Source organism: Equus asinus, chromosome 9, assembly GCF_041296235.1.
Source record: "Equus asinus isolate D_3611 breed Donkey chromosome 9, EquAss-T2T_v2, whole genome shotgun sequence".
Lineage (NCBI taxonomy): Eukaryota > Metazoa > Chordata > Mammalia > Perissodactyla > Equidae > Equus > Equus asinus.
The window spans coordinates 53,217,857-53,495,530 of NC_091798.1; the positions used below are offsets into that span (position 1 = coordinate 53,217,857).

General features: G+C 36.8%; 1 protein-coding gene and 2 long non-coding RNA genes across 23 annotated transcripts in view; all 3 read right to left on the reverse strand.

The window, feature by feature from the left end:
* LOC139046191 (uncharacterized) overlaps nucleotides 1–3,735 on the reverse strand; it is a 6,496-nt gene extending 2,761 nt beyond the window's left edge. Inside the window, exons 1-2 of the long non-coding RNA XR_011505876.1 lie at nucleotides 3,406–3,735; nucleotides 146–585 (exon numbers count right to left, since the gene is read on the reverse strand). This is a non-coding gene — a long non-coding RNA (uncharacterized lncRNA). The remainder of the gene's footprint in view (nucleotides 1–145; nucleotides 586–3,405) is intronic.
* A 34,803-nt stretch (nucleotides 3,736–38,538) lies between these two features.
* Nucleotides 38,539–78,253, reverse strand: LOC139046192 (uncharacterized). Its single transcript, XR_011505877.1, has 8 exons — nucleotides 77,990–78,253; nucleotides 74,620–74,781; nucleotides 69,566–69,737; nucleotides 67,511–67,600; nucleotides 63,012–63,137; nucleotides 46,794–46,844; nucleotides 46,578–46,675; nucleotides 38,539–40,613 (listed from the first exon to the last, which is right to left on the reverse strand). It is a non-coding gene; the product is annotated as an uncharacterized lncRNA (long non-coding RNA).
* Nucleotides 78,254–87,055: 8,802 nt separating this feature from the next.
* On the reverse strand, nucleotides 87,056–195,600 carry CSNK1G3 (casein kinase 1 gamma 3). Of its 21 annotated transcripts, none has more exons than XM_070517526.1 (16): nucleotides 195,460–195,600; nucleotides 194,466–194,508; nucleotides 193,441–193,580; nucleotides 159,868–160,293; nucleotides 153,198–153,238; nucleotides 148,687–148,756; nucleotides 134,375–134,523; nucleotides 132,599–132,833; nucleotides 119,584–119,669; nucleotides 119,379–119,463; nucleotides 117,070–117,215; nucleotides 115,694–115,789; nucleotides 111,686–111,775; nucleotides 102,120–102,226; nucleotides 101,592–101,615; nucleotides 90,422–92,840 (listed from the first exon to the last, which is right to left on the reverse strand). In XM_070517526.1, exons 4-16 carry the CDS (start codon nucleotides 160,043–160,045, stop codon nucleotides 92,786–92,788), a joined length of 1,362 nt encoding a protein of 453 aa, XP_070373627.1. In that variant the 5' UTR covers nucleotides 160,046–160,293; nucleotides 193,441–193,580; nucleotides 194,466–194,508; nucleotides 195,460–195,600; the 3' UTR covers nucleotides 90,422–92,785. The 21 variants fall into 21 exon arrangements, with proteins under 21 accessions (XP_070373631.1, XP_070373632.1, XP_014715036.1 ...); XM_044780370.2 differs by having other exon boundaries at nucleotides 111,680–111,775; nucleotides 117,070–117,218; XM_070517530.1 differs by lacking the exon at nucleotides 111,686–111,775 and having other exon boundaries at nucleotides 87,056–92,840; nucleotides 117,070–117,218.
* Between the last annotated feature and the right edge of the window lie 82,074 nt (nucleotides 195,601–277,674).

The window sequence follows — 277,674 nt, forward strand, 5'->3', positions numbered from 1 at the left end:
TTTTTAAATAGATTAAATGTAATACATAGAAATATATTTATGAACCAAGCTATTTACTAGCCATGCTGTCTTTTATTGTCAGTTTCCTAAAAAAAATCATTAAACCTTGGGGTATAGAGATTATATGACTAAAATACGTACCCACCTTATTCACCTTATTCACCAACACAATGCAACAGCTACACAAACCAAATTTAGTATTACTCATCGGTAATGAGTCACTGATCAGCTTACATAACAGAGGCACTGCCCAAAGGGAGTGGCAGTGCAGGCCCAAGTTTTCACTGACCAGTGGCAGCTGCTATGTCTCTTTTTGACATCATATATGGTCAGTCACACTCTGGGTTCTTTAAAAACAAAGTCTACAAGGCAACAGTGAGATTCCAGATCTGAGTTTAACCACTTTGAACATAGCAGGTCAAGTAGTGGTAGACGGCATCAACCCTGATGGAGTAGCTATTGGATTCAGACACATGGGGAATCGGAAAGAACCAAACGTCCATTAAAGTGCAGTTATAAATGTCTTCACAGTGCAGCTGCAGAACAGTTTTGATACACCTTCAGATTAGTTATCCTGAAGAGTTCCTGAAAGAAATATTGATCAATAATCATAGTCTTGACATGGAGAGTTGGCAGTTTAGAAAACTCCTTGAAATAAGATCCAAAAGGAGAGTTGTCGTAGATGAACATTGATTCCCATCCCCATTGTGCTTATCATCTATCTCTACCAGGGTTTGATTGATATAGTATGACGTTGAGATAATTTGTTCTGAATATTGTTATAATAATCAAGTTTTTATTTCTGTAGAATATCATGGGATATAGTGAAGAGAATTTTTTTAATTCACCTAATTTCTTCATGAAAGAGAAAAATGCTAGTTAACCTGAGTGGTGTGTGTATAATCATCTAGTTCCTTGCTCCTTAAAGTGTGTCCAGGGATCGGCACTGTGCCCATCACCTGGGAACGTGCTAGAAATGCACAATCTCAGATTCCACTGGACCTGTTAAGGCAGAATCTATAGTTTAACAAGATCTCTAGGTGATTTATACGGACATTAAATTTTGAGAAGCACTGATTCAGTTATGTTTATGATGTTAGAACCAAAGAGAAGACTCAAACCCAATGTACTGCCTGTATTTCTTTCCTGTAGCCCACCGAAAATATCAACTTGCTCTTGATATATATTGTATAAAGTTGCAGGGCTAAGCAAGTAAAAACCAATGGATTTCCTTGACACCGCTCGGGAAACTTGTTTCCTCAAGTACCCAAATCGTCAAATATTTTGGAACAGAAACCATACAGCTGAGAGTCAACAAATCCAAACACTCGCTCTTTTTGCCAGAATTTGTGCGTCCTAGGGTAAATCAACTTTCCTGTGTGTGTTCAGTCTGTGCTGGCCACTGTGCTGGGTTCTTGGGATTCAACCCTGGACAAAACAAACAGTTTCTTTGCTTCAGTTTCCCTATGTATAACTGAAAGAGCATTTTAAGCAAAAAAATAGCAAAGATATATAAAATTTCATGGTAATTTTAAAGAACAGTAAGCAGTTTGTTCAGTAGTGCAAGATACATGGTGGATACGCTGGGAAGAAAACCTAGCATGAGAAGAGCCGTGTACTTTCTTTAGAACTTTGGTCTCAGGCAATGGGGAGCCAACTCAAGTGTTTGGAAATAGGAATGACATGAGAACTTAATTTTAGAACTATTTGTCTGTCTATGATTGGAAGCATAGGTTTAAGAAAGAAGAAGCTGGGGGGCCGGCCCCATGGCCAAGTGGTTAAAGTTCTGCCCACTCCCCTTCAGCAGCTTAGGTTCATGGGTTTGGATCCTGGGTACAGACCGATGCCACTCATCAGCCATGCTGTGGAGGCATCCCAGATACAAAGCACAGGAAAAGTGGCAAAGATGTTAGTTCAGGGCTAATCTTCCTCAAAGCAAAAAAAGAGAAAGATTGGCAACAGATGTTAGCTCAGAGCAAATCTTCCTCACCAAAGGAAAAAAAGAAAGAAAGAAGCAGCTGAACAAAGGGTATCCCGTTAGGAGAACACTGAAGTTGTCCAGTGAAGAGATGATAAGAACCTGAAGTGGTAGAAGTGGCACAGATAGAACTGGTAGGGATGTGGGGGCGAGGAGGGGAGCTATTTATGAGAGGGAGGGAGTGATGAGGGAAAGAAAAAAGAGTTGTGAATAACTCCAAAGTTTCTAGTGGGGCAATTGAAAACAATGATGAAGCTATTAACTGAGAGAACATGGTGGGAGGAGTGGGTTCTGTAGCAAGAAAAGGAAACAGGTAATGAATTTTACTTTGAGTATGCTGGGTTTGAGAGGCCGGAGGACATTTAAGTGGTGAAACCAACAGAGAGGAAGGAATGAGGATCTGAGCGTGAGGACATTTTGAAAGATACAGATACTAAAGGAAAGACTTCTGATGACAGTGTATGTGCATAGACACTTCAGAAAGAACATTTAGATGTGCAATTAGCATGGGTTATTTTACCTCTAAGGAGAGTATGGACCTTTAAGACAAGTGAGACAGAGGAGACAAAACCAGAAGTATAGAGACAATAGCGGCAGCAGCGAGTATCTACTCAGCAAACTGCAACAGAACAAAAATACGTTCCATAGATATAAAGAGAGGTTTATACAAAGGCTTTCTTATGTCTATATTCTGTTTGATAATGACCTGTGTTTTCATAATTTCTAAACTTTGGGAGTAAAATCCCACTGCATCTCACCTTTACATTTGTGCGGGGTCACAAGGTGTTAGATGTTTTCCTCTCTTTCTAAAGGAGGAAACATGTTCAGAATGTCCAAAAGCCCCATTTCCCAATAAAGCATCAGGTCTGTTAGTGCTCACTATATTGATGTATACACATCCCCATGAATATTAAACACACATGGACCTCACTGACTATCAATTACTAAAGGAATAATGGGAGGAAGAACTGCAAAGTGAGATAGGAATCTGTTCCACTTTCTTCTCCCTCACTGTGTGGCCAGGACAGGAGAGTGGAATATTAGACTCCTTTGCCTACTTCATGCAGACATTCACAGGTAAACCCAGTTTAGATAAGCTGATGTTCTTTCTAGCTGCTGACTGCTTTCCTATTCACAATCTTATGGTAAACAATTAAAAGTATCGCAGAGGATTAGAGCTGATAAAGCATTGAATGCAGAATTTTATTTAAAATTAGCACTATAATCAGTAATGGAGAGTGTGTCTGCCTTTGTAAATCAACTCTCTAAATACACTTGCCTCCCACTGAAGCAGCACCAACTCCCTGTTCCTCAGAGAGGGTAAGGCACTCTCCTCAGGACATCCAATTCTGACTTCAAAGACTTGGTGGAAATAAATGGCTTGAGAGGATCTAGAGAAATATACCACAGTTTCATCTCTTACTTACCAGCATTCAGGGCCTCCTTGGACTCCCAGGTAAGAAATGGGTAAGTTCTCGCCTACCACAAAAACCTCTCACAAGCATCGAGCGTATTTCTGGTGGGTAATTTACAGAAAGGAAGTGTAGTCTCCCTGTCTCCTTCTCCCACTAGACATACACTCACAGTGGGGCCACGGGAAATTCTGAAGGCACAATGTAAGCAGAGTTACCTGCTTTTGCCTTTTATTCCTAAGAAGGAAGAGAGCCAGTGAGGAGGAAGGAGTAGAGAAGAAAAGCAGGTTGTAAAGATAGACCGTACACTAAAGGCAACAAGAGGGAAAGAAGACGATTGCAGCCACACCAGCAAATTGAACCCGTGATTTACTCAGAAGTCGGAGGTCATTATGGATTAGTGCGGAGGAAGAAAGGAGCCGGAACTCGTTTAGATAAACACTGACTAAATGTGAAACAAAGTGCCAAAGTCAGCAATGAAACTGGTGGAAATCAATTCCACAGAGAGTGTTTTTCAGAGTCTGACGTCAAGCTAAGCAGAGGCTGCAAAGGCGCCTTCCTCCTCACTCCTTCGGCCTTTGTCTTCCAGCAAACCTTGAAGAGTGGGTCTAACAGAGCCCAAGAGAGATGGAGTAGGAAGAACTGATGTTGGCAGGAGGGTGGGCATACAAAGCTGGGTTTGGAGTCCCGTCCAGTTCGTAACTAACAGTGAGACCTTGGATAACTAACTTAGCCCCCAGCCTCATTTTCCTCATTTGTAAAATGGAGGTAATTATGGTCCGTTCCTCGTAGGTTTATTGTGATATTTTCACAAGATAATGTAAATAATATTTAGCCCATTCGTGGCAGTAAAATTTTAACCACTCAATAAGCAGTAGATATTGTGTTATTATTGTTAAAGCCAAGGAAGTCAGAATCAGAGTAATAATAGCTTACATGTGCAGAATTTACCCTGTGATAGGAGAGGACTTTATACATACCAACTCATTCGATCCTTACAACCACCTTTTCACAGATGAGGACTCCGAGCGGGAAGAGGTTAAGTAACAGTTTCAAGAACTTGAACCTCGAGCAATCTAGCTCCAGACTCTGTGCTCTAAAAGCTATGCTATGTTATCAAAAGTTTCCTTGGAACAAATCTGTTCAGCTTCTGCATTTTACAGATGAGAAAACTGAAGCTTACAATGGTGATGTCATTTATTTCATATCACACAGCCAGTCAGGACAATCAGCCCATTGTAGGAATTTGAAAGCCTGTTTCAATTGGAAACAATCCCCGACCCCAAATGAATAATCCAGGACTTGCCCTGGAGGTTGAAATGCTTGTCACATTTTATCCAGTCACTTTCCTCTACAGAAGATGCAACGAATCAGAGTATCTATTCATATCAGATTCCTAGTGGGGAAGGCATCTTTGTTAGGAAAACGATAAATTTGCAACTGGTGGTGTTTGTTTTTACAATGAATGTCAAAGAATAGGAAGAGAAGAAGGGAAACAACGTTTTTCAGTAATCACTGTGCTTGGGACTCCATTGTCTACGAAAACTTATAAGCAACGTCTCACCCACACAGGTATGGGATGGGTACTGTGGCCAGAGGGGTCTAATAAGAGTTAGTAAGAATAAGATTCTTATTTCAGAGGCCATAAATAAAACGTAAGCAATTGTGTTGTTTAGTAACGTTTAATTGGCTGGGGGGAGCTAAGACAAACATTTATACTGAAGTAGAAATCTGATTATCACAGCCTTTGGAATTCACTCAAAATTTGTTGGTAGTCATTGATTTGCTAGGGCTGGACAGTGAGCTTCCCTGGTGCCTGGGTGAGTTTCTCCAGCCTGAGCATGCTGCCTCAAGCTCGAGGAACTCTACCCCAAACTGGCACCCCCGCCCAGGAGGATCTCAGCTTTGGCAGGCGGATTTGCTACAGGTAGTAATGTAGGCAAAAAGACAGAAAGAGGAAACAGCTCCATCTAAAGAGTTGTGTGTCCTAAAACTACCTTTGGACAAACAATTCCAAATAAAGAATTGCTCTCTTCTTTAAGCCTCCCCTTCCCCACTTCAGTATAAAGCAAGGCCCCCATAATGACGGTATTGAACTCTCTAAGATGAAAATAAGGATTCCCTAAGACAGAGGCACCAAAATCCAACTTCAGAACCTTAAGTGATAATTTCTAAAATAAAGACTCCATATTCTCTAAGAAACTTGCATGGTGTCTTCACACTCAGTAACCCAATCTCACAGATCATCCAGGTCTTGAAAGGGTAACAATTTTGCAATCCCTGTTTCCTGGTGTTTCTCTGTCTTGTCCATTCACCTGAAGTGGACACTTTCTCCTCCTTTCCCTCAGCCATCCACCAAAGCTTCTGATTCCATCTTATGGGTAACAGCAGGGGCGTGATTGAAGCAAGACTATAGGAATATGATTCACCAATGCCCTCGATCTCCACCGGTACAGAAGCAACCAGTAGGGGCTTTGACAAGGAAGCCCTGCGGGGGTGAGAAGGACAGGACCGCCTAATGGTGCTCTGTCTTCTGCACTCTTGCACCCTGCGTCTCCTACCAAGACTGTTTGTATCGTTTCCAAGTGCTGACTCTGCTGAAGCTGAAGACCTCAGCGGGACAAATGTTATGGAGAGTGATTGATTGAAATTCAGAGCACTTTGCAGAATGATTTGTTTGACATTCCCAGTAGGAAACTCTTGTTTGTTGAACTTATTATTCATTCATGTATTCATGAAAAAAATACAATAAATGCATAATCTCTGCATAGTGCCTCAATGATCACATTGAAATGAACCCGGAGCTTTGCAGTGCTAAGCAAGGTCTTTAGTTTGCAACAGAACAGTTTTACATTGCAATATCATTAACTGTGTCTAGAGTTTACATTATGCTTATAAATCAGCAAGGGAAATTTAACCTGCATTGTAATTTAAGGTTATACAGAGAATCAGACATTAAAAATGCATATGCATAATAATAACTCCTTGTGTGACTTTTTTTTTTTTTTGGTTTTCCTCCTACTGAGTGATTTAACAATTACCATGTTGAGATGTAACTGAGTCTGTTCAGCGAGTGTTTATGTTTTGACTTTTTGACAACTAGAATACAAGCCAGGGGAAATGCAGAAATTATTTCCAACATCCATGGGTAACTTGGGAAAATGGCTCTTGAAATAAGCTATTAGAGTAGGGAAAACATGCTACATTATTTGGAAAACAACTGCTGTTAAATGCTGTGTTTTGAAACAACAGCTATTACGAGGCCTTAAAACAGTAAGGTCAAAGGGTTATAATGGCACTTTCTCAGTCTGGACCTTAATGTTTGCATTTATAGCTGCTGTAGCCATGGTCTCTGCCCTTGATAGTGAGAGCAAGTGCAGAGAATACAAGAAAGGACCTTCATTGCATGGTGACGTCCTTTCAAAATTGATCGTTAAAAGACAAAAAGGAATTCAAGAACTCCATCATGTATTCTCTTGCCCCTGAGTTTTCCCCCATAAAGATCTCTTTTATGTTCAAATACCCTATGAAAGCTTCTATAATCTCCCAGCATATTCTTAAAAAAATTTCATTTACCTGACCTTCCTCCTTCTCACATGGTAAGAGTCACCTGCAAACATCAGAACTCACTCTAATTTCAGGGTTGAAAGAAGTCAAGAAGAAAAAACTATCGCCTGAAAGTGCTTTCTGAAGCTAGGATAGCCAGACCCCTGAGGTCGTTGGTGACCCTGCTCGTGGTCTAGTATTTTACTCATGTCTCTAGAATATCTGTAGATCTCCTACACTTAAATATCTCATATTGACCACGCATCCCAAGCTGACTTCAGCTAGCCCCTCGCACCCTCCATTAGGCACTTCTTCTCAATTTCTTCATCAATATTAATTATACCACCATTTTTCAGTGCTCAAAATATTACCACTTTGCAGTGTATTCCTTTTTTAAATTTCCCTTTCCCCACCACTAAAGTCACACACCTATATTCAGAGTCAATATACACCATTTGGACCTGGCCCCATGGCCAAGTGGTTAAGTTCACACACTCTGCTTTGGCGGCCCAGGATCCTGGGCAAAGACCTATTACCACTCATCAAGCCGTGCTAAGGTGGCGTCCCACATAGCACAAGTAGAAGGACCTACAACTAGAGTGTACAACTGTGTACTGGGGGCTTTGGGGAGAAGAAGGAAAAAAAAAAAAGATCAGCAATAGATGTTAGCTCAGGGCCAATATTTAAAAAAAAAAAAAAGGAAAAAGAAATATACACCATTTGCTCCTCAATAATATATTTTGGGTCTGTTTTTCCATATCCAAAACAACTCACCTAAATCAAATTTGTGTTCTCACCTGACCGTCTGCAAGTACACTACAAGAAGACACCTCTGCCTTCAATAGCTTCTCATGTCAATACAAGCAAAGCTGCTGAAATAATTCTCTTCCAAGTCTGGTTTCACTATATGCCCCTGAAGCTTATAAACATTCCGCACAAACTACTGTCTCAACTAGTAATTTCTTGCCTACCCTTTAAGGCATTTCTCAAAATCCTTCACCCACCCCCCTTCTTTTATGTCATTATCCCACACACTTTCCCATCCTGCCTGCATGTTTTTGCATGAGCTGTCTCTCTCTTCATATAATGTTGTTTTCTCTACTTAGCCCTTTCATTTTCCTAAACTTTACTAAAAATGCTCACCTATTTAAAAATATCAAGATGTATCATTTGAAAAGACAAAGGAGGCAAAAGTTTGCAAATGCAACAAGGAAAAAAAGTTATACAAATTTTAAAGCATTAGAAATAAGAAAGGATCACATGCAGAGAAGTGGTGAATATTTTCTAAATAATAAGAGAATTACCAATATAAATACATATGAATAAATTTAAAAGCATAGAGGAAATGAAAAAATTTTAACAAAATTAAAAATAAAAAGGAAGTAGAAAACCTGACTATATCAATAATTATAAAAAATATTTAAAGGGCAGTCCAAAAAATCAAACTCCTCCCTCTACCTCCTAAAAAAAGCATCTAATGCAGATCTTTTCATAGAAAACTTAAGGCACAATGTATAAATTCTATATTTTTAAAACTATACCAGAACATATAAAACATTTTAAAATGTTCTAAATAAACTTATAAATTACTATAACTGATACCAAAGTCAAAGAAAAATGAGATTGAAAAATACTGTAAACCAACCTCACTGATGAGTGCAAATACAAAAATCCTAATTAAACTATTAGTGAAATTATCCAAAAATGTATTATTTCAGTAATATATCATGAAAAGTAGGATTACAAACATCAGTGTAATTATTAGCAATGAAATTCAATACATTCACAGAATTAAAACTAGGAAGAGAACTTTGCTTCTGTAATGAAGGTGTCCCTTCATTCACTGGCACCAAATCTGTTCCCTCCCCATAAATAAATAGAAAACTGGGTAAATTATAAGAAGCAACTGTTTTCAGACATTGGGTAATAGGCAGCACATGACTGTGATCCCTGAAGAGAGGGAAACGATTGAAGTAAGCCCTATGGTCACTCTGTCCTTCTGCCTGAAAGCACTTTTTGGACCATAGTTCAGGGAGGGGGAATCTGAGCAAATCACACTTACTGAGTCATATGAATCTCTACAAAGCCAGGTAGCAAAGAAATAGAGGGGAATCTCATATGAACAACCCCCAAGTTCACACAGAGATGAGAGCTGTTGAAGTTTTGATGAGTCATAGTGAAGAGACCTCATTGAGAGCCTGGCACATTGAATAAAGATCCCAAAAGAGTTATGCTTGAATAGCAGAGCTAAACTAGCTAAATGAAGACTACTGTAAGCCCCTTGTAACGGAACTTAGGGAAACTTCTTGTATTCCTCAATGAAATGTCTAACATCCAATAACAAATTACTGTACATGTGATATGTACAGTACAAAAATGTGACAAGAAAGCAGACAATGTGACAAATAACCTGGAGAAAATTCATTCAACAAAAATAGAACTAAAAATGACAGACATTATAGAATTATCAGACAAGGACTTGAAAACAGATAGAATAAATACGTTCAAAGATGTAAAGGAATATAAGAATTTAATGAGAAGAAAACTGGAAACTATTAAATAAAATGACTAAATGAAATGTACAGGTGAAAAACACAATATCTTAAATGAAAAATTCAGTAGATAAGACTAGCAGCAGTTTAGATAATACAAAAGAAAAATTCAGTGAACTTGAAAACATGGCATTCCTAATTATCCAAACTGAAGCACAGACAAAAAACCAGACTCAATTATATACTGTCTACTAGACATGACTTTATCATTATTATTTTTTTAATTGAGGTAACATTGGTTTATAGCATTATATAAATTTCAGGTGTACATTATATTTTGATTTCTGTGTAGACTATATTGTGTTCACCACCCAAAGACTAATTACCATCCATTACCACACACATGTTTCCTATCACGCCTTTTGCCTTCCCCGCTCCCCACTCCCCCTCTGGTAACCACCAATCTAATCTCTGTATCTGTGTGTTTGTTCCTTGTTGTTGTTGTTTTTATCTTCTACTTATGAGTGAAATCATATAGTATTCGACTTTCTCTGTCTGACTTACTTTGCTTAGCATAATACCTTCAAGATCCATCCATGTTGTCACAAATGGCAAGATTTCATCTTTTTATAGCTGAGTAGTATTCCATTGTGTATGTATACCACATCTTCTTTATCTATTCATCTATTGATGGGTACTTAGGTTGTTTCCAAGTGTTGGCTATTGTGTATAATGTCACAATGAACATAGGGGTGCATGTATCTTTACGCATTCACGTTTTCATGTTCTTTGAATAAATATCCAGAAGTGTAATCGCTGGATCATATAATAGTTCCATTCTTAAATTTTTGAGGAATTTCCATACTGGTTTCCATAGTGGCTGCACTAGTTTACATTCCCACCAGCAGTGTATGAGAGTTCCTTTTTCTCCACATCCTCTCCAACACTTGTTATTTCTTGTCTTGTTAATTACTGCCATTCTGATAGGTGTGAGGTGACATTTCAATGTAGTTTTGATTTGCATTTCCCTAATAACTAGTGATGTTGAACACCTTTACATGCACCTGTTGGCCATCTGTATATCTTCTTTGGAAAAATGTCTGTCCAGATCTTTTGCACATTTTTTAATTGGGTTGTTTGTTTCTTTGTTGTTTAGATGTATGAATTCTTTATATATTTTGCATATTAACCCCTTATCATATATATAGTTTGCAAATATTTTCTCCCAGTTGTTAGCTTGTCTTTTTATTTTGTTGATGGTTTCCTTTGCTGTGCAGAAGCTTTCAGTTTGATGTAGTCTTATTTGATTATTTTTTCTTTTGTTTCCCTTGGATGGTCAGACATTTAAAAAGGTGCTGCTAAGACTGCTGTTGAAGAGTGTACTGACTATATTTTCTGCTATAAGTTTCATGGTTTCAGGTCTTACATTCAAGTCTTTAATCCATTTTGAGTTAATTTTTGTGTCTGGTGTAAGATGATGGTCTAGTTTCATTCTTTTGCATGTGGCTGTCCAGTTTCCCAACACCATTTGTTGGAGAGACTTTCCTTTCTCCATTGTATGTTTTTAGCTCCCTTGTCAAGAACTGTCTGTCCACAGACATGTGGGTTCATTTCTGGGCTCTTGATTCTGTTCCATTGATCTGTGTGTCTATTTTTATGCCAGTACCATGCTGTTTTGATTATTATCACTTTGTAGTGTATTTTGAAATCAGGGAGTGTGATGCCTCCAGCTTTGTCCTTTTTTCTCAGGGTTGCTTTGGCTATTTGGGGTCTTTTGATGTTCCATACGAAATTTAGGATTCTTTCTTCTATTTCTGTGAAAAATGTTGTTGGGACTTTGATAGGGATTGCATTGAATCTGTAGATTGCTTTAGGAAGTATGGACATTTTGACTATGTTAATTCTTCCAATCCAAGAGCATGGAATGTCTTTCCTTTTGTTTACGTTTTCTTCAGTTTCTTTCAACAATGTTTCATAGTTTTCAGTGTACAGATCTTTGACCTCTTTGGTTAAATTTGGTTAAATTCCTAGATATTTCATTCTTTTTGTTGCACTTGTAAATGCGATTGTATTCTTAATTTCTCTTTCTGCTATTTTGCTGTTAGTATATAGAAATGCAACTGATTTTTGTATATTGATTTCATATCCTGCAACTGTACTGTATTCATTTATTATTTCTAATAAATTTTGGTGGATTTTTTAGGGTTTTCTATATATAAAATCAGGTCATCTAAGAATAGTGACAGTTTTATTTCTTCCTTTCCAATTTGGATCCCCTTTATTTCTTTTTCTTGCCTGATTGCTCTGGCTAGGACTTCCAATACTATGTTAAATAGAAGTGCAAATGTGGGCATCCTTGTATGGTTCCTGTTCTTAAAGGCATAGCTTTCAGTTTTTCACCATTAAGTATGATATTAGCTGTGGGTTTGTCATATATGGCTTTTATTATGTTGAGGTACTTTTCTTCTAAACCCATTTTATTCAATTTTTATCATAAATGGATGTTGTATCTTGTCAAATGTTTTCTCTACATCTATTGAGATGATCATGTGATTTTTATTCTTCATTTTGCTAATGTGGTGTATTACATTGATTGATTTGTGGATGTTGAACCATCCCTGCATCCCTGGAATAAATTCCACTTGAGCATGGTGTATGATCTTTTTAATGTATTTATTCAATTTGCTATGTTGTTGAGGATTTTTGCATCTATTCATTAGTGATATTGTCTTGTAATTTTCTTTGTTGTGTGTTGTCCTTCTCTGGTTTTGGGATCAGGATAATTTTAACCTCATAGAATGAGTTAAGAAGCTTCCCCTCCTGTACCATTTTTTGGAAGAATTTTAAAAGGATGGGTATTAAGTGTTCTTTGGATGTTTGCTAGAACTCACTGGGGAAGCCATCTGGTCCTAGACTGTTTTTTAGGGGGAGGTTTTTGATGACTGTTTCAATCTCCTTGCTGGTGATTGGTCTATTCAAATTCTCTATTTCTTCCTGATTCAGTTTTGGAAGGTTGTATTTTTCTAGGAATTTATCCATTTCTTCTAGATTATCCAATTTGTTGTTGTATAGCTTTTCATAGTATTCCTTTATAGTCCTTTATATTTCTGAGGTGTCTGATCTGATTTCTTCCCTTTTGTTTTGGATTTTATTTATTTGAGACATCTCTCTTTTTTTCTTGGTAAGTCTAGCTAAAGCTTTGTCAATTTTATTTATCTTTTCAAAGTTTAATAGTTTCATTGATTTTTTTTAATTGCTATTTCATCTATTTCCACTCTGATTTTTATTTCCTTCCTTCTACTGATTTTGGCCTTTGTTTCTTCTTCTTTGTCTAGTTCCTATAGGTGTACTGTTAGATTGTTTATTTGAGATTTTTCTTGTTTCTTCAGGTAGGCCTGTATTGCTGTAAACTTCCCTCTTAGTACTGCTTTTGCTGTATCCCATAGATTTTGGAATGTCATATTTAAATTTTAATTTGTCTCCAGGTGTTTTTTGATTTCTCCTTTGATTTATTCATTGACCCAATAGTTGTTCCCATAGCATTTTGTTTAGTCTCTATATATTTGTGGCTTTTTCCAGTTTTCTTTTTGTAGTTGATTTGTAGTTTTATACTGTCATGGTCAGAAAAGAGGTCTTGTATTATTTCAAGCTCCTTAAATTTATTGAGACTGTTTTGTGGCCTAATATGTGATTTACCCTTGAGAATGTTCCATGTGCATTCAAAAAGAATGAGTATTCTTCAGTTTTTGGATGCAGTGTTCTACGTATATCTACTAAATCCATCAGGTGTCATTTAAGGTCAATATTTCCTTATTGATCTTCTGTTTGCATGATCTATTCATTGATGTAAGTGGAGTGCTAAAGTCCCCTACTATTATTGCATTGTGTTACTGTCTATTTCTCCTTTTATGTCTGTTAATAATTGCTTTATATATTTAGATGCTGTTATGTTGGGTGCACAGATAACTACAAGTATTATATCCTCTTGGTGGATTGTTCCCTTTATCATTATGTAATGCCCTTCTTTGTCTCTTGTTACAGTTTTGTTTTAAAGTCTATTTTGCCTGATATAAGTATTGCTTCTTTTCATTGCTATTTGCATGGAGTATCTTTTTCCATCCCTTCACTTTCAGTTTGTGAGTGTCTTTAGGTCTGAAGTGTGTCTCTGTATGCAGCACATATATGGGTCTCATTTTTTTATCCAATTGGCCACCCTATGCCTTTTGATTGGAGCGTTTAGTCCATTGACATTTAAAATAGCTATTGATAAGTATATACTTATTGCCATTTTGTTACTTTCTTTTCTGTTTGTTTTAGTAGTTCTTCTCTATTCCTTTCTTCTTCTCTTCCTCTCTTCTCTCGTGATTTGATGGCTTTCTTTAGTGGTATGTTTGGGTTCCTTTCTCCTAATTTTTTTATGTATTATTGTAGGTTTCTGGTTTGTGATTACCATGAGGTTCATATATAATAGCCTGTGTAAATAGCAATCTATACTAAGTTGATGTTCTTTTAAGTTTGACCTCTTATTAACAAGGGAAATAAAGAAAAATAAACAAGTGGGAGTTCATCAGACTAAAGAGCTTCTGCAAGGCAAAAGAAACTAGCATCAAAAGAAAGAGACAATCCACCAATTGGGAGAAAATATTTGCAAATCACATATCTGACAAGGAGTTAATCTCTATAATATATAAGGAACTCACACAACTGAACAATAAAAAAACAAACAACCCGATCAAAAAATGGGCAGAGGATATGAACATTTTTCCAAAGAATATATACAGATGGCCAATAAACATATGAAAAAATGTTCAACATCACTAATCACCAGGGAAATGCAAGTCAAAAAACTACACTAAGATACCATCTTATGCCTGTTAAAATGGCTATAATCACTAAGACTAGAAAGAACAAATGTTGGAGAGGGTGTGGAGAAAACGAAAACCCTGAAACTGCTGGTGGGAATGCAAACTGGTGTAGCCACTATAGAAAACAGTATGGAGATTCTCAAAAAACTAAAAATAGAACCACCATATGACCCAGCTATTCCACTACTGGGTATCTACCCAAACAATTTGAAATCAATAATCCAAAGTAGCATATGCACCCCTATGTTCATTCCAGCACTATTCACAATAGCCAAGACATGGAAATAATCCAAGTGCCCATTGACTGATGATTTGATAAAGAAGATGTGGTATACATATACAATGGAATACTACTCAGCCATAAAAAAGACAAAATCATCCCATTTGCAACAACATGGATGGGCCTGGAGGGAATTATACTAACCAAAATAAGCCAGACTGAGAAAGACAAACACCAGATGATTTCACTCATATGTGGAATATAAACAAACACATGAACAAAGAAAACAGTTCAGTGGTTACCAGGGGAAGTGGGGTGACAGGTGGGCACAGGGGTGAAGAGAGCACTTATGTGGAGACAGTCAAGAAATAATGTACAACTGAAATCTCTCATTGATGTAAACTATTATGAACTCAATAAAAAAAAGCCCTATACTTTCACTCCCCTCCCCTCCCACACACATTTTATGCTTCTGATATCATATTTAATCTCTTTTGTGTGTGTGTGTGTATCCCTTAACCTCTTAATATGGAAATAGACAACTTCAGGACTTTTGTCATCTGACCTTCATATTAGCTTTATAGGTGGTTCATCTTCTACCCTTTGCTGTATATTTGCTTTTGCCAGTGATTTTTTTCTTTGATAATTTTCTTATTCCTGTATGTGGTCTTTTCCTTTCCAGTTAAATAAGTCCCTTTAACATTTCTTGTAAGGCCAGTTTATTTGTGATAAATTCCTTTACTTTTTGCTTGTCTGGAAAACTCTTTATCTCTCCTTCCATTCTGCATTACAACCTTGTTGGGTAGAGTATTCTTGGCTGCAGATTTTTTCCTTTCAGCTCTTTGAATATATCATGCCACTCCTTTCTAGCCTGTAAGGTTTCTTCTGAGACGTCAGATGATAGCCTCATGGGGTTTCCTTTGTATGTAACTTGTTGCCTTCCTCTTGCACTTTCTAGGATTCTCTATTTTTAATTCTTGACATTTTAATTATAATGTGTATTGGTTTGGGCCTCTTTGGGTTCATCTTGTTTGGTGATCTCTGTGTTTCCTATACCTGGATGTCTGTTTCTTTCCTTAGGTTAAGAAAGTTTTCAGCCATTATTTCTTCAAATAGATTCTCTGCCCCTTTGTCTCTCTCTTTCCCTGGCACACTTGATGTTAGTACACTTGATGAAGTCCCAGAGAGTCCCTTAGACTCTCCTCATTCTTCTTAATTCATTTTTTCTTTTTTCTGTTCAGCTTGGGTGATTTCCTCTGCTCTTTCATCCAGCTCACTGATCCATTCTTCTGTGTCATCTACTCTGCTGTTGATTCCCTTTAGCAAATTTGTTCATCTCCATTATTGTATTCTTCAGTTCTGATTGGTTCTTTTTTATATTTTCCAGTTCTTCGTTAAAATTATCACTGTGTTCACCTAATCTTCTCCCAAGGTCATCCTTATGACTATTAGTTTGTACTCTTTATCAGCTAGATTGTTTATCTCTGGTTCATTTAGTTCTTTTCTGAGGATTTGTCCTGTTCCCTTATTTGGAACATATCCCTTTGTATCCTCATTTTGTCTACTTCTCTGTGCTTGTATCTATGTGTTAGGTAGATCAGCTATATCTCCCAATCTTAGAGATCTGGCCTTATGTAACGTATGCCTTCTGGGGCCCAGTAATGTGCTTCCCTCTTGTCATCAGTTCCAAATGCTCCAGGACTGTCCCCTGCGTGGGTTACATGTGCCCTTCTATTGTGTCAGGGTTGCTCTCACTGCAGGTATGGGGGTAGTCTAGGCTCTCCCCCTGGCTGGCTGGTTGTAAGGCTCAGGTGTGCATGGTTGTTACAGTCCCTTTAGTCATTTTATTGGGCAAGAGGAGCCCCAACACAGTTCGCTGCAAGGTCTAATAGCACACACCTGCCGCTGTTTTGCTGTTAAGTGAGTCAGGCCCTGAGCATGTGTGGCTGGTTGCTAGGCTCAGGGGCTCACAATTGCTGTATGCCTCCAGCCTGTGAGGCTGTTGTCAGCTCTCTCAGTAGCTTACTGGATGAGGCCGGCCCCAGATGTGGCAGCACACAATCTTTTCAAACATTGGAAGGTGGGGCTGAGTCCCTCTGTGGTTGTTTGAGAAAGCCAGTGGCACAAGTCTGCTGCAGCTGACGAGCCCTATTGCCTGCAGGACCACACACCCCACCAACACAGTGCTGCCTCACATGTCCACCTTGCCGTATGGTGGCAGAGCCACTTGCACTGTTGCAGAGATTCCACACGCCCCACCTATGTGGGCCCACAAGTTCCCCTAGGGCTTGCTCATGGGTGGGGCCAGTCCCTAGGGTAGGCTGCTTGCCCTGGCTGAGCTGGATTAAATTGGCACTCTAGTGGGTGGGGCAAAGCCCTGCACTAACAGGCCAGAGGAAAAAATCCAATGGAGTCTGCCAGCATGTGTGTCAGCATGCCTATACTAGTTCACAATAGTGGCTGCTGCCAATCCTTAGTCCCTGGGGAGGTGGATGTAGCTGCCTCCTGCCTCTCTAATATGTACCCAGAGCCTATCAAGTGAGTCTCTTTTGACAAAGCTCTATGCACCTTTCCTTCGGGTGATTTTGTGTTGGTTTCCAGAATAGGTGAATCTGTGCACGGGCCTTTTAAGAGCAGGCTTTTCTTTTTCTTATGTTCAACAGCTTTTCTGGGTGTATTCTCTGTTGGTTTTAATAGACAGCAAAGTCAGGCATTACGGCGCTCATCTTGGTTGCACTGAACTCAAAGACTGCTTATTGTGGCATAGCCCTCCTGCTCAGATCCCCCACTCCTCCAGGAAAAGCTTCCTGTCTTTAAGATTGCTCCTAGCTGTGAAGTGCCACAGCTAGAATGTGGTTTTTAATCAGCACCAAGGTATTTCTGCTCCTTCCACCTCTGCCAGTGTTGTCCCTTGTTGCGGAGGTTCTTTTTACCCAGTTTCCAGTTCTCTCTCAGAGGTAGTTTTTCCACAGGTAGTTGTAAATTTGTTGTGTCCAAGGGAGGAGATGAGTTCAGAGTCCACCTATGCTGCCATCTTCCCAGCAATCCTCTAGAAATAACTTTAAATAAGTTACAGATAGAATGAAAATGAAAGACTGGAAGTAAGTATGTCAAACTTACAGTACTAAAAAACAAAGCTGGAGTAGCTATAATAATATTAAATGAAATAAGGGCAAAGGATATTACCAGGGATAAATAAGATCATTTAAAAATGATAAAGTAGGTAGAAATCAAGAGGAATAATCATCTGAAATTTTTATGTCCCTGATAACGGAGATTCAAAATACATAAAGCAAACACACATAGAACTCAAAAGAGAAATCCACAACTATAGTCAGAGATTTCAGTAACTTTCTCTCAATAATTGATAGACTAGGTATACAGAAAATCAATAAGGATACAGGAGACTTACTATCAATAAACTGATGTTTCAGTTGGTTTAGCAACTACATTTAGCAAACTACTGATTGTCCCTTTTGTCTCTTGTCTCCTTTTTCTTTTGTGAAACCAAATTCATTCTCAGCTTCATTCTACCTAATAACAGCAGAATACACATTCTATTCAATTACACACGGAATATTTATTCAGATAGACCATATTCTGGGCCACAAAACTAGTCTCAATAAATTTAAAAGGAATCAAGCCATACAAAGTATGTTTTCTGGAAACATGGAATTACATTAGAAATTGATAAGAAGAATTCCCCAAATATTTGGAAATGTAATGACACGCTGCTAAATAATCCATGGGTTACGGAAAAAAAATCACAGGGGAAATCGGAAACTATCTTTGACTGATGAAAATGAAAACACAACATATCAAAATTTGTATGCTGCAGCTAAAACAGTGCTTCAAAAGTAATTTATAGATGTAAATGCCTTTCTTAGAAATAAGGAAAGTAACCTAAGTTTCTACCTTAAGAAAATAAAAAAAGAAGAAGAAATCAAGCACAAAGTAAGCAAGAGGAAGGAACTTACAAAAATAGAACCAAAAATCAATGAAATAGAAAACAGAAAAAAATAATAGAGAAAAAACAAAAAGCTGTTTCTGTGAGAAGATCAACAAAATTAATATATCTTTGGCCAGACTGATCAGGGGAAACAAAAGAGAGAGACAGAAAGTAAAAATTACCAATATCAGCAAGACAGAGGGGACGTAACTACAGACATTAAAAACTTAATAAAGGAATGTTATAAAGAACTTTATGTCACTAAATGTGACAACCTAGATGAAATGGACAAATTCATTGAAAAACAAAAACTATGAAAGCTCACTCAAAAAGAATAGATAACTCACATAGCCCTATATCTAATTTTTTTAAATGACTTTAGAGATAAGAACCTCTCACAAAGAAAATTCCAGGCCTATTGATGCATTCCACCAAACTTTTGAAGAAGAAATCATAGCAATTTTTTGCAAATGCGTAGAAACTCTAAGAGGAGGTAACAGTTTTCAACTCATTCTATGAGTCCAGCAATACTCTATTACTAAAACTACACGATAATATTAAAAGAAAGGACAATTACGGAGCAATACCCCTCATACACATAGAAACAAACATTCTGAACAGAACTTAATAAGGAAAATCCAATTAAATATAAAAAGAATAAGAAATTATGACCAAGTGAGATTTATCATAAGAATGTAGGATTGCTTTAACAAAATAAAATTAACCAACGTAGCACACCATACCTAACAAATTAAAACCGAAAAAAGTATGTGATAATCTAAATACATGAAAAGCACTTAACAAAATTCAAAATTTATTCAATTTAGGTATTATCATGAATAAATTTTGAATTTTGTTAAGTGCTTGATATATAAGTTTGATATAACTCATTTGATTCTTACAATAGCAATAATAATATAATTTTGTGATTATTTGATACCTCCTTAACTAGACTGTAAGCTAAGTACAGATTCTGCTTTTGCTTGAAATTTTCATATTTTGTTTAGCATTGAAACTTTTAATTAATTTTGTTTTCTTAAAATATTGCATTAAAGTGTTATTTATCTTGATTACTGAATTTTTTGGTGTCTCCTTAAATTTTGTGCCCAAGGCCAGTGCCTCACTCATCTCATCCTGGTTTCAGTTCTGGAAGGAACCATGTGTTTCTGTTATTGTTTGTTTGTCTTATGTTTGTTTTTGCCACACCTAAGGCAATGTCTCACATATAGTAATCACTCAATAAATATCAAGTGACTAAACACATGAATTAACTGCAAGGATGTCTATCGCAATGAAATTTGTGATAAAAAAAGTAAATGTTAATCAATAAATGCAAGTTTAAATTATGATACATTGATGCTAAAATTTTCCAAAAGAATGACCACACACACACACACACACACATGCTAACGTGAGAAGATCTTTAATACATAATGATAAGTTAAAAGGCAAATTGTAGAATAATGTATGTAGTATGATATGATAGATTAGATAGATGATAGACAGATATCTGAATAGACATATGGTATGTTATATAGTAAATGCTAACAGCAGTTACTTTTAGGTAAGTGAGTGGAATTTTGAGTGTGAGGATGGGAAGGGAAATTTATATTCAGTACTATACGGAATTCTGAACCGTTTGAACTTTCAGAGAGCTTGTAATCATATGTTAGTTTTTAAAGCTTTTTTTTAAAAAAATTCAAAAAGTCTACCACCTCCAGGGAGCCTTCCTTAATGGAACACTGCTGACTACTGCTTTACCATGAGCCTCCTTAGCACAGCGCTCCAGGCCTCCGCTTGTTTACATGATACATTGTCAGCTTCAGGTCACTTACATCTATGCATATTCTGCCTCATCCACAGGCTGAAAGTTCTTTCGAGGCTGAGCCTGATGTTTCTGTTTCCTATACCTTTCCAATAATACAGTTCAATGCTATTCTACCCAGAATTGTATCTGTCTAACTTATAAACGTGACACTGTGTGGGCCTTACTCATTGTATTTGTTTATGGCATGCTAATCTGTTCCTATGGGATTTCTCTTTATAGACATGCAGGAAATTACAGTGAGTACTTAGGTGAACCAAAGTTACAAAAACAAATACAAGCCAAACTTAGACATTCTGCAGGTTACCTTCCCACAGTTTCTGTGCACTGATATTATGCTACAACTAATACAATATTGTAGGATATCAACTTAATGTCAAACTTTAAAAGAAATGACTATGACACAACATTCAATCAAATATGCTGTCAAACAATCTCTATTATCTGTAAAATTTTCCAAAAAGTATTGAGTCAGATTAAAGAGGCAACAATAGGCAATGACAGATTTTTAGTGAGGTGCTTGTACAAAGGTTTTATCTTTCTTCTTCTAATTCCTAACTCTGGAGATAGTTCAACATGTTCCTTGGGATCCTGGAACTCACAGGGGGAGTGGATGGGTTGACGCTGATGGGCGTGGCTGTGAAGATGTGGAGAAGACAAAGTTACCACGTGACTTCCAAAGACCCAAGCCCCTGAGGTTTACCTTCATGTTTGTCTTTGTAAATTTCCTTCAGCTTCTACCTACATCGGATTACATTACAACGTATTCTTCAAAGTTGACTTACGTTTGTGCACAGCCTGAAGGGAATAAAACAGGTCCTGACATGAGTTTAAATCTCTGAACACAGAGATATTCAAGATAAGTCTGAGCCTTACTGTAATATTAACCACACTGAATTTGGAGATCAATTGTATTTAAAATTTCACTGTTCTCATGCTTGCGTTCAGATCTAGAGTCTAATTTTCTTATCACAGATTGCAAAACTATTTGGATTCTAAAGTTTAGATTGGAGGATGGGAAGGAAGAACGGTATATTAGAAAAAGTAAGTGGGGTATTTAAAATGTCTACCATCTGAAAGTTATAAATTGTGAAAGCTCATTTTAACTTCTAACTAAAACTAATCACCTTTATTTAATGTACCTATTAAAAATGAATGTGTTGCTGGGGCTGGCCCCGTGGTAGAGTGGTTAAGTTCGCGTACTCCGCTGCAGGCGGCCCAGTGTTTCGTTGGTTCGAATCCTGGGCGCCGACATGGCACAGCTCATCAAACCACGCTGAGGCAGCGTCCCACATGCCACAACTAGAAGGACCCACAACGAAGAATATACAACTATGTACCGGAGGGGCTTTGGGGAGAAAAAGGAAAAAATAAAATCTTTAAAAAAAAAAAAAAAAAATGAATGTGTTGCAACTGCAAACATGTTAAGATTAACACAGATACCTAGGAGACAAAAAAAAAAAATAGTCACAATTTTCTGGTTTATAATAAAATAAAGATACTTCAAATTCTTTTTTCTTCTGACAAAGAAAAAATGTCGCTTAACATTTATTCATTATCCACCTGTCATCACTTCTTTTATAATTTATCAAATAACCAAAATTTCTGTGTGCATTTTACATTTCTTTCCCTGAAGGTCATTGACAGCGCAGATGATAAGTCTATACAATCATAAAAGCATAAAAAGAACGGATAGTGTCTAACGTGCCACTTAATAGCCAAGGCCCAATTCTACTTGAGACCTCTTAAACCCAATATTAGCTCAAAGAAATGCTGATTCATTTTAATAAGATTGAGTGCATAATCAGGCTGGAAAGACAGAGGAATCATACCAAAAACAAGTGCCAGATTAGTTCACAAGCTAGAGAAATTCGTACTTATATCATCAGATATAAAGGGTGACAGGCCATGTTTGAGTGAATTCTGTTTTAGAGGAGAATATTAAAATTACTTCATCAAGGCTAGGGTCCTAGTTTAAGACTGAGAGTTGTTTCAAGTGTCTTTTTCCCTAGAAAATTCAAAATAACAATTGAGATATTGAAGCTCTCCACGTATTGGGAAGATAATAAATTCGATAAATAGATCCATAAATAACACGGCCCAGAAAACATTTCTAAAAACTTCTTCCTCCTTCCTTCCCTACAGAGCCCTCAACTTAAATCCTGAGGAGTAAGGAGCAACATCTAAGAACATCACCAGAAAGGAATTCTAAATGCAAAATAATATTTTTCTTAAACAAAGTTCTACCTCTCCATTTATAGAATTTGTTCTGGAAATGATGTAGGAAGGAATGAGTAAGGGCTTTGGCGTCAGAAAAAATGATATTTTGCTTTTCATCTTCCTATTCTTGAGCCAGTTATTTTTTTTGTTAAGCCTCAGTCTCCTCATCTGTAAAATGGTAATAATACTTTGCTTACAACATTGGAGGAGCATGCATGATGTCTGCACAGTAAAGCACATAACACACTGACGCTGTGCATGTGATTGCTCAGAAGGTGTACGCCCTCCTATTGTTTCCCTTTTGCATGATTGTGTCTTTCCACAACACAGCATATTTTCTTCATAGCAAGGACACCGGCGGTGTCTGCCATACTGAGAAAGTTTCACAAATATGAAGCAGCCTCTCAGATTACTGAATTTATGAGCTACAATTCTGAATTACCAAAGAGGTGAACAAAATCATTCACTTAGTGAGGACTCAAATCTTTAAGACCAAATTAACACTTATCTGTTCAAACTAAGTAACTAGTTGGGTAAATTGTCAGAGAATGTTGAAAGAAAAGAAATTGCTATTAAATAAATATGACTTTGATCCAATGAGCTAAGCTCCTATGATATTTACTTTATGATTTATGCAGAAATATACACATCAGTGAATTAGTGCTAGGCTCCTTAATGTTCTATTCTGGAGATAGTTTTCCAAGTGTTCCTTCCTTACAAAACTGATTTGTGCTTGCTGCTTAGAACAAAACATCAAAATGACAGTTAAAATATTGAAACTCTCCATATATTGGAAAGATAATAAATACCACCAATAAATTCATAAATAATACAACCCAGAAAACATTTCTGTAAATTTCTTCCTCACTCCATTCCCACTGAACCGTCAACTTACTTCCCTGAGGCATTTCAAAGAGTGACCGGAGTATTAAAAATGAAAGTGTAGCAAGGTAAGCAAAAAAGAGACAGCTGATTCCTCTAGAAAAAAAAAAAAAGGAGTCAGCACTTACCAAAATAGGTATCCCAATGAGTGCCCACAACAGCAAACTTTTACAGGATTCTTGGCTTTATAAATAGTGAAAGAAAAGAGAGAAATCACGGATGAACCACTCACACCCCCTCATGAGAAGCAGTTCAGCATAAGAAAGACGAGTTACTGCCAAAATAGCAAGTAAGAGCTTTTCAGGCCTGACACCCAAAGTCTATCTGATGCAAGGGACCACAGCAGGCCACTTCAAATGATGTGCTTCCTGCCTAGGAAATGATATGGATGGCAGCATCTGACCGAGGGTAACAGTAGTATAATCGCAGGCTCTGAAGGCTGCTTTATTTGGTAATTGTTTGGGAATAGGTCTCTATACTAGCCACATAATTTCTCACAGGGATGCTATATCATCTGAAGGCTTCAAGTTCTATTCACCTGGAAAATGTAATCTACAATGAGGGGAAAAAAGTGTACAACAGCATGACCATGATGTCTCTACAAGGCAAAAATGCCTGCAGTAAAGAACGGCACACTGATTTAAGCGCTGCTGTCAACGTTTGCTTCCTGGAGGCCCCAAGGACCAATACACTCTTGCAGGGAAGCAAATTTGGGTCTTATAGACAGATGAAGCTCCTAGAACTGATTATTCAGTCAAGTCCCCAGGAACTCTTAACACATTTCATATTTTTCAATTTGAAAGAATGGTACTACTTATCTAGAAACCTCCTTTCTCCCAGAAATATAATCCATCAACAAAAATATCACATCAGCAAAAAAAAAAAAGAGAATTAAATGTCTTCCTATTTACTGTTTCCTTTTCAGTGTCCTCTACACTGATGTATGGCTAAGATCCAGCTGCCCGTTTAAAAAAATCATTACTCAGCAGGATTATCCTTGCCGGTCACAGTGAATGACTCAGTAAAATGTTGCTGAGTCGGGATCTAAAACTACCAATTCTGATAACCAGCTTCACGACAGAGTCCATCCCTGGACAGTTTATTTTTAAAAAACTGATCTAAGACAAATGCACTAAGAGAGATGGACATAGAAATTCAAGTTAAGATGGGTGTGAGCTCTGGATATAAGTTCTGACATATTGGTGAATTTATAATTTTCACCATGTCATTTGAAATTATCACTTAGAATTTAACACTTGTTTTAATGGTATAAATTGACCTCAAATTCTTGGCCAATGACTCAGACCAGGAGAGAGCTAGAAGGAGCCTTAAATAAATTGTCACCCTTTAGAAGTGACATCTATACCTACTCTATCAATTTCTACAAACATTCACAATTTTGAAGCAGATAAAAATAAAAAAAAACGAAAAACTACAAATACAAATTGAAGTGAAAGGAAGCTAATTAATCATAGAATGCTAGTCTGGATCACAAAAATGTTGGTGTGGCCCAGCTGACAGATTCAGTAGACTGAGGCAAGCATCCACCTCATTTCACCTCACAAACTCTGCTCCCTTCAGGCTCCAGACACTGTCCTAGGCCCACGGATACCAAGGTGAGTAACACCAACTCCTTGCTCTCAAAGACCTCTCAGTTTACTAAGAGAGAGGAAATAAAACACAAACCTTTACAAAACTCATAGTAAGGGTGTTAAGAGAGGAGCATCTGAGCAGTCAGGGACAGAGAGAGGAGGGAAACCTGAGACTCCCTCCAGGGACACGGGAGGGGTATGAAGATTTAAGCAAGTCTCGAGTACAGGGCAACTCACTCTTCTCACGTCATGTGGTAAGTGAAGATTCCTGCCTCCGAAAAATTGATAAGGGGATCAAAGGATGTCATTTGCTGCCATGGATGGTCAAATCATTCATTGTTGACTTAAAACCTGTGAACGTGGTAATATGATCGGATTGCCTGGGAAGAGGACAGAAGCCCAGGAGCCTTCACTCTCAATGTGTCCTCTTTCCATTGGGCGGCCCCTCAAACAGATGGATCATATCTGGCAGTGAGGTACCTCCTTTTATGCCACTAGGTACATGAAGGGATGTGCATCTATGTGCACTCAGCAGAAATGAAGGGATCCCATTGGCGAACCCGAAATGCCATTTAGACTATGAGGCGGCAGAGATTAGACTTCAGCTCCTCAGCAGATCCTGGTTTCTCAGACATCATGGCAGTGATCTCATTGAGTAGAAAGGTCTGATTAAAACAGATCTTTCCCACTCAGGTTATTGTTTAAGGTATTTATGCCAAAACTTTCTTTTTGAATCTTCTCGATGAATTGCATTATATGAGCCCATCATTGCTTTTTTGTTTCTCCCTATGATTTTACACCAATCCAGGAAGCCCTTATCAAGGCAAGAGAAATAGCGTAAACTCAAGAAAACCTTCAATTTTAGACCTGACTGAAGTCCTGAAGGACAGTGTCTTTGGGAATTTCCTATAGGATTGTGACTGCTGCCATGGAGCACACTCATCACCCTATACTTCCCTTCTCACCTACCAATCACCCCCTTCCAAGACAACTCTATAGTAATGCACTCAATAGGTTCTTTAAAAAAAAGAAACAGGAGGTGGGGAGAAAAGTCACCTGACGTACCAAACCAATCAAATTTCATCCTTTATCCTCTCCCATTCAGACCTGAATATTATCTTTTTTTTTTTTTTTCTGAGGAAGATTTGGCCTGAGCTAATATCCGCTGCCGAACTTAACCACTAGGCCACCAGGGCTGGCCTTGTTTTTAAATGCCTATGTAATGGATCCTGTGATATCTATTACTGAAATGGAGCAATTTCTTCTTTTCACTAGAAAGGATGGAGTTTCTGTGGTCATTGTTCTCATATGAGGTATTACAAGGTATGTGTGACTCTCAGAGACATAGGCTGCCTCTCAAAAAGAAGAGAGAACACTCTTAAATCATCTGATTAAGGTCCCTTTGTTTAGAAATCATGCTTTCTTATGTTCTTTAACAGAAACGCGATTCACATTTTCATCAATTCACCAATAATTATTATTGGTAATTATTAATTACCAATTATTAATTTACCAATTACCAATATTTGAATTACTAATTCACCAATAAATACTATGTGCCAGGCTCTGTCCTAGAGGCTTGGGATACCTCAGTGAACTAAATAGACCAAGATCTCTGCCATCATAGATCTTAAATCCTAACAAAGCGATACTGAGTTTAGGACAGAAGAGGCATTACAAAGAGAAGAAAGGATGAGCCAGTCAATAAATAGTATTGAGACCATTGTTTATCCATTTGGAATAAAATAAGGTGAGGTGTGTTCACCTTGCTCTAGACACAAAAATCAATAACATGCAGAAATTTTCAGAATAAGATCTAAAAGAACATCTATAGGAACTCAAAATAGGGAAGAATTTCTTCAACAGGACGCAAAGCAAAATTTATATTCTTATATTTGATTACGTAATCATTAAAAGGATCTGCAAACAGCAACTGCAACAAAAATCAAGTGGCAGATTGGAAGGAGGCACACAACCAGGAAAGAATTTCTCTCCAGAATGCAGAGAGCATGCCTACAAATTGATGGCAGACAAAGATTAAAAGCTTAATTTTTAAAATGGGCAAAGAATATGAGCAGCAATTCATAGAAGGGAAAATCTGGGTAACCAATAAGCTTATGAAAATGTGTTCAGCCCCTAAAGTTACAAGGAAAATGCAAATTAAAACAGCAATGAGATACAATTTTATGTCCATTAAATTGGCGAACATTTTAAAGTCAGACAATACCAAATGTTGATGAAGACATAGAGCAATAGGACTTCTCGTTCACTGCTGAGGAGACAGGAAATTAGTCCAGATACATTAGAAAGCAATTTGGGAGTATTTAGGAGAGTTAGCTTGCGTGCATGCACAAGGAGACCTGCGTGAGAATGTTCTTCACACCACTGTGTGAAAGAGCAAAAGTTGGGAAACAAATCAAATGCCCCATTAACAGGGGACTAAATAGATTGTGGCATATTCAACCATGGAAAACTGTGGCTGTTAAAATGAATAAACTAGGGCCACATGTAATTAACATGGAGAGTCCTTAGAAACAGAATGTTCAAAGAAAAAATTGAGTTGCAGAAAGAGTCATACAGAATAATAACATATAGTTTCAAATTCGGCAAAAATGTGCTAAACATTTATGGAGGTTTAAATATGTACAAAAAGTACTTCTAAAAACTATCAACATGAAAGACATTAAATTCACAATGGTGGTTATTTCTGGAGTCTGAGCAGGCGAACAGACTTAGGGAGGAGTCCACTGCCATCCTCAACTCTAACTGTAATGTTTTGTGTCTTTAAAAATATCTCAAGTGAAGACGGCAAAAATCTTAAGATTTAATAAATCTGATTAATAGGTGTGCAGGTGCTTACAATTGTAGCCTCTATACTTATCCACAAATGTGAAATATTTCATAATAACGTTATTGATTTTTAAATAAAAGGAAAAATAAAATAAAAATAGATGAAATTTGTTCCTTTGTACCAGAAATAAGGCAAAAAAAATTTGAGACTGTGGGCCTATGATGTCTTCTCTGAAGAAAGAAATTAAAAGAATCAGGCCATGCTCTTCCCACTTTCCATTTCCACCTGCCCCTACTCCCAGAGTGTCATGTTCACCTGATCGTCCCTGCAGTGGTTGGCTGCTGGCTGACATAACCCCTTTGCTGTTGCCTCCATCACTCCTAGGACTGTTGGAACCCGTGGAGAAGAAGCTAGAAGCAGGACAAAAAATGGTCGACTAATTCTTGGCCTTGCAATCAATAAGTAATAAATCGACAAAATTCATTGAGCATTCTCTGTCTTTCAGTATCTTTTTAATTACCACTTTTATTGCAATTAGAAAAAAAAAGGATCAAGTATGATCTTTTCCAGAGAGAATAGACATTACCAATTTTGGCAGACTATAGAACAGAAACACAAAGTAATAATATTAGATCACTGCTTCCCATCTTCTTCCTCCCAGAGGTGTTTTTAACACTATCTTAAAGATTTTTTAAACAATGGTTTAATCCATTCACTTTAATTTCCATAGCTAATAAGTGCACGTGTCATGTGTCTTAGGCACTTCACGCCGCTTCCTTGGTGAAATGATCCCACCCTCATAAAAGCAAGGAATTGAGCACAATCTTATTTCCCACAGTATACTGATCTTGGCCAACATAACCTAAGGGTTTAAACACAAATTATTGTTTTATACATTTTTATGTTATGTATCTTATCTTTCAATGATGAGCTTTAATTCTCAAGGATTATCTAGACAATTCTACATGTTTAACTTGTGTCAATGGATAATACAGTCTTTTCACAGTGAGACTTCCTCATTTTTTACCTCTTCTTTACTTTTGATCAGTACGAGCTGTGCTTTCCAAACTTTAATGTGCATATAAATCACCTAGGGATCTTATTAAAATGCAGATCCTAATTTCAGTAGGTCTGAGGAGGGGCTTGAGATTCTGCATTGCTAACAAGCTCCCCGATGATGCCAATGCATCACCTTTGATCAGCAAGGAGCTCAAGTAAATTCTTCAATGATGTGGAAGTAGTACATTTTCTGTCTTTGCATATTTGAGAAAGTCTTTCTATTGTCTATACATATGAATAACGTCTTCACTAGGAACAGAATATTTGAAGCACAGACTCTTCGGTAGATGCTCTGTTATCTTCCAGCACGCTACATTGCAGGAAATACTGAGGCTCACCTTACTGGAGCCCCCTTGAAATACAGCAACAAATCTTTTCCTACTTAGAATTTTGCAATAGATTTTCTGTATCACATAAACTCAAAATTTTGCCAGAAAAAAATCCAGATATGTTTCTACTTTCATTTAATTTGGCCAGGAAGACAGTAAGCACTTTTAATTTGAAATTACAAACTTTTTCCAAGTTTATGAAAAAATGTTTTTTTCATCCCCGATTATGACATCTATTGTACATTTTTATATTTATTTATCAAGAATTCTTATTTTCCTTAAATTGGATCATCTTCTTTATTCTCCATACCTATTAATTTCATCAATTATAGTTGGAGATTTTCATACTCCACTTTCTTTCAATTGATAGAACTAGACAGAAAGACAGTGAGGATTCAATGACTTGAACACTATCAACCAACTTGATGTAACTGATACTTATATAACGGAATGTTATACATTCTTACAATGGAATACATTACAACAATGAAAATGAAAGAACTACTGCTATACTTGTCAACATCAATGAATCTTAGAAACAAAGTTGGGGGGGGGTATTTCATAAAAGAATACCACATATGTATACACTCAACATCATATCTCATTTGAATTGCAAATCAAAACAACAATAACACCACACATCTATTAAAATGGCCAAAATCCAGAATACTAACACCATCAAATGCTGGTAAAAATGTGGAGCAACAGGAAATGTCATTCATTGCTGGTGAGAATGCAAAATGGTGCAGCCACTCTGGAAAACAGTTTGGGGGGTTTGCACAGAATTAAACATACTCTTACCATATGATCCAGTAATTACACTCCTTGATATTGATCCAAATGAGTTGAAAACTTATGTCCACACAAAAACTTGCACACAAATGTTTGTAATAGCTTTAGACATAATTGCCAAACTTGGAAGTAACCAAAAAGCCTTTCAATAGGTGAATGGATAAATAAATGGTGGTACATCCAGACAATGGAATATTAATCAGTAGTTAAAAGAAATGAGCTATCAAGCTACAAGAAAACATGGGGAAACCTTAAACGCATATTACTAAGTGAGAGAAGCCAATCTGAAAACGGTCATACTGTATGATTCCAACTATGTGACATTCTGGAAAGGGCAAAACTATGAAGACAGTAAAAAGATCAGTGGTTGCCAAGGATATGGGAGGAGAGAGGGATGAATAGGTGGAGCAGAGGGGTTTTCAGAGCGAGGCAACTATGTATGATACTATAATGGTAGAGACATTTCTCTATAAATTTGTCCAAATCCATAGAACATACATCAAGAGTGAACCCTAATGTAAACTGTGGACTTTGGGTGATGATGATGTTTCAATGTTGGTTCATCAGCTCTAGTAAATGTACCACTCTGGTGCAGGATGCTGATGGTGAAGGAAGTTGTGTGTACAGAGGGGGAGGAGTATATGAAAACTCTCTGTACTTCCTGCTCAATTTTGCTGTGAATCTAAAACTTCTCGAAAAATAAAGTTTATATATAAAACAAACAAACAAAAAGAATTAAAGGAGAGAATGACAACAACGTCTCACAGAATAGCAAATATCAATAAAGAGTTAAAAATGATAAAAAAGAGCCAAATACAAATTTTGGAGTTGAAAAGTACAAGAACTGAAATAAAAAATTTACTAGAGGGAGCCAACAGCAGATTTGAGATGGCAAAAGATGGAATCAATAACTTAAAATAAATCAATCGAGATTATCCAGTCTAAGGAATAGCAAGAAAAAAGAAGGAAGAAAATTGAATGGAGCTTCAGAGGTCTTTGGGAAGCCATGAGGCGTACTAACATGTGCCTAATGGGAATGTCAGAAGGAGAGGAAAGAGTGAAAGGGGCAGAAAAAATATGTGAAGAAATAATGGTTGAAACATCCCAAATTTGCTGAAAAACATTAATCTACAAACCAAGAAGTTCAATGAACTCCAAGTAGAATAAATTCCAGAATTCACACCTGCGCACATAATTAAACTTGAAAGACAAAAACAGAAAGAAAATCTTGAAAGCAGCAAAAGAAAATCAATTCATGATATAAAAGGAATCTTCAATAAAATTAACAGCTGATTTCTATCAGTAACCAAGGAGGCCTCAAGACAGTAGGTTGACATAATCAACATGCTGAAAGAAAAAGATTTTAACCAAGAATCCTATTTCCAGAAAAACTATCCTTCAAAAATGAAGGAGAAATTAAGACATTAGCAAATAAACAAACACTGAGAGAATTCATCACTATCAGACCCACCCTACAACAGATATTAAAAGGATTCATTCAAATTAAATAATAGGATGTGGGAGAGTAATTTGAATCCACATGAAGAAATAAAGAGCACTGATAAAGGTAATTACATAGATAAATATAAATTAACTTGGTCCTAATACAAACTAGATTGTTTTCAGTTAGGAAGTTAATTTTAGTCCCAGGGCAACCACTAAGAAAATAACTCAAAAAGTATAGGAAAGAAATAACAAGGTCAGAGATTGGCAGAATGGATTTAAAAAATATATATGATCCAACTATATGAAATACACTTTAGACTTAAAGACACAAAAAGGTTGAAAGTAAAAGGATGGGAAATAATACCACACAAACAGGAACCAGAAGACAACCAGAGTGGCTATACTAATATCAGAGAAAATACACTGTAAAACAAAAATTCTTAACAGATACAAAGAACAATATTTTATAATAAAATGGTCAATCCATCAGAAAAACATAACAATAATAAGTACATGTGCACCTTACAAGAGAAACCTAAAATACATGAAGCAAAACTGAAGGAATTGAAGGGACAATCAGAGAGTTGAAGAGTAATAGTTGGAGAATTCATACCCCACTTTCAATAATAGACAGAACAACTGACCAGAGATCAAAAGGCTATCAAATATTTGAAAAACACTATAAGCACATTAGACCTAACAGACATCACTAGAACACTCCACCCAACAACAGCAGAATACACATTCTTCTCAAGTGCGTGAGGAACATTCTCTAGGACACAGCACAGTCTAGGTCATGAAACAAGCTTAAACAAACTTAAAAGGAATGAAATTGTACAAAGTACATTCCCTGATCAAAATGGAATTAAATAGAAATCAATAACAGAAGAAAATTAGGGAGAATTCACAAATATATTGAAACAAACAACATACTCCTAAGTAACCCATTGGTTAAAGATGAAATCACAAGGGAAATTAGAAAATACAGTCATGCATCATTTAATGATGGGGATATGTTCTGAGAAATGTGTCATCAGGCAATTTCATCATTGTGGAAACATCACAGTGTCCTTACACAAACCCAGATGGTACAGCCTACTCCACACCTAGGCTATATAGGACCACCAATGTATATGGGGTCCATCATTGACTTGAAATGTTGTTATACGGTGCATGACTAAATTTTGAGATGAACGAAAACAAAAATACAACATACCAAAACTTATGGGATGCAACTAAAACAGTTCTTAGAGGTAAATTTATGACTTTAAATTCTTATATTGAAAAAAAATAACTACATTAATATTTATGAAATATTAATTCTTGGGTTGCTCCTAGTTTTTACTTTCTCCTTGGGGTTCCCACCACCCATTCCTCAAGGTAACCAGACCATTCTGGATTCATTACTTTATCTTTATTAAATCATTTAGTCATCCCAACAACTCTAAGCTATAAGTACTATTATTATTTCTATTTTGCCAATTAGGAAATTAAAGCACAGAGAAGTTAGGTAATTTGCCCAAGATCACAGAGCTAAGTGAGAGATAGGGAATAAAGCTTAGGAAGTCTGGTATCCAGAGATACGATGAGCTCAGAGAAAGGACTCAATTTTTGGCTTCTGAGTTTCAAAATGAATGTTTAAAATTAATAGCACATACCAGGAGTTGGCAAACCTCAGCCCATGGCCTGTTTTTGAAGTGTCTGTGAGCTGGGAATGAGTCTTAAATTTTTAAATGGTTAAAAAAATCCAAAGAAGAATATTTCATGACACATGAAAATTATATGAAACCACTGTCAGTTCTGTGCATTTTGTCAGAATAGAAGGTGACTATCCTCACTTGTCATACCATACAGCAGTTCCCTGGCTTAGCAGAGATAAAGTTTTATTACTAGTTTTTTGAGCTCAAGGCCAAGACTGAAATTTTTCTGAATGAGAAGAACCGCCTTCAACTATGATTATCCAGTACCGAACGGCTTTTGAAATTAGTTTTGCGGAAGACTTGATAATGCTTCCAAACTTAAAAGCTTTCCTTCAGATTTCTAGCTCTGACTGTGACACTGAAGATGGTATTGGACTAACCCTCCTGCTGAACGTAGTTATGAAAGCTGGACAGTATATTTCAAAATGGTTTGAAGGCATTATACAGCAGTCAACGCCGACAGCATTTAAGTGGCTTTGTGTTCTTTGAGAAAAGGGAAACGCCGGAAAAGAACTCTCCAAGCATTTTGGCTTTTTTTCCTAAGGCCATTTCTCAATTTACAGAGCTGAGGAATGAATGGATCCCAAGCAAAAACAATGGTCTTACTGGGCCAACAAGCCAGAGGTCCCGCTCTGGGCAGCCAAAGAGGATAAAATGTAAGGGCAAAGTCTAGGAGAGCAGGGAACCACAGAGAAGAGAGCTTCAAAATATGCCAACAAATTCCCCTTTTATAGTCAGATGACAGCTGGGCAGTAATTGCCTGGAATCATAAGAGTGAAAACCAGCAGAAAACAGCAGCTGGGAGCCTAGAAAGCTAAGCACAGAGGTGAGCAGCTTCCTGGTGCTGGGGAGACTGGAGTTCTCCAGTTCAAGGTCCCAGCCAGGTGAGAGGGGCCAGAATTTCTGTGTACTCAGAAAGCCACACCCGAGGTATAAGGACTACATCCTAGGATCAAGGGAAAAAACTTGAGCCCTAACAAACAGCCACTCACAGGATCAAAAAGATTTGCGGTACTCATCTCTGTACCAAAAAACTTAACCCTCCTTGGTCCGCTTTTTAGCCCACGGTCTCTTTTGGTACAGTCTATTACCACTGATGTGCAGATAAATGTATCACAACTGGCTCTTCAAGGGGAAAAAAACCCCTGATTTATAGCATTTTCTTGTGTCCATTGTGCATATACACCCACCATGACCATTTCCAGCTACCAGTGTGACGTCACTGAACACAGATCTGGGAAAAGATGTGCACAATTGACTCTCACCAGCTGGTGTGAGCCAGCTCCAGCATACCCCTGAAATGATGCAGCCTAAACCCTACAGTTCACATCTTCAAACTCAACAGAAAGGAAAGAGTGACTTTATAAATGCAAATGCATGTTATAATTTAGCATTTATTTTAATATTTTGAAATGTTGAATTTGTTTGAATAATTATCTCTTTTCAGAGATTTTCTTTTCTATATAGTTAGATTTACAAGACAATATTTTTCTTGAGCATAATTTCTTCTTTGGACTACACCATGAGTCTCTCTCATTCAAAGATACACAAAAGTGGCTTGGACACCAATGAATAATTTTTCCATTGATTTGCCTTAAACAGACGTTGATTAAACATAGCTCAATTCAACAAATATTTACGGAGTGTATATTCTATTTAAGGCACTCTGGAATGTAATGAACGGTTTCCCATGTCTTCAATTATTCTTATCAAAACAAATATTCAACAGCCTAAAAGAAAACTTGTTGTAAGGAAATATTTATTTCTCAAGATTGCAGGAAGGAGGGGGGGAATACCCAAAGCAAAGAGCAGAGCTATAACAGCATACCTGATGAGGTTGAAAGATTAGAAAATGAAAATACTATGATTCGAAGTCTCCATTTATTGTCCTTTTAGTGGTGTGTGAATTCAGTTTGAAGTCATCCCCACAATGACCCATGACAGAAAGAGGACAGGTTTCTATTCTGACTTCACAAATTTGAGATATTATTACCGTGTTTGTGGCTCTCCTCCTCTGTCAAGGAAGAGTCAGCGAAGTTTTTTTGGGCTATTCACATATGGCGAAAACACTTGTTTTCTAGCACTTAGGAAAAGCAGCCTTTTTCCTCCTGACACTCTGGCTTTATAAGTAATGAATTTACTCCACAACATAGTATCTCTTTGAGTAGGAAAAATCCTATCTGATTCTCTAGAGGTGATGACTGGACTTCCCCTTGCCTCTTGACGTGTGAAAATGTATATTCTAATATTACATTATCTAGCCTGCTGAAATGCAGCATTATGCTTGCCTTGGCTTATTTGACTCCACTTGTGCCAACTTCCACTTAGCTTTGTTGCACTGAGTTTATCTGACACAGTAATGTGGGAAGGTGTATTAGCTTCCTACTGCTGCTGTAACAAATGACCGCAAATTTAGTGGCTTAAAACAACATGTACACGTACTTATTACCTTACAGTTCTGAATGTCAGAAGTCTAAAACTGGTCTCACGTGGCTAGGATCAGGATGTCAGCGTGGCTGAATTCCTTCTGGATGCTCTAGGGAAGAATCGTTCCTTGCCTTTTCCACCTTCTAGAGGCCGCCTGCATTGTTTGGCTCTTCTATCATCAAAGCCGTCAATGACCAGTCAAGTCTTTCTTACATCATATCACTCTGTCAGAGACTCCCTCTTTCGCTTACAAGGACCCTTGTGATTACATTGGGCCCGCCAGGATAATCCAAGATAATCTCCCCATCTCAGAGTTATCTGATTAGCATTCTTAATTCCATCTGCAACTCTAATCCCCCTCTTGCCACGTAACAGAAACATATTCACTAATCCCAGGGATTAGGACACGGGCATTGGGGAGGATCATTATTCTGCCTATAGCAGAAGAGAAGGAGTTAACAGAATAATAATGCAGAATATTTTTGTAAGTCCATTTGTTCTCTAAAAAGGACTGGCACATTGTCATTCTAAAACTAAAATATGTAATTTTTAATGATCAACTCCTCTACTCTTTGGGTGTTTCTGGCTGGCGGTCCCTCTCTTTGCGGATGGAATGCCCTTAGGAGTGTCTGTATTTCTATAACAGAGATGTGCTTAATCTCTTGACTGTACTTCAAAAGTTGCTCCATTTGACTTCAAAGTTGAGGCATGAAAGCCATTCATTCCACAGATAAAGAAACTGAGGCCCAAAGAGATGATATAATTCACCTACATTTTCACACTAAGTGAGCCAGAGACAGACATAGAAACTAAGTCTCTTGACTCCCAGTTCAGGGCTCTTTTCCTACACAAGGCCATGTGCCAGCTACTGAGAGTCCTCGATAACTTTCTTACTGTCAGCATTGGGAGAAGTTGAATGGAGATCCCATCGCTCTAGAAAATGAAAATGAACCCAATCCCTCGAGTGTGATGAAAACCCATCACACTATCATCTGAATGCTAGAGTAAGTGCTGATACAATTTATTGCTGCAAGGAGACTGAGTGGACAATAACTTAGTCGCCAATGTTCCTCTGGCAGACAAGGCTGATTGGCTGACTCCACAGTTATTCCAAATCTTCTCACAAGAGCAAGATTGGAAAATATAAATACTCATTTTTTCCCTAGCATCCAAAGAGAAACAAGAACTCTGCCCAAGAGATGAAAGTTCTCCTGAGACAAATATTGCCTTCATCATAAACAGACAGCCAGACGTAGGTTGTGTTTTCCTTTTTATTCCTATTTGAAGAACAAGACTTTTTTTAAATAAATTTCATGGATTTCTTTTTACTCTTCTTTTTTTTTTTTTTTTTTTTTTCAGTATGTGGGGCTGCCAACACAGCATGGCTGCTAACAGAGCAGTCCAGGTCTGCACCTGGAAATGAACCTGGGCATGCTGAACTTAACCACTAGGCCACCAGGGCTGGCCCAATAAGAATTCTTTTGATTACTGCTTTATCTCAAGCATAAGAACACTGTCTGTATTATATAAATACTTGTTAAACAAATAAATATTGTTAAATGATGCCAGGAGTTACAGCAGCTGCTTGAAGCTTAGAGGGAAAATCAGGAGAATTCCAGAGACATCGTTGTGGCACTGAATTAATACCAACAGCTGCCTCCCTGCAAACTTCTGTTACTTGACAAAACTTAATTCTACTTGATATTCACTGGACGTCAGGTTTTCTGATACCTGTAGCCAAAAGCATGACTTACCTGTAAAGTTGGTTTGAGCACCAAGATGCTGCAAATCAGACATATAAAAACAGCCCCCTCTAGAATAAGGAAAATTTATAGGGTGATGGTAATATTCAATATCTTGTTAGGAGTGTATTGTTCAACATCTTGATAGCAGTTCAAGTGTGCATTTTTCAAAACTCAGTAAATGTACACTTAGGATTTGTGCATTTAATAATACCTAAATTAACTGAAAGAAAAAAACTGTAAACAAATATTGAACTCTGGTTAATGACATGCAAGCTGAAGGTTTTAGAAGGAAGTATACGGATATTTGCAATTTACCTTGAAATGCACCAAAAAAAATAAGATTGAGAGAAGAATCGGTAGGTATGTGATAAAGCAAGCATAATAGAATGTTTGAGGCAGGGAGAGCATATATGGGTGCTCATCCTCAAATTTTTGACCTTGTCTATAAGTATGAAAATATTCATAGCCCCATCTTATAAACATACAGGCCAGAGCTGGAGGAAATGACGGTTTGGAAATTGTTGTTTCTGTGAGACAGAGTAGCTCTCTGGCTAGGAGCAGGGGAAACGGCTGGAAGACATCTCCTGAAAATGTCTAGCAATCCGAGTACTAATCCACATAATGAAATTCTCAATGGCAATTTCTTTTTGAACTTGGAAAAATTAATACTAAATTTCCCTGGAAGAAAGAACAGACAATAATAGCTAAGAATTAAGGGAAAAAAGAGTAATAAGGAGGAATTTATTCAGCTGCATGTTAGAACAAAATAGAAGGGTAATGAGAAAGCATTTACCCTTACTGAAACGTAATATACTCCATTTCTGGAATTATGGTATGAACGATATATTTTTTAGAACCTCCTGGAAATACTGGATTAAATGGAACTAACATCCTCTTAAAGGCATAGCTGAGATGTGAAAAAAGGAAGGGAAGTCCTCAGAGACCAAAGCCCCAGACCTCCCCTAAGAACCACTTGCAGACTATCCCCCATCTGACACAGTAGAACACGTGTGACCATGACCAAGTCGAGGAACAGAAACACTGAAAGGAGAAATTATAAAGATGGATAGTTTCATTAAGTAAGTACTAAGCAAGTATTTGAAACACAAGGACAGCTTTATGGGCAAGTGTACAGATGATTGTCTAAATAAGTAATCTCCAAAATATTTGACATTATGGTTTGATCAGGAAAAAATCATTGTTGATCATGACCCCTGTATTTCTCAGGGTTCTCCAGGGAAACAGAACCACTAGGATACACATAGATATATAGAAAGAGATTTATTATGAGGGGTTGGCCCACTCAACTGTGGAGACTAAAAAGTCCTCCCATGATCTGCCTTCTGTAAGCTGGAGGCCCAGGAAAGCTGGCGGTGTAGTTCCAGTTCAAACCAAAGGCCCGAGAACTGGGGGGCCAACAGTGTAAGTCTCAGTCCAAGTGTGAAGGCCCAGGACCAGGAGCGCCAGCGTCTGAGGGCAGGAGAAGATGGATGTCCCAGCTCCAGCAGAGAGCAAATTCATCCTTTCTCCACCCCATTGCTCTATTCAGGCCCTCAGGATTGATGATGCTCACTCACACTGGTGAGAGGGAGCGTCCTTACTCAGCCTAACAATTCAAATGTTAATCCCTTCTGGAAACACTCTCACAGACACACCCAAAAATGACGTTCTACTAGCTATCCGGCCATCCCTTAGCCCAGTCAAGCTGACACATACAAGTAACCATCACAACCCCCTATATATGTTTATTTATATGTTACATACATGTACTAAGCGCCAGCATATTATATATACTATAAAACCATACCCAGAAATGTAAACTTAAAATATGAATCCGGGCATGTGTGTATGTGTATATATTCTAATGTGGATTATCTTGAGCATCTCCTGGGATTCTCTCCTGCCTCCTCCACTTTGGAAACGACTGGTCTGTATGAGTCTATATCATATACAGTGAGGATGAGGTGGTTAGAAAGTCCCACGTCCTTCCTCTACCTCTTGGCTGATGACTGAATTTCTATTCATTTCTTTCATTTCAGCCTTTAGCATAAATAACTTCCAGGCCCTTTCCTGAGAACACGTTTAATTACAGAAAGTGGAGAGAGAGCATGAAGGCAGCAACTAAGTCAGTGGGGAACAGATCAGTGTAGACAGCAGAGGGGAGGGCCAGAAGTACAGAGGCCCAGGTAGCAAATATCCTTCTCTTAGGGACATGAAGCCATTCACTCAGGAAGAATTTACAACACATACTTAATAAAACTGGGATACCCTTCAGTTCTTACAAATTTTGTTTGTAAATAAAATGTTTAACAATCAGCCCACTTTCTTATTCCAAACAGATAAGAGAATAAGCACACCGTCTTCCACCCCATCCATCCGCATGGAGGGTTCCGTGCAGCTGGCTGGCTGGAGCATCCTCCTCTCCCACTCTCCTCATTCGCATTCACCCCTCACGGCACCCCTGGTCAGAGAATAGGCCACAGAGGAAGGAAGAAGTTCATTGCTCAGGACTACTGAGTGTTATGTTTCTTTTCTCACCAGCTAAATTGAAGACCTAGATTTTATAATTTCTGGAAGTTTTTATGCTTTAATCCTCCATAATCATTAAAAGCAATGCTTTAAAAAAATTTTTGGATTATTTCAAATCTACATTCCTTCATTTGTTTTTGCTATTTTCCACCCCTTTTATACTCTTGAAGGTATGGCTATTTTAGTTTTGAGTAAATGTCTTAAATAAAACTGAAAGTAAACCCCAATAATTTTGCTTAGCTTTTACAGAAAATTAACTCCTAGCTAATCAAATGAGGAAAAGAATTGGGGAGGTGAGCGGGCAGGATTTGGTTTCTATTTAACTAATTGTTTGTGAATATATAGAAAACTCCTCTTCTTTTCAGGTGTGATCCTAAAGCAGTCTCATGATCCATTGTTTGTAGATCAAACACGCGCTCCGGGCTACAGTTTCCAATATCCTCAAGAGGAGCAGCTGCTCTGGAAGCCAAGTTTTACAGATGATGGAGGGTATAATTCTTTGTGTATCAAAAGATTTTAATTTACTTATTTAATTTATTTGGTTGACAAATTTTCCAAAATAGATTTCATGTTCTTAATCAAAAGATGTCAAACATACTTGAACATCTTCTTGGTAAATTCAAGACAGTCGCAGTCAATATCAATTTCTGTATCCATGCCAGATACACACGCTTCTTGAGTTCTTGTCCCTTTCCTCCTCTACAGCTCCAATACTTCAGGCTTCTCTTGCTGTGAAGCTCCTTGTGGCCAATGTATCTGCCTGCAGGAGTTCTTTAACCAACCGGAAATCTGCACCTTCCTAATTGACCATAGCCTAGAAAACAGAAGCCATCTCATTATAAGTGATAGTATGTAGCTCACAGGAGAATCTGAAAGATGCTCCTATGACAAGTGCAAGGTGTCATTACTTATCGGTTATCTATCAAACTCTTGGCTATTGCTAGCTTTCAGGTGTAATATCAATACATGAATGCTGGGTAGGTAAAATATCACTTAAGGACTAATCTTTAGAATAGTCATATAATAGCTCAGAGTATATCAGTATTAGAGTGGAAAAACAGAGGCTCCTGGCAAAAACTTCTCATCCAAGTGACATTCAGTCCATTAAGATATTGAAAACTGAATTCACGCATATGTTGAGTAGATCTGCTTCGACTTGGAGATTAATAGATATTCTGAATTCTAATTACATATTACTCAGTCTGCTATTCTAATCCACAATCTCTAACACTTCATTTCACTCTATACCTTGAAATTTTATTCTATTAAGAGTTCCTTAGACATGAGCATAATGCCAGAAAGCCAGAATGAGTGCAGGTCAGCTTCTAAAATAGAGATTTAAGCAAAAGGGACAAAAAGCAATGCACACAACTAGCCAAAAATTGCCACGTATCCTTGAAACCGAGTCTACTTTAAAAGGTTAAAGCAATTTTTCTGCTGCTTGAATTACCAAGATCATAGCTCCAATTCTTCACTTCTTTTTACTTTGGTCTCGAATTGCATGGTATTGATATCAAACACACTAAAGAGACCTAACATGAAATTCGAACATCAGAAAAGCAGCATTACAAGTAACAAGGAAAAAGGAGCAAAAAAAAAAAGCCTTTGTTATCCATTCCCAGGATTTCTACAATACATAATCAGTAAGCAATTATAAAGCCAGAGAATCCCCTCTATATGGTAGAACTTTGCTCTCTATGGAATTTACACACACCAAAATAACTCACATGACAAATCAAGAAGACAGAACCAGGTTGCAAAATTCTGTAACAGGCAAGAAAGCTTCAGGCGTCATCCGTTTCATTAAGATGTACAAGTTCTTAGGACTGAGAAATCTGAACTTCGACAAATGTGTCTTGTTATTTTTCCTCTCTTAAGTACTATATTACGTTCTTAATAAAATAACAAAAAAATTTTGTATTTATCAGTTTTGGAACACTAATTTTTGGAGCAGATAAAGCACCGCTTTATTGTAGGAAAGCAGACTTTCTGAAGGGCGTCCATTTACAAAGTTAGTGGGCCTCAGCCCACTGAGAAGTACATACTATATATCTAAAATGGTATGCCCATGTTTTCTTAGAACAAATAAGACTAGGAAATCTGTTCTGCATAGTCTTCAGCTCTTCTCGCAACTGAGCAATACTGTTACCCAGCTCCCATTCCCACACTGTGATGATGAACAAACTAAGTGTAGCAAAACCACAAAGGAGCCGACATGAGTGTGCTCAAATAGACCCATGAGGCACAATGTCTGCATTTCTGGAGGCTGGATAATTCAATATTAGGATATACGCCTCTGCACGCCAAGTTGCAAAGGGCAGCCAAGCCATTTCGTTCAGCAAATCAAACAGGGTCTTTCCTCCTCAAAGAAAGACTATGCTGTAGGGTAAATGCGTTACAGGGTCAGGGTTTCAGGAAGAAAAAGGATGCTTTTCCTAAGTGCTAAAACACAAAGTGATTTAGACATGTAAGCAGCCCAAAAGAACCTGGCTGACTCCTCCCTGACAGAGAAGGAGAGACACAAATAAGGTAATAAAATTCCAGTTTCGTGAAGTCGATGCCAGAGAATGGAAAGATTTTGTCTTTCTGCTGTGGGTTATTGTGGGGGTGACTTCAAGAGTCATCACCATGGAGTTCACACAACACAACAAGAACAACAATGGAGACTTGGAATTGCGTATTGCCTGCTCTCTTAGCTGCCAAATCTTTCATGTTAGCTCTTACATGCATGTTATTTGCTTAGGGTATTTTTTTTCCTCCTCCTCCTTGCAATTTTGATAAGTAAACAACTTCTTTCCCATAGGTTTCTTATCTGGCTGAAGAATCTAATGGTTTGATAAGAATAACTGAAGAAACGTAAATCCCCTCATTACTACCAAAGTGCCTTAAATACAGTACATGTCCCATAAATGCCCATGGAATCGAACTTTACTTAATCAACATCTGTTTGAGGCAAATAAACACAAGTTACTCATTGGGGTCCAGGCCACATCTACTGTTTGACTTTGAAGGAAATTTGCTCCTTGTCATAGTCCAAAAAAGAAGTTATATTCATGAATATTTACATAAGTGTCATCTTTTAGGGAGAAAAAAATCTAAAAAGAGAACAGATGACAGGTGCTCTCAACAGCATTCCTCTGTCCTACATCCATGACCTCCAATACAAATTCTATCCCACTGTACTGCTTATACACTTTTTAACTTTCCTCCCTGTGGCAAGGAGTGTGGATTTCCTCTCACAGCTCCAACCCCACCTTCTTGAAGTGGACTTCCCTGACTATTAGAGGAAGGAAAGACAAGGATTCCCCAGGCCCGGTGTACCTTGGGTTCCATCCATGCCCTGGTCCCCACCAAGTAGATGCACTGCATGTGATTTTGGAGGGTGATGGGCGGTAGTCTTGTGCTTCTTTATGTTAACGAGCACGGCCATGGAAGGTTTCTATTTTTCTGTAGCAGGAGTAATAAAGGACCCAGTGTCTGGTCCTTAGCATTGTTAATGCCAAGAAGCAGGGCCAGAGCATCCATTTACATGGTTTGGATCATGTCTGAGGTGGTATAATCCTGAAACAAATATTTGCATGGCAGATTCCCCATAGTGGTGGAGATCGGCTACCTTTACGGGCAGTGCCTGATTTTGTCCTCATTTATTCCTGGAACCTCAGTCAAGAGCTTGTTTCTGACCCTCCAACTATTTTGTAAGCACCTAATTACTTTCTGCTTAAATTAGCTACTAAAACCCTTCCCCTCTTCACATCTTTTTCCTTTTATTCTTTCTTTGATTTGCAATAGTCAAGCGAGTTAAGAGACAAAAACATTTTTCTAAGAAACTCAAAACTTTATACGTTAGGATCTAAGCCTGGACAACTGTAGCATAGAACTTTTACAATGAACCATAGGAAAGGAAGGATAGGGGTATGAAATAAAGAATTTCCTGCGCCACAGGACTCAATAAGCCTTTCCTGGGAGCAGGAGAGGAGGACTGAGCTGAGGGCAAGTCACAAAGTGTCCAGACTCAAGGTTGCTGACTCACTACTCAGAACATAAAAACAAAAACAAAAACCTGTAGAGAGAAGGAGAAATAGCCAAACAGTTTAGACATGAACTGGTATGTATCGGGGCTGATGCCATCCTCTCCTATCCTAGGAAGACAGCATGCCTCTCAGAAAAGTCCTATATTCAACAAGAGAGAGTTAGAGTAGCAATAACTGAGGGAAGGTGGGCATAAAGACAACTGTGTAGGTTCTACTCTAGAGTGATATAGAAAGAGCAATCAAGATTCTTGCCCCTCCACTCCATTAGGAAGACAGAAGTAATATGGGGGTTGAGAGGTGGCAGGTAGATGGAAGGTCAAGAGGAGACAGTTGCAGAGGTGAGAGCTTTTGCAGTCAGAGGTAAAAGCCAATTGCCAACATGCCACTGCAAGGTCAGTTGGACCAGCCACAGCTCAGTGGCTGCTAGGTCAGGAAGTTCGGAGAACAGGTACACCAAGAAACATCACTGCAGGAACCACAGTGACAGAGACTGATGCCCAAAGTCCAAGTGGGACAAGAAACCTCAAGCAGAGGCCAACAAGCCCATATATTACTTTCCCGATGCCAGAATAATACATAACCTCTCCTGCGAAAATAGATCAGCCCTGAATAATAGAGAAGGACAAAGAGGAGGCATAAAGAAAACATGAAAGACTGAGAATGTACCTAAATGTAGCAAGATGGAAGTTGGACAGTGATTATAACAATACTTAAATTTAGCTAAAAAGTCACAGATTGGACTTAAAATACCTAAATAAGAAAGAATAAGTTGTCTGGTTAAGGCAGACTGGGAGACTCAAGGACAAAGATGATTTAACTGTAGAAAACAGAATTAATTGTTTTAAACATATCAGTCATTAGGTGCAAATTTTGACCCTACCATAATAGCTAGAATTTATTGAGTGCTTGCCATGTGCCAGTCACTGCCTTAATTAAATGAAATAAACATCTTATTTAATCTTGATGTAGTCTAATTATCTTCATTTTATAGGTAAGGAAGCGGAATCTCACAAATACTAAATAATTTATCCAAGAATGAACAAAATTATGTATACGATAAAGATATGATAAAGTCATGTCCACAGGCAAGCAGTATTTCACAAATGATCCCCAATGAATAATTAGTTACTTCAAATGTTTTCTTCCTTCCTCATCCACGTGGCGGTCAGATACCACATACACACTAAGGATGCTGTTTGTACTACGGGTGGGAAGAGAAGAAGGAAATTCATCTCACCAAAGCTGAGATTTCCTCCCCATAATTAGAGTTTGCTTTCATTGCCTTTTTCTAAACATTATTTCCAACTTTGTGGAAACAGATACTGAATAGGAAACAAACAAACAACAAATCCAGGCGTTTGGACCTGGATTAGATGGTAGTTGCTGTAGACATTTCTCATGTCTCCTTCCTAGACTAATTCACTACGTGACTCATTCACCGTAAAAAAGACTGGCTCTTAGATATTCTTCGTCTCTAAGGCCTGAAGCAAGAATTATGAAATCAATGTATACATTATTTTAAAAATTCTACTGAAAGATTATTCGGGTGTGTCATAAAACAATATAAAAGAAGTTGCCTATAGTATTTCCTTTTCCTGCCATCCCTTGGGACTAGGTCTGGACGCAGTGTTTTTCAATGTTCGCAATTAGAACCCGCTCAATCATTTCTGTTTCTTCACAATTCTGAACACCTTTGCTCACAGCACCCAAATCAGACCATACAGGCTTATAAAAAGCACCCCACACTGGACCTGCCCTGCCCAGACCTACCATCCAGGTTCCTTCTCTTGTTCTTTGCCCGTCAAGCCATCCCTGCAGCTGAGCAGGCAGGCCTGGCTGCCAGCTGTCAGCTCTGAGTCGGAGAGCTGGAGTTGGCCCAGGCCTGACTGGGAGCCCGGAAACCAAGCTCCCCCACCCAAGCAGCGCCTGATTTCAGCCTGATTATTTTACTGAGAGTGTCCAGGGGACAGTCAATGCCAATGAGCAGGTTCTGCCTGATTGTCTCCATAACTTGTGCGGTCATTGTCAGACTGCCGAGCTGGGGACTTTTCGCAGAGGACCAGGAGCATATTTCACTCCAGCTTCTCTGCTTCTTTCTGAATTTATTTTTGCACTCAAAAAACCAAGAATTCTTTAGCATGTCTCGTTTGCTTTTGTATACACTCAATATAGAACCTGAAATATAATAAGCACTCACTAAATACTTATTGAATGAATGATGGAATTAATCAGAAAAGCAAGGATAACCATGTAAAAGTAGATTTAATTTAGAAACAGCTTTTCTTCAACCTGACCTCACTGTCCAGATGCCAAGGAATGATTCCCACTGCTTCTCAAACTTTAATGTACTTAAGAATCACCTGGGGATCTTGTTATAATGCAAGTTTTGATTCACTAGGTCTATGATTGGGCCTAAGTTTCCGCAGGTCTGAAAATCTCCCAGGTGATACTGTTGGCTCGGACCACATTTTGAGTAGAAATGTCCTAATCAGCATCAACTAATTGGTCTTACCATCATTAGAATCTTCGTGAACTTCTCGGGTCAAACTTATTCATAATTAATCAAATAATATACATGTCTTGGCACACAATAAGCAATGAATTACTAAACATTAAATCAGGATTTCATCCGGAAGAGAATAAACTTGGTTTATATAAGGGACGGAGAATTTTCCCTAGTAATTCAAGAGGAGAGTTTACATGAAAAATCTTCTCATTCCTATGCTTCAGAATGAATTCAAACTTACTATTGAATGAATGCAGTGTGGTCACCAAACAAATCTTCAGTTAGAAAATGTCTTCCGACCAAGGTATAATTCTTCCAAACTTCTTTCCAAACTTCATTCTCATGAGAAATGGAAAAAATAGTGAAAACATGATCATTATCCCAGAAGAGTTTTAAAATTTTAACGTTTGTTGTTGATACAAAGGAGTAAGGAAGCAGAGAGCAAAGTGGAACTTACATTGAGTAAGATTACAGATGAAGTTGACTGTGGTTTTCCAGAGACCAAAGCCTTTGAGACAGAATAGAAAAGAAACATATGCCCATTGATAGTTTAAAAGCATGACTTTGGAAGAAAATACACATTTGTTCACAGTGGCTTTTTCTAATTATTAGTATATAGTGGGATATAGTGGCTATATATATATATATATATATAGGGATATAGTGGCTTCTACAAATTAAATAATTACAAGAAAATCTCTTGGCAACAAGTATTTAAAACAGTAGCCATGCTTAACTAGGAGCTAGAATGCAAGGTAGAAGCTTCGTAGGACTTAACTAGAAACCATAAAACCTAAAAGGCAGAGAACTGAATTGGTCATACTTCTGAGTTTATGACACAGTCATCAACCATCTGTGCAAGGCCTCTATCTTGTTTTATTTTATTTTTCTTCCTTATCCTCAATCTCCACTCCCAATCCACTCCTCCATCCGTAGGAAATTACTCTGATGTGTTTAGCATTTTCCTTGGACATGTAGATATGTTTGAAATATGGTACTCTTTTGTTGCGTGTTTATATTTCAAATTTACCTAAGTGAATCATGTTATAGATCTTACTTTTTCTCTCAACACTGTTTGAAAGATATCTCCACATAACTCTATCTCTAATTCGTTACCTCTGTGAATGTCCACAACATTGCACTTATCTACTCTTCTAGAGACAGATACCTAGGTTGTTTACAGTGTCTTGCTCCACAAACAATTCTTAATCAAACATTCAACCCCTGCCTCCTTAGGGACCAGAGCCCAGGTTCCACAGGAGCGAAATGGATGGGTCATGGAGCTTTTGCATACTACATTAAACTAAATATCTCCAGATTGTTCTTAGATTAGCTCTTTGGGTCTGTAGTCTATGCCTTACCCATTTTTCTGTTGGTTTCCTATTACTTATTAGCATTTCTTAAATATTCTAGATATTAACCCCTGTCAGTTTTTGACTTCTCAGATAACTTCTCCCAGCCTATTCCCTGTTTATTGACTTTATTGATGGTAAACCAAGAAATTTATAACTTTTTATGTAGTCAAATTCATCTTTTTTTTTATCTTATGCTTTGTACTTTTGAGGTCCTATTTAATAAATCTTCCACAACTCAGAATCATGGAGATATTTTCTGAAGTATTTTTATTTGCTTTATAGTTTTACCTTTCGTTCTTAAGCCTATAATTAATCTAAAATATATTTTTGAGAATTAACTTTATTTTTCTTCACATAGTGGCCTGTTTTCCCACTATCTCCTAATAAAGAAATCATCCTTTTCCATCAGGTCCATTTCTACATATATCAGGTTCCCATGTAAACATAGACTTGTTTGGGGAACTCAATTCTGTTCCATTGATCTATTTACACATTTCTGCACCATCCTGTCTCATTTCTTGGGCTTTGTAGTAATGTCTTGTTGCAGAATTGACTTACATTTTTCTGAAATAAGCTCAACTACATCATCATTTTCTTTTTAGTTGCTAGATTTGACTTACTAACATTTGGGTGAGAATTTTTGCATCTATATTCATAAGTGAGAGCCATATAAAATTATTCTTTCTTGAACTATTTGTGGTAGATATGATTCCCCTATGTTTTTCCTGGCTAATAGGACACAGACTTTGTAGCAGATATAGATCTCTTGATTTCAAGGCAAAGAAGGTTCCTCTCTGACCCTAGGTGATGAATCATGACTGAACTAATCCAGTCATAGGAATTCCACTCTACTTTACCAGTGATTTTGTTACCTGACTAGAGTGAGTCCACTTCTTGGTGAGTTAAAAATCAAAGCCTTCACCAAAAGTAGTTGTCACACAAAATAAAATTTTATTTGCAGTACAGACCACAGAGAATAATTTCACAAAGCTGTGGCTCCCTGAGCAAGGAGAAGCAGGTGCCTTTTATTTGAGGTAGGGAATGAATACTCGCAGGGGAAGTTTGGGTGGGAAACGAACATCCAAAAGAAGAGCTCTGCCTTGGCATGTAGAGGCAGGGTAGAGCTGGTGCAGGAGTAGTTGCTGTTCACACCTACTTGTCCCTAAAATTGTGCTATAGCTCCCCCCTGGGCAGAGAGTTCACTATGTTAATGAAGCAAAGGTTACCCTTGTACATTTCTCTGCCCAACTGCACAGGGGTCACTCTTTCGTGGGGTTTCAGACTGGTTCAGGGCGGTTGGTGTTTATGCCTCCTTCCTGGAACATAGATGAAACCAACAACCTCAAGGACCTTAGAGAAAGGAGCACCTGCACTTCTCAGCAAAACAAGAGAAATACATCAGAAAAGACAAGAGAGTTAGGTCAGATAAGAGAAATGGGTCAGTCAAGAGAAATAGGTAAGAGTCAATGGCCAGTGATCATTTCTTTGGCACCTGAGTGTGACCATGTTCTGGCCAAAGAGACATCATAGGACACATGCTCAGGAGCTTCCCTTCCTCATATATAAATAGCCTCATTTGGGGAAAGCCTTACCCTGCCTTTTCCTTTCCTTAGAAAGTTTGGGATTGTGAGGAAACAAGTTACAGCACGAGGCAATAACCATGAAGACAAAAAGGCAATAATGAAGATGGTGGAGAAGAAAATTAAAAAGAAATTAGGTTCCTGAGAGCATCACTAACCAAGTGAATCAAGTCTATCAACTTTAAGCACTATAATTTTTGTTACATGAGAAAAGTAAACTACTATTTGCTTAAGCATGGGTAAGTTTTTCATGACTTGAAGCTGAATTCATCCTAAAGTGTACACTCTTTGTGTTATAGTAGGTTTTCCCAGAAGCAGACCTTAAGATAAGGATTCAAGATATAAAATATTAGCAAAGTACAAAGATATAGGAAAAGTACAATATATCAAGATCAAATTTGGTTTATTCCAGTAATATAACACTGATTTAACATTTAAAAATCAATGTAATTTACTACATCAAAAGATTAAATTAGAAAAATCACATGATTATCTCAATAGATGCAGGAAAACAATTTTATTAAATTTAGCATCTATTCATGATAAAAAGTCCTACCATACTAGAAATAGATGGGAACAGCTTATTGTGTAAAAAGGTATCTGTAAATCCTACTGCAAACATCATAGTGAATGGTAAATTACTGAGAACTTTACCTCTAAGAATGAGGACAAGAAATGGATGTCTGCTGTCACCACTTCTAGTCATCACTGTCCTAGCTATTGCAATAAGGCAAGGCAAGAAAAAGGTTGGAAAAAAGCCTTTAAACTGTCATTTTCCAGATGATGTGATAAATAAGTAAATAATTCCCAAAGACTCTACAGATAAACTATTGGAACTAATACATCAATTCAGAATGATCATAATATTCAAAATCTGTTTTATGTCTAAGTACTAGGAACAAATAAATAGAATTTCAATTTTAAAAATTTAAATGTAAAGAACATTTATAATAATTTTAAAAACACCTAACAGCTTGGAATAAATCTAATAAAAACTATGATTTCATAGAAACCTAATGAAATACAAAATCTCATGAAGAGAAATTAAAGAAGACTAAGTAAATAGTGAGATGTAGCACGTTCACATATTGTAAGCTAATATTGCAAATGTCAGTTTCCATGGTTGAACTATAGAATCAATGAAATTCCAAACAAAATCTCAGCAGATGTGTGCATGTGGAGACTGGCTAACAAACTTTATACGGAAATAAAAAAGACCAATAATAGCTAAGACCTCTAGAAAGAAAACAAATTAGAAAACTTCCCCTACTGGATGTAAAGCTACGTTAGTTAAGACAGTGATGTATTGTTACAAAAATAGACAAAGAAACCAATGCAACAATAGAAAGTCCAGAGCAAGATGGCAGAATAGGAAGCCCCATGGAGACATCATCTCAACAAGAATACGTGGGCTGATTCCCTTTGTGAGAAACCTAGAAACCAATTAAGAGACTCCTGTACCCTAGGTGAGCACAACACCAGCCACATCAAAGCCCGTAGGAAAATTCACGGCACTCACTCACCATAATTCCTCCCCCTACTCAACATGGCACAATCAGGAGAAAACTCCTAGCTCCTAGCTTCTCCTTGGGGAGGCAAAGACAAGACTGAAACATATGTCTAACATTCAGACTTGTCGGGGGGCTACCTGAGGGACTGGTTTCTGTCTTGTCTTCATCTAAGTGCTGACAGGAAAGACTGTCATATTGGTGGCCACTGAGAGCAAAAGCTACGGTTTGGAGCACTCAATCACCACAGATCCTTCGCTGCCTCCGCATGGAGGAGCAGGAGAAAACCCTAATTCCAAGCTTCTCCCTGGTGAGGGAAAAAGTTGGAACATATGTCCAACCTTCCCTCTTTTCTGGGGGCTGCCTGAAGGACCGGCGTCTGTCTCCTGTCTCAGAGCACTGATGGGACCTGATATTCTCTAGATGCCTCGGGGCTGCTGAACAGCAAGAGAGCTGGATGGCTCGCTGCTGCTCCAGAGGACCTACCGTCCAGCTGACAGAGGCTGAGACAGCTCCAAGGCCTCTCCTTGGGGCAAAGAGAAGAGCTGAGCATGTGTCCAAAAGTCTGACTCTGTACCGAAAGAAAAAACTGCTAACCACGAATACTACGTGCAGCGAAACAGTGCTTCCAAACGGAAGGAGAAATAAAGCTGAGGGAGTTCATCAGCACTAGACTTGGCGTATAAGAAATGCAATTTCATTTTCATTTATTAACGCGAGAAAATTTGTACCTATGTGCACCGAAAGTCACAGAAAATCAGAATTTTCATGGCAACATTGTTCACAATGGTTAAAATTTGGGGAAAAAAGACAAATGTCCATAAAGAGTAGAATGGATAAATTGTAGTTTACACAATAGGATACTATATAGCAATAAAAATGAACAAAGTTTTGCTACATGCACCATCATCCATGAATTTCATAAATGTAATGTTGAGTTATAACAGCCCGACACCAAAGAATGATTTCTGTATGATTCCATTTTTATAACATTTGAAAACAGGCAAAACTCATCTACAGTGCTTAAACTCAGTGGTTACCTCTGGAATGATGGCAGTGGTAGTGAAAGGAAGGGCAGGAAGGCAGTTTCTGGGGTCTGGTCACATCCTAGTTCTTAATCTGAGTGGTAGTTACATGAGTGGGTCCATTTTGTGGTAAGTCATCAAGACAGAAACTCATGATTTGTGTATTTTCCTGTAAGTATAAGAGAAAAGCATATACTAAAAAGTATTCCTGCTGCTGCTGACTGCTGTACACTTCGTACCCATATCCAGCATCTAACCCAGGGTAAGCACTTTTTTCTTTTTATTAGACCCACTCTATGTTTTGTTGTTTTGTGTTTTTTACTTAAGCTTTTGTTTTGATATAATTTTGGATTAACACGCAGTCATAAGAAATAATACAGCAGTACGCCATAAATCCTTTTCTCAGTTTCTTCCAAGAGTAAAATTTTGTAAAACTATACTATAATGTCACAACCTGGATATTGACCTTGACACAATCAAGATAAAGAACATTCCCATCATCACAAGGATCTGTCACAGTGACTTTTATAAACACACCTACTTTCCTCCTGTCCCAACCCCTGTGACTAACCCCGGCAACCGTGAACCTGTTCATTTCTATAATTTGGTCATTTCAAGGATGTTATACACATGGAATCACACAGTGTGTAACCTATCAGGATGGGCTTTTACACTCAGCATAATTCTCTGGAGATTCCTCCAGGTTGTGGTGTGTATCTACAGCTCTTTCCTTTTTACTGCAGAGTAGTATTCATGGTGTGGATAATCCACAGTTTGTGTAACCATTCACCTGTTGTTCCCAGTTTTTAGCTGCTATGAATAAACCTGCTATACACATTCATGTACAGGTTCTTATGTGGACATTAGTCTTCTTTTACCTGGGTTAAATGTACAGGAGCGGAATTGCTGTGTCATATGGCAGTTGTGTGTTTAATTTTTTAAAAAACTGCCAAACTGTTTACCAGAGTAGCTGTATCAGTTTACATTCGTCAGCAATGTAGGAGTGATCCAGTTTCTCCGTATCCTCACCAGGATTTGGTGTTGTTGCTAATTTTTTATGTTAGCCACTTCAAAATAGCTGTGTAGTACTATATAGCATTGTGGTTTGCATTTGAATTCCCCTGTTGTCTACTGATGTTGAACATCTTCTCAGGTGCTTATTTGCCATCTGTAAATCTCAGTGAAATGTCTATGTCTTTTACCCATATGTTAGATGGATTATTTGCTTTTCTACTGTTGAGTTTTGAGGGTTCTTTATGTATCCCAGGTACTAGATTTTTGTCAGATGTGTGGCTTGTTAGTCCTTTGTTGGATATGTGGATTTTCTCCCCTTCTGTAGCTTGTCTTTTCATCTTCTGAACAGCATCTTTCACAGAGCAATATTTTAAAGTTTGATAAAATCCAATTTATCAATTTTTCCTTTCATAGAGTGTACATTAGTGTCAAATCTGAGAACATCTGCCTACTCCCAAATCCTCAGATTTTTCTATCGTGTTTTCTTCTAAAAGTTTTATAGTTTTAAGTTACATTTAAGTCTATGATTCATTTGAACTTTTGTATAAGATGTGAGGCTTAAATTGAGGTTTATTTTATTACCTATGGGTGTCCAGTTGTTCCAGCACCATTTGTTGAAAATCCTATTTTAACTCTATTAAATTGCTTTTGCACATTTGTTTGGGTTTATTTCTGGGTTCCCTATTCTGTTCCAATGATCTGTACGTCTATCCCTCCACCAATACCACATAGTAATGACTATTGTGGCCATATAATAACTCTTGAAATTGGGAAGACAGATTCACGTTTATTCTCCTTTTTCAAAATTGTTCCAGCTGTTGCAGTTCCTTTTTCTTTCCATATAAATTTTAGAATAATCTTAACTACATCTACAATAAATATTGCTAGGATTTTTTATAGGATTTGTATTAAATCTGTTAATCAATTTGAGGAGAACTGACATCTTTATTCTGTTGAGTCTCTCAATGCATGAACAATTTTATATGTTTCTCTTATACCCTGCGACCTTGCTGAACTTAGTTATCAGGCCTTCTAATGTTTTACTTGTTTAGCCTCTTATTCTTTTTTCTCATTTTTTGGATATTTAAGTCCTTAAGAATCTCAAATATGCTACTTTTATGGTATAAATTTCATAAAAATTATGTCTGAACTTCTTGGGCCACTGGACACCGATTGTCACACATAGTCGATTACTTCCATGTGTGTTTATATTTTGGAGGTCATGATCTCCTCTTTAATGACACTTTATTAGCAGGAACCCAATGCAGCCTGGTTTATGCTGGTTTATGTGATTTTTACATAAACCTCCTCAAGCACAACAGGGATACTGTTATCTTAGGACTGATTTTTATGTAAATTTAAAATGTATATGTGCATTAGGACATACCCATAGTTAAAAATTATTTGAGAAGCATTTTTTCTTCTTTGAAAAAAGAATTTTTTCCTTTTATGCTAACAAAAGACTAGAAAAATCTCAGAACTCTTCTAGTCCATTTTATATTTAGGCACAGCCCTTCAAGAGTTTCAACTTTCAGCATCTCTGAGTCCAGATTTCCCACTTCATGTGGCCTGCTTTGTTTGACCATTAAGACCAAGTCCCTCGGTTGGTGAGACTAGCATCCCATCTCTAAGGCAACCACAGCATCAAGTCACACTTGTTTCCCTGGTTTTCAGCAACCCTGTCCATGACCATTCTGGATCCCGACTTACTTCCTTTACTTTCTTAGAACTTAGTTATGCATTTAAGGTGATTTATGATACTTTTCCCAAGGTTTCAAGGTATTTTGTAGTATGAAGGTTTTAATTCAGTTTAAATAGATGTAATGTCAGCTATTATTGTTTTTTATTGGACTGTTAAATTCTCTTAATTAATATTTTACCTAGAATTTATCATCTAGGCTCCTAAGTGAAATAGGCTTATAATTTTAATTCTTATACTTTTATGTGGCTTTGTATCCAAGTTTATAGTAGCTTCTAAGTGAGTTGGATGGCTTTAATATTTTTCTACTTTCCAGAAAAAACTGTTTAATACGGAGATTTTGGGTAAAATTCTCCTACAAGGCAGAGACTGTACTGGCGGGAGGCCTTCAACCTCCATTGCTGTTTTTTAATGATTATCGGTCTATTCATGTTCTCTCTTTTCCTCACAACAATTTTGGCATTTTCAGAAATCACCTATTTGATCTATGCTTTCAAATGCATGCGTATATTTCTTCATAATATTTTTATTATTTTCAATTCTGTGCTATCTGTAATTATTTGGAATTTTTCTATATTTTCTCTTCTCTCTTCTAGTTTAGTCTAGATCAGTCATAGTAGAGGTTTGTCTCTCACAAATCTTTTCAAATCAGTTCTTGATTTTGCTCTTTACTGAAGAACTTTAGGCACAGAATGATAAAGTTAATGTCCTCCAGACATTTTGTCTATAAAGATGTATTCTATAGCTATAAATTCAGAATATCATAAAGCAAATCAAAAATTTATTTACATCTAGATCACGCTCAAGATCAGTGGGGTTTCTTTCTCAATACAACCAGCATTTTCATTTGTCTGGTCCTCTTGTACCTGCTAATCACCTGAATCGCATCATCTTTATCACCCATGGTCCTGAGGAACAAACCACTAGAACACTCAGGGCCTCTGAGATGCTCGTGAACAGCTTGATGCCAGCACTCACCACATCATGACAAATAGCATTTTCCATATATAAATCATGTTCCCTAAGAAAACAAAAATGTCATCTCCATTTCCATTGATAAAAATGCATGCTGTGGGAGAACTCCCTGCACCTACTTCTTTAAAAAGGATAGAAAGCTAAGTGAACTCTTTCTGAATTTTTCATAGGAGCAATGAAACTAAACTTAGAACCAGAGGATGTTCAAATTAAAAGTGACCATTGAAATCAAATCGTTCATCACCCTCCTTTTGTAATTGAAGAAGCCTTGGCCTGGAGAATTGACATGTACAAGATGACACAGGGGAACCAGACTCACTCGGATCACTAATTACAGCCTGATAATGAACTGAATTTTTTTCTTTACTGGAACATACCAGAAAAAGAAAAAAATTTCCAGAAAATACAAACTTGGTAGTGATGAAGGAAGGAACAGAGAATGGAGAGTGCAAGAGGGGAAAGAGAACTTAGGGGACGAATCCTACAAAGCAACTTTAATGGAGATGCATGAATTTGAGAACACTACTTAAATTCCTATGTGATAATAAATGAGAACTGACTTTTTGTTAATTCATGTCATTTTTGTAAATCAAAGCCAAAGTTCCCATTTGCATTTTATTACTTACATTGGTATTTTTTGTTCTCATTGTTAAAACAATAATATATTTACCTACAAGTTAATCTTCGCAATTATAGAGAATGGGGTGCAAGAAAGAAGGCAAAGAAAAAAGAAGCATCCAGATTTCTTTCGCTAGATGATGCTAACTCATGTATGCCACATTTGCAATAGAGGAGGGAGAGGAAGAAATGCAACGCAGTTTAATTTAAAATCATCAGTGACCTTTAAACTCTGAAACCAGTGCTACTGCCCACATGGTAAATGCAATTATGGAATTTGATTTCCTATACATTGTAGGCAATGAAACTGTCTTAATTGACACTGATATATATTTGTAATAACTTCTATATAAATTAAAAATCAATGCCAATTTGAATTCTCTGGGTAATTTTTTATTGAACAGACAAAAATTTCATAGACTGAAAATTTGCAAATGGCTAAAGAACAAATAAAACAAAAAATGAATCTGATACAGTATTCAACTGTTCTAAACCCAGAAAGAGTCTTTTGGCTACAGTGCTTACCAAGCCCACTGAGCAAACTTGCCAGATCTAAGGCTGCTTCAGAATTTAGGGAGATCCCCAAAATGTTATGACAGTTGGGAGCCCCTCGATCACTTCAACCTTGTCTCCACTGCTACCCTCAGACTCAACCACTAGCACAGTCTCTGCCTTCTTCTGTGTTCTGAGACCCTTTTGTTCTGCTTTAAATGAGACACAGCTGAGCATAACGGAGCAGTGCTTACCACAGTCAGACTGGGCACCTGTATTCAGAGACTGCACACTGGTAGTGGGGTACCCTCAAACACTGGCCCAGGTTCCAGTGGCCAGGCTTTGATTGAACTAGGCTAAGCAGAAAAGTCAGCATGCATTGGAACATGTGCGTGAACATGCATTCATGTGCGCGCACACACACACACACACGACACCCCACTATGTAAATGGTGAGAGAGCTGCTGTTGAGACTGTTCTGACTTCTGGTTGGTATTTAGGGGCAGGTACACAATGCCCTTCATCACCAGTAAGGAATGATGCTGGGGGCACTCCATATTTCAAAGCACTGGGCAAACTGAAAACAAGTCTTTCCTGAAAGAACAACCAGCCCCTCTTTGGCGCATCCACTTAAGCTCTTCTTTCCTTTCTAAACTGCTGGCTAGAATTTAACAGCATTTTCCATACGGCAAATGCTACAGATCAGGAAAGCTGTCAGGGCTATTATTTCCTTTTTCTTTCCCACATTGATTTCATCTGAGACTGAACATATCAGAAATTATGCCTGTCAAATCCAGACTTAAACTTCCTATATGATTTTGAAAGAATACCCTGTTGACATCAGGCCATCTGGAGTTGGGTCCTCTTTATAATTTCCCATATGTATACAATCAGACCTGCATGTATCATTCAAAATTTCCTTTTCCGGGGGCCCAAGCCAGGTAGCATTTCTCACAAGAAATACAAGAATGAGCATTATGTGCTTATGTTAAAAAGAAAAGGAATATAAGTAAATTGTGTAGCAATAGACATTGTGCTCAGTTGGGTTGTGAAAAAAATCTATATAAAACGTATGATCCTATTTTTATAATATTTATAAAATATATATAACTAGAAGACTATAACACTCAAAAAATAGCATGGTAAGATATTACATGTTCTTATTTACTTTTAATTATCTATATTTTCTAAGGTTTATACACTAATTTTGCATTACTTTTATTATAAAATAAAACTTCTTTTAAAACTGGTGTGAGATGAGCTGCGGGAAAAATGTATACGGGACACGTCTCCTTATGTAGACCCAGAATACCCAAGTGTATATAAACAGAAGGAAATGTACAATTGTCTGTAAGTAAACATACGTAGAGCTCAGGAAAATAGAGTTGAGCTTGTGAAAATAGCAGAGCTGGAACTGCCTCCCCAGAATACTTATATACACCCACAAAGATATTTATATAAACTCCCCTTTCCAGACTTCCCATGTTTCTTTCTCACATTTATGCAGCCCTGGACACTCCACGAGAGCCTCCTAATTTACAACCCAAATTGAGACCCTTAACCTGACTCTGACATATAAATTCAAATGGCCCTGAATTATAATAGGAGGAATCTTCTCTGGTAACAGCTCAAAAAAACAAAAACTCACCCAAATGCCATGATTTTTTAAGAGAAATAAGGGACGAAGAGAAAACGGGATAGTTTGAAAAACAAACAAAAAACCTACTCTCTTCTTTCAAGCCAAAAGCACTAAATTGTAACTGCCTTGTAAATCTCTACCAATTTGTGCTCCATGTAAATCTCAAAGGGGAGTTCTCTCAGTGAGCCCTCCCCTGGAAACGGCTTGCCAGGATGTTTATAGATTCATTACTGGTTGGTTTGTCTCTGCTGGAAAAAAGTCACGGCTGCAGTTTCATTCTTCAGGGGGTGCAAAAAATGAAAATATATTTCAGAAGGCAGTAAGCCTTTTCATTAAAAAAAAAAAAAAAAAAAAGACTTTAGTTTTGACCGTAATTATATTCTCACAAAGAAATTGAGAAATGGGATTTTCCTTTTTGGGTAGATCAATGGCTTTATCCAAGCAACAGCTCATGAATAAATCTCTTTTTAAAGATCTAAAATGTGACACAAGCTCATTATTAGAAAATATTCAAATAACTAAGTATATAGCTTTAAGGGGGAAAAAATTGTGGTGCAGTATTCTGAACCAGCGCTGCATTCTCAATGATGTATCTCTTTTTTTAAAATAATTGGGAAAGTATTTTTTGGTTAGATTAAAGTGTATCTTCTGTGAGATCACTTTTACTACATATTTCAGCTGTAACAAAATAATGCAACACTAATCTGTGAGACTTTTTTCAGTAATAGATGTTTTTCCTCAGTAAATCAATGCAAAGGCTAATTGGGGTGGAAGGTGACTATCTCTCGTGGTTATAAATACATTTGCATTGCTATCAATCTTTTCCACTACCAATGTTAAACGAGGCTGAACCACCTAGAGGAAAAAAACAGAAAAGTAGTTCAATGCTAGCACGTAGTAAATGCTGCCATCAAGTGGCCAACTAGAGAGTTGCACTAACAAAAAATGAAGTCGTCTAAACTACTCACACAATGTTTAAAACCTGGAATCAGTCTTACTCAGAGTTTGTCATAAACAGGGACTTTAAAACTACGTCCTGAGGGACAAACATGGCTTTTAGCCTGTTTTTATATGGCCCTCAAACTAAAAATGTGGCCTGCATAGCCAAACAAAACAAAACAACAAAAACTACCCAAATACTCTGCAAGTGAATCTTTAGTTCTGGGTAGCTTATCACTAAATCATATGTCCTCACCCCAAAGCTTGTTATATGTTGGTTACATTGAACTTGAACTATTTAATGTTAAAAGTCATTGAATTCTGTTTTCTGCTGTTAAAAAATAGTTTTACTTAATCTTAGCACCTAATATGTGCAAACGCTGCTTTAATAATTTTCACTGTTCGTTGCTTAGAATTAACTCTGAAGTAGATGGGATGTTTCTGAGTGATGAGAAATGGCTTCCCTTGAACACAACCTGAAACTTTCACACATTAAACAGTGAGAGGTACAAGTTTTTAAATTATTAAAGATTGGCCCCAGGGCCAACAAGGTGACATAGTGGTTAAGTTCACATGCTCTCCTTTCATGGCCCTGGGTTTGCAGGTTCAGATCCCAGGCACGGACCTACACACCGTTCATCAGGCCATGTTATGGCAGCGTCCCACATACAAAAACAGAGGATTGGCAACAGATGTTAGCTCAGGGACAATCTTCCTCACCAAAAAAAAAAAAAAAAAAGTGCTATGTTATTCAAAAGAAGGTGTAAAAGTATGAGTTTTCTTTTCCTATTATTCATCACCATTAAAACTAACAATAGCTGACTTCCTATAAAGGCAACAGTGTAAAACTGTCTCCTTTCTTGAGTATGAAACCATACAAAAACAAAGTCAAGAAACGTAAATCAAAAGATGAATCTCAACATTCATCAACACAGATTGTTTGCCCAAAGAGAGGACCAATAATTCCTTCTATAACTAGATGCCAGTTACACTGTGACTTTGTCACCCCTTGAAACTGGATTGGACTTCTGACTTGCTTTAACCAACATAAGGCAGCAGAAGTGTTGCTATGAGACTTTCTAGCCTCAGCTAGGAGAGGTCTTGAAGTTTCTTACCCTCTTGGAACACTGAGACACCATGCTATGAAGAAAGCCGGGATGAAGGCCATGTGGACAGAGGCCCACATATCCCAGCTGCCTCAGCCATCGCAGTTTAGTCACCAGATGACTGCAGCCACATAAATGAACCCAGGTAAGACCAGCAGCACTGCCCAGAATTAGGAGAAGTAATAAATTGTGGTTGTTTTAAGTCACTAAGTTTTGGGGTGGTTTATTACATAACAATAGATAATTAATACACTAAGAAACAACCATAACTCTAAACCACAACACATAAAGAAACAACCACAATGCTAAACCACAACTGCTGCCAAGTGCAGTGAAAATAACACAAAGACAGGGAGACCTCCATGGGAGACACAAACCAGCACACTGAGTGAGGCATTCATCGCAGTAGGGGGTGTATACCAAGACCAGAAGAATCACTCTTCACTTGAATGGCCAACTGGGTTTCACAGAAAAGTTGTGGAATCCTCTTTAACCTTACTCTATAACACAGAGTGGCAGATATTGCCAAGCGAATAAGAAAGCATACGGATATGCCATCTTTTCAAGAGAACTGCTGTGGGGGATGCAGGGTAGTAGAGAAATAATCAGTGACAAGGAGCCCTGCAGAGAAGCAGGAAAATCACTAGGGAAAAAAGAACCAAATGAATGAATCACACAAAGACTTCTGGCTTCACTATGTGCCAGAGAGATTTCTAGCTAATTCAGAGATGATTTACATACCTAAGATGGAATATTAGTGAGAATGTGTTCAAAAGCCATGGTCTAAAATTCAAACTTCCTGCTACACTTGACCTAACCCTCCTCTATACTATCCATCACCAAATAGCTGATTCAGGTGTGAATTACAGATAAATAATAGAAAAAAATCAGCTGAAGTATATACAAAAATAGTACCGAAGTCTAAGGAAAGAATATGGCTAGCAGAAGGCAGATGAAAAAATTCATAAGACTATAACACACATCAGGCCAAACATTTTGAAAAATATAGTACTCTTTAAAAGGAAGTTATTTTAAAAAATCACAACCCCCCTGAAAAAAGAACTCAGACAAGACACAGTAGGACTCAAGGAAAAGGATCAGAAAAATAAGTGTAATGAAAAAGTCATATCTGAGAGTTAAAAAAGAAAAAACAGAAGAGAAAAATGGAACTATTACATAAATAAAGGTCACATTAAAAGCATCAATAAGAAAACACAAGCCATTTCTAAAGGCACAGAAATATTGAAGAACAAAGATTTTTAAAGTATTTGAAATAAAATTACTGTTATAGAGCCAAAGGAGATCCAACATGTGTATAATTGACTTTCCTAAATGAGAAACATAACACTAAAAATTCAAAGATACAAGAAAAGAAAATTTCCCTGAAATAAAGGAAGAATCAAATGTATAGATAAGATGAGAACATTGCGTACCAGGAGAAATTTGCTATAGAATGATCAGCACATAACCAGAGAAACGTACTGCAGTTTAATCACAGAGTATGCTATGGGGAACAAGAAAGAAGCAATTTTCCTATTAGAAAGAATAAATTTCGCTGACCTCAGACTTAAAAAAAATCACCGTAGAAGGCAACAGAGCAATATTTACCAAGTCTCAGGGAAGGAAAATATAAATCAAGGTTGTTCAATCTAGACAAGTTATCATTTTATGGATAAAAGTAATTGACAGATAATGTGAAACATGCAAGAAATCAGGAACATAGCTCCTTTGAGCTCTTCTTTAAAACAACTATTGTAGTATGATATCCCATAAACTTAGAGAGGAATGGAGAAATCATTGTAAATACATTACACAACTGTGAAAATTATCAGTCGAACAGAAGGTAAATGTTCAGCAATTTAGAAATAATATAATCTACCTCAGGTGATATAAGGGAAAGAGAAGCAGGAGGGCAAGTGGGATAAAGATGAAGTATACTCATCTTACGTCTCTTAGAAGGGGAGTCAAATAGATATTGAATCTTAAAGTGATAACTCATTAAATTATGATTTAAATATATAAACACATTTGTACAGTCATGGAAGGCAACTAGACTTTTGGTGGTGAAAACGATGTGGTCTCTATAGAAGTTGAAATATAATGATGTACACCTGAAATTTATATGTTATAATCCAATGTTACCTCAACTTAAAAAATAAATTAAAAATAAAGATATAAACACATGGAAAAATATGAACATCTCAGACCACATAGCAAATAAAAATGATTAAAACTAAAAGTGTATCATAAAAAATGACAGGCTCAAAATAAAAATGGTTGTCAAAACACACTAAATGCAAATGAGAAAGAAATATTCCTTATATTTCTATATCTAATTCCCCTCAGATTAGATCAAAAAAGAAAAATCACATGCTGTATAAAAGAGTGATTCCAATAGCTTAAAGAAAAAGTACAGGGCCAGTCCCGTGGCCAAGTGGTTAAGTTTGTGCACTCCCCTTCGGTGGCTGGGGGTTTTGCCAGTTTGGATCCCGGGTGTGGACATGGCACCACTCATCAGGACATGCTGAGGCGATGTCCCACATAGCACAACCAGAGGCACTCACAACTAGAATATACAACAGTATACTAGGGGGCTTTGAGGGGAAGAGAAAAAAAAAAGAAGATTGGCAACAGTTGTTAGGTCAGGTACTAATCTTTAAAAAAAAAAGAAAGAAAGAAAGAAAGAAAAGAAAAAGAACAGGCAAAGAGAGACAAGCAAACAGACCTGAAACTGCTGGTAAAGGAGGAGCCAGAAATCCAACAAGCTTCCCTGTAGTCATGGCAGATTTTGCTCTTCGCTCATCCACGGTGAGGGCATGGAAGCCCATTCCTGCCTAAAGAGGTACAGCATCTAAAATGGGAAACCAAACTTCAACAAATAATTATAATAAATCATAGCCCAATTTCAACACATCTCACTGCCTCGTTCAACATTTATTCAATGACATCAATAATGTCTTTAAAAATAATCTTTTACGTTTTTGTATTAATGTCATTTTAAACTAAAATTTAAATGAGCTTTTTCTGAATTTTTTATTACTTTTTTTTTTTTTTTGCTGAGGAAAATTCACCCTGAGTTAACATCCACTGCCAATCTTCCTCTTTTTGAATGTGAACCACCACCACAGCATGGCCACTGACAGACAAATGGTATAGGTCCACACCCAGGGATAGAACCCGGGCTGCCGAAGCAGAACATGCCAAACTTAACTGCTAGGCCACCAGGGCTGGCCCTGAAGATTACCTCTTTTAATAGCTGTGGTTCAGGATTGCTTTTACAAAAATAATAGTTCCCTTTTTATGTAATTGTGGTTATTTTTAACTGTCTTTCATTTTACTGACACAAGGGTCAAGAAAGAGGATAGGAAAATGGAGTTTATCAAAGATGATGACAACCCACTGAGTTTGACATTCTTCCCCTCACGTTTACATAACTTTCACAACATGCTTCCATGCTTCTTCAAAATGAGCTAAAGTGGTTTGATAGCCCCAAAAAGCTTTGTTATAGTCCTCTAGGGAAAGATACCCCAATTTTATTCCAAGCAGCCTAGAAGAACTTTAAGACTCATGGAAACCATTAGCTGTTCCTGACATTGAGAGATTCACAGGACAATCAGAGATGGCTATCTCCTTCTCCACTAACCTGGGGAGGTGAAGACTAGAGGTGACAATCGAGATCATGACTCACAGCTGAAACAGGAAGCCACCAGGGTACAAGTGGGGGAAATTTTCACAGAGGTGGCAAGTTCAAAAGAGACTGTGAACATCACAAAACTGGACATACTAGTGAAGAAAGAAAATCTCAGCAGACAAGAGAGGAGGGGGGCTGGCCCAGTGACGCAGCAGTTAAATTTGCACATTCCGCTTCTCAGCGGCCCGGGGTTCGCCGGTTCGGATCCCAGGTGCGGACATGGCACCGCTTGGCACGCCATGCTGTGGTAGGCATCCCACATATAAAGTAGAAGAAGATGGGCATGGATGTTAGCTCAGGGCCAGTCTTCCTCAGCAAAAAGAGGAGGACTGGCAGTAGTTAGCTCAGGGCTAGTCTTCCTCAAAAAAAAAAAAGAAAAGAAAAGAAAAGAGAGGAGTAAATGATCTCAGTCGATTTAACCAGATGAGTAAATAAATAAATAAATGTTAAAGGTACAGCTCTTTCCACTAAAACGAATCCCCTAGGTTTTGGGTGAGTGCTTGAGCCAATAAAACAAGGATAAATCACCAAGAAAAGCTGCTCTTAAGTTACTCTAATAAAATGATTATACGATATTCGCACTACCTTCATGAGTTGATCGATCACATCTAAATGAACTTTTAAAATGTGTATCTGGGGTGTCCTGTGTGAGATTAGCAGGAACATTATATTTCTTGTCTTTAAGACAACTGATATAAAGGGGCGGTGTCTGCAGAAAGAGTAAAGGCAGAGACGTAAAAGAACGAAGAGCCGAACACTGAATCAACACTTTACTCTTCCTGAAAGTCTAGATGTGCATGAGGCCAACAATTCACTTTTCAGCCATGAATTATTTTAGCGGAATCACCTGCTTAAGAAATTACCTATGCCTTAATTTTATGTAGCTCATCACACAAAAATGAGAGGGCTGGCCAGATATCGTGTTCGTATGTTTTAGGGTTTCTTTTATCTCAGGGCAGAGTTAAGGAGCTTTTGTTTTCAAATCCTAAGGAAAGTGGCAAACAATGATCACAATGAAAACATGGACACCTGTATGTGCCAAGCTTTCTCACACATGCTATGTCATGTAATCCAAGAGTGCAAGAGTTCAAGGGCTTGAAGAGGAAATGGGGTTCTGTTCTAAGGGGTTCGTTTGGGGATGAGCTAGGGAAAGACTGGAAATCTCTAAGTTAGAGAGGATGGTGCTGGTTCCTGAATGGAAGAGACCAAAATCTTCCTATAACCCAGCATCCTGGTAGGGTAGAGTGCGATAACAGTGAATGCTAGACACCGTGGCCTTGGGTACCACAGAAAAATTTTCACTGGTTTAGTTGCTCATAGAGGAAACAGATGCTCTGAACAGCAGATCTACCCATTTTTAAATGTTCCACCTGGACTGAAACAATGAGCAGTGTCCGATCAACTGTGTCTCACAACCAGAGCCCTTACCTCAGATTTCTGCCCTGATTAAACTTCTAAGCACTTGTTCAACTCTCTAGGGTGGAGGAGGACCTTCCCAAGCATGAGTGGTATGGATATCTTGCCAACCTTTGTGAGTAGGGGCTCAGATTTAATTTGATTTAGAAAAATAAAGTAATATGACGTTTCATTATCTTGAACTTAATATAATTTTAATAAAGCAATTTTAATGTCTTGCACTTGAGTCTTATGGAACAAATACATCTCTCTCATTTGTTTGCCTTTCTCAATCACACACAGTCAACACAAGCTTTCCCTCAGCAAAAATATATTATGCTCAAATAACATCAGTGCCTTAAATTCAACTCTGATCCTAGGTTTCAGCATACCATCATTCTGTTCATGGCCCACAGCATGGCTGTTGAACAAATTTAAATGAAGTTGAGAAATATTGTGATCTAATAGCAGTTAATAGATGAAATCTATGTGGGGATGGGACAGGATTCTAATTCAAGGCCAACTACGATGACTTGCCATCGGCTTGCTAAACTTGAATATCAATATGGCAGATGTCAGTAGTTCAATGGCTCTGATAGGCACCTTCCTTTCTGAGCCAGCCCTGTCTAGGTACAGTGGCCCAAACATGTGTTGGGGGCAGTTAAAACTTGTCAGGGACAAAACACTGTAGCATTGCAAGCAAAGATGTCCTCTTCTAACCTTTATATCTTGTGGTAGGGTGAATAATGGCCCCCAAAGATGTCCACATCCTCATCCCCAGAACCTTTAAATGGTACCTTATGTGATAAAAGGAACCCTGAGGATAGGATTAAGTTGAGGATCTTGGATAGGATTATCCTGGATTATCCAGGTGGACGCTTAAGTGTCCTTATGAAAGGGAGTTAGGAAATCAGAGGGAGGAGAAGTGCACGTGATGCCAGAAGCAGAGACTGGAGTGCTGCACCCGTGAGCCAAGGAATGTGGGGCAGCCTCCGGAAGCTGGAAAAAGTAAGGAATGGATTCTCTCCTAAAGCCTTCAAAAGAAAGCAGTCCTTCCAACACCCTGATTTTAGCCCAGTGAAACTGATCCCAGAATTCTGACCTCCAGAAGTATAAGGCAATAAATCTGTGTTGCTTTAAGCCGCTAAGTTTATAATAATTCATTACACATGCAATAGGAAACTAATACTAAAACTAATACTAAACTATCACTTCTTTTCCATGTTCATTCAGAGTGATAAATCATGAGTTTATAGTGTTTGACAATTTACGTTGTGCCTTTACATAGTTGGCCTGAGTTAACCTGGTCTAATATTTAGTTTAATTATCTCATTCAGATTTTGGAATGCATGCAGTTCAAGACTAGAGAGAGTGGAAATCCCCCCATAGTGATCCTAATGAAGACAGGGAGCACCTACACGTGCCAGGCTTTCTCACACGTGCAATCTAATGTCATCCTCGCTACAGCCCTGAGAGATTGCTGGTAGTTTCTCAATATTTTACTGTGCAGGCGTTAAGTAACTTCTGCACTCCCCTCAAACGGCACCTCCTCCAACGGGCTTTCCCTAAATTCCTCTTCTTCCTCCAATTGGATTGAGTGGGGTCAGCTGGGCTCTCATGACCTCAGCATCCCCTTAGCACTCAGAATCGTAACTGTGCATCTGCTCAGTCACCGCCCTCTCTAAATAGCCTTGAAGGCAGTAACTGCCTTTCACTTATCTCTGCATCTCTAGAAGAGTGGCTGGTACACAGTTGGGCTTCAATAAATGATTGATAAATGTAAGGATTAAATAAGTAACTACAAAATTCCCCAAAAGATGAGGACTACATTTGATGGCTCACTCACAGTCCAGATAGGACATTATTGATCTCCTGGTCCTCTTACAAGTTCTGATGACCCCAGCCAACCTTCTCATTTGGAACAAGCCTAGACAATATACTTCAAATCCAGGAGCCAGACAGGAGATAAAAGTCATAATAATAATAAGTATCTCTGATTGTTATCTCCAGTTGTTTTTAGCCAAGACCGTGGCCAAGTTCAAAATTACATAACTCTATCCTTCTAAACTCAGTGTTTATCTAAGAGAAAATATACCACTTCTAGATAAAGTACTTACACTATTTTTTTGACAACCTACCTTGTTGATACTGTTTCTAGTCATGAATTTCAGATTCAGGAAGAGGAACTTCAGCCATTTTTCACAGTCCTGCCAGAGTCATACACGTTTCTGCTGAATCAAGCACAAGATAATGCTACAAGATCCACTCGACCGAAACCCATTGCCTCAGACACCATACGCTGCTAACTATTAGAACAAAATGGGAATCGGTTTTTCAACCCAATAGTTTACCTAAAAGTCTCTCTCAGGCAAGTTTGACCTTTACATTATGAATTTCATTTTGCTGTGAGCTCTTACATTTATATTACTGCTTAACATGCACTCTTCATAGAATTCTGCCCTAACAATTTCTAACTGTATTTATTCATGCTGAGCATTCTACTTAACTACTTGCCTAAAATGCAGTACAGTTACCACAGAAATAAAATGTCCTGTTATTTCAGAACTGTGAAGGTCAGACCAGTTTCACGCAAAGAGAAATGAAATGTTTTGTGTTTTTAGGCTGTGTAGTATAATTTCAATGCTTTTCTTGCTGTTTGTGGTAAAACCTTCGACTGTTCCTTATTTTACTGCGTTCACCATTTTCTCCCTGCCCTCTCTCCTATGCCTTTTTGACTGAGCAAGATTGTTTCTAATGCTCTACCATGTATAGGAATTATGTGACATGCACAGCATTAAAAATTTAAGTTAGAATAGCAGACGTTACAAGAAAGCAAGAATTATATTCGTGAAATGGTTCTGCAAAGTTCTTTAATCAAGTAATTAATCCCTTGGATAAAATAATTTATCTCATTCTCTGTACTATTTTGAGGAGTCAGATGATCTCATGAAGACTGCCTGTTGTTGGGTTCCTATTAAATCTGCACTAGCCCATGGCTGGTGTAAGTGGCTGTTCTCCAATGGAACCATACAGCATAGTGACTAAATGTTTGGGGTCTGGCATCAAAAAAACCTGGATTTGAAACTTAGTTCTACCAGTTATTTGCCATATGAACATAGGCAGGTTACCTAACCTCCTTTGTTCTACATTCAACAAATCGAGTGCCCACTGTTTTATTATTATTACGCCTTGCTTATGGAACTGCAGCAAAATGAGCCTAGGTACAATCGCAGAATTTGCTAATATTTTTCTCACTGAAAATGCAGTGTGCACTGAAATCAGACCAGGACCCTCCCCCCGCAATATGGCTGAGAGCAGGAGGGTAAGTTCTATAGGACTAGGCAACGTGTCAAAGTTTGGGTTCACTCTGGGTCAGCAAAGTGAAATGCAAAAAGAACAGAGCAAACTTAGATGGGATTGGGACAAGTGTCAATGTCAACGGAGTCCAATCTTAAGGTGGAGGCATAGCAACAAGTAAAACCCTGGCCATATTCACAGACAGGCATTTAAGTGGCCTTACAATTGTCCATTGGTTTTCAACACCACTGCAACAATTCATTGTTATGTTAGAGATCAGCAGGCAAGAAGGAGGGGGAGTTGTAGCTAACTCCTCAAGAATTTCACGTAAATCACGGTTTACAACTTTCCTATATATCACCTTATAATTTATGGACATATATGTCTGCCATACATGAGAATGTTCTCCAATATGTGTTTTGCAAGTGTAGTGGGTTGAATGGTAGCCCCCAAAATATGAAGAACCTGTGAATGTGCCCTTATTTGAAAAAAGGGTCTTTGCAGATATAATCAAGGATCTCAAGATGAGGTCATCCTGATTAACCAAGTGGGTCCTAAATCCAGTGATAGCAACCTTGTTACAGACAGAAAATGAGAAGACAGAGACATAGAGTGGAAGGCCATGTGAAGATAGGCACAGCAACAGGGCCCCAGATGAGTAGTCAGCTTTGAAGCCTGACTCTAGTCCTAGAAATAGTAATTCATTCAACAGCTATTATATGGAGGGCCAGAATTTGATAGCTATGATCCAAGCATATAATATAAGCTGGGTAGTAGGAAGCTATTTCTGTGATTTGTCAGCCACCTGAACACCTTGGGCTCCCCCTTGATCTGTGGATAGCACTGCTAATTCCAGATCTTACCAACCAATGTATCTGAGACTGTTAACATCTTACCTTGTTCAGGATTGTCTCAGGAACCCAGGAAGTGCAGTCATTAGGAGAAGAACACCACTGGCATCACTGTGAGATTCAGAGCCTGGAGCAACAAGGCAATACTTCTTCCCTCTCCAGCTTCTTCACCCTTTAGGCAGCTGCCACTCATGCTTCCCTGGCATTTTCCCAAGGCCTTTGAAATGTGATAAAAAAAAATTCAGACTCCAGCGTTTTTGACTTAAAGTGTCATCATGTCATTAACTCCATATCTCCATTCTAGAAGGTGATTGACAGTGAGAGAGCAATGCTTAGTCCAAAGGAATGGCTTTCTCATATGATCATTGGGAAGATGTCTAGTTAATATGGCAGAGCTTAGGCTCTCTTCTTTGAAACAAACACAAAACTACAAGGTGAAGAAAAATCAGAAATGTGAAATATAAATCGAAATACATAATGTAAATGTATATGTGTATTCAGCCACAATGATGAACCATGCATTAAGAAGTTTGCCAAGGACAGTGCATATTAGACCTCATTGAGAGAGAAGGCTGAGAGCAGCCACAGGGTTATGCAGATTTCCAGCATTACAGAGAGGTCACCAGACGAGGAGTGAAATCGACAACTCTTTCCTTACAAGATCTGGGTGCAAGGCAGAGCACTTGAGAGTCCCTATAGCTAATCGACAACCAACTGAGGTGAAGGAGATGGAGCTAAGTAAGGAAACACTGGCATGGTGAAAGCAAAATTCACCTGTTAGGGTGAGAGGAGAGAAGAGAGATGGAGGACGGTAACCAGTTCTTAGTAAGGTAAGCAGTAAACACTCAATCAGTACGCAAGAAATTCTGTGACATAGGAATTTTCCATGCGAACCAAAAAGAAATTCCCCTAGATAACAGCAGAATCCAATCCACAAATGAGGTTTTCCTTTAGTTTGTAAAGTCCACAAAGACAATTAATTAATCCAGCTCACTCTTGCAGCCCTTCCACTAGACTGTCTTCAAAAAAATAGCTGGCCCACTAAAAAATGACTTTCCAAGCCTATTCTGTTTTTCATTGACTGTGTTTTCATGCTGTCTTCTCTATTCTCTGCAACACCTAAGGCTGTCTTGATTCTGTTAGGCCTTATTTTTCTCTCCCATTTCTTTTTGGCTCTACCAGTTCACTATGCATCTCTTTCTGCTATTTTATCATTTTTCCTTTGTGCTTTTTCATCTCTTCTCAGTGGTCTTATTTCAAAGCACCATATCTTCTTTTATTTTCCCAAATGACTCAGCTTTCCCTCCCTCTTTTTTCAGAAGGCTTAATTCTAAGATGAATAACAACTAGAAATGAACCAGCATGGAATATGTAAAGAGATACTCTAAGGAAAAAAAACACCAAAATATATAAAGAAATACTTCAAGAAAAAAATTTAAAAGACAGCCAAATGCTACGCTAGAAAAACTTTACCACAAAGCTTATAAAGAAAGCAGAGGAAGGTCAGGGGAGCTTTTAGATTAAATTAATGAAACAAAATAAACAGAAAAAATAAAATTGTGATTTAAATGAATAAAACATAACTACCAAAAAAGGACATTTACACTACTGAAAACAAAGTCATGAATATGGAGAATAGCATTGATAAAACTGAACAAAATAAGATGAAAAAAAGAAAACATTTCACAAATAGTAGACAGAATGAAAGAATATGACAAACAGACAAGAGTTCCAAAATGGGCATAATCAATGTTGCCGGCAAAGAAAATAAACAAATGAGATGGAAGTTTGCTAAAAGATAAAATAGAAAAAAATCTTTCATGAAATAAAAGATTGAAAAGGTATGTTTTGCCCCTCCAAAACTGATATAAAACAGTCAATCCCAAGATTTCAAAGATGGACTTAGAAGATACCAGGAACACCCAGACCAAAAAATCAATCAAGTCACTTCCGGCGGTGGGACGTACAAGGAACTGAGTGCACTTTCCGTGAGAACTTTTATCGCCAAAAGACAGAGAAGGAGGTCTAGACGGTCCAGGGAGCAAAAGCCTGATGTAGAAATTTTATTCTCAGCTGAACTATTTTTCATAAATAAAGGCAAAGAACATAAATCTTCAAACATGAGGAGACTCAAGAATAATTGGAGGGGCTGGCTCCGTGGCCGAGTGGTTAAGTTCGCGCACTCCACTGCGGCGGCCCAGGGTTCAGATCCTGGGCGCAGACATGGCACCGCTCATCAGGCCACGTTGAGGCGGCGTCCCACATCCCACAACTAGAATGAACTGCAACTAAGATATACAACTATGTACGGGGGGTTTGGGAAGATAAAGCAGAAAAAAAAAAAAGGAGAATTGGAAAAATAATACTAAAAGGACTAGTGGAGTGAATTAATTCCACTCAAATATAAAAGCTGTGGAAATTTTGGGGCTGGCCCAGTGGTCTAGTGATTAAGTTTGCGTGCTCTGCTTTGGTGGCCAGGGTTCATGGGTTCCCATAGCAGGCACGGACCTGCACACTGCTCGTCAAGCCATGCTATGGTGGCGTCTCACATACGAAACAGATGAAGATTGGCACAGATGTTAGCTTGGTAATAATCTTCCTCAAGCAAAAAAGAGGAGGATTGGCAATGGATGTTAGCTCAGGGCCAATCTTCCTCACCAAAAATAAAGGTGTAGAAATTTCAAAGGAATAGAATTTGGTGAAAGAATAAAATATAAATATTACAAATCATGAATATGTTGAAAAACAATCTAATTAATAAACATGGAAAGGAAGACTGAAGGAAAGAATATGGTAGAAGAAATATAAGCACATTGATTTTTCTAATTTTGCAAGGCAGATTATCACTGGATACTGTTTTTTAAAGCTGATAAATCAAGCAATGGGATAACCTTATTTTAGAATATAAAGGGAAACATTAAAGATATTCAAATAATAATACAACTGGGTAAATTAAAGTAATATGCATACCTTGTTATTACATAAGAAGACTCAATGATTTTAAATCTCCAAAAATTGTGTGAGCCCAGAAAAAGAAAACTGTTACAGGATTATTTTTTTAAACTCAAAAAAATGAAGTTTAAGGATTAGGTCAAAAAGTAAACATGCAAATGTACGTGACTAGCCTAACGATATTAAAATAAAAGCTATGGTCATTAAAAAGCTGAATAGATTAGATGTTTGACAGAATACAAAATAAATTCAATTTTATGTATATGGAATTTAGCGTACAATAAAAACCAATATTTTGGAACACTAGAGAGACATTTACTAGTTAAAAGAGTGTTGGGGAAAACTAGCAGCCATCTGGAAATGGATCAAGCTAGATCCCTACCTCACTCCTGTTCAAGATAAATTCCAAGTAAATCCAAAGTTTTTAAGAGTTGTAAATACACATATTCTTTGATCCAGCAATTCCAATGATAGCAATTTGTCTAATTTACATACTTGCCAATAAGTAATGCTACTGTTATATGAAGTAATTTCTAAGATCTAGAAATTTTTATTTAAAACAAGTATGTCCAGTATGTTTGTACTTAGATACATTAGATATGTTTGTGTCTACGCATATACATACATATATATATATATGAAGTTTTCACATGCATAGAACTTTTCTAGACAGCGTATGCATGAAACTAACTGGTTGCCTCTGGAGAGGAGGGACTGGTGAATTGCATATTTGGCATGAGAAGGAGACTTTCATTATATAACCATCTGAATTATTTGGATTTCAACCACTGGCATGTATTAATCTTTGGATTAATGAAAAGATATTTAAAAGCTCCAGGTAGTGGAGGTAGCCAGACAATCTGAGTGCTGAGCTGCACTTCCTAGGACCCTGGAATCCCCATAACAATGGGCTCACCGCACAAGTTACACACAATGGTGATGCAAATATTATAAAATATTTGATTAATTATAAAAGATGCATGAAGTCAGAGCAATATCACACTGCTGTAATATATCATTTATTCAAAGAGTTAATCGTAGAGTCACTGGCCTAATATCTTAATACCAGGTTGCGAAGACAGAAGGATTATATTCATTATATATATTCTAAAAAAACAAAATATGATTTAGGAAATTATGGAATTTACTTCAGTATCAAATCTAGTCTCTATTACTGGAGGAGTCCTTTACTTCAGGGCACAATTAGAATAAACTGTGAAAAATACCTAGTAATGTTTGAAACCCCCACATACAAGGGTCATAGTCAAAATAATTCTTTTGTGAGCCACTTTAATATGAAAATTTTATTTTCCTAATCAATTTACAGATGCTGCGTGGAAGTAAATCTCAGTTACAAGGCAGAGCTTTGTCAGACTCTTGGTGATAACTCCTTAAGTTTCAGGACTCCGAAAGTGGGCTTGAAGCCATAATTTCACACAAACTTTATTTGAGCCAGAAAGAAATTAAGGCCTAGAGTGTAGCTCACATGAGAATGATATACCCATTCACTCATGCCTTTTTGTTCTGAAAACATTTTGCAGTTGAAGATCACATTTTTAAGGCATATGACAATGGTGCATTCCACTGGGTGAAAGGCACATAAAGAGGAGTTCAGGGTGGCATGTAGTGTATCCATCAAGAGGTCTCCTGAAAACCTCTCATGACTGCCATTTCCTACCTGGACTGCAGGCTTCATTTACTATCCTTACAAACAGAGAGAAGAGTCACCAGCTTCAGAAACACATTTAGTGTAGAGATTCTAGGGGTTAGATGCAATAAAATCAACAATTTAAAAAGCATTTCACTAAATAATACTAGGTCACTATATAATGTTACTTACAAAATGTTTATTATCTTTTAGTTATACAATAAAGAATATAATTACATTATAATTGTAAGAGGAATGGATTAATATGATATACTAGAGTCTAATAATAATCTGATTTTTTATTAGCTCATCTCAACTTTATTATTCATGCAAAAATCATATTTCCTCTTTAGGAGACTTACGTCAATCAATACTTTTCTTTCTCCCTTTCCCTGACAAAGTCCCGTTTTATCTGCTCCCTACTAGATTATAAAACTTCTTTTTCAGTGGGGTCCATCAATAAAATCAAATAACAAACAATTATTTGAGTATTACTCACTTGTAAAGCCCTATCTTAGGCTCAGTGAGATGTCCACAACCTTCTGAATAGCCTCAAAGCCTCGAATGGAAGGATACTAGGGAAAATCCATCTCAGGCTTGTTCAGTGGGTTCTTGTCACCTGAGCACGTAGGCACCTAGCAGATTCACTCACGTGGTAGAGCTGAAACGAAAACACACACATGGACTGGTAGAGCAAGAAAGATGAAAGAATTAGATTTAGCAGAGTGATCCTCAGCCTTAACTAACCAAATAGGGAGATGTAGACAATATGATAACGATTTTATCCTGAAGAACCCTTAAGAGGATGGGGTCTTGGAGACACCAGGAAAGGAGAAGTCATGGGTGAGACATGGATTAAAAACATAGAGATTGTTCATAAGTTAATATAAGGAAGAGATGTCTGCTCTCTCACCATCAAACATAGAACACTAGGAGTCAGGCAAATCCCCATCAATGGGAGAGACGTAATCTTCTCAACAGATAATGAACAATCTCAGACAAAAGATGCTCACATGCCAATCAAGAAGAATTCTCTAGGAAAACCACGGCCTCCTGACTAACTACCCTAAGAAGAAGGGTAGGCAGCCACAAGACACAGACAGGTTTCAACAACTAGAGATGCACATGGAAAAAATCAGTTTGGACTCTTACTTCATACCACAGACAAAAATTAAATCAAAATGGATCAAAGACCTAAATGTAAGAGGTAATACTATAAAACTTTTAGAAAAAAACAGGTGAAAATCTTCTTGGCATTGGATTAGGCAATGTTTTAGCAAAAGCACAAGCATCAAAAGAAAAAATAGATAAATTGGACTTCATTAAAATTAAAAACTTTTGTACATCAAAGGACACTATAAAGGAAGTGAAAAACAACTCACAGAATGGGAGAAAATATTTACAGATATATAACTGACAAGGGTCTGGTATCCAGAACATGTAAACTACAACTGTCCTACAACTCGACAACAACAACACAAATGGCCCAATTAAAAAATGAGCAAAGGACTCAAATAGAGATTCTCAAAAATACGTACAAATGGCCAATAAACACGTGAAAAGATGCTCGGCATCATTAGTCATTAGAGAAATTCAAACCAAAACCACTTCATTGAAATACCACTTCACACACTCACTACGATGGCTATAATTTAAAAAGTTATTTTAAAAAATGGAAAACAACAAGTGTTGGCAAAGTTTTTGGAGAAATTGAAATCTTCATATGTTGCTGCTGGTGGGAATATAAAATAGTACAGTCGTTGAGAAAAAGTTTGGCAGTTTCATATGACGTTAAACATAGAGTTACCATATGGCCCCATGATTCTACTCTCAGAAAATTGAGGACCTAAGTCCACACAAAAACTTATAGATGAATGTTAACAGCATCACTATTCACAATAGCCAAAAAGTAGAAACAATCCAAATGTCCCTCAGCTGATGAATGGATAAACAAAATATGGTATATCCATACAATGAAATATTATCCAGCCATAAAAAGGAATGAAGTACTGAAACATGAAACAACATGGACAAATCTTGAAAATATTATCCTTAGTGAAAGAAGCCAGTTTCAAAAGGCCACATATTATATGATACCATTGAGATGAAATGTCCAAGATAGGCAAATCAGTAGAGACTGAAAGTAGATTAAAAGTTGCCAGAGGCTGGGGTGTTGAGGGGGAATGGGAAGTGATTGCTTAATAAGTATGAGTTTCTTTTTAGGGCAATAAAACTGTGCTGGAATTAGTGGTGTTGCTTGCACAACATGTGAATATACTTAATGCCACCAAATCATGCACTTTAGAATGGTTAAAATGGTGAATTTTTGTCATGTGAATTTGACATCAATGATAGATAGATAGATAGACAGACAGAAAGGAAAAAAAGAGAGAAAGAGGGAAAGAGGGAGGGAGAGGGGAAGGAAGGAAGGAAGGGAAGAAGGAAAGAAGGAAGAGAAAGAATTATACATCTGTGCTTACACACAGAGGAGACTTCAAGAGTTTGCCTATTTTAAGGATTTCTTTTTTAATTAGAGAATAATATCTTTCCAATGATAAAATGCTTATTAGGAAGAACACTTTAAGACTAGCAATTGAGTGTCACTGATCTGCATTCATATTCTTTTTGGCCCCTGAAGGTATTATCTCCATTTAGCATCACAGACAATTTATTCACTGTAAGTATATTGTGAAAGCCAAAGGATGGAAAGAGATAAGTAAAATCTAATTTTTCCCCCTAGAAGAGGAAATTTCCTATATAGACATATGTGCAAATGAAACTTATTTATCTGTGTCTAAATCAGCATAAAGACTCAGAACTTAGCTGGCTAAAACATAAAATTAATTTTGTTCTGAAATAAAATGAAAATTTAAATTTATATTTTTAACCAATAATAAGGATACAATAAAGTAATCTGAAGTCATTTTCCTGTTCTACTTAATTATTTTTCATTAATTTTTTTCCATTAACAAAATCAGAAACAGTAGAATTTTATGTATTTCCCTTGTTTTCATTTTTATTAACATCTGATTTGGGAAAAATTTATCCTTCGTGTATAATACTCATAATGTAAATATATGAAGACTACAATCTATGGTCTATACATATCTGAAAGCAAAATGTTGTGTAGTACTAAATTTTTAGATCTTGAACTACATTTCCATATCTATATCAAAAACAATGTAATATGATTAACATGAAACATTTATAAAATGTCAGCTAGATGCATAATACAACTTATATTACCAAAGACTCTTTAATAGATCAACTTGCTTGTGAAACACTTCTCATATAAAAAGGTCTTTTTAAAAGCCGACTATTATCATAGCAGCAGGTGAAAGATTTCTTTCATTTTTAACTAAAATTTTATAATTCAATCATTTTTATGTCATTAACTTTATATATTGCATAAAGAAAAACTGAAGGTCATGGGTATCAAATAGTATAACAAAATTGAGTTTAAAATAATTGTGCTTACTCTGACTTTTTTGAGAATCACCTCCCAGTCTCTTGATGGCTCCATCTTCTCCCAGCTAAATAGCCACCTGCAGACAGCTTCCTCTTGGGCTCACTTACATCTCAATTCAACAAGACACTATAGCCAATCGCTTGAACAACTTTCTCACCTCCCTCACACACATCATCTCTACAAAGCCCAACTAGCTCCGTCTTCTTTCCACTCTCCCCTCTTTTTGGAATCCTATCTCATCCTCTCAGGGATTTCCTTCCTGCACATCATTCTCCCTGTCCAGTAGCTTCGACCTCATCCTCATTGGTAGATTCTTCCCCCAGTAAACAAACGCATTCCAGCCCCTCCAATGATATGATCCCAGCCCAATCATAAAAACACAAGCAAAACACCCTCCTACCTTGATCCTGCTTCCCCCATCCAGCTATTCCTCTCTCCTTCTCCTTTCTTCTCAGCCAAGCTTCCTGAAAGAAGAGCCTGTGTCCGAAGTCTGTTTCTTCATGTTTTCACTCACTTGATTGGCATTAAATTTTCATTCACAAAATACTGAAAAAAATCTAATGCATAAAATTCACTCACAATCTCATCACTTTTTGAGAAAAATGATATGAGTTAACAAATGAAAGTTTCCCCTCTCCATCCACATTTGTTTTTGTCAGGCGGCTCCTAGAAAACTCTGCCAAGGTTTCTTGGCCTATGGTCAAATGGCCATCCCTCCTTCCTCTGAGACAAAGCTAAGCCAGCTCCTAGATAGCGCTGCAACATACAACACACTCTTTTGTTCCCCGGGGGTATTCACACAGCTTCTAACTAGGGGAGGGAACAACAGCATACAACAGTTTTCAATCATTTTATCTTTCTCTCTGGCATGAGAACTTTTGCATGCTTGCATTTTTCAATGTCTATTAGAAAGTAGAGGAAATCTACTTCTCAGTGTCCTAAATGTAAAAGGTAAAGTTGACCTTGAAAGTCATCATTATTGATGATCTTTGGTGTATAAAAAAGGGAGTATTGACCTGATTGCATTATGGAGCTTAATCCAGACACACCTCTTGTTTGGCTATCTTCACTCTTTAGGCTTTGTGGGGGATTAGAATTGGCCACCCCAAGGTATGTCTCTTTGGCGTGAGGATTATTTAGGGCTGGTTACCTTTAAAAACTGCAGACATGAGAGAAACTCTGAAAAGTAGAAGTTACCCTTTGTTAAGAGACATTTACATTTGTAAGGGAAATCTCCATCTGTAAAGGTGTCTCCCTCTCTGTACCAGGAAGAAGTGGGGATGACCTTATCTCTAGAAACCTTATCAATGGGGAAGGCAAGGACTTAAATCTACGTGACAACCTTACTCTTGTTTACTGTGCTTTTTCGGTAATTTCCCATAACTGTCTCCCTCCACCCCCAACATCCTCCTTTGCAGCTGAAGATGGTATTTACGATGAGAGCCTCCACCATTTTGGTGAGTTGCTCAGTTTCCCTGAGCCTCTCCCATGTATACATGTTATGAAGCTTTGTTTAATTTTCTCCTTTTATTCTGTGTCATGTGAATTTAATTCATAGCCTAGCCAGAAGGACTCAGAGTGGGTAAAGGAAATGTCTTCCTCCCCCACAGCTTTTAAAATAATTCAAGAAAAGAAGTCACATGAGCAGAGAACTGAGAAACTGGTGGGGGCAATATCTAATAATCCCTTTATATTAAGTGGAAAATGAAAGGGTCTTTGTTGAAGAGCATTTCTTAATGAATCTGTCCCTTGCTGTTCTGAATCTTTCATTCACTTCTTATAAAAAGAACCTATTAATGAACTTGGGGCCTAGTCAGGAGAAGGGTTTTAGCCAACAGTCCTCCTAAACGTCACACCATCTGACTCCTAAGTTTTTCATTTTTCGTTGCATCTATACATACTTATCCATGGGTGCTCACAAAACATAAAATTAAAAATAAAATTGTATTTCTTTATTTTTTTATTGCAGTAACATTGGCTTTTAATATTATATAAATTTCAGGTGCACATTGTAATATATTTCAAATTCTGTGTAGATTACATCATGTTCACCACCCAAAGACTAATTTCAATCCATCACCATACACATTCTTCATCACCCTTTTTGCCCTCCTCCTGACTGCCCTGCGTCACTTCTGGTAACCACCAATCCAATCTCTGTTGCTATGTGTTTGTTTGTCGTTGTTTTTATCTTCTACTTATGAGTGAGATCATACGGTATTTGACTTTCTCCCTCTGACTTACTTCACTTAGCATAATGCCCTCAAGGTCCACTCATCTTGTCACAAATGGCTGGATTTCATCATTTCTTATGGTTGAATAGTATTCCATTGTGTATATATACCACATCTTTGAAGTAAATATTGTCGCTTTCACTATCTCAGTCCTGGTCCTCAAAGCAGAGCTGGCAGAGGCTGGGCCTGGGAGGGTCAGGCAGTGGTCATGTTACACATTGATTCAGGCACTGGAATATTATGGGACAATATTAGAGCTCTTCTTTCAAGAAGCTTGGCTGAGAGGAAATGAGAGAGACAAAAGAATAACTGCATGAGGGAGCAGGATCAATGGAGGGTGTTATCCTCATGTCTTTAGGATTTGAGGGGCTTAACTATGTTTGTTTACTGAGGGGAGAATCTACCAGGAGACTGGGCAGGTGTTGGCCCAGGTCTGAGAAGGGAGGCCAGTCAGCAGCTGAAACACTGAACACAAAGACAGTTGAGCCAAGTCAGAAAAGCAATGGTCTCAGGCCATGAGTCACATGGCCTCACCCAGCCACAGCAAGCAAGAAGTACAATGCTACTATGTGACTGGAAGAGAGGCAAACCAGAAATACTTGACAAACAGCACTAAGGAAGAGGGTCTTTAAAGGGACATCTCAGTAGCCAACTCTTAGAAGTTTACCCAATTTAAGTCATTAACTTCAAGGACATTAAGGGGCATTGTTTCAGAGTAAGGTGTCTCAAACCTGGGAATACAAGTAAATTCTTAGAGGAGTTCTTTATGAATAGCTCCTCTTTTCCCCATCAGCATCCCTGGAAGTAGGGCTCAAGAAACTTCATTTTAAAAAGTAGTATCTATAAGTGGTTCTGACACCCAGCTAGGTGTAGAAATCCCTGCTTTAAAGGTCAGAAAGTCTTCCAAATCCATTATTTCATTTGATTGTCATATCCTTGTGAAGATGCCAAAGGCTAAGAGAATCATCTTCATGGAATCTTTGAGTTAGTTTTCTCAACTGGTTCCTGTATTAGCCGGCTCAGGCTGCTATAACAAAACACCATAGACTGGGTGCTTAAACAACAGACACGTATTTCTCACAGTTCTGGAAGCTAGGAAGTCTAAGATCAAGGTGCCAGCAGGTTCAGTTCCTGGTGAGAGCTCTCTTCCTGACTTGTAGACAGCTGCTTTCTCACTATGTCCTTGACGACAGGGAGAGAGAGAGCTCTTGTCTCTCTTTCTCTTCTTATAAGGACACTAATCTCATCATGGGGACCCCTCAAGCCTTCATCTAAATCTAAATACCTCCTAAAGGCCCTACTTCCAAATCTCATCACTTTGGGGGTTAAGCCTTCAACGTACAAATTTTGGGGAGACGAAAACATTCAGTCCATAACTGTTCCCTTACATAGATGAAACGGAGGCCCAGAAAGATTGAGTGACGCAGCTAGTTAATGGCTGATCCCTGAGTAGAAACATATTTCTGATTTCCTAGTCCAGTTCTCTGTCTCTGAGGCCAAGGTATTACTGCTGAAGTGGAAGAGAAGAAAAGAGAAAGGGAACATTTAACACCTACTTAACACTTAGGTAACTTAGCACTCAGTGGAATCACGCCATATCTCTCACCAGTCTTTTTTTCTATTATCTCTGAAATAAATTCCATTTCCCCATTGATTTGTTGCTTGCCACAAACACCTCGCTTGCAACTATTGGAATTACTATAAACATATGCTTCAGTTTCATGCTGACTGAGTGTGCAGTTGGGGTTTCCACCACATCATCTTTTCCTTGGCAGCTCTACTCTCCCATACGGCTTAAATAATAATAGCCAATAACAGCTACCATTCATTGAGCACCTACTGTGAACCGAATTTTGCTGCAATTAACGTGTCTTATCACATCTTCCTCACCAAAACTCCATGAAATGAATTCTAATTTTCTTCTTGAGATGAGGAAACTGAGGCTTTGAGAGGTTAAGTAGCTTGACCAAAGTCATATAGCAAGCAAGTGTCAGAACCATGACAAACACAAGTTTATCCAAGTGCAAAGTCTAAACCTTCAATCAGCACCCTGAGTCCTAATAGGGCCAGTGCCCTCCATCCCTAGTCCTCAGTTCCCCACTGCCACCTTTCCGTCAGGGTGTAATATTCCCCCCATAGCTGAGACAATAGCTGCCCAACACCACTGACAACAGTTCATCCTTCTGTGAGAGACCTAACACTCAGAGCCGTTTCTCTTTTAAAATGTGAAGGCTTAATCTACTTTGCCAAACAGGCCCTCTTGAGGAATAAGGACTCAGCACAAGTATACAGTCTTGTCCATGAAAGCTTTGCTAATCCAGGTATCAGAAATAGTTTAATACATTCAGATGGAAATCTTTCCATATACCATTTAGTATTCAGAAAATACAGTTTTCTGTGTTCTTAAGCACCACATAAGGAATAAAGGGCAGCACTTTTCAAACATTTTTTTAAAACAGAACCCTTTATTCAAACAAAATTTTTCCTAGAGCCTCAACGTATCACTCAGCTTCACAAAAGGAAAGAGATGGCACAAACAGGGTAATGGACAATAGAGTAATAAACAGACCCTTGACAATGGTGCCACAGGGTTTACAGGAATCTAACAGGGCTGATAAAATACCTGGGGTGTGGTCATTGGTGGAGGGCTGCCGGTGACCAGCTCACTTTCAGGAGCGTGGTCACTGGAGTGAGGCACTTGCTGATCAGCTGTTGTTGACGAGCGTGAGGCTGTCATTGATTTGCTCACTTTCAGAAGGCTGGAGTGAGGCTACTGTTGACTAGCTCATTTTCAGAAGCACGGCCACTGGAGTGATGCTGTCGTTGACTGATTTTCAGAGCTTGTGAATTAATCCAAAATTATCTTGAATTAACAGTAGTTAGTTGTTCATAATTTGGACTTGACTAAAGAATAGTTTTTACCCTTCTTGAATATGAAAAATAAGTACTTTCAATTCTTAGTGCCCCCTTTTGGTCTTCCCTCAGCCAAACCTATAGGAGAGACCATAAGGGATTATCCAGATGTTTATTTGAGGGGGCATGATTTTCAGCTGGTGTTGCCATTTAAGTGATCTAAGCACCAATTACTGTGGAGGAAAAAATAGCTCTAATTGCCAAATTTTTATATTATAATTCATGTATATATTATACATAATTATTACTATATATACATATATTTATGTATTATATAAATTTATAATTTGAAAAAAACTGAGTACAGAATATTTAGGGCATCTTGACAAAGCCGATACAGGATGCAGGACAAAGTAGAAAAGTACAAGAAAGAAAGTAGTGATTTTCCTACCCATATGATGTTTTAAAGTGAGATTCTAATTTCCAAGGCACAATTTAAGATGGCTAGAATGTTATCTCATGAGATCTTGGTAGGAGCATATTTGACTTGTTACAGCGATTTTTAAACTGAATGAGTACGAGGGTGAGAAGATCAGATAAAAAACACGAAAGCGGCTGTAATATACACCATCAAGTTAGAGATGGCCAAGTGATTCACTCAAGAAAAGAACTTAGCAGGAGTTTCAAAAACAACACCTAGGAGTTTTCACACTAATGCACAGACAAGAGCCACAAACAAGAAGACTCAGATAAAAACACGGCACAGTAAGTCGGACCTAGGAGTCTCTGACACTGGGTATAATGAGATTGCTGATTAGAATACACACAAATGAGAAGGGAGGTGTAGGGAAGCACCCGAATGATATACAATATCATTGTATTGAAAAAATGCAATGAAATTCAGGCCACCCACGGTAAAATGCACTGTGGAAAATATCTGGGCAAAGAAGAGAGGAAAAATTGGGATGCAATTATGAAAATACATTACAGAATGCCAGGCCAGAGAAAGAAAATCAGATTTAAGCACACAACCCACTGCCAGGCACAAGGTGTTAAAAAAACAGTTGCTGGCGCCGGCGCCGTGGCCGAGTGGTTAGGTTCACCGGCTCTGCTTCCGCGGCCCAGGGTTTCGCCGGTTCGAGTCCTGAGCACAGACATGGCACCACTCATTGGGTTGTACTGGGCTGGCCTCCCACATGCCACAGCTAGAACGACCCACAACTAAAAATACACAACTATGTACCGGGGGTCTCTGGGGAGAAAAAGGAAAAATAAAATCTTTAAAACAAAACAAAACAGTTGCTGAGTACATAAACTTTAATTAAAAGAGCACAAAAGCAGAAAACATAAAATTTAGTAATGAGAGCTCCAATTGTCCAAAAAGCATCTCTAAGTCTTATTTTACTAAAACCAGAGCATCCAGCAATTCTTTATATGCCAAAAAGCTAATTTCCTAGAAAGTAGATATAGCAAAAATCGAAGCCACTCTGGACCACAAAAGTGACCAGCAAGAAGGAATTGATTGATAAAGAGGAAGTGCCAGGCACCTTAAGAGAAGGTGAGCAACTCATCTTAAGATCTGTGACACCTGGTGAAGGGAACTCAAGACTGAGATTCCAGTTCTACAATTAAAAATGATCCTGGTAAGAAAAGAAAAAAATAAGCTTGAGAAAAAGAAAAAAGACGTCCCTTTTGACAAGCTCAGCTTTTAAAAGGACACATACAAAAGCTGAAACAGAGTGTGCAGAGAAAATGAATATGAGAAATGGTAAAAGCTTTAAACCTCTTCTCCCCTAATTATCTGAGAATTTCTTTTAGAAAAATGCTTTAAAGGCAACAAAAAGGGTTTTATAAACTACGTGTAGAGCCAGATGTAAGGAAAGGGTTGAGGGATGACAGAGAATGTATGGCTTGGCTTCTTTTTAAAATTTGTCTTCTTTTACTTTTTTTTAAATCAAGAATAGTCTTTAGCCTGGAAAGTGAAAGACGCAAAAATGGCAAGAAGGAAATGAAGCCCATCATAGATACAGATATTTAAAAAGAACAACGAAGTCTCTGGGCCAGCACAAATTTTATACTGAGAGACCTTGCATGTGGTAAATGGAGCAAAGCAAAAGAACTAGAGACAGGAAACGGAATTCCTATTTTAAAAAAAGAAAATGGTGGATTATACAGCTATAGACTAGTAAATAATGTTGATTCCAAGTCAGATTAGATTGAACTAGGTAAAAGACCATTTATACTATTAGAAATAGAAATGGTGATCTTTAGGAGTTAATATGGATTCACTAGGAAAAGTCATACAAACTAAATCCAGTTCATTTTTTTTTCCCCCACAGGATAATGAGAATGGCAGGCAAAGAAATGGAATAAATAGTTACCTGGATTTCAGCAAGGCATCTGGTAAACAGCCACTGGCAGTCAATTGGTGGAGGTGAATTACTATACGGCAGAGAGAACGCTGAGACTTCACGTTATTGATTCCACGGATTGATAGCCACTTTAAGCTAGGAATACAGTGGCTTGACACAGGGTTTTGCCCTGATTCTCTGCTGTTTGTCATTTTTATCAATAAAGGTATAGAATTAATGATTTTGAATTTATCAGTGCCATTAGTGAGACAAGATAGCCAATTGTGCAATGTGATAGAACTAGGGTGCAAATCTTTTTCAACAGAAATGATGGCTTCAATCTAAGATAAAGTTTAATAAATACCAGGCCTTATTCTTGTCTCAAAGAGCAGAGGCATACACTGCATGAAAAATCAAGGTGTTGCTCGGTTTTAAACCTTACTTTATTATGAGGATAATGGTAAAAGATACCTCACATTGAGAGAGATTATAAATATTATCCCTAATCCTCAGAGCCGTCCTGCAAAGCAGGCATTATGTCCACTTTGAGGTGAGGAAACTGATGCCAAGAAGTCAAATAATTTGTCATAGCTCTCACAAGTTAAGTTGAGAATCAAATTAAATTTGTCTGATCCCAAAATTTATGCTCTTTCCGAGACCACACACTGCTTTAACATCCAAGTTCATGTGGGAGCCAGACATCTCATTTGCTTTATTTCTAACTCCCAGATGTGCTGGCTGCATTTTCTTTAACATTATCTTAATTCTTGGTGCAATCCTCAAAATGGCCCTTCTTTTTATAAAGGAAAGAAAGGTTATTTTTTGGTAAGTAGTGTCACTCACTTAGGCAAAAAAATAATTTACTTCAAACACCCAAATCTTTCCAAGACAGTCTAGATAAGAGGTTGGCAAACTATGGTATGCAAGTCAAATCCAGCCTGCCTCCTGTTTTTATTTAGCCCATGAGCTAAGAATGGTATTTACATTTTTAAATGGTTGAAAAAAATCAAAAGAATATTTCATGACATAAAAATTACATGAAATTCAAATTTCAGCATCGATAACTAAAATTTTATTGAAACACAGCCATGCTTACTCATTCACCTATTGTCTACAGCTGCTTTCATGCTACAAAGGCGGAGTTGAATAGTTGTGACAGAGACCATATGTGGGGCTCTCATTGCTTCAAACTACTGTTCAACACACTACAAATCTCAGTGATGCAGGTATAATTCAACAGCATTTCAAGTGCCACACACATTGTCATACAGACACTGTATTACTTTTTATTACTAATGCATATTAATCATTAAAAAAGTAAAGAAAAGTGAACTTTGAGTGTTGCGCTTTTAAGGCACAGTGGAACGTGGATTATTTTTTATACAATTATATGGCAAGGCATCATGTTTACTATGCAATGACACTTTAGCTGTGCTAAGAGAGTACAATCTATTCCGACATTATCGAACTAAGCACTCATCACAATGTCCCCAACTCACAGAAGCACAACGGTCAGAACAATCAGAAAACTTCAAACAGAATATCTCGTCACAGTAGAACTTATTCACACACAAAAAAATGAGAACAAGGGCGCAAGCAAAGTTCCTTTCCAAGTGGCTCACTCGTTAGCCAAGCAAAGAAAACTATTTGTGATGGTGAGTTACAGTTAATTCGATTGTTTGACTGCAGTAGCCAGAAAGTGTGTCCTGAGAAAATAAACTCATTTAAGAACACTAGCTTTTTAGCAAGGACAGTCACTTGAAGACTTGAGAACACCAATAGTCAACTAAAAAATAAGGCAAGTAATTTCAAGTAGTTTTCCTTGGCTTCTGATGAGTCAATAGATGTTACTAACACTGCCGTGTTATTGTTTACTAGAGAAGTCAATGCTGGGTTTGAAGTGACTCAAGAATTAGCCTCTGTGAAAAGTCTCCACGGGACAACTTCAAGAAAGAGTATTTTTAAAGAACTTGGGAAGATACCAATTCCACACAAAGTGAAGTGGAATCTGCCAAGAGGGGTTGTAACTGATGGTGGTAAAAATATGTGTCTAATAAAAGGTTTACTGGACAAATTTGCAAAGCTTGTGAAAATGTAAGATGTTTAAAGTCAATAGCTATATATTGTATTATCCTTCAGCAGGTATTCTGTGGGAAATATTTGAATCTGTCCCGTTACTGAACTAGTAAAGTCAATGGGGCCAGCTCTGGTGGTCTAGTGGTTAACTCTCACCATTGCAGTCCAGGTTCATTTCCCCATCAGGGAACTACACCACCCATCTGCTGGTTGTCATATTGTGGAGGCCGCGTGCTGCCATGATGCTGAAAGCTATGACACTGGTATTTCAAATGCCAGCAGGGTCACTCGTGGTGGACAGGTTTCAGCAGAGATTCTTCCAGACTAAGACAGACTAGAAAGATGGACCTGGCCACCCACTTTTGAAAAAATTGGCCATGAAAACCCTAAGAACAGCAGCAGAGCATCATCTGACAGCACTGGAAGGTGAGAGGACAGCGTAAAAAGACAAGGTAGCTTCCGCTCTACTGTACATAGAGTCACTAGGAGTCAGAATCGACTCGATGGCACTAACAGCAACAAAGTCAATGGTGAATTTCATTCACTCATGTGGTCTTAACCACCATTGTTTCCAGGAAGTTCTGTCAGAAATAGAAACTGAATTTCCTGACTTGCTGAACCACACAGCAGTTTGATGGCAGTGGCAAAGTTTTATTGCAATTTTTTGAGCTCAGGACCAAGACGGAAATTTTTCTGATTGGAATCACCCTCACCTACTGTTAACAAACACTGAACGGCTTTATAGCTTTTGCTGCAGACTTGATGATACTGCTTAATAAATTCAACGTAAAATTACAAGGCAAAACAGCACTTATACATAAAATTTATACTGCAACAAAGTCATTATGATAACTGTTTTTAAACCACATGGCATGTCAAGCTGCTTTATATACTTCCCACGTTGTCAAGTTAAAACAAGCAGCAAGATCTCCATCCCCACACTAATTTGCAGTGGATATATTTTCCAAATTCAACTACAGTTCCAGCTGCACTTTGGGATTTCAATTCAAGTGCAAAGGAAATGTCCATATTTCAAAATCCATTTAAGTGTACAATTGAGGAGCATCTACCTAACTTTGAACAGGAAGTGATTAATCTGCAATGTAATGATATGCCAAAAGGCAAAATATCAAGAGCCGAATCTAATAGAATTCTATAAATACCTCCCAAATGATGAATATGCTGAATTAAAATCATACACTTGAAGACTGATAACAGTACTTGGTAGTATCTATTTGTGTGAAGACATTTTCAAAGATGAAATACATAAAATCACATTACAGATCAGACAACAGATGAACATTTGCAATCAATTTCAAACCCCAATTAAGTGAAATACTGTCCCCTCAAAATAATTCAACTCATCATTAGTAGACCTGTATTACAAAAATTTTGCACTCAAGCATTAATATATATTTTGAATTTCATCAATACAAAATTAGTGGAAATTTGTTTCGTTCCTCATCACACAGGTATATAGAAGCCTCAGTTTTGCCTCTTCGTCCACAAAACCTAAACTTTACAAAAAATTTTGCTAACTCCTAGTCTAGAGCAGTGCAGGAGAGTTTTTCCATTTAAGTAAAATCACGCTGTGGTAAACCGTGAACAATTGTTCTTTCTAACAAAACCATTTTCATATCCTAGCAATATTACCTGCTAATACTTCTATATGCAGTCCCTTCTTTGGTTATGATCCATGTATTCTTAGGAAGTAAACTTCCTAAGAAAATAACATGTGGTTCTATATTAGAGCTAGCAGAGAAGAAACTAGTTAACCTGAACATCAGCACAGTTTTATATTCGATTTATTTGTTTTCTACCAGAAAAATTAGCTTTTAACTCTACTAATCCAGTCCTATCACCAAAACCCTGAAAAGCTAAAAACAAAAATATGTCAAATAAGGTACTTATGAACTCCCTTTTTACCTGAGCTCAAAACATTTTTCAAATGTACTCATTCCCTGTATGTGATTTCTAATAATATATTCAGATTTATTAAAGTTTCAAAATATTAATGATAATGTGTTCTAGTTTAAAACAATTAGGTTTGCCTTTATGCTCTATTTTTTCTCATCATAATAGTGGATATCTATTGATTTTGCCTGTGCAGCATCCATTCACTCTCCTTCTGATACCAATACCCTCATTTCCTTTTGGGTAACAACCTTTCTACCTCATTTCTCAGTCCCATGTGTCTTCTGAAGATGGACCGAGGACTCAGGCTCAGCCGTTGGGAGAACAGCAATCCCTTGGGCATAGTAATTGGCTCAGGGGTGGGCACGGAAGCAATGAAAGAATAAACGTCAGTCTTAGCATTCTGTTGGAACTGGTGAGAGAAATGGCGCTCTGTTTTTGCGGAGGTTCTAAGACAGTAGGGTAGAAGTCTGAAGCTGCTGGGTGGCCACTTCACCAAAACACATGAAACATCTCCCTGACAATGAAAATAGCAGGGTAGAAAACAAAACTCAGAGATACAGGCAAAGGCAGATTCCTGACTCTGCAACATCATTAAGCATGTCTGAAGCCAGCTCTACCACTGGACTTCGTAGTTAAATGCCATAATGTACACCCCTATTGCTTAAGCGAAGTTAGGCTGCTATCACCTGCACTTCAAAGGCTGCTGACTACTGCAACTATACAATCATTCAGATTGAACCCCAATCTTAAGTCAGATTTTCCTAGATAGAGCCTTTCAATGTAAGTTTAACCCATGTTATGTTTCATCTCCAGATCCTTCTATAGTTTCTTAATGCTGGTGCTTAGTGGACACACTATTCATGGGCTTAGTGTGTGCTGCTTCGCCTTATCTTACCTGTAGCATCTTTCAGGAAGCAGAGCCATTAAAACCATTTTGTAAAATCCCTTAAAGCACCTAGCATGATGAAACTGTGACATACTGTCACAGGTAAATGCTCTCCATCTGCAATGATGTTAAAGTCATTCACTTAAAGTTGGATTAATAATGTTTCATTTCTGTGAACATAATAGTAGGACTTCATTTTTCAAAAGGAATAAAATGATTCCTTTTCCCTTGGTTTATTAGTGGCATCAGTTTTAATTAATTGCTCTACTAAGTAGTTCAGAGAAGTGTAACAAAAAAATTTTTTAAACTTTCATTATAGAAAGATTAGATCCTCCCTGGTATGTGCTCTTTACAATGGGGTTCCAACAAGACAAAAATGAAAACACAAAAGCATATTCCTCTAGCTCTGCTTCTCACACACACTAAACTAAATGAACTGAATTTTTAAAATCCCGATCTTAAATTAGTGAGTGGCATTATTTTACCCATGATTAGAGGAAAGGGGAAAGAGCAAGTTTAAAAAAACTACCTTTATTTTTTATTTCTTTTTCAGTTACATACTTTTAAACAGGGATGTGTTTCATTATTCAGACATTCAGGCAATGTTGACTTCATTAGTGTTGACAGAAAAGAAGCATAAAAATGCAAAACATTGTTGGCTTAACCTGAACATACCTGCATTACCTATTATTGACCAGTTTGTGTTGCCAAAAGACTTATTCCTTGGCATTAAAATGGAGCACTTAAAAATATTGCTAAAAAGCAAATGTCTACACACTGGTCTTTGCAGCAAATAAGGGTATTTATACTTTTAAAATATTTTAAGTCCATAATTGGATTAATATACACACCTTCTTATGTATAAGGAGTTCAGATCATATAAACACTGTACAGTCCAAAAACCCTACTGAGAATAAAACTAAATAGGCTTATGATAAGAAATACAGATATTGCATGTATTTACAAATATCATAGACACACAAATTTGGTCAAATACTGTAAAGAAAGAAGTGGTTTCACATTATAATGGCCAAAACATCCATCTACCTTGCTCAAAGCAAACAAAAATAAAAACTCAGTATGTAACTCCTGTAGTTTAAGACATCATGACAGTATACAAATAGATAGAATGGAAACTGTTGACCAAATTATACAGCAAATGTTTTCTAGGCTGAGTGTAGGTCTTTAAAATCAAGAACTTAAAAAAGATCATTCATAGGATTCAGAGCAACAATGATGAACAATGTCTTGATTTACAGTATTCATATGGGTGCCTAATTCATCAAAAACAATGCACTGCTTTTGGCTAATAAGAAAAATAAATTACAAAGCACAATTAAATCCCTGTAAATGCAATAATGAAGTCAAAAATGTAGATTTATTTACTTTAATTACACATTTTAAATGTTACCTTGAGACAATAAAAATAAATAAGCACGCCTGGAGGCAGGCACTTAAAGACAAAGAAGGGGCTGCACGGAAGGAGTAAGTAACCATTTTATAAATGAAAGTTGGATATGAGATTGGGCAACATAACTGTATTTCTAGCCAGTCTTTTTGTTTTAACTCTTCTTGAAAATTCTGGCTAGTAGGATGTGACAAAGTACACCTGTGTCTTTATGGTTTAAAACAAAGCATACTTGAAAAGTGGACTGGGTTTCCTTGTTTACAGAACCGTCGCTTTGTTCGTATGCAGGCACTTCAAAAGACTACGGAGGCAAAGCACCTGATCCCTCCTCTCCAAAATAGTTTTCAATCATCAAAATTCTGCTAAAAAGTAGGAAAATTCCCGAGAACCAGCAAAGTTGAATACAAGAGATTAATGTGCACAGAGGGCAATAGAGTGACCCAGTTTTTATTGCTGGGGGTCTTTCTTTTTTATCAAAGAGCAAATAATTCATAAACAGACACCATTACATGGCACATCGAAAGTTTTCTGCTTAAGGAGAACGTAATCATTCAGCAGTAGGTTTCAGTGGGATCTCCTTAGACTTCAACTTTACACATTGCAATGAGATTCACATTTATTTCTTCTCCTTAGTGTATTTTTTTTTAAAACTCCAACATGTCTTATTTCTTGAAGTATTCATTTCTTGCTGTCTAACATACATTATTATCTGGAAGCAAAAAGTTACATTATACAAATATTTTGCATTTTTTAAAATAAGCGCTTTTGCCACTTCGGCAACACTGTACTTCACATAGTGGTGCAACAAAAGCAGAGCTCATATTTACCACACTACTCGCAATTCATTTTACTACTACCATCCGCCGAACCCATAGAGCTTTTTCCTCAGTACCTCTGGGCAGTGGCTGTACCATGATTTCAGAGAGAGAATGTTAAGATGCCTCATGAACAGCAGTACCATCAGTAAGACTGAAATCAATGCAGATGTCACACAAAAAACGAACTTCTCAAGGAATAACTTCTTTTAGATATGTGGGCAACTCTGTTTTCTCTGTTGCGTTATCCACTGGGGAGAAAATTCCTGTTTGATTATGCTCTTACAGAAGTTATAAAAAACCAGATTCGGTAGATAACTGGTTGATACTGAAGATACTGTACTGCTTTCTACAACAGGAGGAGAGCTTCTGAAAATGTTCTATAGAACTGTATTCACCAATACCACCTCATTGGTCCATTCCATTCACTGATGGGCAAAGCACTCATGTTTTGACAAAACTTTAAAGCTTCCATAAAAGTTAAATTAGAAAAAATATGAATGTAAGACAACCACAAAATGAAGTATGAAAGTATGACATTTTTGTTTCTAAGAGTGAGTCCTTGAAAATATATGTGGTCACTACAGAGATGATTTTAGTCACAAGACAGCAGATGAACACGTAAGTAACTCCCCATGATCTGTCTGTGTCCAGAGTCATTTGTGGCGCTGTATGGTTTTCCTTTTCCTTCGTTTGAAAAAACAGCAGCACCTGCAGATGGAGGGAAAAACTCCTTTTATTATAAAAGCACTAAAACGTAACAAAGGCTGAATCTATCATATTAATTTAAATGGTCATAAAAAGCAACAGGCTAGTGCAAGATAAACAGTGAACATGCCAATGAAGCATATATATTAGTGAAACTATGGCAGAGTTATTGCTATTGTCTCATCAACATGCCTTTTAGGAATAGCAAGACATTCTATGCACATGAAAAGGAGCAACTAAACTGAAAAGGCTTTACACCAAGTCTACTTGAGAAGCTATGGAGTTCTGAATCCTAACCAACCCACTACATTTTATCTTGGATACCTATTACTTTCTGGCAGTGACATGCTTTTATAAAGTTCACCTTATGCATTCGCTCCCTGTGCTCCTGATATTTATATATGATTTTTGAAGCCACTATGAGAAAAGCAATAATGATCCTAATATAGGGGATTTTATTTTCACTAAGAATTAGTCTAGATTCCAAAAATAAAAAGAGAAATCCCAAACACACCCTTCAACATGTTCTATCATATTCATGATGAAGAGAGAAAGAAGAAAGAGAGAAAATACACTAAATATAATAAGAATGTCAAGACTGGTACTTTTTAAATCTTTAAAGATTAAAGAAGGACAAGCTTATCACAAGTTATTTTAATTGAGATAAAAATTATGTTTAACATTTAAAATAGCATAATCAAGGTGACCCAGTTTTGTAACTGAAAACTGATTCAGTTTTGCAGTCTATGAAGGAAATATCCTACTTATTTTTATTCCTAGTGAAAAAAAATCTAGAGATGATCCCTGAGAGAACTAGTTCTTCTCAAAGTAAACTCTCCCAGTCATGAGAAGACGTAACACATGCAGAACAACGCTGACGCTGGTACGCACTGAAAGTTAATTAAGAATCTGTGATCAGCAGCTAATATATAACACACACATATATATATTCTAGAAACCTGGCTTTTTTACCCTTCCACACTTAAAAGGAAATCAATCTACCAGAACATTAGGATAACAGGCTCCACACATAGAGAGGCTCTTTTTTTCCCACAGTGAAGCCCAGCGTATGTATATTAATGTGTAAGTCATATTTTGTAATAAAAGCAAGGCATATTTATACACACAGTGATTCCATCAACAAAACGCTGCCAATTCAAAGCTTGTATATAATGTGACCTTATAAAGATGTTCCTGTAATTCCTACCAGCCCATCTATATAAAAGGATATTAACTCAACATTTTTTTTTTTTAGATTGGCACTTGAGCTACCATCTGTTGCCAATCTTCTTTTTTTCCCCTCTTCTTCTTCTCCCAGAAGCCCCCAGTCCATAGTTGTATATTCTAGTTGTGCTATGTGGGACACTGATTCAGCATGGTCTGATGAGCGGTGCCATGTCTATGCCAGGATCCAAACCAGCGAAACCCTGGGCTACCGGAGCAGAGTGCATGAACTTAACCACTTGGCCACGGGGCCGGCCCCTAACTCAACATTTTCAAGCTAAGCCTAATAGAGACAGTACAGCTTTAAGTGTCCTATTCAGTAAAAGATTATGAAAAATGAAATACTTGCTAGATATCTTTTATATCTTTCTGTGAAATAAAGGTAAACAGAAATCCACACTGTCCAGTTAAACTACACAATCTCTCCATCCACACTATCTTTAGTCCAAAATAATTCCAGACCATTTATTGTGCTTTATGCCATGATTATGGAATGACTACATGGCTTTCAAAACCAAATTACACAATTGCATTTTTAACTGCACTCAAACAGCACATAATGACTAGACCATGGAATGTGAATAATTCAAAATTATATATATCACCTGATAAAGATTCAACTAGAAACATGTGCAGTTATCAATCTTTATGAATTTTCCTTTGAGGTTACTACCAAAAAGAATGGAAATAAATTGCCCAATCAAAGGCCTTGAAAAGAGCTAACACTGTAAATGAAGACTATAGGTAAAATAGATTTTCCCTGGTTTTAGAAAAATAGTCAAACTTATTTCCTGTCAGCTACCTAATACTTTCTCAAATCTCTTATATGAATTCTCTAAAATACAAAAGCAAAACAAAAAATTATTCGTCAAACTACTCTGTAAGAGATGAAAACCATTATTCCAAAAAGAAACTTTCAATTAAAGACTTAGGAAAGAGAAAACATCCATATTGCAAAAACCAAAACATTAAAAAATTAGTATTTAGAGGAAACAGACCAAATATTTAGACTATTAAATTTAAGAATATGATATTTTAATGGAAATTTATTAACCATTTAACGTAAAGTCCTATTAATAATGTTCGCTGTTCCTAAATACTGTTGTTTATCTTTTCAAATTCCAAAATACATTCTCTAACAATTTTCTACTGAGAAAGTGTTGTAAGGTATAAAGCCTTTTGGAATGGGGAATTTAATGTAATACATGTTTCGATAAACAAGTTCAAGTCTCACATTTCCTACACTTGTATTAGCAATTCACCTTGCTTATTTTTCCAGTATCATTAATCTGCTTTCAGTTCTGAGAGTTTTCTTCCCGTTTCTTAGGTAATCTTTCCTTCAACCGTGTAAAAATCATTGAACAGAGAAAACCACTCCAAGCATTTATTTGAGACTAAATAAGATGTTCAAATAAATTATAATTGTAAAGGCCTTTTAAATTCAAAAGCAATCTAAAAAAAAGATATCTATTTTTCACAAATAAATCCCACTAAATTAAGAGCACACCTTTGAAAGAGATTTGCAGAAGTAAAGCTGGCATGCTATTAAACAGACTACCACCAGAGGGCAGCCTTGCTTTATGCAATATGAATGCATCCAAATACAGAGAGACAACACAGATGCTCTCAAAATATGATATACTTACTTACAGAAGTTAAGAAGGAAATTGATATTTAACTTTGGGGCTGGTTTTTTAAAAGTCATTACCAAAACGACTGATTTATAGTCTTAGTGATCAAGAAGTTAGGTCTCGTCTCAATTGTCTCCTGTGCTGGAACACTCAATCTAAAATAGTTCTGCTGCCATATGGCCATTCTGTCACATAAATGTTTTATTTCCCTCTCAATACTTAAGTACTAATCTGAATTTATTTTATTTATTTGCTTATTATCTGCCTTCACATAGAACGTAAGCTTCATAAGATCCTGCTCACAGATACATCTTACAAATGGGCACAAGTTTCCTCACTTAATGAAAAAATGATTTGCCTCATAAATGCAACTCCTAGAGTAAGAACCTAGTCAAGATTCTAAAGTACATTCCAAAGCTAAAGTTCTTACCCATAAACCACAAACCCTAGTGAAACCTCAAAAAACGCCGATTTTAGGGGCTGTGGAAGCTTTTCTGGTGAAAAATGGCTTGCACTAGATTCTTAAGGGAGTCTCAATCCCCAGAAGCACTGCTCTCTAGATGCAGCCAGGTCGCCCCTCCCGCTTCTCTAATTCCAACGAGGCCTTGTCCCAGATGCTCTGAGCTGAGCACAGGAGATACTGAGTGGACATCATGCCATGAATTTATATGAGTGCAGGCAAATGCATAAAAAGAGGCAATGTAATTTTAATACTTGGTACATATGAAAGGGGGAAAAAGTTATTGGTAATAATAACTACAAATAATAGCAAAGATTCCAGGAATCAGCAGATACAGAGGTTCTCAGAGATGATGTGAGCAAGCTATTTTTATCAATAAACTCAATTATCTGGTCTTAAAAAATTATTCAAACCTTTAAAATTTTTAAGTATATCTTAGCCCCTTGCTGCTCAGTGGCTACATTTTCTCATACATTAGTTCATAGCTCATTTGGGGTCTCTTCAGATCTGGACTGTTGACAATTACCTTGCGGAAACTGACTAAGCTTACCAAACATCTAAATCACATTCTTCTCAATGCCTCTCTTTTCCTTGGCTCTTTTTTGATTATTGCTTATGTGGTTCCACTGAGCCACTACGCTCCCACAGGTCAGGTTCATGCTTCTGACATGATCATTCCGCAGGTAGCCTAAAAGCTCTGAAGCCACATCTCTACTCTTAAATCCTTTGGGAGTAAACACTAAGTTCTGCTTCTGATGAACTTTAAGGTTGTTGCTTTAAATAGAGTTTAGGTAGAAAACAGGAAATTATAATAGATCAAAGCCCTAACTTGGTAGAAAACATACATAGTGAGAGTCAAGACTTTGCTACTGATATTGCACCATGTCCCTTTTACTCATTGTCCTCTTCTTCATGTAGAATTTGGCTTGTCTTCCTGGATTGTTGACATATACTTCCTTCTCACAGACCTACCCAGAAACTGAAGCATGCTTCTCTGTCTGGATCTGAGGTTCTTATCTGTCCTTCTACAAAGACTCACCGGCTCATCCTGTGCTTGAGAGACTGCTGGGACCTGCCAGGCGCTATCCACTTAAGACTCTAGAATCTATCCTCTCTTCACCTGGGGTGACGAATATATGGAAAATATCTTTTATGACATCTAATCTTTAATTCTCTGACAAGGGATTTTTTCCCCTTAAAATGTATACCTAAAATGTAATTTATATCTCTGGATCTCTTGATTTAAAATGAGGAACTCTTTAGTTAAGCAAGAAGAGTTTAGATCAGAGAGCAAGACCACCCATATAACCACTCTAACTAGGAACCTGCAGACTCAACCTCATCGTAAATTTCTTCCTCTTCATTCACATCCAATTAGTCCCTCCAGTCTGAAACGACTTTCAAAATTTTCCATCCTCTCATGCTGGCTTAGTTCGGAACTTCTCACTTCCACCATTGCTAAGAGCCTTTTAAGTGACTTCCCACTCTAAGTGTCTCCTTCTCTCCAATCCGCCATCCAAACTTCCCCTGTCATAAATATGGCTATGCCCTTATCCTCCTTAATCTCAGCAGCGGTTCTCCACTGTCTAAGGCATTAAGTCCCCACAGCTCCTAAAATTTGGTTCCAACCTATTTCCACTCTTCTCTCACCCTCCATTAGGATTCCTTTCCAGGCAGCCTATCCTAGGGGAGAAAGAAAGGAAGATTTTCTGAAATTTGATGAACTACAGGAAATGATGCAAGCCTCAAAACTGCTGCCAAATTAATTTTCCTATGGTTCAATCTGATTATATCTTTTACTGGCTTGATATCCACAGCTTGCTTTCTTGTGCTGTGAAAAGACGTCTGGTTTTTTTCACTTGGCTACTAAGGCCCTTTGAGATTGAACACTTATTGGATCTCAGTTCCCATCAATGTATTCACACATTCTCTCCCCACATGGCTTACTACTCAGACCCACCCCATTCCTTCCTTGCTCCACATCATTGCTCTACCTCTTCTCTCTGACTCCCTCTATCCATCTCCTTTGCCAAATCATACTCATCTTGGAAAACTAGTGCAAATATATCCTTACCCGTGAAGACTTCTCTGATCTTCCCAGCTAGAAGTGCATACTCCAGTCTCTAAACTCCAATAACAAACATTGTATTCTATAGTGCCAATCCTATAATGCCTTGTATTAGACCAATGATTCTCAATCCTGGTTGTTCCCTAGAATCAGTTTAAAAGCGTTTTAAAAATACTGGTAATCAGACCCCAGCACAGATCAATTAAATCAGAAACTCTGATAGTGCAGCCTAAGCACTGGCATATTTTTAAAACTCCCTGGATGAGTGTGATAGGAAGCCAGGGTTGAAACCACTATGTAAAAGTCATTGGTGTACTTACTATCTTCTCTAATGGGACACAAGGGCCTTGACTTATCTGCATAATCATCATATATGAACACACAATAACTATCCAGTAAATGTTGGAAAGGGGAAAGAAAGAGAAACAAAGAAAAAAAAATGATAATTTCATACTACTTAAAAACTCAACAACTACACTAAAGCAAGATGTGTTATCCTAAATTCCTGGAACGAATGATCCATTTGTATTATCTGTCTTGAAAAAAATTCTCCGCTACAGAAAAAGAGGAAAGCAAAATCTCATTACTAATGAAAGAGCCACTTCATACTTGGGGGAATAGAATACTTTCTAGCACTTGGAAATCATATATTTACCTTCTGAGGTACTATTCTAGGAAACTAGAGACTCTAAAATGTCCACTGTAGAATAAAAAGCAGAAAAATAAATCCTGTTCACATTTCTTAATCACAGACCAAGAGGATATGAGGAATGCAATAATAAACTTGTAAGATTGTTCGACTAACCCTGATCAAAGGAAAGACAACCTGTTATGTGTCTAAAGAAAGTTTTTAAGTAATGAAGAATTAGGGAAGTTCTGAGGATTTCTGTAACCCATCTGGAGTAAACCTTTACTGAAATCATGGATTGCCATCCATTTTTTTTAAAATAACTGCTTTACTAAGATATAACTCACATATCATGAAATTCACCCTTTTAAAAAGTGTACAATTCAGTGGTTTTTAATATATTCAAAGAGTTTTGCAGCCATTACCACTATCTAACTTCAAACCATTTTCATCACCCCATAAAGAAACACCTTACTATTAGCAGTCATTCCCATCCTCCTCTTCCCTGCCCTAGGCAATCACTGTCTACTTTCTGTCTCTATATATTTGCCTATTCTGGACATTTCATAGAAACAGAATCACATGATATATATGGCCTTTTGTATCAGGTTTCTCTCACTTGGCATAATGTTTTCAATTTCATTTTTTTATATTGTCAACTAATAGTCCAATGTATGGATACACTACATTATTTAGTTAATTATTTAGTAATAATTTATTGAGGCATACTATTTCAGGCCTTGGGGATCTGAAGATGAAAAAGGCCTTATTTTCAAGAAATTCAAGAAGTTTCAAAAAGTGGAACATAGATAAAGAGAATAAAATATCAATGGCAGACTTAAGGAACCAATGAAAAAAGGGTTCAGAATGGAAAATGGGAAAGACAGGCAGAGCCGCACTATGAAAGGGAGGAGGGGCGCTGGTGCCATGCCAAGCAATCTGGACTTGATGCTCCAAGCAATGGAGAAGCTTTCCTTCAGGAATAGCCTTCCTATCACTTCCTTTTTTCTCATCTTCCAGCACGTACAGATAGAAACCCAAACCCATAAACATACACCCCTACACCCACCTCAACTAAATTACTATGCCATTCTTCAAAAACACCTCCATAAAGCATGCTCTCATCATCTTGTCAGTAAGTAGTCTTTTTCTTTACAAGCTCTAACATCCTCTTTCATACTCTTCTATCTTTAAAAAGCCTTTATATATTTTTTCATAGTATTTATCATATAGTGACATATACTAATACAATTGCAATCTTCCCTGCTGATGTGTAATCTACTCAAGGGCAAGGACAGTATTAGATATTTCTGAAATCCAAGCAGTGTAACTGTTGAATGAATAAATGGAAAAACGTAATAGATCCAGTTGAAGGCAGGTCTCTAGGAGGATGTAAACACAGAACAGCCAGTTTCAGTGAAGAATGTGGGTATAGAAGTAAAAATTGGGGACAGTGACGGAAGAAGTACAAGCCTGGGCCAACGAACATGAGAAGGGTCACTGGCAGCTGGAAGTGGAGAAAAATAGGGGTAATAACAGATATTGAGTACCTGCCATGTGCCAGACAAAATACCAGTGCTTTATCACTTTTAATTTTCTCAAGAATCTATGAGGTAGGTATTATTAGCCTCATTTTACAGAAAAAGCAACAAGCCTGAAGAAGGTAACAAGTAAGGGGCAGAAGTAGGATTGTATAACCTATGTTTAACTGCAAAAGACACATGCATTCTAATCAGCCACACTGCCAACTTACTTTTATAACTGCACACAAATAAGCATTAACTGCTGTTTTTATTTTTGATGTAAAAATGCACAAGTATGTAGATGACTAATTATATCCTGAAATCCACTAAACTAAGTCATACTGTCAATAAATTCCATAGACAAGACTGACTAAAATTGATACTTGATCATTACTCTTTAAAAGGAAATATCCACAAAAGTTTCCTCATCTTGCAGCCAGCAAATAAGCCTTATTTTGGAAGTTAGGTTCCTTTGGGATATGAGTAGGATGTTCCAAAATTTACTAATCTAAGCAACTTTCTTTATTCACTCCAAGGCTGACTAAGAATTTGTTCTGACACTGAGAGAAGCATTTTAAACACAGCATTACATCTAAAGGCAAATGTCAGAAAATAGTTTAAATTCAACATTATTTCAACTAATAGGAATATTATTTTTCATAATATCTGCAATTAGCAGGAACTATGTAGATGATTTTTCGTAACACTCTCTCACCATAGTTTATCATGAAATTTATCGATTGTGTACCATGTGTATTCAATGGCAATAAAATTAGTAAATGAAATACTGTTTTAGTGATACTATCGGGGCGGGCATGGGGGTTTGCTATGTGTATTTAACAATTACAAACAGGAAAAAAGGAAGCTTAACTCAAAAACCTGTCTTACTATTTAAAATAAAATAGCAAACAAAGCCTCTGTGTTACAGAACAAATGCACAAGCACAAGCAGGGTTGGTGTATCAACATCCACTCAATAAAAAAGTGCCCCCAATTCTACATCACTTGAAGCAAAAAAGTTGTAGCAGGCAAAAGAGCTCCTCACACAATTATTTCTTGCTTTTCAGAGGTAACATAAATGACATCAAATACTTTTGAACAACTTTTACCAATTACGATTTCTATGTTGAAAGGTTTTTTTAAAAAAACACAAAATGGTGCTAAATCTTTGAAATTACAGTCAGCGGAGCTATTTCTGCCTGCCTACACTTGAAAACTCACCACATGTTCAACACTTTCTGGCAGCTATACACAAAAAAAATACAAGGAAAAAGAGAGAGAGAGAGAGATCATCAGAAACAGCCCATATTGAAATTATCACATTGGTTTTCATGCTTAATTCTTTCCAAGCAGATTATACTTTACATTCACAAAAAGATTTAAAACTAATATTAATGCATGCAGGATACTATAAAATTAATACTTATGCTTACAGAAATAAAAGAGCATCTATAGTACAGCAATAACTTTCATACATCAACATTCCTAAAAATAAAAAGCTAAAAATATGCTGTTTATTCTAAATATGAGTTTGAGCACAGTTCTTAAATAACTATTTTTGTATTATTAAAATATTTACTGGAATAGCACTATTTTAAACTGAGTGATCAAAACAATTAAAGATACCACTTTTTTTACATGCACTTATTCCTTGAAAAAAATTTCCTGAAATAATTGTACATGACTATAAATCTCAAACATGCAGTTTAAGAACAAAATGTTACTAAAAGAAGCAGAACAAACACATACTTGGTTTCATCCATCACTTCTACTTCTGTAGGGGCTGTGATGGGTGCATTTGAACGTCCTGCAGTAGGATCATCTGTGTTTAACTCTCCATTTGTAGAACTTACAACCTGCAAAAAAAAAAAATTATATATACACAAAATAATTGGTTACACAGTGTTAAACATAATTAAGGTTAAAGCATTTAAATGAGAAAGTTAATATGAGGAACATAAAACAATTAGTATGTAGTTGTACATAACTGAATATACAAACAGATCTAGCTTTTTATTAAAGATCAAGGCTATCCAATATTTGCTTTTCAACTTATTTCCTTTTCATCTTGAAATCTCTGTCTCCTGTCTCCTTCCTTCTGGTTTTATAGGCTAACTCTTACACTTACGTCTCAATCTGTTCCCTCTTATGTGCTCACCTCCTTTGGTACTTGGCTACAACACGAATTACTTTCCTTGCAAACTTCAACAATGCTCCTTCCAATGGATCCTTCACTTCAATCTGTAATCATGCCCAGGTCTCCCTTTCATATTGCCCATTCATTCACCCAGTTGTTCAAGCCCCAAATCCAGGAGTCACTATGATTCCTCTCTTTGACTTAAAATCCACATGTAATCCATCAGCAGGTCCTATTAAATCCTCCGGCGAAACACATCTCAAACTTAATCATTTCTCCCTACTCTGCTACTTCAGTCCAAGCCACCATTTTCTCTCGTGTAAATACGAGTAAAAACTTAATAACTGGTCCTCTGCTTTTACTTATATCCCCCGCCATTAATATATTGTCCATACAACAACCAGGGTGCTCCTTTTAAGATGTAAATTAAATCCAGTATAATTCTCTGTTTAAAACTCTTCAAGTGTCGATTTCCTAATTTTGTTTAGAGTAAAGATCCATACTCTACCCTAATTTACAAAGCCCCACAAGATCTGAATCTTGCCTACTCTGATCTCATACCACTTTCCTCTTTGCTCTCTAGCTTCTAACCAATAATGACAAGCTTATTTACACTTTAAGGCCTTGTTCTTTTCCTGCTTATTGGCTGTCTTCTTATCTTTCAGATTCTCAGAGAATGTCTCTAAAACAGGCATTATCCATCATACAATCTAAAGCTTCTGTTCAGTCACATTCAGTTATATTGTCTTTAATTCTTTGCATAGCAGTTATCCGTGTTGATGTTTTCCTCACTGACTGATTGACATGTTTCTTGACACATCTCCATCCCTGCCTCCATTAAAATTAACCTCTGTGGGGCCAGCTTGGTAGCACAGCAGTTAAGTTTGCACATTCTGCTTTGGTGGCCTGAGGTTCACTGGCTTGGATCCCCGGTGTAGACCTATGCACGGCTTACCAAGCCATGCTGTGGCAGGCGTCCCACATATAAAAATAGAGGAAGATGGGCACGGATGTTAGCTCAGGGCCAGTCTTCCTCAGCAAAAAGAGGAGGATTGGCAGCAGATGTTAGCTCAGGGCTACTCTTCCTCAAAAAAAAAAAAAAAAGACAGAAAAATTAAGCTCTGTGACAGCAAAACCATGTGCTGTTTCCTGCTGTATCTCCCCACTACACCTGGCACAGAACAGGCATTCAATAAATATTTGCTGAAATAAATGAATGCATATATGCATGAATGAATCCTAAGACAAGAGAAAAACCCTAAGAACACTCCCAAATTCTCTTGGTCCTGCAAAGTCACTTTACTGTCCTATTTATTCTTGCTTTCCCCTAACTTGCCTTTTTAATTTACTACTTCCATTTTCATAAAATTTTCCATTCATTTATTCCTTAACTCCTTGCACTCTGTACTCTGTCCCCACATTACAACTCTAATAAGAGTTCTCTTGAAGGCTGCCAATGATTCCTAGGAAGGTAGCCAATGATTCCTAGGAAATATATTCAGTGGTCTTTGCTCAGTCCTGATTTTCCTGTACATTTCTGTATCACTTGGCAGCAGCTGATGACTTTGGAGTAAGATGAGAAAGGTAGATTCAAAACCTGGCTCTACCACTTACTAGCTAGGTGATCCTGGGAAAGATACCTATCTTGCTAAACCTCAGTGTTCTCAACCATGAAATGGGAAACAGCAGTATCTACCTAACACGGTAGATATGAGGATGAAATGAAATCAATTTATAAAGCACCATGACTGGCATAGAGTAAGATCTCAATAAACAGTGGCCACCATTATTACTGTCAGTTTCACCTACAATCATGGCTTCATCTATCACCTCTATGTAAAGGACTCCCTGAGCCTAACCACTCACCCACATGTTCATTTAGCTAGACCAACACTGGCACCTCAAACTCAATATTTCCAAAACAAAATTTATCACACTTCCTCTTAAATTTGTTACTTTTCCTGTGGTTCCAATTTCTATTAAAGCCCTACCATCTCCCCATATCTCCAGGCTCAAAATCTAAGAATCATCTTAGATGCTTCCCCTACCTGATCTCTTCATAAGAAAAAAAAATGTTAACATATCAAAGGCCTAGGCACCAGAGTTGACAGCTGATCATTAGACTTAAGAGTACCATTTACAGAGCCCCATATTTCTAAAACTTAATTAACTCAAAATTTCTTACTGAGAGGCTACAATGTGCCAGGCAGTGTTCTAGGATCTTATAATACCACAAACAAGACAAACATCCCTGCCCTCAAGGACCTGATATTCTAGCATGGAGAAAAAGGCTCCCCCGCCGCCAAGGAAAGTAACTAGAAACCAACCAATATATCTGAATTAATGCAGGAATTATGGAAGTTCATTTTCCTTTATCCGATGTGGAACAAGTACTTAAAAACGAACACTGCATTTGTGCCTTAGCTGAAAACACACAACACTGCCTTGATCATCTTTAGAGACAATCCAAGGAGAGGAACGTGTCTTGGGACATGTTCCCAAGAGGAACAGACCTACATCTAAGTCTGACTCTCTGCTTCTGGGGCACCTACTTCCTCCTTTCTGTCATTTTATTGAGCTCTGTGTCAATTTTTTCTCTTTATTTCTCTCTCTTTCTGAAAACATTTAAAAACAATTATTTGCTCTAAATATCAAACATAATTTGGTTCTTTATTCTCAATTTTTAAAATGTCAGAGCTCCTACACTGAATTGGAAAGGAGCTAGAAAGCAGAATTCTTACCTTACACTTTTGTGTTCTCACTACCTTTAACTAGCAGTGCCTCACATGTAGTAGATAATCAGAACAGTTCACCGAACAATTTCCACTGCTCTTCCCTCAACGTAATATTCAACAGGTTTCTTTTCCTCCTTTTTATTCAATGGCCCCACATAGTTGGAGGAACCCCATCTTGAATTACAGGCTGCTCTTCTAATGTGTCTTCCCTTACTTTAAGTCATAGAATTGAAAATTTAAAACCCAGCTATTCTAAATTTTCAGCAACAGCAATTACATATGCATTGTAATTATATAATCTGACTTACTTCAGTTCACACACAGTCATACCTGACTTTAGTAAACTTTATTTTAGTGAAAGGTTTCAAATCCCATTTTACCTGGTTGACCAGAACCAGGGCAGAAGGAAGTAATAACTTCCTTTATGTAAATTTTTATTGTAATTTTTCCTGGGTTTCCCAGATTCCCTAAGCCTCTGAGTCAAAGCCAATATCCCAGGGTCAGAGTGGAATCAATGTGATAACACAGTTCTCCTGTAAAGTTAGCCTACTTAACACCAGTGACTTGAGAGTGTATCATGGCATTAAAATGGTTTTCACTTAAGAAAACTAGTGGGTTTTTTTCCAAAGGGATTTTACAAAGAAGAAACAAAGACATAATATTATAAATAATGTCACTATATTCCTGGAAATCTAAATCAATCAATCAAATATATACAAATTATTTTTATAAGTCAAATTCTAAAGAGTAATTCCATTTAGATGACACTTCTAGAATTATAACTTGAACTAAAACATAACAGTCTCTGAAATGTAAGTGTTTATCAGGCTTATTTCCTTAACGAAAGTATATCTAAAAATGACATGCTTCAAGGCTTAACATTTCAAAAAATAATTCAGGTATCTTACAGGGTTTTTTGTTCTTATTGTTTTTAAAGAAATTTTCTCTGATATTCCCACTTTGATAAGAAACTTAGTGCACTTCTTATTTTAAGAGGTAAAAAAAAAAAGGCACCCAGACTGCAGTTTTACTATTCGTTTACCAGGGTTTAAGGGAGTCGAGGAGCACAGACTGCAGCTAAGTGTGGGAGATAAATGATGGTTCACTTAATGGCTGTCTGCCAATCTAATTCCCAAGAAAGTCATTCACATAGACTTTTGAGTACAAAGATAACACACAGTATCTTTGTAGTCAATGATCTTAAAAGGCCAATTAATATACTTTCCAAATACAATGAATTCATACAAATTAGTTTTACTACTATCTTCCTAATTTCTATGTGAGCTCTTGTAAGCATATTACCAAGTGCTCGGTAAAGACTCAATATGTAATTAACCAGATCTCCATCTAATCCATAAACATATTAGAAATACTAAAACATTATATATTTTCCTTATACACTCAGCTTTTGCTAAAAGTCATCTCTAAGAAAGTACACTGATAAATGAGATATAGTTAAGAGTAACTCCCAAAGAGTTTATTGGACCTTTGCTAGGGTTCACAGGTACTATAGGAAACCAACTCTCTTACACATTCTAAAATCTACAGCTACAGTTATAATTGATATTCTTGATATTCCAACTCACGACCTGAAGGCATAGTGACATTCTCATTCAACTTTCAACAAAGATAAACCAAAACAGATTTTCAACCTAACTTTCACTCACAGAAGTGAAAGAGCAGAGCACTATGTTCTTGAGTATTCCAGTCTTCTGAGATGCTATTACAATGTTACTGTAAAATAATATATCAAAAGAAATTTGCAATGCTGATCTACCCCAATGACAACCAGACAACAAATTTCCTAAAGTCAACTAAAGGAGAAGAGCTGGAAGTTATTCATGTAACAAAGGCATGTACATAACTACTCTCCTCTACAAGCTTTCTTTTGCAGATTTCAGTACCCCAGAAAACGATGAACAGAAAGATATAATTGTACTAATCACTGAGTTTTTCTCCTTGTTAGTACCTCTGTATTTTCAAAGATTTGATAGAGAAAATTTGTTATTTGAAATGTATTAGAAAGGTCAGCATTAATAATTAGCATAATGGAGAACTGACAGAGATATAGCATCTATTACCCCTCTGACTTTGAACTACACATTTTCTTACCACTTCAAGATACGTTTGTCTGATTCTTTTTCTGTTATCATCACCTGTACTTGCACTTTAAAGTTATACTAACTAAAATACCAGACTTCTTATCACAATAATTAACGTTATTCTTTCATTTTCATCGGCAGTGCCTGGCTGCACAACACATCTGCACCATTTGTGATTCTGCCCTTTTTCCCCAGGCACTCAGTCACATTATTTCTTAAATGCAAACCAATGGCTGTACAACTAGAGGAGATTTCCAAACAATCAGGAGGTATACCATACCATGTAAAACAGCTTTTCAATAGGGTTCTTAATATTTGTCTTCTTCCCTCTGCTTGCAATTACCTCTCAGCTTTATAGGATCAGGTTTTCAGTTAGCACCGAACTGAATGCTGTTGCGCCACAGTCAAAGGCACAGCTACAAAGGAATTAGAGATTAGCACTATCTGTTGCTAGTGGTACATTTTAAAATCTAATTTTGGAGATCCAGATTTGCCAGGTAGAAATATATCAAAAAGGGATAACTGAACCGTTCCTCTCCCTTCAGCCCCTATACCCAACTAAATTCTACCTCCTAATTATCTTTCAAGTCCTTTTTATTTCTCTTCCTCTCCACTACCTATCATTTTTCCTCAGCTATAGCCTTTTCATAGCTCTGTCCCTGCCTCAGACTTGTCTCCCTTCAACCTAGTCTCCAGCAAAAGCAATCTTTAGAAAACACTAATCTAATCAAGTCAGTTCTCTATCTATTCCTCCATAGCTACCCAGTATCCTCAGAATACAGTCCGAATTTTATAACAAGACCTGTTAGGTCCTTCCTGATTTGCTCCTCCCTACCTCTCAGCCTCCTTCCTCAGCACATACCGGCTTGACTGAATTTTATTCCGCTCCTCAGTATGTCTCCCTCTCCTCCACAACTTTACATAGACTTCATTCTCTGCCTGCTACACTCCTCTCTTGAGCCCTTCTACATTCTTGAACTGCCAACTCCTACCGATTCCTCACTGAAAACACGCAAAAAAGTAGAATATAAATAGATAACACTGTTTCCAGGAAATCTTAACCCACTAAATCCAGGTGAAGTACTTCTCCTATACATTCTCATAGTACCTTGTACTTTCTCCACTTATCACTCTACTTATTAGCTTTCTGCATTGACTGAAAGCTCCATGGGGACAGGCACCATATTTCTGTTATTCTTTTTATTCAAAGAAAGTAGCACAGTGCCTAGCACCTAGTAGACATTAGTGAGTGTGAGTGTTTGTGTATATATTTTTATTATATATATGTATATATTTGCCAAATAATGACTGGCCAAGAAACTGAGTGGAAGGTCTAAGTTTCTTATTACCAAGGACACTAAGGGGAGCAGGGAGGGGCACAGTTGAGTCCCCTAGAAGCTTAACACATACAAGCCAAGAAAAGATTCAAAATAAATTCTTTAGATGTTTAAATGTTATTCTTAGTCTCTTGAGTGGGAAAAGTTTATCAAATGTATAGCTGTATCCTCTGGTTAACCAATTAACATGATTTCACTAAAGAGAGAGAATAAAATTAGATAAATTCCATTTGATGATGTTTTCTTTTGGCTGCACCTTTTCACTTCACTTCCCAGAGATGGATAAAAATACTGGTCAAGTTTCTCACAAAAGCAATAGATTATTCTACTATTTAGCACTTCCTAAGCCCCAGCATTTATGCCAAATACTTCTTTAAAAAATTAAATTCTCACAACAAAACCATGAGGTAAAAGTATTATGAATATTTCCATTTCACTGATGAGTAATCAAAGGCACAGAATTTGAACTCAAATCTGACTCCAGAGCTTGTGCTTTCAACCACAATGAAATCAATGGTAACCTGTATATCTGATCTGTAATATATATAATAATTCCAGAAAGATAAGGAATTCAAATTTAAACTCTACTATTTGGTTCCTATAAAAGCACATCTGAAATAATAAATATCTGAGGATCTTTCTGAAGGTCAAAATGGCAAGAAGTTTCACCTTGCATGCCAACTGGAACCAGCCTGGAGTGCTTTGTGCTGCCACACTAACAGCAATTCTCAGACACATGGAAGAGTGCAGTGATAGAGGAGAGAGCAATGTCAAGGCCCAAAGTGGTTTGTTTTACGTAACTGCTAACTCTGCCTATGAATATGCTAAATCTGTGCCACATTTTATTACTAGATAGCTATCTACTTACTATGGAAATGTCTTTCCAAAGAAACTATCATCTTTCTCTCTTTGATCTATACCCTTTATCAGATGATGAGAATGATGGAACACATTGGTTCCCTTCCTTGCTTTGTTCAGAATCACATGTAGTATTATTTAATTATTATAATAATTATATTAGCTTAGATTTTAGGTAATTTTCTTTCCTCTCTTACTAGTTTTAAATTATAATTTAATTAGTCTAATTATACAATTCATTAGTCACATAACTTTTCAAATTTTGAAAGTGGGTAGGATATAAATTATGAATTCAATATTTTGGGGTGGGGCAGGATTCAGGCATGATTTTTACTTAGGCTGCTAGTAAGTTTTCATGACAGTCAAACTTGTTTAATATTCATCATATCAGGTTAGTTAATGTTGTAAAATATATTCAAGAAGCCAATAAAAACAGTGTAAAATTTTTTGTTTGACCTATGTGTTACTAGAATTCTCGTAAGTAAAATTAATCACTTATTGAATTTCAGAATGAAGTCAGATATAGTCTCTATAGGCAGAAAAGTTTTAAAGAGATGATGAGAAATGAGCAGAATTGAAATAACTCTTTGAAATCACGTGAAAAAGTAGAACATAAAGTACTGGAGCGATGAGCCAATAATCAAACTCATTCACCCTGTGATGGTCCAAAGAGATCCCATGAGCCACCTTTAGGAATCCAACGGAGTAAGAAGCTAAGAAAGTAAATTTGTGGTACTGGTACAGAAGTGGTAGGAAAGCTTTCAAATAGTGTCTTAATTATTGTGGATTTCCCTGAACACTGAGCAAGACATTTGCAATAATAACATATAACACTTAGAAACTTGTAAATGTATACAGATATATACACAATCCAGTTTGTGTTATGCAAATGAAATATAATTTGCTCAATTAACTTTTCCAATTATAGGAATTGAGGTCATAAAAAATTTCACAATTCAGGCACCCTTGCCTCTGAGTCCTGCAGTCTAGACTTTTATAGAACTATTTAAATACTTCTATTACACATGACTGAAAGTTCCACAGATGACAAAGTTCTATAAAAATATTTGGTTACATAATTTAAATGATCTCTAAAATTTAACGGTAAGAAAAACATGAAAACTTATAAGATTTCATCAAGAACTGATTTTTTTTAGAATGTAAATCAAGAAAGAATAAAATCCAGGGCATAGATTCAGTAGATTAAATACATATACACACACTAAGAAAAATGCAAATTTCATAAAAACATAATGGAAAATTATTCAAGTGAAAATATGTGGAGGAAAAAGATCAATTTTTTCAAAAAGTTTCTAAATTGAAATGGATTGAGACAATACTTATCCTTTCCATCACTTTAAACCAGGATTTAGATTACCTTAAACCAACATTTTAAAAGGAGTAAGACTCAGTAATCCTTTCCTATTTCTACAATACATACAAAAGATTAAAATGTAAGGGGCATGGGAGGGCAGAATATACTAACTATCTCAAGTGTATAGAAAAGGGGAAAAAAAGAAACACATCACAAAATAAAGAACTGCTTTAAATTTTTGTAAATATCCAGAAAATTGTGGGAATTATTTAATAAATACTTGCCTTTGAAATTATTTTCTCCATTTGATATTTTCTACAAGTACAAATAAAATATACCATTATAAAAATTAGGGTCATGTTTATTTGACCAATTAATCAGAAAGTACATTCTGAGAACTAAGGATGAAAAAAGTCAGATATCTATTTAACTGACTTAAGTTTGAAGGAGGCAAAATCAATGAAACAGAAAAGACCTAAAAATGTTCTATTACTTAAAACGTTAAAAAAGAGTGAGCTTATTACTAGAAAATCAAGTTTAACATATATTTCAAGTAATACAGTTTGTTTTTCTAACCTGTTGTGTATGACTGACATAAATATTGTTGCATATACTTGCAAAAATGAACAAAGGCAAAATCTTAGTATCCTTGGTGGTCTTTCTAGACCATGTTAATTTTGCTTTTTGGTTAAATACAAAGGAATAGTATTATGGAGAGTTCAGCAACAAGTTTCTCATTAGGATATGAAATCATGCCATGAGTTCCAAAAAAGGGTTAGTTGTAAAATTTGGGAAATAATCACTCATGCAAAAATCAGAAAATACCTGTACCGAGCCACCATGTCTGTCTGCTGCAAGGTGAGCTCTCAAATGGTGGGGATTTGCCTGCTGGGAGTCCCAAGCTGCCCTGTGGTCTGCCGACTGCCATTTATTTAATGCATGTGGCATGCATGGAAGAAGAAAAACCCAATATGTTAAACATCTCATCCTTGTAATATAGAAAACAAACGTATAAAAGGAAATTTAAAATATCCTGACTATTCTGAATCACAGATGTAGTTATCTTTGCATACTGTATGTGGACAGATTTTAGTTAAATTTCTACAATTATGTAATGATCAATCATAAAAATAAAATAGAAGCATAGAATTTTAGAAATGAAAGGACTTTAGATATCATAGACTCCACCTACTAACTTTATAAGTGAAGTTAACAAAGACCTAGGGAGGTAAAAATGACGTGCCCAAGAAAGCACTTCAAATAAATCATAAAAGTACTAAAAAGCCGTCCACTACGTTTTCTTACAGTAGAGGTCCCCATTGGTTTTCTGATGAGGAACTACTTCTGGCAAGATAAAAAATGATAGACCTTGAATAGCTGTACTTAGGATCCTAGAAAACTTTCTCTCCTGCTTAGGATGCTGTTTCTGATTGTGAGGATAATATGAGAAGACAGAAAAGTTCTTTGAAAAGTGAGAAATGCTATACAGAGTACTATGAGGATATGATAAACACTTTTTTTTAATGACAATCCTACATACATGAATCGCTTTGCTTCCTTGATCTCTTTTTATCTGGTTCAAATTACAGAACCCATTTCCATGAAATAGGCTGATAATTCCTTCTGTTTTTAGATGACTTGGCAAATTTGCATGGCAATAACCACAAACTAATAGTACTCTATTGGCAGAATTAGGAGTAGTGGCTGAATAGGGGTCAATTTCTATATTTCACGAAAATGTGGATAGCGCTAACAAAAAGAAGGGGAAGGAACACAATATTTAAAGTTTCTCTTACATGTTGGTTCTGTACTAGCTGCTTTACATGTGTATCTCATTTTGAGATAGATGGTATCACCTTCATTTTACTGATGAAGACATCGAGATGCTAAACACTTCCCTAAGGTCAGAGAAATAGCACGGAGTACAACAGGGATTCAAACTCAGAACCTACTGCTCTTCCAATAATACTACCTAGCTCCTTACCACAATCACATGTTCTAAAGGCTTCAGGGCTCTTTCTTTTTCAACCAAAGTCAAGAAAATCTTGTCACAAAGTGCCAAGTACATTGGGCTACAGGGGGCCTAAGTATTTGGGAACCTAACCAATCCTTTGGGAGAAGAGAAGTTAAATCCAAGTAGACACCATGAATAAAAGTTTCAGCACTAAGCTTCCTAAATTAAATTGTACAATGCAAAATGACATACTGTGTGGCATGAAGTATGTCACCAAAACAATTACGATAGTTCTATAATTAGTCTTTTCACCAAACCCTCCAAATTCATCACCAGAATTCAGCAAATTTATAGCTTAAACTGAAATAAATTACATAAGATCAAATGTAAAGAAGAGGAAAGACTGAAAATGATGCTAAAATTGAATCAAATATCTAAATGTTGCCTAGGACACCAGGCAACATTTGGGAGTCATGTACTTCGTTTAGAAGATAGTAAAAGTCATGCAACTTCCCCTGAGAATAAACATTTACAGGCACCCAACACTTTCTACAAAACTTCAGGATCCCCTGAACTTCAAGCATTGACTCTAGGTTACAAATTGTTTATCTGGGCCATTACAAAGGTTTCAGTCATTTCAAGAATTAACTTTTCTTCCATTGGAATTGTGAACTATGGGTTTTCCATATAACTTAAATTGTTTACTGCTTCACAGATATTTAAGAAATTTTTCCAAGATATACAACTTTTCTGTTATGATGACCGTCTGTACATCCAGGTTTCAAATTCAATAGATAAGCTATCCTAAAGAATTTACAGAAAAAAAAATTTGACTCCCTACATTTAGTGCAACAAGGTCTACACAAATATAGTTTCCACCCTCAGTGAGCTCACAATCTAGCCAGCAAGACATGTCTGAAATATGTAGAAAGTTAAACTCTAAAATATTTAAATTATAATTTAATTCAACAATAAAAGAAGAGATTCATTTATTATAATACCTATCAGCTCAAGTGGAGATCTTCAGGGAACATGAATTATTGATTTTATTCCAAGCACATTTGAAAAATTAACTCTGATTTATAAAACACAAACTCCAAGTCTTGACTTCTGGCCATTTCTTTCTATATACAGCATCTTATCAGAGTACTCAAGCTATCAACTAGTTGTCATCTACATTTGAAGTAATTTATACATAAGACCCTTTATTGTCCCCATTTTCCTAAGGCAAAATTCTAAAACTAATCTTTTTAAATTGGCTGTACTTTAAAGCATAATATTTTTAAATATCTCCTAAATGTAGCATTTTATTTTGCCATGATTTTTAATAAGTTGTGTTCTTCCCTTTGATTGTCCATCTCTTGTTTAACCCTCACTTGAGCTCTAATGGGATAAAAGATGTAAAAGGTAAAAAGGATAATGCACTATCCTTCTCCAAAAAGGGTTATAACCAAAAATCCCAAAGACTGTTTAAAAACTTGGGGTGATAGCAAAATTTTTTATGTCAAAGATGGCTTCAATAAACCTTCTTTTTACAAAAAAAGAGAAAAGTGAAAACACTCCTTAAAATTGCAACAGCTTTCAATTACCTTACCCAGGAAATACAAACTTTTCACTCTCGATAGACCTTCTATGCCTTATCTTGAACCCACTCTCCAAACTGCCTGCTAGTCCTCAAATTCTACATTTTTAAAAATTTCTGCTTCATATTTTGTACTCTTCATTCTCCTCAAAATGCTCTTATTACTTCATCTGCCTTTAAAAATTCCATTTGCGGGGCCAGCCCAGTGGCATGGTTGTGGAGTTCACATGCTCCACTTCAGCGGCCCAGGATATGCAGGTTCGGATCTAGGGTTCAGACCTACACACCGCTCATCAAGCCATGCTGTGGAGGCGTCCCACATACAAAATGGAGGAAGACTGGCACAGATGTTAGCTCAGGGCCACTCTTTCTCATAAAAAAAAAAAAAACAATTCCATTCATTTCTCAGATTCATCTCAAAAGCCATCTTCTCCACAAAATCTTTATAGATCCCACATATCCCAGTGATCCTCCATGGTACTTTATTAATATATTTCATGCAATAGAACTTATCCTGCCTTATAGTTATTTGTGAATTTATTATAATAATCATGATAACAGTAACATCAGCCACAAGAGTTAAGATTTACTGAAAGCTTAACTGTATGCTAGGAATTAACATGCATTATTTCTGTTTTATAGATGAGAGAACTGAAGCTTTGAGAGATTGAATAATTTGCCCAGGGTCAAGCCATATCCAGGTACGTCTGATTCCAGAGACTGAGCTCTTAGCTACTGTTAAAAGATCATTTCTTAGAGGTTATATTGTTTCCTTACTTCTGCATTTCTGCCATGTGTAGAACAGTAGCTTTCAAATACCAGAAACTCAGTAAATAATTTATTGAACTAAACTAGACTATAGTTAGAAAAATCGACTGATATTACAATTCATTCCAACAGGGTATCCAAGTACTTCCATTCTAATAGAATATCAAATATTGCTCAAAGTTTAAACTAATTTATACCACGAATTAGGAATTTATAATTAAATATTTTAATGTGATTATTAAATAGTGAACATTAGGGGAAACAGTTTATGGAAAATATATGTATTTTCAATTCTTAATATGTGTATATAGAATCTGTTTTATCTACTGAAGAAAAAAATATGTCCATCAATCCTTCAATACGTACATACATGTGTATGTACACACATGCATGTATACACTCACACACACATGCACACACATACACACATAGAAAGCTGTCATCTGAGCACAGGAAAACACCAAATATATTTATAGACTATCAGAAAGTAAAACAGAAGCAAATTAAGGATTTTATATCTAAAAGGGCAGCAAACCTGGTTTTTGGACTGTTGTATCTTATCTCTGTGCTGATGTGCTTCTCTGTTTGATGATAGAGCAGGATCTTGCTGAACTGCACCCACTGGAGTCGGCTACAATACAATGACAATTAGGATCAATACATTCTATTTCAGAAGTCTTATTTAAAATCATGTAGCTGCTTAAAAGAGTCAAGGGAAAAATAAAAGACACATAAATAAAGGCCTTAAGAAAAGACATTCTCAAAACATGTTGTTAAAGCTAACAAATTAAATCAAAGAGAACATAGCTACTTTTTAAAGACTTTTCAACATATTTAAATATTTTACCAAGTATTTATTTGTATATCAACAAAAGACCTTCCAATCTGTCCTTACTTTTAGGTTACATTTTCATATCAAAAAAAGAAAGTTCCTTGTTTATGTTTGTTTAAATATGTTTATGTCTCTCATTTTCAAAGCTAATATATAAACAGAATAAAGTATTTTAAGAAAATTAAGGAAATAATTTTTTAATTAAGCTAACAAAACTGTTTATTGTCAATATTTTGACTTAGAAGAGGCTTACAAATTTTTAACTTTCAAATATAATTCAAAAGTTAAGATCAAAAGTTTATTCAGATTTGCATCATAGATACCATATATATTCAAATCACTTTGGATTTAAGAAAAACATAGTTTAAACACTTAAGCAAGTCAATTATTGAAAACTAGTTGAATCTGAGAGCTCAGTAGTTCCGAACATGGATAAAAATTCACTGAGTAAGCCACAAGTGAAGAAAATTTTGTAAGACATTGTTACTTATTAAAAAACAAGACTAGTGAGAATAATTATTTGCTTTTATAGAAGTCATCTCTTCAAAGAAATAATTTAAGAATTTGTCTCTTTAAGTGATGAGCGCCAATCTCACAGTTACAATCAAGACAACTTTTTTATTATAAAACTTAGGTACAGTTTTAAAAACCTACACATGCTCCAATTTATAAGTATCGATCTATTCCAAGAGATAACCTAAAGCTGCTAGAATGATTTAAACATAGTTTTAAACTACAAATGTTTCGAAAGATGGCTGAAGTAAACAAAAAACAAAACCTGTTGACTTCTTAAAGTAATCACTAGAATATTATTTTAAAAAGTAAATTTTACATTAAGAACTAAATCAGGAACGAAGAGCTCAAAATAATTCATCACTGAAAAGCAGGGAGTTCAAATGTGGGGTTTTTATAAAATTCAAAGAATAATTTTAGTATTATGCTACCTGAAATATCCATAGAAAGGAAATAAAATGAACTCTTTTAAAAAATCATTTGTTCTGAACTCAATTCAAGGATCTGCACCACGAAAAAGAAAAGTGCTACAAATAATCTTTTATTATACAGCACAGTGTACTCACCAACTGTTTACCAATCCAGTCATACTCATAATCAAACATATATCCTTTTCGATCAAACAAGTCAGTAAAAAGCTTTCTTAGGTAGTCATAGTCCGGTTTTTCAAAAAAATCTAGTCTTCTTACATAACGAAGATATGTTGCCATTTCTTCTAGAAGGAAGTAAAAATTATTCTGATTATACTTTCCTATATACTCGTTAATAAAATTCTTTAAATGTCTAAAAGCACAAATTATTATAAAAACATGAAAAATAACAAAATTCTATTGCAATTTAAAATTTTAGGGGTTTAATTTCAATGAAATAAAAAAGCGAAAAGGAGGGGCCGGCCCAGTGGCACAGCAGTTAAGTGCACGCGTTCTACTTTGGTGGCCCGGGGTTTGCCGGTTCAGATCCCGGGAGCGGACATGGCACCACTTGGCAAGCCATGCTGTGGCAGGCATCCCACATATAAAGTAGAGGAAGATGGGCACAGATGTTAGCTCAGGGCCAGTCTTCCTCAGCAAAACAAAAAGGAGGACTGGCAGCAGATGTTAGCTCAGTGCTAATCTTCCTCAAAAAAAAGAGTATTGGTAAAGAGAAAAGGAAGGGAGGAAATAGGGACAAAAGAGAAATGAGAAGTTTAATTTAACAAACATTATTTTGGCTTCATTTCAATAGGAAAAGCTAAAATTTTTTATTTTACAATATTACTTTTAATAGAAATCTTAGATAGTGTTAGTGGTTGAATTAACAACTTAATAATGCATAATTATTTACTCACAAAGCACCATACTCAGTTCATAAATTTTAAATATTGGTGGGAATTGATTTTCATGCGAAAGCATTTGCACTAGCTTGCTGGATTCCCTTTAGAATCAGTGACACACACTCACTGACCAACAGAGGATTCAAATTCCTAACCTTGGCTACAAGCGGTATTCCAAACTAATGGACCTGGCAAAATAAAGCTAAAACAGATCTCAGAAATACAACACAGGAGTACAGTTTAAATCTTCTTTTAATGTCTGGTCATATAATTCACAATTTATTTGGTAGTATATAGATCTCTGCATGCTATTATAATTCTCAGAATTATTAGAGAGAGATACATATATTTTTAAAAGGTCATACTTTCCAGAAGGACAAGAAGGAAAAAGCCATAAAAAATCAACAGGCAAAATAGTGAGCAATTAATAAAGCAGTGTTTCACCATCAGGGCACAGAAAATCACTGTAGTAAGAGACAGCAAATAACACCTAGCTGCTTTTCTGATCCAATTCATTCATGGCGGCCAGTAAGAATAGGATCACGCACAACCCAATCGGTAACAAAAGTGGCACCCAGTGACCCTCCTCACATGGTGACTCTTTCGCTAGTCCACTTTCTAGCTAATCACCTGGTTAATTTACTTTGGCATCCCCATTTTTCGCTGCAGAAATTTGTATGGGCTTCTTAACAACATGCAGTCAATCTGCCTACACTTAAACTACTAATACAATCAACCGGTACTTTCTTTTAACCTTCCAGGTCTAGATATTAAAACAAGAAAGAAAAATATATAATTAACGTTTGCTGTCAATGAATAATATACCAAACTTGAGAAAGAAACTGATTATGCTGCTGCTATTATTAAAATAATAATAATGCCAGCATTATACAGTAGAACCTGTGAATACTAAAGTCAGATATGAACTCAGTCTTCTATCTTCAACTTTGGTTCTCTTTTTATTTATTATTATTGCACAAATCACAGCACTTATTTTAATACATTAGCAACACATTATTCTCATTTCTTAATTGATTTAGGAATCTTAAGTAAATTTTTGTCAACTTACTTTGAGTTGCTAAAAATCTACATGAAAGCTAATCTATTTTCATAAAGGTCTCTAATATAAAATTAGCCTAAAAGTAGTAAGGTTAGTAAGGTTTTACTGTATTTTGAAAACTAGACTAAATCATACTTCACACATCTCCTTTGAGCTTGACAATGAGACTAAAATTATTAACACTGTACCAAAACTTTCCAGTTGGTATTTCTTAGCAAATAGTTTAACTTACTAAAAGTATGTCACTGAAGAAAACATTACTTTAGGCAGTATGGGTCAACATTATTAAAAGATGTAATTTTCTTCTATTAATACCATCTTACAAAAAACAAATATACAAATTACTCCTATAGTCTATGTATCAAGTGCTGACATCTTTTAAATCATATTTTGAGATTTTTTTTTGAAAGCATGAAAAACGTATTTATAACTTAAGCAATGAAAATTAACAGTTCTGGTTTTCTGTGTATAAGTCCATGTACCAACGTGGCATTATTCATTACCTGGAAAATTTTCACATAACACTTCGATTGGTGTGGCTCGTTTTGTATCTCCAATTTTCTGATACCTCTCTTTTAACGTGTCAGCCTAAAACAGAAAGGAAAAAAGCTTGAGAAAGAGGTGACTTTAAAATTAAATACTTAGAAGAGAAGATCTTAATATATTAATAATTTATGAACTTCAATAAGTAAACACAAAAATAAGTACCTTTAAACCTTGCCAAGGAAGACTGCCTCTCAGAAAATACATGAACATATGACCTAAAGCTTCTAAGTCATCTCTTCTACTTTGTTCTGAAATACAAGAAAAACATAAATTTCACTTTCCTCTCCCAGTTAAGGGTGCAAAATGGAGAATTGATTCTTTTGTTACGTAAAAGTTAATTCCCAAAAGTTCAGTATATAAATATAAAATACAGATCTAGTGTTCATAAGTGACAAAATCATGTCCAGTTAAACAATGATGTTTTTACATTAAAATTATTGTGCATCTTTAAAATATGTCACTATGATTTTTTTAGATGCTATTGGAGATTTATTTCTCTCCTTAGATATCTGTTCACAGAAGTAGAAGGCAAGCACGAAAGGGTTTCATAGTCAAGTAGTCACTGTGTACTAAAGCTCCATCTTAAAGATTCAGAGAAAGTAACATATTAAAGCTTCTGAAAAACCCTAGAGATAAAAATGTTTAACTTCCTTTAATGCTGCATTTCCTAAATTTATATAAGCAGAAAATTTCCATCTCACATACTCGCCATCAATATTAAACACAATTACTATTTTGTGTTAAGATATTTTAAAAAACACTTGTGTTTGACACATGCCAACATTAATAACTTCTCTGCTATCACCAAGAATATGCTGCTAGAACAGATTGCCACTTTTTAAAGTTGCTATTGTTGTTTTAGTAGCAAAACATTTTACAGAGAATAACTGAGTGACAGTCACAGACTAAGACTCAGGGAGACACATAAATATTTGCTGTGTGATTTTTTTTTCAATTTTTTGTCACCGAAATTAAATACTTGAGATTTCTTAATGTTTTAAAATAATACAAAAATGCTGACTAACAATAAAAGGAAAAATAGTAAAGTTTAATAAGAGGATGTTTATGTGCAAGATGTTTCATCCAAATGAATAATCATACTATCTAAGCAGTACTAAATGCTTTCAAAAAAGCAAACATTTCAAAGCATGGATCTGAACTAGGGTGAAAGGGTCAGAAAAGGGTTTAGTTTTTACTATGTAATCTCATAAGATTCTATAATTGTCTTCCGTAACACCTGCTACAACTTAAAAATACACATTTGTGTTATTATTTAATTAAGATGTATCCCCCCACAGCAAGTCACAGGAACGCAGATGTCTCTTTGGCTCATTATCCTCAGGACCTAGTATAACAATTGCCACAGAGCAGGCACTCAACACACACTATCTAAATACATAAATGGATGTTTGAAAATATATGTCCCTTCTCTATAAGGAAAGGAAAATATCTAGAAGAATATGCATCAAATCATTAGTAAAATACTCAAAAAATGTGATATAACAGAAAATCTTTTTTTATATTTTGTATTATGATAACATAAGCATGCATTATTAAAAATAGCAAACTTTTAAAATAAGTAAAATAGACAAAGTTCTTTTTAAAGCCATTAATCAAAGTGGGGATATGAGTAACATGAAAAAAATCAGTAATGCCTTCTATAACTAAAATTTCACTTTATTAGATCCTGGGAGTCTTTAGAATAAAAGTCATGCAAACAAAAAGTTATTTCTGAAGTCCTGCTGATCAGAACCACCTCTGAAACATTTAAAATCCTCAAATGAGCAGGCCTAATGCTGGAGATTGATTCCTTGGGAACGATGCTGGGTGGGCAAAAGCACTTTTTAAAAAGCTCAGCAGCTGATTCTGAACTAAAAAAGAAACTTCTTCTATTGAAGTATAATTTACATATAATAAAATAATACATCCACTCTAAGGGTACAGTTTGAAAAATCTGGACAACACACACACCTAAGTACAACCACAGTCAGGAAGTATTTCAAACACTCCAAAAGGTTCCCTTATGCCCCTGTTATCCTCCCCCTCTACTGGCCTCAAACAACCACTTATCTGCTTTCTGTGACTCTGTATCAAATTTGATTTTTTATAAAGTTTCACACAAATGGGATCATATAGTACGGACTCTTGTGTTCGGATTCTTTCACTCATCCACATTGTTGTGTGTATCGGTAGTTCATTACTCTTTATTGCTGAGTAGTATACCACAATATATTGCTCCATTCATCTACTGATGGACATTTGTGTAACTTCTAGTTTGGGGCTACTGTGAATAAGGCTGTTATGAACATTCTTATACAAGTCTTTCTGTGAACATGTATTTTCATTTCTCTAGGGTAAATATCTAGCAGTATAATTACTGTGTTATATGTAAAGTGTAGGTTTAACTTTATAAGAAACTTCTACATTGTTTTCCAAAAGGGTTGTGCCATTTTCTGTTTCCACCAGCAATATATGAGAGTTCCAGCTGCTAGAGAGCCTGTCCAACATTTAATATAGTCAGTCTTTTAAATTTTAGCCATGCTAGTGGCCATGAAGTGTTAGCTTGTTGTGATTTAATTTGAATTTTACTAGTAGCTAATGTTTTTGAATGTCATTTCATGTGCTGTCATTCACACATCTTTTTGTGAAGTATCCATTAAAAGAGTTTAATCGTATTTTAAATAGTAGTATTTGTCTTATTATAAAGTTGTAAGAGATGTTTGTATACTCTGGATACAAGCCTTTTTCAAATAGAAGTTTTGCAAATACTTTCTCCCACACTGTTGCTTGCTTTTTTTATTTTCTTAACAGTATCTTTCAAAGAACAGAAGTTTACCTTTTGATGAAGACCAATTTATTGGGGTTTTTTCTTTATTGTTTACACTTTTTTATGTCCTATCTAGAAAATCTTTGACTACCCTAAAGTCACAAGATTTTCTCCTTTTTTATCTTCAAGAAATTCCATAGTTTTGGTTCTTACATTCAAATCTGTGATTCACTTGAAGTCATTTTTTTTTTTCTTTTTGCTTTTGGTGTGGGGTGAAGTTTTAGATTCAATTTCTTCAATACTGATATCTAGTTATTTTCACACAGTTTCTTGACAAGGCCATCATTTTCCCCCTTAAATTACTTTTGCACCTTTCTCAAAAATCAGTTGAGCGTCTACGTATGGGTCTATTTCAGGGCTCTGTATTCTGATCCATTTATCCTATGTCTATGCCAGTACTACCCAAAATAAGTAGAAGAAAGGAGAAAATATGATAAATGAGGAAACCAATGATGAGAAAATGGATAATCAATAGAGAAAACCATCAAAATCAAAAGTTGGTATTTGAAAAGTTTAATAAAATTAACACTCTCACTAGGCTAAAAGAAAGAAAACACACATTACTAATGCCAGGGGCAACAAGGGAGCATCAGGATAGATTCTACACACATTGAAAGGATAATAAAGGAATATTATGAACTAACATTATGCCAATAAATTCAACAACTTAGATGAAATGGACAAACACCTTGAAAGTTACAAATTACCAAAACTGCCTCAGGAAGAAAACATAAATAGCTCTATAACAGTTTAAGAAATTTAATTTATAATTTACAATCTTCCCAAAATATAACATAAGGCCAGATGGCGTCACCGGTGAATTCTATTAAATAGTTAAGGAACAATATCAATTCTACACAAACTCTTTCAGGAAGTAGAGGAGAAGGGAACCCTTCCCAATGCATTTCATTACCCTGTTACCAAAACCAGACAAAGGCATTACAAGCAAAGGAAACATCCCTCAACACAGACTCAAAATCCTCAAAAAGGTAATATACCATGACTAAGTAGGGTTTATCCCATGAAGTTAAGGCTGTTTTAACTTTCAAAAATCAATCAATATAATTCACCATATTAATAAAGAAAAAGATATAAATCATACGATTATCTTAACAGATATAGAAAAAGCACTTGACAAAATCTAACATGCATTTATGATAAAAACTCTCTTCAAACAAGGAATAGAAAGAAACTTCTTCATTCTGACAAAGACTTCTAGAAAAAACTTACAACAAACATAGCTTTTACGTGGGGAAAGGCAACCCTAAGATCAAGAACAAAACAAGGATGTTCACTCTCACATTTTCTATTCAATGTTGTACAGGAAGTTCTTCTCAGCACAAAAAAAAAAGCAAGAAAAAAAAGATATTCGGATTGGAAATAAAGAAGTGAAACTATTTTTCTTTGTAGACAATATGACTGCATATGTAAAAAATCCTAAGTAATCTATTAGAATAAGTGAGTTTTAGCCAAGGTTACAGGATAAAAGGTCACTATATAAAAATCAGCTGTATTTCTCTACTATCAATGAACAATTGGACAACGAATTTAAAAAGCAATACCATTTACAACAGCATTGAAAAAACATGAAATATGTAGGAATAAATTTATCAATACATATGCAAGTCCTGACTATTATAGTATGTAGTTTAAAAGACTAAACGATATACCCTGAACCCTACAGTAGGGTTCTTTATTAAGGAGAGGAATTCAGTGTAAAAGGCAATTCCCCTTTGAATTTCATCCAAGGGGGCTTTAGTTACCACAGTGTCAACAAGCCATGATCACAAGGTGATCTCGCCTATATGGTTGTCTCAGAGAACAGTATTAGTCTCACAACCCACACAGTATTTAAAAATTCAAGCTATAAATATAAGCTAGTAAAATAAACCTACTACTGAAACTCACTCTGAAATGCACCCTATCCTCATAATTCCATTCTTTGTGTTCTTTGACCAACTGACAAATTGGGAAGTAAATTTCACCATGTAGTAAATAGGTCAGGGAGAAGGCTTTCTCTTTGAAACACAGTAACTAAAGAATACCTCCTCAGGGCTTTAACAGTTCTGTTACATGGGAAAAAATCTCCAAAGGTAATCTGGCCCTTATTAAACTCTGTTCGCATTTTTTGAAGCACTTAACTACAAAAGTCTTTTTGAAAATGGATGTTTTCTTCAAAGCCAAGAATCATTATTATAGGGAGCTTTGCTATGAGCAACTAAGAAATTAGAAAGTGACGATTTGCTTTAGAACAGACATCATTAAAGATTCTTTTAAATAGATTCTTTAATAAATTTTAAAGTTATGTAGAGTCAATTAAAATTTGCTCTTCAAAAATATATGTATTATAAAATAAACACAACCAACACATATTAAGAACCTAGCATGCGTCTGTGATCTTCTAAAACTACAGCTACAAAGTAGGTATTAGTAATCCCAAATAAGGAAACTGAGGCTCAAAAAGGTTAAGAGACTAGCCCCAAACTATATACCTAAAAAGGTAAAGACAGGATTTCAAACCACAGGTTTGTACTTCTTTCATTTCAGAAAGCAAGGTAGAACCCATCAATTAATCAAATATTTACTGAAACCCTTCTACAATGCTTTTCTATTTAAAAATTCAACTCTTGTAGGGCTGGCCCCATGGCTGAGTGGTTGAGTTCTCGCGCTGTGCTGCAGGCGGCCCAGTGTTTCGTTTGTTCGAATCCTGGGCGCGGACATGGCACTGCTCATCAGACCACGCTGAGGCAGCGTCCCGCATGCCACAACTAGAGGAACCCACGGCGAAGAATATACAACTGTGTACCGGGGGCTTTGGGGAGAAAAAGGAAAAAATTAAAAAAAAAAAAAATCTAAAAAAAAAAAAAAAAATTCAACTCTTGTATCTCAACATTACTTTTCTCTTTCTAAATCTGATTTTATTCCTCACGTGCCTAGCACTGTTTCCATTTCAACTGAATTTCAATTCAATTTTTGACAACAGAAAATAGCCCCTTTTCCATTAACTCAAATTTACGTCTGTCAAAAAAGAAATACATTAAACGCATTGCTTAGAAGCAGGGAACTTCCTAATATACATATGTATATTTGCAAAAATAAACTTACTACTGCATTTTCCTGCAAAAATAAAAAGCAATGAGGCCAAAAGACATGTTAAGCTAAACATAGGCATGACGAGAGCTCAAATAACAACAAAAATTCTCCCTGAAGAAAGTTTAAGTAATTCTTTATATATAAACAAAAAATAAAAACAAAAATTACTACAAGTAAAAGTTTCACTTTATATTTCCTTCTAAAATATTAAAAGTTACTTCTCCCTGGCACCTAACAAAAAAACAAAAATATGCTTCTTCAAGATTCACTGAGCTCATTTACATTTTTCAAAACTACATAATTAAGATGGGTTTTTTAAAAACGAGAACACAACCTGAAAGGGAAAAGAGGCGGCACAATTATGCAAGACAATTCGCAGCAACAACTCAAGGATCCAGATACCTCATCGAGCAATATCAAGAGCTCAGAAAGAAAAAAAAAAGTATCTGAGCACTGGAACCCAGAATATGCGTTCATTTGAGTCTAAGGAAGTTCTCTTGAAATCTAGTTCCCTTACTTTAGATGTAATTCCAAGAAGTTTGGCTATCAGGTTAGAAGAAGTAAATCAAAAGAAGAGAAAAGCAAAGTGTCACCAGCAGGAGGTGTGCTACACACCATCATAAAAAGTAAGCGAAAATATAGTTAAAGTCTCCAAAAAAATCTATTAAAAAATACACTACTTCAAGACTTACTATAAAGCTACAATAAGTATTGGTGAAAGAACAGACAAATAGATCAATGACCTTAATATAGAGCCCAGAAATAGACCCAGATAAATATAGTCAGCTGATCTTTAACAAATTAAAACAACAATCAGATACCACTACACACCTACTAGAATGGTAGAAATCCAATACGCTAAGAATACCAAGTGCTGATGAGATGTGGAGTAACAGGAACTCTCGTTCACTGGTGGTGCATCCACTCTGGAAAACAGTTTGAGGGTTTCTGATAAAACTAAACACACTCCTACCATACAATCCAGCATTGAGTTCCTTGGCATTTACCCAAAGTAGGTGAAAACTTATGTCCACACAAAAACCTGCACACAGATGTTTATAGCAGCTTTCATCATAAATGTCAAAACCTGAAAGCAATGAAGATATCCTTCAGCAGGTGAATGGATAAATAATCTGTGGTCCTCAGATGGAATATTAATTCCATTAATAATGGGATCTTATTCAACACTAAAAGAAAATGAGCTATCAAGCCACAAAAAAAACCATGGAAGAACCTAAAATGCATATTACTAAGTGAAAGAAGCCAATCTGAAAAGGCTATATACTAAAAGATTCCAACTATATGACATCTGGAAAAGGCAAAACTACAGAGACAGTAAAAAGAGCAGTGTTGCCAGGCATTGCAGGAAGGGAGGGATGATTAGCATAGAGGATGCTTAGAGAAGTGAAACTACTCTGTATGATACTAAACGGTATATATATGTCATTACAAATTTGTCCAATCTCAAAGAAGATACAACACACAGAGTGAACCCTAAAGGAAACTGTGGACTCTGGGCAATAATGATGTGTCAATGTAGGTTCATCAATTATAACAAATGTACCCCTCAGGTGGGGAATGTTGATAATAGCAGAGGTTATGCATTTGTTGGGGTAGTGGGTATAAGGGAAATCTCTGTACCTTTCACCTAATTTTGCCATCAATCTGAAACTGCTCTAAAAAAATGCCTATTTTAAAAAGTAGACTACTATTTAAACTGCACTTTCTCTATACTTATTTAGATAAAGGTAACATCCTAACACTCTCCTACTGACCTTGAGGGTATCACTACATAATAAGAATCATAGGAAAATGTTGACCCTGAACCATCAAGAAAATGCCAATTATGTTCATCACACTTTGTTAGAAAAAGCAAGGAATTGTGCACTACACTTTTAAACTGTTAAAATGTAATTATAAAATGTAAATATATGTTTTTAAACTGTTAAAAGGTGTTTGGGAAGGAATTTAGACAATTAACCTAGAAATTACATTATACGAATCATATCACAGAATGATAGCACAGAAAGAAGGCATTTTTGTAACACCATAATCCTGGGCTTCCTTCTCTCCTATTCAGAGAGCTTTACCACTTAGAGGATTGCTTAAAATATCATTCTTCTATGGAACACAGATTTTTATTGACACTTGCAAAGCAACTGGCAACTTATTCCTCAAATCCTAGTCTCTTTATTTGTGAATACTCAATAATAATTAAAAAATAAAAGACAATTTTAAGTCTACTTACTAAAGAGAAACATACAGAATTTACTTAATTTCAAATGACTCCAACAAGAGAAGACAGAAAAGGAAAAGAAAATGAGCCCAAGGAAGATTACAAAACGAGGTTCAAAGTAGTTGACAAAAAAAGTCTTTAAAAAGATAGTAAAAAGAAGACCCTTGATCAGACGCAAGTAAAAATAACAATTCAACGTGACAATACTAAAGAAAGCTTCCATTAAAGCAGACCATGGAAATCCACATCTGTTACACACAGCTTTATTGAGATTTCATCCTGAACGGTGACTTAAGCAGGTATGAGAAAAGGGTACAAGTGAATTGCTGCATCTGTCTTGTGAGCATAAATCACCTAATTAGGATCAATAGACATATACCACAGAAATAAAGATGCCAAATGATTTTACACTATTCTTCCATTTTACTGTATTAGGAACACCTTTTTTCTTCTTAAATCTGATACAGTGTTAGTCTCCACAGAACAAAAATACTTAGAAACCTGTACAAATGTTCCTTTGACCAAATTCTCTATTTTGAAAAGTTCATGTGAGTAGGAAGTCCTTGAATGCAGAAGAACGAATGAATGAGTAAAAGGCTTCAAAAGTAATCACCACGGTCCAGGCAAAGCAGAGAGGGAACAAATTATATATACACAAATAAAACCACTACGAAAAGGTCACATTTTCACTACTTTTGCTTTTTTCTCTCTGCCTCACTCCTCACAAAGCCAAGTACTCAAAACTGAAAACACCACGGAATATCCCATGTTCACAACCATCTCACACTTACAGATGCTTTACCTCTTCAGCACGCAAACCCACACCACTTTAGCTTACTCTTAATTTTTTAAAAAATAGGAATTCACGTCATCTGGCAAACAAATTTTCTCTCTGTTAATATTACTCCCAAGTTCTACATCAAAACTGAGAAGGGGGCCGGACCGGTGGTGCAGCCGTTAAATGTGCATGTTCCACTTCGGTGGCCCGGGGTTTGCCGGTTCGGATCCCAGGTGTGGACCTGGCACCACTTGGCAAGCCATGCTGTGGTAGGCATCCCACATATAAAGAAGATGGGCACAGATGTTAGCTCAGGGCCAGTCTGCCTCAGCAAAAAGAGGAGGATTGGCATCAGTTAGCTCAGGGCTAATCTTCCTCCAAAAAAACTGAGAAGCAAGACTTTTATAAATGAGAGAAAATAAAGATGAAAGCTTTTGTTCTTTGCAATACTGCCCAAAGAAATAATTTTCTGTTTTCTTCCTGAAAGAGGAGTGAAAAGAGATTACTACAATAGTTAAATGCCATTTCCCAAGCTCTGAAGGCTTTTCCTAACAAGGACAAACATAGACTCACTTTGCCATTGCTACAAATAGAATGCTGTTACATTTACCATTGTTCAGATGAAGAACACTAGGCCATTAGGAAGTTGTGACTTCATGTCTCACAATAAATTAGTGGTGAACCTTTGTTAGTTGTTATAAAATAGTCTGTTAACGACTACCATGAAACAAAAATTTCTCACAGATACTGTTCATGTAAATATAGGTGTGCCTGGTTTTAATAGAGGACACAATCCTGAAAGTTGTAATATCTACCCAATCATATTTTAAATCAATGAGGGAAAATTTGCTATTGAAAGGCACTACCCCCAAAATTACCTGAAAACAACCGTGCTTTATAATTTTAGAAGTCTGAAACTTGCTTTTCTTAAAGAAAGGCAAATTTACATTTTTCAGGCATTTCTGACATCTGAAAGCAAAAAATACCATGAGCCTACCGTCAGGCAGGCTGTCAGGGAAGATACCAAGTGCTACTTAGTCCTGACTGAGAGGAAGAGAAGCAAGGACATGCAGTGTATAGCAGACAAGTCTGGGAAGAACGCTTAGAGAAGCAGCTAAGACCAGGAGTTAAAGATTAGCTTAGATGACTTCTATGGTGCTATACAAATTGTGACTGCATACTGTAAGGTACGGTTAGAGCAGGGATGATGAACAAATACTGGTTGGTTTACATTCCTGTCTATTCTCTCTTGTGAGTGAGATGGCAGAGAGAGAATCTAAAAGCAGAAAATTAAGCCAGACTTCCTCTGATATGAAAACTGACTGTGGTTTAAGACTGAACTATTGTAAACACAATCTAGAAATTATTTTTTTAGAAAGGCACAAAAGGAATTCAATGGGAAGGAATATGGTATCATAAAAAGAACCTCAACCCCTATCTCACACCATACAAAAAATTATTTCTAGATTATATAAGAAGATATAAAATGTCTTCATTTTCTTAGGATTCAAAAGTAGTAATCATAAAAGAAAAAACTGATAAATTAGACTTCATAAGTATTTACAATTGTTGCTCATCAATTGACACCATTAAGAAAGAGCAGACAAGCCACAGACTAGAAGAAAATATTCAGAGCATAAATTTGGCAAAGGAGTTATATTCAGAATATATAAAGAATTCCTACAAATCAACAATAAATGACACATGTCACAAAAGATATACAAATGGTCAATAGCCCAGGAAACAGTGCTCAAAATCATCAGTCACAAGGAAATAAAATACCACTACATATCCACTAAAGAACAGCTAGAATGAAAAAGACTGACAACATCAAATGTTGTCAAGAACGTGAAACAAACAACTCTCATTCATTGCCGGTGGAAACAGAAAATGATACGAACGTTTTGGGGGAAGTGATTGACAGTTTCCTATAAAGTTAAACAATACCTAGCATACGACGCAACAAATTCTAATCTTAGCTTTTACCCAAAAGAACTGAAAACATATGCTCACTAAAAGATTTGCAAGAATGCCACAGCAGTTTTATTATAATAGTAAAAAACTTCATGATCAAAATGTTCCAACAACATTAGAATGGATAAACAATTTGTAGTATATTTATGCAATGGAATACTGCTCAGCCATAAAAAGGAACACATTACTGATACTTGCAACAACATACATGAATCTCATACATATTATACTGAGGGAAAGAAGTCAGATGATTTCATTTATGTGAAGAAAGAGAATCAGAAAACCTAATCTATAGTGATAGAAGTCAGATCAATGGTTGCTTTTGGAGAAGGTGGAGATTTCTAAGAAAGAGCAAGAAGGAAATCTAAAGGGTGATGATAGTGTTCTAAATCTTGATAGGTTGACAGGTGTGTCCACTTGTCAATGCTTACAAATTATACACTCACAAACTGTGTACTTTATTCACTGTAAATTTTAATTCTATTTGAAAAAGAACTCTTCAATAAAATAAGAATCACAAATATTGCAATTCTAGTAACCTCGCTTTACAAAGTGTTATCAATTACCAAATCTGAAACTACATTCTGAGTAACTTTGGCTTTTTAAAAATGAGTGCATATATTAGAGTAGTGGTAGACAGATTTCTCACTGTTGGAAAAGAAAGAGATAAATATAGAAAAGGGGAGGGAATCACAAATACGAAAAGGGGGGACACTAGTTTGTGGTATTAGACTAAAATTAGAAGTATCAATATAAACTCATGGTTTTTAACAGATAGATTAATATATGTATATATGTGCATACACATGTGTAGGTATGTGTATATTCACATACACACACACTTCCTAGTTCTGCTGCAAAACGGGCGTAGAAGCAATAACATACCAATTAGCAATGCATACCCAGTGCCCAAATCTTGGTTTCTACATACCCTTATCCAATAAAAGGACCCAGGGCTTCTTGGAGAAATGTCTCTTTCTGGGCTAGAGCAGAGAAACTACAAGATGAATCTGGAAAAACTTGTTACACCAGAAAGTAAAGAAGTTCTCAAAGAACCATAAGAACATGCCAAAAGGACAGAGGAGACAACTTGAAAGAACCACCAGTGGCCAAATCTGGGACAATTTGAGCATCATAATAGATAATGATAGTAATGCACTATAATATATTCAATACAATAAAAATCCATGAGTCCATATTGATATAAGTCAATAAATGGGGGAAGAAGGAAAAGCTTTTGCTTACTTTAGAATATCAATAAAATGAGTGATAAAGTCATCAATGGATGCTAAATCTAGTGGGCAGAAATTTGATGAGTAACAACACATTTACATAATCTGAAAGATTTACTGAGAAAATACTTTGTAATTACAAAGGGAAAATAAGAAACTTTTAAAGTGGAGAAACTTAGCAGATACCACCCTAAGCAAGTAATCAAAGCTACTAGAAACCAAGTGACATCATGTGCCTCCTGACATGATGCACTGAGAACAAATCACTTCTATGATATTTGTACCAAAAATGCACACTCAAATATAATCATATCAGACAGATCCAGAGTGAGGACATTCTACAAAATAGCCTGTACTCCACAAAAATATTAAAGTCATGAACCACAAAGAGAGGCGAGGAACTGTTCCAGATGAGACAGACTGAAGAGATATGACAAATAAATGAAATGTGTGACCTTGGATTGGATCCTGGACCGGGAAAAAAAAAAAGCATAAGAAACCCTGTGAGGTTGATATTATTTTACCCTCTTTACAAAGAAGAACAGCTTTAGAAAGGTTAATAATGTGCCCAAAATCATATAGCTAGTACACAGTAAACAGTATCTCGAAGGTATGTACTCTTAGCAGTAAATGTATGAAGACAGGTTGCTATCTCCCTGGATAGCTGGATCAGAGAGCTCTAGTCTCACTAAAATCTTTGTACACACTAAATTCTGTTAAAAAGTATTCTCTCTTATTCTTTAATAGGAAATAATCAAATGCATTACCCTAACTGTATCAAAGTTGAACATTTCAAGTTATCATATGAAAAAAAGAGATAGTGAATGTAAAGATTTGTCATTAATTTACTATAGAGCGACCAAGTTTAAGAGTTTTATTAAATATAAATAAAAGTAAATTCTAGTTAGATGTGATAAATAAAAATTACAATAGATGCAACTGTAACCTGCAAAAACTGAATCATAATAACATAAAAACTCATACTGTTAGCATAGTTACTGAATTCAAACATCCATACTTACAAAAGGTACACATACCTTTTCCTAAATGTGTGTTTATGCTCATGTATCTAGCTGTTCCTGTAAGGCTCTTGTGTTCTCTGTATGGTATGTGTTTCTTTGTCTCCGGATCAATATATTCCTTTGCCAAACCAAAATCTATAATATGTATAACTTGCTGGGTTTTGTTTCCTGGTCGTCCTATTAAGAAGTTCTCAGGTTTTACATCTCTGTATATCAAGTTCTTTGAATGGACATATTCCATGCGAGAAATCTGGATTCAAAAAAAAAAAAGAAAATTTTATGCTTTGATTAGCATAAAAAAGCACGATAGAGGCAAGAAAAAAATCAGAAATTGTTTCAACCCTTTAAAAGTAACATGCTATCAGTGTATAGTTTCTCAAATATACATATCGAATTATGATTAAAAATCTTTGCTTTTACCATTATGGTCACTTGTAAATGAAAGTGTTTGAATTTTATGAATTCCTTTCATATCAGTAAGTCTGATACAATCAACACTTTGAGATGATGCTACCTCATAAAATCAAAAGTTTTACTGATACAAAATCTTGAACTCAAAAGTATAAACAGACATATTGATAAAGTTACAATTTATTATTCCTTATCAGTTCAATAATCGAGCAACTTTCACAATTATATTAAAGAAACTTAAAGAGTCTAAACTGTTAAATAAAAACAATTAACAGCACCCTTCAGTATATCTTTCTTTTTCTTTTTTATAACTTGCTTTCTTTACCTTTTTCCTTAGGTATTAAACATTTAAAAAGATCTTGAAATTAGAAAATTTTGGAATACAACTCCAATTATAATATAGTACATTTTTATTAATTGCTTTACATATTCTCAAATAGCATTCATTGTATAAACTGTCACAAAGTAGAACATTACAAATAAATAAATAAAATTGCTTCATTTAATGATAATACTGGTTGACAATGCAATGTAAACAGTCAGACCATTTTATTTGTTAATAAATTCTGGATTATGTAATATGTAATATTCTACGACCTATATTTTTAATTAATGATATGAAGATTTTCAAGGTCATGAAACATTCTTTTAAAACACACTCTTTAATGGCTGCCTATTATTTTATGGCTATTAATAATTTATTCCACTAACTCAGTTATTTCCGTACATTTGGGTTATTTCCCATCTTATTATAAACATTTTTGCACAAAAAGTTTTAAGTACATCTGAATACTTCCATAGGATACATTTGCAGAGGTGGAATTAATGAGTCTATGGATACAAACAATTTTAAGACTTCTGCAGCATACTCTTTTTGGCATTTATTTCAAATCTGCCTTAAAATCATCCTCTAAGTTGTTTCCCCATAAGTTCACTGAAATTTAAATAATTTATAAGACTCTCTCATTAGTTTGTTCCTTCTTTTTCTGGGCTGTTAGAATTTATTACCAAGACTAAGAATCTGTATTTCTCACGGATCTCTTTTCTAAGTATTTATCTTCTACATGAAAAGAATGCTGGAAACAAGTGAATTCTCAAACTGAGCATTCTGATCTTAAAGTGTCAACTCTTTGATGACGTCCCGGCTCATGATAAACAAAATTCAAATAAAGTCTTCTTTCATACAAGTAAAACACTCAATTCAGTTATTTTAAGTTACATGCATTCTAAAAAGGCAATGATAGGAAAAGCAGAAACATTTTTATTAGATTGAATGCCCTGTAAGATAATGTCGCAAAACTTTAAACTTTTAATATAAATTTGTGACCAAACGAGCCACAAAATTGTTCAAACAACTTCAAAACATCCTGCTTTACTTACCAGTTGGATAGCTATCATGAGAACCGTTTTAAGAGAAAAAGTTCTGTCACACAAATCAAACAAGTCTTCCAAACTAGGTCCTAGCAGTTCCAGCACCATAGCATTGTATTTACCACAAGGGCCAAAATAGTAAACTTGAGGTATACCATCTGGGGGAAAAGAAAAAGGATTTTAATAATTTCTTCATCTTAAATATCAAACTTTTCTTTCCTAGAAAATCAATAAACAATTTCTTTTAATTTTGTAGTTTCAAGAACTATAGCAGTATTTTTACTTTTTCCATACACAATAAACTTCTCCTGACCAAACCTCCTCCCTCTCTATACCTTCTTCTGGATGTTCACAGTGTAGCCACATTACACCTCTATTGCAGCTGCATTACTGAACTACATTATAAACAGTGCTAAACTGTTGGTCTCCACCACCTTACCACAGACAGGAACTAGGCATTCTAGCCTGGGATTCCCATGGCCTAGAGAAATGCTTGGCACATAGCAAAGACTCAATTTTTACTGAACAAAGGAATTCTCTTTAATAACCCTGCAGTAGGCATAATGCTAAGATCACTCTCTAAGATTCCCATCCTCTGGTGTACACACCCTGTATGATGCCCTCCCCGAGTGTGGGCAAGATTCCCAGATTTCACTTTTGTGATTAGGTTATGTTATGTGGCAAAGGTGATAGAACTAAGGCCCTTATCAGTGGACTTCAAATTAATCAAAAGGGAGATTATTCTGGTGGGCCTGACTTAATCAGGTAAGCCCTTTAAAAGGAGCATCTAGAAGTCAGAGATACACAAAGCAAGAGAAGCTCTCCTATTGGCCTTAAAAAACCAAACTACCATGTTGTTGAAGGGGGCCACATGCCAAGGAACGGTGGGCAGGCCCTAGGAACTGACAGCCTCAGTCCTACAGCCATGAGAAACTGAATTTTGGAAATAACCAGTGAACTTGGAAGGCAATTCAGCCTCAGATAAGATCGCAGTCCAGGCTTACACCATGATTCCAGCCCGGCAAGACCCTCAACAGAGGACTCAGCTAAGCCACGCCTGGACTCCTGACCCATGGAAACTGGGAGACAATAAAGTCTCTTGTTCTATGCCACTAATTACTAAATAATTCATTATGTGACAATACAAAATAACAAACTCCAAATATAAAGTCTAAATGCACAGAAATCATCTGTATTTTATTTTCAGAACTAACAGACTCCCAATAAACCAACATATAATAGGTGATCAATTTGTCTTAACATTGCATTTATCTATTTATTTGTCATGAGGAAATGAACTTCCATCTTAAATGTCTCAGTTTTACTTCCAAATGGGTTTTTTTGTAGTAATTTTAGAAGGGAAAAAAAATCTTTCTAAAATATGATAAAACCTTCTCACTCTTTTTAAAATAGAGTTTGGAGAATACAATTTCATTTTTGTTGTTTACTCTATCATTTTGAGTATTAATTACTGCATGGGCAGAACAGAAAACACTTAACTAGAAGCCAGGACATCTAGGTTCACGGTTTGTCCTGATATTAACCATTCGACCTCTCAAGTGGGCTTCAGTTTGCTTATCTATAATATCAGTAGTTTGGATAAGACCAGTTTTCCTCAAATGTGAAGATGAGTGAGGCAGCAGAACATCTGGGGACAGGGAGGTAAGAAAATATAACTATGGCAGGCGTGGGGGAAGGGAGAGAAGTTCCAATTGTATACATGGCCCCTCCCCGGAAACAGACATTCTCATACACTCCCATGTGTATGTCAGCACTGCCTCCTAACATTGCTCCTTGATACTAGGAATCATTATCTTAGCGTGAGCCATTCTTACCCCTCATACGTCTGAAAGCAGAAAAAAGGCTCAGAAATAGTGGATGAGAGGCTCACTAAAGTTTACTCTAACTCTGAAATACTGCTTTTACTAGGCTATATACATTAAGAGCCTGGAACTGCAATTAAGACTTATCAAAAGTTCTTAGCTACTAAGCTTTTAAAATTATTTCTACAATGCTTTCTTCCTGTCTATGCCACTGAAAATTGTTAACTTTTAGGCTCTTAATTTAGCAATCTCTAATAACTCATTTCCACTCTTTAGTTTGTTACTTCTGATGTGTAGGGTGCAAGGAAACCAGATCATCAAGCTTGTTAGAACTATATATAGAAGGTAAAAATAAACAGGTTCTGAGATTCTGTGTAAGGGCTTTTCTACTTCCTTCTGAGTCACCATCTATATTCTTAACAGTTGAAGTTGTGAAATGATCTCTGAGTAGATTAGCAATATATTTTGGTTTATTAAGTGACTGATTTTTTCAAACATTTTGAAAGGTTTCCAAAAATACAAAACCATTTAAGGAATCTCACTGTGTTAATTAATTCAACAAATGCTTACTGAACATTCACTATATACTAATGAGACTGGGTTGGATATTACGGATATAAGTGTGAACAAGACATCATGATCAAGGAATATTTAACCCAGGGTTAAAATTCAAAAATCTACCAATATAATTCACCATAATTACAGAATAAATGTGAAAATCCATAAGATCATCTTAACAGATGCTAAGAAAGCATTTGACAATAACTCTCAGCAGATCTGGAATAGAAGATAACTTCCTCAACCTGGTAAAGGGCATCTAAGAAAAACTCAAAGATCAGATTTGTGGTTACTAGAGGCTGGGGGTGGGAGGAGGGGGAACCGGAGAAAGGTAGCCAAAAGGTACAAACTTCAAGTTATAAGATGAATAAGTACTAGGGATGTAATGTACAACATGATGACTGTAGTTAATACTGCTGTATGGTATACTGAAAGTTGTTAGGAGAGTAAATCCTAAAAATTCTTATCACAAGGAAAAAACTTTTTTTTCCTCTTTTTCGTTTTTTTTGTACCTATATGAGATGATGGATGTTAACTAAACTTATTGTAGTAATCATTTCACTACAAATGTAAGTCAAATCATTAGGCTGTACACTTTAAAATTATACAGTGCTGTATGTTAATTACATCTCAATAAAACTGGAAGGAAAAAAAGGAAAAACTCACAGCTCACAACATGCTTAATGGTGAAAGACTGAATGCTTTCCACTTAGGACTGGGAGCAAGACAAGGATGTCCACTTTCGCCTCTTCTATTCAACAGTGCAATCAAGCAAAAAAAAAGAAATAAAAGGCATTCTCGAACAAGAGAATCTGTTACTTCAAGAGAAACTGAAATAACTGCTTGTTCCTATTTGCCACTAATAATAAAATAAATTCAAGTTTTTGAGTAAAAATTAGAATTTTGCAACATTTATATCCACCAGGATGACCTTGACATCTTCCCAACACTTAAAAAATTTTTTGTGATTATGATCTAATTTTGGATAATGAAATGTGTCAATATTTGAAATATCTGTACAACTCAGTGAATGAGTATTTTCCAAAAGGCTAATGCACGTATTTACAAAATCATGCACAGGTAAATGATCTATTAAAGTACAATGGATTTTAATGTAAGAGAGAATAGGCTTCTAACTCTACATTGCATCTCACCTTTAAGAAACTACCACTTGTCAAGTTTTGGTATAGCATCAAAAGAATGCTGTATGTTGTTTACAACAACCATGTATTACTTTTAAAATAAAATGTTTTTAACACATCATTAAACATACATAGGAGTAGAAAAAAATACCAAAAGGAAGACTCAGAAAGCTAACAGAGATTACTGGAAGCACAGGTAATTTCTACTTTCACTTTCATATTTTTTAAACTTTTCCAAATTGTTATGGACAATCTATGCTATTTTTGCAATCAGGAAAAAAATGCACATTTTTAAAATTCTTCTGGGACCACAAAGAAAAACTTGAATTAGAAAAAGATTTAGACCACATTTATTTAACCCATGTATTAAGCATAATCAATCACTCTCCCTAATATTCAAAGTTATATAGCTTATCTCTACTTTTACCATTAACTTCATTTTGGAGCTCCCAGGAACAAAGCCAAGTATACTGTTCAGACTCTGTCAGCTCTATAATGTAAGTGTGGCTTCCTCCTCCTCCCCACCCTACCTCCCTAACAGAAGAAATAGGTCCATTCTAACGCCCAGATTTACTCTGCCTCACTTTGTTTGAGCTCTTCTAAGGCTACATTTCAGAATTTCTACCCTAGTTCTGCCACCCAAGTTGCCAACTTTTCTTTTGACTCAAGCTTCAAGTCTTCTCTTTTCAAACCATCCCTATTAAACATGACTGAAAATTCATCATTATTCACTCAAAAATGTTCATAGTTGAGGAGGGATATGCATAAGTAAATCTGTTCTGCTATACTTCATATAAGCCAACTCACCATTAAGGGGAGAATTACTGGGCACCTAATATGGACATTCAATCAAGCTATAAACATATACCCTTGGGTATCTAAAATAACATCATGAAAAAGATCAGTAAAGGGAAAAGAGGAAACTGCTTCAATTTTCTCCAAAATTTCCTTTCTTTAATGGTTTCAAAGAGTCTCAAAATTATATATGTCTACCTATCCAAAATGGTTAAATTCCATAAATAGCACTACAGTTCACTGAGTAAATTAAACAGACATTTAGGATACAATTTGAATGAAAATACCTCAGCTTCATCATTCTACCCTAAAATATGACACAGCACAGATTTTCGGTTGAAAAAATACAGATGATCTAACTCTAAATGACTTTTTGAGGTACATACTGTTTTATGAGTCAATGAATGCAGAAACTTCTTTGATAACTATTAATAATGTATTTCAACGCAAATTTTAAATCACTTAAGTATAGAATCAAGAGTGATAATTTTTTTAAAAATCAAGAATGTAAAGCAAACACCGTGACAGTCAAACTAGCATTTCATTTCCCAAGACAAGTATGGGCAGTTTTCTAACACTGAGCAAACAAATTAAATTGTTAAGAGTTAGGAAAAATTGCAACTAACAAACACAGGCTGGGGAGTACCCTAAGAAAAAACAAAACAACCACAGCAATACAAATGAGGTAAGCAAGTCCACAAGGAGGAGGGTTTTTAGAAGTGGGAGAGGTGAGGGAAAAGAGGGCAAGAGAAGCTCAGAAAGACTTAGAAGGAAGAGTAATGGAGGTATTAAGTTACTAGCTTTGTCTGTTTGGCTACTGAATTGCATGAACGCAATTCAACTCATGGGCAAAGGCAAGGTTTTGTATTTGTTCTTATATCCCAGTGAATTTTCAACTATAAACATATACTCCACCCAATTCCAATTGTTTTAAAATTATTTTCGAGACTACTATAAAAAGCCATTCATTGTGAATTCATGAAAGTTAGTTCTGATCATTTCCAACATCACTATTTTTCAAGGATGCTTATTAACATCCCTAATTTTCAAGACAAGCATATTTTTTCCCCAAGAAAAGCTCAAGTAAGACTGGTCAAGAATACAAAATTCACATAATATTTGAAAATACAGTCTCATCCTTACTCTCCCAAAAAAGACACTTCATTTTATATTTCAGCATTCCATTTAAGTGACAGAACAACATTAATTAAGTCACAAAACAACAACAGGAGGTCTAACACTCTTAAACACTGCTCAGTCTTTGTGCCAGCTATTGAAGTATCAGCCCCTTATAGGTGGACAACACTTAAGCATATCATTAAAATAAATAACATCATGATGTTTCTTTCCATTTTCAGGTCTGGGATTGTTTAAGTAAAATGTTAAATAGGAGGGATTAGAACAAAAGTATTAACATACTTATTAGAAAACTAAAACTCTATAGCTCTAGATAAGAAAACCTAAAATCTGATTAGAAATACTAAGCACAGAATTACCACACAGGCCGTTCTTTACTAAGGGAGTTTTGCTTTAAGGCATTCTTAACCTTTAGCACAAATGCTTATACTCCTAGCTCAGCAGTTGCCAAGATGCGGTCTGGAGACACTTAGGGCAGGAGGGGTAGTCCATGAGACCCTTTCAGGAGGTCAGCGACAACAAATTATTTTTATAATAACACTAAAATTTTATTTACCTTTTTTACTCGTTCCCTCACAAGTGAAGAGTCAAATTTTCCAACCTGACGTGTTATCACAATGGATTGAATGCAGAAGATATGAGAATCTAGCTGTTTTCTATTAAGTCAGACATTAAAGAGATTTACAAAATATGTAAAATGAGGCCACTTTTCTCACATTTTTTTGATTTGGAAAACATAGTTGTGATTTTAAAATATTATTTAAAAATGTTATTTTTATATCTTTTAATTTTCCATATGGCAAATATTAATAGCTATAACCCATAACAGCAAAAGCTCTCTGGGATCCTCAAAAAGTTTTAATGGTATAAAAGGATCCTGAGACCCAAAAGTTTGAGAATCACTGTCCTAGCTGAATAGTGGGCTCTGATATGAATAAACAGGTGCACTGAGTTCCGGACTTGGTAAAAGTCATTCCATTAAAATATCACAGCACCCACATTTAGTAGTAAAACTCTACCAATTAACCCCAAATAAAAGGAATAAAGCCACCCCATTGTAAAAAAAAAAAAAAAAAGAAAAGAAGCACTAGTCCTTTCTATGATAATTCTACTTACACATTTAGAAATTGTTCTAAATTTCAAAGAACATTAAAAAATAATATCACCTATAAACAAGTAATTATTTACTATATTATACTGAATACTATGTGAATATTGAATATTATGTTCATTACATTATATTACTCATTATTCAGTTATTATCCTCTTTGGGCCAAAATAATTAAAGAAAAAAATGGATTATCCATCTATCATTCTTACCCCTAAGCTGCAAGCTTACAACCTTTTCTTCTCACAATGTGCTACTTTATATTTAAATTAAAAATAAAAACGAAACACGAAATCATCATATTTTTTCATGGCTTTATACTTTGTACCTTTTTACTATTACGAAGGGAATTACAAAAATGATGCTGTATTTTAGAAAATTAAATTCCTCATCACCATTTAGTCATATCCTCTTCAAAAGTATGATTTGGTTTTTGTTTAAGGCTCTTATGTGGCTAATTAACCACTGAAAATATAATTACCACACAGCAAACCACCATCCTAAAACCTGCACCATATAAACCAAACTGAAACCACTCTCAGTTAAACCCTTCTTTCCTATACCGCTCATGCACAGCATTCTTAAATGTTTAGCGCAGCACAACTTACAGCAATTCCCATACAGAGAGGCCTCTATAAAGAATTAGAAGTACTACACATACTTAAGGCGTCTTCTAAAAGCAATTACATTAAGATAGAAAAAGGAACTCTAAGAAGCTGCTACATAAACTGTTGGTTATTCCAGCTGAGATAAAGCCTACACTAACCACTAACTCATCCATATAGGATTCTTCATTATTTTTGTTAAAACTAAAATATAATAGGTAATATTCTAATTAATTTATTCACTTAACTTTCATGGTTTTTATATTATTTTCTTTCCATTTTCTCAGACACTTAATTAGAAAAAGCAGAATTTCTTAACAAATGGTCAGAGAGACTCTGATCTGTAAATTCTATGAATAAAAGGAATTTTAGATACTACTGACTGTGTATACCCATATTTAAAAGGCTTATACTATTACCCACAATCTTTCTCAAAAGTGAATAGTATGATAAAACTTGCATACATCATAGAATCACCAACGCTCACTTAGCTAGCAGACAGAGCTAAATAGTCTTGAAAAGAATGTGAAAATGGAGGCATCAATAAACCAGAGCAAAACACATAGGGTACACAGAAATCCTGACTTTTTATAGCAAGGCACAAACAAGAAGGCAGCTGGGTCAGTATAAAGCAGGAAGAGAAGCTTTTCTAACGGCTCCTAGAAGGCAATGATATGAAGATGTATAATTTTAGAAACAGCCACTGTCGCTATTATCAAATTAGAATTTAGAACTACGGAGCTCAGGGAACATCAAAAAGTCAAGCCACTCACTTGAGAAACAATGATTTAACGTATGCATTGTCTCAAACAGTATATTTAATATAATTTCTAGAGGTAGAGATTTCCAAGAACAGTAATTTATGACAGAAAAAAGGTTATTTTACTCTCTATGGTAAAGATATCAGCTGATAAAGAAATTTCAACGAATAAATAATTGCAGTTTCCCCCAATATAGCATAAACCATCTGCTATCAAGAAAATAATTTTATATAAAAAAAGCATTACTCAGAATCACAGATCTTCAAGGAAAATTTCCCCATAAATCTCAAAATATGTCCCATGCGTTTTCATGAGGTATCAACAATTCAAGTGATCTTTTTTGCAAGTAAATAGAAAAATGAATTAACTCTAATAATTAAAACCTACGCTTCCCTGGGAAGTGATTATTTTTAGATGACTGAATGGTACAGTTCAGTTAATTAAAAAACTATCTGCATATCTCCTTGGTTTACTATTTCCATTAATTTAAAAAATTTCTCATCACTGATATTTTTCCTTCTATTTCTAGATCTCTAAAATGAGGAATTAATCTAAAATAGGATAATAAAAATGAAATTAATTAAAGTAAATTTTTTGAAATTGTATGGCTATGTTTACTTCTCTGTCAAAAATGGAAACACTTGGGGCCGTCCCCGTGTCTGAGTGGTTAAGTTCGTGTGCTCCGCTTCGGCGGCCCAGGGTTTCACCGGTTGGGATCCTGGGCGTGGACACAGCACCGCTCATTAGGCCACGGTGAGGCAGCGTCCCACATACCACAACTAGAAGGACCCACAACTAAAATATACAACTATGTGCTTGGGGGATTTGGGGAGAAAAAACAGAAAAAAAAAAAGGAAAAACAAACTTCAATAATATAACAATTTTGTATAATATTAAAATATCAAACTTTAAACATATGATCACAGGAGTTAAAAAGCTATAGGAAATTTTGAAGATTATGTATTGCAACTTCACATCTATGAAAGAAAATAGTCTACTATTCTCATTTAAGAATTTATCATTTCAATCATTTACCAAGGACCTAGAATTGTCAATCATTCTGCTCAGTTTCCAGAATAAAAAGATGAATATCACTTAATTGTCCTCAAAGAATTCAAATGTCAGTGGAGGAGAGAGACATAAGCAAATACTATGATAGGAGAAAAGAAAAAGATATATTCAAAATAATTTCAGGTTAAAGAAGCAGCTTTTCTGGAAAGAAACAAACAGATGTCAGAAAATGCACTGCAAAAGAGGTGACACTTAGGGGCCAGCCTGTTGGTGTAGCAGTTAAGTCTGCACATTCTGCTTTGGTGGCCTGGGGTTTGCTGGTTCAGATCCTGGGTGCACACCTATGCACCACTTATCAAGCCATGCTGTGGCAGGCGTCCCACATATAAAAAAATAGAGGAAGATAGGCACAGATGTTAGCTCAGGGCCAATCTTCCTCAGTAAAAAGAGGAGAATTGGTGGCAGATGTTAGCTCAGGGCTAATCTTCCTCAAAAAAAAAAAAAAAAGTTGACATTTAGCTGGGGCCTAAAGAAAGACGGAATTCATTGAGGAAAAGAAAAGACATTCCAGAAAGAAGAACACGAATACAAACATATGAAAATCATAAGATCTATTCAAGGAAAAGTAAGTTTAGTACAAAAGTGAGTTAGTAGAAAGAGAAAGAAATTTGGACTTTACGCTAAATGATGAGCTTCTATGAGGACTGGAGGTAAGGAGGTGAGATGCACTAAAAAGAAGCCCAATTCAAAGAAAAGCGGCAGTGGAGACCAGAAGAAGAGAAAGAGACATCTTAAGAGACAGAACTGACAGAACTTTTGATTATCCCAATAGGCCAAAATCAAAGGTGACTAACATCTTCAGCTTGAATGGGTGTGCCACTAATAGAACGAAGTAATTCAGAAGAGCAAGCAGGTCTTGCGGAAGAGAGAAAAATCATTGGAAAAGTGACAGAAAAAGAAGGTAGGGAGTGTAATTCTAGGTACAGAGAATTTCTGATTCCAATAGGGACATACATGTATAACCATTTTAAGAATGGAGGAAGGAGATAAAGAATTAGAAGTTATCCTTCTATAGATAGTAATTTCATCCTTTCCTTCCTCTCTCTTCCCTCCTGTTACAAGAAATCCAGGATTGTATAGATGAAAGCCACGTACTAAAAATAGGAGCAGGAAGCTAGAGAGAGCCTGATTCCTTACTTTTGAGTAGCTATATCAACCCTACAACTGCCCACCTCGGGACTCCTTGTTTATTCTTCCTCATATAACACCCCCTTACTTGTTTAAGCTATTGCTGTCATGCTTTTTGTTACTGACAGTGAAATTTACTCTTACCCAATGCAGTGGGCAGCACGGTTTTGTCTTTGTTCCTCTTCTCTTGTCACTCTACACTCCCCCCAAGAGCCCTCACCCATTCCCTTAGCTTTAAAAACACCCAGGTGCTGATGACTCCCAAATCTAGACCCTCATTTTACTCACTAAATGCTGAGTGGATGTCTTGACAAAACAAGACTATTCAATACATTAAATTTCTGCTATCATAGAAAGTGATAATGGTATAAAACAATATTCTAATCCTATGGAAAGCTAAGCAATATAAAGAGTCAGCCCCTCATATGCATATCATAGCATATACATGATATAAAATTTATCATTTTAACCATTTTTAAGTGTACAGTTTAGTAGCATTAGGTACATTCACATTGTTGTGCAACCGTCACTACCATGCATCTCCAGAACTTTTTCATCATCCCATACTGAAACTCTGTACCCATGAAACAATATCTTCCCATTCCTTTCTCCCCTCAGCCCGTGGCAACCACCATTCTTGCTTTGTGTCTCTATGAATCTGACTACTCTGGGTACCTCACTGGGTACTGGAATCATACAATATTAGTCCTTTTGTGACTAGCTTATTTCAGTTAGCATAACGTCCTTAAGATTTATCTATATTGTAACATGTGGCAGAATTTCCTTTTTTTTTTTTTTTTTTTGAGGAAGATTAGCCCTGAGCTAACATCTGTTGTCAATCTTCTTTTTTTTTCCCTCCCCAAAGCCCCAGTACATAGCTATATATCCTAGTTGTAGGTCATTCTAGTTCTTCTATGTGGGCCGCCTCCACAGCATGGCTTGACGAGCAGTGCATGGTTCCACACCCAGGATCCAAACCAGCAAACTCCGGGCTGCCAAAGTGGAGCATGCGAACTCAACCACTCAGCCACCCAGCTGGCACCTCTGTGTTTAATTTTTTGAGGACGACACATACTGTTTTCTACAATGGCTGCATCATTTTACACTCCCACAAGCTATGCACAAAGATTCAAATTTTTCTACATTCACACCAACACTTGTTGTTTACTGGTTTGTGGGTTGTTTTTTGTTTATTTGATAACAGGCATTCTAATGGGTGTGAAGTGGTATGTCTTGGTGGCTTTGAGTTACATTTCCCTAATGATTAGTGATACTGACCTTTTTTCATGTGCTTATTAGCCATTTGTATATCTTCTTTAGAGAAATATCTATTCAAGTCCTTTGCCCATTTTTTAGTTGGATTGTTTGTATTTTATTGTTGAGTTTTAGGAGGTCTTTATATATTCTGGATATTGATTAAATATATCTAATGTTAACACTGACAAGCAAGTTGCTACTTAAAAGAAATAACATACCATAAGAGAGTCATAGGTTAAATTACTTTGAATGGCCCATTTATGATTAAGAGCAGTCTGAAAACATAATCCTTTTAAGTATCAATTCCAAAATCAAATTTTTTTTTTAAAGATTGGCACCTGAGCTAATATCTGTTGCCAATCTTTTTTTCTTCTTCTTCTTCTTCTTCTTCTCCCCAGTAGACAGCCATGTATTATAGTTGTAGGTCCTTCTGGTTGTGCTATGTGGGATGCCGGTTCAGCATGACCTGTTGCGTGGTGCCATGTCCGTGCTCAGAATCCAAATGGGTGAAACCCTGGGCCACCAAAGTGGAATGCACGAACTGAACCACTCAGCCACAGGGCCAGCCTCATCAAATTATTTTAAAGTTGTCAGTTTCTCCCCAGACAATTAATCATTCTTGTTTTTCTACTAGGCTCACATGGGTACTCAAAAATGTTTTTAAAATTCATGATAAAAACACTAACAAGTAACCAAAATTCACATGATTCATATGAAATACTCAAAAATAACCACACTTGTCAGAGTTTCAGAGCCACCACAATGCACCCCTTCAGGCAATACCATCCATATTTCAATCTATGTAAATGCTATGCCGTAGAGCACAGGGGAGCACCCTCATATACTTAAACTTCCCTGTAAACGGTGGTCCCTGGAGTTGTGCAACACCGTAGTCCTATGGCATTCAAGTGGTAAAAGATGCATGCTTCATTTTTAGTACTATCTTTGGAATAATTTTTTAAGTTAAAAAAGCCAAAGAATATAATAATAAAAGTAAGTGCAAATCTGGTATTCAATTCAATGACTTCTTAAACTCTAAATTGACTTATTCATTATTATCCAATTAAAGTATTCAATCCTATTTTTCCAAATGATAGTTTTACTACTTAAGTAGATAGACCTGTTGTCATCTCCTCAGCATGCAATCTTCCTCCTTCTGATAACACCTCAATTTCCCAATAGGCAACCACCTCTCCCGTTCCCCAGTCCCTGAGTTTCAGGTAGCTGCTGGGATGAGCACAAGAGCTAAGTCTGGGAAAGCAAATTCACAATGATTAAACCAAGGAAAGGCATGGGACACAAAATAAGACAGTAAGATTCAATTCTAGAACATTTGCTGGAATTTTTAGGAAAAGGATGCTTTTACAATTGCTAAGCTAGGCTATTGGTAACCACCTCTACTTTCTCATAAGAAGCTTCAACCAGAGAATGAAGTTTACACACACACACAAAGGTAGAGCATAGAGACAAACTGAAAAATGTCCCTGATGACAGCAAGTCCTGGATATAGCAATGCCTTATATATAGGTCCTTTCCCTGAATGTCCAGTACATGAGCCAATAAACTTTTTTTTCCACTTAGCTTCTCAGCTTTTTGTCACTTGCTAGTCCTAACTAATATGTGTAGGTCCACATGTAATTAGTTTTATCTCCCTATCCTTTAAATCTCAGTTGTCAATGATAATTTTGATAACTCCTGGAGTCCTGTCTGTATCAGACTTAAATATGCATTACGAGAAGTCTACAGTGATAAAAAGATTAATACAAAATGTTAACTTCTTGTCCCCACAATGACTACTCATTTGGAAAGTATGCTCTTAGAAAAAAAGAATGCAGAATTGAAAATGTATTAAGAAATGGAGAGCTCTACCAGTTAAAATATAAACATGTGCTTACGAAAAGACACATGAAAAAATTCCATTTTATAAAATCTGGGAAACAAAATATCCCTACCTCGTAAGAAACTGTACATATAAAATCATTACAGGTAATAGAATAGGAGCGAACAGAAAAAGTAGAGCTGGGAGAAGCTTTACCATAAAGGAAATGCAACATACAATAAGAAATTTTCTCCTTAGTTTTTTCCAGTGGCACCAAATATCCATTCTTACTTAGATTTGGAGTTTATGTAAAAATATATCTGTATTAGTTCCTATAGTCACTGTAATTACTACGTACTTGTAGCCTAAAACAACAAAAACTGATTTTCTCATGGATCTGGAAGCCAGAAATCTGAAATCAGTTTTGCTAGGCTGAATCGAGGTGTTGGCAGGGGCTCACTCCCTCTGAAGGTTCTAAAGGAGAATCCTAGAAGCCTCTTCAGGTTCTGGCAGCCACCAGCATTCCTTGGCTTATGCTTCTATCACTCCAACCTCTGCCTCTATTATAGCCACTTTACCTTCACCACTTCCGTGTTTGTAAAATGTCCCTCTGCCTCTCTGTTATAAGGATATTTGTGATTGCATTTAGGGACTACCCAGAAAATACAAAATAATCTCCCCATCCCAAGATCCTTAATTTAATCACACCTGCAAAGTCTTCGCTATAAGCTAACATTTACAGATTCCAGGGATGATGATATGGGTATCTCTTATGGGGCCATTTCCAGCCTACCACAATGTTATAATTCATTCCAATAACTATAATATCACCAAAAAGGCTAAGAATATGGAAGTTATATGCATCTTATATTCTCAAATTAAATATTTTCACAATGTTCTCTACTCATATTAGCACCAACACAAAAAGCTCCAAAAATGTCAAATTTAAAATAAAAAGGGAACATCAAGATTCTAGCAAGAAAACGGCTAGTGACCATGGCCTTAAGAAGTGATGCATTTTAATGAAACTTAAAATACTATTCTTGGAAACTAATGAGTTATGATCATGACAATCAATCCCTTTTATTACAAATTTAAAATGAATATAAAACTTTACCTCCAGATCCTAACTGCTTGTAGAATCTGTATTCCAAATGTAGCTGTGGTGCTCTGGATTTCATAGGCTCCTAATTAAAAAAGAAACAACAAAAAATATTTAAGTTATTAAAAGAACACTAGGTTCCACTTCCAAATATTCTAAATCTTGGTATCAACACATATATATAATGTAATATTTTATTAGGCATCTTTGTCTCTCTAAAAGTTAGAGCCGTATAAAAATAAACTTCACATTCATTGTAAAGTAAATTGATGCCATAAATGTACATAAGGTTAAGTGCCTATTAGACCAAGCATTAGGAAAATCTATGTTTGATTCTTTGACCCCGAAGAAAAGTATAATCCGAACATGCATGACTAGGGGAATGGTGTCCTTACTCTACTTCTCCTGTTCCCAAGAATTCACCTCTGAACTGTATATTTCTGATGTAAAGGTTCTAGGTTAAAGTGAAGTCATAGAAAAGAAAGAAAGAACAAAGATGGAGATATGAAAGTTTTGATGGTAGGAACAACATATTTTTTAAAATTTTTAGTTGAGGCATAACTTACAATAAAAAACATGCTTCGTAAGCATTAGGTCCATGAGCTTTATTAACTGTATATATCCCTGCCACTACCACCTCAAAAAATCTTCAGAACATTTCCCTTCGCTCAGAGGTAACCACTTTTTGACTTCTATCACCTTTGAATTAGTTTTTTCTGTTACTGGATATCATATAAATGACATTAGACAGTATATGTTTTATATGTATGTCTCTGGCTTTTTTCACTCAACATTTTTGAGATTTATGTATACACACACACATACACAGAGACAACATAAACAGAAGCAACATAGATTTTAGAAACAAGAAATAAATAATGAATGTGTGAAAACATCTGCAGAATACAGGAAACTATAACAGGGTGACATAAGAAATTTGAATAAGATCCAACAGGAAAGTATAAGAGGTAACAAAATTTAAACAAAACCAACAGAACTTCAAGAAATAAAAAAACACTACAATAACCAAAATGTAAAATTTAGTTTGCCAGTAGATTAAGACAACAGAGAAAATAATTTGGAAACTGTAAGACATAGAAAAACATCTACAGAATTAGAAAACTATGTAGAATGCATCTATATAAATTATACAGAATGCATTATTAAGGAAGAAAAACAGAAAATACAGAAAAAATGATTAGAGATCTGGACAATGAAATGAGAACATCTAATATGCATTTGATAAGAGTCTCAGGAGGAAACGAGAGAGAAAAGCGAGCAGAGGCAAGAACTGAAGAAATAACTGCTATACAGATGAAAGATAACAAACCACAGATTCAAAAGGAATGTGAATGCCAAAGAGAATAACTAAAAAGAAATTTATACCAAGACATATCATAATGAAACTACAACCAACAACAAAGACTTCAGATAAGGCTTCAACAAAGACTAGTAAAAGCCCAATGGAACAATTACAATCATAAAGATTATTATAAGAGAAAATAATCAGCCTAGTTCTTGAGAGGCAGGATAGTAGAATAGTTACAAGCACAGACATTGAATCTAAACTGTACTGGGTTGGAATCCTAAATCCACTAGTTACTAGCTGTGTGACTTTGACAAGCAACTTAACCTTTCTGTACTTTTCAGTTCCCCCATCTATAAAAGAGGAGAAAAACTTTATCTTTCTCATTATACATATATATAATACACATATACACACACATACACATATATGACTTAAAACAGTGCCTTCTACATAATGAATGCTATGTTACCAATAATTTTTCAGTTAACTATGTAATAGTACATAACCATAACATGTAATAAAAGATGGTCACTTATGCAATCACCAGCGAAATTAAATACATAACTTATTAAATCATTAATATTCCTTAAGTAAAAACAGAAACCCAGTTCTAACCTAGTTGAGTCAGTTCCACTTGATTCCAGTACAAACAGAAGTCACCTCATCACAGGATGACATTTTCATTATTCACGGACAACAGGTTATTATATAAGTGCAAACAACAAGATATGCAAGTAGTGGCTGAGACTGAATTAACAAATTACCCTGAACAAGTTATCAGTCTGAACTAAGACAACACTAAATAAATGTAAAAACCTTTCTAAGAGATAACAGAGCTGAGAGCAGTCACTGTTATCAAATAAAGCCTTCATTTGTACCAAAGTACAAAAATCAGCACTGAAGACATATAGAAATAACATTTGCAAGTAATCACTTTTAAGGCAGGTTTTGAACAAAATTATGTTATCTGTTATAAACAGATACAACAGATACAAACAAAAAATATATAAGGACATTTTACATTTATATATACATATGTATGTACGTATATATAGTATACATATATATAGTATACTATATATATATAATATAGTATACTATTCATATAGTATATGTATAGTATATAGTAATACATATGCTAAATATGTATTTAGTACCTATGTATGTACTAAATATATATATATATTTAGTAAACTAAGTACTAAATACAGTCCAATAGTTTATGTGAAAATTTTTCTGTCCTGCCAATATACTTTTTTGATAAATTTGAAGTGAACATGACTCTATATCATACTTCAACCTTAAAATACTAAACAAAGATACGAAAATATTCCCAGTGCCCACAAAGGACACTGAATAACCACAACTATTATATGTAGTGATGACTGTGCTTTAAAAAGGGATAAATCAGAGCAGAGAAAGAATGTTCAAAAAACAAAAGAAGAAAAATAATTAAGTGGATAGTGATATGGCACAAAGATAAACTAAAAAGAGTAATATATGTGTGCATATATAAGAAGGCTGAAAGACGACATAATAAATGTTTACTAAGGTTCAATGGTGTCAACAGGGTAAACAAGCTCCAAATCGGAAAATAAAAGGACCTAGGGGTCACCACTTAAGGACTGAAACAGAGAAGGAAAGGTCAGCCTAAAGCAGTGGCTCCTGTTTTGACACAATGGTTTACTCTCCGTAACATAGTGGTTAAATATCATTCACATGCTCCCATGAGCGGAGCTGCTCACTATAGGCTGCTGCATCAGTAACACAGAATACAGGTGTTACCACACCTCTACCCTCATGTGCCACTCCCACTCCTAACACTATACAATGTCTAGATCCCAGACCACTGGCCTAGAACATGGGAAAAGGAAGAATTCCAAAGAAATGAAAAGCAGCAATGTTCATTCAAACACTGTCCAGTCTCCGCATCCTCCCTATTGTGACTCATACAAACTAACTCCCCTTGTCCTGATTTCATGCTCATGAGGGAAATTTGTAATCCCTATAGAAAGAAAATATATTATTTATACTAATTTGGGGCATTCTGGACCTGCAATAGTAAAATATCTCATTATAAATTAGAAATTAAATCTTTCTAAATATTTACAACTCTGAGAGCTTGAACTGTGTGAACTGATTACTGTGAATTCACCTCTGAGTAACAGTGACAGTCTTAATGAGATGACCAAACCAGCTATTCTGTTATAAAGCCAAGGACCAAACCTTAAAACCAAGGTGAATTTATCTAGGTAAATGTCAGTCCCAATCCACATGTCAACCAGCCACTCTCTCCTGGTGGCACTACAACCCTACTGTGCATCTTTATTTCCCAGTGAAAATAAACAGCATTTGTTACAGTGAAACTCAGTCTACTCTCACAAAGATACTTAAAATTAAGTAGTACAGTATTCTATCTGATCCCAAAAGTTTTTTTATTTCTCCCATTTGCCTCTTCCTCTAATGGTCTCTCCTTATACATTAACCTCACATTACCCTAATAATAGTGGTTGTATTGGCAGAGAGAAGATTGACAATGGCAGGCAGACTGGAAAAACCAAGTCATGCTTAACCTCAGGGAAACCTGGCTGGCAAACCAGATAGAAAAGTTGTGCCAGAAGAAATTACGTCTTATAAAAATTCCCAGATCCCAACTCTACTGAAAAAAAAAACACTGCCCTACAGCTGTGGTACTGGGCACATTTAGGACTTCAGAATAGTCCCGTGGGAGTCTGCTTTCCCTGCTATCCTCCACCCACATCAAGCATTTATAAAGCCCTGAAGGTCAGGCAACAGTCAGCTTTACCACATATAAAATATCAACAGAAAAAGAGATTTTGGAAGCTACCTGGAAATATATTTTCAAACAACATAATCCTGAATACTAAGGACACTTTTACCCAAATGCTTGAATCAGAAAGAGAAATCTTGCTTTCTAATTTTTGCCTAATTAAAAATGCCAATATGCCAGCTTCCTTAAATTAAAAATAGTGCCAAAATTCAAAAATTCAATTCTATAATGCTTCCAAAGTACAGTATTCTATCTGATTACAAAGTACAGGGATTGAGTTTTTCATGGCATAGAAAGACACAGACATGGTATAGATTATCATACGCTTGAGGGGCATGGTGATGCTAGGAACTTAATAACAAAAGATCAGTTATGCACATCAATTTCCCAGTAATATTTAAGGAAAAATAAGAAACATGAACTTACCAGTTTAATTGCCACATATTCATTTGTGTATAAATTTTTCCCTTGAAAAAGAAAAAAGGAGTCAGATTCTACCGGTAATTAATTTTTAAAGAAATATTATATAAAACTGTTCTGTGAGAGAAAAAAAAGCACACAGTATATTTAAATCAAGCATAGGTTTTTGCTTCTAACTATTTAGCAAAAACCTCAATGACAAGGAAATATTAAACTTATGATGAACTCAATGATGTATTTAGCATTTCACCTGGATTCAGAATAGAAAGTGATACTAATAAATACTTTAGCCCACATAAAAATGGAAAGATTCTTATTTTATTGGAATACTGTACATAACTCAGAAAGTAATCAATAGTCAAACATATGCTAAACTAAATTTCAAAATCAGAACTCTCACATAAAAACAGGAATACAAAATTTCTCTCCCAATCACCACTTCATTTTAAATCCTTCATTATTATGGGATGTAATCTTATTAGGGCTGAAATGTAATCTAGCAAATATTCCAAATACATAGCAAAATCTGGAATGTATTAAAAATGAAATAAAGTAAGAAAAGTATTATTCATTAATTGGCTCTGACAAAGCAGTTAACGGCTTCAAGGGGAAAAAGGGTTATAGCACCTCAACTTACAACCAAATTAAATTCCAGATATTTTAAGAGTTAGATATAAGCCATAAAACAAGAAAATATACTTATCAGCCCAATCTATGGAAGGCTTTCTGAGCATTAAAAAAAAAACAGAAAAAGATAAAAATATCAGAAGATTTTATACAGACTTGATTGCATAAAATATTTCAAACTTCTGTATGTTGAAAAAATGTATCATATACAAAGGACAGGTAAATGACAAACTAGAACAAAGATTTAATATCATTAATATGTAAAAACTCCAAATGAATTACAGAAACCTTTGGTATTGGCAAACTGAAAATAATCTACAAAATTCCAATGGGTCAGCATCTGTAGCCTAAGTAAAATACTATGGAGAATTTCTGAGGCAATAAGAATATGAAGACAATTTGATAAATAAATTAACGTGATTCTTTACAAGCACAGTAAAAAGAATAAAAAATAGAACCATATGTGGTTTCAGAATTTCCAATATTTTTTCAATAAGCATGTGTTATTTTTATAATAAGAAAAATAGAATAATGATAGCTGTTTTTTTAACCATGATAGTAGCTGACCCTGGGCACACTGGCTACTGAACACAGAATAGGCAATCATCAACTTTCACACATGATCTTCCAGCATAATACCCCTAACTTCCTCTCATACAGCAGCTGATGAATGGCAGTAAAACTTCTAGGCAAAATTTCAGTCTCAGACATGTTGCCACCATTGTGCAGCAGGGTTTGTTAAAACATAAAATACTTTTCTGAATTTTGTCCTTATTTTATAAAAATAAGTTAAAAAATAGCATTCATACCAAGTCTCTTAAACCCATTATAGATGACACAAAGATGGAACTCAATAGGAGTACCAAAAGTGGGTGAATGTTAAGCTGTATACAGGTACTCATTGAGCCTATAAATACTAAAAATTAATATTAGAAAACATATATTTTTAGTTAATTAGTTCAGAATTTAGATGTACCTTCAAATACATTTTCAAGAATATATTATATATGAAATTTTAGGCATCCTCTAGAGTAAGTGTATAGTTAAAAATTTAATGAAACAGTGAGAAACTTAATCTTAAAGAACTAGTGTCTAACAAAGGAACAATTCTGTTTTGAGTTCACAGATGGAATTTGTATTTCCTCAAGATATTATCATCTTTTCATAACTATTTTGAATATGCTATTTATTCACAAGTACACAAGGGAAAAATAATCACAGATGAAAAGTTTGGTTAAATACAGATTTCACAGAACCAAAATACACCAAATACTTCTAAAAGTACTGTTTTTTGTTGGCATTTATAGGTAAAATGACTTCTTGTAGATCACAGCAGAAAGCACTAAATCCTAAAAGCATCACCTTTTTTTGAACATTAGAGATTTTGCTCAACTTTGAGGGTCATATTTAAAAACATATGAACAATGATCAAACAATACTACCAAGGCATTTTTGTCATCTACCATAGGCATAGCCACACATAGTTGGCTTTTAATCAATATTTGTTATATGCATGAACAAACAAATGATGCACAAGGTAGGTGTCTGTGTGTATAATATGAGTGAGAGGGAAGGAGTGTTTGTGTGGAAGGAATCCAGTTAAGAGAAGGCTCCAAGTAGACTGGTTCCAGGTAACTGTTGTTTTAATCCAATTTCAGAAGACATTTCCAACACAGCTTTGTGCCATATTGACCTTGGAAATATGGTTTTAACAATTTGTGTTTGGATGGTAATTATCACAGAAAAGTAAGTTCTACAGAAACTATATATATATATTCATAACAGGGACTACCAGTCACCCACCAAAATCCATGCTCCTCTTCTATAATCGAATGCCTAAGTTTTAAAGTGGTTGTCCAGCTAGAGACTACATTTCCAGCCTTTCTTTCAGCTTGGTGTGGTCATGTGATTAAGTTCTGTATATGAGTGGACATGAGGTATGTCACTCCCCACTTCCAAGAATGAATGTGTGCTCTCCTGGCCCTTTTTCTTCTTCCGGCTGGCTGGGAAATAGCAACAACTGGAGCAATCACCTCACACAGAAGCCTCATGTTGCGGATGTAGAGGTACCCTGACAGCCCTGGGTACTCTCCCTCTGGTTCATTATATGAAAGAAAAACTATTTTGTTTAACACCACAATATTGTAGGATCTCTTTGTTATAGCATCATAGTCTATTGCTAATTATCACATTTTTCAGTTTAGTTTTATAATATGCTTCAGTTAGCAACAGTAGAAAATCATCAATAAAAACAAAAATGATGAATCCACTCTAATCTGCATATTTATTAGATATATATTGTAAGGCCTGCAGAATTTTCAACAAAACAATTCTTAAATATAAATAAAATAAGAAGAGTTATGAGCTATATATAGGAATAAGAAGAGAAGAAACAAAAACGAGAAGTTAGGAAAATTCCTATGGCATACTTAATTATGTCAAAGTTACAGTATCTTATTTCAGATGTAGCAATTCACAAAGCAATACATAACACTCTTGTTCTGTGTTCTTTCATGTGATAGGCAGTCAGGTGTAGCCACAAGAGGGGACACATAAGAGGCTCAGGAAAACAAAGTTTATTATACTCACAGATCCTGGAGAGGGATCACAGGAAAAGCACCACGTTTTGGTCAGGTAGTAGAAGACAGGAGCAAGGGGAGAGCTTAGACCAAGGGCTTTTATTGGAGTTTCCACAGGAAAGGCAAGGCAGGGCAGGTAAATAATTTAGGATTGGCTAGTTTGAATAATTCTGGTGGCAAGTAATTCTGGTAGTGAATAATTGTGGTGGCCTCTGGGCTATAGAGCTGGTCTCTAGTTGTGCTGTACCTGGCCAATGGATGACTAAGGAAGAGGAAGATTGCCTCCTGCAGTGTACCAGCCACACAGAGGAGGTATGGCTCTGGATTGGTTAGTTTGCAGATCAACGGCATGCTCCCAACTAGGTTCTTTGTTACCTCTAATAATTGATAGCCCCAGGAGGAGCAGTCTCTCCCCAGCCAGAAAGGCTTTGTAAGATGTCAAAACATCACAATATACAGAAAAATAAAAAATATGTATAATACAACCTTATATTTAACTAGCTATGTTTGGTCTCATTCAGTGCCTGTTAAAAACATTTCTAGGGGTTTTGGTTGATTGTCTAAGCTAGAAATACATCTACCAACATGCAGAATGCAAGTCTTACCACCAACACATATAAAGATAAAATAGAAACAAAAATACATCAATTCATCATTTTACAATAAAAAATACAGATAAAAATGATAGTAAAATACGTTTACTTAAATTTAATTTTACATTATCATTTAAAATGTTTACCTATTTTTTAAAAATCTCAAGGCCAATTTCTTACATCTGTCTAACTTTTTTTTTAATAATTACCTCTAAGAGAAGTTTCAACAGTGGGTAATACTGTCTTCTCCTTGGGGCATCTGGAAATGGTAGGTAGGGGAACGTATTTGAGTTTGTGATGGAGGGGCAGCTCCTATTTAGTGCCCAAGAGGTCTGAAGTTCTAAACACCATGCAATCTGTGGAACAGTCTTTTACAAATAAAGAACTGTCCAGCCCAAATTGCTGATAGCATCTTTGTTAAAAATCACTTACCTAAAACATGTATACCTTATATTCTTTCTTACCCAATACTAACCATAAACATTTTAGCGCCAGGAATCAAATGTTCAAGATGTGTATATTAATGTAGTTTTAAAGAAAGCACTTTAAGAATTCAAACTAGCTTTTAACATTAGCAAGTTTGTCCAGTTATACAAAGAATGATGCTTATAATAACTTTTTATGTACAAAGAAATCATTTGGCTTTTAACATTAGCAAGTTTGTCCAGTTATACAAAGAATGATGCTTATAATAACTTTTTATGTACAGAGAAATCATTTGGGGCCTTAAAAAAAGGAGTAAAATGCCCCTTTATGTAATAGTCTATCAATAAGAAAGAATAACATATTAAATTGGCTCTACAAGAATACATGACATATATTAAAAATATATATGACACAGATACATATATAGATAACATATTTAAATAAATAAATTATACAAATATACAATGAACATCCATAAACGGATTAGACAGATACAAATAGATGAATGGATAGGTAGACTAAGAAGTCATCTTACTCCTATTCCTGCTTATTCACAGACTAAAAGAAAGGGGTATTTTACTGCTTTTTCAGTAAGCAGCATATAAAGTTTCAGTATTTGGTACATATGGTTTCTCATATTGCCCTCGTTAAAATGGTCTACTAGATTTGTTTTGTGTGGGTAGACACACACACACACACACACACATATATATATGTAGTTATTTTGTATATATATGTATATATATGCAGTTATTTTAACATAAATTATATGAAACTAATTTTGAATAAAAATGGCCAAAGTACTATAGTCATACACACAGAGAGCAATAGATGGATATAGTACAAATATATATATGACATAATAGATAGTTGTAGAGCTAATTTATATAAATTTAAATAAATATACAAACAATATGCTATAATTTTAATTCTAAAAGTGAGCAAATATCTTGATATTGTCTTCTAAAGGAGCAGCAAATCATTATTTTCCTAAAATATGCGGGTATAGTATTGGTCCTTTTACATTATCATCTAAATTTAATCTTCACAATGACCTAGGAAGTAGAAATAATCCCATTTTAAAGTTGAGGAATCTGAGACACCGAGTAGTTAAATGACTTATGTATTCCACAGCGGCATGGGCAATTTTTATATTTTTTCAGTCTATTATCAGTGCCTAATCATGCCTCATACATGACAGACATGCAATAAATTTTGAATGAAGGGATGAATGGTGCTCAAAGTTAGACAAGTAAATAATCTGGTTTTCCTAACTTCAAAATCAGAAACAATTTAAGAATTTCAAAAGATCTAATTCAATACCCTTCAAAAAGCAAAATGTAAAACATTTACCTTTCAAGTATTTGAGTCCCTACCAACATGCAAAAGAGTCTGCCAGTCACATCATATTACAGCTATGTACAAAGTATGTCACTGCCTTTTATTGGCTTGCTTCATTCAAAGATTTCACGTACATTAACTACACAAAACAGTAATAAAACGGAGTTAACTACAAATTAGCGTGTTTTATAAGATGAAAATGAGAAGCAGTTGAGTAGATATAACATAACTGGATTTATATCTAACAAGCGGAGTTCGATCTAAGGAAGATTGTGAAACCAAGTTTTCTTTTTTTACTTCTCAAGTTTCCACTCTTGGCAGTCCACGGACCAGAATCCTCAAGGTACTTCAATACTGACTCCCATATAACCGTGCTACCCTCCTTCTTGTTTCTCGTCAATGAAGACAGCTACATCTCTACTGTACGGGAAGTTAAAAAACTAGATTTTCATCTTAAGTCTGTCATTAAATTGCTGTGCGACATTTGGCAGGTAATTTTCCCTCGCTGAGTTTCAACTGCCTTAAATGTAGAGTTAGGAGGTTTAACTGGACCAATGTTTCCCAAACTTGCCTGCTTATAAATAAGATTAAACTGAGTCAGTACTTTGTATCACTTGTTAAGCACATATATTCCCGAGCAGCACCCTGGATACACTGGCAGGGGAGGGGTGGGGGATTAATTACAACAATGTAAATTTCACTGATTTTTATGTGGTTTCAGCATATTACCTTGACTTTAAGCCATATATATACTCCTAAAGTGATCAGTTACTAAATGTTTTCAAATCTGAAAAAGTAGCCTAAATATCATTCTAAAAAATACACTGCAAAGGCCCTCCTGGCACTTATTTTAGCCTCTTGGGGCTTTTTAATTTACTTCCTTTTCTCCCATATTCTGGATACTTAACTTCAAGTAAATAGACATTCCTATACTAGGGAACTCCTTACAAATGAAAATACAAGCACATAAGAAATTCCCAACATCTATATTCTTTAAAATTACCACAACAATTAAACAACTAAACAATAAGTAAATCATTTTCATTAGAAAGGATCTTTCATTAAAATCAAAATTCTTCCAACATAATGTAGTAAACAAAATAGCCTTACCTAATCGTAATTCTCCAAAATTGCCACATCCAATTTTTTTTCCAACTCTAAAGTTAGGTCCAACCATTAAAACTCCAGAGGACGAAGACCCAGTTCCTCGAGTATTGTGTCCCGACCGACCACTAGGTCGTGCCATTCTATCATCTGATTTGTCCTTGTCTTTCTTTTTATTATCCATATCAAGTTTGCGGTACTCCACTTTGAATTCTTTAATCAAGACAAGCACACTGAAATAGGGTATTGTGAGAACAGGTACATCACTAGGTAACTGTACCAGGTGGGTAATGCTAACATTCAAATTGCAGTAGGTAGTCAATCAACTGGCACGTGTTCATCCCATTCGTAAAATTTTTCTCAGTTGTCTTTTCAGCAAAACATGTCATCAAAATTATCTTCTCAATGATGTGAGTTGATTTTGATAGAGAGCTAGAATATTAAGAAAATAAAATTAGTAAACTTAGAGAATTTAAAAACATATGTTTGGGAAATTAATAAAAGTTTAGGCAATGGATTATTGCTATTTGTTGATGCCCACTAAAATCAAACCACAGTAGACTCTTAAATTAGCCATGACCCTTTATTCCTAAACTTTAATACCAAAGATATCACAAAAACAAAACAAGAAAACATCAAGGATCTGGTTACTTCTTAAAAACAAAAAACTACAGAATGTATTGATTGTTTAATAAGCCAATATACATTCATTAACCCACACCTTCCAACTTAAAATCATTTCAATTTAAAAAAATACTCAAAAAATTCCAATAAGTCAATATAAGATTTTCAATTTAAAAGCAGAAAAAGGAGATAAGTTTTGCAAATCAATAAAAGATCTTAATAAAAATATCTTCCACATGGTCATACACTTAATAATTTTCAAAGTCTTTTCAGATATACATTCTCATTTGATCTTCATTTATTCAAATATTTATTACTCATTAACTATATATGGGAATGGAGCTCTGAAGCGATAATACAAAGAACAATCTTGCTACCCATGAAGGAAAACAATTAATTCTTACGTACATTTAAACCAGGCCTTAAAAAATAAATATAAAAAAAAATAATAAGTAATAATAAATAAGCAATAAAATAATAAATAAAATAAAATAACAAATAAATAAATAATAAAAATAATAAATAAAAAAATAAATATAATTTCACAAGGTTAAGAAATGTTGTCAGGCATCAACCCTATGAGTTGAAGGTAGGTTTTAAACTTTCTAATATACAGATGAAAACAGTAAAGCTCAAAAAAATGTTGAAGGCTTTTGGAGGAGCCTGACCCATTCATCTTCTCCAGGAATTTCATCCATCAAACATACTTCAATTCTGTAGTAAATTTGCAAGTTGAAATAATCCGCCTACTCTTGTTTGAACAATTTGAGTGGATTCCAGTTCTTTGCAATTAAAGGAGCTTTGACTTCAAAAGACAGTCACTAATAAAGAAACCAGGATCACCATTAAGGATTTCCAATTGTTATTTCTGAAACTGTTTGATTATAAAAGGCAATTATAACAAGGCTTGAAACAAATAGTATTTCCTGATTAATGTTCAGCAACTTCCCAAATATGCAATTAGTCTTAACATGCAATCTATTTATAAAGTTTCTTATTATATTTGCCATACCCTTATTTTGCAGATGAAACTGTAAGCATCTGTTTGGTATATGTAAAACTAAATGAGTAACATACACTGTTTACTCTGTTTCCAGCCATAATAGAGTAACTGATACTGAACTTCCTTCCTGCTGTAAATAACTATAACACTGGACAGAACACATGAACCACCTGTTTTCAGGCATTGGATACAGGCAATGCAGACTGATCTGCGAGAAAAGAGAAACACGTGGGGTGAGTCCCACATTCATCCAAGCTTTCTGGATAGGGACAATTTTCTGACCAGCACAGGGAGATAAAGTTCAGTAATCACAGAATTTGAGGCAGGTGAAGTCAACAGAATTCACAGGACATGGTACTGAAGGTGAGGCAGTTGTGCAGTGTTGGGGTAAGTGAGGGTAGGGCAGAAGGATAGGCTGCATGTGTGGGTAGCACAATATTCTGAAATATACAGCAGACAATGGCTACTATGGGGTTAAATGAAGAACAGAGATACTAAAGACTCCTCAGTACTAAAGGGAGAGCTTCGAGTTCCTATCTTACTCTTGGTGCAGGAACCTAATTATATCCCAGGAATTCAGCTAAGACATGACAAAGGACCAGGTCATGAGGGTAAGGACCATACCCTGGAGTAAGCAGTACTCTAGACTGACCCGACTAATGCTCAAAATCAAGCTTAGATAGGATTAAGAACAGCTCCAATTAAATTAACTCATTCCAGAACAAAACTCAACATACTTAGAAAGACAAAAAACCCAGACTTTCAACAATGTTGAATTCATAATGCCCAAAATAAAGTTAAAAATTACCAGACATACAAATAAGCAGTAAATGTGACCCACAGCCAGGAAACAAAGCTATCAAAAGAAACAGACTCCAAGATGATCGTAATATTGGCATTAGAAAAGAAAACTTTAAAACTACTAAATAGCTGTTAACGTTCTACTAAATTGAAGAAAGAAAAAACATTTGAAGAAATAATGGTTGAAAATTTCCCAAATTCAGTGAAAAACATTAACCTACAAATTGAAGAAACTCAGAATCTCATAAGGGACAAATGCAAAGAAAACTAAATCTAGGTATATCATGGTCAAAGTACTAACACCCAAAAATAAAGGAAAAATCTTGAAAGCAGAGAGGGAAAAACTACACAACACACAGCGGAACTTCTAACTTCTTATTAGAAACAATGGAGGCCCAAAAGAAAATGGGATGATATTTTGAAAGCAATGAAAGGAAGAAAGAAAACTTTCAACCAAGAATTCTACATCCAGTAAAGTTATTCTTTAAAACCAAAAGTGAAAGAAAGCCACTTTCAGATGAAAGAAAGCTAAGAATTAGTGACCGGCATACCTTCACCACAAGAAATACTTTTTAAATAGCACATTAGGTTGAATTAAATCACATGATATCAGATAGAAATGCGAAACTTCAAGAAGAAACGAGGAATGCTGGAAATGAGAAATCATTTCCTTAAAAGATAAATTTCTGTCTAAAGCACAAATAATTTCTTAGTGTCATTTGTAACATAAGTGGAAGTAAAATATATGACAACACAAATGGTGGAGGGAGGTTAGTAAATGGAATTACACTATTTTAAGGTTCTTATATTTGTGAAGAATCATGTGGTTAAATATTAATTCTAAGTAGCCAAAGACAAGCTAAGAATGCACACTGTGGGGCCAGCCCCATGGCCGAGTGGTTAAGTTCACATGCTCTGCTTCGGTGGCCCAAGGTTTTGCCAGTTCGGATCGTGGGCGCGGACCTAGCACTGCTCATCAAGCCATGCTGAGGCAGCATCCCACATAGCAGAACCAGAAGGACTTACAACTAGAATATACAACTACGTACTGGGGGGGCTTTGGAGAGAAGAAGAAAAAAAAGAAGATTAGCAACAGATGGTAGCTCAGGGTCAATCTTAAAAAAAGAAAAAATGATTGCATTAAAAAAAAGGCATATTATAATACCAAGACCAAACACTAAAAATTAAATTAACTGCAATAGGAATAACTAAAAAGCTAAGACAAGAAATAAAATGGAATAATAAACATTAAACAACATAAATAATAAACAGAAGGAGAGAAACAAAAGATGAGACAAAAAGAAACAGTAAGACAATATACTTAAAAATACATATATAATGAAAATGAACCATATTCCATAAAAGGGAAAAACTGTCAGACAGTGTAAAAAAGCAATATCCAACTACATGCTATCTATAAGACACAACTTTAAATGCAAAGACACAGACTGAAAGTCAAAGAATAGAAAAGATATACTATGTCTCAAATAACTGAAATATTACAGAGTATACTCTCTGAGCAAAATAGAATTAGGGGCAGGCCCTGTGGCCAAGTGGTCAAGTTTGCGCACTCTGCTCCAGCGGCCCAGGGTTTTGCTGGTTCAGATCCTGGGCATGGAGATGGCACCACTAGTCAGGCCACACTGGGGGGGGGCATCCCACATGCCACAGCTAGAAGGACTCACAACTAAAAAAAACATATACAACTATGTACTGGGGGGATTTGGGGAGAAAAAGGAAAAAAATAAAATCTTTAAAAAAAAAATCTAGAAAAGAGCAAATCAGACATAACTGGAAGAAGTACTTTAATAAAGCTATTGTTAATATCCCATCTTATATGCAAAAGTGATCTCAATGAGTGAAAACATAGGAGCTCTCAGCAGATAAACGGGAAAATATCAAACAAAAAAAATGGAGACCCTAGAATAAAAAGGATCTTATCTGAATTGAAAAATTTCACTGGATACAGTTAAAAGTAGGTTGGATAAAGCAGAAGAAAGTGTCAATGAACCTGAAAGAAGCTCAAAAGAAATTATCCAGGGAAAAAAATTGATAAAATAGAAAATAAACAATAGAGAAAATGAATAAAGCCAAAAGTTGACTCTTTGAAAAAGTCAATAAAATTGGTAACTCCTAGCAAAAATGATCAAGAATAAAAATAGAAAATATACAAATAGCCAATAACAAGAATGAAAGAAATGAAAGAAAGGATATCACTAAAGATCTAATAAATGTTCAAAGGATAAAGGACTATTATAAGCAACTTCATATCAGTAAATTTGATAACTTAGATAAAATGGACAAATTCCTTGAAAAATCCAACACAGGGATACAAGATGAAACTAAATATCAATAGCTCTCTATCTACTTAAAAAATTTAATTATTTAAAAAAAATATTCCCACAAAGATGGTATCACTGGTGAAATCTATCAAATATTTAAAGAAAAAAAAACACTATTATTACACTCTTTCAGAAACACAGGAATAAAGAATACTGCTCAATTTACTTTGTGAGGTCAGCAGAACCCTGATACAAAAGCCTGACAAAAACACCTGAAGCAAAGAAAATTAGACCAGTATTTCTCATAAGCATAGATACAAAAATTCTTTACAAAACATAAGCAAATGCACAAAAAGTTTAATAAGCAAGAATCAGAGTTTAATGTTAGAAATGTAAGACTTACTATTTGAAATAAATTCACCAAATTAACAGAAAAAAGAGAAAATATCTCAACAGACAAGAAAATGCACTTGATAAAATTCAACTCATTAATGACTAAAACTTCTCAGTAATCCAGAAAGAGAACAGAACTTCTTCAACCTACTAAAAGGAACGTACAAAAAAATCTACAGCTAATATTATACTTAATGACAAAACACTGAACTCTTCTCCATCAAGACAGGGAAAAACCACAACGTTTGCTCTCAGATCTTCTATTCAACATTGCATGGAAGAAACAGCCTGTGCAATAATGCAAGAAAGGATGCCAAAAAGCACGAAAATTGAAGAGGGAAAGGCAAAACTGTTGTTATTCACAGACATCATGATTGTGTGTGCAGAAAGCCCTACAAGGTGAAGTCATCGAGATGGCAACAAAGGTCACTCCCAACTTCAGTCCCCCTCACAAGAAGACCCACTAGCAACTATCCACAGACAAGACACCATTGAAAAAAATCCCAGAACCTGGGGATAAGGCTGAAACACTCGCCTGGACCAGAGACTGAGAAGGAGCCACATTAGAAGGGCAAGAGGAGCAGCTACATTCTGACTGCATTATCCCTCCCCCAGGCCAGCACACTGCCACACCTAGAGGGGCCCCCTGGGCCTACAGTGTCTCCAGTGGGAAAAAGAGAGTCCAAGGAGGACATCCAGCTCCCCCAGATTGTGGGACCCTTCCTGGGAGACCCACTCAGGTCTCATCTCACAGGGATCACTGCGGGAATCCATGGGAATCATTAAGAAACAGAAAATCTCAACAGACCAATAACAAGGAGAACGAATCAGTAATCAAAAACCTCCCAACAAACAAAAGCCCAAGCAAGAATGAAGAACTAGAAACTCTCACACATTGCTAGTGGGAGTGTAAAATAGGATGACTTTGGGGAAAAAACTAAAATATACATCTAGCCTATGACCTATCAATATCACTCTTAGGTATTTACCCAAGAGAAATGAAAACATGTTTACAGAAAGACGTGTACACCAGTGTTTACAGAAGCCTTATTCATAATATCCAAAAACTGGAAACAATTCAAAGGTCTATTAATAGGAGAACAGACAAACAAGCTGGTATATTCATACAATGGAATACTACTCAGTGATAAAAAGCAAAGAACTGCTGATACATACAACAATATGGATGACTCTCTCAAATATTAGATTGAGTGCAAGAAGTTACGCAAAAATGAGTACATATTATACAATTCTAGTCATAGAAAGTTCTAGAATGAGCAAAAATAAGCTGTGGTGATAGAAATTCAATCAGTTGTTGCCTAGGCTGGTGGGAAGTTTGACTGGAAACAGGCATGAGGGAATTTCCTGGGGGAAGGAAATGTTCTATATCTTCATTGGGAGGTGATTAAATGGGTGTATACATTTGTCTCATTCATCAAACTACACAAAATCTATGCGTTATATGTAAATAACACTTCAAAATGTGATTTTTAGAAATAACCCACACCAAATAACCAAACAAATAATGCTATATCTCAAAGTACATTTTTCCCTACTATAACATTATCATAAAACTTTTCTGAAATTTGTAAGTTTATAAAACTTATCTGAAAATGCTACTTTTTTAAACAGTTAATGAACATATCAGTATTTTATTTTAGACGACTTTTTTAAAAGGGCCCTTCTATACTTTTTCTATTTAGGAGGAAGTAATTTTCCTTTTGCAATTTCTGTTATTTTCAATACATAGTTTTTTGCTTATGTTTAATCAAATATCCAAACACCTTCTACATGTAATAAGAATTCAAATAATATAAAGTAAAAATACCCCTTGGGATGACCATGAGCCTTGTCTCTCATTCCACTTGCCCTACTCAGACATAACAATTACTTTCAGTTAGTGTGTATGCTCCAGACCTTTTTTGTAATGCCTGTGCATGCATATACTTATGTATAGCAATATCTGTAGGTTTGCTTGTTTTACAGAAGAAGTCCATGTGAGGCCTCTGAAGAACCAAAACTGCCCCACAATAGAAACAGCATTTGAAAGCATATCATATATTGAAGGACTTTTGCCCTTTCCCTTTCATACCGCCTTCTACCCAACATGAACCCTAGAGGAACAAGGGCCAGCATAACGAATGGGGGGAAGAAAGTCAAGAGACAGCCCCAAGATGTGATGTAGGGCATGGGGAATGTAGTCAATAATATTGTAATAACTTAGTGTGGCGACAGACGGTGGCTGAACTTATCGTGGTGATTCTCTAATGTACAAAAATAGAGTCATTATGTTGTACAACTGAAACTAATTATAGTATTGTATGTCAATTATAATTCAACAAAAAAGAGAGAGAGAGAGAAAGAGAGACAGTCCAAATCCCTTCCCCAGCAGAAGTTCCAGAACCAAGGGCCTAGCCCGAAACTGAGAGGTGGGGAGACAGAGACAGGAAGAAGCGATGAATTAGCTTAAAACTGAACCTCAAAAGTGGGACAGGTATTCTTAATACACAAAAATAAGACCATTGCCAAAACTGAACTTAGTCTTTTTTTTTTTTTTAAAGATTTGCACCTGAGCTAACAACTGTTGCCAATCTTTTTTTGTTCTATTGCTTTTTCTCCCCAAATCCCCCCGGGTACATAGTTGTATATTTTAGCTGTGGGTCCTTCTAGTTGTGGCATGTGGGACGGACGCCACCTCAGCATGGCCTGATGAGCAGCGCTATGTCCACGCCCAGGATCTGAACCGGCGAAACCCTGGGCCACCCAAGTGGAGCCCACGAACTTAACCACTCGGCCACAGGGCTGGCCCTGAACTTATTTTTAAAATATGTGACAGGAAGTCAATGGAAACTCACTAGGATAATATCTGTGAGTGGGAAAGGGAAAATAAAGTATATACATATATGAAAATACTGGTTAGTGAGAAATGAAGCTGTTTCCTATTTTACTCCATCCAGTTCATCACATTCAGGAAATTGTTCATAAACTTGTAATAATAGATTTCTTTTTTTAGTTTTTAAAAACATTTTTAACAAATTACATTTTTGATTAAAATATTTTCTTTTTAAGGGTTTCAAATAGTGCTAGTACTTTTCCTATCATAGCACCTAGCAAACAAGATTAGAATTGCCTACAAGTTGGTCTATGGCAATGGCCCGCAAACTCCAGGCAGCAGGCTAAATCTAGACCACGCCTACTCTGTAGAGCCTGCAAACTCAGAACAGTCTTCATATGTTTACATGGTTCGGGGAAAAAACTAAAAGCATAATATTTTGTTACACACGAAAAGTATATGAAATTCAACTTTTAGTGTTCATAAGTAAATTTTTATAAGAATGAATTCATGCTCATTTGTTTACATATTGTTATGGCTGCTTTTAAGAAAAGAGTTAAGCAGCTGTGAGAGGCCATATGTGGCACTCTTACCATTTCACACTGCTGCCCAGAGCAGTGACTGTCATGCTTTTAAGGCTCAGGAGAGTATGGATTATGCATTCCAAATTAGATGTCAAAGCATTGTGTTTATTATATAAAGACACTACACTAAAGAATACAATATACTTGGACATGACCAAAAGTATTAGTTTTCTATTGCTGTGTAACAAATTACCAGAAACTCAGCATCTTATAGCAATGCATATTTATTAGTTCACAATTTCCGTGGATCAGAAGTCTGAGCACGGCTCAGCTGAGCCATTTGCTCAGGGTTTCACAGGCTTCATTCAAGGTATCAGCTAGGCTGCACTCTCATCTGGAGCTAAAGTGGGAAAGAATCCTCTTTCAAGCTCCTTAAGGTTGTGGGCAGAACTCATATCCTCGCAGTGTATAACTGAGGGCCCCAGCTTTCTGCTGGCTCTCAGATGGAGGTCACCCTCCAGTCCTACAGGGTGCCTACAGTTCCTTGTCACATGGGCTTCTCTGACATGGCCACTTACTTCTTCAAGCCCCTGAGAAGAATTTCTAGCTCCAGTCTTCTAAGAGTAAGTGTTATATAAGGTAACATAACCTTCTCTCACACGTAAGTCCCAATCTTTGTACCCTGCTCAATACACCATTTTTCCCAGGTCTTCTGATCCTAGCTATCTGCTTCCAGACCTCTTTGATGCTGCCTGCATGTCTAAGTACAAAAAAGAGCACAGGATTAGAAAAAAATAGGTTTTGGAATCTCAACGCCTTTTGAAGTCTTGGGCAAGGCTTAATCTGTCTAAGTTTATTTTAATAATTATAAAATAGAAGGATTAGACTAGGAGATTTCTAAGAATATTCCTATATTGTGCACAGTATTATAATTGCCTGTTGTTCTTGATGTCAAGGACTCTTTTTTTTTTTTTAAATATTTTATTTTTTCCTTTTTCTCCCCAAAGCCCCCCGGTACATAGTTGTGTATTCTTCGTTGTGGGTTCCTCTAGTTGTAGCATGTGGGACGCTGCCTCAGCGTGGTCTGACGAGCAGTGCCACGTCCGCGCCCAGGATTCGAACCGACGAAACACTGGGCCGCCTGCAGCGGAGCGCGCGAACTTAACCACTCGGCCACGGGGCCAGCCCCTCAAGGACTCTTTTTATATGTAACTTCATCATCTCTGAACCTCACACATTAGCCAGGCACCTAAGACAGTCACTAGTTATTACAGACTAATAAATGAGTTCTTTGTATCTCTAAACACTTCCAGGTTTTTGTTGTAGGATTCCTACCTAGAGCCCTCCCAGTTACACATCACCAAAACTCCTAACATCAGGATCTTCATTCACCTGAAGCACATCATTGAACCTCACATGCCAACCGATATGCTACAAGCGTTCCCAAGAATTTCCTGGATGAGACGGCAATCCTTTGCCTGAATTACTCTTTCTCATATTGTCTGTGCTTCTGCCTTCCATACTGATTCGTCCTAACACCCAAGAAAAATCAGTCTTGAAGACTGCAGATATTCGTTTAGCTATAGCTAATACCAGTAGACCAGGAGTCATAAATCCAAATGTGCAAATAGGCAAGGCAGGTAACATAAATGAGTTAATCAAGAGGAGTGTAAGACAATAAGGGAAACTGGGGGCTATGGCAAACTAGAAAGCAAATACTCCATTTAAAAGAGGCAGCTACTACTCGGCTATAAACAATTGTTGCCATTCAGGAATACTAGATTTTCGAATTTTTCAAGAAAACCCAGAAACCTGGATTTTTGTGTAAAATCTCGTTAGTTGCCATTTGCTGAACACTTACTATGCTACATACTTTAAATAGATTAACTCATCAATTCTCATCAATTGTAAGGTACTATTACAATCCCTATTTTTACCAATAAGGAAACTAAAATTCAGAGAAATTACACCACTTGACCAACATCATAAAGTTAGTAAATGTAGTAAATGGTATAACGAGAATATGATTACAAAAAATTGGATTCCTGAGTTCATATTCTTACCCACTTTACCTCTAGCATTGTTCTTGTCAATTCTCTTACACCCCAAAGTCTGGACTGTGCCTTTCCATCTGGATATGCAGCGTCAGTCTACTCCCTCTTGTCAGACTATACTCTACATATCTAAACACCTCAGTGTTGCCAGACCCTAATTTGAACCAACCTGCGGGGGGGCAAGACGTCTCCCACCAATCAACAAGCCCCATTCATGTATACAAGGCTCTGAGACATTTATGAACAAAAAGACCATATACATACAGGACAGCAGAGGAAACAAACCATTAACCTACAAAACTGCAGTGTGTTTTCCTACTATGATATACCCTTCAGTGGCAATATTAGATTTTTTTAAAGAGTTAACTATAATTTTATATATCCATATCAATAAATAAACTTAGAGGTAGACAAAAAATATTACCAAACTTTTGGAAGATAGGAAGAAAAGAAGCATGTATTGACAGATGAAACAATGAAGGAAGCTAATGCCCAAACTAAGTGCCAGAAAAGACCATAGCTGAGTAAAAAGCTGATCTGCCATACAGAAGTCCAGAAAGGCTTCTTAAAGGAAATCAGATGAAATGGTAAGCAGGAGTAAAAAAGGAAAGGGAAGCAGAGACAAAAATGAAGGAGTGGAATAATTGTTACTAACTATTGTTACTATCTCCTATGTAAAAGAACAAAACAAAACAAAAACAAAAACAAATCTCTAAAGAAACTAAAGGAAATTCCAAATGAGAATGTGGAGGCGGGTGGGAGAAATATATGCTAACATCACAGAATAAAATCCATTCCCATCTGGCACTTTGTTTTAACCCTATGTGGAATCTGCTAGTCAAAAAACCCCATCCACGTACACAAGGCTCCAAGAGATTGATGAAGAAAAAGACAGCAAAGCAGACAAAACAGCAAAGAAAACCCAAACCATTTACCCAGAAATCTTCACCTAATTCCTCATTCACAAATATGAACTAACAATCAAGAATCACTAGATTTGGGGCCAGCCTGGTGGCACCGCAGTTAAGTTCGTACATTCCGCTTTGGTGGCCCGGGGTTTGGCAGTTCGGATCCCAGGTGCAGACACGGCACCACTTGGCAAGCCATGCTGTGGTAGGCATCCCACATATAAAGTAGAGGAAGACGGGCACGGATGTGAGCTGAGGGCCAGTCTTCCTCAGCAAAAAGAGGAGGATTGGCAGATGTTAGCTCAGGGCTGATCTTCCTCAAAAGAAAAAAAAAAAAAACCACTAGATTCGTAAAGAAAGCTAATAATACAAAAGAAAAATACACAAAAAAAAAGGAAATAAAAAATCTGGTGGAAGCAGATCATTCAAAAACAGAAGAGAAGTTAAAAAAAAAAGAAAAAAGAAAAACAATTAGATCCTCACAGGCTTTTGAGAAGAAAATAATACATACATAGAAAAAGAAAATAATGCTACATTAAATAGAATAATCAAAGATAAAGTGGGGGAAAAATCCTAATGTAAAACAAAAATAGAAACTAAAAGAAAAGACACAGAAAGAAACCACCCAATACCTCTAACTTCCAACTAATAATAGAAATTAACAGGGAAGACATAGAAAATTAACAGAAAGAAATTTTCAAAGAAAATTTTCCGGAGCTACAGCAAAAAGGGCCCACAGAGTGCTAATCAAAATAAATAAATAAATAACCCTAGCATACTACTTGGTTCTACCAAAGTCCTAATAGCGTAAGTATGGTTAATTGATTTTCAGCTTTTAGAATCAATCTTACCCAAAAAATGCAAGGTAAATGTTATAGAAGAGAATATAAATTTTTCCAAGCTTGATAGTGTTAAAATAACACTACAATTGACAGAAGCTCAGCTGTTAAGAGGAAGTAGCAGAGGTAGAAGGAAGGATAGAGATAATATCTGCACCTTACAAAGTACAGAGTGAAGAGACGATGTAAATTTGCTAGAACAAAAAATAGAGAAGCAATAAATAAATGACTATCCAAACACTTAAAGACAGAAGGGGAAGAGGGAGCATGTGAGCCAGAATCTCATCACTCTTAGCAGAGAATTAAAAAATAAAGAATCTGCAAACAAAGACAATTTTACTTCTTCCTTTTCATTTTGGAAACTTTTATTTATTTTTCTTGCCTAATTGCACTATCTATGATTCCCAGTACTATGCTGAATAAAGTGGTGAGAGTGGGCATCCCTGTCTTGTTCCTAATCTTAGAGGAAAAGCTTTCAACCTTTCACCAGTGAGTATGATGTTAGCTGTGGGCTTGTCATACGTGGCCTTTAATATGTTGAGGTACATTCCTTTTATACCTAATTTGTTGAGAGTTTTATCATGAAAGGATGTTGAATTTTGTCAGATGCTTTTTCTGCACCTGTTAAGATGATCATACAATTTTTATCCTACATTCTGTTACTATGGTTATCACAATTATTGATTTGTGTATGTTGAAACTTACTTGTATCCAAGGGATAAATCCTACTTCATCATGGTGTATGATCTCTTAAGTGTTCTATTAAATTCAGTTTGCTAGTATTTTGCTAAGGATTTTTGCAACTATACGCATTAGGAATATTGGCCTATAATTTTCTTTCCTTGTAGTGCCCTCATCTGGCTTTGGTACCAGGGTAATGCTGGCCTGGTGAAATGAGTTTGGGAGTGTTCCCTCCTCTTCAATTTCTTGGAAGAGTTTAAGAAGGATTGGTGTTAATTCTTCTTTAAATGTTTGGTAGAATTCACCAGTAAAGCCACCTGGTCCTCAGCTTTTCTTTGTTGGGAGAGTTTTTATTACTAATCCAATCTCCTTTGTAGTTACTGGTCTATCCAAATCTTCTATTTCTTTCTGATTCAGTCTTGGTAGCTTCTATGTTTCTAGGACCTTAACTTTTTCTTCCAGATTATCCAATTTGTTGGCATATAACTACTCATAGTAGTCTCTTATGATCTTTTGTATTTCTGCAGGATCAATTGTTAACAGCTCGTCTTTCATTTCTGATTTTATTTACTTGAGTCTTTTTTCTTAGTCTAGCTTAGAGTTTGTCAATTTTATCTTTCAAAAAAATAGCTCTTAGTTTCATTAATTTTTTCTATAGTTTTTCTAGTCTCTATTTCATTTATTTCTGCTCTGATCTTTGTTATTTCCTTCCATTTGCTAACTTTGGGCTTAGTTTTTCTTCTTTTTCTAGTTCCTTGAGGTACAAAGTTAAGTTTGTTTATTTGAGATCTTTCTTTTTTCTTAATGTAGGAATTTATTACTATAAATTTCCCTCTTAGAACTGCTTTTGCTACATCCCATAAGTTATGATGTGATGTGTTTCCAAAGACTGTACCAAAAAACTGTTAGATATAATAAACAAATTCAGTAAAGCTGCAAGATACAAAATCAACATACAAAAGTCAGTCATGTTTCTATACACTAACAATGAATTCACAGAAAGAGAAATTATGAAAGCAATACCATTTACAATAGTATCGAAAAGAATAAAATACTTAGAAATAAATTTAACCAAGGAAATGAAAGACCTGTACACTAAAACTATAAGACATTAATGAAAGAAATTGAAGAAGGCACATAAATACATCAAAAGATACCCCATGTTCTTGGACTGGAAGAATTAATATTGTTAAAATGGACTATACCACCTAAAGCAATCTACAGAATCAATGCAATTCTTATCAAAATTCCAATCGTTTTTTTCACAGAAATAGAAAAAACAATCCTAAAATTCACATAGAACCACAAAAGACACCAAATAGCCAAGGCACTCTTGAGAAAGAAGAACAAAGATAGAGGCATCACACTTCCTGACTTCAATCTACATTACAGAGCTATAATAACCCAAACAGTATGGTAGTGGCATAAAAACAGACACATAGGTCAATGCAACAGAATAGAGAAACCAGAAATAAATCCACATATATACAGTCAACCGATCCGTGACAAGGGCACCAAGAAAACACAATGGGGAAAGGACCATCTCTTCAATAAAAGGTGTTGAGAAAACTAAATATCCACAGGCAAAAGAATGAAATTGAACCCCATCTTATATCACTCACAAAAATCAACTCATAATTGGGGCTGGCCCCGTGGCTGAGTGGTTAAGTTCGCGCGCTCCGCTGCAGGCGTCCCAGTGTTTCGTTGGTTCGAATCCTGGGCGCGGACATGGCACTGCTCATCAAACCACGCTGAGGCAGCGTCCCACATGCCACAACTAGAGGAACCCACAACGAGAAATATACAACTATGTACTGGGGGGCTTTGGGGAGAAAAAGGAAAAAATAAAATCTTTAAAAAAAATAAAAAATAAATAAAAATAAATCAACTCATAATAAGTTAAAGACTTAAATGTAAACCTGAAACCATAACTCCTAGGAGAAAACATAGGGAAAAAGCTTCTTAGACATTGGTCTTGGCAATGATTTTTCTGGATATGATACCAAAGGCACAGACCCCAAAATTAAAAATAAACAAGCAGGACTACACCAAACTAAAAGTTATCTGTACTAAAAGAAAACCATCAACAAAGCAAAAAGATAACCTAAGGAATGGGAGAAAATATTTGCAAACTATATCTCTGACAAGGGGTTAATATCTAAAATATATAAGGAACTCGCACAACTCAACAGCCTAAAAACAAATAATGTGATTAATAAATAGGCAAAGGACCTGAATAGACATTTTTCCAAAGGAAACATACAAGTGGCCAACAGCTATAGCAAAAGATACTCAACATCACCAATCACCAGGGAAATGTAAATCAAAACCACAGTGAAACATCAGTTTATACCTGGTAGGATGGCTATTATCAAAAAGATAAGAGAGAACAAATGTTGGTGAGGATAAGGAGAAAATGGAACCTTTGTGCACTGTTGGTAGGAATGTAAACTGGTGCAGCTACTATGGAAGACAGAATGGAGGTTCCTCAAAAAATTAAAAATAGATCTACCATATGATCCAGCTATCCCACTTCTGGGTATATATACAAAAGAAATGAAATAAGTACCTCAAAGAGATATCTGCATTCCCATATTCACTGCAACATTATTCACAATAACCAAGATATGGAAACAACCTAAGTGTCTGTCGACAGATGAAGAGATAAAGAAAATATGGTATAATCAATAAAATATTATTTATCTATAAAAAAGGAAGTTCTGCCATTTCAATAACATGGATGAACTTAAAGGGTATTATGCTAAGTGAAATAAGCCAGAGAAAGACAAATTCTGTATGATATCATCTATTTGTAGGATCTAAAAAAATAAGTCAAAACGCATAGAAACAGAATAGAATAGTGGTTGCCAGGGGCTGAAAGAAATGACGCTGGTCAAAGGACACAAACTTTCAGTTATTAGATCATCAGGTTCTGAGGATCTAATGTACAGCATAATGACTATTATTAACAATACCATATTGTATACTTGAAATTTGCTAAGAGAGTAGACCTTAACTGTTCTCACCACAAAAAAAAAAGGTAACTATGTGTGTTGATGAATGTGTCAAAAACTTGATTGTGGTAAGCATTTCACAAGGTATACAAAAATCACAATGTCACATTGCAGACTTGAAATATATATAATTTTATTTGCCAATTATGCCTCAATAAAGCTTGAAAAAATAAAAACTAAAATTAGAAAAAAGATAATGTGAAATTTGACATAGAATCAAAGAGAAAAGTGTAGACACATTAAGTTATGGAAATAACCACCAGAAGCATTTAAAACTGAAATAATTACAAGTGGTTTTAAACATCCACAGACTCAGAGATAGTTTAGCTATAGAGTTTGGGAGAGAGGAAGGAATCTAGAACTAGACATGGGACAGTTACATACTTAAATATTAAAGTTTGTGAAAACTTAATAAATTGCTTTTTAGCTTAGGAATACTCCTTCCAGAAAAATATCAAAATGACCCATCATTTAAACTCCGAATTTTCTTCTATCGAGGATCTTGACTAAATGATCCTGTTCAAAGGAATGTTCTTTTCTCCTTTTATGACTTAAACAGGCTTTTAACTTTTCTTCAAGAAAAAAAAAGTGGTTTTACCTATTGAAAAATTCAAAGATTAGAGACATGAGGCAAGAGACTATTACTTATATATCTTTCCGTATTAATTTAATACTTTACCATATATATGTATTAATTTGATAAAAATATTAATTCTACTACGAACAGGTAACTTTCATCCTAAAATAAATAAGAAAACCATTGTCAAAACTTTATAAGAACATTTCAAATGATGGAATAGTAAAGTATTAAGTGCCTCTACAAATCCTAATTTTTGTTTTGGTTTGCTTTGCTTTGCTTTGAATGAAAATAGAAGACAGTACTGAAGACAGTTACGGAGTTCTTAACCTGAAATCCATGGACCTCCTGATCATTTTCTTAAGAGAAAATCCATAGTTTTCAACAGATTGCCAAAAGGTTTTATGATCCTAAAAAAGTTAAGAACCACTGAAAAGTATATTGTTATTTTCTCACTGAATTACTTTATAAATACATTCTTAAAAACAATCTATCCTAAAAACTACATAACATGTGGACTTTATTTAAAAGCTAACCTTGTTACAGAAAAGAATTTACGGCAGTTTACAATACACAGATTGCAAAAAGACTGAGAAAAGTTTTTCTTTCTTTTGTTTTTGTTTTTGTTTTCTGTGTGTGTGTGTGTGTGAGGAAGATTGGCCCTAGGCTAACTTTTGTTGCCAATCTTACTCTTTTTGCTTGAGGAAGATAGTCCCTGAGCTAACATCCATGCCAAAGTTCCTCTACTCTGTATAAGGGATGCTGCTATAGCATGGCTTGATGAGCAGTGTGTAGGTCCGTGCCTGAGATCCAAACCTGCGAACCCCGGGCCACCGAAGCAGAGTGCACAAACTTAACCACTACACCGCCAGGCCAGCCCCTTTCAAAAGTTTTAAGTAAGGAAATTAGGGGAGAAGTAAAATGATGTTAGAAATTAAACTGTGTAATACTAACCTTAAAAATGGATACCATACAGTTCAGTACCCATGCTTAAATTTATTTTTCTGCTTTCTAGTAGTCAAGTAAAAACAGACATATGAGTAGACAGAAGATTCAGTGTCCATTAAAATTAAACCATTTGTTATAAAGCCCACAAATAATCCTACCATTGTATTATACCTATAGATGCAATCAATAGTAATAACTGAAAATTTCTCTCAGAAGTTTTAAACTCAAAAGTTGCAAAGAAGAGAACAGAAAAACATAGCTTGAAAACTTAAAAATCAGGCATCCATAGAAATAAAGACTATTGAAAGGCGAAAGTTTCACAGAAATAAGCCTGGCTTACAATTCTTATAACACAAATAAAATAATGATTTATAAGGCTTAAGAAGATTTTAATTTTTATAAGAGCTGTTACCCCTTTAACTGAAATCTTAAACCTTCTACAACCAAAAAGAATGGATATCCATTTAATGTGCATAAAGCTACGTGAATGTGCATAAATAGTAACAAAATATTTACAAATTATGTTCAATTTTATCACTATTCTCAGCATTCTGACTTATTTAAATATCTGTATTTAAAAGGCAAAAGGATGCATTTTTAAATTATCCTTGAGAATACATAAGCAAATACAAATAATCAATTGCTTTGCTTTCATAAACAATTACAATTTTGACATAGTAACATCCACTAATGCAGATAAAAATGAGCTGCTAAATACAGAAAACATCAGACATAATCTGATTATATGAGTAGAAATGTAGGCCACTGGCTTACTTCTAATTTGATGATCACTGATGAATCTTCAAAACATAAAATAGAAAATCAGATTCCCTAATCTGCATGGTCCAATAATTTAGGACATTACAGAGCCAACTGAACTCCTTTAGGCTGCAACTAGATAAAATAGAGTAAGTAGTCTGAGAACATATCAGTATAGCATGGTCTACCTCATAATAAACCACGCAGAGCTAAAGCTTTCAAGTAAACATTAATGAGCAATTCTAAATTTTATTTATTTATTTTTTTAAAGATGGGCACCTGAGCTACCATCTGTTGCCAAATCTTCTTTTCTTTTTTTTTCTTCTTTTCTCCCTAAAGTCCCCAATATACAGCTGTATATTCTAGTTGCAGGTCCTTCTGGTTGTGCTATGTTGGACGCCACCTCAGCATGGCCTGATGAGTGGTGCCATGTCTGTGCCCAGGATCCGAACCAGTGAAACCCTGAGCCACCGAAGCCGAGTGCACCAACTTAACCACTCGGCCACAGGGTTGTCCCCCTGTTCTAAATTTTAAAAAATGATTATTAATACTCTACCAAGCTTCCAAAATATTGCTGCAACAACTGTTCCATGTACCTGTAACATTAAGTATCAAAAGTTTCTGTAGGTTTCTTTTCATGTTCAGCATGTTATTCAATGTTCTTTGCAAATAAGGAACAGAAATTTTTAAAACTATATTTTTCACGTTACTTGTCACAGATTTCTCACTGCTTCATTATCTTAAATGAAAAAGTTCATATTTACTATATGAAATGAGCCATTCAGTGTTTCAAATGCCTTATTCAGTCTACATAAAAATTACATTACATGTCTCCTGGCTTTTCCAAAATTTAAATGAGTAAGAATATTTGTGATGTGATAGCTAGCCGTTACATCACATGCTTCTATTAGCAGCAAGTGTCCCAGTTACTGGTTTCTGGCATGAGCTCAACTATGGTTGTCTAAGAAAAGACTAAACGCTTTATTTTTAAAAGCTAAATCATTAACCATAATGTCAAAAATGGAGATCAATTTGTCTAATTACATACTACAGAAACTTATTTTGTCTCAGAATATTTAGTAACTATCATCCACAACACTTTACATTTTTGAAAGTTGATTTCAGTCATGTCCTTTGTATATTCCTATTAAGATTCAGGAAATTCCAGCCTTTGAAAATTACCACCAGTTCTATTAGAGCAGTGTTCTTCAAACTGTGGATCATGACCCATTAGTGGATCATTAAACCAATGAGTCTCAAGCAGCAGTTTTTTAAATGAAATAGTATCGAATAGAAAAGAAAATGAAGCACACATGTAATGAGGATAGTTCCGTTTAAGGAGATTTTGTTTTGGTCCTCTATATGAATGCACATATATCACTCGGTGACAATGTACAATATATTTCTATAGGTTGTGGTAAATATATTTCTATGACTTGTGGTCAAAAAATATTTCTGTTTGAAGGCAACTGTATAATACATAGCAGCACAAGAGTATCAAAACATACTATATTATAATCAGTTATAACTCAGTTAATTTTTAAATGAGAAATCTTATTAAAATCTAAATTTTCTTAATGTACATAAATATTACTGAAAATCTAATTAAATAAATTTTCTAATTATTCAGGTCTGACTGTTCTCCAGTAACTAGGATATGACTGTCTTTTGTGCCTCCTCTTTTCAGTTTCACAGGTGAATTTATACTCCCATTGGTAATACCCCTTATCATAGCTAATGAGTCTCAATAGTTGGAAGAAGAGGGAATGATTAATTTGAAAAAGTCCAGCTCCCTAAGCATTTATGATATGTACACCCTTATCTCCTGCCCCTTTAAGCATGGTAGGAATCAAAAGTCAAGCAGAGGTCATACAAAATTTACGTTACTGAAATATTCACCATATCAATCTCTATAAGCAGGTTATCTCACTATCTATAAACACCAACTCGATTGCAAACCCCAAACATAGGAATTACATTAAATTTAAACTCTAAGCCATCAAGGAAAGTCATGTTCCATTTTGGGGCACTTACTTTTCATTCAACAGAGATTTATCAGGTATGTACCCGGTACCAGGTGCAGTCAAAGGTGCCAGGGATATAGCAATAAATTTGCCCCAGAATAAGCCTCATAATTATGTACTTCCATGACTTCCAACTTTCTGCAGTATATTTTTTATATCGATTTAAAAAGATACTCTTTTGTACCTCAGCGAAACCAAAGACAATTGATTCCCAGAAATTACACTCTATAAAGTTGCTGCAAACTCTGAAATAGCAAACAGTGAATCATTGCTCCTAGGGAAAATACATGGTTAGGTTCCTGCAAGCCTCTGGTCACAATATTTTCATCAACTGATCACTACATAACCTTGTTTTTATGTATGTTTCTGTCTAGAGACACCTTCTTTAATATATACTGTAGAGTCATTAACACTGAACTCACGGCCAACAGCACTAAAGCTCATGCCTGAACAAAGCTCATCTAACACACTCATTTTCTCCATAACGGGAGTCACAGCCTTTTTGAGTTTAGGAACACTAGGCAGCACTTCAGCACTATGCTTGGCGGCCATTTTAAATAGCAAAATCACTCCCCAAAAGCACTAAATAAGCCCCGAAAAGCAAAACAAGAAGGCAGAGCATCACCTTGTTCGACTTTAGCAGGGAACATGCCGTCAGGTGACTCAAATTCTTGCCACTCTGTGCATGCACATGTCTGTGACTGGGAAAGCACCCACAATACTGATTTTGGGGTTACAAACAAATTGTAGCAAGTAGACAAATTTGAAAATATGGAATCTGACAATAATGAGGATCAACTCTAACTGAAGAGGGGAATTTTTTCTTTAAATGTCTTCCAGTCTAATAAGTAAGAAATGAAAGAATTCAAGTATCATCATTGTGCAACTCCTAATGAACTAATGGAACTAGGCAAGGATCATCAATTGCTGCTAACAACACACAAAGAAAGACAACATTTGATCTTTTGATGGAAGATAAACTTGAAACTGAATCTGATCAAACCCCTACATCTCACTACCAATTTACAGAAAAGACAGGGGACAATGTTTTTACTCTTTAAGATAGCGTATCAATTTTTTAATCTGATGTCTCAAGGGTAGGGATCATATTTTATTCAACTCTGTCTCCCCATTATCTATTGTAATACATAACACACAGCAGACGTTGATTAAAAGTTTGTTGAATAATGAATGAAAGAATGAATGAATGAACAAATGAACTACCTCTTAGAAGTTTAGGAATGTCAATGTATATGATCATCTCTTTTTCAAATAAAGGAGGAAAGAAAAAGGTATGGGCAGGCAGGCAATTTATAGCTCTAAGAGATACCACAAGCAGTGAAACACCACTTCACAAATCAAAGGTCATTTACACTGTAGTTCAACTCTCCAAAACATAGCTATGAACCAGGAGAAAAAAACTTTATTACAGGAGGTCACAAAATGCATATTCAGTTCATTGAACAGTAAGAGCCCCTAAACTCCATTTTAATTTTAAAATATTTTAGTATAAAGTTATTCCTCTGATTTATCTAACAGGTCATTCCCTGATAATGCCAGATAAACAAGAAAGTCCTTCAGAAAAGTTAGTAGCTGTTTTATACATGGTTCTTACAACAAAGTTATATTCTTTCTTCTTAACTGCTAATTTCCTCATTTATAAAAACATATAATTACAAATAACAGTCTAGTGTAGGCAAAGGTCACAAATTTAAAAGGCTCATTCAACGGTACTAACATTTGAGAATTTTAATTATGAAGCTAATACTGTCAACTCATCATAGAAAAGATTTAATAGTGTAACTGTCAGTAAATCATAAATAACCTAGTTGATTTCCACAAAATTCTAGAGTGAAACATGCAACAAATGATAGAAGCAAGCTGAAAGTACAACCACTTCTCCAGGAGAAGGATTTCCTTCTGCCCAATCCAAACCAAGAGAATCCTTCCCCACAGCAAGTGCTGTAGCCCGAAGACAGGGACACAGACCTGGTCCAAAGGCACCTTAATCCCCAATATGAACACCAGAGTGAAGGACTGGTTTTTCTTACAGAGATCAAGGCTGCATTATCTGAGCAAGAGAGTACAGGTCCAAAGCGTACGAAAGACTGCATTCACTGAAAAGAGAAGCTCCCCTAAATTACTGTCTCTCACAGACCCACAGCAATAAAAATATCCTATTCAGAATTAATGTGATTGTCACGATATTCTGGTGTGCAATCAAACTAACTAATTACTAAAAAGTAATCCACTATAGCCAACTCAAATGTTAGGAACTGCTTACTAATGGAACTCTTTCTACATTGCTGGTGGAAATGCAGAATGGTACAGCTGCTTTGGAAGACAGTTTGGCAGTTTCTTATAAAGTTAAACATACACTGGCCATATGACCCAACAATTCCAATCCTAGAAACTTACCCAAGAGAAGTGAAAACCTAGATTCACCAAAAAAAACTGCACACAAACATTTAAGGCAGCTGCATTCAAAATCACCAAAAACTAGCAACAGGGGCTTCAATTGGTGACTGGATAAACACGCTGAGGTACATCCACACAATGGAATATTGCTCAGCAGCAGAAAGAAACTACTGATACACGCCACCACACACATGAATCTAAAACGCATTCTGCAAAGAGGAAGAAGCTAGATTCAAAAGGCTACAAACCACACGATTCAATTTATATGATATTCTGGAAAAGGCAAAATTATAGGAACAGTGGTTGCCAGGGGCCAAGAGGGGAAGAAGAGGTTGACTACAAAGGGGCAGCATGAGGGAATATTTTGGGGTGATGGAATTGTTCTGTATCTTGATTGTGGGTGGACAGAATTTTAGTATGTGAAAATTTAAAACAGAAAAAGAGAAGAACTGTTTATCTAATATAAAAAATATCTGACAACAAAATCAAAATTAACTGAAAGTCTCAAAAAATGTAATACTTCCTTTAACTTTTTCTGGCTAGCCCACAAATGCATTTAATTTCACTTCTACCATTTAAAAAAAAACCTTTCTATAATGTATTTCTCTACTTTTAAACCTGAGTAACTCAGTCAGATGCTTGTGTTTATTATTTTATTTATCTTGGGGCCAAGTGATTTGTTTGATAGTTGTCTCATACAACTGAGGATGCAAACTACATTGGTTTGGGGTGAGCATGGTGCCTCAGGAGGCCTTTAATCAAGGCTCCTACACATTAAAATTCTCCCTAACAAAAACCATAAAATGATTAATCCATTCATTCAACAAATAAGTAATCATTAGAGGCCTAGTACATGCCAAACACAGGAAATACAAATGGCAAACAAGACAATCACATCCCCGACATCACATAGCTTAAGCAATAATATAGAACATCACCTGTACTACAAGAGAATTACAGTGCTTTCAGAGCACACAGCAAGCGCACATAGCCCAATTATATGAGTTCTGAAACCCCCGTTAGGATCTAGACCTTAAAGTGCCTCGTATCTTGGTGAACTCAAAAACGCAGCTTAAAAAGCATGTACGGCAGTGCTCACCATCCTGCTATCCTTCAGCGTTTGAGGATGGAAAGAAAGCAAAGGCCATACTCACAGAACACCTTCCCTGCACAAGCAGTACAATGACCATTCCCCTACAGTAAGGTCCTCTTAAGGAAATACCAGAATATGCTGATTTATTTCTGTCACCTTTCCCGCAAGCAGGACACTTTTCTGATTCAGAACACCATAATTATGAACTTCTCTTGTTGAGGAATATTATTTTAAAGGAGAAGAGGGATAATAAAGAAAAGGTGAAAAACAGAGAGAATAGGAAAAAAAGAAAGCCAAAGTAGGTATAAAGATTTTTGCAGTGAAGTCTTAAAAACAAATTAAAGAAGTTTAAGGAAACTAAAACAGAGACGTTGCAACCACACCCCTGCTTCTTTCTGTTATGAAAAAGAAAGCCAAGATATGTAAAAAGAGGGCTGCCTGCAGGTGCTGTCGCATGAAGTTACCATGTACAGAGGTAAAATTATATAACCCCAAGGACTAAGGAGTGTTATGAACACTCAGCTACACCAAAGTTACCCGAAACATTTTCTATCTCAAGCATCCTAATTACACAATCCTGCTGAGACCACAGTGGGGCCCACAGGACCAAGGTTAATAACTTAGTGTCAAAAAATTAGAAAAGCTTTCAACAACTGTTAAAGAACAAACACAGATTAAAATAAAGTGCCTCTTGGTACGTATTAGCATCTTACTGAAACCCCATCTCAGAGGAGCAAGATGCTAAGCAGCTTCTATCAAGAAACAAGGGGTAGAAGCAAATTTATGCAGTTCCACAGTTCCTTTTCCAAAGTCCTTCAGTCAAACATGTTTTAGAATTCAGAATTTTAAGGTATTTTTGACAGGTGATACAGCGTGTATACACCATATATTGTGTAACACCCCTAGAGAAGGCTGGGACGGCACAGAGAAGTCTAAGTCAGTACACTGTAATCAAGTATTCACTATTTCTGCAGTGAAACCTACAAATACATGAAATAAAGAGAACAGTTCACACGTTTTGTGAAAAAATCAATTTATGCCAAAATACAAGAAAAAATTTGGTTTTCAGAGTATTTTGGGTGTTAGAATTGTTGATAAGTAATTATGGCCCTGTAGAACAGAACCCATTACTCCGTTACTAATTGTATATGCAAAATGTTACTGGTAACCTCTTTATCATGTGCTGATTTTATTGTATAATTTTGGTAAACTCAAAATAATTCTAAAAGTCTTCCATAGGTTCACCCTAACATGTCCTCTAAACCTTATCCAATCTTAAATTTCTCTACCACAAATTCTCCCACTAGGGCAGTTTACAGAAATCTAATCTTTGAAATTTATACTAGAACTGCAAAATCCAATTTTGCCACCTTGCAAAAAATGTTCATTGAATGGACTTTAACATATCAAATACATCATAAAAGAGCTTGCTCTCATTTTGTCAGAAGAAAAATGCTATATAACTGGGAAGGGTGTTCCTGATCTAGGAAGAAGCATCAAATGAGTCACAAAAAAGGAAACTGACCTGTCATAAATGATAAGATACAATAACCATAAAACCCTATTATCATAGTGCATTTATATGTATAATGCATATAAATGCACTATTTATACTTACTGACTATATGCAATACAGACAATATTCTATACACACAATATACTATAACTGAAGTAAACTATTTCCACTGAGAGGACAAACCGAGTTCTTCATCAACAAAGGTATAAGACAGAGTAAAAGAGTAGAAGTGCTAAATAACTGTTAAAGTCCCTTCTGTCCTTATGGTCCATGAAAACTCAACTCAATGATACTGCAAACATGATAAATATAACCTAAAACTAATAAGACTTTGATTAGCAACAATTCTTGTCTTCTTATAATTTATAGTAACTTTAAAGATATGATTGTTGTTATTTAGGTTTCTTAAGATTTCTAGGGGCATCTGAATTGATGCCCTAATTTATTCTTGATAAATTTCCCTTTCACACATTTTTCAAATTTCAAAAATCCTCTAACTTTGGTGCTATACTTATGAAAAACTGTTAACGAGCAATGAATATAGTGGCCTCACTAAGGATTCTGGGTATGAAACTATGAAGAGAAAGTCACTTCATTAACCTGGTCCTCCTGCAAATATTTTCATGCATTTCTTATCTCATCTTCAGACTCCCATCCCCAATTAAAAAGAGAACTTGAGAGTAAAAAGAGCTAAGAGATGTGTATAAAGAGAAGGAAAAATCAGTCATTTCCAAGCCTGCAGCAAACTGGAATCACCTATAGAAATCCTAAAATATATCCATGTCCTGGCCCCGTCTCCAGATTGAAATATAAATTAGCATAGGTAGAATCCCAATAACTGCCATTTTTTTTAAGCTCCCCAGAAAATGTTAATGTGAAGTCAAGGCTGAGAACCACTGGTACAAGCTGCCTCCCCCACAAAACCTTTCCTCTCATCTGTTAGTGTCAGCACTTCCAACCCTATAGCAAGGACTATCTTTAAAATTCTCTGTTTTTCTTCTCTGATTTAGTCTGCCACAGAAAAAAATTCACTAATTTTCAGTTGGGAGATTTTAAACATGTACTTATAGTAAAATTTATTTTAATTTATTTGATATTCACATTCCCAATGCTAAGAATTTTATTTTTCAGTCAGTCTTCAAAAAATCACCTTCAATAGGATATTTAGATAAACAGCAGAGCATACAATAAACACACAACGCACATTACAAATTATCAGAAAATACTTAAAAGAATGATTTTAAAGAGTGATTATATTTTGATTTTTTTTTCCCTTCTTCTCCCGAAAGCCCCCCAGTACATAGTCACATATTCTACTTGTAGGTCCTGCTGGTTGTACTATGTGGGGCCGCCACCCCAGCATGGCTTGACGAGCAGTGCCATGTCTGCACCTAGGATCCGAACTGGCGAAACCCTGGGCCACCAAAGCAGAGCACCTGAACTTGACCACTCGGCCATGGGGCCGGCCCCTACATTTTGATATTTTATTAACTACAATTATTTTCAGAATCTAAACTATATTAAGAAATATCAGATACAACAAGCCCTGAGACTCCTACGACAGAAAAAGAACTCAGTAAATAATCTACCATTTTTTTCAATGAAAATTGGTATTACAGGATTCCACATCTTGAAGATTTACACTTTTTTTGGTTTATATTGTTTTCAGATCCCTGGAATAAAAGGAGAAAATAAAATAATATTTTATAAAAATATGCATCTACAAATACCAGGTTTTTTTAAAAGTCACCAACAACTGATACCCACTAGTTTCACCTCCAAAACAATACTAAGCTATTTTTGCAAGCCAAATTAGGATTTTATTAAAACACCTCATAGCCATATATTTATACAACATAAGACTCATGGAATACCAGGAATTTTCTCTCTCTTCTCCCTATTACATTACTTACTACATTTGATTGCCATTTGAAAGTATTCATTGCTAGAATATAAAATGTGTTCCACAGAAATAGAAAATAAACAAGACACAGACTGGGTGTAAGGAAAAAAACATTTTCACTTCCCTTTTTACTAAAGGAAACTCTTACTATAACTCTGACTCTAATATACTGCCAAGTATACCACCCAAAGTCAAAATCAAACAAGTTAAAAAACAGATAAACACAATTAATAATTGCAAAATATTCAGAAGTCCACGACTTTTATAAAGTACACTTGTATCAAAAAGTGTCATATGGCCAATTTCAACTTAAAATTTTAAGGTAAATAATTTTAATAAGTCCAATTTAAAAAATAAAGACAATTACAAAGTATCAGTGCATTCAATATATATAATATACAATAAAAGAAAAATTATATGTTAAAATCTAAGTTAGTAGAAAATATCCCACCCCAGGATTTTATTTTCTTCCCTCAAAAAAAAAAAAAACAGAACAGATTTGCTATTTTTACTGATGATAAAAATAATGCATAATCATAGCTGAAAATCCAAACAATACACAGAAGTATAAAAAGTGTAAAAATAAAAATCATCCCAAAACTCACTATTTATAAATAACTGTTAAATATCCTTCCAAGAAATGGATGGATGAATTCTGTATATTTACAACAACTGCAACAATTACAAGAATTACAATTAATTCTGTATATTTATTCTGTATATATACATATATGTATCTACATATATGTGTGTGTTTACTCTTTTCTTTCACACACACTCAAGGCAGAGAAATCTTTAAGAATACTTTTTTGAAAATAAAAATATATATAAATTGTTCCAAGTACGCATTCTGCTTCTGCATTTTCATTTAAGCAGGCTAGGTTTGAGGTTACTTTGTGTGTGTGTGTGTTGGTGGTAGTGTTGTTGACTGCTTGAGGGAAGATTAAAAGATTTGTCTGTTGACCCACAAAAAAAAAATCCTCTGGCTACAATTTTCCAAAGCCTGAGAACACAGATATCTATACTAAAGGCAGCTGGCTGACTGATTTACAGAACTAGTGCATGGACCTGAGCAAAACTGCGAAGTAGACAAAATCTTTTCACGGCCTCCTACCTCTTGGTCAGAAAGAGCACCACACTAGCAATCCTACGAACCAGGTGTGGGATTTGAGCATTTCACTCAACCTTCCCAGGATTCATTTCAATTCTAAACTTCTATGATTCTCACCTGCCTCCCCATTCCCCAGTGATTTCTTTTTGCTGCTTTAAAGATACGTGAAAACCATTCTTTCCTCCTCCTATCTCACTGGGATTCCATGACTCAAAATAAACCCCTCCTCTGACTGACAAACTCCCATTTCCTCAATGTGCTTATTCTCCTCTAAGTGTGACAAATAAAAAAATCTGATGAGATCAAAGGTGTGGGCAATTTTTGAATGGGAGCAGCAACTCAGAAAAAATTTTTAGTAAGTTTACAGGTACAAATTTTTAATTTAAAGTTAACTTTATGAGCTCCATGGAAAAAATGTATAATCTTACAACTTAGGTAACTGATTTTATTTGACTCAGTCAATAAGAAAACTAGCAGTGTTTTTACCTCCTAAAATATTCATTCATACCTGAGCATATTTAAGATAGTAACACAGAAGCAGCTTTCTAATCTTCCATCCGTTACACTTGTACAATGCTTTAAAGTTCAAAGTGTATTTCTATGCATTATTTATTTTCATTCTCAAAACAAGTAGATGTAGTGGTCACTACTGATTGCCTCTCTAACATCCATTTCCCCCATATTCTTCCTTCTCACACTTTTTTTAAATATCCTCCCTCCACCATGTAACTGAGGGAAATAAGACTCCGTTCCCAACTGCAGGGGATATATCCTGGTTAGTAGACACCAACCATGATAACACTATTCCCCTTGCCATAACTGGTTAGGAAGTGTACATGACCTAATTCTGGTCAATAAAACCTGAAGAGAAAAGTATGCTGGTAGGCTTGTGCAAAAGATTTCCTGGCCAATGCACACCTAGATGTGATCTTGCTCTTAACCAGAGGATGAATCCAATACACAGAGCAGAGCAGAGCCAAGAAAATCACAGAGCAGCAGACCAAAGTTCTGAAAAACTAGCCCTACCTCCATATGTCAGTGTTCCATTTTCAGTAGCTACTATATTTCAGGCATTGTAATGTGGCAACGCTGAGATAAATAATATACTCCATCTACCTTTCCTTCCCCAACCTGGACCTCCTTCTCCTACACCTAAAAGTTCTCCTTTCCATTTGGGCTGCGGTACCTACTGTAAGCTGACAGACCACCATGCTTTGCACCAAACTAAAGTGCTCTACACATCAAGGGCATGGCATTTCCTCTTCCAAGGGACAATTTCCTCTACCAATTCAGTCCAGCAGTCCCTACTCAGGGTGAAGAGATGTTGGAATTATAAGAGGGCTCCTCTCTAAGCCTGGCCCTGTATAAAAGCTGAAAGGTAGCATATGAAATCAGATGAGGGACCATATTAGGAAATATGTTAGAACTGTAGATTGATCACGAGTAGATAATTTAAAAATTCACCCTAATGTATGAATGACTATAGGTTCAGGAATACCAGAATTTATTTCTTTTTTAAAAGAGGATGCTGTCAAATAAATCTCTAAGAGAGAATATAAACTGGGTGATAGTTTAGAAGCTGATACCCTCTTTAATATGTTATTATTAACCAACAGCTCATAAATTAGTTAAAAAGGGGAATCATAAAAAAAAGTACGTGCCTTCAACATTTTATTGCAACTAAAACATAAAAATGTACATTCAGCAGACAATCTTTTAATGCAAGGCTAATGCCTTTTCTTCAAGTATGGGTCTATGGATTCTAGTTCTATTTTTTCTTGCAAAACTCACACCCATAGTACATCACCTGTGACTTCCAGTTTCTGTTTCTTAAACATGGAAAGACATCTCACAAACATTTAAAAGCAGTCTTAGTCAAAGGATCTTTTTAGATTTTTTAGGGTTTTTTCCCTAATTGTTTAAAGTTATTTCACCTACACCTATTTCAACTGTAACTGATTTTAGCTACTCGCCTGTTTTCAAAGCAGACACTGGTTCTCATACAAACACCTTTTTGCCTTCAAAATTCACTGAATAATGTTTTATTAAACTATGTAACTACAATATCAAGTATAATTGCCATTAACAATTTGTGGGTTACAAACGCAAATGACTGTTTGTTAGTGTACAATAGTGGTGAGAATATAAGATCGAGAACAAACTAGGGAGTAGTCTGCTGCCACTCAGTCTGGCATGGGGATCAAGCAGTAAATGAAAAGTATCATTTAATCTTTTGAGTGGGTTCAGCAGAGGTAAATTAAAAGAGATTCTCCTGTAACAGGCCATTCCCAAGAGTCTTTGCTTATTCTACCCACCAATCAACCCTCTAACAACTCATATATATACCAGCAACTTCTGAATGTAAGAGAAGATTTACATGGTGCCTACTATGTGCCAAACATCATACCTTGGCCCTTTACATGAAATTTCTCAATCTTGATGAAAAGCATAATGGCAGAATAACTCTCTGCCAATTTTTTTTTTTTTGCAAATGTAACTAACAGCTTAAAAAAGTAGTTCAATACAAAATTAGCTAAATAAACGTACTAAGTCTGAATACAGCTAAAAGTATGACATTACCTCACTAAAAGAAAAAACACTAGAAATTTGTGTTTAGGAAAAAGAATATCTATCATGAGATTTTACCTAATTCTAGTGAAAGCTATAAAAAAGTAGACATGAGGGGCTGGCCCCATGGCCGAGTGGTTAAGTTCACGCACTCTGCTGCAGGCGGCCCAGTGTTTCGTTGGTTCGAATCCTGGGCACGGACATGGCACTGTTCATCAAACCACGGTGAGGCAGCGTCCACATGCCACAACTAGAAGGACCCACAACGAAGAATACACGGCTATGTACTGGGGGGCTTTGAGGAGAAAAGGAAAAAAAAAATATTTTTAAAATCTTTTAAAAAAAAAGTAGACATGATTTAGCTATATGTGAACATATAGCTATAGATTTTCATTAAATTAAAACTACGTGACATATCATTAGTAAAGAAAATGACCAAAATGTGTCTCATCTACCAAATACATAAACTCTTCAAATTCATTGTTAAGAATTCTTTCTTATAAAAGATGGGCAGGGAGTGGCAGGAAAGAATATAACCAGTCACTTACCATAGTTTAAGAACAAATCACTACACACATCCTTAGGTCCCATAATAGGAGGAAACCCAAAGATTTATAGTTTCTAAATCTCACCTTTGAGAAGGGAGCTGGAAAAAACAAGGCTAACAGCAGCCTCCACTGTGTCTCTAAAACTTATCTATCCCACCTATCTCTCTCATTCCATATATTCTGAGTAGTTCACAGGCTCTCCAAAGTCACTTCACATTAATGGATAATATACACTTGATTTCTACACATTAAGAATCCCAAGTACGGTTCTGTCCGGCAGATCAGCACAAAAGTGATACTCTGAGGGGCTGGCCCCGTGGCCGAGTGGTTGGGTTCGCGCGCTCCGCTGCAGGCGGCCCAGTGTTTCGTCGGTTCGAATCCTGGGCGTGGACATGGCACCGCTCATCAAGCCACGCTGAGGCAGCGTCCCACATGCCACAACTAGAAGGACGCACAACAAAGAATATACAACTATGTACCGGGGGGCTTTGGGGAGAAAAAGGAAAAAGAAAAAAAAAAAAAAGTGATACTCTGAGGTAGCTTAAGTTACTGAAACCATACTGTCTGCTCCTACAGAATCTCTACAATTAAGGAACTACAGATACCCCAAAACTGCCATTTCCAAAGAAACTGCACCTTGAAGAACCAACACCCAGACATATACTAAGACCACCAATGAACACCACCAAGTGCCAACTGCATGAGAAAAGACAAAAAAGGAAGACGGAAGATTAGCAAAAACAGATCACTGGTGGTTTAAGATTCTGAAGTGAGAAAAAAACTGATTGAAATATGCATTCTGATACTTGTAAGATATATCTTAAACAGATTGCTTAAACTCTAGAAGACGCTATCTCCTACTGTCAAGGGCCAGGGTTACACCACCTAACTCATGGAGTTGTCTTAACAGTATCATTTATGGCCCCTATACAAAGCAGGCACTTAATAAATTGTAAAAGATATTGCTGTTATTGAGAAGTTCAAGATAACACAAATCTTGTTATAATGTAAGTCCTTTTTGAACACTAAAAGGGGAATGGTTAGTAAAAACCGTCAAACAGTCTTCCCTGTAACATTATTTTACATGGACTTAAATACTGGTGTTGTGAGGGTGATATTTTTCTAAGCACTCCTTTGATAATGATTAAGTTCGGGGTTAAATTATTTTAGGGTCATCTGATATTTAAGATGACTAAAAACCTTATAAATATTTATCTGAAACTGTGGGAGCTTCTCATTTTATCATCCCACTGTTATAGTCAATTCCCTTCGTATGTAGATTCCTTACATTTCACATTATCCATAACAAATCTCACGTGCAAATGTATTAACAATAATATAACTCTCCAGTGACCTGTATTTTATTTTGTTATTTAATATTTCAGTATTCTATTTAGTTAGATACATCCTTTTGGGAAACCCTTTGAAACTAAATAACTACTTGTTTCATTCTGAAAAAAATGTGAACCAATAAACTCCACTGGAATAATGGTCTATTCCCAGCATGGGGGGGATTACAGAGGGGACACAGAAAAGTAAATAGAGAGCTTCCCGTTTCTTCCTGAGTCACATTTTTACAATCTGGATTTCTTTCATATAAAACCAATTACCAGCTTACCAGACACACCCATATGCAAATACAAGTAAAGAAATATGACAAAGCCACATATGAACTGTTTTAGATTATATAGTTTTCTGCTTTCCTCTATTAGCGTGCATGATAACAAGTTGACTATTCTGTTATAATCTGTTTCTTTAAACTTAGATTCTTATTTGCCTACCTACTCCCTATCGGCAGAGAATCTATACACTTCACACCTCAAACTGACTCATTTTTAAATACAAGGCATTCTGGACTTCCATGGCCTGATCTCCACCTACTTTCAGAGCTTCCCCTCCCACAAAGACGTCCTGGCACAGCAGCCTTATGTCCAGCTCAACAGGCCCCGTAATACCCAACCAACACACCTGTGCTCTGGCTGTTCCTTCACCTAGAAAACTACCCCCATACATATGCCCCCATTTTGCCTATTAAAATATTTTAAGGCCCAAATGGAGTGTTACCAGCTCTAAACTCATTCATAATTCCCCAGTCAAAAATTAGTATCTCTGTCTCGTACACACACATACACACACACCCCCCCATGCTTCCACGCACCTCTGGTAAAACCCACAGGAGTCTTGTGTTGCAATTATTTCTGTGAATGTCTGCTTCTCCCTTGAAGGCAGCTACTGGGTCTCATTTCATCTTCATATTCTACCCACGCTTCCATCCTTACCACATAGTAAAGGTCCCTTCTACGGAGTAAAAGTCCAGATTGAATTAATTATCCCTTGATTCTAATCCCAGCCCTTTTATTTGAAGGAATAAATGATTTTCATGAGTTGAAGATTTTGTTAATAGTTAATTCCTGCAAATCTAATAATGAAAATGCCAATAATTACATAATGTATTAATTTTTAAGTTGATGAATGGCAGGTCAATGAGCACAATAAATCAGCAGTAAACATAATCATTTTCTAAGATCCCCCAAAAAAGTCTCATATGTATCAACATTAAAATTAACCTTTCTGTCCTCCATCCTAAGAACTACTTATACCTGATGCATATCCAGAAATACAAGCTCCCTGAAAGCAAGTGTCTATACACTCTAAGAATCTATGCCAAAGTCATGCAATTTATTTGATATCATCTTTCTTCAATGTCCATAAATATAATTTTCATCTTTTGTGTAATTATAAAGGCTAACGTATACAAAATATGAAGATAATTTATCTTAGCTAAGAATACAGTCGGAGCAAAGTTTAGGAATAAATATAAAATTATTCCAAAAATTATACTGAGCACATCTCTCCACGCCCTCCTCAAAAATAGCTATTAGGAATGTCACAAATCAGGTCTGATTTTTGATGAAAAATGTTTTCTTGAACCGGCCTCACATCTTTCTAATTCTAAATCAGTCTTATTATAATCTTTGTGATATTTTTCTTCTTATATATTTTAGGGATACCAAATATTCTTCATAAATATATACTAGGCTTTAAAATTAGGTATTTTTAATTTTAAAAGATATTCCAACAGATATAGTTCAACATCTTTTACTATCTGTGGGCAAATGTCATTCATATCACAAGAAATAATTGCGAAAGTAAAAGAAACGTGATTTATTTTTTTTTACTTACTAAAAATCAGCAGGTTTTTAATTTTCCAATTAAAGTCGATGTTCTAAAACAAAAGGTGAAAAAGGGGTCGGTCACTTACTGACCAGCCTTGGTACTCATTACAACAGAGTTAAAACTAATTCGCACAGTGTAGCAACAGTAGCCATCTCCCACAAAGAGACTCTCTCTCCCACCCATTAACTTTTCCTCCTTCCCTGGGAGAACTGGAAGGATCATAACACAGGCCTAACTACCCCCACCCCACGGGCAAACACACATCTCCATCACCGCCCCGCAGGAAAGAATGTGGGGGCTGTGGACCAAGAGAACCGACGCTTCTGTGTGTCACTTCCCCTGCATGTGGGATAAACAAACAAACCAGCACAGTAACAGTAACCAATAGAGTAATTTTGTTACCCCCGACTAATGGCTTGGTTAAGTTTTGAGCTAAGTCAAAAGCGCTAACAAAAAGGTAAATCCTTGCCCCCCCCCTTTAAAACAAACACCCCAACGGGAAGTTTACCCCCGAAATGAACGCCGGCCCCTGACACCTCCTTCCAGCAGACCGCTGCCTCCCCCGCCCCCCCGGCCCCAAACCCCGACTCCGAAGGTAATCGTCTGGACACAAGCAAAGCGCCCTGGGGCTGCGCTCCGACCTCAAAACCCCTCCCGAAAGAAGCCCCCGCCTTTTTTCCCAGCTCGCCCACCTCCCTGCCGGCCCCTCTCGGGCCGCGCCACTCCGGCAACTTCTGCAGCCAGCCCGCCCGCCGCCCGCGACCCCCTCCCGGCCCAGCGAGCCCTCCGCGCCCTCCCCCGCGGCCGCGGCCCCCGCGCCGCCCGCGCCTCCGCGCCGCCCGCGCGGGTCCTCGCCCCCTTCCCCCGAGGCCCCCGCCCGCGGCACCGCCCCCGCCGCACCCCACCCAGCCCGGGACCCCAGCCCACCCGGCCCCACCCGGGAAGGAGGGAGCCGCGGCCGCGCCGGGGCCCGCGAGCGCCAACACGGAGAGGGCTTTACCTCAGAGGCGCGGCCGCGAGCAGCGGGGTCGGTCCCGGGCGCGGGCGGCGCCCCCCGGTCCGTCAGTCAGCGGCGGCGGGGGCAGCGGCGGCGACGGCACATCACACCCGCCGGGGCCGGAGGAGGAAAGCGAGCCGCGCAGGGAGGGAGCGAGCGAGAGAGCGAGGTAGGGGGGAAGGAACGAGCGAGGGAGGGAACGCCGCTCGGCTCGGACTCGGTCCCTGCACTACTGCCGGTGCCTCCTACCGCCGCCTCTGGCCGGAGAGTCGCCGCCCGAGTCGCTGCTGTCGCCACCGATGCAGCCGGGAATGAATGCACAGCGGCGCCTCACTTATCCGGAGGTCAAACATCCTTCTGCCTCGGGCATCCGGATCGGCGCCGGACCCGGAAGTGAACACATGGAAAAAAAATAAAAAAGGAAAGCGTCTCTCTAGCGGCGGCTGCCCCGGAGCTGCCCGCATCGACGAAAAGAGCCGAGTAGAGCCGAACATTACACTGACGTGCTCGGATTGGTCGGCTTGCTGACCGGAAGAAAGGCAGCACGCTGATTGGCTGGCAAGGTATTAAAATCCAAGCTCCTCCTTTCTCCCCACCTCCGCACCAGTGGTGCGTGAGGGAGAACGTGGAGTAATTGTGGATACGGGTAGTACGTTTCTACGGGTGAGGCCATGGTAGGAGAGGCTTGGGGAGGTCTCCGGGGAGAACTGGAAGAAAACGCTCCCGTGGTTTAGGAGAGCTGCTGAAAATTCCGCGGCTTCAGTGAGCAAAGAGCCAAAGGGCGCAATTGGGCCGAGTAAGGGTGCCGAGCACAGCCCTCCAGGTGCCAAAGAATTTTAGGGCCCAGCCTAAGGGAGAGACATCGCAGAGTTGACATTTTCCCCCACTTTCGTGTAACCCGACTGCTAATATCAGGGATTCGACTGCTTGGAAATATGACTCGTGGTTCACGTTTGCATTACATTTTCTGTCTGTAGAGAATTACATTTGTGAGCTCAGGTAATCCTCTGAACTGTATAAGGTGGTAGTTTTTCCACTGAACGTCCGGAAGTTCCAAAAGGACAAACATTACTTAAATCATCAAGTTGTAGAACTCAAACTAGAACCCATATTTTCTGAGGATGCTTTCCAGTCCACTCAGCCCACGTAGAAAAGTCAGAAGATTACATTCTTCCTCCCTCTTATAGTTGGTTAACTGGAGTGAAGATATGGCACTTTGGAAGACCTCTATGGAAATCGATCCACCATGAAGGCATTGTGAAGGATTCAAACCATAAATTTTTAAAAAATTGTTATTCTTACTTCTAAAGTCCTTTCAAAAGTTGGACAATAACGTGTGCATGAAGAAAAACCATACCCTGCACTATGTTTAAAGACTCATGTTTCTATTAAAATGAGGGGGGAAAGTTACTTCGAAATGACTTCAGTCTAAGACTATCATGAATTTCTTAGGGAAAAAACCAGAATTTATCAAGTGGGAGTTTGAGGAGAGAAGAAAAAGAAAGCAAAATTTCTGGTGCCTTTGGTTTTCACATTTGAGACATTGTAAATGTTCGCGTCTCCCTTACATCTTTTGATTCTTTACTTCTGTTGCTATTTCTCTTCCTCTTACCCCTCTGCCCACTCACCTTGGCTACCCAACGGCGCCAAAACACGCATCCACAACACGTACACCAAATGGAGAGAGTATAGGGTTAAGGCCTTCAATTAGAGTTTGAAGCAGGAGAACTATTCCATTTCCTTCTTTCTCCCACTTGAAGCCTAACTGCTTACAGAGAAGGGAAAATGGGCAGCTTTACTTTCCACAAAATATACCTACCATTCTCTCTTTCAAACAAAGCACTTGTAGGACGTGAAAAGAAAGCATTTTGTCAGAAGAGAAATCTGATAAATGTTTCCAGTGTACCATTAAAGATTATGAGAGAACTAAGAATCTGTCCTATAATCATTTTCTCCCCTCACCCCTCATTCATACTATTAAAATACTCTCCTAAGCCAAACTTGTTTTGCACAAATTGATCAAGAAATACCCCTGAAATACAAATAAGCACCAAAGATTAAACTAGCACTCTATGTTGGTGCATTGTATCAACTATGTGGCCAATCTTGCTGAGTTAAATACAGGCAGATAATTCCACTTAACAATGTTAACAACCAACATTTGTACAAACTCTGGTTTATATTATTCCATCTGATTCTCACAACCGTAATAATACTGTAACCGAAGTAATATAGCAGCTATTGTTATTTTTCCCTCGTTAGGAATGAGGAATGATGGTTTCAAAGAGAGTGACTTGCCCAAGATGATGTGATAAGTGATAACTTGCTAAATATGAAATACAAAATTATGAGGTAAAGATATTTACAAAAAGCTTTTCAAAATAAAAATAGGAGAAACCTTCATTTTTTTCTTCCAAATATTTTATTTAACTCTAATGGTAAACCTAGCATGGTGATTTACGGGTTGACACACAGTAAAGCCTGAGGCATTGGCAAACTCTTTCTTTTTTGGTATTATCCTTAAGGTAAACTAACTGGAGGATAGATGTAATTAAGAAAAAGTAAAAGGTCAAGTAGAAACAGAAAAGATGCAAAATGAGACATTGCAACAATAGCCAGAACCTGGGAGCAGAGCAACATGTTTTACTAAAACCAGGAAAGTAATGTCTTCCGCAGTCAAGGGGAGAGAAAGAAAGCATGCTGGGAGAAAGCCAGTCATAGACAGCAGCTAGGTCAGGTTTGGGGGAAGCTGTAACTTAGCAACTTTTCTTTTGGATTGTTTCATGAGTACAGCTAGAGAAGGTCAAGACACTGGTTTATGCATCCCTGGAATGATGATTTCAAGTATTTTGTAGATGGAAAAATGAAAGGACAAAATCACAAAACTTTTCTGAGAGACTGTATTGTATTTTATAATAATAATCTTCGGTAATGTTTAATAAAATCACATCTTTAAGATTCCTTGCCTTAGCTGGGGCTGACATAACAAAATACCATAGACTGGGTGGCTTAAAGAACAGAAATTTTTTTCTCACAATTCTGAAGGCTGTAAGTGTTGAGATCAGGGTGCCAGCACAGTGGGCTTCTGGTGATAGCTCTCTTCCTGGCTGCCTTCTCACTGTGTGCTCCTAGGGCCTTTCCTCCAAACATGATGTCTCTCTTCCTTTTCTTAAAAGGGCACTAATCCCATCATGAGGATCCACCCTCGTGACTTCACCTAAACCTAATTATCTCCAAAGACCTCATCTCTAAATACCATCACATTAGGGGTTAGGGCATCAACATACGAATTACGGGGGTACACAATTCAATCGATAGAATTCTTCAAAGGAATACTTTCTATGTAGAGTGTATATTATCTATAAATTAAAAAGGAAGTAAAAGTTAGACAAGATGTTAATGAGAGAAGACAATTTGTGGACAACATAATGTTAAAATCTTGTGGAGAAAAACAATACATTCTTAACGAATTTTAATAAAACTGTCTATAGAGAAAAGCTATAAACACTATGAAAAGTGTAGAAGTGTCTTGCCCAAAAAAGTGGCTAAATTTCTAGCTAGGCAATTTAATTTGTTTTTTTCCATTAGCAGGTCTGAATCTTGGCAGCTTTTAAGCAAGTTTGACTACCCAAAGAATGCTTTTTTGTGATAAATGGAAGAGTTAGATAAAGCTGTGATTTTTTTTGGTAATAGTTTCAAAAACAGCTTTAATTCTGGGCCATATATGAATCTAAGATTTGGAGGTGGTCATAAAGATTAGTCCCTGCTCCATTTTCCCTCCCCGGTCCCTTTTCCTCCCCACAGTTATATTTCTTGATGTCTACCTCAAGAGCCCATCCCTGCTTGCAAGCCAAATCTGACCAAGCCTGACTGTCTCATCAATCCTGACCCATAGGAATCATGCAGGCCTCTGGCTGACGAAGCAGAGTGCCAAGTAAGAACTCTGGATTAGAGTGTAGGCTTCTAACTCCCGTATCTGTTATTCCCTATAATTCTTTTCCACTCTATAGCACTGGACTTCTCCTTTGGTTTCCTGTTCTAATTGGAACTTCAGCCTTTTCCAGAACCCCATCCAATGTCGAGAAGGTATAAGCTTGTTTAGATAGTTGTTCACTAGTCCCAGTTCTGACCAGACCCTAGGTCACTGCTAGGGTCCTGCTATAATGAATTACCTTCAAACTACCAAACTTCTTCAAATGTCACCCACTGACTAGGATGACTGGATAACGATATCCTTCTGGTCAGGACCACATTGGTGCCAAAGCTTGCCTAAGCCATGTCTGAACTTCATGTGCCTTTTGGACAGTGACCAGAGGACTTGTTGGGGTCAGCATTTGTGTCTAATTACATTTCTTTAGTCTCTGTCATGCTTGGTCTTAACTCTATCCCTCTCTTCACCAGGCTCACATGGCTTCGTCCTCCCACTTGTTCCTATTATGCTATTGATGCCATATCTGACTGAACAAGATCACAAGGTCAACAGAAGTTAAAAACTGACGCAGGATGATGTCTTAGAACACTCACTTCCATTTAGTTCTCATTCTACTTCTGCTATAATTAGGATTATACCACTTGCCTTCTCTTTTCCTTCCTTGCACAATTTAAGTAGTCGTAACCTCAGTTGGCTTATTTACAGAATGAGTCAGTAGTACCTACATCATGTTGATATCAGGAAGATTAAATGCAATGATATATCTGTAATGCACTCACCACAGTGTCTGACATACAGTAAGCACTACATATATGTTTATTGTTACTATGTGACCTCTAGGAACCTGCATTTTCTGTCCAACATGAATGGTAATCAAAAGTTGGAAATATCAGGTCCCAAGCTGTTTCCTAGCTTTAAAAGTCGGAGATTTGTGGAACTGGATTTGTGGTCTTGAGGCAAAGCTTTATTTAAAATTGCTCCAGGCCCTATTTTTCTTGTTTTTACCATGTATACTTGGACATTCGTGGTATATTGGCTGTCCAGCATCTGTTTGCCCTCTCGTAATAGCACCCAGACTTCCTTTTGATGAACTTTCTCCTTTTCCTTGTATTCCATGACCAGGGGCTCTGCCTTCCTCTAGGTGTGCTATGAGGTGGGGGAGGAGTATTGGGGGATGTATTGCCTAAACAATGCCAAATGGATGCTCTCTCCCTAGATTTGAATGGTGAGCAGAAGGATGTAGAATCTAAAAAGAGGTGGAATGGCTTTCCATCCCCAGAGCAGCACCCTGACCACGCAGTTCCTGCCATAGGACAGTGGCTATGATCCTACTTCCCAGCCTTTGGAACATTTTGGGTTCTGCCCAAACCAGGACTTCCAGTTTCTTGTCACTTCTGTGAGACTCCCCCACCCCGCCCCCCGACCCTTGCCTTTCCCTCAATTCTGTTTTTCTTGCCTTACTCAGAGTAAATTTCTGTTGTTTGCAGCTGAAGAATCCTGATCACTAGGCTTGCTTTCCCGGCTTTTGGTTCCGCTCGCTGCTGTCTCTTCTACTTGTATCCTTTCTTGTGTGGTCTGGCTCTGTGTCCACATGAACACTTGAATTCCAAGCAGTAGTTCAGTCCTGCTTCACTTCTTTGGCTTGACCCTAATAGAATCTCTGACTGTCTCACTGTGATGTGAGGCTCCCTGGCTTCAGGTTTGTATTCTCCTAACTGACAAAGCTGGCCACACCTTGCCAAAGCTTTGTATTCCAATGCAGCTGCCTTCAGTCCCTAGGCAGCCCTACCTCAGCTTCTGGCTGATACCCTGCCAATTGCAGCAGACCTAACCCTTTGGACTGTGACTTAATGCTTTGTGTTCTGCCAGCTTGGGTGACCTGATCTAACTGAGAAGAAACTTCAACCAAATGTCCATACTTGCTGCTTTCTAGAATTGTTACTCTGATGCATATTAGTGTATGCTCATCAATTTATATTGATGATAATGACAGCCAATATCGCCCTGTGTCTCATTTCCCTTCCGTATATTACCTGTGCTCTCCTGATCTTGTTGACTATCATCAGCAAAGAGAAATCAGCTTGGTCTGTTTACAACGAAATAAATTCCGTATTCTAAAGTTACTACAGCTATTTGAGTACTTAGTGATAGGGTAGCCCTTGTTCTTCGCGAGCTACCTAATCAACTTAGTCCTGGTCTTGGAATATTAAAGAAAATCTCGTTGTTTGGGCTACAAGGCAGAGCTGCAGTTCTCAGTCTCCTCCTGCATGCCTTTAAGCCAGACATTAACATCTCACTGGAAATCTATCAGTGGCGTGGAACAGGCTACTGAGTCATGATCAACGCTGCAAAAAAGAAAATAGAGACCGGCTTTCAAATGCATTTCCAGATACCAGAAAACCCAATCTGATTATAATAAATGTTAATTATTATTATTATTAAACTCAATAGACTAAAACATTGCTCAAAACAATAAAAATAATTATCTACCGTATATTGGGATGATGATTGGTAAATAGAGGGAAAGAATGATGATCATATCATATTTCTTAACTCAGTCCATTGAAAAGGCCGAGAAACAAGCCCAACTCAGTTGCAATGAGCACCTTTAGCCCCTACACTTTACAAATAGCAGAGCCTTTGGAAGAAAGACAAGCAGAAAACAGCACAAGATTGGTTTCCTATTGTTGCGGTTACAGGTTACCACAAATTTAGCAGCTTAAAACAACACAAATTTATTATGTTCCAGGTCTGGCGATCAGAAGTCCAAAATGGTTCTCACTGAACTAAGGTCTTGGTGTTGGCAGATCTGTGTTCTTTCTGGACACTTTATAGGAGAGAATTCTTTTCTTTGTGTTTTCTAGATTCTCGAGGCTTCCTGCATTCCCTGTTTTATAGTCTCGTCCGTCTTCAAAGCCAGCATCACATCACACTGAATTCTGCTTCCGTCATCACGTCTCCTCTGACTCACTCTCCTCACTTCCTCTTTCACTTATAAGAACTCCTGTGATTGCATTGAGTCCACTGAGGATAATCCAGGATAATCTCCCCATCTCAAAATCCTCGACTTAATCTTAATGCAAAGCCCCTTTTGCTGTGAGATAATATAGTCACAGGTTCTGGGGATTAGGATGTGATATCTTTGGGGGACCATTATTGTGCCTAACATAAGTACCAAGTCAAATAGAAGGGTTTGAGTTTTTTAAAAAGGAGGTAGAGCCTAAGCCCAGTTGCTGAGACAAGGACCCACTGCTTACAGATGTCACTCTTAGAATAATTTTATCAGTATTGCCTACAAGCCTTATGTAAAAGTAAATGGCATAGAGTGAAATGAACAACTACTGAATGCCTAAAGAGTCTCAGGCACTTTCTAGAAAACATCTCTTTTAATTATCATAGGTGGGGTATCATTTTCTCCTTTTCATAGATGAGAAAGGGAAGACTCAGAGTTTAAGCAAAGTGTTTAGGTCACTCAGCTAGCAAGTGGCAGTGCTAGGACTTGAATACAGGTATGTCTGACTCCAAAGTCCATGTATTTATGCTGCTTTTCATAAAGTAGCGGGAGATGGGAATAAGGAGACCCTGGCACATACTATCAGACTGAGGGATTATTTACTACAGTACTACCCCGCCAGATTGAACCTGTTTGGGCAAAGTAAGAAGGAAGAAGGGAAGGAAGAAAGAAAAGAGGGAGGAAGAAAGTGAGGGGAAGAGGGATCCTAAATTAGTAATTTATATCAAGCTGAATTAGAGCAACTGTAAGTATGTGTATGAGAGAGGAATGGAGAAGAATAGGCTGAAGGAAAACTCTAAGACCTTTTTTGAAGCACAGCCTCAAGAGTTATACTACTCACAGGAAACAACACCAGTCAGAGAATTACTAGGGTCTCTAGTCAGATACTTCTTTTCTTCCTTTTTTTTTTTTTTGGTGAGGAAGATTGGCCCTGAACTAACATCTGTTGCCAATCTTCCTCTTTTTTTTTTTCTTCCCCAAAGCCCCCCAGTACATAGTTGTATATCCTAGTTGGAGGTTCTTCTAGTTCTTCTATGTGGGACGCCACCTCAGCATGACTTGGTGAGGGATGCTAGGTCCCTGCCCAGGATCTGAACCTGTGAATCCAGGGCTGCTGAAGCACAGCATGCGAACTTAACCACTTGGCCATGTGGCCAGCCCTGTCAGATACTTCTTAATCAACTCTTATTCCAAATGTCAAGTCCCAAAGAATGAGAGGTTCTTTAAGCCAAAGAATCAGTATTTACTTGTCTACAATTGGCTTCGTTATATATATTGGTCTTTTCAGCCATATAGGTACACAAACAGTTATTAATAATTATTTTTAGTAAACATTCTCCAACTTTTAACTGCTTACAAGTCTATAGACGAGGCACTCTTTTCAACTAGTTTATCCTTGAGGACTCCATAGGAAGTTACACTGTTTGAAATTAGATACTGTCTATTCTAACATGTCCTCATTATGCTTAGCTTTGATAAGAGGATGTTAATCTAATTAATGAGTCTACCATTAATTAGCAAGAGAGGTGTTTGTTTGAGAGTATAATTTTAAAGTACCTTGTTGCATAATACTGAAAATTTATCTTAAAAAATATTTTTGGAGGATTTTCTAAAAAATGTACAGTCTGATTTCTCCCGTTACTCTCAATTTATCATTGGATTTAGTTGAGTGTATACGGCCCACATTACTTTGTGTCTCCTCCATACCCCCAAAATACACCTTCATAAACTTGCTTTACCAAACTGTTCCTTTCTGTTATGACATGGCTTATACTGAGGGACATTGTAAGAAACAGCCCTATGAAACTCATTATAGTAATTACTGAAGGAATATTTTTAAGGATATTTCCTACATCACATTATATCTTCTACATGAGGACTCAAGGAACAAATTTCTTTTAAGTTACAGTGCCAGGAAGAACTATGCTTCTTTTAAACAGCTGGTTTGTTTTCATCCTACAAATGTCATAAGTCATTTAACTCATATTTACTCATGGGGCTGATTTCCAGGAAGCCGAGAGCTAACTTGGGAGCCCATTTCTAGGTAGTCCACTTACCTTATGACATGCATGTTGGTGAGCTAAGTCTGGAATAATCTTGTTTTCTATATTCTTATTTCCCCTTTTTATTTTTCTCTTGCTATACTATTAGTATTTTTGTTAACTGCCTTGGTTCCTTTGATAATGAAGAAGAGTACAGAAAGTATGTGGAAAAAAAATTGTTTGTCTATCTATTTAGCACATCCCCTGAAAATTGTTAGGTTTTTTTCCCAGATTTGGGGAGTATATTTGGCTTTGTCTGGACCTCAATACAGGACTCCTGGATTTCATACTAGGGGTTCCTGAGGGGCACCTCAAGGAGAAATGCATTCATCTTTTCAAGCAGCCCAAACTGAGGTACAAGGAGTTCCCCATATGGCTATCAAGTAGGAGAAATGTGCTATTAAATTAAGATATTTTGCTCAGAGAAAATAGACAGTATTTTCAAATATAAGCTCAAACAAAGAAGCAAGGGCAGGTGATCATTTGCATATGAAACTGATTTTCACATGGGCATTCTATATATATTGCTCCAAAATGTGTAGTAGCAGGGAAATACTTATTTAGCAATGGTTAATCATTCTCCCAAGCAATTATCAATGGAACCATGACTAGTAATTGAAAAAAATATATGTACAAAATAACTGTCAACTCATTCCACATTGAATAAATATAATAATAACAGCAATGATACTACTGAACATTTGAGTGCCTACTATATACCAAGTACTTATTTAATTTTCAGAATCCCAGAAAGTAGGTACTTTTTTAAAATCCGTTTTACACAAGAGAAATGTAAAAGAAAGCCCCTGGGGCCTTTAAGAAGGAGCTTGACGTAATTTGATTTACATCTGAAGATCTCTCTGTAAGGGCAGGTGTTTAGGAGGCTGTTGTAACAGTGCACGCACGTGATGGCTAGGACCAGCGAGGTAATAATGGAGGTGATGAGAGGTGTTAGATTCAGAATATATTTTAATTAATGTGTGTGAGTGAGTGTGTGTATGTGTGTTGTGACACAACTTTTCTTTCTCAAAGCTAGCAGCCTTTCCCTAGGCTAAGTGAAGGTTATCAAATGTCAAATGATCAGAATTTAAAGTTCCCCCGTCATGGACTGGAAAGTCCACAGTGAGGGTGAAGTCAGGGTCTTTTTTCTGACGATTTGATGCTACTCAGCTAGACTGCCTTCCAACGAAGGGATGTGGTTTTGTTGTGGGGAGAGTGAAAGAAAACTGCCACCTTCCTCATTCTGTTCCCTTTTGGTGAATGCCTCGTCACCTCTCCTTTGAGCAGATCCCCATACTCACTGTCTTGAGGAATGCGGGGGAGCAGATGTTAGAGAGTCAAAAATTTGTAAGTAAAATTGAGATCCCAAGACGTTTTAGTTGTTTCTTGGCTTTTCTCTCTGTATGCTTTCCCCCACTTAATACAGAAATTTCACATGTAGAGTGGCAGAGATTCTAACAGCCTGAAAAGTCCGAGGTAAAAATGTGAGAATCAGCTTAAATCTTTGTCAAGTCTCAAGCCGGAGCAGTGTAACTAAGATGAATTTATTGTCGGTTCCCAAATCCATGCTCCTGAAAAACAAAATGTGTTTCAAAATGACCTAGCACGGTGATGTAGACATTCCAGTGCCCCCAAAGTTCTAATTCTTACCCTTTTCTTGCCTCAAACTTATTTTTTCTCTTTATGATCTCTTCATTGTGGTCTCACTAATATGAGTTTCCCATACATCTCTCTACTGTCTGCAAGTAGATTATATGTCTTATGGATTCTCTAATGTGGCATGAGACTGCCACCATACTATTGGGCTAGCCTGAACAAGATCCAAGATGGGGTGGGCAGTCATAAAGGGTGTCACTATAAGTTATAACTATCTACATTCTAAATATGTGTGTTTGTGTGTTCATATATGTGTATGTATGCATAATATGCCTTTAGATAATATGTAATATATGTTATATAGTGTATATATGCATACATAATATATATACAATATATAAATATGTTTATGTACATAATATATAATAGAAAGATATGTAGTTGTTTTGTTGTGGAGTGTAGTTGTTTTGTATGATATCCATCCACCACTATTGTCCCTAACACGCGCACACTTGTAGTGACATTGATTCTATATTACCTCATATGAGCAAACAAATTCAACCACATTAACCTTCAAAAATCTCTTGGGGGGCTGGCCTGGTGGCATAGCAGTTAAGTTTCCGCACTTAGCTTCAGTGGCCCAGGGTTTGCCAGTTCAGATCCCAGGCGCGGCCCTATGCACCACTTATCAAGCCACACTGTGGCAGGTGTCCCACATATAAAAAGGTAGAGGAAGATGGGCACGGATGTTAGCTCTGGCCCAATCTTTCTCAGCAAAAAGAGGAGGAGCAGCAGATGTTAGGTCAGGGCTAATCATCCTCAAAAAAAAAAAAAATCCTTCTGGACCCATGTGCTTTTCAGAGTAAAGTTTTGTTGATCTTTGGTGAAGTAAGTGGATTTTTTTCACCTTTAATTCCATGTCTTTTTATAAGGTGTGGACTTCCAGATCACTCTGAAGCAGATCCTGAAGAATTTCACATGCTCTCAGATTGGGTGACGATGACCAGATTGGTAAAATTACTGGAAGTAAAGCACAGGAAGCAACGGGAACTTCTGTCTTTAGAAGCTGATCTAAGTGTTCTGAAACTAATCCCACATTAATCCCACTTTTAGAACCTGAGCTAATTCCAAGATCACTTTTTGGTTCAAATTATCTTCATCGTGGTCTCTCTACATTCGAACTAAACCCCTAGGATAATTTCCCCCCGATCGTCACCTTTCCTGTTTGCCAAACAGACCCACCTTAATACATTACACAAACCACTCAATTAACTAGAATAATATGAATTGCTAAGGTGACTCTTGAACAAAGTTAGCTGTCTAAATATCTTCAAGGTTAGGAGTCAGTGCAACTTCCTTCAATTATTAATTTCTAGACATCACCTTCCCTATCTTATCCTCCAGATCTTATTATACTTTCATTTTTTAAAAAATGTCTTCATTAAATCACCTGTGTTTGAAATACCTACAGTGATTTCTATTTTCCTGACTGGACACTGACTGATAGAGGCCTAAAGCAGTGCCTGAGATGAATGCAACTCCCTGCGGTTTAAACCGACATTCAAAATTGGCTCTTTTTTTTTAATTGACAGCTTTGCTTTTGGCACAATTCCTAGCCTTCTTTTGATATTATAGTTTCTCCTGCTGGGCAATTCGCTACTTAAGCACCTGGTGCCATCTTATTGTTCCCTGGTTACTTGGCACAGCTTTACCCATTATTGGAGGAGAGGTTTATACTCTACACCCTTCTCAAACCCAGATTTTCCAATCCAAACCAACTTAGCCCTATATGCCCAACTTAGTTCACTTTTCCTTCTGAAACATGAAGTAGCGGAAGGTATTCTGAAGTTAGAGATAGAAGACCAAAGTTTGTCTGTTTCGTCACTGGTATGTAACCTTGGACAAGATACTAAATCCACTTGAGCCTCAGTTACCACACCTGGAAAAGGAGAACAATAATGAAACTTGCTTTCTAGGGTTGTTGTAAAGATCAAATGACACCAACCATGTTGAGAACTTTGTACACTATATAAGACTATATACAAGGAATTTATTGTACTTTTCCAAATCATAGCTCACTATCAGACAGACTTTCTGAATACAATTCTCTATCTAAGAGCAGCCCAGTGCTTATCGTGGCAAACTAGTTAAGAAGTTATTTTAAGATAGGTAGGACCCTCCTCAGTTCCTCATCTCAAAATCATAAAAGTAAGAGGCCACTTCTCCAACAATCTTAGTAAATGTTTAACAACTGGCTTTCTGGGGATGAGAGGGGAGCTATAATTTGTAGAATTTCCTAATTTCTATGGTGTAAATATTCCCACTATGGCCAATTCCAAGCTACCAATGTGACATCAACCATCTTACAAAACTCCTCATTATTTAACAATTGGCTGTCCAGCACACCACTGTTTTAATCTGCCTTATTACCGTACTAAGAATATTTCTTGGTGTTAATGTATGTTTTAGGAAAGAAATTCTGGATATTGATGCTGACCAAGATTAGCTTTTTTCCTTTACTCTTTTTTCTGTTAGGGATCACAAAATATTCTTTTCTATAATAATATCCTTTTGATAACAAAAAATCCTGAAAATAAGGCTCTTCTTTTATTTTCCTTATTATTGAAATTATTCTCTGATGCTGAAGATACCATTTAATTTTATTTTAATTAATTCTCAAGAGTTTAAAGGTCATGGAGTACATTTTGGAAAGATTAACAGGTAATACAATGACTGTTAAAAGTCAAAATAGTAATAGAACTTACAATGCCTATAAAATTAGTACCAACTACAAAATATCTAATATTAACATGTATTTTTAAAATACTAACTAAAATCTCTGCATTTTAGATATTGAAGCATCCCTTCACATTTGCTTTGTCTTTCATGAGCTGACAATTCTCTTATGCTTGATGTTACAAGATGATCACCATGGAGAGATTGTGTTGGCAACATGCCCACCGCTCCAATTGCATATGTGCTTCTGAGAATTTATCTGGTTCCCTCTGACTCTTGGAGGTGGGAGTGCTAGGGGAATTCTAGCTGACTCAGACCATTTCCAAGTTGAAGGGCTTTTAGGCCTGTAATTTCTGGTCTGCTTATGCGTGTGAATTAACTCCACTGCATTCTTATACATTAACTTATTGTTGTTGTTGTTGTTGTTTTAGAATCCTTACTGCCCCCCTAGACCTACCCCAGATTAAACTTAAACCCTTAAATAAATTTCTATATACTAGGGATGAACAAGATTAAAACCTCAGAACTAAACCCAAATGGAAATCATATTACGATATCATGGTGAAAACCATACTGATTTACCAAACTGTGTGGCTTACTGTCAGACATAAGTTTATCTGTTTGTGGTCTGTTCTATATATTCATCTTCTGGAGAAAAAAAGATTCTTAGCACAAACTGATATTTTAATCTATCCCCTTTCATCTCTCTTCCAATCTTCTAATCCATGCTAGGGGAGACAATAGAAGATAAGGTATCTTATAAAGCATCGCGCTAAAAATTCATGTTTGAAAGTTGGTTATAGGAAGACTCTTGAAAATGTGCTGAAAGAAGCATCAGACAGGTGATAGTTTGTATGTCTTGAAATGACTTATGTTACACATTCCTTACAATGATGTTAATTATTATAAACAGGATAAAGTTGGCAGTGTAGAGAACTTAATGTCCCAATGGAGTACATCATGACTTGGTTCAGCACAAAAATGGAAAATAGCTGTAATATATGGCTATGCTTTTCTTATAATTTATACTTTTATTAAAAATTATATTTTCTTGGGGCTGGCCCCGTGGCCGAGTGGTTAAGTTCGTGCGCTCCGCTGCAGGCGGCCCAGTGTTTCGTCAGTTCGAATCCTGGGTGCGGACATGGAACTGCTCATCAAGCCACGCTGAGGCAGCGTCCCACATACCACAACTAGAAGGACCCACAATGAAGAATATACAACTATGTACCGAGGGGCTTTGGGGAGAAAAAGGAAAAAAATAAATCTTTAAAAAAAAAATTATATTTTCTTGAGGACACAAAATTTGAATATAATGAGAGATTCTTCCTGGGAAATTAAAAATATTTGGAGGAACTTGAATTTATACAGGAATCTTTCCTTCAAACACACCTCAAAAAATTCTCAGTCACTGATGGTAGCAATGATAGTAGCCAATTTCCAAACACTATATTAAATGTCTGTCAGAGGCACCAAAGAACATTTTTGGTAGGGCATGAATTTGTCTAAAGCTTAGGTGTAGTGGTGAATATCCTAATTACCTGGAGGAACCCCTTATGGGTGGATCATCTATATAAAATCATCTCAAACTATTTTATTCTGTCCATGTTTTTCAGCTTCTGAAATTAGACCAATAAGGTCTATAAATTTGCAACTGACTTCATTTTAATTGTCCTAAATATACCAACTTCAGGCTTCAAGGTATAAAACTGGCTTTCACTTCTTCTCATTGAAGTTTTTATTAAAATAATTATGGATTCACATGCAATTATACAAAATAATTCAGAGAGATCTCTTGTACACTATTCCCAGTTTACCCCAATGATAACATTTTGCTAAATTATGGTATAATATCACAATGAGGATATTGACTTGAATAAAATCAACCAATTTCATTCAGATTTCCCCAGTTTTTCTTGTACTTATTTGTGTGTGCATGTGAGTGTGAAGTTCTCTACAATATTATCATTTGTGTAGGTTCATATACACACCACAGTTATGATACTGAACACCACAAGGATCCCTATTTTTTTTAACAAAAGTTACCCTTTTATAACCACACTCCTCTCCTACCTCCCCCTCCAAAACAACCCTCATCACCCCAATCCCTGGCAACCATTAATCTGTCCTCCATTTCTAGAAGTGTGTTATTTCAAAAGTGTTATATAAATGGAACCGTACAGTATGTAGCTCTTTAGGATTGGCTTTTTTTGCTCAGCATAATTTTCTGATGCTTCATCCAAGTTGTTGCATGTATCAACAGTCCATTCCTTTTTATTGCTAAGTAGTATTCCATGCTATATATTTACTGCAGTTTTTTTAACCATTCACCTGTTGAAAGACACATCAGCTGATTCCAGTTTTTAGTTATAATGAATAAGGCTGCTGTGAATATTTGAGTACAGGTTTCTGTGTAAATGTGAGTTTTCATTTTTCTGGGACAAATGCCCAAGAATGCAATTGCTTGGCTGTATAGTAGTCAGATGTTTAATTTTTTAAGAAGCTGCCAAACTGTTTTCCAGAGTGACTGAACCATTTTACATTTCTATCAGTGCTGTGTGAGTGATCCAGTTTCTCCACATCCTCACAAGCATTTGGTGTTGTCATTATTTTTTACTGTAGCCCTTCTGATAGGTGTATAATGACATCTCATTGTTATTTTAATTTGCATTTCTCTAAAAGCTAATGATATTGACCATCTTTCGCTGTGATTACTTGCCATCCGTATATTCTTTTGGCGAAATACCTGTTCATGTCTTTTGTCTATTTTCTAACTGGATTGTTTGGTTTTTTACTATTGAGTTTTGGGAGTTCTTTATGTATTCTAGATACAAGTCCCTTGTCAGAAATGTGATTTGCAAATATATTCTCTTAGTCTCTACATTATCTTCTGTTTTCTTAACAGGGTCTGTCTGTGAGCAAATTTTTAAATTTTGATGAAGTCTAATTTATCAATTTTTCCTTGTATGCAAAGTGTTTTGATGTTTAGTCTAACAACTCTTTGCCTAGCTTGAGATCCCAAAGACTTTCTCCTATTTTTTTCTAAAAGTTTTACAGTTTTACTTTTTACATTCAAGCTATGATTCATTCTGAGTTAATTTTTGTGTAGGTATGAGGTTTAATTTGGGAGTTTTTTTCTTATTCAATTGCTTATTCAACTGCTCCAACACTATTTGTTGGAAAGTCTACCATTTCTTCTTTTAAATGATTTTTCCCCCTTGTAAAAAACCAGTTGAACATGTTCGCGTAGGTCTGTTTCTGGGTTTTCTATTCTGTCCCGTTGAGATATGTGTGTATCTCTTGGTCGATACCACATTCTTGATTACTGAGTTATACAATAAGCTAACATCAGGTAGAGATATTCTTCCCACCTTATTATTTTTTGTCATGATTTTTTAAGCTATTCTAGGGCCTGTGACTTTCTATATAAATTTTAGATTAACCTTATCTATGTCTATAGAAATCTTGCTAGAATTTTGATAGGAATTGCCTTAAACCTATAGATGAATTTGAGGAGAAATGACATCTTTACTCAACTGTCTTCCAATCTATGAATATGGTATGTCTCTCCATTTAGTTAGCTCTTCTTTCATTTCCTTTATTAGCATTTTATAATTTTCAGCAAACAGATTCTGTACATGTTTTCTTAAGTGTACATATAAGTATTTTGTTTTCTTTGGAGCAATTATAAATGATATTATATTTTTATTTATTTATTTATTTATTTTTGAGGAAGATTAGCCTTGAGCTAACTGCTGCCGATCCTCCTCTTTTTGCTGAGGAAGATTGTCCCTGAGCTAACATCTGTGCCCATCTTCCTCTACTTTATATGTGGGACGCCTACCACAGCATGGCTTGCCAAGCGGTGCCACATCTGCACCCAGGATCCAAACTGGCGAACCCCAGGCCGCTGAAGCGGAACATGTGAACTTAACTGCCACGCCACCAGGCCAGCCCCTGATATTGTGTTTTTAATTGTTATTTCTTCATATTCATTGTTAGTATATAGAAATGTGCTTGATTTTTGTGTGTTGGTCTTGTACCCTGTGATCTTGCCAAACACCCTTCCTAGTGCTAGGAGTTTATGTGGTTTTATTTTGTAGATTTCTTCATATTTTCTGTGTAGACAACTATGTTATCTGACAATAGACTTTTATTTCTTCCTTTCCAAACTGTATGCCTTTTTGTTCTTTTTCTTACCTTACCACAGTAGTTAGAACTTCCAGTACCGTGTTGATTAAGATGATGAGAGTGGACATCCTTACTTTGATCTTAAGCCTTCACTCTTAAGTATGATATTCATTGTAGGTTTTTTGTAGATACTCTTTATCATGTTGTGTTAATTACCCATGATTCGTAATTTGCTCAGAGTTTTAATCAGGAGCGGGTATTGGATTTTGCAGTGAAATGCTTTTTCTGCGTCACTTGTTATGACATTATGATTTTTCTTCTTTAACTTGTTGATATGGTAGATTACATTAACTGATTTTTATATATTTAACGAGCCTTGCATGACTGGAATAAATACTTATTGATCATGGTGTATAATATTTTAACACATTGTTGGAGTGGGTTTGCTAATACTTTGTTAAGGATTTTTGCATCTCTGTTCATGAGAAATATTGGACTGAATGTTTGTTTGTTTGTTTGTTTTTTTAGGTGCTGCCTTTGTCTGGTTTTGGTATCAGAGAAATACTGGCCTCATAAAATAAGTTGAGAATTGTCCTCTCCTCTTCTGTTATCTGGAAGAGATTGTGTAAAATTGGTATTAATTCATCTTTAAAAGAGGTACTGCTACTGGTCCCTCCTCATCCCCACCTCTACCTGCTGTCCTGGTGTTTCTGGGTGAGGGAGGAGAGTCTCAGGCCTGTAGGGACAAAGAGGCTTCCCAGACCAGTCTACTGGGTCTCTCCTGCTAACTCTGCCTACCTACCTCAGGATCTCTCAATGGAAAAAGGGAGTACCAGCAGAGAAGGCGAGTACCTCCTCTGGTCGCATATTTCTGGCAATCCATCCCCCTTGCTGGTGGTGTCAGGTTCACTTGATGTTATCAGAGGGCCTCCAGTGTGATCTGGGGAAGGAATGAGCCTATCTGGGCTGCCTTCTATTCTAGGTTGAAACTTAAGAAACTCCTGGTCTGTGTGGCCTTCCTCTGTTGGGTAGGGGTACATGAGACACCCTGCAACTGTGTTGTTCCTGCAATCCTGGGGTCCCAAACCACCTTGCATTCTTCTAACCACATTTCACATTTCTCTCTTGATTGTCTTTTACGCCAATTCTGTGATTTATAGTTGTACTTAGCAGGGAGAAGCAGGGAAAAACAAGTCTACACCATCTTGTCCTGCTTGGAAGTGACTTTCACTTTTCACAGATGCACAAGGACTCACTCAGTTCCAAAAGGTCTTGAATTACTTGAATTCTGTATAAGCAGACAAGGATTTAACATGAAGATGAGAAAGAAGAGGAGACAGAACCATTCATCATTGACTTGATCTCAACCTGATACAGCACAAATGGACAAAGAGGAAAAGCAAACCAACAACATGAAACAGGGAACAAAGTTCTTTTCTTTGTAATAGCTGCTGGCCAGCTTGTCTTTTCTTGATATTTACCTCTCTGCTTTATGTTTTATATCTAACATTGTGTTACATGGATTGCGAAAACTTTGTGAAACTTGGAGAGCAACTGTAGAGTTCAATCAAACAGTTGATTCAAAAAGAAGTTTGGCTCAAACTGTTGGGCAAGCACAGAACATTATATCATTCACCAGCTGTAGATTAAATGAGACATCAGGATGGTGATTAGCAATAACCTGTGTTTGTTCCTTATTACCTTATCTTCCTTCTTTTCTTTTCAGTCATCATTTGTGTGCATTACCCACGTGGCTTCCTTAAGAAGCGTTACATGAGTATTATTTCGTACCCTGAAGAGAAACTATTTTGATTCCATATACTTATTATTGATCAAATTCCACCAGTGAAAGTGAAAAATACTATTTATTGAAACTCCTTATTGAAATTTCATTTAAATGGGCCAACATTTGAGATTCTTAAAGAGAGTAGTACTTTCTTTGGCTCAAGTGGATGACATTGAAATAATAAAGAAAATTATTTTAGACATAACTTGTGTGCTGTGCTTGTTATTTTGGAAACCATCCCAGTTACTACATCAATGATAATTTTTAAACACCTTATTGGTGCATTCTAACTTACTTTTGAGGATGATCCACCCACTTCAGGGTAGGTGCTCCCATTTGCAAAGAATGACATAGCAGAGGGAAATTACTATGATGAACTTTGCTAAGTTATACTCTACAAATAATTGTTTTAATACCCAATTCAGTATGATGCTAGTGTAAGAAGTACTTTAGATAGAATCATAACAATATACAAGATAGTGTTCCCAAAACTATTAAGAAGCAAATCTAAATCACTACAAAATCCAACTGAATTTTAAGTAATATTTACTAACGGACATTACTACTCTTAAGAAAATGCTCATAATAGCAATTGTATTTTGACTCCAAAAAAAGCACTCTCCCACTCAGAATATGCTAGCAGCAGAAGCAGAAGTTCAACTGGAAATCTTGAAAAAAAAATGTTTCTGTGTTATGCAAGATCTGCAGATTCTTTAGAGCTATATTAAATTTACTTGAATAGGACATGTTAGAAATTGTGGTGTACTTATTAGATTTTTTCTTGAATCACAGAAGAATGTTTATATTTTTAAATGATATCAAGGGAACCCTGACAGTTATTGGAATTTATGAGAAATGATTAGATTGCCTTATTTATTATAGTCAATATTAACATCTTCAGGTAACCTAACCTAATAGTCAATATTTCTATATTTATGAATTGACTTGTTAAGTTCTGGATAACTCAACTTTCTATTGCAGATGGAAGAACCCAGTCTCCGCTTGCTTACACTTTTCTAGTGATAGACAAGAAATTATTGAAAGACTAATATATACCAGTTAGTAGTTTATACTAGTACACTAATTTATACCAGCAAACTCCCTGAGAGCAAGGATCCAGTCTTATTTTTCAGCACAGCTCTGGAAGTTGGCACCATGTTTTATACATAACAGCACAGTGGGTGTTCACCATGTTAAATTAATTTTTTTAAAGGAACTAATGGAGCAATGTTACTTGAACTGATATTCATATACTAAGCACTGTGCTAGGCCATAAACCTCACAAAACCCAAAAGAGATTCACGTATTTGTTAGCAGTATTTTGGTGGCAAATAATAGAGAATGTAAATCAAAACCTAATTTAAGTAAGAAAGGCAATTTATTGGCTTATGTAACTAAAAAGTCCAGCCGTAGGTGAAATTTCAAGCACAATTTCAATGCTACTCTGGCTGCATTTCTCTGTAGTTCTCTCAGCTTTGCCCTCTTTCATGTGTCAAATTCAATTTCAGCTGACTTCTTTCCTGGTGGTATAATGGCTGCAGTCATTACAAGATGTACTACAGCACATCGCACCACATATAGGGATAGAAAGCATCTCTTATAGCAGATGTCTTAGAAGAGTTAGCATGTATCCCAGAAGCCACCCCAAAATGTCTCTCAGTACAGCTTTAGCCTAAATTGGATGAAATGATTGGCTTGTACCCATCAAAGCCAATTCTTAGAGTTAGAATTGGGTTTAATACTTGCCAAACTGCCACTGGCTGGGAAATATGGGATTTTCTTAGGAAAGGAGACTAGAGAACTGAATGCTGGGTAGGCAATCCATATACATCCACTAGACATGTTGCCAGCCCCAGTTAGTCCCAGAGAGTTCAAGTAACTTGCCTGAGGTACAGAATGGTTTAAAATCAGATTCTGACTCTAAAGCTTGTGTTCTTTCCACTTTAAGTTGTGTCAAGTAGGGAAACTGCCAGCTAATATAAAACACCATCTTTGTCCTAACATTAGAAAATTAAAATGAAAATAGTCTCATCCAGGGAAAAATGTGATTTAAATAAAGTGCCTTCTTTCCTCCTCTCCCAACTCTCCCCATCCTTACTTCCACATTCCCTAATGCCTCGGAATCCTTCCCATCTTTCCAACTCCAGTCAAGTGCTCTCATACTCCCAGGGCAGGGGTCCTTGCTCCAAAATTATCTACCTTTCTTAGTTCTTACTGAATTTCTATTCCTTTAGGTGTTAGATAAAATAATTCAAGATTAACAATAACATAATGCATGGCCACTTCCAGGGATATTTGCAACTTATAACACTTCTTGGACACAACCCCTCACATTCCTTGCCCCCAAAAATCTCTCCAGAGGGATTTCAAAGGGAAAAGATACTGAAAAGTGGGTGAGAATTTTCTTGTCGACAAACCTTTCCAGAACTCTTAGGATTAAACTCTGAAAGTGATTGTTCCCATTGCCTCCAAGAATGAGTTTCCTGGCATGCCAAACTGTCTTTTTCCTAAGATTATCACCTTTTTTCCTAGAGTCTGGCCTTTTCCTAGAGTATTGCCATCGGATACTCCTCTTGTTGTCCCACCTCCATACATTTTCAAGCATTTTCTTATATTTAAAAGTTTTTATTTGATTGATGTTTCTTATGTGATGGCTGCTTCAATTTCAGATTGTTCTTTTCTCTACTGCACTTAATAATAATTATCCTCACTTAAAAATAACTTCCGGATTCAAATTGCTTTCAAATGTGATTTTATCTTCCCTATCTCCAAAAACAAATAGGTTTCACTTTCTTAAGGCCTTTAAACACATGAGAACTGATACTAGAAGAAAGACTAAAAGCACAGTATGCCTAAACCCAGGAATTCACCTTTTTAAGAATGATAAATTTTGGAATTTATTCATCAAAATGCCCGTTAGCTACTTCTTAGTCATATAAACCCAACTTCAGTGAATTCTAAATTCAGGAAACTACGATGGAGTTGGGTGGTACAGTGGTGGTTAGGTCCCAATGACGTTATGGAAAAAGGAAAGTTACGGTACCTCAAATGACCAACGTGTCTCTGGTCAGATCTAACTTGGGCTGATGAGAGCTAGACCAAGGATTGTTTAGGACAAGTGAGCCAGAATTAAACCATGGCTTCTGGGTTACCGTCCCTTGCTTTAATGCATGTCGCCTGACACGAAGTCTATGTGTAATTGTTCTACACTGATAAGCTATCCTAATGTTTTCCCTTGTATTGCAATGACGAACATGTTTGCCACTTAGCTGCCTGCATATAGGACATCCCTTCCCGCCCACTGCCCACGCACAGAAGTACTGCTCTTTCAATATTCTGAGCTGTTCAGCCACTGCAGAATCAACCCACACACAGTAACTGCTAAAGTACTTATTATGTCCTCCTTAGAATCTGACATGTTAAATTCTGTTGTTTTCCCTAATCAAATGCAACATTTTACATATTTACAGATTTTTTCCTAAGCTGAATTTTAAAAGACCCTTAGTAATCTTTGCAAGACAATGTCACAATTGTTGAAATTTTGAGTAATTTTTATTGCTAGCAGAATGGGATTTCTTTTAAGAAAAAACAACTGGTACTATAAAAACCAAGGAATTTCATATGTGGGTGGCAATTCTCTTGGACATATCCATTTAAGCTGAAATGAACTAACTTATGGGTGTGATTTTGTCTGCCAACATTTATAGAGCATTCCCCACATTCATAATGTGGTAGTTAGCACACAGAGGGTAGGGAACGTGGGGTGTGGTTGGAGGAGAAGATTCAGTGTTCCCATTAAGAGCTCCTGCTCACTGTTTCAGCTGAATAGCAAGTATTCTCCCTGCCCACTCAAGAGCCCACCAGGCCTGAACCACAGAATCAGAATGGCAGAGTACATAATGTTAGAATAATAAGATAGAAGTTTGGGATAAGGCTAAAGGTTTTTTAATTTGTACAAAATGGCGATTTGACATTATTGCATGTTTCCATGAATCACATGTGCAAATTGGTTCTTTTTAGTATCAAAAGTATCAAAGCAGCGATCTTAGAGCTAGTTTCTTTGCACATATAGTACTTAAACGCTACTTTTAGATCAAAGTTGGGTCTTTAAGAAAGGCTGGGCAGGCCGAACCCTGCCTCTGCACCTTTCCTGAAACTCAAACATTTATTGAACACCTGCTGAGAGTCAGTCATGGTGCGGAGGACAGGGAGATAACAAGATAATAAAAGCAAGAAATATCCCTACAACTTGAGGAGCTCTGTCTAGTAAAGGGACAAATTTAAATGAATAATAAACATCTAGAATAATAAATTCTATAATTGAGACATGTACTCCAGAAAAGCCTGACTCACAATGTAGATGACTTAAGAGTCTGGAGTAAACACCGGTATTAAGACAGAGGATGTTTAAATGGGATCAGTGTTTAAATGGTTGGGTTAAGGATGAATAATTTCCTGTTGATACTTTTAGTTCCTTATGTAACCTTGTAACCTAGGGGTGTGGATACTGAATCCTCAATTAGTGTGACCCTCTGTATACCCTTCTTTTCTATAGTAAGGACCCCTAGGTCTCCACTGGGCTCTGCTCTAAGGTCAATCTTTTATTCACTTGCAAAGCATTTAAGGATCTCTGATTCAACTACCAGTGAGCATCCTACCTCAGGACAAGGTGGATTTAAACATGTTGGTTATAGCCATGGGGAGTAGGCGTAAGAGGAGGGGCAGAGTGCTCGATACTCACTGAGACCCTCAGGATAAAGGAAGTCCATTTCTATCTATGGAGTGCTAACAATGCTGTCATCTAATTCAAACTTACCAATTAAAGGTTCAGAGAGTTGCAGTATCCTGTCTAAGATCACACAGGCAGTATGAGAGCTGAGGTTCTAACACAATTTTCCTGACTTCAAAGGTGAGTAGGCCCATCCTAACCACTCAGGCAGAGAGTTACTTTAATAAGGTGGCCTTGTATCCTATTTCTTAAACTGGGTGGTGGGTACATTGGAGATCATTATTTGTCATGTCTTTAAACCTTACACATATTATCATTAGGATTTTGTGTTTATTCAATATTTACTAAAATAAATTTAAGAGGTAGAGTTAAATGGGAATACTGGGTGAGCCAGAACTGTATGAAGAGGTGTTTCTGAATTTAAAAAACAGAGAAAAAATTTGGCGGACAGTCAGTTGGCATCAGCAGGATCCCACCAGGAACATCGAAAGTGTTCTGATGGAAGAAGCACAGTACTGGGAAATCCAGAAGCAATCAGACAGAGAGCCCCAGGGGAGTTTGACAGTAGGGAACAGGGTACTGAGCACCCAATGGAAGTGAAAGAAAGCATCCAAGCCTATGGTGGGGATGAGGGACAAGCAAGAAGTAAAGCAAGGATCTAGTCCAACTCAGATCCGGGAAGTAAGATAAGGTCCTGGTCACCAGAACTGGAGTCTCAGAAACAAGGAGATTGGATCTCAAGAATAAAGCAGAGCCTGTGCTAGAACTTAACCATAAGGCATAGCCTAACCAAAGTAAAAGCTCCTCAATGCACAGTCCTCTCAAAGCTGAACCAGAGTTTTAAAGTCCTTCCTTGGGGGTAAGCCTATAATGGAAAGGGTGGAGAAGCACTGAGGATAGCGTCAAGAGTATAGGGCTATGGAGAAAGGAGAATAGTGTCAAGAGTACAGAGCTTTGGAGAGAGGAGCGTATTGGGGCAATGCATATGACAAGTCCTAAAATGTTAGGGTGAGAAAAATACTGCCTACAGGGGATATCCGTTGATCTTTTTCCTGCCCTTCTTCTGCTAATAGCTTCCTAGTTTCCCTTTGATACCCCTCCCCATCCCCAGTGAATAAAGGCATAGCAGTATGTTCATCAGTCTTGCCCACCCTTGGTCGAGGACCCCAGACAGGTAAATAGTACTTTCTCTCTCTCAGAATTTGAGTCACAAAGGAAAGAAAGAAGGGATGGAAAACAACTGATGCTGTTTCATTCCTTAGTCTGGACTTCAATGGACACCTAGATCAGCAAAATTGTTCTGGTTCCAGTCTTTTCTGAAGTCTGTGTCTTCAGTATTTCCTGGATTTTGGAAATATCCATATCCTTCTAGCGAATTACTTCATTCATTTAAATTAACTAAGGCCATTTCTGTTGCCTGCAACCGAAGTATCGTAAGTGATTCAGTATTGAAGATGACAGCAAGATTCTGGTTCTTTTCAGAATCAGCCTTTGCAAAGGTAGAGTCAGAATCAATGTTCCTGAGTCTGCAGTTTAGAGAGCCCCAAAGGGCTGCCCTCTGTCTGCAGTCATATTTCTCCAGGAGCCTACCAAGCCAGGCAGCTTCCTCCATCTTAACCCCCACCCACCCCACTTTCTGACAGCTAATGAATACGTTTTCCTAAGCCCCAAATGCTTAAAGGATGACCTAGTTCTCTGTAATTTCTCTAAAATTTAAAACATTTCTAAGTTAATAGGTTTGCTAAATATTTTCTTTCATGTTCAAAGTTTGAAGGAAATGTCAGGTCTAAAATAAATATATTATCATACTAACAATATATTTTTCAATGTACTGAAATTGAGTAAAAATTATTGTGGACAGATAAATATTTTTACCTTAAATTAGATCAGGCTAAAGATGACCATGTTATTATAAATGTCACCAAGAAAATGATACTTTTCTTATTAAAAAGTTAAAGAGGAAAATAATCCTTTTTATGTCTGTGATGAAAGATTAAAAAAAAGGCACACACATCACAAACTTGTATAGACATGATAATTTCTGCTAGATCTTTGATTCAATCACAAAATTTTCATTATGAAAACTCAGAAAGCCATAAATGAGGGAGATAGAACAATGGACTTTAAACCATAAAGAGGTAACTGAAGTTATTCATAATCATTTTCACTGGCAATCAATAATGTATTGATTTTCTATTCTTGCTACTCTTGCAGTAATGTCCTTGGCTTGAAACTCAACCTAAGCTAGGAAATGTTAGCAAATAAAGCAATTCCAACCTAAGGAAATAGAAAGAGAAAACAAGACAGCAAAAGCCTAGATATACATCCGAGATGAAAATAACTGTCTGTCGTCAGTTAATTCAGCTGGTCTGAAGATGGTGCCAAGGTGACCCAGACTGAGAGTAGGCCCTGAGTGAACTTCCAGGTTTGCTGTTTTACAGCTAAAGACTACACCAGTATCCTAAATACTCAGGAGCATCTTTCGTCACAAGGAGAAGTGGCCAAGAGCCTCTGGGTCTCAATGCACTCACATCACCACTACTATAAAATCTACTTGAAGTGCGTGCCCTACTGACTGTGAGTTAATAGCATCATCTGAGTACATGAGGAACAGCAGAATCTCATTCAAATTTAAAAGGAATCGGTCAAATTAAAAAAACTTAAAAACTATCATGTGTTAAAGCACAAACCATTAAAGAAGCCCTGGGGAAATTCATTCCAGAAGTAAAGCACAATAATTTCTTACAAAATTGAGCATGTTGAGGCCTGTGTTGAGTAATTCACAGGTAAAGATCAAAGCCCCAATTTTCAACTGGGAAAACTGGATTCGAAACAAAAGAACATCAAACCACAGAGTTTTACTGGATAAGCATAATTTCAGGAGTTTTGAGCAATTCAATAATAATGACTTTCAAAGGACAAATGTATTCTTTCCTGATCCTATAGTATTGTTTTTCATCATCGTTAATCAAATCCAAGAGTCACACAAACACAAAAAGAAAACGTGATAGAAGATGAACTGTCTGCCTCTAGATCACAAAAGCAGTTGTAAAACATCTGCTTTTAAATATTTTTCTTCAGCTTCTTTTTTAAAATGTATTTTCTGGAAAACATTTACTGTCTAACAAGCCTTACACTCAAGAGAAGGTAACAATTAGTTGGCATCAAAGGTACTAAGATGAGTCATTTAAATAACTGTCAAAGAACTTTTCAAAATAGTAATATGAAAACATTATTTAATTTTCTAGAGTGCAACATTTAGGACATGAGTCACGTTCATTTGCACAAAGCGAAACTTCTTGTAACCACACAGGAAATGTGTATCTTGTTGCAAATGGTAGAGTCCAATAGTGGGAAAGGCTTGAAATTCAGCTTGGCATGTAAAGGGTATAACCCATGTCAAAAAGGAGAAAGCCAACAGCAGCACCATACTCAAACTGAAATCTGCAGTGTCCACATGGGTGGCTCCCTCTATCCTGGCATGCCCACCCTCTTGTCAAGCACCTCTTTTCAGAATCTTCTAGACTGGTGACAGAGTGATTTCCTGAACTATGCCTACACTGATTTCCTTCTGCCAAAGCATAGAATAAGCCCAACAGCTCTTCTCCCTTCAGCCCACCTCTCTTGCAAGCAGGATAACAAAAAACAAAAAAGCACCCTAAACTTTGTAAGCATACACAGTCAAGTGATATGTAATTATTCAGATATTTTTCCATGCTGGTGTTTTATAAATGCATAGAATAATGGAGCTGGAAGTTACTTTATAGTTTACCTAATCCAACTCTTCACTTATTGATGAGACAAAGTTCTGTCCTGGAGCCAGAGGATTGATCCTGGGCCCCTTCTCCTCCAAACCATGAAAATGATCACTTTTTGCCACATTTGCCATTCCATTGGCATTGTTCTTTATTCTCTTATTACACACACTGGAATCACTAATTTATTCTGGGTAGTAAAAGAAATCCTTAGCTCTAAACTATACAATTAACCCTGCAAATTACACAAATATATTGCCTCAACTAAAACACCCATTTAAATGACTAGGTAGGATATGCTCATCAACGTAGAAAGAAAATGCTTAGTGTTAATTTTTTTTGAATAAGCTACAGTCCATTGGAACACATGATAATAATAAGATATCAAAATATAACTGCAAGAGAGCTATTACGCTGTCTTCATGGTAGATCTGATGTTGGTATCAGATACCACTGAGCTAGATGACCCTACATCAGATCTTCCAGGCACTCCAGAGTATAGCATCCTATGAAATAATGGAAATCAAGGTGGCCCAAACAGTCTCTCTTAGGTATCATTTGATACTAAGAACGCTGACTGGAAAGAAATTGCTAAGATGAGTAAGTATGGGGAAATTTCTGGAAACAGACCTTGATGGAAATGCGAGGAATCTGGGATTGGTTATCTGGTATGCTTGGACTTAAAAACAATACAATTAAGCTAGTATTAAGGCTTATGAATGAAATATCCATTAAAGATAAGACTTTGGGCTAATGCCATAAGACAACATAAAGAGCAAGAGTAGAGTGATCATATGTCCAGTTTCTCCTGGATATTTTACGCCTATTGTATCATCATAGTTTTTAATAGCACCCCCTTTCACTCTCCAGAGTGTCCTGGTGTGGATGATAAATCCTATGTTCAACCTAGGATGAGGAGATTGAGGAGACTGGATTGAGTAGTTGCTTCAGTTGGTTACAAGATAGCTTGAAGTCAGTGAATGGCAACAGACATCTATAGCAATGTCTAAAAAAACAAGCAAATAAACACACAAAACCTTTTATCTCTTGAAGTTGCTGGGCTAAAATGGCCAAAAGTAAAACTCAAAATTTGATCCAGTTATTGAAAAAGAGAGGATCTATAGGAATATTCAGTAGGAATAGAATGTCTCAAAGGGTAGTCTCTTCTCCCTTTTTGGACAAGGCTGTAATTGCCTTGGTTGAAGACCCGGTAATGGACTTACCTGAGGAAGTTGTATGGCAAATCTGAGTCCATGTGCCTGTCTTCCATTGACCCTGATTGTCTCCAGGCCTATAATTCGAATCCCTAGAGAGTAGCCCATGGAGGCCCTATTTGATTCATAAAACAACAGCAGCAACACCCCTCTAGACTTAGGGAGGCCTGCTTTCAGCTACACAATAGAGTCACCGCTCCACCTAATTCTCAGACCTGAGTCCGCCCACAGACCTCCCTAGCATTGCTCTAGTATCGAGATGAGGCAGGATGAATTTAAGAAATCACCCTGTAATAACTTCGTAAGCGTGTTCTATGATTTTCTTTCTAGCTTTCCGCAAAGGAAATTATTTATTTACCAGAGTAACTGTGGACTAGGGAAAGGAAAATACCCAGACCTTTCAGGGATTATTGGACATTGGTTCTGAGCTAACAGTCATTCCAGGGAATGAGGATAGACCATCAATATGATTGACTGGTTCGAACAGAGGCTAAAGAGGTCAGGCAATGAATATGTCATAAGCCAAATCCAGCCTGTAGAGGCCCAGTGGGTTCCTGAACATTCTGATGGTTATTTTTCTGGTTCCTAAATGCAATATCAGCATAGATAACTGCAGTAAATGACCAAATCCCCACACTGGATTCCTGATCTCTATTTTTGTTTGTTTGTTTTTTATGTTTTCTTTTTTCCCCATTTTTTTATTGCAGTAACATTGGATTATAACATTATATAGTTTTCAGATGTACATTGTAATATATTTCGAATTCTGTGTAGATTACATCATGTTCAGCACCCAAAAACTGGTTATAGTCCATCACCACACATGTGAGCCTAATCCCCCCGTTTGCCCTCCTCCCCACCGATCTCTATTTTTAATAGAACTCTTTTTCCCTATCAAAAGTATACTGGTTTAATGATAATTTAATACTTTAAAAATATTTTTAGTACTAGTTTTACTGATAAATTATATGGTAACCCTAGCTATTATGGTAGAATGGATCAAGGAAAATTCTTAGAACTCCTCCTCCTTGTCAGAAAGTAAACCAAAAGCCACATCACATCCTTGGGAGGAGGCTGGGAGAGGAGCGGTGCAGATACAAAGTTAAATGCTACTTTCAAAGACTTAAAGAATGCAGAAGTAGTTTGTTTGACTATTTAGAAATCATATAGGACTCCGAAATATTTCATAAATATTCTCATCCAGTTGATTATCATAAACCTAACCTGTTTTTGAAATCATTGTGGCCAATCCAGATATGGTTTCTTTACTGCACCAAATAAGAAGAGTTTTTGCTTTGCATCTATGGGCCTGACAAATGCTATTTTGATAAATACAGAATCAGAAGTTTATTTTCGTCTGGCAGGAACAGTATATTTCTGTTATATCTGTATATAACAGTATATACCTGAACAAAATAGTTATCTTGTCTCAGGATTACAACGACTCGAGAACTCTGTGCCACAATTTGGCCCATAGGGTACTTGATTGTCTCACATTTCATACAGCATCATGCTAGTCTAATACATTATCGTTTCATGCTGAAAATACCCAGGAATAGAAAGTAGCAGTGACTTTAGATAGGCTTCTCACCTGTCTGAAGCACTTGCGAATATCCTTGCCAATGTGAAGGACAAGTTAATACACCTTGCATCCAATACCATTAAAGAAAGAGGCATAATACTTGATAGGCCTCATTGGATTTTGGAAGCAACATATAATATAGACGTGCTTCTTTGATTCGTTTACAGAGTGACCCAAATGACTGCAAGCTTTGAGTGTAACCAGTGACCTGAGAAGGCTAGGCAATTGCGGCTTCACTGCAGGCAGCGCTGCTACTTGGCTTTTATGACCTAGTAAATCCAACAGGGCTCAAAATTTCTGTAGCAGATTGGAATGCTCTCTAAACGCCAGTGAAAATTCCAATAAACAAATCACAGCAGAGACCCATAGGGTGTTTGAGCATAAGCACATCCTCTTTGCCAAATAATAATTCTCCTTTTGAGAAACAGCTTGGCTTGCTGTTGGGTTCTAGTAGAGACTGAACACCTGTCCGTAGGACCCCATTCATGAACTTCCCATCATAAATGAGATATTTGCAATAAAATTGGACAATCCCTGAGATACTCTGTGCTTGTTTGATGAGCTCATAAACAAAGTGGTCACACTGAGACAAATAGAACCTATGCATGAGTTCAACTATATGAACTTCTCCTCATCAAGGCTGGCCTGCCTCCTGCCGCTGCTGAATGTCCAACTTGACATTTGCAGTAGCCAGACATGAGCCTCCAGTGTGGGATCCAACTCCAGGGGGACCAGAAAGGCACTTGGTGTCAGGATAATTACATTTCTTCATGAAAGGGCAGTTTTTGTTTCATTGGAATAGACGTTTATTTTGGATTTGAATTTGCTTTTCTTGACTGTCATACATCTGCAAGCAGCACAATCTATGGATTTAACAAACACTTTATTCATTAGCAACTTCTCTTTCAAAATATTGCTTTTAATAAGTTTACTTTTTAGTGAAATAAGGCAATATACTGATGCCCATGGGATCACTGGTCTCAAGTGCCATCACTTGAAAGCAGTTTGCCTTACAGAATAGCAGAATGCCTGTTGAATATTCAGTTACGTAGCTTAGGAAATGATATCTTGCCAATCTTGGTGCTATTGAGTAGACACAGTGTGTGCTCTGAACCAGAGGCAAATATTTGCTGCTTTTCTCCTACAGCAATAATACATGGGTCCAAGAACCAATGGATGGAATTGGGAGTGACGCCTCTCACTCTTAAACCTAATGATCCACTGTCCTTCCTTTTTGGTGCTCTGCTGATACAGAATTCTCAGTACTCAAAGACTTCTTCCACCAGATGAGCAGTGATGATTCCATTGAATTGGAAGCAACAACCTCTACCTAGCAATTTGGGATTTCTCATGCCCTTGGAAAACAAGCTAAGAAGAAGGTTATAATCATGTCTGTCACATATAAGATATGTTGTTCACATTATGAAATTTTGTATATATATTATGTCAATTTTTTTGGCTTATGGTAGTAAAGTGTCTTGTTCTGATAAAATCAGTATATTATAACAATTTTATGATAGATGTCAGTAAAGTATCTTGGAGCAGGAGCATCTTTTCTTAATTTATACAAAGGCACTACAGAGACAAGTGGAGTCCCTGGTTACAGTGATGATTAGGGAATAAAATCTATCAAAAGTAAATGTAGTTGCTACCATTCAAGAGGGTAAAGAGGTGTTTAGATGCAACACAAGAGACATCTGGGAAGCATTCTAGTCATGCAAATCTTTAGTCGTGTTGGACTTTTCCTTCTGTGTACGCCCTTATAATCCCCCCAAAGCATTCTGAAACTTGACTGTCTTTACAAGTCTGGAGAAACGAGTTTGGATGAGGCTGCAGCACTAGGACAATTGCCTTCCTCTTTTTTTTTAAAGATTGGCACCTGAGCTGACATCTGTTGCCAATCTTTTTTTTTTTTTCCTTTTTCTTCTCCCCAAGGCCCCCCAGTACATAGTTGTATAGTCTAGTTGCAGGTTCTTCTAGTTATGGCATGTGGGACGCTGCCTCAGCATGGCTTGATGAGCAGTGCTAGGTGGACACCCAGGATCCAAACTAGTGAAACCCTGGGCCGCTGAAGCAGAGCGCATGTACTTAACCACTCAGCCACAGGGCCGACCCCTGCCTGCCTCTTTTAAGATAAATCTCTCAAATAAATCACTATGAATGATTTTCAGATGTCCCCACATTCCTCAAGAAAAATTTCTGACAAACAGAGTCTTGGTCACATGTCTGAATAAAAGCCTCCAGGCACATGAAGATGGACTATTTGATTACTGTGGCTTCTGTAATAGAAGCGATTGCACAATGGGGGATTCTGCACAAATAACAGAGGACTGAGATCCTGGAAGCCCTTCCCCCAACCCCACAAAAAGACAATAAAAAAAATCAACTACCTACCACTACTATAATTAGTATGTGGTATGTTTATAAAAATAATTAAGTCAACCTCCAAGTAAAATAACAGAAAAGTCTTTAAAAATAAATCTATGATTATATGGAAGCAATTTATATTTAAAACAGTCTTGTTTCAAGACAACACAAGTCCAATGTTGCAAAAGGATTTTGACAACCCCTTACAATTTATTGAAATGAGATTTAACATTTGGGGGCAGAATATCATATAATGCTGACAAATGCAGTGACAGGTTGACTGTTGTGTTTCCTTATGATACTGGAGGTGGCTAATTATATAATTTCTTGGGTGCAGTGTATTGAAATCTCCTGTTTACTTGTCTAGATTCTAAACGAGGGATCAGGGTAAATTGCAAGATGTTGCCTGCAGAAGCGTAAGGGGAGGTGGAGGCCTGGCAGGGAGAGGTGGAGCATTTCCCCCAAGCAGCCAGAAGCAGCATAATCAAGGGAGTGAGTATAAATAATTATGGAGGAGGGATGTCAACAATGAGGAAAAAGTTATGAATGCGGTCAGATGCTGGGAAAGCAGGAATAAATCTGAAAGTGGAAGGGTAAGGGAAAAAAGCTTTCTGAGTAGAGTTCACACAAGATGCCAAAAGTACCAGCTGTCTGGTATGTGAACAGCCCAGAAAACACTGAAGCCATGCAGGACCAGGCACTAGTCAGAAATCTTCTGGACCAGAGCAGAGAGGCTGAGTAACGGTAGCGGCTTAGCATGTTAAAGCCTCTTGATTTCAGCCCAGGCATCAGCAATTATCAAACCTAGAAATCCATAGAGTCAGGTAGGCTTTCTCCTGCAACAAAGCCCATGGCACAGTTGCTGGGAGGCAGAGCTCTGCGACCGGGGGATGCCTCCTATATCCCTTTCTAGGTCACTGGGCTACGTTTGCCTGTGAACAAGAAAGGTGATCCCCTCTGCCTCATCAAGTTACGTGAGGACTCTCAGCACCTCTTCCACCTTTATTTGGAGAAAGAATTGGGCTGCTTACACGTAAAGGGGTTCCCCCCACACTAAGCAATTTGTCTTCCTCTTACATGTTTGAGTTCACTATTGTATTGGTTGGAATAGAGTAGGTTATGTTACTTAAACAAGTAACCCCACAAAGCTCAGGGGTTTATATCTTGCTTACAGTCTTGCTTACAAAATATCTATTGAGGTTCTGGGCAACTGTCCATGGCAAATGCCTTCCATATGGCTACTCAGTGATCATTTGTTAGTGGTTCCACCATCCTATAGCTGTACCATCTGGAATAAGTGGCCTTCTTAGTTGATGCAGCAAAGGCAGAGAGAGATTTGACCCAGAAGTAAACCTACATTGCTGCAGCCTGAAAGAGATGCACACACTCTTCTTGCAACCCATTCGCCAGAACTAGTCTCTGGCCTCTCCTAACTGCAAGCAAAGGAGGGAAATAAAAATCTCCTATATGTCTGAAGGAGAGGAAAGCTGGCTACGCAATTAATTAAAAATACTTTTAAAAACTAGATTTGAAAGCCATATTATTAGTCTAAACCCTCTTAAGGAAGTACTCCACATACCTTTGCATGTTCAAAAAACATATGTTAGCTAGCTAGCATAAATAGAGTACCATATCTATTGATGGCATAACCAATCAGTGAATAGCATTTCAGAAGTATAAAATAGCTTAGTCAAAAGCACCATCAAAAGGTGGGTTTGAATTATCACTATCATTTTTAGAAAAAGTAAGGATGGAAGATAAATGGCAAATATTTGAAGAATTATTTTAGCACTGTTTTGTTCTGTAAATGAGTAAGTTATAAAGCCTTTCAGAGACTGCCAGCAACAAGAAAGATGAATGAGTACACCCATGTTTATAGCAGCATCATTCACAGTTGGCAAAGGGTGGAAGCAACCCAAGTATCCATCAAGAGATGAATGGATAGACGAGATATAGTCTATACATACAAGGGGATGTTATTAAGCCTTAAAAAGGAGGGAAATTCTGACACATGCTATAACACAGATGTACCTTGTGGACATTATGCTAAGTGAAATAAGCCAGTCACAAAAAGACGACAACTGTATGATTCCCCATATAAGAAGAACCTAGAGTAGTCAGATTTATACCGACCGAAAGTAGAAAGGCAATTGCCAGGGGCTGGGGGTGGGGGGTTGTGGAGGGAACAGGGAGTTAGCGTTTAATGGGTACAGAGTTTTAGTTTTACAAGATGAAAAGAGTTCTGGAGATGGATGGTTGCACAACAATGTGAATGTACCTGATGCCACTAAGCTGTACACTTCAAAATGATTAAGATACTAAATTTTATGTTATGTATATTTTACCACAATAAAAAAAGAAAGATGGATGAGTAAAAATCTTTAGAAAATGACTACAAGAATCTGTGAGAAAACTCTGAATTGCTTTGATTCCTTAAAGAACCTTAAGAAGAAGTTGACATGAGAGTAGTAAACTAGCAAGCTAGAAAGAGGAAAGGTTGTGGTCAGAGAACAAGAAATATGAGTTAATGACTTGGAATGTAAAACAGTTTCGGGGGTGGCGACAAGATCTAGGATATGGCTGTGGGAGCAGGTGGGTGAGATGAACTGAAGAAAAAGCTAATGGAATATGTGCATATCACCAAGAACCAAGAGGCCAGAATGTTGGATGGGATATCCATATGGATGTTTAAATCACCCATGAAGATGGCAGAGTTTGGGATAAAAAGGAAGACTGTGAGTAAGGGGCCAAATTCTATGAATGAGTAAAACAGTTAAGAGATTTCATCTTATTTGGTCAGCATTCCTCAGCTGTATTTAACCTCTAGCTATCCAGCATATACCAGATAAGCTCGTAGAAGATAGCTTGTATAAATGCGAATGACAGCTAGCTGAGAAGAGAAATGTAGCTATCCCATGGACTTTAGAAGTCTGCAAGAGCAGCACATTCCTTCCCTGTAGGAAATATGTGTGGGAAAGCACATTACAATCAGAAGCTATTTAGTGAAAGTGAAATGAGAGAAAGAGTGGTGGTGGTTGAGAGGAGAGGAGGGACAATTGTAATGTTTAAATGCCTAATGACATCACCCTATAATAACCTGATTTATCAGCCTCTGAACCAGGGTCACCTGCCACAGGGACTGGGCAGAGCAGTCACAGGGCTAGAGCATCCCCCCTCCACTGGACATGCTGAGTGGGTATGCTGTTTTCTCTCTGACATCTCCATTTTTTTAGACATTCAAGCTGACTACCCAACTTTTGTTGACCCATTATTTTGTCTATAAAAGCAATGGCATCAATCGATGGTCAACCAGTAATATTGTGATTAAGGAGACATTCTGCCTCTGTAAGTTATGTTGGCATTTGTTATGAACTGAATGTTTGTGTACCCCCTAAATTTATGTGTTATAGTCCCAATCCCCATTGCGATGGTATTTGGAGGTGGGGTCTTTGGGAGGTAATTAGGTCTAGACGAGATCATGAGGGTGGAGCCTCCATGATGTAATTAATGCCCTTATAAAACGAGGAAGAGACTTGAGATCTCTCTCTTTCTGCATGCATGCAATGCACCAAGGAAAGGCCAGGTGAGGACATAACCAGGAAGAGGGCCCTCACCAAGAACCTGACCGTCCTGGCACCCTGATTTTGGACTTCTGGCCTCTAGAACTGTGAGGAATAAATGTTTGCTGTTTAAGCCACCCAGACTATGGTGTTTGCTGTAGCAGCTGGAACTGACTGAGACAGCATTTTCCTAATATCATTCACTGGTGTCACTTGTAGTAGACTCTAAGAGCTATGTATTTGCCTTACCTTACAGCAACTATTATTTTACTTTTACTACTACTATTATTGTTATTAATATTATTATTTTGTCATATTCAGCTTCTCAAAATTTCTAATTTTGAACAGTTCAGACTGCCCTGTTGGCCATATAATTATTTATTTAATTATTCTTTCATTAATTCATTTGCTTCAGTGAGTCTTCTGAGTGAAAGGCACTCTCATAGGTATGTTATGCATTAGGGTCCCAAGAATCCTAAACTAAGCTGTGTCCATCATGGAAAGACTTGAATTCCTAAAAGAATGATCTCTGATCTGGACCAAGGACTATTCTAACAGAAATGAGTTCTTAGTCTCAACTCTGGACGAGTCTGTTACTAATTGGGTTTTACTTGGGCATCTATCCAATTTTGAAAGGCCATTTTTACTTGCTGCATCTTACTTTTTTGTTGAGTACTTAGTGAAGTGCATTAACACTTCAAGTCTCTAGAGAACCTTTTAGCTTGGTATCACATCAAGAAGAAAAAAAGTCTGTGGCGTTGAGAGTTTGAGATGGCTTTTCATTTACCCATTTTAGCTCCAAAAGTTCCATTTATTTTCCTTTTTCTCATGATTAGCCCATTAAGCTAAGATGGATGGGAACGTTGACATGTATGTAAATCCCAAATTATTTAGATTGGTATTTTTTAAGCTTAAAAACAATGTTTTCCTTATAAGACAATCTACATCAATTACCAAACAAATAGAGAGTACAAGAGAATATAAACAAGCAAAAAAAAAAAGTAGATAGCAGCCATGATCCCACTCTCAATCACATTTAACAGTTGATTACACATCTTTCCAAAATAATATTTTTGTCTCTGGTTGTGTCTCTTTTCAGACTTTTATTGTGTGTACATAAAGAGTATTTTCATGAATGCAATTGTACATACCATACGTATTTGGTAAATTGTTATTTTTTGACTATACTGTATTGTGAACATCTTTGTATGTTGACACATATAGATCGAGATCCTTTTTTTAAAAGAAAACATTTCCATGATATTTCCCTGTGCAGACATACTGTACTCTAATTATTTCTTAACAAAGGGCATGTAGATTGTTTCCAAATTTTTCACTCTTATAATTAACTCTACCATGTAAATCCTCATACCTGTACTTTTTGCAATTCATTCCTTGGGATGAATTTCGTGAATGAAATTTATCCTGAGGAAATAATTTCAATACTTATTGCCAGAGTGTACAAAGTTTGTTCTGATTCACTCTCTGACTACAAGTATATGAGAGTGCTGATTTTCCTACACCCTCATCAACATGAGGCATTATTGATCTCTTTTTTCCGCTGACAGATAAAACTGCATAATAACTTTGAGCTTACACTTGCATGTGAGTAGATTTGCCTTTCAGGGAAACATTAAGAGAAAATAAGCCACAAAATGGAGATTGAGTTTGGTAGCTTCTGAATCTTGGTCAGTTTCTCTATTTCACCCCTTGCCCTGCCTCTCATGATCCTTGCTCCCTGCCTCATTAGCGGGAGAAAAGAAATCATCTCTGAGACTGAAACAGAGCACCAGCCCTTTTCTTTCCAAAATTAGTACCGCTAACTCACACGCACCTCGGTTTGAAACCTTGGAGTTTCCCTCAGTCCTAATTGTCTGTATCGGCCTAATCACAAAGTGAAGTGGATTCTTCTTTTGAAAAGTCTCTTGCATCTAACTTTGCACCACCATAGTTCAGGATACCCTTATTCTACCCATTTTCCAAGGCCCAGTTTATATACCACATCTTCCCTAACAACCCCACCCAATCTCTCCCTCACACTAAACTATATAATTTATCATATGTGCCATATTGTGACATATGCCCTTCCTGGTATAAAGAGGGGTCTTTTCAAGCGTACATGTACCTAATTATTGTGTAAGATCCCCAAGAGAAGTCTGATTTCTTAGGTTTCTCTGAATCTTTGCAAATGCAACATCTTTCTTACCTTCACTCTTGCCCTCTCTACAGTATCCATACTCAGATGTGTCAAAAATGAAAGCAAACCTCCCTATGATTTCACGTCTTCCTGTGTTAACCTTTTTCTTTGTAACCAAATTAGAAAGATGGATATGGTCTTGCTAATCCATTTCCTATTCTCATACTCACTGCTTAGTACAATCCAACCAGGCTTCTGCTCTGTTCACTTCAACTAGCCTCCACCCAATTTTGAACAATCTTTTTTAAATGCCAGAGTTAGGTGTTTCATTTTTTAAAAACAAAACAAAGAAAATCTAATCATATACTCCCCCGCTCAAAATGTCCCTCTGTTGTTATAAAAATGGCCAAAATCTTTAGCATGAGTAACAAGGATCTATTGCTTTCAGTCTCATCTTACATTTGTGTCTCTGTATTCCTGACACATCAATCATTTCTCTTTTCCTTGGACATGACATGCTGTTATCCACACTCGTGGTTGAAACTCCTTCTACATACGTGTACATTTGCCTGAACAACTCCTACTTATCTTTAAGTCTTACTTTACATATAGGTCAGGTCCCCTGATATATGATCTTATAGCACCCCATTTTCATCATAACACCTATCACAAGTGTAATTAAGTAATTATTAGGATAGTTATTTAATAGATCTCTTCTCCATCAAACTATAAGCTCCATGAGGTAAGAGACTGTATCTATCTTAATCTTCTTTGTATTCCCAGCACCTAGCAGGGTGCCTGGCACATAGTAGACATTCAATAAATGTTTGTTAAATGGATTATAGTAAGATGGGAGAAGGAAAGAGTGGGTGCAGATGTAAGTAAGTTTGCAGGTCTTCAAATGACAATTTAAGGAAATTACTTTTGTGGTTATGCTCTTCTCAGTAAAGTGGAGATGAGAACAATTGGGAATGACTAAGAACTTAGAGGTGGAAGAGAGAGTCTCAGAGTTTTGAGGATAAAGGGAAACATTTTGGAATAATCATGGCGAAGAATTGGAGAGTTGGCTAAGTAACAAAAATATCTTGTTAGGCCACATGAAATTAAGTTTAATAGTCATGACTCTATGGTAACGTTTACCTGCTTAGTGTAGGATTTTCTCCAGTAGAATGTCAGAGCCCGAGTGGGCTTTGTGAGGAGGTAGGAAAGAAGAAGGATTGAGCAAAGGAGTTTAGGATATTGGGAAGAGAATATTGAAGCATTGGCTGATAGTAATGAAACCGTATAAGAAAGTAAATAAAGTCAAAAGTTGATTGTCAGGAGAAAGAGAAAGGATCAGTGGACTGGAAATCTATTGAGGCTTTAGGAAAATTGTAGCGAGAATAGTTCAAGCAGAAACTGGAAAAAGAGTAAGCTTTGTGCAGAGCATTCTTATGGTGGAATATTTTCAGTTGACTATAAGTTGCAAGGAATGATCATGGGAGTGGGTGGATGATGTAGGTCACGGACGATGTGTGAGACAGGTGTCGGACCACCCAAGATGTTGAATCACCTAGGATGAAAGCCTAGCGTGGGGTGGAGAGAAAGAGTGAACTAGGTGCCAAAAATTTCAGAGAATGAAAGGGGATGTGACCAGGAGGTTGGAAATATGGTTTTGAGGTTGCTATAGCTGAAACTATGAAAATATATGAAATTGCCTGAGAAGAGCTCATAACATGAGAAAATGAAAGATAACCAATATTTACACAGCAGGAAAAGGAAATCCAGTACATTAAAGGGACAGGAAATTATGGCCGGGTAGGGAAAAGGAAAACCAATACAAAGTATTGAAATTAAGGAAAGTGACAGCAATTGGGATGTGCCTAGAACAATGCCTTGCATATATTAAAGTCGGAAAAAAAAAAAGAGGTCAGGCTTCTTCAAGGCAAGGGAAAACAGGATTGAAACAAAAAAACAGCTCACTAATTGGGAAAAAATATTTACAAGCCACTTATCTGACAAAGGGTTAATCTCCATAATATACAAAGAACTCACACTGATTAACAACAAAAAAACAAACAACCCGATCAAAAAATGGGCAGAGGACATGAACAGACATTTCTCAAAAGAAGATATGAATATGGCCAATAGACACATGAAAAGATGTTCATCATCGCTAATCATCAGGGAAATGCAAATCAAAACTACATTAAGATATCACCTTACACCCGTTAGATTGGCAAAAACATCCAAAACCAAGAGTGACAAATGTTGGAGAGGTTGTGGAGAAAAAGGAACCCTCATACACTGTTGGTGGGAATGCAAACTGGTACAGCCACTATGGAAAACAGTATGGAGATTTCTCAAAAAGTTAAAAATAGAAATACCCTATGACCCAGCCATCCCATTACTGGGTATCTATCCTAAGAACCTGATATCAGAAATCTCAAAAGTCCGTTGCACCCCTATGTTCATCGCAGCATTATTTACAATAGCCAAGACGTGGAACCAGCCTACATACCCAGAAACTGATGATGGGATAAAGAAGATGTGGTATATATACACAATGGAATACTACTCAGCCATAAAAAAAGACAAAATTGGCCCATTCACAACAACGTGGATGGACCTCGAGGGTATTATGTTAAGTGAAATAAGCCAGTCAGAGAAAGACGAACTCTATATGACTCCACTCATAGGTGGAAGTTAGTATATTGATAAGGAGATCTGATCGGTGGTTACCAGGGAAAAGGGGGGGTGGGGGGAGGGCACAGAGGGGGAAGTGGTGTACCCACAACATGACTTACAAAAATGTACAACTGAAATCTCACAAGGTTGTAATCTATCATAACATTAATAAAAAAAAAAAAGAGGTCAATGAAGAAGAGCGTTGAAAAGAGATGATGATTGTATTTGGTGATTAATGAGTTCTTGGTGCTCATGGAAAGTTGTAGAGTGAATATAAGGCATCAAATCCAATATTTTAATTTTAGATTTTGTTTCAGATCTTCTAAGTACACAATTGTCAGACATTGGATGAGAGGGCCTATCTTTTTTTTTTTCACATCAAAGTACCTGTCACCATTATAATTATGCATTGGTTTTAAAATTTCTTAGAAGACGCCATCTCCTCTGGATGAGTTAGAGATTTGTTCTATCATATCCCTCCCTCCTTTTTGTTTAAGCTTAGGTTATTCTCATGAGAGTACTGCAATTCAAGTGCTTTCCTGTTGAGAAATTGTCACAAGTTAAAAAGATGTGGTACTATAAATTTGGAAAAGCCACTACAGCATTATTAATATTTAGATAAATGTCTTCTGCTGGATATCTATGCTTGGCTCTATTGATTTTTTGCTGTGTGAATGTGATCTGGCTTGGAACATGTACTATGTTGTGAAGTATTTACTTGAAGATTTGTTAGGTATAAAAATATTTCAATCTAGAAGTGGAGTAAGGTGTCCATCATTGTGTCACCTGAGATATTTTAAATTGTGTATAGAAAAAATTTTTATTTAAAAACACTTCTATGTGCACTGTATAGTGCTATTTTATGGAAGCAAAAAATACATGTATAAAAATGCATGGAATCAACCATGTTTCCACGGCCAATATTTGGTGAGTGCCTGCTATGAGCCGGACACTGTACTAAGCACTCCGGATATGACTGTGCCTAAGGTAGAGTCAGTCCTGCTTCCAGAAGATTGCAGTCTTTAGGGAAAAGCAAACATTAAACTAATATTGTAAGCATGATGATTATTACCTAGAGGGAAATATCTGGTGATATAGGGATGTGTAACAGGGGATTGGAAAAACACAATACAAAATGTTAATAGAGGTTATTTCTTGAAATCAAGAAAGTTTACAAGTGATTTTATATTTTTCCCCTTATTCCTTTTTTATTTTTTAAACTTTCTGTTTAGAACAAGACTTTCATTATTAGAAAAGGCATAATGTTCATTGAGTAAAAAAAGTCAAACAAAGCACTTTGACTATGCTTGATCTCTTGCAATTCTAATCAACAACTTCAGAAATTTAAGGTTATTTTAAAACACACTAAAATCTAGTCTAAGACACACTGTATGTTCTTTTCCTGGATTCGTAAGTGAGAGTTACTGATTTTTACCCAGTCCTGGACATTCTAACAGCATTTGGATTAAAGAATAGATTCACATATGGCCTAGCAAAATAAGCACTAATTAAGAAACTCAAATATTTAAGGGCAAGTCTCATGCTCTGCTTATATAGAATTATGAATATTTTGTGGCTCAGTTTCTCCAAAAGAAGAAGGCAGAGACTGGGATTGACCGTCAGAGTATATAAGTAGGTTGTGGGGTCTTGTTTAAAGCTACCACAAGCAATGCTCACATTTAGTGCCCTAAAGTGACACAACTAAAGTAATGGTTGGTAGAAAATTCAATATCAGACTCTTCCTGGTGATAATTGGACAGAAATAACTTTCATAACTATACATTATATATTCTTTTTCTGAAATACTCACTTAACATTCTCATACAGATAGAACATCTAAATGAGGACTGGGCAAATACCTAGAGGCCCTAACAACAGCTTTGTGCATGTGAGGCACTCTGTTAAGAAAAAGAGACTAATAACAATTAAGAGTTTAAAATATATACTCCTAGAACACCTAGACAACACATACATTACATTTCAAAAGGAATTAACAATTAAATGTACTCAGCATGAAAAGTACACTGGCCATAATTTAAAATTTGGGATCTTGTAGGTTCTTGAAGTTCATTATTATGAACGTAATTTACTGTAGAAATTTGGAAGTGCCAGGGGATAGAGTGCTAGACAGACATACTTTTGTGATACATACACTACAAATATATGGTACAAACTGTAAATCAGGGTGACTTCTCATTTTTCAAATGAGAGTAAATTATCACTTCAACCTAGTAACTAGAGTATTATGTGAACTAATTGGTTTTTAAAGATATAAAGGGAATATTTAAATATACATGCATGACAATACATAACGTTATATGAGCTTCCTTTAAGCCAAATTTCAAACTTTAAATATACTGAGTCAAAGCACTACTATAAATAGAGCGCAGTAGACAGCATTGCATTTGTTTGGTGTTTAGAAGGATATCAGTGATGACTGAAGGTTGGGCAAAACAGCAAGTGTTTAAATGGGAAACACTGCGACAGGGATTGTGGCAGGGTTACGGCATTGGCAATTAGCTAATGTCAATGATCCACTTAAGAAACAATGTGCAAGAAGGCTAATAAATCACATCCAGCCATCATTAATAATCCATGACAGAAGGTGAAAGAAGAAGAAAGGAAAGAGAAGGAAATGTAGGATAGAGTGCTCAGCAACAAGATACACAATAAAGAATAAAGTGTCCAATAATTAGAATTATTTATGTTACTAGAGAGCTCAGGAAAGGCTTTCTAGTGAATAGTTCAATAAATAACTATAGGGGTTATAAGCACATTGTCAGATTATGGTTTTTCACTTATTCCATTTCATTTTAAGTGTGTGTGTGTTTGCCTTTTAAAAGCACATGGTATCATACTAGTCAGGAATAGTAGGGTTAAGTTTTGACTTCCTACTTGTTCCTAAGGATATTGTAATTCCAAACAAAAAGCAACTAATATATTGCCATCTAGTTTCTGTTGGAAATTCTTAGCTAGAGAATTTCCCTGTGGCAATACATGATAATAGCAATTATTTTCAGTTTATCTATGTACAAAGAACTGAAAACTCTTCTAATATCCATTTGATGTTTCCAGTCCACGTTATTATCCTTATCTTATTAATGATGCCAGAGTTCATAGTGAGAAGTGCACCATTCTAATTTTTAAGCACTGACTAGGCTATTAAACTGGCAATTACAATATGGCATGTTAAGTGGAATGATAGGGAAAGTAGACGGTGGTATTCTCAAGGTAATGACTTTGGAGGTGAAGGAAAGCTTCCTGCAGGAATTGATGTATAATATGAGACTTATTGGAATCGTAAGAAGTATACTGGCAAAGATAGAGGAAAAGTGAGGTGGAGAATATGATTCAAGTGGAAGGAATGTCACGTGCAAACCCTAAGAGTGAGAGGGAGCATGGCAATCTGGAAAACAGAAACCAATTTAATCTATATTGAGTGTAGATTTTGATGTATGAAGTGGTGATAGATAAGCTTGGAGATAAAAACAGAGACCTGATTAATCATAGAGGTCTGAGGGCAATGGACAGGGAGTAGAGTTGAAGCAGGTGAGCAACATGCCCAAGTATGGAGCAATTGCAATGTTTGTTTTCATCAAGCTGCCCTAACTTGTGAAAGAGGAATTATTTTTCCAAAATTTTTATTATATTTTCAAAAATATAGGAAAGTTGAAAGAATAGTACAATGAATAACCAAATACCCACCACCTTGTTAATAATTTGCAATATTTCCTGTGTTTGTGTGTGGTGGGAGTGCATCATTGGAAATTTACAGACCTAACCCCTAAATATTTCATCTGCAACTTCTAAGGATAAAGATATTTTCATGTAAAACTATAATGATATTATTGCCCCCTAAGAAAATTAACAGTAATTCCCCGATGTAATCATTTCAAATTTCTCCAATTACCCCATAAATGTCTTTTACATATTTTTTTTCAAAACAGGTTTCAATCAAGGTTCATGGATGCACCTGGTTGGTAGGTCTCTGGAAATGAGAGCTTTTTGAGTAAAGAATAAGAATGATAAGATTATTTAACCTTGGACAAAATTGCTGAGGATAACAATATTCAATAGTAAGTATTGGGCAACCAGGTTTATTTTCTGATTGGAATTGCTTTCTTTTTCTTTAGCCAATAAGTTCAGTCGGCAAGTACATTGTATTTATGAGTCTTGGGTCAAGGGTTCACAATGGGTCTCCTCCTGCTCCATGGAAAATAATCTCCCATCCATGTGATCATACATTGTACTCCATGCTCTAGGTAATCACCTAATAAAAAATTGGACTTTGTCACCAGCAGGAGCTGAATGAGTGTATACAGATGTTTAGGTGAAAATCTATTACTCCTTTAGGAGGGAAGAATCTCAATAAAAAATAAATTATTCATTTGGTAGGACATCTTCATATAAAAAAATAGCCCATTGATGTAAGTGCTTACATCACGGAGTGCTTTATCTGGGGACAAAGGAAAAGCTGAGATAAATCCAAACAAAGTTGGACATTAGTCTCTCTATTCCACCATCCAAATCATCAAAGTGTAGAAAATATTAAGTGCAAATATGTGAGGCTACTTTCAAGGGCTAAAGAATTTTGTCCTCCTTTCACTTTCCTTTCCCTCCCTCTTCTTTAATGGAAATGCCAATAGGAATTTGACCGTGATGGACAGCCTGGTGGCCCCATAATGAAGTTTGTGTATCTGGTGCAGCGGTTCTGTTTCTAGCTGCACAATATTGAAAAATGATTATAATTTGCATCCTTTGCACACATTTAGATGCAGTATGGTATTCTAGGGTGATGACTGTTTTATTTTAAAATTGTGAAACTTCAAGCTGTTTGTTAGCTCTGTCGTTTGCAGGAGGCTAAGTGAATGTTGGTTTATGCGCTCTAGTTCCCAGCAATAGAAAGGCTGCTTGACGGTTCCAATAGTCCCTGTGAGCTGTATTAGAATGGATGGATGACCAAAACAGGGACATTGGCATTCTCTGAATGACTTGGGTAGTTTCTTTATGGGTTTTCTTTTTCCTTTTAAAACTTATAAATAATATATGCTTTACTATACCAGAAAATCTGGTTTTATGTTAAAACAAGCATCCTGATTTTTCAATGCAGATTATTTTTTAAACATAAATGTTTGCGAGGTGTTATTAGCGATAGTAATGATGGGGTGGTCATAGTGGTTTTGAAGTCTGTGCATGAACAATAGTCCTTTCCACTTGTACATGGCAATTTTTTGTTTCAGGCTTCCACTGCTACTTGTGGAGTCTGACCTTGAGGGTAAGCAGGTGTCTCTGTTCTTAATATCTATCTTTAGCCTTTGTTTCAGGCAAGCTGCCTTGTTTCCAATTGCTTCATGCCAGGCTAATCTATCCTTTATTCTTACAATACGCTTGAATGGCACAAAGCTGGGGAGTACTAGGGAAGCTCTCTGTAAAGCATTCTTTCAACATTCCTAGTTCACTGGAGTTAAATAAAAATGTACATTATTGAAATACAGGGGTAAATAGTGTTCCAGAACCAAGTTATTAGTGATGCTTTAGGGCATGGCCACTTCCTATTGAAGTTGATTCAGAGATAAAACTCACAAAACTGGAACCACCACCAGCTGGGACAGCAACTGAAGGTTAAATACACTTCCCAATAGATTAGCAACTGCAATCACAAATTATATGGCAGTATGCTGATAGTTGGAAGGATCAACGATGGGACCAGGGATTCTGAATCACCAGTGTGTGGCAGATTAGTGGGAGATGAAGAAAGGGGTTTACAGCTAGCCTTCAGATTATTTTGCACAACCTGCCACCAACTGTACCTCTGCTAGGGTTGCAGAAACGGGGTACACACACTTCTACATATATACATTATCCGTCAGGAATGCCCTGAAGAAAAAAATACTTTGCCACTCCCCACTACCATGAAAACCTTCATATGTTTACCCAGAGCTTTATGCATATTAATTTCCCTTTCTGTCTGCCCTTCTGAATCTCAAAGAAAAAGCCTTCTGGGTAACATTAAATCAGTTGATTGCCTCAACTGGTAAAACATTGAACTGAGAACATTGTTAATAGTTGAGATTATGGAGAAATTTTGTACTTTTGATGGAAAGTTGTTTAGGGAAGTAGACACACATGGGACTATCTTACCAGCAATGCACACATTTCAGGCTTGTACAGTACTCACTTTGTGACATACTAAAAATCACATAAGCATATGGGAAGATTTACTTTGTTTAGAAAATAGATTTACTAAAAATAGTACAGGAATGTACAATTACCCCAAAGGGAGCACTAAAAGGAGACTCTCTCCACTGACTCTTTGCTCAAAGGAAGTGTGAGAATTTCATCAGCATCTTTGTGTAACCATGTAGGGGAATCAGGGTCCTGTACTGAGCCTGGGGTAAGATTTGAGCCCACCCAAGCACATCTGAGGAACTGCCAGGTAGGACTTTCATGAATCCATTTGCAGGAGAGTTTCTCATTGAGAGCAGGCAGAGAGTAGTGAGGACAAAAGTTTTGGGCCTCAGATATCACTGTTCCCTGAGCCAGGGCCCCAAGTGTGGAGCTTGTAGAGAAAGAGACAGAAGCCATGAGGCATAAAAGCAAATTTCCTGAGGCATTCAAGTGATAGAATATGACATCAGGAGGCAGGTAAGAAGTATTCCGTTCCCTTCAAGGTGGAACAGACCTTAGCTTTGGTGCAATGGGAATCCGATGTTAGAAGCATCTAGAGATGGTACCTTTGGGATGGCTAGACATCAGCCTTGTCACAGGGCCAGAAGCATGCAAGTCAAAAGATGCTTTTGGATGGCTTAGGCCAAAATAGAAGAATATGAGTTTGTTGTGACCTCAAGAGAACCAAAATTGGAAAATCCCAGAAATAAGCTGGTGAGACTTTAAGTAGAGCCAGAATTCCTGGAATAACAGGCAGGAGAATGAAGCAGTGTTCTCCCATGAATATTAGCTCCTGTGCAATAATGGCCATAGACATCTTATGTATCCTAAATCATCGACCTTATGAGATAGACACTATTATTATCTCCCTTCTTTTTACGTGAGAAAACTGAGGCACAGAGAAGTTAAATGCCTTGCCTAAGATCACACAGTGAAGACCTACCTAGGTGGTTTGAATCCAACCCCACTCTTTACCCCTTTATTATGCTGTCTTGCCATATTAACCCCACAGGTCTGAGAATAATCAGGTTACATATGTGACTTTCTATTTGATTTTAGGAACATCATCTAGCCCTTATAAACCGAAGTAAAAATTAGAGACTGCTTATATTACTATAAATTAATTAGTATTGAAAGATTTCTTAGTATAGTTTGACTTAAAAGATAAATGGCTGTTTAACTTGAGTCACTAATTACAATAAAAACACTGGAATTACTTATTTCTTAATTTGAGTACTGTATCGAAATATCCATGAATAACTATCAAAATAAGCAAAATTAAAAATATAAAGAGGTTAGTTGAGGGAGCTTGATGTATGGAAAGGACTTGAAGTGAGAAAAAACAAGTTCTGTATTGACTCTTCTGGCAAGACTTTCACCATATTCACTCAAATTTCCTCTATGAGAGGTCCTAGTAGATGACAAGAAAGGAAAGAGCTCCAAAAAACCACCAAAAACATTCAATTGGTGTTCATAGTAGTAAGCTAGTTAGGAAATGACGGAGAGAAAGTAGAGTAATACCAAACTCTGGGGAATGGGAGGGGCAGCCCTCTTCTGTTAATCATTCTACCTCCGGAAAGTGGAAGCAGGGGCCGGCCGGTGGCGCAGCAGTTAAGTTCGCACGTTCTGCCTTGTTGGCCCGGGGTTCGCCGGATCCCGGGTGTGGACATGGTACCTTTTAGCAAGCCATGCTGTGGTAGGCGTCCCACATATAAAGTAGAGGAAGATGAGCATGAATGTTAGCTCAGGACCAGTCTTCCTCAGCAAAAAGAGGAGGATTGGCAGCAGATGTTAGCTCAGGGCTAATCTTCCTCAAAGAAAAAAAGAAAAGAAAGTGGAAGCATTACAACTTGAGGATGGTAGTTGCACCTAATGAGAGAAAGTTCTGCTTGACCATTAAGAATGCTAGAGATGTTTTCAAATATAGTTTTGGGTTCTTTTTTAGTTCTAATCTCTGAGAATTTAGCCCATCGGGGTTTAAGACCTTTTTCTTCAGCTTCTCATCTGGGCTACTTTTTTTTTGTGGTAAGAACACTTAACATGAGATCTACTCCCTTAACAAATTTTGAAGTGCACAATATCGTATTGTTAGCGATAGCTTTCTGTTGTACAGCAGATCTCCAGAATTTATTCATCTAGCATAATTGAAACTTTATACCCATTGAATAACAACACCTCATTTCCCCTACCCTCCAGCTTCTAGCAACCAATTTTGTAGTTTCCACTTCTATGAGTTTGGCTATTTTAGATACCTTATATAAGTGTCAGGCAGTATTTGTCCTCCTGTGACTGCCTTATTTCACTTAGCATAACGTTCTCCAGGTTTGTCCACATAGTCCCAAATTGTAGGATTTCCTCCTCTTTCTTAAGGCTGAATAATATTCCCTTGTATGTATATACCACATTTTCTTTATCCATTCATGTGTCAAAATCAGTATGGTATTGGCATAAAGACAGACATATAGACCAAGGGAACAGAGTAGAGAGCACAGAAATAAACCCACACCTATATGGTCAACTGATCTTTGACAAGGGTGCCAAGAATGCACAGTGGGCTACATTCTATTTAAGTTTTACTCCAGGCTTAAGAGACAGAGAGGCAAAAGCGAATTTGCATTTCTTTCTGGCTTCCCATGATAAGCAAAGGAGGAAGGCATTCAGGTCCCCAAAACCTTGTCTAGGACTAAAAGCTGCATTAAGTTTGAGCCCAGCTCACAGGACGTTAAGTAAGTGCAGAGATCAGAAGAGGGGTAAATCCCAATGACTTCATGGTATATTAATTGGTTACCATCTGCTAAGTGCCAAATTTCTGAGTCTCAGTGTCTCACCTTTAAATGATGATAGCATTGTTTATCCTACTTACTTCCCAGAGTTGTTTTGAAGACTAAATAAGATGATACACACGTAAGTTCTTAGAAAACTACAAAAATCTTTTGTTTTTAACTAATAAGCAGTTATTGAAATATGATTTTTATAGTTATTTGCTATCATTTTCCATTAGTAGTCTTGATTATCATAATATAATAAAATTCTATAATAGCAGCAAATGCAGAGATTTTACAATATATTTTAGAAAGTGAAGGTCTTACAACACTTATAACACTCTGTACTTCTAGTCAAGCCAATGAATTTCTGTTTATATATTTTTTATTCTTCCCTAGATTTGGAGTGACTTGAGTTCAGGGGGTATTGGATTTATCTTTATTCTTGAGTTCTTGTCACTCAATAAAAGTATGTGACACAGATGAAGGAATATGCAACCAATCAGCAATACATTAATAGCCACCAAGGTGAATATGGGAAGAAAATCAAACAGAATTTTCATCAAGTGAAAAGTGTAGATTCTTAAATAACTTTTGAGAGAACAAAGGTTTTGGATTATTTATTAAATTACTGAATTAAATGTCCTTAATTCTGGTTTAATGTACTTAGAGGTGTGTAAATTCTTTCAGGCTACCAGGGCGCCTTTTAGTTAAACTAAAACTCTAATTTGCTAATGGTACCCTAATGACCTTTAAGCACTAACGAAAATTGCCTAATTTGTGCCAGAGGCTAACTCACTCATCAGATGAAGTCCTGCCCAGAGTAAAGGCATAAAGAGAAGCAGGGTTAGATGACTGCAGGGGCAATTGAGCATCTGCCCAGCACCCCAGGAAGCAAAATATTGAAAAACATGTCTGAGAGGGAAGAGAAGTGGCCCTAATCCTGACTCTGCCACCAGACAACTGTGTGACCTCGGCCAATCAAGCCTGTTTCCTAATCTTGAAACTAGCAGTGCCTCTCAACTAAGAAAAACATAGATGGAGCATCGATGGCGCGCCTGAATCTTCTGAACAAATTCGAAGACACTATCTTAAGGCAGAAAGCACAAAACTTCTCAGAGAAAATTTTGTGTTTGGACGATTTGTTTTTGTTTTTGCTGTTATGGTGGGACCCCAGAGCTGGTGGATTTATATCACAGAAAATGTTGAGAACCAATGGAACTAGATGATCTCTAATGCATCTTCCACACTGCAGCTCTGTGATTTTGGTCAATTGCTGAATGTTTGTGTGGAAGGAGACAAAGCTGGCCACGAGCCAGAATTGGTTCTCGTTATCAAGCCAAAGCCTGCCCCTCAAAATAATGAGCTTTTGAGGAGGCTGAAACTGTTTTGATTCTTACAGTGAGCAGCCTGCTTCTAATACAAAGACAGCAGACTCCAAGTTAAGAGTGTTCCATTGACTACTAATCTAATATCCACATCAAATGAATCTGCTGTAGACAATTATAGTTGCAAAAATTAGAAATGATTGTCATAATTTTTCCCTTAGAGTTTAATCATATGTAACAGGGAAATTCTTCAAGGTCACCTAATGTATTTTAAAGACAACCACTTTCTTTTTCTTGTGTAAAATGCTAAATGCTTTTTTAAAATATTAAATGAGATAAAAATGATCATTTTCTACATTTCATTGAGAAAAAGAGAACAAGACAGTATGTTCTAATTAGCATAAGCAGATAAGAGAGATTTTGTTTTCTCCTGCAGTCTCAGATCTGATAGGAGATATTAGGTCTGGTACAAGTTATCAAGGAAGGATCAAAAGTACTTTGTACCGTGACATAAAAAACACCGAAAGCAGAAAGGAGAAGAAAACCCTAACCACCAGAGTAATAATGAAATAATGTAACACTTTACGAACCTTTCAAAACGTCCAAGATTCAGGAGTGACTCTAAACTGGTGACTTGTTTTGCAGGGTAAAATCAAAATCAGAACATTTTTAACAATTCTAAAGGCAAGAAAAAAAGGAACCAAATAATCATTATGAAAACTTGCAATGATGGAAATAATTAGAAATATCAAGAGGAAAAAGAGTCAGTATTTGAAAGGGCATGAACCGAAAACCAAATATATATATGTGCCATTTTATATTACATATTATAACAAATCTGCTTTATCTTAAAGTAGAGTAGGCAGGGTAATAAATTTTATCTCCTTCTAATTTATATGAATAGGATCATGAGAAGACAAGATTTCTAGAAGCAAACCATTCATCTATTAGTTAATGTTTTCAGGACTGAGAACTTTTGCAATATATACTTGTTGGGAGACAATTCTCTGTGGGTCTTTCACATTTCTGTACATATTGTAAGTGAGACACTGACTGCCCTTTGTTCTGGACAATCTCAAGGATGTTTGTACAGTGAACACACTTGGAAAATAGACAAAGTGTTGCCCTTTGGACAAAAGGTGGGGTTTACTTACAACCTTGGAACATGGGGATAGTATCAGCCTCTGAAGCAATGGGCAGGCGTGCTTAATATTCAGTATAACAAAGATAACACCTCCCCTCAGAGCAAAGGACAGGAATGCTTTTGGCCCATTATAAAAGATTCTGGCTCTCTAGGCTCAAGGTTCTTTTCCTGTAACACAACCAACTGTGTGTTACAGTGGTCACCTGGCCCTCTTCATGTCCTGCAGGAGATGGGGCTCAGGGCACCTACACAAAAATGTTGACACTCTGGCTACTGCTATCGCTGTCCTTCATCTCTGATCCAGGGATCTCAGAACCTTCATAGTTCTTGACAACACTTACATTGATAATTACCTTGGAAACATAGTAGTCTCTTCTCTGGAGTTTTGGTAAAAAACGAAAAACTTCATGAGTTTAAAAACTGATGATTTTTCAGGATGTGTAAACAGCAGTTTTACCATCATGTAGAGAAGAGATACAGAAATGTGTACAGAGTCTGACTGACAAACCCAATAAGTCCTTACAGGTAGCTGATCAAGAAATTCTATATTGTTGTGGGACTCAGAGTTGACACAGCTCAGAGGACTAACAAAACTCATATGAGGCTGAGATACAGTTTTTAAAGCTGATTTTTTCATTTATATAAAAAAATATTTCCAAGCATCAGAAGTTTGCCAGAAAAGACAGGTAAGCGCCATCTCTCTGCTATATGCAAATCATGTGTAATAATTAAAAAGATAATTAGGTGTTCTCAATGGTTAGTGTCATCAAGTCTGATAGAGGCATGACCACTTCAGGTTATATTCCAGGATGAATAACCGTATTAATATTCACATCAACCTTAGTCAAGGTGCTCTCTCTTCTGGGTAATGCTGAGTAACTACAAATTTTGCTTTGAAGGATTTCCTTTTCCAGATCTGTACAGGCCACTCCCTCTCTCTGAATACCCTTTTTCTTCAGACAGATTGCAATTCAACCAATTAGCTTTCAACTTCCTGTGTCATAATCACTTTCTAGTAACTTAATTTCATTGAAGATACAACCTTTGCGCCTTGGCTGGACTTTGTTTTTCCCAAGTCTTCTCTGTCGTACGTTTACAGACAATAAAATGACTAGTTCCATAAGTTGTGTTTCCACTCTCAAATAGTTCTGAGTTGCTTCACCTTATATTCTAAACACATGAAAATAGATGTAGTTTATGTGGTGTTCATCTTTTGGTTCTCAAAGAGAGATCCCTGGGCCAGCATCACTGGCATCACCTGGGAACTTATGAGAATCGCAACTTCTAGGGCTCTGACACAAACCTACTGAATCCAAAATTCTAGAGAAGCCCAGTAATTTCTGTTTTAACATGCTCTCTAGGTGGTTCTGATGCCACAAAAAAGCCACCACATTAGTTAGATCCCATTGGATGATTACAGTGAATTCCCGAGGGTTGTTAAAATTATTGAAAATATCCATTTTGCGTAATTAAATCTAAGTTCGCCATTGACTAGAGCTTGAAATATTTTGTTGCGTAAAAAAATTGATGTTAATCTTTGTTATTGGGGGAAGCTGGATGAAAGATGCATGGGACTTCTCCATACTATTTTTACAACTTGATGTGTCTATAATTATTTCAAAATAAAAAATTTTTTTAAAAAAACCTTGAAAATGTATGATTTTTATAGTGAAGGGAATTTTACTTTTATGTGGAAAAGATAGGATGTTCTCCTGGCACATAAATGAGAAAATAAAGACGCCTACTAAGCAATCTGAGTTTATGGAAATCTCCCTTTTACGTTTGTTCTTCATACCAATGAGAAAGAAAGCGAGAAAAACGTGAGTTCCGAAGATACAATGTCTATTTGGAAACTGCATGATAAATCATAAACAATTAAGCTGATATTCCTCAAGTTAAAATATTACACAGAATATTTGATTATATTAATAAAAAGAGTTTTGCAATTCATAGATATCAGAGTTTAATTCATAAAAGTAGAGGTATAAATTTTATGGACTTTGACATGATTGTGCTTCAAAGGATAAAAATGACCATGTATTAGAGATTGGTCTCTGTATTAGTTCAAGTCCTCTGAGAAGCAGATGGCAAAATAGAATTAGACATGCAACAAATTTACTAGGGGAAATGCGTGTGAAGGATAAAGAGGAGGACGTCGGAGTAGACAGGGAGAGACATCGGACCACAGTGTAGGTCCAACACCTGTGTAAGGTGAAGGGACATCAAAGAGAATTGGAAAGCACTCTCAGAATGTAGAGGTCTAAATAAGCTTTGGCCATTCCAAGGAGGAGTCCTTGAAAGAAAGTTGCCTCGTAGATGAGTCCTGGACCCAGCAGCAATAGGCCTGCACTAATAAACCCTCTGTGCTTAGTCACTGGCTTGGAGCAGCCTGGGGAAAGTGTGGCCTCAGCTCAGACACTGAGAGGATCCGTCAACTATGCACCCTGCAGCAGGACATCTGAGCGGTGCAGTTTGATGGTCACAGAGTTTTAAACCAAGTGATTTCAAAATCATAAAATGCATAGTTACGAAAACAGTATATGCTCTGCCTATTCAAACTACATAGTTATCAAGATATAGTGGTGTTATACTTCCAAATCATTTTTCTCATACTTGGAAATCTCTGAAATGAATACAGCAAATGGTGACTAAGATACTTTTAAAGGAATTCAGTGATAAAATTTTTGAAAATATGGTTTGAAACTAGAATATCCCAGTGGATCACATGGTAAAAATTAAGACAATAGCTTGCACCCAATGTAAATTCTTTCATGATTCTACCATTCTTATGGTGTGCTATACATTGCAGGACAAAAAACTACAACCCAGGTCTAGCAGTGCCTGTAAAAGCAAGGCCACAGATACCTTTCAGGGTTCTATGATTGATCGATGGATCCACTTGTTCACATAGCAGTCATTAATGACCTTTTTGTTTGTTTGTTTTTAATTAACACTCTGTGGCGGTTTTTTTTGGTGAGGAAGATTGGCCCTGAGCTAACATCTGTTGCCAATCTTCCTCTTTTTGCTTGAGGAAGATTGTAGCTGAGCTAATGTCTATACCAATCTTCCTCTATTTTGTATGTGGGACACGGAACTTGATGAGGGGTATGTAGGTCTGCACCTGGGATCCGAACCGGTGAACCCCGGGCCGCTGGACTGAAGTGCATAAACTTAACCACTATGCTGCTGGGCCAGCCCCACAAGATTTTATGTTTTAAAGCAGCTTAGGTTTATAGAAAAATTGAGTGGAAAGTATAGAGAGTCCGCAAATATCCCCTCCCATCCACCCTGGAACAGTTTCCCCTGTTATTAACATCTGTCATTAGTATGGTACATTTGATGAGCCAATATTGACACATTATTATTAACTAAAGTCCATAGTTTACATTCAAGTTCACCTCTTTGTGTTGTATATTCTCTGGGTTTTGACAAACGTACAACGACATGTGTTCACCATTACAGTATCGTGTAGAATAGTGTCACTGCTCTAAAAATCCCCTGTGCTCCCCCTATTTATCCCTCCCTTCTCCCCTCCAACCTGCGGCAACCACTAATCTTTTTACTGTCTTGATAGTTTTGCTTTTTCTAGAGTATCGTCTAGTTGGAATGGTAGCTTCGTCAGATTGCCTTCATTCATTTAGCAATATGCATTTAAGTCTCCTTCAGATCTTTTCATGACTTGAAAGCTCATTTCTTTTTATTTTTTATGGATGTGGATGTACCATGGTTAGTGCATCCATTCACTTTATTGAAGGACATCTTGGATGCTTCCAAGTTTTGGCAATTATAAATAAAGCTGCTTTATGCATTTATGTGGTGGCTTTTAAGTTTTTTTTTCTTTTAACTCATTTGAGTAAATACCAGTAAGATTGTTTTTTACTCATTTAGACAAATACCAAGGAATGTGATTACCTGGTCATATGATAAGAGTGTGTTTCATTTTGTAAGAAACTGCCAAACAGTCTTCCAAAGTGACTGTACCACGTTGATGGCTTTTATATAGGAGAGCAACTGTGTGGCAACTTTGAAAAGCAAAAATAACACCTTTATGAAATCCTACGAACTTCCCTCTTAGGGACTCGAATGTGATTCTCTCTTCAGGCAGTAGAAGGAAATAATAAAACAGAGAGGACAGGCAAACAGGCAGAGATTTTCCCCACTTAACTCAAAAGACTCACAAATTTTTCTAGCATAAAACAAAGCTTTAATCCTAAGTGGGGATTTCTAAAAAGAACTTCGTGTTTATGGCTTTTTCCACTTGAACCTCAGCTATTAATTAACACCCTTTTGTCAAGTAAACTTTGAGACTGTGGCCTGAGACAAAGCTTGTATTTCCAAAACTTCGTGAACAGTATTGTTGGTAGTTTCTAAATGCATTTTCATTGAAAATAACAACAGAAGGTAATGCTGGATTGTAGGAGAGATATTAATTTTCTTCTCCCAGCTTTTTAGTCAATAAGGATAGATTTTAAATCCTTTCCCATCCTCTTAAAAAAAACCTCTACAAAGAGAAACAGATGGTCTGCCCTGCCTAGCACACCTGTTTTACTGCTTACTCTTAGTCAGACAAAGCTTCAGACACAAAAGACTCACACTGATTTACTAAAAATACTGCATGATTGTGATACTCATGTTCCTCTACAGAACGTGAAGGAACTGAGGTGTTTTCTAGTTTTTAAAAAAGGTACCGTTGTCATTAGTAAATGGAGATTTTACTTCAAAACCGAAGAGTGATCAACTGCTTTTTGTTCAAACAATAAAAATAAAGTATGTTCAGTGTAATAATTTTTAAGAACTTTAGAAAAATCTTAGGAATATGATTAAAAAAACCCTCTAGATTTCAGCATCTAGAGATAATCACTATTAATATTTTGGCTAACATTCTTCCATGTGTCTCTCAACATTGGTAGTGCCTTCGAGTCGATTCTGACTCCTAGCAATGCTATGCACAGCAGAGCAGGACCCTGCCTAGTCTTTTTTCACCATCCTCTCACCTTCCGGCGCCATAACAGACATACACTTCTGCTATTCATAGGGTTTTCATGGCCAATTTTTTCAGAAGTGGGTGGCCAGTTTCTTCCTCTGTCTTAGTCTGAAAACTCTGCTGAAACCTGCCCACCTTGGGTGACTCTACTGGTATTTTGAAATATCAGTGGTATACCTTTCAGCAATACAGCAACCGCAGCCACCACAGCATGACAACCAACAGATGGATGGTGTGATTTCTTGACGAGGAAATGAACCTGGGCTATGGAGGTGAGAGTGCTGAACCTTAACCTCTAGACCACCAGGGCTGGCTATCTCTCAACATATAGGTTTATAAAATTAGGATAATACTATATATGTCATACTGTAATCTGCTTTTTAAAATCTGCATTATGTTCTGTACATCTTTCCATGTTAAATACAGACCTAATGAATTACTATCATTTTTGATGGCTGCATAATATCCCATTATATCATAATTTATTTTATAAATCTCTTGTTGATTAAAGATTAGGTTATTCTAATCTCTTGGTTTGAAGCATAAAGGTCATATACTTAAAAATATTCTTGAGGATTTATTTTATCTTCTTGAGATAAATTACTAGTAGTATAATTATCAAGTTAAAGCTTATATAGTTTTTCGAGGTTGCTATATTTTGCCAAATTGTCCCCAAAGGTTTGTATCAATCTAACTCCTACCAACAATACAAAAGAGTCAGAATTTTTTCACCAACTCATCAACCATGGGTATTTGATAGGTAAAAAAAGTACTTACAAGTGAAAAATTATATCTCAATGTTTATCTGCTTATATTTTTGAAAATCTGAAGTTAAGCATATTTTCATTTGCCTATCAGCCATTTCTGTTAATTTTGTCCTTTGCCTGTATATCTATTAGATAATGTTTTTCTTTGACTGAAGATCTCACTGTATACTGGACTAAGCAAAATGAGTCTATTGAATTTCATTACTTTAAAAAAATTTTTTATTAAGGTTATTATAGTTTACAACCTTGTGAAATTTCAGTTGTACATTATTATTTGTCAGTTATCCTATGGGTGTGCCGCTTCACCCTTTGTGCCCACCCCTTACCTCCTTTCCCCCTGGTAACCACTAAATAGTTCTCTTTGACCATGTGTTTATCTTCCACATATTAATGAAATCATACAGTGTTGTCTTTCTCTATCTGCCTTATTTTGCGTAACATAATACCCTCAAGGTTCATCCATATTGTTGCGAATGGGATGATTTTGTCATTTTTTATGGCTGAATGGTATTCCACTGTATATATACACAATATCTTCTTTATCCAGTCATCAGTCAGTGGGCACTTAGGTTGCTCCACATCTTGGCTATTGTGAATAATGCTTCCATGAACCCAGGGGTGCATAAGTCTCTTTGAATTGCTGATTTCAAGTTCTTTGCATAGATACCAGTAGTGGGATGGCTGGGTTATGTGGTATTTCTATTTTTAGTTTTTTGGGAAATCTTCATACTGTTTTCCATAGTGGCAGAATGAGTTTGCATTCCCACCAGCAGTGTATGACAGTTCCCTTTTCTCCACAACCTCTCCAACATTTGTTATTTTTTGTCTTGGTTATTATAGCCATTCCAATGGGTGTAAAGTGCTATCTTAGTGTAGTTTTGATTTGCATTTCCCTGATGATCAGTGACGTTGAGCATCTTTTCACGTGCCTATTACTGTCTGTATATCTTCTTTGGAGAAATGTCTGTTCATATCCTCTGCCCATTTTTTGATCAAGTTGTTTGATTTTTTATTGTTGAGTTGTGTGAGTTCTTTATATGTTATGGAGATTAACCCTTTCTCAGATATATTATTTGTAAATATTTTTTCCCAATTCATGGGCTGTCTTTTTGTTTCAATCCTGGTTTCCCTTGCCTTGTAGAAACTCCTTAGTGTAATGAAGCCCCACTTGCTTATTTTTGTTTTTGTTTCCCTTGTCTGAGAAGACATGGTGTCCGAAAACATCATTTTAAGACGGATGTCACAGAGTGTACCGCCTATATTTTCTTCTAGGAGTTTTATAGTTTTAAGGCCTTGCATTCAAGTCTTTGATCCATTTTGAGTTTATTTTTGTGAATGGAATAATAGAATGATCTACTTTCATTCTTCTACATATGGCTGTCCAGTTTTCCCAACACCACGTATTGAAGAGACTTTCCTTTCTCCACGGTATGTTCTCAGCTCCTTTGTTGAGGATTAGCTGTCCATATATGTGTGGTTTGATTTCTGGGCTTTCAATCTTGTTCCATTGATCTGTGTGCCTGTTTTTGTATCAGTACCATGCTGTTTTTGATTACTATAGCTTTGCAGTATATTTTGAAGTCAGGAATTATGATGCCTCCAGCTTTGTTCTTTTTTCTCAGGATTGCTTACAATTTGGGGTCTTTTGTCTCCCAGCATGATTTTTAGGATTATTTGGTCTATTTCCGTGAAGAATGTCATTGGGATTCTGATTGGGATTTCACTGAATCTGTAGATTGCTTTAGGTAGTATGGACATCTTAACTATGTTTATTCTTCCAATCCATGTGCATGGAATGTCTTTCCATTTCTTTATGTCATCATCAATTTCTTTCAGAAAAGTCTTGTAGTTTTCATTGCATAGGTCTTTGACTTTCTTGGTTAAATTTATTCCTAGATATTTCATTCTTTTTGTTGCAATTGTGAACAGGATTGTGTTCTTGAGTTATATTCCTGTTAGTTTGTTATCAGTGTATAGAAATGCAACTGATTTATGTAGGTTGATTTTGTAACCTACAACTTTGCTGTAATTGTTGATTATTTCTAGTAACTTTCTGATGGATATTTTAGGGTTTTCTATATATAAAATCATGTCGTCTGCAAACAGCAAGAGTTTCACTTCTTCATTGCCTATTTGGATTCCTTTTATTTCTTTTTCTTGCTTAATTGGTCTGGCTAAAACCTCCAGTACTGTATTGAATAAGAGTGGTGATTGTGGGCACCCTTGTCTTGTTCCTGTTCTCAGAGGGATGGCTTTCAGTTTTTCCCCATTGAGTATGATGTTGGCTGTGGGTTTGTCATATATGGCCTTTGTTATGTTGAGGTATTTTCCTTCTATACTGATTTTATTGAGCGTTTTTATCATAAATGGATGTTGGATCTTGTCGAATGCTTTCTCTGCACCTATTGAGATGATTATGTGGTTTTTGTTCCTCATTTTGTTAATGTAGTGTATGACATTGATTGACTTGCAGATGTTGAACCATCCCTGTGTCCCTGGTATAAATCCCACTTGATCATGGTGTATGATTTTTTTAATATACTGCTGTATTTGGTTTGCCAATATTTTGTTGAGGATTTTGCGTCTATGTTCATCAGCAATATTGGCCTATAATTTTCCTTCTTTGTGTTGTCCTTGTCTGGCTTTGGTATCAGGATGATGTTGGCCTCGTAGAATGTGTTAGGAAGTGTTCCATCTTCCTCAATTTTCTGGAATAGTTTGCGAAGGATAGGTATTAAATCTTCTTTGGATGTTTGGTAGAATTCTTCAGAGAAGCCCTCTGTTCCTGGACTTTCATTTTTGGGGAAGTTTTTGATTACTGTTTCAAGCTCTACTTGTGATTGGTCTATTCAGATTCTCTATTTTTTCTTGATTCAGTTTTGAGAGGTTATAAGAGTCTAAGAATTTAGCTATCTCTTCTAGGTAGTCCAATTTGTTGGGTATAGTTTTTCATAGTATTTCTTATAATCTTTTGTATTGCTGTGGTATCTGTTGTAATTTCCCTTATTTTATTTCTAACTTTATTTATTCAAGTCTTCTCTCTTTTTTTCTTAGTGACGCTGGCAAAGGGTTTGTCAGTTTTATTTTCTTGAAGAACCAGCTCTTTTTTCATTGATCCTTTCTACTGTCTTTTTTTGGTTTCAATTTCATTTATTTCTGCTCTAATTTTTATTATTTTCTTCCTTCTACTGACTTTGGGCTTTGTTTGTTCTTCTTTTTCTAATTCTGGTAGGTCCAGTTTGAGATTTCTTGTTTGAGGATTTTTCTTATTTGTTGAGGTGTCCCTGTATTACAATGAATTTCCCTCTTAGGACCACTTTTGCTACAACCCAAATGAGTTGGTATGGTGTGTTTTCATTTCATTTGTCTCCAGATAATATTTGATTTCTCCTTTGATTTCTTCAATGATCTGTTGGTCGTTCAGTAGCATGTTGTTTAATCTCCACTTCTTTACCCCTTTCCAAGCTTTTTTCTTGTAATTGAGTTCTAGTTTCGCAACATTATTATTGGAAAAGATGCTTGCTATTATTTCAATCCTCTTAAATTTATTGAGGCTTGCTTTGTTTCCCAACATATAGTCTATGCTTGAGAATGTTCTGTGTGCACTTCAGAAGAATGTGTAACCTGCTGTTTTCTGATGGAGTGTTCTATATATATCTATTAAGTTCATCTGTTCTAGTTTTTCATTTAATTCTAGAATTTCCTTGTTGACTTTCTGTTTGGATGATCTATCTACTCGTGTAAATGGGGGTTGAGGTCCCCTACTATTATTGTATTGTTGTTAATATCTCCTTTTAGGTTTGTTAATAGTTGCTTTATGTACTTTGGTCCTCCTGTGTTGGGTGCATATATATTTATAAGTGTATGTCTTCTTGGTGCAGTGTCCTTTTTATCATTATTTACTGCCCCTCTTTGTCTCTCTTTATCTATTTTGTCTTGAAGTCTACTTTGTCTGATATAAGCATGGTGACACCTGCTTTCTTTTGCTCGCCATCAGCTTGGAGTATCGTCTTCCATCCCTTCACTCTGAGTTTGTGTTCGTCTTTGGGACTGAGATATGTTTCCTGGAGGCAGCATATTGTCGGGTCTTGTTTTTTAATCCATTCTGCCACTCTGTGTCTTTTGATTGGAGAATTCAATCTATTTACAGTTAGAGTGATTTTTGATATTTCTGGGCCAATGCTGCCATTTTATTGCTTTTTTCCAGTTCTCCTGCATTTCCTTTGTATCCTGTCCCATATATTTCAGACTACCAATTCAGTTAAGTAGTTTTATATTCTGGTTTTCTCATTATTTATAATTTGTGTCTCTGTTCTACTTATTTGTTTAGTGATTACCATGTGATTTGTATAAAAAATTTCATAGATGAGATAGTCCGTTTTCTGATAGCTTCTTATTTCCTTTGATTAAGCCATTTCCATCCCCTTCTTTTTCCCCTTCTAAGTTGTTATTGTCACATCTTTTTTCTTCTTGTGTTGTGAGTTTGTGTTTAAAATGACAAGATTACATTTATTTTTGGTGTTTTCCTTCCCTTTATCTTTAATATTATAATTAAGCATTTGATAACCTGTTCTGATGGACAGCTGCAATTTTCTGATTTTGTCTATCTACTTATCTCCTTAGTCAGCGTTTTGTAACCAGTTTCCTTTTTTTTTTCTTTTCAGGTATGAGGGCCTTCCTGATGATTTCTTGTAGGGGGCTTCTTGTGGCAATGAACTCCCCTAAGTTTTGTTTATCTGGGAAAGTTTTTATTTCCCACCATATTTGAAGGATATTTTCACTGAATAGAGTATTCTTGGCTGAAAGTTTTTGTCTCTCAGAATTTTGAGTATATCATTCCACTCTCTCCTAGCCTGTAAGGTTTCTGCTGAGAAATCTGCTGACAGCCTGATAGGAGTTCCTTTGTAAATTATTTTCTTCTGCCTTGATGCCCTTAATATTTTTTCTTTGTCATTGACTTTTGCCAGCTTTATTACTATATGCCTTGCAGTTGGTCTTTTTACATTGATAAAGTTTGGAGATCTATTGCCTTCTGTCATGTGGATTTCCAGCTCCATCTCCAGATTTGGGAAGTTCTCAGCTATTATTTCTTTGAACAAGCTTTCTGCTCCATTCTCCTTCTCTTCTCCCTCTGGGATACCTACAATCCTTGTGTTGCCTTTCCTAATTGAGTCGAGTATTTCTCAGAGAGTTTCTTCATTTCTTTTCATTCTTGGTTCTCTCTCTTCCTCTATCTAATGCATTTCTATATTCCTGTCCTCCAGACTGCTAATTCTGTCCTCCATATTATTAGCCCTACTATTCTGGGAGTCCAGATTTTCTTTGTCTCATCAATTGTGTTTTTCATCTCCAACATTTCTGATTGGTACTTCTTTATAGTTTCAAGCTCTTTTGTGACATGGAGCTGCTTTTTTTACATTTCTGTTTGGAAGCTTCAAATTTTAAATCTTATCCCTAAATGTACAAATTACTAGAGTTCTGCTGAGAAAAAAATGCATATTATTAGGACAAAATGATTCAAAAAGCTTTATTTTCTACTCTCAAAAGACAGTTCAAATCATAGTTGTAAAAAATAATTTCTCGGGCTGACCTCATGGCCTAGTGGTTAAGTTCAATGTGCTCCACTTCAGCAGCCCAGGTTTGTGGGTTTGGATCCCAGGCACAGACCTACACCACCATGCTTTGGTGGTGACTCACATATAAAGCGGAGGAAGATTGACACAGATGTAAGCTCAGGGCTAATCTTCCTCAAGCAAAAAAGAGGAAGATTGGCAACAGATATTAGCTCAAGACTAATCTTCCTCAGCAAAATAATAATAATAATAAATAAATAAACAAATAATTTCTGATAGTCATTATCTGACAAAGTCTATTCACTAGCAGTGAACAAATTCACTAGTAGTGAAAATCAACGCAAACCAAAGAATACAAAGCTAGTTTATGTCTGTGTACACACTGCTTTCAGTTTACAGTCCCTGTGAATTCTTCTTTTTGGCTCTAAAATGATAGTATACAATGTCACTGTGTATCATTTACAGAAAAGAACTGGAACTCAAAAAGCAAATTAACACAACAGCATGCTCCCTTTGTAAAAATTGGGTAGCCATCTGTGTCCCCAGTTACGCTTTAATTAGGTATTCCACATCACACTGAGGAGAGCAAGCCTCTCTAAATTAATGCTTTTCCATTATTTCCAGAGGAATATGGACATCTCCAGGTTTTGTTTTATTTGAGGGGCTCAAAAGAATGTGAGGTGCAGGCAGATGAAAGCTTCTCCTATTTTCTCTGAGCCTAGAAATTAAGTAGGTGCCACCCTTCCAGGTTTGTAGAGAAGAGTCAAAAAATAGCAGAAGTACAACAAATGCAGGTTTACTGCCATTGTGTAGATTTTTAAAATTAATATTTTAACCCATCAAGGTTGTAATACAAAATATGCAGATTTCCTGTATAGAAACAATGAGTAGAGACTTAGGCTTAAATTCTAGGTCACGAAGAAACAGATCAACAACAGAATTTCTTAGCCTTTGTTAAGCTTTTATTGTGTAAAAAGAGCACCTCTTAAGGAAAGAGAAAGTATCTTATTTGAACTGACTCTTCTTTCGTTCCCCTCCAGTGGAAAGAATGAGCTCGTTACTCATTGTGTATGTCCTGACACAGTACTCTGCTCTTGAAAGACATAAGATCATTCACTCTGGTCAAGTGGCAAGTCAAGCAAGACAAAAAATAAAAGCATGAATTTCTTTTTCCTCTAACTCTTAATTGTCTTTAGAGAAAGGGTGGGTGATGCCAAACTTTTATATAAAACCAGAATAAAATGTGATTTTTATGTCTGTTTGAAATCCTGTCTTGTTCGTATGTTCTTTACTGGTTTTATGGGGATATCTTATTTCCTAGTTAGATTGCGAACTCCTTTTGGGCAGGGACTTTATCTCATAATTTTCATGTATTCTCTCACAGCCTACACAATGAGTATTTGTTTATAGGCTGCTTTGCAAGGCTTTGGAAAGATGAGCTAAAAGTATCTAAAATTGTGTGACACAATTTATTCATAATAAAACAGTACCTTGAAGGAGACATTATAAACCCCATTAAATAATTCTGCAAGACAGGATTTATTTCAAAAATAATTAAATAAAGGCATGTTTAAAAGTTTTCATAGAGTGTAGTGAGTCCCACCTGAAAATAGGCCATTATACATTCTGCACATATCGTGTATCTATATATGTGTATGTGTGCATTCCCCACCATGGTGGAAAATCAATTTTAGTATCAGACATGACAAATAATCAAGAATAGAAACACAGCATTTTATAATAGTTTGATTCCTAGGTAAGAATATATTATTAAAACTTTTTATGGGGCCGGCCCTGTGGCCGAGTGGTTAAGTTTGTGCGCTCTGCTTCGGTGGCCCAGGGTTTCGCCAGTTCGGATCCTGGGCATGGACATGGCACCACTCATCAGACCATGCTGAGGAGGCATCCCACATGCCACAACTAGAAGGACACACAACTAAAAATATGCAACTATGTACTGGGGGGCTTTGGGGAGAAAAAGGGAAAAAGTAAAATCTTTAAAAAAAACTTTTTATTTTTCCTGCAAAAATAACTAAAATGGAAAATTGACTATCAGTTATCTGTTCTTCCATAAAAGCCTGTCTTTAGCCATATCTCTAAAACTAAACAGGAACTTCAAGTTTTGTTAGCCTTCTCTTTCCAACTACAACCCTTTATATTCAGAGAACCCAAGAGCATCTATGTTTCTGAAATACACACCCACACACCCACACTTGCTTCTAGATAACCAGTGATTAAAAGATGCTTTAATATGTAGGGTTTTTCCTTAAGAAGTGTTTCCTTTAGATGCTTATATAAATTAATCATTATCTAAAGTTTTCATAATGATTTGCCTTAATGTCATTATCTTTTATGGACATTTAATAATGGATGAAGGTGTAGAATGCTCTGTTAAATACACAATAATTTAAAAAAACATTTTAATACATTTTTTGTGCTATTTTCAATGTGTCTACATCAGTCTTCATAATGAGTTATGAGTTACTTATGCATAAAATAGGTTGACTAGATTTTAACATCAAAATTCTAAAATAAAAAAATAGATTGTGATTCTTAAAATTACTACAGTTTAATATCATGAGTATTTCCAAACATATGGTTTTGTGGTCAGAATTTTTCTCTTTCTCTCTCTTTTTTTGTTTTTTGAGAAAGATTGAGCCCTGTAACATCTGCTGAAAATCCTCCCCCCCCTTTTTTTTTTTGCTGAGGAAGATTGGCCCTGAGCTAACATCCTTGCCCATCTTCTTCTACTTTATATGTGGGATGCCTGCCACAGCACAGCCTGACAAGCGGTGTGTAGGTCCTCACCCAGGATCTGAACTGGCAAACCCCAGGCCACCAAAGCAGAGCGTGTGAACTTAACCGCTGTGCCACCAGGCCAGCCCCCAGAATTTTTTTTGAAAATGGGAATTTACGCAGCACACAGAAAAAAAAAAGTAGTAATAAAGCCAGTGATTTGCATAATCTAGTTTTGCCTGAACAGTCCATTCTTTGTCAATTAAACAGATTCATTTTTTTCTGTTATCTTAGAACTAATAATTATAATGATGTTAATATTTACTAGCCACTTATGTGCCAGGTGCTATGCTAGTTCATTGAATCCTTAAAAACACACTATGCAGTAGGTATTGATATAGCCATTTTACGGATGAAGAAACTGAGACTCAGGAAGGTTAAATAACTTGCCCAATGTCACGCAGCTAGTGAATGGCACAGCTGAAATTCGAATCTAGCTGCTCTAGCTTCATAGCCTATGCCCTTAGCTCTTACTCGTTACTCCAGAAAATACTTATTGAGCATATTCTGTGTGTCAGGCACCCTGCTAGATGCTAAGAATAAAGTAGTCAACTAGAAAATTCCTGATCTCAATGGAGCTTATCAGGAGAGACAAGCAACAAAAAATTGAAGACAAACCACTAAAATAATTACAGATTTGAGCGAAGTGCTACAGCACAAGTGTATACCCCCTGGGAACAGGGCATTGCTGAGTCAGAGGATTCTCCCTGACATCACGGGGTCATCTAGTTTATGCAGTAGCATCTCTTTGATGTTCTGCTATCGTGCACTGTCTCAGTTCTCAAGGAAGTTGAAGTAAGAGAACACAGAAAAGTCTTCGATTTGTCTTACTGACAAATCTACCAGCCATCAAGGAAACTAGAGGGAGATTTGCCTGGAGGGGTGATCCAGGTGCCATATCAGAAGCTTGCTGCAGCCTCAGGGGTCAAGCTACCCCTCAAAGTGGCCAGACTGGGTCTCAGACCCACTGGGTGGACAGAGTCAGACGTTTTTAGTTTGTACACTAGGACAGGTGGCTGTCAGTTGATGGAGACAACTTGATTACTATCTCATTTATGGCTTGTTTTATGATTTAATGTGGGCCTCATTTTGGAATAAGTTCCAATTGTATCTTGTGGCAAGAGTCTCACCTCTAAGAACATTGTTAATCAGACTCATGGCTCCATTTTAACTTGACTCTTTCCTCCCTTGAAGTACACACCTCACGATGTCAATGACACACAGGATTGCTTTTAATCATTTGACTTGAGCAGACGCCTTATACATATTACTGGATATTGTTCTGTACATAACGTCCTTTAGTAGCCTTAAAAATACCCATTACCAGCCAAGAAACCAAATCCTAAAGGTCTCCACATGTGCTCTAGACATTAGTGCCTTTGTAACATTTCCGAAAACAAGTCAAAACAGTTGTACATAATTTTTCTTCTCTCAATTTTGCCCCACTTGGAAGATGTGTTAGTTTGCTAGGGCTGCCGTACCAAGTATCACAGACTGGGTGTCTTCAACAACGGTTTATTTTCTCACAGTCCTGGAGGCTAGAAGTCCAAGATCAAGGTGTGAGCAGGGTTGGTTTCTTCTGAGGCCTCTTTCCTTTGCTTGTAGATGGCTGTCATCTCCCTGTGTCTTCACATGGTCTTCCCTCTACGTGTGTGTGTGTATGTGTGTGTGTGTGTGTATGTCCTAATCTTCTCTTCTTATAAGCATACCAGTCATATTGGATTAGGGTCCACCCTAATAACCTCATTTTAACTTAATTACCTCTTTAAACACCCTATCTCCAAATATAGTCACATTTCAAGGCACTGGGATGTGGGACTTCAACATACAAATTTTGGAGGGGGCATAATACAGCCCATAATAGGAGAGTTTACAAGATATGTGAGCATTCCCTGTCCAGGCTATCACTGAGTTACAGAGTATAAGGGTTTATGGTAACTCCTCAACTCCTAATAGCTCCTAAGGTTGGCCTGAGGGCAACATTGGGATCTTCTCCTTACCCCTTTACAGAGGGCAGCTCCCTTTAGCACAGCGTTGCTAGAGAGGCGTGTACACTACCAGACAGGAAGCTAGACAGTATAAATAACATTGAATCACATAGTGAAAGTGATTCAATTCCCTTGCAGTTCTTCTGAGGAAGTCCTTGGGCCGTCTGGGTCTGCCGGTAATATTTTTAACACTTGCTAATTCCTCCCTACCCACTCCCCCCCTTTTTTTCCTAAACAAACAGAAATCAGACCTCAGGCTCAAGCGTCTTTGGCAGGCAACAGCATCTAGCCCTAACTAAATACTATTTTTGTTGTGTGATTGTTTTCATTGAATTCATGAGGTCACTTACCATTTCCATTTGTGGTAAGTGATTCTGTTTTCCAATTAAAATCATGATATGTTTTTTAGTTAACATAAAATATTTAAGTAAAAAAAATGTAAGTCATTTGAAAGAAAAATATTAATGACAGCACAGGTGGTGGGCAGATGTGGAAAAATCATGAAGGTGATCTACCAGGGATCTGAAGTCTTAGAAATGCTACTCTAACATGTAAGATAAGCAGAAATATTGGTCTTGCTGACTCGCGTTGTCCACTAAAGGACACTTCTTAGAACAATCGTCCTCTTAGCTCTACCCTGAGCCACCCCACTCAGTATTGTGGTCAATGCTTGCTTCTGGGGGCCTGGTCCACTCCCCAGAGTGACGTGCCTTCTCCACCGGAGCCTATGAGAAGACAGGGTGGGGCAGAGCTGTCTTCCCCTTTTGTTCTCCTGAAATTGCCACATCAAGTATCTAAACAAATCTCTACCCACAGGTCAGGGGGTCACTCTCCGGATCCTTTCCTTTTTACTTCAGTTCCAGCCTTGACATTAGTGAGGCCCTCATCTTAAACAGAAGTTTAGTACAGACATATGTAGACAAAGTAACATTTCTAACTTGAACCTGAAAACTCCCAGGAAATCCCAGCACATATCTGATTCCTAACTCTTTCCCCTTGCTTGCTCTTGCTCTTTGTCACGCTTTTGTTTCACAGCTTTTTGTTTCACAGCTTTTTGTTTCACGCTTGGAGTTTCATTTTTTACTTCCCTACTGGATTTCCGATTTAACGCTAACTTTAGGACTCAGATAGCTCAAATATGAGGCTAGGCTTAAGTTTGTGTTGGACATTCTAGCTTTGTAAAATGTTTTATCTGCAAGAGCAAAATATCTCTCCAGTCAAGATTGGTTAAATAATCTATTCTATAACTATATCATGGTTTTAGAAGAATTATTAATACATGGGGGAAATGCTCATGGTACGTTAAACAAAGAAAGCAGATTACAAAACTGCGTTTCTTGTAAAGTACTACTTTTTAAAAGCATTATATATACATGGTATAATTGATTCATATATAATTGGAAGACCATGCCATAATATTATCAATGGTTCTTTAGCTGGAAGGATTATGAGATTTTTAATTTTATTTTTATACTTTTCTACGTGTTCTTAATTTTCTATGTTTAATTTTTATTTTGTTTAAAATTTTAAAATAAATTATTAAATTTAAAATAGAGCTCATGTTAAAAAAAAAAAGTTATCCTATTCAAGTGCTTCCCAGATAAAGTCTCTACCATCAAAAATGATGACCATTGCTGGCCAGGGCTCTTTGAGAAATTTCTTTTGTCTTCTACTGAGAAAGAGAGAATAATGCTACCAATAGTCCTGAACCATTCTGTACCGAAAGACATGGTCTTAGGTGAGATACAGGGTCAACAAAACAAAAGAAGTTTGGTTGGTTTCCTTACCACTAGGTTAGTGAAATATTTTTTTTCCCTGAAGAGATTAAAAACAATAATAGCGTTTATCACAGGATTTGTGAAACCAAAACAGCAAGTGAAAAGAAGCTGACTCCAGGATGAAATATCAAGAACCTGATACATTATTTTATTCCTTTACAACCATTTATTTTGGCTCCTCACATTATAAAGCTTTTTCTATGGCAAGGGTTCTCAGTCTTTTTAACCCTGTCATCCATGAGATCCAACATGGCCCCCAAGAGTACCTAATTTTCAATAGGACAAGGAAGTGAGCCTCATACAGATGCAAATCAGAAGGAGGAGGGGATAAAAAAAACAGATGCAAGGTAATCTACATGATTATTTTTTAGGAGAAATGTAACTGCATTGAAAGTATATGTTTTTGAAGATTATTTAGGTGCCAAAATAATTGTGGAAAACCTGTGTTACATTTTGGTAGAAAATCTTCTGCCCTTCATACATGTTTATTTTGAGGTTTCCACTTTCTCTCCATTAAACTCAGTAGTATTTATTTTGCAGACTACAATCCATAGGCACTTTCCCATCCATCCTCCATTATTTACTTATATTTAATTTTCTAGATTCATACATTCTTATACATTATAATAGCATGTGGCCACAGAGGAAATAAAATATTCAGTCCAGCTGAATATTGATCACTTAGATTTAAATTGATTTCTATTTTGCTGACACACAAAAGTAGGAAAAAGAATATCTCCACAAAAGAGAAAGCTCTTAAACTGAGGGAAAATGTATTAAATTAACTCTATCCTTTTTTTGTGTGTGGAGGTTCATGTTTGAGATTTTAGAATGGAAAGCAATATATGATAAGGTCCAAACAACTAATATGAGCCAATTTGTAGATTCTATTTCCAAAAATCTAAAACATTTTAATCCAACAAGACTTTGCTTTGGGGGCAGGACTCATAAATAAAATCTATCAATGAGTGAAATTTTGACCAAGGTAAATAGTATATCTGGATATGCTGTTATCTTTGACAATAGCCGCTGCTGATTCGAGGGGAGTGAGAGAAAAAAAAGTATGGAATAATTTTGTCTCGTTACCAGGTATCAGATTAAAGTATGTTATTTGATTTAAATGGATTTGAAGTTAATGAATTCAAGGAACTGCTATGAAGTTCCACCTTTTCATAGCAAAATGATAACATTAGGCACCCATACTCATGAGAACCAGGCTGGGTAGGGAGAAAGCTAATTGATTTAAGCAGAAACATGTTAGGAGAAAGGACAAGAAGAAAAGAAACCTGACCACGTGGGTAACATGACTCTCCCTAAGCTCTACTCTTAGAAGCGGTAAATTAACTGGTCGGATGAGAAGATAATTAGGTCCTTTGCAATGTATTTGTTATACCATTTAATACTTTTTAAATGGAAGCAAACTCAAGTCCTGGAATGTCTGATCAGTTTTCCTAAAACTTAAAAGCTTACTTTAATTAAAAAAAATCACCAGTGAACTTGACGGAAGACAGATATATGATAAATCTATTCAATTCCTCTGATTAAGTTTAGTTGTAAATTTTTCAAGATAGACAGTGTTGCGAATTTGGATATTTGAAATTTGAAGAAACTCTTGGGAATCTTACAGTATCTTATGGTTTTATTTTAGTCCTGTTAAGAAATAGGAGAAAGTCCTTGAAAACTTGTGGTTTCTACATCTAAAAAATTGAAGCATAAATGTTTGACAAAAGTCAAGCTTTGTCAAAGAAAGCTGCTAGACGAATTTAACAAAATAATATTCTAGCATTTTATTTTGAAGAAATGGATATGCCAAGAAAATTTTTAGTATTTTCATAAATTTACTTTATAATAGACGATATTGGTCAAATACATCACATTAGGATAAGTTTAGAGTCCATCTACTTGCTAAAATTCATTGTAGTTTTATCCATTCATTCAACAAATATTTATAGAATATTGTGTGCCAAACACTACTCTAGACCCCAGGGATAGAGAGTTGAACAAACAAGGTCCCTGTCTCACGGAACGTAATTAAGAGATTGTACTCCACTGGCAGTTATGCTGTTGACATAATGACTTAATTTAAACAAAGATTTGGGATGCACTGTATCAAAACAGTGTTAAAATTCCCAGCAAGAAAATAATAATAAACGAGTAATAAAACGTCTTTTTAACTTCACCCTGATGAATAGACATCACTTGAGTGTGTTCATATTCCTTGATAGAGATAACAGAAACCAGTTTGTTAATAAAAAATGCCTGGATGGTGGACAAAACTACAATATCCCATATCTTGGTACAACGCAAATTTAATTTTAATAAGAATTATTAGAACTGGCTGACAAATACATACTTTTAAAAACCTATTTAGAAAATACCTCTCATTGTATTTATGAGTATTGCTTTAAATTCTGCAGAAGTCTAGATTTTTAAATTTTTTTTCTTTCTTATTTTAAATACCCTTCTCCCTCCTTAATGGAGCGACCCTCTTTGCTTGACAGGTTTCTTGTGGCACTAACGAAAAATAGAAGCTTATTATTATATTTGTCTTCTTTTCCTTTTTTACCTTCAATTTTCCTCTTTCTCCTCTTAACACTTGTAGAATAATCCCATTTTTCAAGGTTAACCCACTCACTCTCCTCCCTGACATCCCAGCAAAATCATTTGTTTACAGTCATCTTAACCTTCAAGCCTTTCCTCCAAAGCATCACTGTAAATCTTTCCTTTTTCCTCTAGTCCAATAAATCATTTCTTCTCATATTGTTAAAAAGTTTCTGAAATCAAATAGATTACAAAGTCTTTCTTAATGTATCAAAGAATGGCTGGTACAGTCTGAACAAGACAATCTCACAGCTACATTTCTTGATGTGCACCAAATTATGTATTCACCTTTGTCCTCTACACATGTGAGCACTATATCTCTATCACTCAATATCACTGGTACAGACATATTTCTAAAATTGTTGTAAATTTAGCTTTTTTTTTTTTAACAAGAACTTATTGAGCCGCTACTACAAATTTACTCAAGACACACTTCTAGGAACTAGGAATATGGTGATGAACAAAATAATATGCTCACTAACTTACTGAAATTTAGGTTTACTGATTTTTGGAAGATTATATATTACTGGTTAATGTTAGGCTAAGCCAGTCAATGCTGACATTGCAGATTCTTAGCCAAAAACTTTTTATTTTGTATCCAACTCTTATCTGGGACATTAATCATTTTTGTGATAAAAATCACTTTGTAACAATTTATAGGGTACACTAATATCCTGTTATTACACTCAACAATCCTAAGAATACTTTTCAGTTAAACATCCAATCATTTGTTCTTTTATTTGTGTGAGGAAGATTGGCCCTGAACTAACATCTGTTGCCAATCTTCCTTTTTTTATTTCCCCTCCCCAAAGCCCCAGTACATAGTTGGATAGCCTAGTTGTGGGTCACTGTAGTTCTTCTATGTGGGATGCCACCAAAGCATGGCTTGATGAGTAGTGTGTAGGTCCATGCCCAGGATCTGAACCCTGGGTTACTGAAGTGGAGCCTGCAAACCTCACCACTAGGCCACAGAGCTGGCCCCCATACAACCATTTAAATCTGGAGTAACCAGAATATCCAAGTCAACATTGCTAAGACCTTCATACACTATATCAAAATAGCAATGATTTCAATATGTAATTAGGATAATAACTTTAATTTTCTCCAACCCCGTGGAACGTTATGCAGAAATACACTTTACTTCCCCTTAGACATTATATTTCCCCCTTTCACTATTACAAACAGCTTTTAAAAGGAAGCTGGCTCAAGAATGTAAGTGAGGAGCTTATCAGAGTCCATCAGGTGACTCCTTAATTGGAGAGGAGGGTTGACATGGATGGGGTTTGGGTAGGGTAAAGGCTGAAGATGTAGTCCAAAACAAATTTCTTTGAAGTGGTGTGTTTTATCCTTAAAAATCAGGCAAAATGTCTATTTTATTCATTTGGTTTCCTGATTGTTTTAAGTTCTTACCGTTGACTAACATCGTTGCTCCAGAATATGATACAGGAGTTTCTACTCCAGTTTCCTGGCACAGTTTCCTGGTTTCAGGTCATACGCTTGAGAGGCGCTGGGGTAGCTTAACACAAGCACTCAGAAGACCTGAGCTCTCAGTGTTATCAAATTGTCCAAGGTATCCAACTTCAGATTTTCTCACCTGTTAAAATGTAGTAAAACCCCGCTTTACTCTCCAGAGTGTTAATGGAAAGATCAGGAGAGTTGATAGGACACTGCTGTTATTATTATTAAATAACTGGTTTGTTCAACATTCTGATCTCGAGTCAGAGTATAAATATGAAATGGTTCCATTTTTCTCCAGTTACTGATTTTAGCTGTGCTCCGTTGAGTCTCCTGCTCCCATCCCTTAATGACAGCTTGGTCAGATCCCATAGCTTCCTGATCACTTTCAGCTACTAAAATATCAATCCAGCCCAATTTAATCAACTTTAAAATTCCACCTCATATCTGTTTGAAATCTTATCTCCTTCCATGCTCCCTGTTCCAGCAGAATTTTCACCTAAGGAATTTAGAGTGGGAAAGGAATGGGGTCAGCTTTTTCACTCCCTCTCCTCTCTTTCTTTTGGGACCTTTTCTCCTCAAAGAACTGGGATCAAAGATGGAGAAAGACTGAAAATATCCCTGACTTAGCAGATGAAGGTGTGGTCCTCTCTTGTCTGTTGCTCTTTCTCTGTTTGATATCCATCAGTCTCTGATGCCCTCTGAGTGGCTCCAACCTAAATGCTGAGTCTCTCCTGGGACACATGTGTGAATTATTTCTAGGGGCAATGTTGGTGGGAGCAGCATGGGGGTGCTTCCCAATGCAATATAGTCTTTTCTGGAGACAGGCCTAACTCAGCCACTTTTGACTCCTCCTGCTCAATTGCTTCTGAAACCGGATTAGTTCCCATCTCAGATACTTCACCCCAAAGCATCTCATTGCTGCACTCTCCTGACCTGGTGGCCTGTCCTCTTGGAGACCAAATGGCCCAATTGAAGTGACCTGCCACCAAATTCTTTTCATCCACGGGAATCTTACACATTTTTGCCACAACAAAATGTGGATGCAGGCTGCTAATCAATCTCTCTCTCTCTCTCTCACACACACACACACACACACATACAAGTCTCTTTTTCTCTCTTCTTCCTCCTCAGTTATCCACAGTGAGCTGCTGATCAGCAAGTCCATTCATCTCTGAGAGAGTTTCCTTTGGATCCACTCCCTTTTACTGGGCTTGGAGTGAGGATGGGAAGCACTTCCACGCTCCATAATGGGAAGGACCTTAGGTTTATCACTCACCACTCCTTGGCCCATCATCTTTGAATATAGCGTTGGGTGGGTGCTGGATTAAGATTGTGGGTAGCAAAGACACTATGGTCACCTCTTACAAAGCCCTCGAGAGGTGTTTGGACCTTAGTTGTTTTGCGTGCTCTTCAGAACGAGAGACATGACCCCTCTCTGTCATCCTTTGGATCATGAGTGACAACTCCAAGGCAACAGATAAAGTCCCTATTCAACCTCCTGTTGCCTGTTACACGTGGTAGAACCTGCTTGGAAATGTACACATTTACGCAAATAAAAAGTATTATGTTGGCAACACAAACACGTGCAATAATTCAGGAAGGACAGTTTTGTGATTTATGCAGCTGTCAAGGGATAATGGCTTTGTGATACCACTCGTGAAATTGTGCAGCTAAGCTTGCTAGCTCCTGGCTGGGGGAGCTGCTTGTGCTGTTGCTTAGGAAGGTGGGTGAGAAGTTGAGCCAGGCTTCTATCTTCTCTGAATCTGGGCCATTTGTTTAGAGTTTTTCTCTTCATTCCGGGGCGGGAAGAGGGGATGGCAGTAATTATTGCCTGTTGGTGTAATTTTTTGTTGCCGTTGTTCATTACGACACAGAGAGGGAGGGAATAGTTTTATACCCTTCAGGTGTACTTGTAATAGCAGCATTCACTAGAACCCTTGTGCCACAGATGTCTTTTTTTTTTTTTTTAAGATTTTATTTTTCCTTTTTCTGTCCAAAGCCCCCCAGTACACAGTTGTGTATTTTAAGTTGTGACTCCTTCTAGTTGTGCTATGTGGGATGCCACCTCAGTGACTCGCCTTGATGAGTGGTGCAATGTCCACGCCCGGGGTCTGAACCGGTGAAACCCTGGGCCGCCAAAGCGGAGCGTGTGAACCTAACCACTCACCCACGGGGCCGGCCCCTGCCAGAGATCTCTTGTAGTACAGAAGACTCTATGTTATCATTTAGTGAGGTCATGGGCCAAAACCCTCAAAACTTCCCTAGGCCAAAACCCTCAAAACTTCCCTAGGCCAAAACCCTCAACCAGAAGCCCGGGGAATTTCCCCACTAGACAGCTGAGTAGGCTGGCATCAGCTCTTCCCCCACTATTGTCTTCAATGTTTCAAAAGGAAGCTTTTTAGAGGAAGAAATATCAACACACGTCAGACATTGCATAATAGGTGAATCAAGGTCCCGCAACGTCATGTAGTGTTTCTTAATGTCACAGTGGTACGGTGGTAGGTCTTTCAGCATCTACCGTCTGTTCTATCCTCTACCCCTAAAATGAAGCCCTCTCGAAAGTCTGCTGCCTCTAGTACACAGGCACTCTATTGATGGCATAGTCTTTCCAAAGGAACACTGAGCAGCATTTTCTGCAGCCCTTTCCCACAGTTCCAGAAGCGTCTTCAGCTCTGTCTGTTCTCTATGGAGCAGGGGGCACTCTCCCACCCTCTACTCTATACATTGCCTCAGAGAGAGCCACCCACCGTGACACACACCATGACAGGGTGGCTCAAAGCTCATCCAGCCTAGAGTAACCCAGTGAAGCTTACGCCACAAAGGAAGGAGTGCAAGAAATGTTGCTCTTCTTTAGACTCTTAAATTCAGCCCCAAACTCCTTCTGCTGGGCGGAAGTTCAATCTCAGTCATCACTGGGGCTCCCTCCTCCACACACAAAGTGTTGTGCAGAGGGTGCTGGGGTTCTTACACCGAGTAAATATTTGGGGAGGCCTTGAAAATTTTTGCCCCTGCTGGTCACTGAGATGCTGTCCTACATCCAAGCCTCCACGGTCTCTTGAAGTCTAGTAAGTTTACTGATTTTGTGTCAAATTAGGGGCATAAGAACCTGTGTCAAGGATGACAAATTGGAGCCTAAAGTCTCACTTCCCTAGGGACTCCACAGGGCGAGTCCCTTTCTGTCCCCTCCTGAAGGTTCTGCCAGGGAGTGGAATGTGGGTCCCCACCACACTCTCCTTCATCCCTCTCCTTTCCCGTTTTAGGCAATCTCTTCTGCCTTCCTTCCTGCTCACTTTCCCTGCCCTTCTGGGATACTCATTATAATCACCTTAATGAATTTAGGCCAAAGGTAACTAACCCACAGCTGGCAGAAGTTTGGGTTTGGCTCCTGCAGTGTTTCTTTTCTTTTTTGTTTTTTAAACTGAAACTAGTTACAGCATTTAAAAATTGTATGAGTTCATGTAAAAATCTATAATTCTAGCTTTTTATGGAAATTTGGAAAATCTGGCTTTTACTGCATGGCAATAACCAACTGGGGCAGAGAAGGGCTGTCCCTTTCCACAGCCATGGAGCTCGGCTTCCGCTCAGGCCCAGCCCGGCCCACTTCACAGTGGCTCCTGGCTGACCTGGAGGAGTGTTTGACTTTGGGAGGCTCTGCTGTAGTCTTCCACAAAAGCCAGGGAGAGGGGCTGTTTGCGGGGATATCACCCCTAAAACACAAATTTAGGCCAAGGCAATGGGGTATAGAGCAGCTGGTTATTTTCGCAGAAGCAGAAAAGGAACAAATCACAAAATAATACCAGAATCTTTCCACAATAAAAATAAAAATAGCTACCACATTCAGAGATTTCATCCCAGCCTAGGCCCTTAAAAGATGCAACGCCATTTAATCCTCACAAAAACCACGTGAGATAAGGACTATTTACCCTGTTTTACCAAGAGGAAAACTGAGGTTCAGAGAAAAGGGACTTAGCTAAGTGACTAAGCTAAAAACACTGTGGAACTTGGAATGCAGGTATATTCTCACTACTGGGCGACATTGTCTCTCCTACCGTAGACATTAGTGGCCTTTATTCAAAGCATTAAAGACACCCAAATTAATTGTCAAGTTTAATGAAATCAGATCCTGGATTGGAAGTCACCTGATCTTGGCACTAAGTAGGTAATAGTTACTACGTCCACTCCCACCCCTCCTTCCAGAATGAGACTATTTTCTAAGCACCTCTTGAAGATCATGCTTTTTACAAATAGCAGTTATTCAATACCCGTAATTTATTAGCCCTGGGAGCTTGCCTTAAATTTTACTGAGTGTGCATGTGTGAGTATGCGTGTGTGGTGGGGAGGGGACAGAAAAAGGGAAGGGGCTGAGGAAGTGGGATGCAACTCATGATCCCTCCTGTGGTGGGCCACAGATGTTGTTGAAAAGATCAAAAGTACAGAGGCGTACCACAAGTAGAGCGTTTTTCCCAAATATAAAATAGCTACAGAAAAAGAAAGGCTTAAAATGAGTCAAAGCACTGTGTTTTGTTCTTTTGTGTGTGTGTGTGTGTAAATTCATAGAAATAGAAAGCTACCTAATACAATAAGCTCTTAGGCTGACAAACTAATGAATTCAGAATCAAGTATATAATCAAACTCGTCAGTTTGAATTTGCATGTTTATAGTGTAATGAATCTTACATTGTCTAATAGACAAAAATTTTATATTTTATTAGCATTTACTTACGTATTTTGAAACAGTAATTGGTACTTTATAAACTTATAACAAAATCTTCTCTAATGAATTTAAGCTAAAATATGATGATTTATGCCAGAACTGAAGTTACTACTGTTTAGTATTGCATATGAAAGGAAATTAGATTATAGAATAACAGATAAGAAGGCTATAAATGCTGATAGAATTATAATTCCATTTCTAGATGGGAGAGATGGGAAATTTCATGTCATTAATTTTGTACAGTCTGAAAAATAACCATGCCCACTAAGCTGATGACTTTTCAGTAGCTGTGATGAGGTGGTTTTAGAAGTAATAGCGTTGTTTGGGCAGGGGAAATTCCAAGAAAAGGGAACTACGTGAAAATTTTACTACGTGAAAAAGTTTGTTAGTTAATTTTAATGATTTGTCAGATTTTTTTCTGACTTGAGATTATTCTCTGGCATTCAGTGGTGGTTTACAATCTAGATTTTCAGCCCTGCTTGGATATCCTAAAGCAAAACAGCAAGGTGTATTGATGGCAATTCCTGGGTCTTTTACAGTTACTACTTAAGGTCTGAGATTGTTCTCGTAAAAAGATAATAACTAAATAGCATTGACTACATTTAAGTCCTGAACTAAGGAATCATGTATACTAACATTGTATAGGAGAAACTGAAGCTCAAGGAGATAAAATGACTTGGGTAAGGTTACCCAGCATGTAAATGGCAGAGGTAGGTCTCAGACTCTGATCTCCTGGGGTCTTCTTTCCATTGGAGATTGGAGACACTCGGTCTCATTAGTCTGACCTCCCTTTGTCCAGACTTTAAGGTTAAATAGCGTTTTACACCACTGATAACCCTGTCTTTTGCTTGTTGTTGATTTGTTTGCTAATGTTCTTTGAGTACTGTCAATGTGGATGTAGGTACATTAAATACAACATTAGTATTCCATCAACAAAATGTAGACTGTGGTAAACTCTACAGGATACACGACCAGTTTCTTCAAAGAAGAATTTCAAGAAAAAAAAATAGTGAGTCCTTATAGGTTAAAAGAGACAGGAGACAGTCCAACCAAACACATTGTGTTTCGGAACTTGTTTGGATCCTGATTTGAACAAACCAACTGAAAAAATTATTAGACAATCAGGGAAATTTGAACAATGTATGTTTAATGGTATTAAGGAATTGTTATTGTTTTTTAGGTAAAATAATGTAATTATGGTGAAGTATCTAATATTTTAAGATATTTTAAAAAAATCTTTGTCTTTTAGAGGTATATATTGAAAGAGATGAATTGACATGATGCTAGGGATTTCCTTCAAATTAATGCAATAGATGAAGAATGATGTAGGGTCGGTGAGCCGAGGAGTCGAAAGAAAGATTTCTTGGACTCTCAAGATCTGGCAGTAGTGCTCTTTTATTTAGAGAATAGTGTGGACTAGGATGGGCACAGGACCCATGGGCAGTCAGGCTGCTGCGTGGGGACAGGGCCCACGGGTAGGAGGAGGTGCTGCTGCTGCCACTTCTGCTGCCATGGGGGCAGGACCCATGGGCAGTCAGAGCTGCTGCTGGCATGGGGAGCTGTTGCTGCCACAGGCGTGGGGACAGGACCCATGGGCAGGCAGAGGTGGTGCTTGGGGACAGGACCCATGGGCAGGCAGAGGTGGTGCTTGGGGACAGGACCCATGGGCAGGCAGAGGTGGTGCTTGGGGACAGGACCCACAGGCAGTCAGAGCTGCTTCTGCTGCAAACACGGGTGGAGAGCAAGGCTAAATTTAAGGCTTAGGTATGTGAGCCATCTCTTTACAAGACAAAGGAAAGAATATGAAAAAAAGTTAAAATGGTATCAGTGCAGGTAGGGTCTGGCTATTGGGTGATCCCATGACTTTTAGATAAGAATCAAATTGGATTAAGTAAAGGTCAGAAGCCACCACCCTAAACCAGTTACATGAGATTGCCAGACAGTAACCAACTTAAATTCTTGCCTACCCCATTAAGAGTTTCTAGGGACAAGGTCATCTCCCTTCTTTCACAAATGCAAATATCTCTCAAAGGGCAAGCAAATTCCAGTCCTCGGAGCCTGCTTCTCATCTGCAGTTTTTAAAATTAACGAGCCTAAAATCCTCATCAAAGAAGATTGGTTTTTAGTTGGTAATTGTTGATTATCTGGTTACCTGCGGGTTCATCATATTATTCTATCTATTTTTGAATCTGTTTACCATGTTCTACAAAAGATTGCATTGTTCGACGATGAACCCAAAGTAGATAATTACTTCGATTTGTATTGCATAATGTCTTATTTCAGGGAGGTCTCTGAAGGGACCTGAAACGGTCTTAGAAGGAACCTAGTCCAGTCTCCACATACTACTCCTTTTCTTTTGGGTACAAAGCAGGGGTGGGGCTAGGGGTGAGGGGTGGGGATTGTTCTTTCCTCCTCTCCCCCACCTACCCTGCTCAAGGTCCAGTTTCAAACTAGATAGCCTCCAAAAGATTCTTTATCTTTCCTAAAATAAAGCCTGAAGTTTAGGGGGTAGGAGTGTAAAGGGAAAAATGTCAGTTGACGGCATTGAAATGCCCTGTTAAACTTTTGGTCTTGATTGTGCTAATTACTTTGTTATCAGGGTGTAGAAGAACCTATACCTTTAATTACCCTGTCCACTTGACAGTGTTTCTACTTTAGTGAAATTTCTAAAGTGCAGGAAATTCTCGGAGACCTTACGTCACCGCCAACAGTTACAGTAATTACCGTATTGACCCTACTTGTTTTCAAAGCGTGGAAACTTGAGGTGCCGCGTGAGGGCAATTTAGGGAGTTCAGACTTAAGTCATTATTTTTATGTGATTTAATTTTTAAGCAGTGTGGACACCGGGGACCAGAACGGAGCTAGTTTTTCTCTTTTTTAAATCTCTAGCGACAGGCTACTTCCAGGTTGCCTCT

Bases quoted from the DNA above. Each gene is read 5' to 3' on its own strand.
- CSNK1G3 (XM_014859544.3), bottom strand. From the start codon at position 160,045: ATGGATAATAAAAAGAAAGACAAGGACAAATCAGATGATAGAATGGCA. The intron at 134,524-148,686 runs GTAAAGTTTTAT...CTTTTCCCCCAG, and splicing joins CAAGCAGTTAGGATCTGGAG to ATGGTATACCTCAAGTTTAC. The intron at 115,790-117,069 runs GTGAGTACACTG...ATTGTATTGTAG, and splicing joins ACTGGATTGGTAAACAGTTG to CCGACTCCAGTGGGTGCAGT.